Source organism: Argiope bruennichi, chromosome 3 (genome assembly GCF_947563725.1).
Source record: "Argiope bruennichi chromosome 3, qqArgBrue1.1, whole genome shotgun sequence".
In the NCBI taxonomy this organism is placed as follows: Eukaryota; Metazoa; Arthropoda; class Arachnida; order Araneae; family Araneidae; genus Argiope; species Argiope bruennichi.
In genome coordinates, this window is record NC_079153.1 from 69,174,640 (window position 1) to 69,462,997 (window position 288,358).

The 288,358-nt window shown below is 28.9% G+C and overlaps 1 protein-coding gene across 2 annotated transcripts; it reads left to right on the top strand.

Moving 5' to 3' along the window:
• Positions 1-45,847: 45,847 nt before the first annotated feature.
• Positions 45,848-237,957, top strand: LOC129963829 (uncharacterized). 2 transcript variants are annotated; one of them, XM_056078400.1, is made up of 3 exons: positions 45,848-45,989; positions 226,320-226,458; positions 237,496-237,957. In XM_056078400.1, exons 1-3 carry the CDS (start codon positions 45,934-45,936, stop codon positions 237,706-237,708), a joined length of 408 nt encoding a protein of 135 aa, XP_055934375.1. In that variant the 5' UTR covers positions 45,848-45,933; the 3' UTR covers positions 237,709-237,957. The 2 variants fall into 2 exon arrangements, with proteins under 2 accessions (XP_055934375.1, XP_055934377.1); XM_056078402.1 differs by lacking the exon at positions 45,848-45,989 and adding an exon at positions 96,915-97,040.
• Positions 237,958-288,358: the final 50,401 nt, after the last annotated feature.

Below are 288,358 nucleotides of genomic sequence, written 5' to 3' on the forward strand. Positions count from 1 at the left end.
ACGAAAAGTCTCTCTGATATAGAATATATATATCGAAATTCAGCAACCATCATGCTCCTTTAAATTCTCATTTTCATAAAAAAGTAATGATGGATACAAAAAAAATACTTTATAGTTTTCAAGAATATTCCTTATAATATTTCCTCTGCCATAGTTACAAATGGTTTTCTTTGCCATTCACCTGTTTGATGGATGGAGTTATTCCTTTTCGTTGAAGGATTTGATTTATGGCAGGATAAAGATGACTGTTGTGCATTTAATGACTCAGAGATAGAGGAAAAATTCTGCGATGGAAAACTTCTGAATGCGCTACCGAAATCAGAAAATGATTTTTTTTCATTAACAGAACTTATTTTCACAAATATTAAATAGCACTAAGAATTACGCACTCTTCAGTTTTTAAATCTAAGGTGGTATTTGAAAAGTTCTTACGTAAAATTTGTGATGGGATAGAATGGTACTTGAACTGCATGTCGTACTCAAATGGAAGTGGGACTGCAGTTCTAGCAATATTGTTCCATATTGCTAGAACAATATAGAACAATTCCTGGCAATATTGTTTCATAAGGTGGATCTAGGAGATTTCTTTGTTGGTAGTTGTGTTTGCCATGCCTCCCATCCGATTCCTTTCTTGGACTGAATGTCGATTTCACCAACAGCTTCAGGGTCGTGGTGCCCTGATGGTAAGGTCCGTCCTCGGGAGCAGCAGGGTTCCATGTTCAAACTTCGATTCACCGCCAAACTGTTGCGTAAGACGAGTTGGAGTATGTTAAACCTGTAGGATCTTAATGTCCTCCCAAGTTTGGAGAAGGCAATGCCAACTCAGATATAGTTTTCGTTGTCTGACTGGAGTTCGAAATAATCCTAGTGTTACATTTAAAAACAACACGATAATGTAACTAAACGGAACTCATTCTGATAAAACGTTGCATGCGATAGTTGCTGCAATAACTCGATCATACTCTCTTTTCGTTTCTTTTTTCAGATGAAGACATTAACAGTTTTATACTAAATTTCCCATAACAAACATAGATATTAAAAAGAGAAGTGCTACCAAACGGAAAAATTTCGCTAGAACGACAGATTCATATTCATTTGTATCCCTTTTATTATCTTCTTTTTTATTTCTTTGAATACGAAGAGGAAATATTATAATCACTAAAATACTAATCCAGAGATTTTAACATTACAGATAACCCCAAGTTTGAAGAAGAACCAAAAAACATCTTTTTGGAATATGTATGTCTGTCTCTAATCACTATAACACAAAAATGCTTTGAGATAGAGAGATGAAATTTTATATATAATCTTAATATCAAATCTTTAAATTGCTATTAAAATTTAGATGTTCCTCCTTAAAAAAAATTCTCTTAAAGCTCTTCAAGAGAAGTCTATTAGTTAAGTATTTATAGACGATAATTCAAAAATGCAAAGAGCCATATGAATGAAATTTGATATGCACATTTATCATCAAAATTGCAGATGTTTATTGAATTTTGTATCAAATATGTCTGTGGGGGTTAGACTAGGCAACTACCTAGGGCTTTTAGGCTGAGATGGAGCCATAATCGCATCGAATTAAAAGAAATTATTTTCCTTGAAGTCATATAAATAAATTTGCAAAAAATAAAAAATTTATAAATGATAAAATATTAGGATCAAATATAAGTAAGTGATCAGTTTCTAATATGTTTTCTTGTGCTTACTTAATTATTAGAATACTTATGCCAGGCAGTGTGGAATCTTAAGAGATAAGATAATCTTAATATGATAATAAGATATAATGTTATTACAATGTTTCATAATGTTAATAAAATAGAAATTTTTAAACCTAAAATGAATAATTAACATGTTTAAAATATGCTGAAATATGAAACTGGATTGACAATCTTATTAAAAGAGGCCCAATATAGTGCAGCGACTTTTCTCATAACATTCACTGCCTAAAGCCACAAAATATTTAAATCTACCATTGAGTAGAGAGGGCAAATCAAAAACGCAATGATTTTAATAAATATAATTTGATGCGTTGTCTTTTGGTTAGAATTCTAGATCTATGCAAAATTTTGATCTAGTCGGTCCAAAGAAAAGCGCACTAAATGCAAGCCACTTTCCTTTTTTATATCACGAAGAACGAAATATATATTACGCTTGCGGAATGCGCGACTTGAAAGGATTTGCTGCTTTTTTTGTTATACCACTCTATCTCAGGTATATGTTTAGAGGATATTGAAAATGATTCTCTAGAATCTCAAAGTATACTGTAAAGTAGAGGAAAGAATGTTCCATGTTTCTTGATAGGAAATTATCCTTCATAATAACCGCATAAATTATGGAAAAAAATTAAAATAAAATAAAATTGTCGCGAAAATAATTTCAATATCAAAAATTCAAAATTGTGTTATAAGTAAAATCGTCATCTCATCCCAAAAAACAATAAATATGACAAATTCTATATAATGCTTTAATAAAAGGCTTTTTCCGACTTCTTGGAATATAATCAATGTCCACCATTCTAACTAATTAAGAAATGGATCCGTTTACATGAAAATATATGCCTCCATTATATAAAATTGCAATGTCCAAGTTTTATGAAAAATAATATAAAAATGATTTTTATTTTTCTGAAATAGCCCAGAAATTATTTCGCCGGCAATAGTTACAAAAGGTTTTTTATGATTCACTTATTCGATGGGAGAATATTATTTTTCAGAAATATAAGATTTATGGCCTATGAAATCGACGAACAGTTATGTAAGGATTGAAAAACCAAGAAGAGGAGTTTTGGAAGAAGTATGCAGAAGAGGAAGATGTAAGCAGAATAGAAAAGTTATTTAATAATTCAAAGGGTTCTTTTTTTTAAAAAAATTGAGATTTATATAAAATGATTTTTTTTGTTTTTGAAAGGAAACGCAGAATTTGAGATTTCATAAAATTATACTTAGAAGAATTCATTTTTATTCCTGATTTCATGGGGATCTATACTTTCATTTATTGAATTTCGTTGTTTGCGCGATTAAAATTTATTTACAAATTCTCTAAAATTTCAAAGACAAAGTCGTATTTATTTTGAAAATCACGTAAAATGTTATACATATATAAAAAGTAGAAAAGAAATCTCCAGGCCACCAGTTCCGATCACTATACCTATTTCGCCAATTATTATTTCAATTATCAATTTATATTCGCCAATTATTATTAAAACGCGATTATAAGTATATTAATTTTATGATAATATTATGATAACGTCTATATGCAAATGAAAAAGGCTAGTCAAGTTAATTCATTCGTAAATTAAAAAAAAAAAATTAATGAATTACTGGGAAATTTTACAAATTTCGTAAATAACTCTTTGAGTATGTCTCAAAGTTTATAATTTTATTTGAAATCATTGTCTATACACGATGAAAAAAAAAAAATTACGATTCTCAAAATTCATTTGTTCGAAATGTTTTTTTGTTGTTTTCGTCTAATAATTATGTGTATAAAATGCATTTATACAGGGTGTTTATAAAGTCCCGGACCCATTTTGATGTTTAATAGCTCATAAAATAATGAAGATATAAACAAACTTATGACATTTATTGATGGAATAACTCATATATTTTCCTTTTCAGGTTTGAATATTTTTACTTTTGTAAATATCGTCTGCGCGTGTGGTTAATTTCAGATAATTTCATTTTCCAGTCTAAATATCTGTACTTTTCTAAATATCGTCTGCTTATTAATTGCATTTTTCTCTCTTTTGTTTTTGGCAACTATTGCAATGTTATGTTTACTGTTGATGTGTTTGTCCTATGTAGTACTTTTGTATGTGATGTTTTATTCGAGCGGATATTAAGGAGAATGCATACACCACAAGAGAAAGCACAGATTTTATGGTGGTTCATAGAAACGAAATCGATAGTGCAAGCACAGAGAAATTTCAAAAGAATTTACCAAAAAGATCCTCCATCCAAAAACAGCATCTTGCGGTGGAAAAATAATTTTCTAGGAATTAGAAGTATCCCAGATAAGAAACGTTCCGGATGTCCTTGCACAAGTGATTTTGATGTTGAGCGTGTCAGAGAGACATTTTTACAGAATCCTAGAATATCTGTGAGATAAGCGGCAACAGAATTGGATATGCCAATTTCGACGGTGTACAAGGTTATTAAGAAAAAATTAAGACTGCATGCATACAAAGTTCAAATTGTTCAAGTTTTGGAACCGAACGATAGGCCTAGGAGGATTTCCTTTGCAACAGATATGCTAAGGATGATAAAAGAGGCTGCTGATTTTCTGAAGCGCATAATGTTCTCCGATGAAGCATCCTTTCATGTTTCTGGCATTGTTAATCGCCATGATGTGCGCATATGGGGATCTGGAAACCCCCATGAATACCGTAAGGCACAAAGGGATTCCCCAAAGGTTAATGTGTGGTGCGGACTAATGCACGACCGAGTCATCGGGCCTTTCTTTTTTACAGAAAAGACGGTCTCGTCAGTCGTATACTTAGACATGTTGGAAAACTTCGTATTTCCACAACTAGAACAGCTTCAGCCACATGTCTTTTTCCAACAAGATGGTGCGCCACCTCATTGGAGTACCATCGTTCGTACTTCTTTGAATGACCATTTTCCAGGAAGATGGATTGGGCGAGGAGGTCCAATTCCTTGGCCACCCAGATCACCTGACATAATGCCACTGGACTTTTTCCTTTGGGGGTTTGTAAAAGACAACGTTTTCAGGAGGAGAGTGTCGAACATTGATGACCTAAAAGCCAGAATTACAATCGCAATAAGCTCTGTGGATGCCGACATGCTTGCCGCTACCTGGCGTGAAATTGCTATCGACTTGATATTCTCCGTGCGACGAAGGGGGCACACGTGGAAGTTCATTGACAAGGGGCATGAAACTTTTTGAGTCTATTTAACCATTTATGTTATTAATTTTATCTATCTTTATTATTTTATGAGTTATTAAACATCAAAATGGGTCCGGGACTAAATAAACACCCTGTATTATGAATTACAACTCATTTTGAATCGTCAATTTAAGGAAGAATATTTAGAATTTTTAGTTTCTTGTATATGAAATAACGAAAGAAAAAATATTGCAATTGTCAATAAATTCGAACTCGAGATTTTGTTGATTCTGCCTGTTTCAAACATCTCTGAATCCGAAAAATACATTTTTGAAATCGCGTCTGCCCATCTTTTGCTCTACTTGTCTGGGAAATTTTGTCTGTGACAAAAACTTTTAAACTAGACAGATGAAATCTGGTCTATGGCCTTAACATCAGATTTGTAAATTTCTATCAAATTTTGCAAGAAATCTGTTATGGGAAAATTTGTCCGACTGTCCGTGTACAAGTAAATATAATAACTTTAAAGCGGAAAGAGCTAGATATAAAATTGGTAGGTAGGTCAGACATCAAAAATATATATATGTACCATAATTCTAATCAAAAGTTGTTGTCTGTCTACACTTTTGCATGAATATAAATAGGACAACTTAAAAATGCAACAGTATAAATAACTATACATTGACTTTTCCGACTCGCTATAAAAGTACACGGACAAATTCAAGTGATCGAATCGGCGGCATTGGCGGGAACAAAGGTTGAGTCCTAGGGATCATCACCAATCACACAAGAACCCCTACCCTGGGAAGTACGTCCTGTCATCGATAGGGGGTAGCCGACCCCCTATCGATGTACCTACCTGGGTATCGAGAACTAACCACCATATCGGAAGTTTCTCGTTCTCTTCCACCAAGTGAGACTAACAACTTAGATAAGTCATATCACTGACTCTCCGACCCACCCGAAGGCACACGGATACTGAATGTCCGGATCGCCGCATAAGCAATACTGGCGGGAACTGTGGTTGAGTCCTAAGGGCCATCACCGGCCAACCCTTCCTACAACCCTTCCCGAAGGAAATACGTCCCGTCATCGATGGGAGGAGCGAGATCCCCCATCTTTTTGTGTATCTTCCAGGGTGGTGAGATCCAACCTTCATACCGGAAGCATCTCATCCTCATTTCGAGGTGCCCCCCGGGGGTTTAACAACTTAGATAAAAGGAATTTGTATATTTCTATCAGATTATAAGCGAAATCCATTCTGATTGTTCTTTTGTACACGTGAACTCAATAACTTCAAAAAAGTAAAGACCCATAGAAATAAAATTTGGTTCACAGATTATTTAGCATATAACGTACAGATTCATATCAAATTTTGAACCAAATATGTAAAAGGATTGGCCATTTATCGGTCTGTGGTTTCTCATGAAGTAAACGCCATAACTCTAAACGTAATTGGTTTAAATAAATGAAATTTAGTATGTGATCTTGTGTTACGATTATAATTCTATGTTAAATTTTGGTTTTGATTGCCCGGAAGAAAGGTAAAATCAAAATTGCATTAATTGATTTTTTAGTATTTGTGTATTAACCACATTACATGGATTAATCATCGAAAAAATTGTCGTTTAAGATTATTGGCTAGATTCCGTTAAAACCTAGACTCACACTGAAGATCAATCTTTCATAACCATCGTTTGCCAAGCCGAAATCGGTTTTCTTTACTTAATTATAAAGCCTGCAATTTCTTCGTGTGGGACTTTGAAAATAAAAATCTGAGTACTAAGGCTTTGCCAAGGTCCACAGTTATATGTGGAAGAAGAGGGATAACACTTTTATAAGATATCACGCGAGGAAGTTTGGGGTGATCATTCCAGATGATTTTCGATCGAATGAAACGTAAATTTGACACATATCTAAAACAGGACATATAGATATGTGCATATTGCACATTTTAAAAACAATCATATGGTAAATTTCAGATTTATTTGTTAAACTTACAAAAAATAACAATTGTACTTTTCTGATGCAAAAACATTTGGAAACAGTTATATGTATAAAATTTCCAAAACAATCAATTTAAACAGATATTTCATGAAAACATATCAAGGAGAAGTTCAAATTCTGCATTGGTCCAAAATTAATTGTCCAATAATTTGTTGGTTACACAATTCATTATATATTGTTAAACTTTACATTGAAAATTACATTCATTAAAACTCTTTTGAATAATGTACTTGAAATAAATAAAATATGGCCTCATAACCGCATTAATTAATATGTTGTCTGCTATGCTTCGACAGAATCACATCATTTCAATTCACAATAAACTTTTCTGAAATGACATTAACAGAGAAAGAACATTCTAAAGTCCATTGATAAATTTCGAGAATTCATAGTAGATGAAATCATTTATCAGAAGAGTAAATAGTACATAATTTTGAAATAACTCATTTGTGGAATGAAGGACAATATCATTAGAACGCACAAATTTTCTAATAATGACTCGAAGTTTCCTTTAACACTATCTGAACATAATTTTAATTAAATGACATTAAAAGTGAACATTCTAGAGCTTGTTTTTAAATATCCAATATATATAACAATAGAAATCATTTTTTTGAAGAAAAAATGTGATCTTTAATTTGGAAAAATCCCATTAGTACAAATTAAAAAATAATATAATTAGAATGCACAGAGCTGCTAATAATATATGGAAATTTCCTTTCATACCCCGTAATGGTAGATTTTCAACTAAGCTGACGCCTAGAACCGCTAGGCTGGCAAGGATTGCAAGCATGTAGATTCAAAACATTTTTATTTCCAAGATGGCAAATAAATGTTTTTAAAAAATACGAATTCTATGAATTATAAAATATTAGGGTAATATTTACACTGTATTAAGTATAATTGATCAGGTTTTTATAAGACGGATTACATTCGCTTCCAAATAAGAATAACTGTAAAAGCGAACATCTTCAATATTATTGTTTTCAAATATAGATGGCAGGCAGATCAGAATCATAATGAATAAATAAAGAAAAATGCATATTCATTATAAAATAAAACATATTAACCTAAAATAAATCATAAATATGTTAAAAATGTTCTGAAATATGAAATTAAATTGACCACCTTAATTTAAGTGTTGTCCTATAACATTTAATGTTTAGAACCACAAAGTATCTAAGTCCTCAACTAATACTATTTGACACTTATTATAATTCAGATGATATAAATGGCGAAAGAATATTATTAAATCCTTCAACAAATGTCGAACATTTTCAGTAATTGAAACAATTTATCAGGGACATAAATGTGCTTAATTTGGAAACAACCCATTAGCACAGCGAAAGACAATACCATTAGAATTCACAATTTTTTTAATAATATCTCGAAGCACCCTTTCATACCACCTTAATATAACCTTCACCATCAACCAAGGTTGCGAAGAGCATTTCTCCTGCCTTTTATTTCGGCCCTTCAAAATTCTCTTTGTGATTTCAGGAAATTAAAGGTCTGGTCTAGGGTGAAAAATTTCTCACAATAAGTCTCCCAGAAGCTGATCATCATACATATTAATCGTCTTCCCCCTTGTTCCGAGATAATCCCATTCTTCAGAGTGAAGCGGTGGTTGAGGAATGCTGCGCATCTCATTAAGAATAAGGAAGGATGGGAGACCCTAAATATGACCCCTTCCCCCTACCCTATTCTAGGCGGATAAAGGGGGTTTGTACTTACTAACGCTTCAGACTGAGGCATGCTTTAAATATCAGCGCTATAAAAGGCGGAGGCCGTGATTATGGAGATTGCGCGAAGATAATGCTGGGTGAGGAGTTTCGAATAAATTTTCATCTTGGGTGAAATCAAGAAATTGATAGATGGACTGATGCAGCTTATATTAGATAGGGTAGATTTCTTCAGATTGTATTTGAAATTAAGATATTTTAAGTTCTGAAACTTCTTTTTGTACTTGATCGAACTCAAAAAATTGGAAGTTTTATGGCAAGGGACTATTTTTACAAAAATAAGATGACAAGATAATATTTACTTTAAATATAATAATATTCTTAAATTGGCACTATCCTGTAAATTACATGATGCGTTTCGTACAAACGCGTCATGGTTTAAGTACAGATCCTCTGGTTAGAACATTCTACCATTATGTACTCTCTGTCCGTTAAATCTAGAGCTACCATATTTGACTTATAGGCACTACTTGGGAATGAGGTTCCTACTAATAAAATAGTTCTTAACATTTTATTTGATTTTTTTTAAAAATTTAGATTTACTGATTTAATTCTTTCTAGGGCCATGGAAAATATGTCCACCATCAAATTCATCAATCTTTGTATGAAGTTTTGTAGGTTGGCATATGTTCTAACAAATTTTTCAATAAGACAGAAACCTAATTCTTTAGTTCCTTCTCTTATACAAAATGGCGTTATTTGTTACTGAATTATTAATTAACCAAATTAACTAATTCATCGAACTAAATTTATTTAATAACCTAGATCAATGACTTTTCTTAAACCAATCTCAATCCTAAAAATATTTTAATGTACCAAGATTAGAAAGAAAAGGTTTTTTTTTAAAGGGTTAAAAAAATAGATTGAAATTTTGGTATTTTTTTTCTTGATAATTCTGTAGGATATTTTTTGTACAAAATCCATCTTTACACTATTTTATTATAGTGTAAATCGGATTGTAAGTTAAACAAAGATTTTAAATTAAACGAATTTTATTTCAGTATAATTTTCTTCTTGAACCTTTATTATTATTTTTTTTAATTACTATGCAAGGGTTTATATAATAGATTTTATCATCCTTTCGTTGTTGAAGCTTTCAGTAGTTAGTTTAATTATGGAGCTGATTTCCACTTAATTACTTTTAATTAAAAAAAACAAACTTGATTAATATTTCACAATTTTTTTCTTTTCAAGGCTTGCTTCCACACTTTTGTATCATATTTAATGAATGTATCTCGGAATTTGCATTATTTTAATTTTTGATTTTGAGAATTATTTGATTTAATTTAGAAACGACAAACTCAGATAATAAAATAACTAATTTTTAATGAGGCAATTTAGTATAATTTTATAAATTCATTAATTTGATTTAAAAATAATGGAGAAATAGTTTTTTAAGTGAAAAAAAATTAAGAATGCTTTTACGAAGTTGTGTTTATAGACCTTTATTATTTTAGCAAATGTGAAGTTTTTTTTGATGTGAAGTTTTAAAAATTATCTCTTGCTATAATATTTTTGACGAATTTCTTTTTCATTTATCATAAACAAAATATAAAGAAAGAAAGTATCGTTATTGCCAAAAATTTTGATCTTGAGATTTTAACGAATTTGCACTTTCAGATTTCCTTGAAATAAAAAAAAAAATAATAATACTAATAAAAAAACCCAACATTTTTGAATTACGTAATCAACATGATAATTCAAAATCATTTTGGAATAACACAAAATCACTTTGATCCATTTTTTGTGGCGACTGAAATTTTATCTTCCAATCGAATTTATAAATTTCTATCGAATTTTGTACGAAATCTATTTAAAGGAAGTATGTCTAGCTGTTCGAGTACAATTAAGATAAGTACAAAACATTAAAATGGAGATAAATAAAATCTACAGATTTATATCTTAAATGCATATTACTTATCAAATTTTGAATCAATTCGTACAAAGGGTTCATTGTTTGTTAGTCTGTACTTTCGCATGTATGTAAGCTCAATAATACACAAATTCAACTGTTTAAATAAATGAAATTTGGTTAGTGATCTTGTCACTGAGATTGTAATCCCTTGTTGAATTCTGATTTCAATCTGTCGATAAAAGGGCCTCCAAAATGCATTTGGTACTTTTTTTTTTTTACAAAATGCATTTTTGTCTACTACGAAACACAAAAAAAGTCATATGGGATTTTGGAAATAAAAATCGTGGCCTTATGGTGTTCGTGCCCTGCCCAAGGTCCATAATATTAAGCAGGTGGCGGAGGATAACACATTTATTAGAGAATATGCGAGAATTTTTCGAAAAAGCTATTCAGGTTTGTTTTTTCCAACTTTTCTTAACTTTAAACGCTTTTTTTTGTTCGAACTCCACAAGAAATACTTAATTTTTGCTTAGCAAAAAATACATTAGGCCCCAATTTCAAAGGGTGATCATATTTTTTCCTATACTTATAACAAATTTTCTATAATGCCATTGCAGAATCTAAATTTGAAATATTTACTTCTCATATTATACTATGAAGAGAACTTAAACACCGGTGTCATGGCTAAGGGGTAGCGCGTATTCTCCGTGATCTAGGTATCATGGGTTCAACTCCCTGGGCATGGCTGTTGCTCGCCCTGTGTTCTATCTGTAAGTTGTGTGAATGACCCCCCCCCCACGTGAAAAGGGGTTGTGTAAGCGAATGTGTGTTTCATCTTCATATGAGCTAGATGTCAGACTTCTGCTCTCAGGTGCTCAGGGTTCTTTACCTTCAGACGCTACTGCTCACCTCTTCCGCTGTAAACTGGACAAGCCATCATCAATATATCGTATTCTATTTGAATGCAATATTATTATTCGGCATTCTTTTAACACTAATAAAACTAATAAATAAATAAAAACTCTATATGTCGTACAGAAAATAGGACGTTCAATAATACGCGCAATAAACACTCCATAAATAAAGAGCACCCGCAATTTCAAAGACATAAACACCATAGAGTGCCACCACTCCTTTTAATTGAAGGTTTCTTTGACTCGAGGTTATGGATGAGAATTCAATAATTCATCCTACTACCATTTCGACTCTTATTTCCTTGAAAAAGGCACAGTGGAACTGAAAAATGCTTTATGCTTTTCCGCAATACTCCCGATAATATTTCATTTGCAACAGTTTTCTTTACTATTCACTTATTTGATGGACGATCGTTTTTTTTCTCGGTATGGTTATTTGATTTATGACAGCACAAAGTAGAGGTATATGTGACATCTTAGAGATTGGAAAGAAGAATTTCCGAGGAAAGTCTGTGTTCCGTGAACGTAATGAAATATGAATTACAATCTTGAAAGTCCTTTTACATACAATAAGTCATTCTATTAAGGAATGGCCCTTAATTTGTTTTCGAATTGCAGTGTTTAAATTAGAATTTTACACTCGCAGAATTCATGATTAAAGAGAATTGTGCTCGGATTATATTTTGATGATCCGAGTTTTCATGGTAAAAAATTATTTCGCCTTTTTGAATTTGATTACTTTTATAAATAAAGTGAATTTCGGGTTGGTTGGTTGTGAGCTTTAGTGGCGCAAGAGCCAACCTTGGCTAAACTGCGCCAGTCGTATGGTTAGATTATTGATGATCGTGGAATAAAAACAACGTTAAAATAATTGTATCAAAAGATTTGTAAAAGAATTACTTTAAAAGATTGAATTCCACACTGTAAAAAGTTAAAAAGTGTTATTAGATGAAATAGTAAAACCTAGATATATTCGCAAAAGCCAATGGCCTTTAAAAACTGAAAAAGATTATCACGGGGATTTACTCCCACTATGTCTGACATTGTTAGTGATGAAGTTTTGAAAAAATGAATACGCTGAGTATTAAATTTTGGGCACTCAATCAACATATGACTAACACTGAAAATAATGTTGCAAGTAGGACACCAGTGAATTTCGGGAGAAAAGATTTAATAAAACGGAGTTATTTTCAAGTCTTTATATTATCATGTTAATAAAGCGTGTGAGAGCAATTGTAGCTCATCAAAATAAAACGAAATGCTCTCAATTACAAAAGCTCAAACAGATAAAAAATTAAAGGGTGTCCTAAAATTAGTGCAAGATTTGAATTTGCCTCCATTCGTGCAGTAAAGTGTTGGCAACCATATTAAAGAAAATCATTTGACAACTCATAGTTTAAACTTAGTAAAAATTGAACGTTACACGATAAAACAACGTGCTAATGCAAGATTTGAATTAAATAAAAAAACACAGTTTTTTCCCCCTTTAAACTGCTATGTTTTTATTGAGTCGTAAAGTACACAGGACAGGGTCCACGACTTTGCTGGTGCATACGCGCCCTTTTGTCGAAATTTTCCACGACCATTTTGCCTAAATATGGCTGAATTTCCTCCTTCAATGCGCACATAATTTTGGGCTTGTTGGCATAGATCTTTGACTTCAAATAACCCTATAAAAAGAAATCTAATGGTGTTAAATCACACGATCAAGGAGGGGGCAAATTCTCAAATTTTCGATCTGTGGCTGCCACACTTTTATTATTTTTGAAATATTGTTCAATAATGAAAACACGTTATTCTATCGTGTAATGCTTCATTTTTACTAACTTTAAACTATCAGCTGTCAGATGGTTTTTTTAATAGAGTTTTTAATACTTTACTGCAAGAATGGGGGCAAACTCAAATCTTGCATTAATTTTGGGACACTCTTTATAAGAAAAATATTTAGAATTAAAAATATTTTAAAAAAAGTGTGAATGAATTGATGAAAGATAAAACAAGTATGGAAAATAAAGGTCCCTATTAAATAATAATGTTTTAAATTTTTTACCGAACCATCAAGAATATTGTCTGGATCTTTGAAGAGTTTCTATTGATGAATAATATACTAGGAGGCCCAAAAGACAGTGAAAGCTAATTTCTTAATGACTCTTTATGAAAGACCCATTTTCTGTCTTGAAATATTTCTTCGCTAATTCAGATATTTTATTAATAAGCTTACAAGTTTCAAGAAATTGTGCACCATTTTCGAATTAAACTAATTTTATTTAGTGATGATGTTCAAATTTTTGATTAATAAAATTGATTATTCACAAGATTGCTGCTTCCTCCAAGTTCGGAACAAACTGCCTGGCACATCGTCAATTCCTTTATATTTTGAAATATTTATTACTTGCCAAATTTAAATTTGTGATTGATTTTTAAAGGAAGAATAAATTCTAACAGCAAATTTCTCGCCTAATATATTCAATTATACTAAAAATTTACAAAAAATTATATAAAATGATTATTAATAGAACCTAAACAGCCAAAAATAGCTTTCCTTAAATCATTTAAGATCATACAAAGAGAAATCTCCGCATCTTTCAGTATTCTTCTTTTCCCAACTTTCTGCCATCTACCAGGTCATCGAGGTCAATCACTCCCTTCAATTTCGGTTTCACAGCCGTTCGTCTTTTATTTTGATTGATTTTTAAGATCTGTATTGGATCATTAGAATCTCTCTAATATCCATGAGGTTCTTTACAAAACGATACAAGATTTTTTTTTCTTTGCAAAACAATTGCATACTGTTTGAACGAAACGGTGTCCCCATCTGTCTGGATTCAGAGCCAACGATGTGCTTCGTGCACGGTGTTGGGATGGAGTGCCGTAATGAATGTCTGGATTCAGAGAAATGGGAGCAGAGCCTCTTTAGGAAAATGAAAAGAAGTTTGAATGGCTCCGATACTTATTAAAGTTTTAATAAGTAATACATATTGAATAATCATAAATTGACTACTCTGATCCGCTCTGAGGTGCACGGAAAAATATGAAAGGGCGGACAGCAACACGGGCGAGAACTAAGGGCCACCGCCGGCCACGGTATGACCCGTCCCTTGGGAAGTACACACCTCATCGATGGGAGGTAGTCAACCCCTACCATTTTTGTACCCATCAGAGTGGCGAGAATTAACCCCTGTACTGGAATCTTCTCATCTTAATTTCCGAGGTGCCTCGGTGGGCGATACATAATGAATAAATAAACAGTGCAATTTTAATAATTAAACTTTGCACAATAATTTAAAAATACCTTTTTAACGCATAAAGTTCGAATTAAGAAAATTTAAAAAGGGATATGTTCAGCATATTTTTGATTGAAAACAATGTTCAACTATTAAGTTTCTAGTAAATTAAGGGGCTTAAAATTTTTTTAAATTCTTAATAATAGAGGGCATAAAGTACGGGCATATTTAAAGAACGCAATTAAGAATAAAATGAAAATAAATCTACCTTTAATCGTGATTTCGAATTACATATGGTAAATTCGAATGAAAGACTAAATTTTAATGTTATGTAAAGAGGAATATACAAGGACAACAGGAAAAAATTTGAAACACTTACGTTTGAATTAGACAACTACACTTTACCAATAACAATTTAAATAACAGATTTCTCTGGAAAATGGTTTAAGAGTTATTAAGCAAATAGTAATATTATTTCAGCTTAATGTTTCTTTCTGGATTGAACAAAAGTAATGTAGATTTTTTTGCAGTTCCAAATTATTTGTCCAGCCGGACTTTTGAGGCATCTGTGTTGTAAAAATAAGTACTTTCACCAGCCATAAATCTGTTATAGTGTCAGCATAATTCCAACTTTTTTTCAATAATGTTGCTATTCTAAGACATTTATCAAAACACTGCTAACTGCTGAGGGATTTAATGGTAAAGAACAAGTAGTTTTAGGCAGCTATTTCAATAGCTAAATTGCAATGTTTCTGACATACTTAAGATTTGTAAGAAGAATGCTAACATTTTATAGAAGAAAAAAAAAATCCCCTTCCCCCCAAATCGGTGCTACATATATTTTTTATATATTAAACACATACACACTCAAACTAATAATAAGGCTATAGATGGATTAAATAGCACAGATCTTTCTTCAAAAATATTAAATTTTCTTCTTAACAAATACTTCTTTTTAACAAACATCTTTTGGAACCATTCAATGTTTGGAATGCGTATTTTTAACCCTTTTTACTGAAATTAACTTCGGAATCTCATAAATGATAGTGCTTCAATATTAAAATGTAATTTATTGAATTCTAATTTTGAATAAACTTAATCGATCGATTAACAAATTAATTCCGTACAATATTAATCAATTTACAAAATTAAAAAGGAGAAAGGCTTTTAATTAGAGTTAGAGAGGTAAGAAACAACTCACTCAAAAAAGTAGAATAGGCAAAAAATTAAAATAATAAACTTTTAAATTTTATTCATTCGACTATATAAGTATTAGCAACCTCATAGTTAAAATATATGTATATTCCTAATAAAGAAATTCTGACACACTGACTAAATATTTGTTTCAGTATTGTATAATGAATAGCATCATCATTGTTTTTACACAGAATTAATAAGAATTTTACTAAAGAACAAATTATTTTCGAAATATTTATCCTCATGAAAATTAATAAATGAAATGACTTTTATTAAAACAATTTTTCATATATCCGAGATTTTTTTTATAAACATATATTGATAAATTTTGTTCTTGGAGAACTTAAACAATTTTGTATTCATTTTTTGTTAAAGGAGGCAATTTTAAAAGAAATTGCAAAAGTTTTATTATATTTAAAAATATGAAGAGAATTTGCAAAATTAAAACCTGTACTTTTATTTTTTTATATTACTGTTTAATTTATCCCTTAAATTGTTGCAATTTTTTAATTCTTTATAAAGAATACATAGTTACACACACACACACACACACACACACACACACACACACACACACACACACACACACACACACACACACACACACACACACACACACACACACACACACACACACACACACACACACACACACACCTTGATTATTAATAGATATGAAAAGGAAATCTACAATATTTTGGGAACATTACTTTAGTATTCTTTTACAAAGTAATATCATTTTAATGTATAAATTTTCCAAATACAATTCAAATATCCTCTCACTTTTGCAATGAAACTATGCTACATTATAACCTCTACTTGTCACTATATTTCTTTTAAGTTTGGAAGATAAAATATCCAGACTCGCTAAAACTTTCCCAAAATAAATCTTCATGGAAAACGGTCATTATATATATTAATAGCCTTCTCTTTGTGCTATAAATTCATTCTTTCGAGCATGACGCTAGTTGAGGAATGCTAGAGATCTCATTTAGAAACGGAATGAGGATGAGGTTTGGCAGACCTCGTAATTGCTTTCCCCGCTTTTCGAGGTGGGTAAAAGGACTTATGCTGACTAATACGTATATCTCACACTTTAAATACCAGCGCGATAAACTTAGAAAGCAAGATTTGTGGGTTGCAGGCAGTTTCAGATGATGCTGAAAGTTTCGCAAAAATTTATTTCTGTGGTGTGATCAAAATGAACGGTGGTGAGGACGGACTGGACTTCTGGAGATTATTTGATAGTTCATTGATTTGGATTATAATTTTGAAAGCTCATTTTCTACCTTATTTTTCACAGGAACTCGAGATTTTGGAAGAAGCGCCATCCTTAACCTGATTAGTATCTGAAACTTATTGCTCATCAGATCCAAAACTAAAATCTTTTCGGCTAAGCTAGTGAGATACCAGACGACTAAATGTTTAGTAAACATTTCATGATTTATGGTTGAATTATTATGGCCTAGTGATGCATGTTTACGTCCTGCAATTATTGAATGATTTTTAAAACTGATTGATAAAATTCTCTTAAAATTAAAATGGAATATTATATTAAATTTTGCTTCCACAAAACGTTTTAAAATTTGCTTTGATGTCTTGTATTCTGATGAGTTTACAGAAATTTTCATTCATCTCCATTTTAGAATAAATTTTTTTATATTATTATTTTGCTAATTATTAAGGCTAATAGAACTTTATTGACATGAGCTAATTAATAAAAACGTTCGATTAGTTACCAATAATTATTCAGGGTTAGAAATTTAATAGAGGTAATCGGATAACTAAAGGTAATGCAATTTTGATACCATTTTTAACTTTTTAATTCCTTATATGTAATCATCAGCTCTGTGTACTACATGTTTCCAGCTATATAGAATTTGCAGGATATTTGATATAGTATTTGTGCTGCTGATAGTTTGAATCGAATGATCCATCAACATATGAACCACCTGTTCCTAGGCTTGTAAAATTTTTAGAATACGTGAAGCAATAATATTGTTGATGATTTAGAATGAACGATCCACGAACGTGTGACCAAAGTGCTTCCAGAGATATGGCATTTATAGAATATCTGAAGCATACTATATCAAATATCCTGCAATTATTGCGAATCAACATGAAGTCCTGTTGATGGTTCAGAATGAATGATTCATTAACCTGCGTACTGTTGTTTTCAGAGCTATGGTAATCGTAGAATACCTGAAATATATTAGTGTTGTTGCAGGCTCAGATCGAAATTCACTGTTTTGTGGAAAAGCTATTTACAGCGACGGGGAAATTGCAGAATTCATGACATTATAAAGTGTTGCTGATGCTTCAAATTAAAAGATTCATCTACATGTATCCATGAAGTACCTGAAGCATGTTAGTCTTTTTGATGGTTTCAGAACAAATAATCAATTAACATGTGTCTTACTATTTCCAGAATATGAAAATTCGTAGAATACCTAGAATATGCTAGCGCTGCTATTAGATCAGATCGAATGGTTCATTACCTGATGTACAAAATATTTCCAGAGATGGAGAGTTAGTAGACTATTCGAAACTGCATTAGTGCTGTTAATGGCTGAGATCGAAAAATTCATAGAGTTTAGAATTTCTGTCTCTGTTCTATAGCAAACCATGACTATATTTTATTTTTTATATTTTGTTCACGGACTATAATATACATGACTATAATATATTTTTGACACATATGACTATAGTATATTTTTTGGTTATTTTGTTCACAGAAGGTAATTGCTCTACCCACATTCAAACCTCAATTATTTGTTTTGTTTTGTTATCTGAACTGTTCCAGATATTCTACGAGTGAAAGATCACTAGTTTTTCGTATAAATCAGAACCATAAATAAAACTAATACTGGTACATGTTTTTTACGACTTTTCCATCTTTATAAACAAACTATGTATGATGCTGGTGACTGCATCGAAGGTTTATAAATGTTTTAATTTAATATCAATTCGTGATGTTTATTATTGTATTATTAACTCTATTAAATTTCTATCTGTTTATATTTTTTGGTATTTCTTCTATATTATTTTCCGAATTATTAATTAAAATTCAGTGCAAATAGTATAGAATCTAAGATGTATTTCTTTATTATTTTTATATTAATGGCACATTTTCCTCAATTGATTCTGAATGATAATTATATAGGACAGACAGATAGGATGTTATTTGATTAGTTGCCAAAACTCTGATGATTTACCACTAAGAAAACAAAAGGAATTTCCGCAAACTGAGGCAAGGAAAGTAGAAATCTTGAAGACAAATAGTGCCGCTCTAATGTGCTCTCTCGATAGGTATTCTGAGAGCAAACAGCCTATTAGTAACTGATAAATGAACCTAGACCCAATATTCTTCATCTTTCTGTTTCATGATCAGGATGCAGTTTCTTTTAAATAAACACAAAAGACTCTTTTTTTAATAATAGAATTTTTAGAATCATCCCATCATTACTCTCCACAGTTTCCCAAATATTTGTAAAGTAATTATTTTTCTTAAAATTCAGTAAAATCAAATCTCCCGTTATGTAAGCATTCTAATTTGGGTTAGTAATTTAAATCCCTTCGGTTTTGTAAACTATTAACAGTAATTAAATAAAAGTAAAAATGAGGGATATTATTTATTTATTTTTTATTTTGATATTTTTGCAAAATAAATGAATATGAGAAAAATTTATATTTTATTTTTGTTTCCGAATGATGCATGCGTTCATATAACAACTTTGATTTTATGTAGGTAATACTTAATGATAAAACCTTTTAAACTAATTAAAGTAAGGCTATTAATTCAGTAACTTATAATTTAGCTATTATTTAATATATTAAACTATGTTTCCAGTATTTCTAATTCCCTTTTTCATATTTTTATAGGAATTTAGACCAAAAATGCACCTTTCCCCTAAAAAATATAGAGTGCAGGGTATATAGAGTTAAATTGCATAAAAAATATAGAGTTAAATTGCATAAAAAATATAGAGTTAAATTGCAATTAAAGGTAATTATTAATCGATTTATATTAAATCAAATAAGCATTTTGCAGATTTTAAAACTTTCTTTATCTTCTTTAATTTTTTTTTTTGTTATCTGGCCATGGGCATTTCAACTTTTTTTCAAAACTTATAGAGATGAAAGAAAAAAAAAGTCTTCTGGTTTCTGGCTTTATAAAAAGGAGAGTAAAATTTCTATAATATATTGGTAGAATTAGAGATAATGTATTTCAGATCTTGGTTCAGTAGACGCATAGTAATTAAACCAACTTTTGATAGCGAATTTGTTCCTTAGTTTCTTTCTCTTTTTAAGTCGAGATATTAATTTATATTTATAGTATTATAATAAAGAATCATAAATATTATTAGATGGAAAAATTGTTGTGAAAAGCTCACTGTTAATGTACCATAAAATTAAAATATGTTTTTATCTAAAATATATATAATATATTTATATTACTGTGAAAGGAAATGATTTCATAAGGCTTTAAAAAAGGATTTATTTGAAATGATGCAAAAGAAAGCTAAAAAGGTTTATAGACAATTTATAAATAAAAGCATATTGTTCATTTTTTGAAATTTTTATCACCATGATAATTTTTTAGAAATTTTGTAAATAGAATATGGCAGAACCTACTGTCAGAACCTAAAAATATAAACATATTTTTTTTATTCGAAATTTTGAGAATCATTTGTGTAAACACACAATATTATTATTTTATCTCAGCTTTCAAAATAAAAACACAAGCAACCCTAAAGAAATAAATTAAAATCAAATTTGAAAACATGAAGCCTTTTTATAAATGCTTTAAGAATAGATTTTCATCAAATTATTTTAGTCTGTCTGGAATAAGAAGAAATTAATTGATCACCACTTTTAATTCAGTGCCTCAAATAAGTAATTAAAAAAGAAAATACAATTCGATGATTTATTAATTAAAAATTGAATGGATTGAAATAGTTCATTAATCAAGTCGCAATGAATGCAAAGCTAAAACAATAAGAACACTGTTTAATAAATTTAATTCTTATGTTGAATAATGCACAAATTTAATGCATTAAAGAATAAGTTTCAGAATATAAAATTATTCAAATAAATTAAGAAACATTGCTTTGAAATCATGATAAGTCGATATACGAATCGTTCACATTATACAAAAGAACTATGAGTACAATGCCAATTTGCAATATGTGAATGTATCTCAAATTTTTATGAAATTTATATGATCCGAGTTCAATAAGTTATACAATTGTAAGAAAGATGTTTAATGAAATGCTTACAAACTATAATACAACAATAAAATTATATGTTAAATAAAATTGGACCTATAGATTACATAACGTTTTTAGATGGTACTTTTTCGTTGGACAGTTCTATATCGAATTCCCACGTCAGAAAATTTTATTTTTGAACATTTATGATAAGAATGGCTAATTTTAAAAATGTCTAGTTAAAAATCTATCTTTCCTATAAACTTTTTATAGTTAAAAAATCTACCATGACGTATTTCTTTGCTGTGCTACGATATTAATTTCACTAACGCAGTTTTTCAAATATGATTATAATTTGAGCTAACAGGGCAGTTTCACATGTTAACACTGTCCACAAGCTGTAGAATATATCTTCCTTTAACAAGATCTGTCTTTTGAGGAATATATTGGATGCCAGATTATGAAAAGAAATAGCAGAGAACACTGTACAGAATATTATTAAATGATATGGAAAATATTTCCAACAACATTAAAAAAGAGATGAGAGACAACAGCTTATTTTTCTTTTCCGACATAATGGTTATACGAAAAAGCTGACTTGTTTGAAATTAGTCTTATCAGTTGAATTTATCTATTAATAAGAATTATAAAGTTTAACTATTTTTTAAAAAACTTCTAATTTGTTCTTTAGAGTTTAAATATTTTAACAATAACAGTAACAACTTCAGAAGAAAATGTTTTCCATATGAATTAGACTTTTACATCTGGTGAATCGGGTAAGAATTTGGAAGTTTTTAAGAAAAATTTAATCTAACAATGTTTATATAATGCGTTTTCATTCAGGGGCCTCCTTCAAATTTGTGGTTATGGGCGTGCATCTGATATATCTACTCTCGTCCCTGTATGCTCTACCTATTTTTAGATCCATGATTGTATTCATTATTCATCTTAAAGCTATATTTGCATAATGTAAGGAAAAGAATTGGGGGTTAATAATTTTAATTACGCGTTTTTAAAAATAACATGTTAAAAAAGATTCAACAAATTAAAAGTACATTGAAAATGTAATGCAATAAAAAAAAGCATTTAGAAAACAACATTTGCTCACTTTATTTTCCAATTCTTGTCATTTACAAATAAAATTATTTTAAAATTTTACTCTTATTAGATTTTTAAATTAAAAAATAAGAATGAATATAAGGTTAATGAAACAATATAAAAATTGATAAAGCGTACATTGATTTATCGCAATCATTTCAAATCTTATATCCAAATCTATGTTTGGAGAGTAATTTGAGTACAATTTTTTGAAAGTTCAATAAACGGATAAGACTTTCCACATGGAACCGTAAAAAAAGTGATCCAACTGCCTTTTAATTATCCATCTTTTAATGCAAGTCGAGCAGATTTTAATAACATAGAGATATTATCTCTTTGAGGAGTAATTAAACACTAAATTGAAATCAGATTTAACAAACAGTCAATGCAGCTCTCCAATTCACATTGCAAAGCATCTGAACTCCATAATTATCGTTTAAAGCTTTTGCAATTCAAATAAGTCGACTGAATTTAAAATTAAACTAATTCCCACGAAAGTCACTGTTCAAATATCTCTCCTCATATAAAAGGCATTTTCAAATGACTGAATAGAATGCATATGTGAATTATTTATTAAGAAAGAGTCAAATAGGTGTACTACGTTGTTCGAGAAATCAATTTAAGTATCTTCCCTTTTGTGTAAATTTCGCTCAAATAAATACTTCGTTTATTGCCGTAAAAGAATTAAATGGAAGGCATGGAATTCATATTCATTTAATTTAACCTACGTCATTGCTAGACATTTTCCCCAAAGATATTGCCGAATAAATAAATATTATATTTAAAGAAATTTGTTTGAAGTTCTGTTGATTATTCTGAATTCATTTAGATGCTCCAAGCTTATAGTTTTATTTGCAATTTTAATATTTGCCTGCATTTCCTGAATATATTTTGAATCAAATCTTACGAATGAAATGGAATAATAATGATTTATTCTTGGTTATAAATGTTCCTCTGAGATTCATATGCTTGGAAAATTCTAACTTCTGACAATTTTGTGCAGATAAATTCTTTTGCTGAGATTGACGTCACAATTAATTGACTTTAATTGCAGTTAAAGCTTTCATAAATTGAAGAGGTCAAGTCTGTAATTATGTAGATAGAATATATTTATTTGTTTAATATTTTAATTGTTAATATTTACTTATTTAATGAAATGAACCTTTTCATGAATTTTCTATCAACATTCTCATGAGTATTCATTTTTCTGTTCTTCACATGTTGCAGCAAATTTTGTCTTGATTTAGACTTTTCTATTCTTACCCTAAAAACAATTGTATTTAATTGCGATCTTCTTCATAATGGTCTCTTTGTGTTTGTTTTCGGTCTTAACCATTGCTGTCAAGGCCGGCCTTTAGTTTTGGAACTTGATTAAAAGGGCGTCGTATCAAAATGCAATCAATTTGGGTTCAGCATTATTAAGTTGGGACAGTCAGGGTAAATGTGTGGTCTCATTAACAGAGAATGCTAAATTGAATTGTTGAATTTTGAAAGATCTTAATTTTTAAAAGCTTTATAGTAAATAGAGCATACAAAGGCAAAGTATTACAACCATCAAAAATTGACATCTTAGTTTTGATGATTCTTCACGTTTCAGATCTCCTTGTACCCGGAAAAAATATTTCGGGAATTATGTCTGTGTGGTAATAAAAAAAGAGATTAGATGTGTCAGGTGGTTGAATGTAACTCTATCTATAGTTAATAGTCTTTAATAATAATTAAAAAATAATTTTGAAAACCAGGAATTTCTTTGAAGAATTAGATAGGCTTAGTGCAGATATCAGGTATTTGATGATATGCAATCTAGAACTCCAACGATAATCAAATTTAATCTCGCTTTATTGCAGTCACTAAAATGATGATCTTAATGTCTACTGTGAGAAAAAAGTTCTATGAAAGATTATATCTATATCTATATATCTGTATCTATATGTATAGAAAATACAGGGTGAGTACAAATGATGGATCCGATTTTGAAAATAATAAGTGATATATGAATTGAAAGAAAAATATACCAAGTTTTTTTCAGTTACAAATGTTAGATGTATAAACCTCTTTTTACACAGCATACGTCGAATCTGTATTCCAATTCAAAATGTTCCAAATATTTTGTTTTGTCTATTATCTTTGACATGACCCTGCAGAAAGAAATCATTGTGACAAGACATTTTTTATGTACCACCAATGTTGAAAACATTGCCAGAACTTAAAGACCGCATTTGTGCAGCTTTCAGAACTATTGACAGAGTGATATTGCAAAATGTTGGAACGAATTGGATTACAGATTGGATGCATGCCGTGAAACAGAAGGGTCACACATCAAGCATTTGTAATTTAAAAAAACTTCGTATATTTCTCTTTAAATTCATGTATCCCTTATTGCAATACGTACAGTTGTTGTTGTGTTGTGACTTATGGCACTTTACAAGCCCGCTGATAGTTATCTGTGAGCGATTTAAGCCGAGTGAGCGTCTCTTGTTTTTTCAGTAACGCCAACTAGGGCCAAGAGAACGACTTAGCTTCTTCATGCCTCACATTCGCTTGCATAACCAATTTTTACAGGGGTTGGGGGGGGGCACATTCACACACCTCACAGATAGAAAAACAATCATGCGCGAATCAAGACTCGAACCCGGGACATCCCCTGTACCAGGACGCCAGCAATACGTGCAGTAGTTTCGAAAATATGATTTTTTAAATATAGGGTCCATCATTTGTACTCACCCTATAAAAAGTAACCTATAGATAACCAGAGATTAGTGGGTTGCTATCTATTGGGACAAGAGAAGATGGCTAATTGGAACAAGTAGATATGGTTACTAAACTATAAAAGACGTATGCGCTGCCTATTGATGAATCGGGTTTAGCTCGGAAAAAAAATTTCAAGCTTTTCTCGATTTAGGAAGAGACAGAAACTCCTCTATCGTTTACTAATAGTTAATGTTTATAGTTTATAAACATTAACAGGGTATAGCGCCGTTTTCTCTGGTAAGTACAAAGATAAGGTCTTTCCATGCTGAACCGGACGTCTCAATTTATATCATCTTTATCAGTAATAATATGCACATATTTATGACAGTTATATCTGAGAAACTTATATTACAAGATAACAACACTTGACTGTTAGAAACGAAGTAGATTTTGAGCAGTGAATGTTGTAGTCAATTTATGTTCCTGTAATAACATGGGAATTCACTGCCCATATTTAATTTTAAAAACACATTGATTGATTGCCTCCGATTAGTCCTTTTGATTACTTCTAGGGTACTGCTATGCTTCGGGTAGGAAAAAATATTTATTGCGTATCTATTCGTGAATTCTATTTTTTGATAGTAGCATTACTATATGGCAAGAAGTAAAAAAAAAAAAAAAAAATACAATTAGATGTTACACGAGGTATTCATTTCTGACTGCATTTAGAGCATTTCGGTCTCTTGACTTGAATCTGCTCGAGCACGTATAGGATTTTTTAAGGAGTCATATTGCTATTCTAAAGTTAAAGTATAGTAATTTTATAAGAATATGAGTTCTAAATTTTTACTGATTTCATAGTAGCTTGTGGCAGTACACTATTTTATAGAAAATTCCAACAATCCTTTTGATTGGGGAACGGTGAAAAAGTCCATCAGTGACTCTCTCACGAAAACACGAATACTGTGCCAAAGCACAACCGAAGTGCACATAAGAACAACACTTGCAGAAAACTGCAGCACAATAGAAGTAGATCTTTATTATATAATTGTAAGAGAATGAATTCCAAAGACTTTGTTCAACTACTCTTTCTCCTGAATCGTATACGATTTGATTACTTTTGGCAGTCTGCTTGTGTGCCTCCTCTTTTTATAGGTTTTGTGACAAATCATCGAATGTTCTAGAACAAACGTTAAATCCTAACAGGGCTTTCATCAAGATTCTTGAATATTTAGGATCCTTCATTTTCATTGTAGCAAAACGGTCGTCATTTCAGGAATTATTGCCTGGGCATCTTTTTGCAGCTATTAATATATCTGTAAAGTTATTTCACTTACCAGCAGACTTAATGAGCAGAATTACAGATTCGTAATATTATGTATGCACTGTACTTGCTTCTTAATGTGATAATACTTTGTACTGGAGAAATAATTTCAGCACATTAATGAACTGTATAATTTTTAAATTTCTTGACATATACGTATATTTAAAATAGCATATAATTTAGAATTACGTGCGTGATGCTTTAACGCTTAGATTATATTTATAGAATAGTTACATAGCGTCTCTATGATTAATTCAAACAAATTTCCAAAAGTGCTATATATTTTATCTGACCATGTGCCATGGATGTATATTTTATCCATATATTTATTCCATGTGTTAAATATTTTATCTGAATTTTGATAAAATCAGAAAAAACATTTGTCTTTTGATTTAAAGACATTTATACAATTCTCTTTAATTAAAAAAAACCCGATATGTTTGGAAAAAACATTTTTTTTTTCAAAAAACATAAAATATTCAATTCTTTACTCAGGAATTTATTTTTACAATATAACTTGTTTAATTCAAACAGAATTCGCTTTAGAAATTCACCGACGACATCTTAAACAATCAAAAAGTGTACTATCCAGAAAGAAAAAAAATATAAATGTACGCTAAGAAAATCTCTAGTGGACGCCAAAGAAAGATCTTTTTTAGAAAACCAAATATTTACTAAAGCTTGTATTTTTTTTGAAAGAAATGGCTATTTTACCTTTTCGCGACAGGGTCTGAAAAGAAAAGTATGCATTATCAGATTTCCATCAGAAAGTTCTTTCAGAGATTTGCTTTATGGGTTCTAAAGCCATCAAAAATATAACTTTTCTTTTTGAAAGATCAGCTTTCGAAACTATTGGATTTAGTTTCATTCAATTTTCAAAACTATTAGATTTTTGTAAATGCAAATAGATATTGAAGATGTTTTCCTTAAAAAAAAAAATCAAAACTATTTGGCCAGACGTCTCTTAAGAATAGCACAATTGATTTGCATTTCTAATATTTCTTCAAACTCAATGGGATTTTTAGCAAATATGAAAGAAAGTCTTTGAGTGTAGTTTGTATGTTATATGATGGCTCCTCTCAGAATGATAGTATTAAAATATTTCTTTTATTGATTTTGCTATTAAGAATAAAGATAACATAAAAAAGACGTTTTTACTTTGTAAGGTTAATTTGGAAATTGATATTGAAGAAATCTCTACTCTAAATAAAATATAATATAATATATATGAGTGCGTTGATATTCTTGAAGGCAGATCGTTTGACTTAGATTTTTAAAAATTTTTTCTAAGGTGTATGTTGGAAGATGGGGATATAAATTTTGGAGCACTACTTTGAATATGTAATTAGAACTTTAATGAATTAAAAACTAAAATATTTAAATTGGTCTTTTGCCGTCATAAGTTCAAAAATATTATAGTATAAAAAGTGTCTTTACATCTTTTTTAAAATTAAAAAAAAATTATCTTTTCATTGTTATCAATAAAGTTGTCAAATAATTTTTTTGTGTAATTTTAATTATTTTTAAAAACATTAAAAAATAATTTAGAAATATATTTTATTTTTAAAAGGAAATTCAAATAATTTTTATAAAGATACACCCGGCATCTCACTTCAATTCGCAATGAGTTAAGTATGAAAATACATTTATTTTTCTGTTAGGTCTCTATTTAAAGCGTACTGTTAATAAAATGTTTTGAGATTATTTTGCGGGCTTACGATTAATATGTGACTTCAATATAAAGCGATGATGTAATTTTTTAAAAGTTCTGTTTATTCATTCATTTTAAAAAGCAGTTGAGCTTTCTTATAATGCAATTGGATATTTAGAAATATATCTTTTTTTTATTTTGAAAATTGATTTCTTATTGTTGCAAAAGAAAGGTGTTACTATAGCAAAACAAATATTATAAAGATAAAAGAAATGTTTTTTCTTTTTAGATTTGCATACAAAAAGATAAAAATCAAATAAAATTTATATTTTGAATAATACAAATTTAAAATAAAACGATATATGATTTCAAAACAGAAATTAAAAAAACTAGCTGCATTAACTTGTTCATTTATTAACAAATATGTATTTATTATATATAGCGTCGTTGATTCAAAATAATTAATATAATAAAGTAATAACCATTTGTCATTTTGCATCACTTTCTACAAAACTGACACCCCTATATTTAGGGCCAGCACTTTTCTCCAGTTCATCTGCTCATAAATGTATTCCCAAAACATTCCCCATTTATCAGGTTAAAAATTTTGCTTAGCTACTATCCATAAACTCAGTTCAAAAGAAAATTCAGCTGAAAAAATGTTTGCTTTAATTATTATGAATCACTTATTTTTTACATTCATTACATTACATTATTTTTTATATTATTAAATTACATTCTTACAGACCACCTAATTGCATACTCTTAAGAAATATTAGCTGTCAGTATTTCTTTCCTTTATTTTAAACTCAATATTAATGGATAAAAGAAAAAAACGAGAATTGATGTTAAAAAAAGCATATCATGTTCCAATTCGTTTTTAAGAAGAATGTATTTTTTTAAATTTTGTTTTCTTATAAAAAATAAAAAAAATTCAGTTTTACAAGATTACGTTTAAATAAATCACGTTAAGTTTTTTTAAATTTAGCATTCATCGAAAAAAAAGTGTATGAATAATTCATCAAATGAATATAAAAATAATTTACGAAAATTAAAAATTAATAGAAAACGAATATAAAAAATGTTTTTTTTTTCATAATTTAATCTTTTGAAGAATGTCATAAATCATAGTGTATTAAAATTATACAAGCTTGAAGATTAAATCCAGTTATAGCTGAATGAAATTAGTGAATTATTACCGCAAAATTATTTTATTTTGTGCTGGCGAAAAATTTAATTTGTAATTCTGACGGTATTTTAAAAGTCATGTTTTTTTTTCTTTTTCTTTTGAGTAATGTATGACAGAAACAGTTATCTGAAAAATTGATTGTTTTGATCTCCTGCTTTGGAAATAGCATGAAGGCTGTTTTTTTATATATTTCTTAAAAAGAATGGCACGTAAAACGGTACTTTTTTTAAGCGTTCGAATTAGATGAATTACTTTCGGTTTGCGTCAAATTTTTGGTGTACAAGGTTTATATAAACAACAGATCTTTCAATCGGGGGTTGAACTTAAGACCCTCCGGTCCTGAAGCCGAGGTTGTGAGCGGCTTTCTCGGTCTTCCTTGCATGAGAAAAAAAAAGATAATGGAAGTTTTTTATGTATTGAAATCAAATTCCTAAATTATAATATTTATGATTAAATTAAATAGTAATAAGATTTAATGAAATAAAATTTTAATAAGATTTCATATCTTGAAATCAATGAATGGTATGCAATGTATTATTATGTAATATATATTTTCTGAGTTCCGTAACGATAAAGCATTTCAGAAATGAAATTTTAATTCAATTGCTGTGACACTTTATCTTGGAAACAAAATCTCAACAAACAAGCCCACCGATTTTAAAATTCAGTGATTTTTAAGCCAAGGGTGCGTTGCTTGTTTTACAGTAGCATCCTCTAGGGCCGAGAGTAAAACTTAGTTACATAAAGGCCACAACCCTTTTTACGGTCGAATTCATTCACTCCTCCACAGATCGTAATCAGAGAATGATCGCATCGCCCCTGATCAAGTACCCCCAGTGGTATTACTCTCAACATGGAGGACTTCGTGACCATGACAGATTTATAAGTGCACTAGCCACTACACACACGAAGAGTCTTCGGCAGGCGGGGTTCGAACTCGTAAGCCAACGGAAGCGAATCCAACGCCCTACCAACCAGGCTATCTCGAACTCTTTCAATATCATACTTCATGTAATACGGCTTATTCGATATCAAAGAATGAAGAATAAGGATTAGAACACATTCATGTCTTGTCTGAAATCATTTGGACACTTTCTATCATAAGTATTTGAAAATCACTTTCAAACTTCTTCGAAAATAAGTATAAATCAAACAAGCCAGAAGAATAAGATGAATGCTTATTGTCTAGAATTTCTATAAATTACCATATGTTCAAAAGCATTTTTAGAAAGCTGGAATTGTTATATACAAGCAAAGATATCTGCTATCATTCGAGACTACAATAAAGGCCCTCTAAGTGAATTTGGGATATTTGACTATATTGGGTTTTTAATCGAAAAGGGTCAAAATTAGGGCAAAGTAACTCTTGGTATTTGCATTACGATATTACATCTTCTGCCCGTGTCATTGTTCTAGAATTTTTTCGTCAAAATAATTCCACAAACAAGGCTCAACAAATTCCAAATTCATCTGATTTGGGACATGTGACTTGCTTATTTCCTCAGTTGAAGTTGAAATAAGTAAGTCACACAACACAAATCAATTAAGTTTTTTTTCTGTATTCTCCATTTGAGTCTATTGATGCATCATAAAAAAGTTTATTACGAATTTCGATAAAATTCATGCAAACAACTTTCTTCAGGTTTTGAAAATTGAGAAATATGACTGCAAAAATATATTACGGTTGGAAATGACTGATTTGATGGAAGCGCAATAAAATTATCACTAAATTGATACCTTTATTCACAACAAAATTTTCAAGACCTTTTGATCCCAATTTAAATAGCTTACATTTGATTCCTTCCAGTGAACAGTCTTATTTCATATGTTGTTTCTTATGGCACTTGCCATGGACAAGCCCGCTGTTACGAAGACAGCGATTTTAAGTCGGTGGGGGAGCGTCTCTTGTTTTTATAGTAACGCCATCTAGGGCCAAGAGAACGACTTAGCTACACACACGTCACAACCTTTTTACAAGGCGGACTTCATTCACTCCTCCACAGATTGTAATTTCGACCTGAATCAGAGAACGATCACCCTTGATCCAGTATCCCCAGTGGTATTACTCTCGACATGGAGGACTTTGTGACCACGACAGATTTATACGCACGTCAGCCACCACACATGCGGGGAATCTTCGGCCGGCGGGGTTGGAACTCACAACCAAGGGACGCGAATCCAACACTCTACCAACCAGGCTATCCCAGGCTCTTATTTCATCTTCCTGTTCTTGAAGAAGGAGGGTTTCATTAAGCATAATAGTATTGATGGATAATTTAATTAAGTTTAGTTTAAATTATAATAAGTTAAAACCATTTTATATAACATTAGTAACCTTCCAACAATCTGATATAAAAAATAATTATTGCAACTAAAACGTCGCTTTTTTTAATGCTGTATTGAAAAAAACAATATATCATATAAGATATATCAAAATAGGACTTGCCTCATGAGTACTAGATTATTAAAAATATTATGAAATAGTTAAATTAGTTGCACAATTAATAGAAGGTAAATATAAACAATACTTTTTTAATAGGAGGTAAATATAAACAATACTCTCTTAATAGGAGGTAAATATAAACAATACTAACTTTATAGAAGGAATTTGTCTCTTGTTTAGTAGAGGAGAATATGTCATGTGGTTCAACGATCGCGGTGGACTGGTGAGAAGCGGAAGGTTACACGTTCGAAACCCTATTCTAGCGAATTTCTGTCATGTAAGCGGGTCTGGTGCACGTTAAATCCATTGACGCCAAACTTCCTGTCACTACTGGATTGTAAAAGTTTGGAGAAGGGGTACCAGCTCAAGTGTCATTCTCGTCGTCTGATCACTTTTCAAAATTATGAGGTCCGTCCCAAAAAAGCCCACTTGCTTTAAAACGGGTCTTTCGTATAACTAAATCGATTCTTGGTTAAATCATATGAAACTGTAATCTGAACAGATGGATGTTTCAATGTTTGGTAGTGGCTAGAAGGGCAATAAAAAAGAGAACCATTTAGGGTAGGGTTTTTTTAGAAAGAAATACATTCAATTATCTGTCTGAAGAAAACGATTAATTCAATCTTCTGTCACTGAAAAAAAATCAGATACTTCCTTTGGCGTGGACTATTAGTTACCGATGACTAATGGCTCATATCAAAGAGAAGTTTAATTTCGGCTATAGTCCAAAAGCTATTCAACTGGAATTTGTGACAGAGTGCTTTAAAGGCAGCAAAAATGTCGTTGATTAAAAAAAAAAAAGCAAAACTGAGAACTTTACGGAGCAAAGCTTCATTAAACATATTTGTGAAGGATTGAAGGTAAGAAAATGGATTATTTTGGATCGACTTCTAATTTTTAAACAATGGGTTGAAAAGTTTTTAGCTTCGATTTTATTTATATCATTCCGTGTTTAAAAAACTTAATCTTATGTTTAGTTATTTTAGGAGAGATTTCTTTAAATTTAATTTTTGAAACATGATAAATGTTTTCAATTAATGATTCTTGTTAATATAAAACACAATGGTTTAAAATTGGCATTTTAATGTAGAGAAAAAGTTATAATAAACTTAAGACTGGTTAAAATTTCGTTTCTCTTTCTATGATTAAGTCTCTTACAAAATATTTTGTATAGCTACCACTCATATTTAAAAAAGTTTTGTTGGATATTTAAATATTTATTTTCCATAATTAAAGGATTGCATGCATTTTACCGATTTTAGCAAAAAAAAAAAAAAAAAAAAAAAATCTATCATCGCCTCCTGGCTTACCAAAAGGAATTAATTTATATTTTGTTGGAAATTTCTTTTTGACGAATGTGTAAGGAATATTAGAAAAAGGTATGCCGGCGTCCTGGCATAGGGGTAGCGCGTCTTCCCCGTGATCTGGGCGTCCCGGGTTCGAGTCCCGGTTTGGGCATGGTTGTTCTTCCGTTGTTCTATCTGTGAGATGTGTGAATGTGCCCTCCTGTAAAAAGGGGTTGTGCAAGCAAACGAATGATGCGTGAGTGGCAAAGTCGTACTCTTGACCATAGTTGGCGCTGCTATAAAAAATAAGAGACGTCCCCCTCAGGCTTAAATCGCTGTCTTCGTAACAGCGGGCTTGTCAGTGGCAAGTGCCATAAGAAACAAACAAACAAACAACAGAAAAAAGTATAAAACTGTTCATAGATGAGAATATTGTTGGATATACGATTCAAAAAATCATCGTATTCTCGGTAACGGATTACGATGGTTTATTTCATTAAAAAAAAAAAAAACGAAACACGAATAGAAACACACAATTGAAGCGAACATGAAGTATAACATTTGAGGACACTAAAAACAAAAATAGATTGAAAATGGCTAAACAGAATCACTGAATTAGAACAAATGCAATTAATTCCACTTAACTTACTTGTTCTAAGCACTTCCTCTCACTCGTGCTGTTGCATAATTTAAAATTAAAGTTTTAGAAAGAAATGAAAATCACCGAACTATGTAAAATCAGTTGAAAATGTTGTTACAGATCAAATTTTAATTAACAAAACTTAATTTTCCCTAATAATTTATTTGCATTTTAATTACTAAACCTTGCTGAGATAAGAGTAAGTTATTGCCGAGATATTAAATCTTTAATGGATCTCCTACAACCAGAACGATTAGAATTTACATACTTTAAGCTTAAATTTTAAGAATACGGTTGCATCTCCCCGGAAAAACATCGAAAAGCAATAAATCAAACAAAAATGTTCACCTACGTATTCAATGATTCAATTTGTCTCGCAAGAGCAATATCATTATTTTAATAATTATTACAATGCCACAGAGCTTTCCTGTTAGAATACAATGGATAGAAAAAGGAAATAGTTCTTGAAGTGGAGCATTTATATTTCTCGGTTATATATCAGAAGATCTGTGGGACCAAAAAGAATCTTTTATGAGTCCCGAATCTTTTACTGTAGCAAATGATATGGGGCATCGTAAAAAGAATATTTCTGGAAGATTCATAAAGTTCTTATGGCATTTATGTTTTTGCTAGTTGTAGCAAAACTAACATAAAAATAATGTTAATTTTAAGGAAACTTTACTTTTTCGTTTAAGAAATAAGCAAGCAGATAAAACTGTATCATAGAAATATTCGATTTTGATCTTTTGATGATTCTGAAAATTTTAAACTTTTCTTAGCCTAAAAAATATTGAGGGAATTTCATTCCTTCTGTTAATACAATATTTAAAGCTTGCAACATTTCAGACGGGTGAAATTTTGTGAGTAATTCTTATATCAAGATTTAGTTTTCTCTCAAATTTTTAATGAAATTCATGAAGGGTAAATCAGTTTATCCATTAGTGTGCACGTTAACATGAGAATTTGAATACACATCGACTTTCATAAAGTATACCCTGTAATGATGTCGTATCCGCGTTACCACGGAAAGCGGATGCAGTAGCTTCTGAGGGTAAAGACCCCTGAGCACCGAGGTCAGAAATCTGACTTCTAGCTCATATGAAGATGAAACTCACACATTCGCTTGCATAACCCCTTCTTACAGGGGGGCACATTCACACACCTTACAGATAGATGATTCGAACCCGGGACGCCCAGATCACAGGGAAAATGCTCTACTCTTATGGAAGGACGCCGGGAAGTATACCCTGTAAATAGTTTTGTTATTTGAACTCTAGAGAAATTTCGCAATATTTGTAAAATTCTAAAGTATTCATACTGTTGATAAAATCTAAAAGATGAAATGCGTGTTTTAAACAAAGTTAATTGCATCACTTTTGCTACTAAAAGATTGTTGATATATAGGACGCTTCAAAGGAACTGGAACTTCTTTATCTATTTTTTTTAATATAAAGAAGTTAAGATCGGTATGAAAGAAAAATAGAATAATAGCAACAATTAACACTTATAACATTTTCTGAAGCAATTGTGGAAAACCAACAATCATCTTATCTTTAATCAAATCATCTTATGCTTTCTATATATTCTTACAAAACAATTTGTTTCCATCGCCAAATGTTACTGAACAAAATATATCTTGAAAATCAAATAGTAAAAACAATACAAAATAATGAAATTTATCATAATATTCGAATTTGTCCCCAAACCTTTTTACTACTTTTAAATTTCAACCTCATATAAAGGTATGATTGAGCCCTCTAAACTGCTTATTCAGTTTCCCTTCCAATTTTGAATCTCTTTTCATTATTAAGGAAATTCGATTTTCCTCATGTTCCAGCGATCTTAACTGACACTAAGTCTCCCACAATCTTTATGCAATCGAGAAATAAACCAATTCTCAATTACAAGTGCTTTTGTCCCCTGAGCATAAATAGTAGAATAATCACAACGCATTTATTCTCTGGTGAGTCTTAATTGGTCGAGCGCAGGATTAAACTATTTAAGAGTTAAGTGGGAAAGCACCATTAATTTCGTATGTGCTTTTATCTTCTAAGGCGATTGGTAAATCAGTGGCGCATGGTAGATTAAACAATGACGTAATCTAGTTGCTGAATTCTCATTTGTAAAGTATATTAATTCACTGATGCAATCTGGTCATTGGATATTCATTTATAATATTGATTAATTCATTGATGTAATCTTGTGATTCTCGTTTGTAATGAAGATTAATTCATTGATGCAATCTTGCGATTCTTATATGTAATGATGATTAATTCATCGGTGTAATCGGCAGTTGGATTCCTATTTTTAAAGTAAATTAATTCATTGATGTAATCTAATTGTTGGAGTCGGATTTGAAAAACTTGGCAGCTTGTTTGTCCTTATATATTGATATGAATAAAAAGATTATTATTATTATTATTATTTATGATGAATTATTTGATGATATATGATGTCATTTGTTAACCAAAATTTGTCCAAATTTAATTTAAAAAATTATGTATTATTCTATTTTTTATTCTAAATCTGTTTAGAATTAGTTATGTTTGCAGTAGAAGGAAGAGAAATAGATAGATGAGTTGGATTATTTATGACTTGATGAAACGATTAATATTACTACAATCAATATTTTTCAGAATTACATGAAGTATCGATCTAGAAATGATACAAAATTTGATTTCTACGAGGGAATTATGGATGAACTTCTACGACTCACAAACTTAACTATTTAAAGCATTTGTAATTGGATTGCATATTAGCGTCATGTATTTGGCTGCATAATGAAATGCTAATCATTGATGTAAAGTAGGCTAATTTAATCATGTAACCTAGTTGTTAGTTAGTCGTTCTACTGTTTGATTGTGGAAATGCTCTTCTTGGCATTTGGGAATAAATAGCGTTTTGTGAAGTGTTACAAAAAAGTTGGTCAACATTATATGATTGTTGATTGAATGTTGGCTATTTTAATAATGTTGTTCACACTAGTTATGAATTTGTAATATTGCTTCCTTACTCATATAGTTCCTCAGAAATAAAGGGTGTTTCATTTTTAGCTCTGATATGGGTGCTGAATGAATGCCAGGTCAACGACGTTCGGTTTTGGCCACAAATTCAGTGACCGTTTAGTGATAAACTTGGTGACAATTTAGCGATAAAAATGGTGGTTCCTTAATATTCTTAATATTCTGGAATTTAGGAAATATCTCTATGAGAACTCCAAAGTAGTAATTTCATCTCGAAAATCTGATAAGTTGTCGAGGGAGCTATAAAAGAGGAGACATGCTCACGCACACGAGAAACAGTAGTTGACCGCATTCTCTTTTTTAGAGCTTTGATCTCCAGCAAATTTTCTCTGCGTGATATGTGTTGTTGCGGTAATTCAATTAACGATGTGTTGTTTCTCCACTTGTAGATTTTTGCAAATGTTATTTTTGGGTACGTTTTTGTTGTATTTTATTTCCTGTGTTTTGTATTTGCCTGTAGAACCATGAATAGCAATCCATTATCAAAATTGTTTCAATTTTCTCCATATAACCACTGATAGATTTTTTTTCAGTAACAATTTTAAATTTTGAGCAATAAAATAAGTGCGAATGCAATGCTTAATTTTTTTAATAAAATATATTAAAAATAAAAACATAGTTTTCTTTCACACGCTTGATTTCATTTGAATGGAATGCTTTAATAATCAAGTTTATCATCTTATATCCTGTAATTTAGTCATTACTTTTTTCTTCTTTAATCTAATCAAAAGATATAAACCGTAATCTTCCTATTTCTATTCCAATTTCTACCCATTGCTGTTTACATACTATTAAGAACAAGCTTTCATTAACCAACAATAACAACAACACTTCCGCTCCAAGAATTCTACTTATCATCAAGTTACGGGTTCCCTCATGTAATATAGAAGTAAACCTATCTCGCGGATCTGCAAACATTTCTGTCCCATCGGAATAGATAGGTCTAATAATCGAAGTACATGCTTCCTCGTGAATCACAGTAGCCCATTACATATCCGGAAATCAGGGTTCTAAATGACATCTTCTAATACCACAACTACTGAACCATATTACGTGATAGAGCTGGTATCTTCAGTTATTGGGAACACTTTGTTTAGTTTGTACCATGAGAGATGTAAATTATTAATAGAGTGTGGTAAATGTGGTTATTAGACATTCGTTTGCAATGCTTGATTTCGGGATTATTTATGTTTTATTGGAAGGAGAATCGTTTAATTAAATGCTACGTTAAATGAAATTAGAACAATGTTTGGATGATAATACATTGAAATAATGTTGCCTCAATGGTTTTATTAGTTGTTTAAAATGAATTGCATTATCTGTTTTGAAGTTTAAATGGAATATAACATCGTAATTGAGACAGAATAATTTCATTTTGAACGTTGTTTGACAATTATCATGAATAATTATTACATTTATTTACAAAGATTTCATTAATGAATAATAAAATAAAAATGAAATACTCTGACTTGTTGCTTAATACTTATAGTTTCGAAAACGTAATCTTTTTAATGGAATACTTAATTTTTAACTGGAGTAATTAAATGATGCTTTAAAAAGAAATAATCATAAAATGATATGTATTTTCAAATGCGCTATCGAACAATGGGGTCAATTCACGGTCACGTGTTAGGTACTAAACAAACCGCTTCTGCTCAATTTTCAACCGTTCTGCGCATATCGTGATGTCTCCCGATAACGTTGATGAAACCATTGTTTAGTAAATATTTACGCTAGCCGATCAATTAGGAAAAACTTCTGATTTTTTTAAAGATATTATTTTGAATTATTTTTTCCAAATTTTCTTAGTTATATAATTTTATTTCTTATATTAAAATTTTAATTAGTATTTTCAATGGAATTATTGTTTTTGCATAATAAATTAACTTTGCTTTTTAATTCGTTTGGTGCCGCTTTATTCTTTCCTCCCCCCTTTTTTTATCCTTTTTGGATACATTTTGACAAATGACTATGGCAGTGTTTTTGAAAAATTACATATGTTCCTTTTTACATATTATTGAATCTTATGAATATAGTTCCTCCAGTTACTTCTTTCTAAAAATAATTATTACTCTTAGATAAGTTAATATTTTAAAGCTTTCTAATAAAATTATTACATTTTTTTTCTTATGTAATTACTTTTATAAATATTGAGACTTTGATGTTTTCAGTTTGCTCAGAGGAAAGAACATGAAACTAAAATTAGTATATATTGAATAAATTATGTTTACAATTTCAAATTATGAAATATAAAAGGTATATATACCTTTTTTTAAATCTATGCAACGTACGAATCAATAATTTCATTTTAATTTGTAGAAATCATTAAAGGAAAACAAACAAAATCACGCTTTCATAATTTTTATTTACATATTACAAAAATATATAGAGATATAAATAAAATATATGTGATAATTATTTGAAAAAATGTGATCAAATGGGTGTTTTAATGTACTCACTAATTCAAAAATACAAAAAACCCATTTACTATTTACCAACATTTATTTTTCTTAACATAGCTACTATTTTCGTGGTTCAAACTTTCCAGTGGATTTTAGTTAACCAAATGTTCGGAGATAATTAAATGCATTGTATAATGACTCCTCTCTATATTCGAAAATAATAACCATAATATAATTTTCTTTGTCTGAAAATATTTGCAACACATTGACAAAAACATGCACACATGGAAAGTTTACCAGCACCTTCAAAAACTTAATTCTGTGTAATTGTTTCCAATATTCATGTTTCATAATTTAAATGCAGATGTTTATGATGATCTTCATTAATTTATCAAAAGAAGAAATAAATTTTTTTACTATTTGTGTGATGAATTATTCATATATTTTCGGCAATGAAATGTTGCTTAAAAAATAATTTTCTTTTATTTAAAAGAAAGAAAAAAAAAGCAATTAAAAATAAGTAAAAAATTCTTTTGAACTAAAACAAATTATCGCTTGAACTTCACAATTATTTTTTTAACACCAAAACACGCTATTTGGTTATCTTGAAATATTGAATTTAAAAGGAAGGAAGGAAATGCTGACAGTTAATATTTCTTAAAACTTTGCAATTAAGTGGTCTGTAAGAATGTAATTTCGTTTTTTTAAAACGAAAACATCATTTGCAAAGAAAAAAAAAGGAATGATGAATAACTGAAAAGCGAGCATTTTTCGGCCGAGTTCTCTTCTGAACTAAGTTTTTGAATAGTTTGCTGACGTTTTTGCCGTGATAAATGCGAAATGCTTCGGGAATACATATATTAGTAATTGAGCTCGTAAAGTTGCTAACTTGTAAATACAAGTTTCTCGGTTTTTTTCGGATAGTATGTCAAAGTGACAAATTGTTATTACTTTATTATGTCAATTATTTTGAAAGTCTATCGTATAAAAGACTATACTTAAGAGATAAATATTCCTAAACGGAGAAAAATATTTTGCTTATTATACTTATTTATAAATATGCAAGTTAATTTAGCTAGTTTTCTGAATTTTTTAAGTGTCGGGATTTTAATCGTAAGTCATCTTATTTCAAATTTGTATTCATAAAATGTTAATTTTTGTTTGTTTCGCTACTTAGTAAAGCGATAAATTGCAGTATTATTTATTTTTTTAATTATATCATATTTTTTAGATGGTTACTTTATATTTCTTTGGTTTTAATTAGAATTTTCTTTTAAGTTGCTTTTATAAATACATTTCGAAATCTTACAAATGAATAGAGCTTATTAAATAATTATAAAAATTTTGTAAACGAATTATTACAGAAATCATACGGTGTATATATAGCGCATGAAATCCCAGTAACAGATATTGATGTTTTATTCTTCGAAAAACAGTAAGCATATATCGCTAAGTTGAAAACAGCTTAGTGCTGCAAATTAGAGCGTTCATTGTGCGATCAATATTCCAAAGAGAGACTTTGATCGAATGACTTGCTTTCATTTCTCTTTTCCACTTTCCAATAGAGATACAATAAAAATTCTTGTATTTTTCAGAATCTTTGGTTTTGTCGCCAATATCACTAAATTCGCCGCCAAGATTGAGGATCATTGACCTGGCATTCAATATGGATTAAACCATCCATCCATTAAAATATCTTCTAATATTTCTTTCTATTAGACTAACTGCAGTGAAAAATATCAATACAGATTCATAACATTACGATATAGGTCAGGGATGGCGAACCAATGGCACGCGACACAATATTTTGGGCACGCCATCGATCAAAACGGTTTGCATTTTATGGTTTGCAAAACGGCTTGCATGTGACTTTATTTGATAAATAGAATTTGCCCCAATTCGATTGGTTGGCAATCGAAGAATTTGAAATGCAACTTATTGATTTCCAGTCTAGTTCAATGTGGATTCAAAAATTTATTGAAACCAGAAAAAAGTTGGAATTTATTGAAACAGAAAGGTTAACAAACAACATAAGTAAAAAGGCCAGTAACGAAATTTTGGAAACGTGGAATTCGATTCAAGCATTTAACTGTTTGAAGAATCTGGCTCATTCTATTTGAAGCATATTTTCATCTACGCCTGCGAACCATTTCCAGAGAGAAATAACATTAAAGACTCGCTTAGAAACCTGTAGAGATTATTATGAGCGAGGATAGAACCTGGGACCTGTGGTTCGCAGCCGAGTAACAAGACTACAAGATAAAAGCAATTGCCCATGTTTCGTACCTGTTAACTGGTTTATAAGCTTTTCACTACAAACCGTTTGACAGATGACTCCAATTCAGCGAACATTCTGAACATCGTATAATCCTAACATAAGTTATTTGTTTTCTAATCTGCAACAACAGAAGTCACATTAATGTTACTTTAATTTGAATTACACTTATAACTAAAATATTTACTACTATACAGTGCAACACGTGTTTTTTCGCAGTAAATTAAGAGTTGTTAGTATTTAGTTTTGTTATCTTCCCAATAATCACAGGCCAAAATTATTTGATGGCACGTCTATACCTCATTAGACATTTCTTTAGAAAAAATGGCATGTTGATCCATAAAGGTTTGTCATCCCTGGTATAGGTTAATTCTATCTCGCGAGAAGACAAAGGCAGGTAGAAGCAGATTTTGAAATTGACTTATTTTTGGAAACAGCACTTTGAGGTGATAGTAAAGTATTATTCAAATGATTTAATAACAAGAATCATAATAAGTAAATGACTTTCGCTCTTTCCATGCTGCTGTATTTGTTCAAGAGAGCGACGTACAAATTAATGATGAATTACATTTGGTGTTTAAATTATTTTTTTCTTAAATAATTTTGAATAAATTATAAACAATCATAGAGAAATCAGATTCTTTATTTCTAAGAAGATAAGATTCATTGCCTTGTTCACTCAATTGCAGTTTTAAGCAAAATACATTGTAAATTCAAAATTTCACATTTTGTAAAAAAAAAAAAAAAAAAAAAAAAGAATACCATGAAGTTGATAAATTTAAGAAAAAAAAAATCAGCTATCAATTAATTCGATCCTTCAAATTAATTGATTTTCATTGCAAAATAAAATTCTACTATCGGAAATTCTGCCGTTGCAAATTTAAAACAAGCTGTCGCCTTAAAGTATCTGTCGTAATTCCTTGTGAGAAAAATATAGGTATTTCGAGTGTTTCATCAATTCCATAGATTTGAAATATATGGGTGAACTTATTTGAAAATTTTCAGAAATAAAGTTATCGTAATGCACTAGCTGTGGTAATATGTTACTTACGGATCATCTTTCTTTTAATGGGAAAGATACACGCAATATGAGGATTTATTTTATGTTGCGACGGCTGATTTAATTTGAATGCCGGAATTAAAAGATGTAATGAAAGTAAATATTGTAAGAAAGAAATCGAATTCATTTGTATATAAAGTGGATTTATTTAACTCATAAGATAAAAATAAGACAAATTATCTTTTTTCTTTGAAATAATTGAAGATTCAATCAAAAATTGCAATTAATATTAAGAACTACAATTATTCAAAAAAAGTTTAATTTTCTATGGAACTTCTTACAGTCGAATTAATGTTACTAAAAAAAGTAATTAGATTGAAAACCAATTGAAAAAGTATTGTAATTTCAAATATTATTTTTATTTGAACTGCACACTTATTTTTCTTCCACATAAGTTGTGTAAGTCTTTCTATTAAAGTCTGTAAGTAATAAAACGCTTACAAAAAATGTTAAATAATAAATTTTTAAAACATAAAAAAAACATTAATAAATTTTTTTTCTTAATAAATTTATATTTAACATTTTCCGACGCAGTTTATTATTTTGTTGTGAAAATTAATCGAAATTACAGAAAACACTCACTTAGAAATTCTTTATTACATTTTGATATATAAATCTTCTTGCTTAATTAAAATCCCTGATTTGTACCCAAATCCACAAAATGCATTGTTAGCTACATTTAGCAGTTTTTACATTTTATGTTACTAGCTTTATTTCTTTAGCCCATTTATTTATATTACTTTCAATTTTCCATAATCTTTGTTGCATGCACAAAATTTTGTTTTAGGAATTGAATTATTTCTTATGCTGTCTGTTGATAATTTAATTATCACCATTATGTATATATGGAGGTAGACGAGGATAACCAAATGGGGATTTCTCATGATCCAATTTACCGATTTGAAGGGAGTGTCACGGAGTATTTGAACTCACGGTTCTTAACCTCCGAGCATAACAGATGAATAGAGTGATTGCATGGAATGAGATTCCTTAGTAAGTAGTTGTTCTAAAAAAAAAAATGAAGATTTACTTAAAATACTCATGATCCGGAAGTACAGAAATGGAAACGAAATTCATATGTTTTTCTGGCAATCAGTGAACATGTAAAAAGAAAGAAGTATGCTTCACAAGCCTTTGCATTCTTTAAAAAGCGATGCAAAGGATTATAACTGAAATTATACTTCTAATGCTTTCAGTAAATCGTTATGTATTGAAAGTACATTATTCGAAAGTTACTGCTTTATTGCATATTCCCGATAATATTGTATTTACAAATATTCTCAAGAGACAGCTTTCCTATTTAAATTCAACTCTTTTCGCATTTAAATTCATCACACATATTAAAGTAATATTTATTTAATATTTTATGTTATGTAAATGCAAGCATATGTTTTCTTCTAAGCTTATAAGTAAACTTCTTTCTTAAATTTCTACTAAATGTAATAATTTTAGTTTGTTTTCATTCACTTTGGAATAAACTCTTCTTCAACTAAAAGATGGAACTAAAATTTTCTTGAGAGAGAAAAGTACCCTTATTCATCAAAAGTGGCTTAGCATATTTTGTAAGGAATACCCCCTCCCAGCATTTTAGAAAATTGAAATTACTACTGAAAGCGGAATGCACACTCGTTTTTCTCCGAAACAAACAAAAAAAAAAAATGTTCTTGCTTGCTTTGCTAGGGATCTGAAATGAAATAAAATAGTTTGATTTAATGTAAAAATTCTGCAACTTGGTATTTCTTAAAATTTTGTTCATATTCAACTTCATTTTAACTTCTCCATTCAAATGAGTTCAATTTGTCATCTTTATATATATTAAGAAAAATCAAGACAAAAATTAGGGAAACGAGATTTAGATAGTTGATTATGCATTCTTTTAAGATGGGGTAAGATGTATCATTACGTAAATTGTATCATTGTCAATTTTTAAATAAACGCCAACAAACAACACCTGTGACGTCAATGTGATGTGCTATTGAATAACTTATTTCGTTTTCAACTAATCATCATCATTAAAAAAAAACGTTCAAACAAATAAGTTTTTGCTTCTTTCTCCATAATTTTTTACGTGTGTTTTTAACTTCTTTTACAAGAAAAAGATGTTTTGTTAATGCATTTTTTTTGGATATTCATTCTGTAGTAATTAACCCTTAACTGGGGAGGGTGAAATTTTAGGACTTAACTGGGGAGGCGCGGTCTACGAGACAGCATTTCATTTAGACTCTAATTAAATTTTTTAATGAATATATTAGTATGAAAAACTGCCTATATATTTTGCAGATATTTTTCTTGATATATAGATATATTTTAGAATTTTTTCAAAATATATTGCCATTGAACAAAGTAAATGCGTTGGAAATGCATTTTCTTCTCAAATTACATGTTACAATAAATAATATTCTTGAAAAAGCACATTACTTTTTAAATCGTATTTATTTTTACAGTATATGAATGTATATAGAAGATAATATAATGCAAAACTCAACAATTATACGAAAAATAAAAAAAGTGACAGTGGGTAAAATTGGCCCTTTTTTTATCGGCTTGTGTGACTTTCATAGCACGGTTTTCTAAGGCATTTTAAACATACAGGTTAAGAAATAGTATAAACATCAATCTATAAATTATGTATATATATATCTTGGTATATTAATATATTTTCACAAATAAATTATCACTAGAAAAATTGATTATGTTTGAACATACATATCAAAATCAGTTCAATGCGAACTTTCATCGAAAAACTCTTCTGTACAATTATCCTTAACACTAAAATCACTTTCTGTTTCATTTAAAAGTATCTGGAGCACTGCTTCATAATAGGATGAGTAAACTGGGTGATATTTCGGGCCCCAAGTTTTAGCGCCATCTGCTAAGCCTTGTTTATCATTGGGACACTAACAGGGAGATGCGGTCTTAGAGACCGCGCTCGAAGAAATAATTGAATTATTTTAAAAAGCATCTGCTGAAATCGATTGAAAAAGTGCGCGTGTATTGAAGGTCACAAAACAGGAAACTACAGGGTCAATCCATTCAATTGAGCTAAAAATAGAATAGGGGTGATAGAAAATCCATCGCTAGCGGTCTCACAGTCCACACGTCCCCAGTTAAGGGTTAAAAACCTATTTGATTAAAAAGCCCCTTGATGCGCTATATCTAGATTGCTTATATTCTTTTGAAATACACTTCCTGTATCATCTTAAGTCATAACAGCATCAGATTCCAATTGGTACGAATAAGGAATATTTCTCATACAACTCGCATCTTCCAAGCTTTGGAATTTTTTTTATCTCTTAAAACGTGCTATCAAAAAGCGCCATCTGTTGGGTTAAAAACAACTCCTGGCAGTGTGATTAAACAAACCGCCATTTCGGACTACTGAATGTTATATACCCCAAAGCTGGCAGTAAGGATATAGCTTTCAGCAGTTTCAGGTCTGCATCTTTATAGCTCCGATATTTATTTTAGGTGTTATCCATCTGCTTCCATGCTAATTGATGAAAACACATTTTTGAAGTGAATTAGTCCCAATTGTATTTTTTATTAACAATTGAAACCCTCCAATCGACACCATTCTTCCAGAGCCTGTCGTTGCTGAGGTACCAGCGACTACTGATAGATGTATCTAACGGTACTTTTCTTATCGAGACAGGAAAATGCTTTCTAACTCATTTCACGTTTGATAGACGTAGGTGCAAGTTCCAGCAGATAAAGCTCAGACATAGTGATAATCTTTTCCTCAAATAAAATTAAGCTCGAAAGTATCTAAAAGTGAAAGGACAGTTAGAAGGAAACCAGGGACCAGGTTTTTTTGGTGTTTTTTTTACGGCGAAGACTGAAAAGAAAGTATTATTGAATGTCTCAAATGAGAGATACGGATTACAAACTGCATGTTGGCATGGATACAAAGTCGTAAGTATTTATATATTATGTCTGCACTTAAATAACTGAAAAACTTGATTTTTGAAGATTTCTGATTAATTCCTGATCTTTTCTTAGGAGTCAAAGCATGAGCAACTTTCCTCTTTGTATCTTCAATTACATATTTCCAAATTGAAAATGGCAAATTAGAAGCCCCTATTTATTTTGTGTCATCATTTTCTGGAACAAGTTTATTTACAAATTTTAAAGTTTTGGTAGCATTAGTTTATTTTCTTGCACCATCAATGTATGATACAAAATCAAAATTGAGAGAAAGAAGCGAAATATATTTTCCTTTTGCTTTATATAATAAAAAATAGTTTAGAAAGAAGCAATCAGTTCTTTTTAACAATGTTTGTGATTTGTATTTAATATCGAAAACAGTATGAAACTGGTATACTTAATTGTTATGCTCAATATATGTATAAAATCAATGAAGTCGAAACCTTTGAAAAGTAAAAAATAAATTTCCTGAATAGTTTTTAATAACCGAACTTTAAATTTGGACTAGAAAGTTAACAAATTTGACAATTTAAATTTGAATGAGAGATAGATTTATAATTTTATAGAATATTCTAGCTTCATCAGTTTCATTTTATAGTACCAAATCGAAAATTGCTTATTTCTTTTCAGAGTTTAATCAATATTCATTCTCACTTCTTTTCAGTTACTTTGTAAATATCTTATAGTAAAAAAGTTTCCCAAATAACTGCAATCTTAATCAATAATCCGCAATAAACGCGAAAAAAAAGGGAGAGAAAATCTATTAAAATTATAATATCAACAATAGCTGATGAAGGGATAGCTTTGGCCAGTTGGAGAAGACACTATTTTGCTACGGTATTGGGAAAAAAAAGAACATAAAAGATAGAGAATAGTTTTGTTTAAAAAATCATTTCTCCAATTATTTTGATAAAGAAGACGATTAATTTAATTTTCAGCCACAACCTAAAAAAGAAAGGTTTTCTTATTTGACGTGAGCTATTAGTTATCGATGATTAATGACTCATATCGGCGATGGCTGACTTTCAGCTAAGCTTCAAAATCTATTCAACTAGATTTTTTGAAAGAGCTATGAAAAATGAGGAAAAAAAGTAACATTGGCTGCTTAAACGATGCATAGCTCTAAGTAAATGTACATTCTAAGTATTTTTAAATCTTGTTTGAGTATTTAATTATTAACAAAGAAAAAATTAAATAAATTCTTCGAATATATATATATATATATATATATATATATATATATATATATATATAATATTGAGAGTACATTGTTAGAATTAAAATTTCAAAATTTGATAAATTATTATGAATAAAAAATATAACTGGTGATATAAATTAAATAAATCTGAAAAATCAATGTTAACTTAATAAATATACAGGGTAGCTATAATTAAAGTTCCACTTTGAAATGGTCATAAAAGAAAAAATATTGGACCAAATGTTATCAAACTTGGTATTAGTTTAAAGAAAGTCATGAGAATTTCTTTTCCACCAAAATCAGAAAAAGTTCAATAACTCACCACCAGGGGAGAAATGGCGCTCTATGCCATATTGTTAAACAAAATTAGACATGAAAACATCAGTTTAAAATGTGTTTAATAGTTTTTGAAACGAAACTGTTTATGGGTTTATGCAAAACAACAATTGCTTGCTTAGACAGGAAGAAGCAAATGATTTATGCAGATGCCTTTTATACGTTTTAGAGGTGAGGGACGCTTTAGGATAGAACCTGGGACCTTTTGGGTAGCAGTCCAGTAACGATCCGATTTTGCCAAAACAGCTGTTCGGGTAGAAGCGCTGTTACTGGCTTATATGCAATTCACCACAACGTCATTTAATTTTCTATATAAAAGTGAGCCTGTTTGTCAGATTACTCATTGTTGTGAATCGACAATATCTCTAACCATACAGGACCATGCTTTTCTCATTAAACGTTATTATAAATGGAATAGCAGTGAATGGGGTACTTTGCAAAGGTATCGTTCAGTAAGAGGAACACACTTAGGACCAATAACGCCGTAAGATTTGACAAAAGTGATGGCAAAGTTTAAAGCCAGGGTTTGTTATCTGTTGGTCCTGGGAAGGGAAGGAAACCTGGTTCTGTGGAAACCAAGGACACTGTTGCATTAACAGTGGAAGAAGCAACAATGGAAAATATACACGGTACATGTAGAGTCGCACGTTGAATGGATGTACCATGGAGTACGAAATTGGACATGTACATGTGTACAAAATTGTCCGTTAAGGGCTTCAATTCTACCCATACAACTCTATCGTGGTATATTTTATGCACAGATAAGGCCTATTTTTTTTTTACCTAAATGGCGATATCGACACCCATAATTGTTGAATCAGCCCCAAACAAATCTCTCATGTTATCTACCCAGTTTCATTGCATTCTCTAAAAGTCGCCGTTTGGTGTGGTGGTATGACAGCTAGTTTCATAAGTGGACCATTTTTCTTTGAATAGCTGACAACAGCTGGTTCTTTGAAGAGCAGTCTACTGGACATTAAATTATATAATTTTGTTTTATTGATTTAATGTAATTATAAAAGCTTCAAAAATTGATAATTTTTCATTGATAATTTTATTTAATTTATATATGAAATCATCAATAAAAATTATAATTTAATTGAAATTATAATTTATGTAATTGATAATTTCGTTCAATTTAATTCATTGATAATTTTTGTGGGGAAGGTGATTGAATAATAAAGGATATAAAATTGCGAAATCGCTTTATTTTTCACATATATTGATTTGACGAAAGTATAAGTATACAGAAATTCTTATTGATTACTATTTTGCTTTCACATGAATGCCCGGAAATTGAATAACAGAAATTTTTTTCATTCAATTATAATGAATAGTAATCAGTTTCACTATTAGAAATTAAATAATTTTTACATCTTCGAACTCTGAATTTTACTCACATTGTAATCTGATTAGTTTTTCATTTTATTTGATACTAGCCGCCTTTGGCGACCAGCTGGTTCGTCAATCTTAATGTTAGTTAAAATTTTAATAATTAAATATTTTATGCAATTCCTACTTTAATAGCTTCTTCATTAAAATATTTTAAAACTTCAAATTTTGATAATCATATAATTAATTCACTCATAATATTATAAAGGCCTTCAGTCATAACGTAATATATATCTCTCTAATTTTCTGTTTGCTCCCGTAGAATTTATACTTTAAATTAAAGTGGAAAGGATTAATCTGCAATTAATATAATAATATTTTTTACTGAAACAAAGCATTTTTTATAATCTGATTACTGAAAATAAAGTCACTGAGCGTTTAAACTTTATGGGCACTAAAGAATATATTTTTTAATTTATGTAATATCTCAAGAATTTGTGAACAAAATTTTCTCAGACTCATCATGAACAGATTGATAAATTAACAATGTTTAATTTTAAATGCATCAAACACTGAGAAAATAAAACGAATCGTTTAAAATAATCGGTTGAAAACAGGTTAAAAAAAACTAATTAAAATACGATGTACTTAAAACTATAAGCATATACAAAAAATAGATAACTAACATAAACTAACATAAATGCTATTTAATTACAAAAGCATGCAACTAACCTAAAAATAATTTAAATCCAGTCCGCATCCGTTGTCAATAATCAGAACACAATGCGCATGTATGAATTTTCAACGCCAGTTACAGTAACGCAAATGTGTGAATTTTTCTACGTCAGTTGGGGTAACGCTATGCAGATTAGTAATTTTTAATTTCCTTTATTCTGTTTTATTTTAATTCAAAAGTACTTCAGAATGAATCTGAAAGATCGATTAATTAACAATGTTTAATTTTAAATGTATCAAACATTAAGAAAATAAACAGAATTGTTTGAAATAATCGACCGAAAAATCTTAAGCCTAGCCTCATTAGAGTGGGAAAAAAAACCCAACAACAACTGAAGCCTTACTAATTTGGAAAATTAAAGGAATTTGGGGAAATTAAAGGATTTTTTGGCGGGAAATTTAGTTTTTAATTAATAATTAAAATTCTAATTAAAAATTCAAAAAAAGGGACCCCAGGTGCACATTCCCGACCTCCAAGGTATACATGTACCAAATTTGGTAGCTGTAGGTCAAGTGGTCTGGTCTGTTGAGCGCCAACACACCTACACACACACACACACACACACACATTGAGCTTTATATAAGTATAGATATTTCATTTTAGTGAGAAAGCAATTGAAAAATGAATGAAAGAAATAAGCGAAATCTTTGATATAAGTTGAAATCTTTTCTATCGATGAAATTTTAACTAACGAAATCCGTTTCCCCTAATTATTTATAGAAAATTCTATTGCATGGTCATATATATACAAGAGCAAATCGTAGCTGACTAGCATAAACTCTGACATGGATCTCCTACAATCTGATCGATTAGATTTGCATACGATGCACTTGAATTTCAAGTATCTAGTTCTGCATCGCCCAGCAGAGTATCAATAGCCAATAATTCAACCGTAAATATCTATCTTATATATTTATTTCTCTGGTTACAACTCATGGGTAGTACAGTACCATTATTTCGAGAAACTATTATTCCAATATAGCAGAGTCTTTATCGATATGTTATAGGATTTATTTATGAAAAGGATTTTGAATTGGAACACCAATATTTATCTGCGAGAACAAAAGTTGCTGACATCTAGATGCTCTTTTCTATGAATGTCGATGTAAAAATTATCTGAGACATGGAAACGAATGATTGTAAAGCTGTTTAAGAGCAAGCAATTTATGCATATTAACGCTTTTAAATAGTAATTTGCAACCCGACATATATTCGATAAAATTAATTTTAAAAGCGGAAGACAATCATGATTATGAGACGACAGATGTGATGAGACAATCACATCTGTTGGCAGATTTTCTATTTTGAAACTTGAGAATCTGACATTCCAGTTTTATTGAAATTCCTTTTTGTAAGTGCTTCTGGTGCATTTTAGGGGGCCTTCGCCAATATTCAAATCCAAATTACATTATCTTATCCAACTGTATTATGCAGTTTAAATATTTAACGAAAGAGTGCTAGAATGAAAAGCCAAACGGGTTATAGTTAATAAATTCTTTTTAAAAAGTAGGAAATTCTACATATATTTCGATAAATAGATATATATTTTCCGATATGCATTGCTTTAATTTTATTGAAAGTGAATAACAACGATTTAATAGATTTATTTGAGGGTTTCAAAATTTTGTTGAAGCTTAACATAAGCTACATATACAGTATTTCAAGTTATCTGTTATTTTCTCAACCATGCAAACGACACGCAACAAAAGTAATTTCAAGCCTTTTGATTTTTCCATCCATATGGGAGTCTTTCATCCTTTTATATTCGTAACTTTCGAAAGCTTCTAAATTTAACTTAGAGAAGATAAGATAGGTTTAGAGATAAGATTTCTTTAGAGAAGATAAGATAGATAGAAATATCATCCACAGTGATGAAGCGCGGTTGTTAGATTTTATGACTAACCTTGATTAGTTGGTTTCTCTGGATTAATAATTTCTAAATTTTAAATTAAATATTTTAAATAATTGATCTAAAAGTTTTTCTAAATAAAATATTTTTGAGCTTCAAATTTTGATAGTCATATAATTCATACTATTTGAGAAGTATTAACCTTTCTGTTCGTTGTATTATGCATTTCCCTAATTTTCTACCATCTCTCTTATTGCTTAATCTTAAATTTGAAACGGAAGTGATTAAAATAATTTGTTTAGCTAAATTCAATCACCGAAGACTTATGTGCAGTACAAAATATATTTTTTATAATTTATACAACATCTCGTAGAATTATTCAACAAAAATTTTTTTGATTCAATATAAATTACAGTTTGCTACAATAAGAAAAAAAAACTATCAAATATAACATATAGAATAATTTTTTCTATTAAATGTATACGTTAAACTGCCGGCTTGGAAATTAATTGTTCGGCCCGATTAGAGTGAATATCCTGTATATATAACCTTACCTTGAATAAAGTATTTTTATTGCCTTATATTGCGTGCATTACCTTAAATTAAACAAAATTATGTTAACCAATTAATAATATTGATATTTTAAGAAGCTGCCGAGAGAAAGATTTCTTGCTTTTATTTTTCTAAGAAATGTCATGCTTCATATTTATTTTAATTCCTAAAAACACGTGCTGAGAATTATAACATTCTAGATTTAGTTTATAGAGAGAATTAAATTAATTTCTCAATTTTAACCTGTTGATGTGATGCCATGACATTGATAAAGCTAATTCTTTTTCAGGACCGCGTAACGTGCTCGAGCAGATAAAATTTTAATTTTATTTTATATGAAATACATTGTTAATAAATGAGTTTAAATTATTTATTAAAATTTGATTAAGAGTAGAAAAAAAATTATTGGTATCATTGGAAAGTTAATTGTTTGAATCGTAAAATAAAAAAATCCCGTTCCGGGGTGCATAATTCCACCCTCCAAAGTATGCATGTGCCAAGTTCAGAAGTTCTTTAGTACGGTATAACACACACACACACACACACACACACACACACACACACACACACACACACACACACACACACACACACACACACACACACACACACACACACACACACACACACACACACACACACACACACACACACACACACACACACACACACACACACACACACACAGAGCGCGGGGGCAAATTTAACTTTATGAAATTAAATTCGTTTACACTTGATATTTAATAACTTTAAATTTAATTTCTTAAAATCTTTACTAAGAATTAAAAAGTAATATTAATACGTGTTAACAAAATAGCATTATGGAATTTACTTTTTTTTTATCACTCTTTTGCCTAAAAAATTTAATAATTTTTTTCGTTTCTTTGATGTTTATTATGATTTCTCATCACGGAATTCAAATTAATACTGTTCCATAAAATAGACATAGAATCATTTTATTATTTACTAGCCGCCTTTGACGACCAGCCGGTTCGCCAATCTTAATGTTCGTTTAAATTTTAATAATTAAATAGGTTGAACCGGAGTTTAACCCCCTTCTTCGCCAAGTTGCGATAACGCTCCAAAGCTGGCAATCTTTATTATGCACTATAATTGAACATCTGCTCCTTTGCTTTTGAACATTTCGCAAGGTCGTTGTTGGCGATTTTTAAAAATTGCTCCAAGCAGGAGGTTAAACTCCAGTCGTACCATTAAATATTTTACGCAATTCCAACTTTAATAGATTCTTCCGCAAAATATTTTAAAACTTCAAATTTTGATAGTCATATAATTCACTCATAATATTATAAGGGCCTTCAGTCATAGCCTGATATGTATCTCTCTAATTTTCTGTTACCCCTCGTAGAAATTATGCTTTAAATTAAAGTGTAAATGATTAATCTGCAATTAATATAATAATATTTTTTACTGAAACAAAGCATTTTTTTAATACTATGATTACTGATAATAGAGTCACTGAGCGTTTAGACTTTATGGGCACTAAAGAATATCTTTCTTAATTTATGTAATATCTCAAGAATTTGTCAACAAAAATTTCTCAGATTCATCATGAACAGATCGATTCATTAACAATGTTTAATTTTAAATGCATCAAACACTAAAAAAATAAAATGAATCGTTTAAAATAATCGGTCGAAAACAGGTTTAAAAAATACTTAAAAAACGATGTACTTAAAACTATAAGCATATACAAAAAAGTATATAACTAACATAAATAGAATTTAATTACAAAAGCATCCAATTAACCTAAAAATAATTTAAATCATTGAAAATAGGTTAAAAAAAACTACTTAAAAAACGATGTACTTAAAACTATAAGCATATACAAAAAATATATAACTAACATAAATACAATTTATTTAAAAAAGCATGCAACTAACCTAAAAATAATTTAAATCATCCGTTGGTTGCCATGTCAACAGTCAGAAAACAATGCGCATGCGTGAATTTTCTTCGCCAGTTACGTTAACGCAAGTGCGTGAATTTTTCTACGCCAGTTGGGGTAACGCTATGCAGATTATACATTTTTAATTTCCTTTATTCTGTGTTATTTTAATTCAAAAGTACTTCAGAATGAATGTGAAACATGAATTAATTAACAATGTTTAATTTTAAATGCATAAAACATTAAGAAAATAAACAGAATCGTTTGAAATAATCCGCCGAAAAATGTTAACCCTAGCCTCAATTCTGTTGGGAGAAAAAAATAACTGAAAGTTGGCGGTGGGGAAAATGGAAGATTTTTTTGGCGGGAAAGTTAGTTTTCAACTAATAATTAAAATTCTAATTAAAATTTCAAAAAAAGGACCCCAGGTGCACATTCCCGACCTCTAAGGTATACATGTACCAAATTTGATAGCTGTATGTCAAATGACCTGACATGTAGAGCGCCAACACACACACACACACACACACACACACACACACACACACACACACACACACACACACACACACACACACATTGAGCTTTATTATAAGTATAGATGATTCTTTGTGTGAAATCTAGAATTCTAAACACTTATATCAATTTAAAACAAATTTATTCTGGCATACTTTCTTGTTGTAAATGAATCAAAACTTTTCAACACCTTATAGTCTGTTCCCATGGTAGATCATTTATCATTTTACTTGAACCCATTTTTATACTGATGTCATTTTCAAATAACTTCAAATATATATTTTTGTCTTCTATTGTAGACAAGATTAATTTTTCCACTTGGGGAATTTGTAGAAATGTAAGACTAGACTTACTATTGCCCCAGAAAAGTGGTTGCACTGAATCACCAAATGCCTTCACAGTAAACATTAGGAACTCACGATCGAATCTATAAATGTTCGATTTATACAATAAATACGTGACTGCTACTTGAAAGTACTCGCATCGTGCTTAGGCAATAAAGCACGATGGTTGAGAGAATGTCAGCGTTTAGACAACGCAAAGAGAAGCAGAATGAAAAAAAAAACAACAAACTATTATAACAAAAGAGGCTAAGGAGGACAAGCTGAAGAAACCTTTCTTTTTTCAAATTTCTGCAAAGAAAAAAAAGTCATATAAACAAATAAAATTTCTGCACTATTACTATCTCGATAGGGCATTTTCCATGGCGTGACATAAATTTCAATGATGGCTTCTAAAATGTTCTTGTTTCTTCACCAACGATTTATCTTATTTAACGCCAAAAACAGATGTGTTTTGTGTGAATACAGATAATGCTATTTGAAACCTCCTATGTTTATTCGTTGTGGAAAAGAATACTTTTTTTAAACAAAGAAGAAAAGTTGAATAATGGACGACAACTCGAACAATAGAGGTTAAAAGAATGCTCGGATTTTACATAGAAACACTATACTAATAGTGAAAAATAGCGCATTTTTTTGGTGATGTAATGATCCACATTCATATTTCGATAGATAATACAGAAAAATTTCTATCTCTATAGGTTTAAAAATTACAAAGCATTTCACCTTTCTTCATTTCTGTAAACTGATTATTACTAAATTTTTTATAGCTTTTAACTTTCTCGTATAGAGAAAGTATTGTAAACATCGGAAAATTCGAACTGGGAATGTCTGCCTCTCTGTGAATATGAAAACTGAAAAAACATTTTGATCTAGTTCAATGAAATTTGGTACATGGAATTAAAATCAGTTTTGTAAATTTTAATCAAATTTTGAACAAAATAAATCCAGAGAAAGTCTGGCTATATGAATATTTAAATATAAGTGAACTAGGACAGTTCAAAACGTAAAGAGCTGGATAAATGAAATTTGGTATACAGATTTATAATCCTAAACTTAAACTTTTATTAAATTTTGATGAAATCTGTCGAAGAGCTGACAGTCTGTCTGTGTACTCTTTCGTATGCATATAAACGCGATAACTTATAAACATAATGATTTAAATAATTGAAATTTGGTATGTGATCTTGTGACAAATTTTGGTTTCAAATCGGTTGGAAGGAAGGTCTAAAAATACATATACGAATGATAAAAATGCTAGATGCACACCAAATATCTATATCTCGCAATTATAGTTTGCCCATGCCATTCAAGGCATATGTCCCCTTATCCAAAGTTTACATTTTTATGCTGGGGAAGGGAGGTAAGGCCTTTATTGGAGAATGTGCGAGAAAGTTCAGGCAGGCCACTCTCGTTGGTTTTGAAAACTATTTCTCATTTTTATATTCTCCGATTTTGGCATAGTTTTTGTATTTTCAGTTTCGGACCGTATCTTTAAAGAACAAGAAAATATCGCCTACAGCAATTAACTAATTTTCAATGTCAAATCACGCAATTATAAAAATTCAAATTAAAAACCTGATTATGAGAACATGCAAATTTCTTGGGGGCGACTGGGAACAAATGTAAAATAAAGTTTTTACATTTTTTTTCCGCTGCCTCTTTTTACTTGCTTCCCTTTAAAGGGCCATTTTTTTCTATTCATATTATGTTAAAATATTTTTAGGCTTGAAATTAGAATAAGAAAAGGGATTCGTTTAGCTTATTAGATAAGTTTAATTTTATTAATTAATTAATTAGGTCAATTAATAATTAAGTAACAAATCAAGGCACATCATTTTGTCTGATATAAAGAACTGTAGCATCTAAGTTTCTGACTTACTAAAAAAATTTGTCAGAACTTATGCCAACCTACTTAATTTCATACAAAGATTGATAAATTTGGTGGGAAGCATACTTCCCACGGCCCTAGAAAGGGTTAATACTTTAAACGGCTGGAATGACAAAATGCATTTAAAAAAAGCTTAGTTATTAAAATATAATTGACTTTTTCTGAAAGCAATGATAATCTTGAGAAAAAGTGAAATTAGGGGGTTCTTGAGCTCCAAACTCTTTTTTTATCCTGAGAGACAGTTACATGGAAACTGAGGAGAAATAATTTGGTATATAGCAAAAAGAAATAGAAATATGAAAAAAAAAAATATTATTCCAGAAAAGTTTTCTTTTTCAGTATGTCACTATTTGACAAACTGAATATATTGAAAACATACTCTTCATATGTATTAAGATGTTTGCTTTCGAACAGTAGGAAGAAATATTTCATTCATTATCTAGATAACATTCTTTGCAGAGGCGGATGTAGACATTTTGAGGCCTTTAACAATATACATCACGAGGACCTTCTTTAAATAATGGGTCAATTTCATTTCAAATTTCAACGCATGTTTAACTTTATCAATGTTATTTATTTTAGCTAATCTTTTTATTTCACTAATTTTGTGAAAATATATACGCCTTTATTTATTTATTTTTTAAATTAATAATAATTTCTAATTAACAATTAATAATAATTAGATTAATTTTTAAATTATTAATAATAGTTAATAGTAATTCAAATAATAAAATTCTTGAGAATTTAACTATAATGATTAGTTACTGATATTCTTACTTTCAAATCTAAGCATTTAATTATTCTGTCAAGATTATAAAGAAATAATAAATTTGGAACAGAGAAAAACAATTAAAATTTATTTTTTTGCATGGCTTATTAAGTGGAATATAACATAATCAGTTTATAAACGATTAAAATTCCATTATAAATAATAATTACTTATACTTTAATTAATGATTTTAATAATTCACTAATATTCACACTGCAACATTAATAGTTTATTAATATGAAAGAAATCTATATTTAATTTTTTTATTGCTCAGCTAGGTTAGTGGTTAGTTATTTTTTTAAAGTTTACCTGTAGCCATTGGTAGCTGCCATGTCTGCGTAATTGGAAATCTGCTACTGATATTTTTAATACAGTGTTTACTTTAGAGATACTGAATATCATGTCTCATTAATAATCAGTATATTATGAATTCCCTTCATGCATAGTTATATATAAAGCCTAAAACAAAAATTTGTAGCATTATTCTTATTTATTAAAAATTAATTCAAAACATTTCCTTTTTCTTCATCTGCAAAACGAAGACTAACCTAAGATTAACAACCTGCTAGTGTTTAGAATGGTTAAAGCATTAAGCATTTTTAATCTAATTTTATGTTTTACGGTTCTATTATGATCTTTTATTATACTAATGATAAAATGTGGATCATTTAAATGTTTTTTACAGAATTATTAACACAGATGTTTTTTTGAAAAAATTAAAGTTGCTCTTACTTTTGAATGAATGGAAATTGTTTTTTTTTCTGCAAAAACCCATTTGATATAACATAAAATAGCTAAGAATGAAAATGATAATTAAACTTAAAACCAAAGGACAAAATATTAAATTTATTAGAGTTATTGGATATTAATTTATCAAAATAAAGGTTGAGAAATTAATGCGAGAAGTATTCTAAAATCAATCAATATTTCTATATAATCCGAAGAAATCTGAAGCAATTATTTAACCAAGCACGCAATCGAATCCATTATATTAAAAAAATAACATCATTTGCATTTCCGTCATGGAATATGCCTGGAAAGAATAATTCGATGAAATCAAAGCATCAAAGGAAGCGATCTAATCAAATTCATCATCATCTGCCATCAATAAATTAATTAAATCTTCCTTTCTCTTTTAACCAAATCAAAAAGGAAATAACCAGAATCTTCTAAACCCATATTTTCGTTTTCCTTCCGTTCGTTTTCATTAGCGAACGAATGCAACATTACTTACGCTCTGGTGATTCTACTTGCTGCCAAGTCTCCCGCTTTTCCACATGCAACCGAGAAATAAACCAATCTGAAATATCTGAAAGCACCTAGAGAATAGATACTTGGAATAATTGAGGCGCATAACTTCCTGTAAGTATTAATGGACCAACTACGTCTCCAGAAATTATGCTAGAACCTGAATTCAGTACTAGAACTATTGGAATACGTTTCGTGCCAAAGAATGCTTCATTCTCTGAAGCAATGTATAGGCTACATAATGAGGTACTAAATCATTAATGTAAAAAGATTAAATCGTTATTACAACTCCTTTGTGTTAGACGCTCGTTTCTGATGTTTGATTGTGGAATTAATCAAACATGTTGAATTTGATTAATTCCGATTGACGGAGAAATGTTTAATGAAGTATTTGGGTATTCGGTTAATTTATCGAAATATTGCTCTCAGTTCACTGATGATGTTTTGTTATTTAGAATGTATTGCATCCATAGGTCTAAAAAGAAATATGAATACAAAATTATATTAAAAGAGATTTAATTTAATTTTATAAGCATTAGAATTAATCATAAAAGAACGTTAAAATCGTATGAAATATATGTATCCTAAAATGAAGTTTAAATTCAGAGCTTCCAATCTTCAAACGGAAGGCTAATAAAGATTTAAAGCTATTACTGTTTTAAAGTTACTTAATTTTAAATTTAAAAAAGTTGCTAACATTTGGGTTAGTTTTGTCAGAAATAATAATAATGCATATACTCTGGCACTTTTTCTTCTATTTTTTAATTTTTATCAAATTATTACCAACTATGGCAATTACAATGTATCTGCGTTTGCATATTACAAAATTCATTGATATCTTTAAATTAAGGGAAAAAAAAGCAAAATGCTAATTTTCGTTCTGTGAGCGACTGAGAGAAATTAATGCAGTTGTCTTATATAGTGAAAATATGTTACTGAAGGGTTAATGGATATGCAAATATTTCGAATAAAATGTAAGCGTCAAGCAAGAGAATGAAAGGTGAAGCAGACGATCTGAAGAAAACTGATACGGCGCATGCGTTATTTGCACGATTAATGTTTTACTTCTTGGTATTGGAAGTGACTCCATGCAGACGATTGGGAGATGGAGCTGAACAAACTGTGTAAATTAGAAAAGGGAGTTCAATCTTAGACTAATTAATGGTTTCAGCTACCTGATGGTTTGCCGGTAATATTGAGCATATTTGATTTCGGATACATCTTTTAGATATAACTTCATGCATATGATTCCACAAAATTGTCTGAGATTTTAACTGTCTTAATTGAATATGTACATTTAATTAATATTATGTACATGTTATTCAAAGGTATTATGCAAAGTGCATTATGGCGAAGGCATTATTTGGCCTTTTGTTAAACGAAGACAGTCCAATAATATCACAGCTATCTTTTATATTTTGCGATATATTTAGATTCGAACTATAGGTTTAAGTTTTAAAGCCATAATGGAAAAAAAAATTAAAAATTCTTATTGCTATTAAATTAGCATAATTAAAAAAACAAGCAGAAAAATGCGAAAATGTCACTTATTTTTGAATTCATTAAAATTGTAATTAAAATAAAAAAATCAATCCGTAGTGCCTTTATATATATATATATATATATATATATATATATATATATATATATATATATATATATATATATATATATATATATATATATATATATATATATGTGCCAAGTTTGATAGTTCTAATGCCTGGACAGTAAATCGACAATACACACACACGCGCACACACACGCACACACACACACGCGCACACACACACACACACACACACGCGCACACACACGCACACACACACACACACGCGCACACACACACACACACACACACACACACCCACACACACACACACAAATTGGAGCATGATTTAAATAATAATTTTAGAATAAAATATAAATGGGTTATATAATTGTTTTTAGTTAATTTTTTCAAAATTTAAGTCTCTTACAATGACACGAAATAATAAAGCAGATTAAGGAATTTGCTATAAGTTGTTATTGCAAATACACATTTAATATCTATTAATAGTAAATTTTATGACTAATTCCAATTTATTTTCAGTATTTAAAATACATATTGATAATTTAATAATTCATTTTTAATTATAATATTAATAAGTAAATTAGTTTTTTTGATAATTAGTAAATGAAAGCTGAGGGTTTTTTGATTCATCATTGCATGGATTTCATATAAATTAATTAATAGAATGGCATTATAACACTTAATGTTCTATAAAGTATTTAAAACAACAGTTTTACTGACAGTACAAACAAACGCAATTTTTGTTATTAATAATGTACAACTTTTCTTTATTGCACAGAAGAAAATAATCTTTTTCACAGAATGAGCTACATTTTAAGCTTGACAGGTTTTTTTATACCAAGGAGATCGTTTGATTATGTATAAGCATTAATTTTAGTTTTAAATAAATAAGAGCGTGCTGATAGTTAACATATCTTAACAGCATGCAATTAGGTGGACTGTAAGATTGTAATTTATCTCTTTCAAGAGAAAATATTTGTGAAGGAATGAAGTAATTTGGGTGATAAATCGTTCGAAAGCGCAAATTTTGTTGGCTTAATTCTCTTCTGATGTGAATTTTCGAATGGTTTGGTGAAATATTTTCCAAGATAAATGGGAAGTGTTATGCCTATATATTTTGTTAGCGGAGAAATAACTCGATAGTACATTCAGGGCTCTAGTTTTGTATGGCAAAAACCGTAGTGAAATGTCAAATTATAGCTTTTTTATAGCAGCAATTATTTCGTAAAGTTAATTTTCTTAAAATTTAGGTAAAGATTTTCATTTATTTAGGAAAAATAGATATTTGTAATTCAAAATTTTCAAATGAGCTAACAATTCACTTTTAGTTTCTTTTGTTACACAAAAATGCTAGTTGTATTAATATTGTTAAACTTCTTTTTTATATTCGATACATTTACATGAAGACAAAATGTTACGAGACAGAAAAATATTCTTATTGTTAGTTAGAGGGATTTTATTTTAGAAGGTATTCTAATCGGTTTGATGATTATCGAAATGGACTTGAATTTTTTTTTTTGTTAAGGAAAGAAAAGGAAAATAATAACAACAAAATTTTAAAAGAATGCTTTTATTAGCTCTCTAAAATGTAGAAAAATATTTTTCTATCGTAAATTTCGAGGTCAAAATAAAAATACCAAAAGCTTTAGAAGTTGAGATGAAAACCCTAATTTATTAAATTTTACCCATTTTAAATATATATTTTAATTTAATAGAATAATTGAAAATTTTCTTTATTGTGATATTTACTGTAGCTTAATTTTATCACCTTACAGATTTTATATTAATTTTATCATTATGTTGCTGTCTTGCCCATGATTTTAGGATTTCGACTAGCAGAATATCCTTCTGGGAAGGGGACACAAGTATGTGGATGAGAAGTCGCGGATAATCATAGGGCATAATAATATTGTGATGGCGTTGGTGGTACGTACTTATCATAAAAAGAATTTGTGGGTGGGTTGGTAATGGCTATTTCATATTTCATGTTATGTTTGATTTATTATTTGAGGATGCAGTTTGGATTCGCCAGAAAGCTTTGTGGTAATAGGAAAGGATTTCTCATGAATTGACCTTCAAATTTTTGATATTTTTTCTCGATTTTAATAAAATGATAAACATGTATTTTAAACTGTTTTTATTTTCAGTATTGCTAAATTTTCGACTTTTATTTTAATACATTTTTTAATTATAAAAGAATGGGAGAGCGAGAGACAGTAGAAGAAGTTATAACCACACTGGCTAATCCACCCCACCTAATTAAGGCATTGGGATTAAATCTGATTGACCGGACCGCCGTGACAGCAACTCTGAAAGGAACTGTGATTGAGTCCTAAGGGCCATCACTGGCCACGGTACAACCCTTTCCGTGGGAAGCATTTACTGTAATCGACAGGAATAGCCCATCTTCCCTATTTCTGCATTCACTAGGGTGACGAAAACCAATCAACATACTGGAAGCTTTTCATCCGCATTTCTAAAGTGTTCCCCGGTAGGAAATAAGGCGTTAAAAGAAGAACAACATAGAAATGTGATCTGAAGCTTAAAACGGTTCTCTACTAGAGACATTAAATTTCTTTTCTGTTTTCACAACAACAATGAAACTTTTCGATAGTAAATACATTTAAGAATAGCTTATCCAGAAAATTCGACCACAAGAAGAAAATACCTAACTAATATATCATCATATATTCGTGTTATTCATTTTCTTTATATTCTTAGTTCTATTCAAATGTATAACTGAATTTTCTAAAATTTCACTTCCGTTTTCTATTGAAACCGGAAAGCTCACTTCATCAACGTGCAAGATATTCTCGTTTCAACTTATCTATGAGCCACAGGTCTCTCACATCCCTCAGGTAATCGTAAACTAATCTAGAATATCTGCACACGCCTCTGTCCCCTGAGAGCAAATAGGTTGAATAATCGGGGAGCGTACATCCCTGCAGCTGATAATGGACTAGCTGGATTTCAGAAACTATGCCGAAGCTGAATTCAGTCCAAGAACTATTGGACGGAATGACGTAGTAGGACATCTATTAACCGTGGGCCTGTATAATGGGAGATGTGAATCATTAACTTGTAGCAGATTAATCCATTGGCGTAATCCGGTTCTTAGACATTCGTTTACACTTGTATAATAGTGTAATTACTCATATGTTGCGTAATTGCACAGAAGTGTTAAATAAAGGGTTTCGCATAATAATGTGGATGAATATTTGGATATAGTTCATTTAAATAATGATCACAAACACTGTGTGATTATTTAGAGTATTCTTGCGTCCAAACGTTGAGAGAAATTAGTGTAAATATCACCCGAAATGAGAATGGATTTTATACCAAATGTTATATAAATGCTTGAAACAATTATTTGAATCATTAATTATGATATATTCTATGAAAAAAATGAAACATAACATAAATTAATTATATACATAATATATTTTAGTTTTAATCATTTTCACAATATATTTTATGAAAAAAAAATCATTTATTTATTTTTCCGTAAACGAAATATAACAAAAGAAAAGTAGTGTAAATCGTAAAAAAAAAAAAAAAAAAAAAAAAAAAAAAAATCAAATTTGAGATTTTAATGAAACACCAAGTTTTAAATCTCCTCAATTTCATAACCCCCTTTTTGGTATTAAATATATCATATATATTCTAATATTTTTACTGGCTAAATCATTAAGATGAATTTAGATATATAAGATGTATAAAAAACGAACGTTATCATAATTGATTTCAAAAGATTTGTAATGTGAGCATTACATCGTATTTCTATTTGAACCCTAGAAATATTTATAATAACTCTTATTTAAGAAACAGAAAGACTTGATTTTAGATTAATTTTATTATTGAGGAGGACAGCTATTTTCTTCGAAATGTGAATAATCAGAACACACACACACACACACACACACACACACACACACACACACACACACACACACACACACACACACACACACACACACACACATTTTCTTTACAGATTTCGATTGTATTTTTAGACGCTGTTCACGCAAAAGCCTATTCAATTCGAAGATAAAGATCTAACGAATATTTTAAAGGTTCACAAAGGTCCCCTTCACAGCTGTCCGACAGACCATGACCTACTGTCATGCAGACTGTAAGGCCCCTCTTTCTACGAACAACACAACTTATGAATATGTTACAAACGAGTGTCTAGAAATCGGATTGCAGAAATGGATTCATTTACTATTGTCTAATAATTTATTTCCTTCATTGTACAGATTGAGTAACGCTTCGAGTAAGAGATGGTCTCCTGCCACTCCTTCCAATAGTATATGGTCTGAATTCAGTTTCAGTAAAATTACCGAGATTCGGTTCATTAATTATTAAATGGAGGAAACTAATAATAGCGGTTATTTGAAACTGCCTAACCGCTCGCAGACACGTTAGTAGCAGGTTTACACCTCCATTACGTAAGGGCTATGGGAAACCTGGCAAGAACAGATTGGCTGAAACGAGTAATGTCGGCTTAGGTTATAGATGAAGCATGGTTTTCCGATATCAACAAGGGTGGATTTAGATATTGTGTGTCCCTAGGTAATAGACATTATACGGTCCCTCTTTTAATAAACTGGTTCATTTAATTTAACATTTCATCAAATTTTTAATTTAATCAACATGTTAAAATTTGTTTTATTTATTAAAAAAATAATGCTGTGAAAATAGTCATGTTATAATTATTTTATCTTTATCCAAGAAAAAATAACCTAATAGAAATTCTAGAAGTATTAACCATTATTAATAATTAATGTTTTCTCTACTTACATATAAAGTGTCTAGTTACTATGACAGATTAATTACGACGATTATTCAAGTTTTATTAAGGAAATGATAAACTTCTATCCAATATAACATAAAAAACGAGATCCAGCAATTTATATAGATAACTTATATATATATAAACAGTTAAGTGAATAATTAATATCTCGATATGTTATAAACAAATAATTAATTGCATTGTAATTCATTAACTAACAATTTTAATATTCCAATAAACATTGTAGCCCTAATATTTTACAATTTATAGAAATTGTATTCTTTAGAGACATTTAGTTGGTTAATAATATTTTTTTTAATTAATCTATCTGTGGGCTTCCTTATTCCAGCAATATTATGCAGTTAACTATGCCAGTCGGTAATCCGCCACTGGATAAAGATGAAGATGAAAAGCATGATTTTGGAAGATTCATTTATACATTTTAATACGTTTATAAAAAGTCACTTATAAAAACATATTTTTATTAAGGTATTAAAAAAACTGAATTTCTTTATTTTAATTTTTTAGTCTTAAATTTATTATTCTTTACTATAAATATAAAGGCAACTTAAATCATATTTTTTAAAAAAATGTATTTGAATTTTTTTGAAGGTTGCTAAATTTGTTACAAATATTTATTATTATTAAATAATCCTTATTATTATTTCTTAACATGAAAAATTATTCTTCTAAAACAATAGATATTTACTGAATCAATAGAATACCTATTGGTGCAGTAATTTTCAATAAAATTTATAGTATACTGGCTGTCTTTTCAATATGGAAACTGTCTAGACGAAAGTAATGTTTTCCTGTGCACCATTTATGATTCTGTAATGTAGATAAATATTCTTGAATATTTTATAAATTTGTTTCGGCATTTTAAAGTTCCTGTTGACATATCTCCAAAAGATGCCATTATATTGCATAATATTTTTATGGCATTACATATTTTTTTATAAATATTTTATTATTCATCTAAAAGGTGCAAATTAAATTGAGAATGCTTTGAAAATATGGCATTTATAAAATGAATACATTTTGCTTGTAAGTATTTAGCACGATTCGGCAAGAGAAAAGAAACAACTCATTTTTTTGAAGTGGGCTTGAACATTTTTTTTGGAGATATAACAATTTATTGTAAAATCTAACCAGTTGGATTGGTCTCTTCAAAACTTTTCTTCATACACTGCAAAAAACGCCCTATTTTCTACATTCCTGCATTAAACTGTAAACTTTGGGTAATGCTACGAATGGTGGGTTAACTGTAGTCAGTCACAAAGTATAAATCTTAGAGGTGAATCCGATATTTTTTCTGAATCTAATGTGCGAAGATTCAGAAGAAAACTTTTGAATCTTATCTGAGAGCATCTGAAATTAACGAGAGTCCTTTTTATGTTTAACAGCTCCACATTTTCACATTAGCTTGACAGAATAACACATGCTAATCTTTTTGCTTTTTTGAAATCAGTAGGTTTTTACCCCCATATTTAAATAATCTTCATCTTTTTCATATTTTTTACATTGTTTTTTAAAGCTGAAATTATATTTTTAATCCTAAAATCAATACAGTTTGGCGCAGCTTAGTCAATAACATGGCTCTTGTGCCAATAAAATCCAAAAATCCAAAAATCCAATCCAATCCAATCCTTTTTTTTTATGACCGCTTGGGACCAAAATTTTACACGGTATGGCAGCTGTAAGTACAAGATTGCATTCTGAATTTCATTGATTCAAACCATTGTATTTATGACTTAAATGCGCTTGCATGCATGCGAAAGTATAAACCGACAGATGGCAAACCATTTGATTGATTTGTTCAAAATTTGATAAAACTCAACATTTTAGATACTAGATTTATGGACTAATTTTTTCCCATTCATCTTTTTATGTTGAATAGTTATTGAATTCATTTACATTCGAACAGCTGCAGACTTTTTATGAAAGGATTTCGGTCAAAATTGAATAGAAATCTACAAATTTGGTCTCAAGAACATATGCCAAATTTTATTTGTCTAATTAGAAGCCTTTTTAAGTTATAGTACTCAAAGACTGCAGGTAAATACTTAGGACTCAGAGGCACCTGGAATGTGAAGATGCGTCAAAATCTTGAGTTCGAATTTTTTGGCGATTATAATGCTTTCTTTAGACTTTTATATTACAAGGATTAAAAAGTATTACATACAGAATTCTTTAATACTAATGTGATGAATATAGTTATGACAATCATTATAAATATTTTTTTTTTGGCTATAAATACACATTTCTAGTAGCTGAATAATTTTTATACCATTATTTAAAAAATCTGTGGCTGAGGTAATAGAATAAAATGTATTTTGCACATTAAAACATTTCAAATGAGGAAAAGAAATTTCTCATGTCTCGTAGCTGTTATCTGGCTTACAAAGCGCCACCACAGGTATAAAGATGTATAACGTAATATCTTTATTGGTTCCGTTGATATGTTTGCGTAATGATGCAGATATATTGCAGATATTTACGTAATGATGCAGATATAACAGCATAAATCAGTGGGAGAGTTCTCCCCACAACTTTCTAACATACTCTCTAATAAAGATGTCATCCATGTGAACGCCTTACTTGGCATTGGCACAATAATTACAAATAACCTTTGACGTAAATTTAGTATTCTTACTGAATCTGTCGAGTGATCCTTGGCGACTATTTTGGCGATTAATTCCTGGCATGCAGTCAAAAATATCCGAAAATCGAAGTTTTCGAAAATCGAAGTTTTAGACTCATTTTCCTCAACAGATTAAAACAAAAATATGTCTAAAAAACTACTCATGCCGTCATAAAAATACACAGCAAATTTGGTATATTTAAGTCTCTTTAACATGTTTCTGAAAGTACAGACCGTCACCCCCTTGTTCGATTTAATTCAAAATTTGATAGGTGTCTATTGTATAAATGTTAAATTTATCAATCTACCTCTTTTCGTTTTGTAGTTATAGTGATAACTTATATTCGAACAGCCAAATAGACAGACTTACTCTGAACAAATTTTGATCAAAATTTGATAATCTATACATTTGGCATAAAAACCGTATACCAAATTTCCTCCTTTCTAACTCAAATTGTTTTTGAGTTATTATTTGTTACATACGTATAAATGGGCATTTTTCAAAAATGTGTTTTCGAACTCATAAAGCTCTAAAACGTGGAATTCGTCAAAATCTTTAGTTCCAGTTTTTTGATGATTACTATACTTTCTCTATATTCCGTATGTTAGGTTATATTAACGTCCCGTTTGAAGCAACACTAGGGCTATTTCGGGACGGACCTTGTAATTTTGAACCGCGGTCAGATGACGAGGACGACACCTGAGCTGGCACCCCCCTCTCCACATCACACCACACCAGCGGGAACTATATTTCGCATACCAGAAAGTAAAAAAACAAAAGACGAGGAACACATTTTTTAACCAAGGAATTAAAAAAAAAATAGAGAACTTATGCCCAGTCTTTTTTTAATTAATGTAAAATCAAAGGATCAGAAAGTACCTGGCAAGAGTTTGAGGTTCACTTCTCTTTTAAGAATTGTTTATTCATTTACACATTTGTTCTCATGTCAGTGTCATGTGGAAATTTTTCATTTGTATCAATGTTTTTTGCTTGGTTATTTCTGAATGATTTATCCTTGAGTGACACTCTTAGAGATATGAATGCACATTTAGACGCTATTCATTAAAATCATCAATTTCACGAAAAAAGTGGGTTGAAAAAATTTCGTTTCATCATGTCAAATATTTCATAACACTAGATCATTCTTTGCTAGCGTCCTTCCGGTGGAAGTAATCATTGAAATAGAAAGTATACTTCTAAAATTTTTTCCCTCAAGAATTTCATTGCTAAAAGAATAGGAAAAAAATTGCTGAAATTGTTATCTGAAAGTACATATATCCAGTAATTCTAATTATATCAATATCCTGCCTCGTGTGGCAGAAAAATAATAACGCCATTTTTAATTGAACACAATATTTTCTCTTCATATGCTCAAATAAAAAAAAGAAAAAGAAAAAGCCGATTAGTGTATTTTGTTGCTATTTCATAAAAAAAATTGTGATATAGTATCGGTTAGATATTCTTTTTTCTAGTAACTAATTACTTCCTGTTGTTATATTATTACAATTTTTTTTACACTCTTATATTATTTTAAAATATTTCCTACTCAAAAACACTCGAGACTCATAAACTTGCTTCCTATCTTCTAGATCTTCGATTTAGAACAACATCGATGTTCCACTTGAAAAATTTCTCTCTTTTTTCCCCTTCCACAACATTTAGATAGGAGGCTCTGCTGCACAGGAAGGAATCGCTTCTCGAAATACGATAATATTCCCTCGAATGAAGTGGTGCAGTAAATACAGAGTGGATGTTTATGGCTGAATTATCGCTTGTTGATGCACCAGTCAAATGGAACAGGATGCACTTGAAACTAAAGTACATCGCTTACGAGTCGAATCGATCTCGTGGTTGGTTAGATATTTGTAGAGGGTTTCGTTGTTTTAGTTTCATTAGGTACTCCTGGATAACTGATTCATTGAGATTTTGATTTGTTAATTAAAAATAATGTAATTTTTAATTTAAATTTTACCAAGCGAATGTTTATTTATTAAAACAATTCTCTAAATTGTATGGTAGAATTTGAATATTTAAAAATTTTTTTATTAATTATTTTCCTTCTCGTTATTTAAAGCAATGTTATAGGTTCGAGTTACCTACATTCTAATGAGGGAATATTTCAGACTGGAGCAATAGTAGGATAACCGGTGATGGCTCTTAGGACGAAATTTTAGTTTCTGTTTTCATATCATGCTGACGGCTGTTATACAACAACTCAGATGTTTTGCCGTGATAAATCCAGTTCATTTGTAAGCTTTTTTATTTACCTGATTTCTAATAAAAGGTGTATGAGTGCTTCTTTGTTTTATGAATGCATACATGTTTAATGATCACTCGTACATTTCTGTTGAGTTTTTGTACAATTTACGGTTTTTGTACAGTTTTATATTATTATTTAGTCTCTGTGCCCAAAGGAATTCAGCTTACCATTATTGATTTCAATAAATAATATTTCTTATGAATCATTAATATCACTTCCATCTTATTGATGTATGACATAATAATAATTAAATACATCAATGTTTTAATATATAATTTCTCTGAAATTTCTAATTAGTTTTATTATATAAATTATGGTATTAAAAGGCTTTTAAATAGTATAACAATTTATACAAGATGGTGGCAAATTAAATTAGCAGGAATATTCTCTCTGCAGCTTTCTCGATATTCTCTAGTAAAAGTGGTGCGGTAATTCGGGAACAATGGCTTCTCAGAAACCTATTGGAATGCGATATTTGGTGAATTTTTTTTTGTTGGTTAGTCTCTGTGATGCTGTTAAAAGACAAGTGCCACAAAATCAGATGTGTATAAATATTTATACTTTTTTGACAGATTGAAACCAAAATTTGACACAAATCTGCAATTGTAGTCACAAAATCGCATACCAGTTTTCATATATTTAAGTCGTTATATGTTTAAATTATCATATTTATATATTTATGGACCTACAGATCGGCAGATGTCAACCTCTTGATAGATTTGATTCTAAATTTCTTATATTTTTTTCATTGTATGCAAAGCATAGAATGAGAAAGTATAGCAATAATCAAAGAATTCGATTTTTATAAAATTTAGAATATTTTCTTTTTATTCTCACTAAAAACGAAAAAAAAAAATCAATTTTCCGAACAATATTTTTCTGTATACATCAAGTTCAAAAGCAACAAGCCAAAAGAATGAAATTCATAAAATTCCATCACAGAAAAGTTTTTTTGTTCTTTTATTAGCCCTTGAGATTTTGAACGTACGCTAAAAAGACAGGAAACGGAACGTATGAAATTTGATATATGATTTATTACCTGAATTATCCGTACGAATCAAATTTTGAACAGATCTATAAATGGGCTGGTTGGTTGTTGATATGTTTATTCTTTTGCATGTGGAAGAAATAGCTCCAAAACGTAAATATTTCGAAATATGAATTTTAGTAAATGCCATTTATTTCGAAGTTAGAGATTTTTATTGTTATAAATTTTTAATTTTGCTTCCTTACGCAGTTTGTTTTCTTCATAAAAGAGTGAGTTTAACAGATTGCTCAAACAGTTGCTGAATAAACGTTGGGTCCATGAACCATCACTAGATAGCCGTCGAATTTGATGACAAAAATTGAGGATCCAAAATATTCGAGAATTTCGCTGATAGCTCGATTATGATTCGAGTTTCGAGCTTGTTTTTGAACACTCAAAACTTCATCATGGGACTTATAAAGAGCAGAGACACTCGGATTAGTCAATCAGTAGCAGTTGTGTTTAGAGGAGTCTCTCTCTTTGGAGCGTTAATCTCCAAAGAGACTTTACAGTAATCTCCAAAGAGACCAAAGAGACAGTACTTTTTCTGTGCTTCATGCTGATAGGTTTACTTAATATTAATTAAGGTTTACTCTGCTGCCTGTGTGCTATTGGTTTCAAGAATAACTTCGTGTATGCTTCATGTGTATCTTATTACCTGTGTTTTGTATTTTCTTGTAGCATAAACTATCGTTATCCTTTATTCTTTTTTTTTTGAACTTTTCATCGTGCCTTCGCAGGATTTATTTGATATATTTAGCAACAATATAGACTTTTGGATGAATTCAATTGATAGAAAATGGAACCGTTCCAAAATATGAATTGGATTTTTTTTGCTATATGTTAAATCCAAATACAAAATGGACTATATTGTGGAAATATACGAGAATATAGAAGTGAAAGATCTCTGTTAATAATACTCCATAACTGACGGTTTCGCCCAATTACGCGAAGAATTATAGACATTTTTACAGTTTTATTATAGAAGTATTTAAACATATTCTTTCTATTGCAAAAAGAAGGTAGATTTCCTCACAACGTCAGACATCATAATAAATTGAGAACAATTAGAATTTTATGATCTTGATTTTCATTTTTTTGTTATTGATGCAGCTGATCAAATTATGCTTTCGACTAGCAGTTTTCGGCTATAATAACTCTTTTTCTCCATACCTGTTGGCTGAATTGCAGCTGCTCGTTAGTAATTGTCAAACATTTTAGAAAAGTATTGATAATCTGAGCAAATACGGTTGTGTTGCAGCTGCAGATTTGTATCTCATTAACCAGAGCCCACCTAAAGTTTTTTCTCCTAATATTGACCTTACTTGAGCGTAATAAGCTCCAATCTAACAAATTAATATCGGCATCGAATATTTTATTGTTGAAGTTGCGTTAAAAAATAGGATATTTCCAATACACAGCAAATGAAGGTAGGATGCCCAAAGGAAGTATTTTTTTTTTCAATCTTCAGAAATTCAATTCCCGTCTTTACGCAAATTCATTAGGATCGCTTTAATTAGAAAATTCAGTATTATTAAAAATTATTCAAATTCTTCGTTTCAGTTTGTCATAGTTAAGAAAGAACACAAATGTTATTTGATAATTAAGGACACAAAATGCATTTATTCTTGCAAAGGTAGCATACATCTAAGGTATCTAATTAATCAGAATACTCTTTTACAATGTCATGTAATGTGCCTTTTGTATCTAAAGACAACCGAATAGAGAATTCATTTACCTTGAATTGCATATTATATGTGACAAAATGTGCATATTGTGTGTGTGTGAAATGGCCAACTTTGAACATATCAAGGACAAACTTAAGCTATTAGAGGGACGAAAAAGAATAATACACCTTAAGTTTGAATGTTTCCTAATCATGTAATTTTATCAATTGAAATAAAAATTTGAATTTTTTTTATTTGCAATTATTTTTTTTCAGTTACACATAACATATATTTAAAATAAAAGTTTACTGTATTTAATAATGAATGTGTATTAGAATACAATTAGTATATCGTTTCAAGAATGAATTTTACGCATTTATTATTTAATTATCAATTAAGCACCCATTCTTTTACTTAAATAACTTTTTCCAACTTCTTTAGACTTCCATACCAGATTATGTAATGGAAGCAATTCCATATTGTTACAATAACGTAAAATGCATAGTTCAAAACATCATGGCTTCACTCACTTTTTTTGAACAAATAAATGTTTTAACATCTTTTTTTCGTGAATAATTTGAATAGATGTTTTTATATAGTCCAGTTCGTCACTAGAACATTTGACTTTCAAAATTAGTTTTATCCTGCTTTACAGATAAAAGGATGTCTCAAATATTTATAGAGATTTCAAATATTTCAGTATATTTTTTAGGATATAACAGCTTGAAAACAACATTTAAACAAATTGTTTCCGCTGAAATGCATGCATTATCAATAGAATCTACATAGAGTATGCATGCATTATTAATAGAGTATCTCCCATAGCTACTAAAACCACTGAACGTCGGTTTACAATTTATAAAGTAGACTAGTAAATTCTGGGGCATTCTTTTTCACTTCTCTATAAAACATTCACAGAGAAGATTCCATGGGATCAGTTTCTTACATGGCGGGTAAACATACCAGTCATTCCTAGGCCTAATATCTTGTTAAAAAAACTGTTCTTCAATAAGACGAAAACAGACATTCAGCATTGTCATCTATCGAAAAGAAAGTATCTACGATAGTTTTAGTAAGATGTAAATAAAAGGCGCAAGCATCTCACCCTTGTTATTTTACCTATCAAACTGGCTTTCAAAATGATATGTAAGTTCTATATGTCCATTTGTATTTATTTTTGTATTATTAAGCAGTTTTGGGACTTTTCGTGTAAAATGTCAATAATATTTGAAGTACGATGTTTTTTCTATATACAGATAAACTCATTTACTTGCTTCAAACAAAATCTTGACCCATCTGATCAAACATCTGAGCTACTCTAATTACGGCGTTCTTCAGCAGTTTCTTGTTTGTGACAGTTTACAGTTAACAGATGATTGTATTCACGAATATTAATTTATTTGCAATAAAAATGCTTAATATTTAATTACAATAAAAATGCTTCTTTCACGAATATTAATTGAAATGATTTCATGCAAATTTTGTCTTGATACAGATTGCCAACTAGTATTTCTGAGCATGTAAGATCGTAACCTGAATTTTTACGAACATTTCGAATTTCGGAATATGTTCCAAATTATATTTCGAGATACATTAAATAAATTCTCCAATTGTTACTCTTTTATGTGAAGAATGCAAAGATGAAATATTGTAATTTGAGAAATTTCCAAGCTTCAGAATAGCTCTCTAAATACGAAAAACTCAACTAGTGGATTATGTCTGTATGTCAACACGGTAGCTCAAAGAGCACGTTAAACTAGATGAATAAAATTTGGTTTTGATTTGAATAAAATTTTGAATGAAACATGGATGCTCCAAATTTGTAGATTGCTATCAAATTTTGAAGGAAATCCATTCAAAGGAAATTTGCTTTGTCTACCTGTCAAAGTGAAAAATACTGTTACAAATAGTAAACAGCTAGATGGATGAAATTTGGTATACGGATTTAACACTTAACCAGGATATTCACATCAAAAATTGAATCATATCTTTAAAAAGGCTGATCGTCGGTGAGCTGCTCTTTCGCATGCATGTAAAACATAACAAATAAAAACACAGCACCCTAGATACATAAAATTTATTATGTTATTTATAAAATTTATCTTTAAATTATATCTTAATACTAAAATTGTAGTTATGTGTCAAATGTTAGTTTCAACCGGTTGAAGAAAAATAATCCGAAATGCTTTTTCTCTACATTGCGAAGCACGAATAACGTACTAAATACGAGAATAAAAATTTCAGTTCATGGTGTTCACAATATTGCTCAAGATCCTTAATTTTTTTGACTTGATATGGGAAATAACACATTAGGAAGTATTTGAGAAATATTGGGAGAGACTGTGCCCGCTGATTTATGCAATGAGATATTTCGTTTCAAGTTGACTTAATGTTTGACAAATTATTGATTTTGATAAATTGGATATTGAGACATTACCCAAAATATATCTGTATAAAGTACTCCAACTAATATAATATTGTACAAAAAAATCGCCCAACCAGGATTATCAGAGGGGACCTTTGGATTTTATATTGTAATTCGATTGTGAATAATATAGCTTAAAGAAAGTATTTCTATAATAAATTTTATCACTGTATACCAGGAGTGGAGTCTTAAGAGGTATTCTGTTAAGAAACAAATCATATACCTAAATGACACTTAAAGCAAATATGATTTATTTTCCGAAATTAAATACAATTATTCTACATTTAATAAAAGAGAAATCACCAGTGAAATTGCGAATTAAGTAAAAAATAGAATTGAGAGAAAAAATTATATTTGCCATATACTTATATAAGAAATTACATGCCATTCGTTTTTGCTCCAGAAAATATTAAGCATATAATTATCAGCCTTCTGAATGAAAGAAGAAATCATTCCAATTTAATCTTTCTCTACTCAAATATATTTTTCATTGATATATTTAATAATTAAATTGTATTAAATGTTGTAAAGAAAGAAATTCATTCTTATTCAACACGATATTTACTCTCATGTCTCCTTTCAATGCCATCGATTCAATACATTTCCGATAACAGAACATCACTTGTTCTGTTATTGAAACTGTTTAATGAATCGATTTTAAATGCATAATTTCAATTAACTATCCTCAAATATTGACTCATTTCATCAAGAACAACGCTTCACCAGACGCATCTATATCCAACATCGCACGAATGAATAATTGACCCAATCAAATACGACAAACGAGTGTCTAACAACCGGATTAACCCGACGGATTGATCTGTTTTGCATTAACGATTTACATTTGGCATTATACTATTCAAACAACACTAGTTCAAGATGGTGACTACCTCATAATTTCTCCCAATAGTTCATGCGTTGAATCTAACTTACTACCGTGATGTCTGGTGATGTAGAAGCCCATTAAGACTTGCAGGAAGTTAGAAGCCTAGAATATTCGAGCTATCTGTACTCTGGGGATAGTTTGCAAATATTTGTGATTGGATTATTTCTCAGTTATATAAGAGGTGCTGGAGATTTGGTGTTAGGAGATTCTCTAGAACGTGAATAATGTTTGTTTAGGTAGCTGATAAATGTAAGTGGATTAGAAATGAAACTGTGATTTTGGAAGATTTAGTTGTACCTCTTAACAAAGACACTTAATAATAATTAATTTGTTTGGTATATGGCGATAATAACAACATTGATTGTTGATTCTAGTTACAACACTGATTATTGTAACTAGAGTGTGGGAATTTCTTTCTGAAATTATATTTCGAAATAAAAATAGTTTGAAATCTTTTAAAGAAGAAACTGAGATTGATATCTCGATTAAATAAAGATTTAGAGGTTCAGCAAGTTCATTAAAATCCCTTCCGGAATATTGTTCTATTCCAGAAGTTACCAAAATTTTTAACGTTGTGATCCATTTTTAGGAAACCGGATCTATAGCGACCAAATTCATTCTCGGTAGAATGTTTGTGTTTGAAAGGAATAGCACACTCTTTTTCCGAAAAGGCGTTTTCTCAAAAACAAACAAACAAACAATATATATATATATATATATATATATATATATATATATATATATATATATATATATATATATATATATATATTATTAAATATAATATCTGTTCAAACAAATGATAACGAATCGCTTCCAAATAATAGATACGCAAACTGAATTTACCGTTTTTACCATGTAAAAGTTCGTGATTAAGTGGGTAGAATTAGAATGAGTCGCTTGTTTATGCATTTTACTTTTTTGTCACTTTGCTGCTATGTGGCCTGATAAGTATTTTAATCACACATTAAATTTTTAAAATTGTGGAAAGAAGCATGTACATATAAAAACTCAATTGTAAAGACAACAAAATTTTAAAAAGATTTTAAAAATTATTCTAAAATTTACTTAATAGTAGAAAAAAACTAAATCTTTGCCTTTTGATCATCAAGATGGAAAAGAGCCAGTATGAAACGCTATTAATAAGAATTAAAACGATTAGCGTTTCATTTCAACAATACCACATATTATTATAAAATATATTACATTTAAAAAATATAATATATTTAAAAAATTAATACATTTAAAATAAAATATATTAAATTAATACATTTAAAAATACATTTAATACATTTAAAAAAATATATTAAAATTACAAAAAGAGAAAAGCAAGGCAAAAAAACTGATATCATTTGTATTGAAAGTAATCACACAATTTATAGTGAACAAGAAATCACACAATAATTAATTTCGATTATTTTTAATTAACTAAAAATTAAAATCAATCGACTTGAGATGCATATTCCCATTCTCCAAACTGATTATGTGCCCAGTTTACTAGCCCTAAGAGTGCCGCCAAAACACACACACACACACACACACACACACACACACACACACACACACACACACACACACACACACACACACACACACACACACACACACACACACAGCTGCTAAATTTGGTACATATATGCATATTTGTGCGATATTTGCACGATAATTTCCAAAATATGCACAATAATTTCCAAAAATGTCATTGTTCAAAATTGAATTTTACACCATTTCAAAATTTAAAAACTAACCTTTTAATGATGCACTTTAATAATAGTGCATATTTTTTTATTTTTTATTTAAAATTTTTTTCTCATTTCAAATAAAAGATTATTTTGTTATCCTGAAATTCAAACTGTTTTCATTTCTTCAAATATTTAAAAATATGATTTATTTTCCATTGTTTAAAGCCTAAAAAAGAATATATCTGTTTTAATCTGTGTAGTTTACGAGGTGAAAAAAAGCAATATTATATTATGTGAAATTTAGAAAATAAAGGATACATATACGGTTTTAATAATTCCGAGATATCACGGGAATGTTCTCCACAAGAAAGATTCATATACAAATTAACAAACCCCCTGAGGGGCACCTTGAAAAGAGGATGAGATGCTTCCGGTATGTGGTTGAATCTCGCTACACTGGAATGTACACGAAAAGGTTAGGGTCTGGCTCCTCCCATCGATGATGGGACGTACTTCCTTCGGGAAGGTTTGGACCGTGGCCGGTGATGGCCTTTAGGACTCAATCACAGTTGCGGTGGTCTGGTCATTCAGTTTTCTTTATTCGTTGTCTTCGGGCGTGTCGGAGAGTCAGTGATATGTCTATACAAATTAAAAGCATAGAAATAAAAAGGTGAGTGTGTTGTGATTTTCTAATGAACTGCCCAGTTTTAAATATAATATTTTTCATCTACACAAATACAGCTACACTAAAAAATTTACAAACACACATAGACAATTAAGTTAAAGTAAACAGTATGGTGGAGGGATTCCACTGTTTCCAACCGAAAGCATTCGGCGTTAGCGCAAGGGTTGAGCATAGGAAAAAGTCGGCCTCAGGATGCAGGTCTCCCGTTCAACTGCTTGTCTGTAAACGCTACAAGGGGCTTCTGTAAAATGCCACAAGCGGACGTTCTCTGCTCAAGGTGAAAAAGAGGTGCTACAGGTTTTAATATTTGACTATTTGACTGAGTCATGGACATGAATGTATATTTAATCATGATTTAAGTGGAAGAACTTGTAACCTATATCTTCGGGGAATCACCTGGGAGGCCAAATGCGGCTAATAGAATAATTCATAAGATTTCTTCTTTTATGCTTGGGACAATATTATAAAAACTCACACATTGAATATTATGGAAATAATCTAGACATTTGAAATTCATAACAAAGCAAGTGTTTGTGTTGGTATGCAACTGCATATAATACTCAAAGATAAATTAAAGCATATGGTATAGATATTTCCATCGGTATTGTACTGTTTTTATAGAGAATGAAGGGCACTTTTCCGTTAGCCGAGCGCAAGCGAAAAATCGTCGAATAATGTAGAATTTCGCCAAATTTCTTACACCAAATTCGCGTTTGGTTCACAATTGGCGGCATTTGTGCCCGGCAAGCGGAAAAGTACCGAATGAAGAAACAAGGATTTATTCTGTCTTGAGATAAAGTATTTATAATACTTTATCTCACGTAAAAGTACCGTATTTTACGTATAAAATGATTATATTTATATCTTGTACAGGCTAAATGCTGAAACATAAGAAAGTTTTCTGGAATATTCAACTTGCATATTTTTCTCAATAAATGCCGTCATAATTTTATAATTTTCGTGTTGAATGTATCATATTTTTATATAATTAGTAGATTTATACACTGCATTTAATCAAATTAACAATTCTGGATTCACAGAATTCCTTTACAGGGAAAGATGAGAGGAAAAAAATATATTGTTGCATATTCATTTTGTTTTTAAAAGTAAATTATAGCATTGCATTGTAGCTTTGGATTGGGCCAAAAAATAATTCTTCGAACAATAAATGTGAGTTAGAATTAATATTATACAGACTTTTATTTGAATATCCTTAATTTTCAGTTTTTATTTTGCTCACGATTTTGAATACCTCATTTTTGAATAGATTCCTGCATAAATTTACAAGATTTACTTCTTGCTTTGTATATACAGAAATGCTTTATTTTTTACTACTTGTTTTTCTTATTGTTTACATATTATATTTACATGTTTTAGACCTAGCTGAGTTCAAAAAACACATTTTTAAATGTCCCTTTGTCTGTCTGTGACAAAGATAGCTGCCTTGATCTAGGCAGATGAAACTTGGCATGTCTTTCAATCTGTGGGGAGAAATGTGTCTAAAACACAAATTCGATTTTCGGGTATTATTAACCGCTTGCCGAGATGAATCCCCAAGTATCTCGCCAAGGATGCCATTATAGATTCAGCAAAAAAATCTATATTCATGCTTTAGGTTGATTATTACAGAGTATGCGAGAAAGTTTTGGGGTGGCCATCCAGCTGGTTAAAATAGATGGTTGCATTTTTTGCATATTTTAATGTTGCTTAATTTTATTATTTATTGTCACAAGCAATTCTGCCTTTTTTGTTGGCCAGATTTATTATGCATGCATATATAGGAGTGCTTTAAGTTTTATATGATGATGCTTGATACATTTCCTAATTTTAAGTTAGAATATCAGGATTTCATCTGTTGTTTTCCTTTATAGTAGGTGAGATAGGAATCAGATGGACATAAAAAAACTCCCTTTTTCCCAAACAAGAAGCATTTATGAAAGGTTTTTAATAAACTTTGTTTAAAATAGTAAGAATAACAAATATTAAATCCAAAATTATTTACAAGAAATGCTACGTGAACTATTTTGTCTTATGCGAAAGAAGATAAAGTGCAACTAAAGTAGTAAATGAAAGAGTCAAGGGAAACAAAGGAAATAGCTGTAAGAAACATTAACTGCTATTTCCTACTTCCTACTATTTCCTACAAACGAAATAATAAGAAGAAACATTAACTGCTATTTTCTACAAAGGAAATAGTAGGATAAAACATTAACTGCTATTTCCTACTATTTCCAAGAAAGGAAATAGTAGGAGGTAACATAAAAACAAACAAGAAAATAGATAGAAGAAATATATATGTATATTGAAGCTACTAGCGCCAATCATTAAAAAGTTTCCACAAATTTGCATTACAAATTTAATATACGTTTAAACGTTAATAAATATCATAATAACTACTAAATATTATTCTAGATAACGTTGGTAATACAGATTTTTGAGCTTCAAGTCAAATGTTTGTTAACAGGATTCATCTCTCTCTTTAGGTCTACGTTTTGAAATAGTGAGAAACTATCCATGAGAAGAAGTCCGATGCATTATCACCCAGGGTTGACTTACTTCATTAAACACAATGCTTCATTAAACATTCCATTATCAAACACAACATATTTGAATAATTCCACAGTCAAACGCTAGAATCAAGAATCTAACTGTTGAACAAAATAAATGGGTTAATCTGTTTTATATTTATAATTTGTAACTTTGTATTATACAGATGATGCAGCTTTTCAGAGAATCAGATTGCTCAGTCACACCTTTTTTTGCCAATATTTCCATCACTAAATTCAGTTTCTGGCATAATTTTGAGATCCAGTTACTCAATTACCACTTGCAGAAATTTATGCATCTCAACTATTTGAATTATCTGATTTCAGGAGACAAACATTTTTGTAGTTGTTCATGATTGGTTTATTTTAAAAATTACATGAAAAATGCAAGTGTCCTGATAGTGCATAGAATCATTGGAGCAAGGATAATGATTCCTTTTGCATGCTAATGACGGTGATTGGAGTGGAAATGAAATTATGGTTTCGGAAGATTCAGTGGTCTTATTTGATTAGAAGAGAGAGAAACTCAAAAATATTTAATTCATTCAACATTATGATGAGTTTGATTAGTATAGTTTGTTTCTTATGATTAGATTTCAAGAATTTATCCTGTTCTCTTATGATCTTCGATGAAAATGTTGCATTTTTTTCAGGGAAAAAAATTAAATTAGAAGCTTCATACATCATCAGAGTATTTTATAACCTTAATTTTGGATGGTATCTAATTTTTTTAAAAGTGTTTCAGATTTTCGCTTATATTTACAATTTAAAAATGTGATAATTTACGTTTATTTTGATTTATAATCTGCTTAGTTTGTTTATTTAGTGTTTAGTTTTAAACTCAAAACTCATTTCCTTCGTCCTTTGATCATGTTTGTATGCAATGAAATAGATATCTTGTTAGTTTTCATAGCAAGTAAAAATAATTTAATTAATTCATAATGATCTAGAACAAAATCGTATACAAAACTATTAAAAAATGTAAAGCGAAAGAATTACATTCAACGAAATCCTTGGTTTTTTAAAAAGTATTTGAAACGTTATTTTTAATTCTGATTATAATAATATCATATTTCATATGATTTCGTATGATTTTCTATATGAATATGAACATAAAGATGCAGGTCATTCAGTGCCAGATTTGAATATTTTTCAATAGTCTTCAAACAGGAAAACCCAATATCAGTGAAAATTTTAGATTTAATTTAAATCTCATCATGGGTGATTATGTGGTAGTAATGTAAAAAATATATTATTTTAGTTCCCATGTTTTAGTGTAGAAATAATGCATGGAATTGTGAAGAGGACTAGGATTTACGTCAAGCATCTGAAAAAATAAATAAACAAAGCCTGACAATTCCAAAAATAATTTAACAAATATAATAATTATAGCGATGTTTGGCAACAACAGTTTGATATCTGGATTTGGAATTTAAAACTTATGCTAAAGATGATTTGCATTTTTTGAAAAAAACTTACAATTCTTTGACAAATATTTTTTACATCATTTCTAATCCCCGAGATGACGAGCCATCCCTACAGTTTCATCTTGTGTTATAAATTGTTCTTTGTTCATGCTTCGCACCTTAGATTTAATTTAAAAATATTTAGGATGCTTACACTCGTCTCAGATTTGTAAATATTTCAATTATGGCCACCTGTTCGAATATACTTTAAACGTATTTTATATTTTAATTGATCCTGGTGATTATTTGCTTTAATTATCACTGATACTGATTCCTCAGTTTTATTTGAATCAGATTTTCTTATTTCATCTGTGAGTACTCATCATTGTAACAACAATAAAGAATATAGTCTATACAAATATCGTGTGCATTGTGTATTGTACTCCTTTGAAGCAATATTCATTTTCCTCTTGCTCAAATAAATTGTTGATACGTTTCTTATGTTTTCTTTTATTGAGAACCAGTATACCAACGAGTTAAAGCAGAGTCTCCATCGTAATTAAGATTGTTGTGTTCTGGATAACCATCTTATTCGCAAAGACATTCAGATTCGTAAATTATCTGTTCGTAAAACTGTATCAACGCTAAAATCTTTTCTCTCCATTTCCCAAATCGTTTTCCATTCTGGAGCATCCCAGACTCATAAAAAGTTGCATAAAGACAACATTAATCCCCCGATCTTCGATTTCTTCGCAAAATATCAATGTTTTTTTCTAGAATTCTTTGAAAATGTCCCTTTTTTTTATTCGCTGCATTTAGATTCAAAAGGTCGGAAGCAACGCAGCAATCGCTTCGGAAGGAAGTGAAGCAGTAAATACATGGGTCGGATATTTATGGTTGAATTATCGCTTATTGATGCCCTACCGGTAAAACGTAACCGAATACTTGAATTTCAAGTGAATCGTGTGCGAGCTGAATCGATTCAATAATAGACGATCCCTGGCAGAGTTTATTCATTTCAACTGGATTTAAAAACAGTTCTTATAAGCACACTTTTATTGATGTACAAAAGGTGCATTTTCTTATTTCATCTTCTTTTTAGTTTTTATAATGTAGCTAGCTGTCTTTGGAGATTAACTATATCACAAAGAGTATTGGTAGTATTTAGTTTCAATAAAATTTCTTCTGCATGGCTTAATGTTCAGGATTTTCTAAACAAAGTATCTTTAAGTACCAAATTTTAACATGTATCTTATCTTATAACATGTCTTCTTATAACATTATCTTCTTTAACATGTACAGACATCTTATTTTATTACTAGTCTTACACTCTGTTTATTGCGTACATGGACTATCTTAATGAGGCTGAATACCATAATATCATAATGCTAATAAAAACTTAAGTGGATGGTGACTAGAATCGTAATCATCTAGGATAATCGGAAACATTTAATAGAAACTAAATTTTAATTTATGACTTCGTTTATTTAGACAAGTTTTTCCAAAATTATTTATTTGAAATTATAAAATTAAGTGCACCACAACATATTAATATTTTAACACAATTATTATCATATATATTCATTTTATAATGCTATTTGCAAATATAAATGGTTTCTCCCTATTTTCATTTCCCTCTATTCAACAATGCAAAACTTTCCCCTTCACATTTATCATGTCATTTTTTTATTGAAAATGCATGATATTTTCTTAAGGCTTTAATGAAATATTATGTAATGAAACTGTATATTTTTTTCTATATAAATCTTAAGTTGTAAATCCTCATCTCCCGATAAAGGCAGTTTACAAATCTTAGATTTGTGGAAATGCTAATGCTCCAGTGCTATCTTTGGCGCAATTATATGTAAAAATTTATTAGAATATGAAAATATTAGTTCAGTTTTTTAATAACGACATGGCTACCAGAGACATCGGATAATAGAAGTTTCTATACGATGAATATTCATTTTGGAATTCCTTACTAAGGGGATCGATTGATATGCCGGCGTCCTGGCCTTGGGGTAGCACGTCTTCCCCGTAATGTAGGCGTTCCGGATTCGAGTCCTGGTTCGGGCATGGTTGTTCTGTCTGCGAGGTGCGTGAATGAGCCCCCTGTAAAAAGGGGTTGTGCAAGTGAGTGTGTGTGTGCTGTCTTCATTTGAGCTAGAAGTCAGACTATGCTCAGACCCTCGGGTACTCAGGGGTCTTTACCCTCAGAAGCTAGTGCGCAAAAATTTGGTTTAAAAATAGCCACATGTCAAAAAAAAAAATTGATATGGAAGTAAAACATGAATGAAATGAATTGACGAGTAAGTGGATAGTTGAGTTCTGTAAAGATTAATGTAATATTTTTGCAAAGAATGTACAAACGAATAAAAGTAAAAAAACTCTATTTAAAAATATTTAATACTTTAATTCTTTAAAAGTGTTTTTATATATAATTTTCTTACTTGCAATACTTTTTATTATTTCAATGAAATTTAAATGTTTTCAAGTAATTGACATGTTGTAATCTTGGAATTTAACAGAGTTACGTACAAAGCTTCTAATAAATATAACTCAGCGTAAAAATCTATCACGATTCAAAATTCAAAAATTCTATATTAACGAAATCCAAATTCTGAAAATTTGCATAACAGATTCAAATTGAAATTAAATCCAAGAAACATTCCGGTGAACAAATTGGACTCAAAATTTTGTTCAATGTTTTAATAAAATCAAATTTTAACAAGCATTTTCATTTGTGTTTTAAAAAGCAGAATTTTTTGTGAAAGTAATTCCCTGTTTTAATTTATAATCCATTATTATAAATACTTTGTAATCTTGATCTCATTTTTTTTTCGCAAAACCCTCTCTAGATGATGCCAATGGTGTTAATCGATTGATAATTTTATATTTATGACTTAAGAAATGAATTTAAATTAATAATTTCTATTGATAATTAAGTCCTGAAAGTAATGAAATAACTTATACTCGTAATAGCATGCAAGAATACAAAATTTTGAGCATCAATTAAAAAAAAAGACAATTACATAATTTTAGTTTTACATACAACTTTAGTTAAAAAAATACTTTATAATACAAGACTAATAACACAAACTGAATGTGCCAGTTGGATATTTATGGCTGGATTATTGGTTGTTAATGCACCGATGGAATGAAACAAAATACAAGTGCATGTAATGAATCTGGAGATAGCAAATATGCAAAGTGTTATTTCATTTCAAGTGCAGTTTGACCGCATGCTTTGCCACGTAATTGAAATACCTGCAGATAATTGGGAAAACTGCACTTTGTTAATTGAAAATGTATCGGTAAAAACAGTTTCAATTAACAAAATCGCGGAAGCCTTGATTGTGCACGAAGCTTTCTAATCTGCAATTAATTATTTTCTCTTTAGAATGATAATTAGGATAATTCATTTATGAGGACAAAAAGTTTTGTGAGATGATAAAAAAAAAGATTAATTGAGTGAAATCAATTCAGATTATAAAAACTCGGTGCATTTACAGTATCTTTAACAACTCTGCTCAAATTTCACACCTTCTTGCTAAATTGAGAGTTAATGAAAAAGAAATCCGTGGATAGTTTTTCATGGTTATTTTTGGCAAATGAATGCTTCTTGAAAATCCAGCATATTGGGATAGAATTGTTTTGGGTGAACAATTAAAAAAAAGTAAATCTATATTTTTTTCAAATTGAAATTGTGCATTGTAAGCAATCCTTGTTGCAATGAAAAGAGTTACTTCAATTATACTTAGCAGATTTTTCGCATTTAGTTGCACTTTGCAATAACTAAATGAAAACCCGTTAGATGATTGTGGATTTCAATAGTCCAAATAGTTCTGGTTCGACGCATCCATTTACTTAAATCGGATATATTTACTCAAATGATATTTTAAAAACATTTCATCTATCGCCGAGGGTCACTTCAGAAATGAGGATGAGAAGCATCCGGTATGGTGTTTGGTTCTCGCCACCCTGGTGGGTATAGAAATGGTTGGTTACATCCTATCGATGACTAGACGCACTTTCCACGGGAAGGGTTGTATCATGGCCAGTGATGACTCGTAAGATTCAAACATAGTTCCCGCCAGTATTGACGGGCAGCTGTCTCGGCTGTCCGGTCATTCAGAATTTTTTTTGGGGAAGGGCGTAGGAGTAGGCGGTTCAAGTTAAAGTTCTTCATGCAGTTTCTTAAACACTTCATGCAGTTTCTCATGGAATGGTTGTTTCTTAGCAATTGCCGAAAGGTGCTCATTGCAAATTGTGTTCAATTACCCAATTCTAAATGCTCAATTTCTTGAATAAGACATGCTGACTCAACCAATGTTCCATAACAATTATAAATTTTTTTCGCAGACATTTTTTTTAGCAAACTGCCGAGCAATGCTCGTAATAAAATTATTTCCATCTTTTTTTTTGTCTTTAGACTTGTAATTGTTGTAACCGGATACACTTACTCAAAACGATATTTTGCAATTACTTCGTGAAATTTCCATAGAACTAAACATTCCTTGAAGATTGCCATTAAGTATTCGTTGCATTGCAAAGTGTGTTAAACTTACCCTGACTGAAGGTTCAGTCCATCCATATGATTAAGCAAGAAAATCAAATGATATTTTCAAACACATAGGGACATTTTTCATGAGCTAGCTTTTTCTTAACTATTGGTGAGCATGGACTGTTCGGATAAATTTATATATACAATCAAGAATAATATCAAATTTAGGTTAATGACTCTTTCTGAAACAATACAAGAAATGATTTTGTACGTAGTTAAAAGATTTCAACCTTGAAAATTTCAGTAAACGAAAATGAGGAACATCACATTCTCTTAAATTCCCTATTACGCCAACAGAAGGACATTTGAAATAGGATGATAAATTTTTAAGTGTTATTCACATATGAAAGGTTTTCATTATCATCTAATTAAAAACCTCTGATTTTACAACCTTGAAAAGTTTCAGTCCGAAATTATCAGGTATCTTCATCTTATAGATGATTTTAGAAACCGATAGGCACATTTTTGGTGTTATTTGTTCGTGAGAAAATTCAAATACATCAAACTAGCTTTTCGATATGTATTTAGGATATGGTATTAGGTAGTATATGTCTTATTATGATCGAAAGTGTAGATCAATCCAATGCTGGACGAAATTCATGTATAGGAAGCCTATCTGCTCATCTGATCATGTGCGAGTGAAAATGATAACTTTAAACAGCAATTAGTTAGAGGAATAAAGTTTTGCATGTGCTTTTCATACCAGAATTAAGGAACAAGTCCATTTTCATATTATTTATATGGCAGTTTGTCCATTCGAGTGCATATAAAAGAAATAATTTCAAAATGCTGTAAGCTAGTTGTATTTTAACATTAAAACACTATATCATAATCAAATTAATGAAAGGAATAATTCCAAAATGCTAATAAGTTAGATGAATGAATTCTTCGAGAGTGATTTCAACATTATTCACTTAGTATATCATTATCAAATCAATGAAAAAATCATTCCAAAATGCCAGTACGCTAGATGCATGAATTTTTGAGTGTTATTTTAACATTAAAACGGTATATCATAATCAAATTAATGAAGGGAATAATTCCAAAATGCAAGTAAGTTAGATGCATGAATTTTTGAGAGTGATTTCAACATTATTCATTTAGTATATCCTTATCAAATCAATGAAAGAAATAATTCCAAAATGCCAGTAAGGTAGATGCATGAATTTTTGAGTGTTATTTCAACATTATTCATTTTGTATAGTGAAAGAAATAATTCCAAAATGCCAGTAAGGTAGATGCATGAATTTTTGAGTGTTATTTCAACATTAGAACGGTATATCCTTATCAAATCAATGAAAGAAATAATTCCAAAATGCCAGTAAGGTAGATGCATGAATTTTTGAGTGTTATTTCAACATTAGAACGGTATATCCTTATCAAATCAATGAAAGAAATAATTCCAAAATGCCAGTAAGGTAGATGCATGAATTTTTGAGTGTTATTTCAACATTATTCATTTTGTATAGTGAAAGAAATAATTCCAAAATGCCAGTAAGGTAGGTGCATGAATTTTTGAGTGTTATTTCTACATTATTCAGCTAGTATATCATTATCAAATCAAGGGAAAAAATAATTTCAATATACCAGTAAGGTAGATGCATGAATTTTTGAGTGTTATTTCAACATTAAAATGGTATATCATTATCAAATTCAAGAAAGAAATAATTTCAAAATGCCAGTAAGTTAGATGTATGATTTTTTTTGTATTGTGTGAACATTAAAATAGTATATCATAATCAAATTAATGAAAGAAATAATTCCAAAATGCCAATAAGCTAGATGCATGAACTTTTGAGAGTTATTCAGCTAGTATATCATTATCAAATCAACGAAAGAAATAATTTCAAAATGCCAGTAAGTTAGATGCATGACTTCTTTAGTGTTTTGTGAACATTAAAACGGTATATTATAATCAAATTAATGAAAGAAATAACTTTAAAATGCCAATAAGCCAGATGCATTAATTTTTGAGTGTGATTTCAGCATTAAAATGGTATATTATTATCAAATTAAAAAATGAAATAATTCCAAAATGTCAGTAAGCTTGATGTATGAACTTCTGAATGTTCTTTCAACATTAAAATGGCATATTATTAACAAATTAATGAAAGAAAGAACTTTAAAATGCCAATACGCTAGATGAATTTTTGAGATTGATTTCAACATTAAAATGGTAAATCATTGTCAAATTTTGAACCCAGTTAGTGAACGCAAAATAGAAAAATCCCAATTACTATATTTTCTTCATTCTACGGCGAAATTAAACACAAAATTCATCATATTAAGTAGGTGTATGAAAAATCGATGAGAGATAATTTTTTTTGACTTTTTTATGCAATAAAATCAATATTCCCATGAACATATTTTTAAAAGGAAACACAGTTTTTGAATCGCATGGTGTAATATTCCTAACAAGATACAAAGTAATTTTCTAGAAATTTATAGTTATATTGCACAAATTGCAAGCTATAAGTTTAAAGATATCCGCTGTTCTTTCCATCTAAAGTTATTCAGCAATATTTTTCTAGAAGAACAAAACTTCTACGCGCTAATAAATCATAAATACACTTAGTTCTAAAGTTCCACTAGCAACCACACACGCGATGCAGAAAAGAATAATCGACGTTGTTAAATAACCATATATTAGACGATACTCATCGCCGGAGTCTTTTCTCTAATTTTCACGAAATATAAATTCCAATGGATGGAGTTTCTTTGGCAGATGCAATTAACCTAAATCAACAAAAATTACTCGAAATGGTTTCGTTCTTTTTTTGTTAATGGATTAATTCAAAGTTTTGTTTTGTACTTTTTGTTAGGTTCTTTCCAAAATTATCGCAAATGCGAACACCGTTTATAAAACATGTTTTTTCTTTTCCGAATATCATGGCGGTAAATTACTGTAAGAGCAGTATAAAAGTTAAATGGATTTTTTTTGTTAGGCCTAAATAAAATGGTTGTTTATATTTCTTAGTTATAATAACTTTTCTACAAAATAAAAATTACTTCAAAACTGATAATTTATAAGCGAACTATTTTTTTCATAATAAGGAAATATCAGATAAGAGAAATATTGTTCAATAAGTTGATTAGTAATAAGTTTACTATAAAGTTAGTATAAAAGTTAAATGGACATAATTTATTAATTAAAATGTGTATTCGTATCACTTTATCTGCATTTTTTTATGAAACAAAATAAAATGAAATTTTCGTATAGCTGACGATCTATCTAGAAATGTCATTCCTTCTGAATAATATTAACATTCGGAATTTAATAATTTAATTATTAAAATTCTAATCTAAGCATAAAAACTAGAAAGAAAATGAGATTTTCTAACTTTTCCAGGCATTCTGATACCATTTATCATTACCAGAATAATTTATCTTTACATGCATTTATATTTTTCATGCAGGCCATGAAAGTTTATACAAATGCAGACGACAACGTGGTTTTGAAATAAATGAATGATGTATTAATGTTCTTAATTAATTTAACTGAGTACATACATTTAATTAAATTATTTATATAGATAAAATGAAAAAAATCTGAAGTATTTACAAGCTGTTTTCTTAAAATATTTTTTTTTTATTTTCTTGTATACGAAGTGTACAAAGAAAGTACAAAAAATGACCTTGAAATTTCTTTCAATTTTCATGTTTCAGATTTCCTGGAGTCTCTCCTTTCACACCCACCCCAATTTTCATAACTGCGCTAAACTGTGAATAAAATAACTGAAAAATGAATGCTTTGAGCTAGATTGATGAAATTTGATATGCGGTCTCCACACCAAATTTATAAATTTTTATCAAATTTTGAACGAAATTCATTCAAATGCTGTCTGTCTGAGTATAAGTGAATGTAATAACTTTAAAGGAAGACAAACTATTGAATAAAATTTAGTCTGCAGATTCAGCATCAAAATATATATACGTGTACCGAATTTAAAATAAATTCAACAAGAGGTTTAACGTCTGTCGGTTTGTTCTTTCAAGTGCATATAAACTCTTTAACTTAAGGATGTAAAGACTAAAATAATTGAAATTTAATTTGTATTTTTAGAATTTAAAGTTCTATCAAATTTTGAACTGAATATATCAAAGGGTTTCTATGGGTATGTGCTTTTTTACGCATTTGAACGTGATGACTCATAAACACAGTTATCAAAATAAATGAAGTATTAAAATATTTGCATGATGTCTGAATTTTTAACTGTGTTATAGTTTGATTTCAATCAGTCGAAAAAAATCATGTCAAATTTATATTCAATATTTGTTTTGAATGATTTTTATGATGAATATGAAATTAAGTGTAACAGTTTTTACCCAATTTTCTACCCTATTTTTCATTTCTCAAATGTAGCTATATTTAAATGTAGTTTAAATCATTATGGTTTTTTTAGGATTAGATATGCTTTGTTTACAATACAGTTAATGAAATAATATCACATGGAAGAAAACGATTAACTTATTATGTTTTTCCCCTTTGAGCATTACGCGATAATGTTTTTTTTATTATTGTTAAACTTACCATTTTTACAGCTAAGATGTGGCAACACTAACTACTGGACTACTTAGAGATAAAACGGCGTTTGAAAATGATGCGATTATTTGTTTTCCTCACGGTGTAATAAATATATTTTATCTCAAAAGTCGGAGTAATTTATGAGCCTCTTATTAAATTTTGCTCATTCAGAGAGAAAAATATTTAACAATGGTGCTACTTTCGAGAGATATTCGCAAGGGTTTATTTTTTTGAATGTAAAATTTTTAAACAAAAAGATAATTGTGAAACAATTATTTATTTCCACAGTTTATCTAAGTTTTTACAAACGCATCTTAATTTATGTAAGAAACGAATATTTGTTATGTTTATAGAACAGTATCTATGGAAATTGATACGAATTTTTTTATCATGAAAAGATTTGTACGATAAATTATTCGCGATATTTTGCCAAACAATGTTTATTTTTTTAAATTTCAGTTTATCGTCTGCATAAAATTGAAGTAATGGCATTTTCTAAGTAGTTTTAAGGATTAGATAATTAGATATTTATGTCCGTGGCAAATAATATTTTATTGTTTTCTTAACTATGAAATTATTTAAAAAAGAATGAATTTTAAGAAGTTTTTTTTAAAAAAAGTCAGTTTAAAAAATTCTTGATTACAGTCTTATTTTCTTTTTATAAAATATTGATGATATGCCACATTCATATTTGAAATTTTAAAAACTAATTCATTGCACCTAGATATTTAGACTTTTTATAAAAGAAAAAAAAAACCATGCACGAACATTTATTGTTGAAGAAAAGAATATTAATAAAAAGATAAATCACGAATAGAAAGAAGAGATGTATATGTTAAAGATGTTAAGTTAGATTAGTAAAGATGTATATGTTAAGAAAAATATACAAAAATAATAAATCTCAAATAATTTTTATATCTGTATCTATTCATATTCATATCTGCATTCAATAATTCAAATGAAAATTCAGAAATGACTTATATTGCAAAGACATCCAAACTACAGGAGAAATCTTCTTCAAATTTTGCTCAAAATGACAGTGAGTATAATGAATTATTTAATAAAGGTTGTCTGACAATTTTTTAAATTGCTCATTTTTTATTAATTGCAAATTATGATTAAAAATTATTTTGTATCTAATATTAATATTTCTATGGAATCAAAATATAGATACAATCAAACCTACCTCTGTGCAATGAATAGAAACAAATAAAAAAATTCCATTAAAAAATCCCGAAATTTTGCAATTATGAAAACCCTTTTTCAAACACCAAAATATGAAAAAAACGACATTAAAGTAAGTTGACAATAGATTTTAAATCTTTTTGGTTACTAATATCTGATAGTTAACCTGATTTGCTAATAACAATGTTTAATTAAATTATTCTCTTTGGAAATTTATTATTTGTTATGGGAAAATTTTGCTTTCAGCGATTTTATTATTTATAAAAAAAATTTGGAACAGTCTGTCAATCGTCGAAAAAAAGTGCGATTTAAAAAAAAAATGGTAAAACACACATTTTCTTACTATGATATAATTGATGTTCTCATTTTTATTAAAACAACACAAAAAAAAAACATCTTTTGCTTTAGAATATTTATAAATGAGCCTTTCAATATCAAAAACGTAATGTAAATGTTTGAAAATTGCATTTTCTTAAAGTGCTGATTGACAGCCTATGAATACTAATCTTTATTTGTAATGAAGATGAATGTGTGTTTGCATGTACGAATGTATTGGCGCATGACAGGCTAAACCGTTTGAGTTAGAGCTACCAAAGTTGGCACAGATCTACTTTGCAGGATGGGAATATGCACATCGAAAATGATTGAATTAATAATTTTAATTGAATTAATAATTACTTTAACTAACCCCTCTTTTGATATTTTAATTAATTAAAATTTAATTGAAATCTTGGCGTCTTTCAGCGATGACTTCCGAAAGTAATACAGACTGAAAATGAATTTTATATCATCTTAAACTTAAATAAAAGTATCTTTTTATGTATACCGATTTTAATACATAAATTAAATTGCAATTTTTTAAATCAACGTTTAAAATATTTAAAGTATATTTTCCAGCACTTTATTTTAAACAAAATAAAAATAAAAATTGGATGATCACTTTATGCCTGCATGAGAACTTTTTATCAATGTGTTGCTATCGTGAAACAAAATCTCAAATTAAAAGATTAAGTTAATCCTTCCTGCAAGTTAAACCTATAAAAATGTAATTTTTTGCACGCATAAGTAAGAAATGAATTAAACATGAAACATGATATTTTCCAAAATGATAAATTCAAGAGAAAAGTGTCTGAGAACTTCAAAAATATCGACATTATTGAATATAAATATATATATTTTTAAATTTAAAAATTGGAGTGTCAAGAGTATTTCACTGAATATGATTCCTTAGGACCAATGGATTGTATAAAATTTAAACTTCACATTTTTTTCGAAACTACATCTATTTTCTGAAACAAAATAAAATATTGTTATTTAAGTCATTTAAGTTCTTTTGAAAGTAAAATTAAAAACTGAAATTTATAATGAATCAGAAATTTTTTATTGAATACTTCATTGAGATATCACATAAATTATAAAAAAATATATTCTCTAATGCAAATAAGATTTCAATTCAGAATTCTGTTTTCTTTGTACTCATATTTTTAAATACGTTCCAAGTTCAAATTTTGATGAACATTTGACTACAAATCAAATGTTAATCAAATTTTATTAACATTTTTGACTACAAGGAAGCTTATTAAATTTGTATAAGTGATGCGTTTTGAATTAGCACAATAACTTACACGCGAATATACAAACCCATCCTTTTTACGGATTTGATACAAATTTTGCTAATTATCAGCATTGTAAAATTATATACTGTTATTTATTTGTTTGATTATTGATTTATAATGTTGACATATACACCGCTGGATTAATAAAAATCATTTTCACTGTAGAACATTGTCTAATTTTGACAGAAATCGACAATTCTGCTATAAAGACCACATGCTGAATTTCTTAAATGTATTTTGGATTCTGCTGTAAAGACCGCATACTAAATTTTACAATTGTATTTTGAATTGTCATGTTTATTTTTATTTTCATGTTCCAAGTATAATCTTTCCGGATTCAGAGAGACTTAAAACGTAGAGATACATCAAAATCTCTGGATTGAAATTTTCAACAGATAAAAAACATTTTCTTTTTTCATTACACATAAACAAGTAAAAAGAACTGAACTATTGACATAATGATACCACTCTATACTTCTGTACTCTATCTCTTCGAATCTTATGAAATATTATTTTGAATTTACGATCTAGAGATTTACTATTAATAATTTCATAAATATGATGCAGTACGCCCTGATATAATTCCCTTCTTCACATTTTTTCCCCAAGCAATTTAAAAAAATGAATTTTCACGAAATCAAGATCTTTCAAACAAGACGAAAACTGAATTTCAATACAATTGGATTTGAAATTGAAACTGGTTTGGATTATGAAGAGGATTTGAATATTAGTTGAAATAAAAAATATTAAGAATTTTTTTTTTCATTTTATACATTGTAATGAAAATTTCACAAAAATGTCTAATTTTTCTCCCGAAGAATTATGTATTTTGGACATATTGTGTCAGCTGATTGACACTTAAATTTGGTTCAAAACTATTGTTACCGTTAAAGATAACATGCTGAATTTCATTGGATTTATGATTTATTGCCTTTACCTGCATACGAAAGTATAAACCAATAGACGGTCAACTGTTCGAAAGATTTAGTGCAAAATTTAATATTTATCTGCATTTTATATGGTAAATGTGTATACTGATTTTTTACACCAATGTTTGAGTTCACTTGAACAAAAAGTCAGAAAAACTTCTTGTAAATTGATTTCGTTCTAAATTTGATATAAATCTAAAAGTCATAAGTCCATGTTCCAAATGTCAGCTATTGAGTTCAAAGCATTTTTGAATTATTGTTTCTATAGATATATAGACTGATAAATGGACAGACAGACATAGTGCAAAAAATGCGTCTTTTGGTCTCTGAAGGTTTGAAATGTGGATATATAATTTTTGGATGATCATCAGACTTATATATCCAAGAAAGAAAAAAAAATAATATATAAATTAAGGCGACACGGTAGTCGAAAAATCATCAAAAACTCGAATTTTTTTTACTGGCTCATATGATAAATTGAGTCTTTCTAAATGTGCCTGCAAAATTTTAGAGCTGTAGTTTTATTTTTTATTAAATTATTGAAGAATTATGGATTCATGACAGGAGAGTAAACTATGCTGCCACGCCCATTTTTCAGATTCAAACACCTGCAAAAGAAGCTCATTTGGCAAAGATATTGTTAATTTACCAAAGGCATGCATCAAATGAGCTATTAGAGTGACGTATTCGGTTCAGGACTCAAAACTCCAATGAGATTCTCCGCAGTGCCATTTGGAGTAAATGCTCAAAATCAATTTTGATAAGAGTATTAATTTTTTAAAAGAATTATGATAAAGATTTTTAAATTTTTGATTTTTCATTAATTTTTTTATATCTTCAATATACAAATATAATATTTTGTTTCAAACAATTCTTGCATTTTTTAGCTTTAAACAATTTAGAATAACTTGAATCACATTTTGTAAAAGTTATAGGCAAATTGAATAGATTTTATATTATGATTTAGATGAATCAAAACTTTAATTAATTTTTCTCCATGTTGTGTTTTTGCTTATATGCTACATTTCGAAAGCCTAAGTTTTCTTAAAAAGGGAGGTAGAGATGTCAATTTTTTTTAATGTTCAGAAATATATGTTTTATAAAACTTAATATGGAATTCGTTTTAAAGTGTGTAGTAAATTTTTTAAAAAGATCCAAAATCAAAATTTTTGCATTTTTCGGATTTTTTTATGTTTTCTACAATAAAAAAATTATAAAAAATTAAATACTGTTGACATGAGGAAATCCATACTAAGTTTTATGTAGTATATTAATAGCTACCTGGAAAAAAAATTCGGAGAAAAATCTTCATATTTAAAAAAGCTCAAAATTAAAAAAAAACAACAACTTTAAATTTAAAAAAAAGTTTTAACTTATTTCAAAAAACTTTTTGAGGGAGAGTTATTGAGTACTATTTTACATAAAATAAAAATAATTTTAAGCCTTAAAATTTAAAAGAAATTTTTAAAATTTTTTCGCCTTTAGAGATGTAATTTGCAATTTTTGTATTAATTATGTGTCCATAAAACTATCAAGACGTAAAAAAAATAATTTTTTTTTACGTGCTAAACGAAATTTAGATTTGCACCAGAAGTAAGAATCGTCACATCTTCTTTTAAACTGAAGGTATTCAGATTATTCAGATGGACAGTTTAGGATGGAGCCAGAACCGGGAATAGCAGGATTATAAGCAGCAAATTCTTTATTTCTGCAGCACTATTGCTCTAGAATTATATCATTCCTGCGCTTTCCGTGAGGTGTCGCTATCTTCGTTTTCGCCCCGTCCCCTACTAAAAGGAGTGGAGGGAGTTACGTTTTCACTCGGATGCGGGAAATGTACAGGAAGATCTTCTTTCCCTCCTACTCTTAAGGAACGCAAGAGCTCCGACACGTGATTGTCTCACTAAAATGCTCTATCCACATAATCACAGGCGAAGAATTTGCACCGAAAGGTGAGTAGGTTTTTTTGAATTTTGCGACGCTAATTTTCCTTTGACTGGTGCAGTAATTTGCTAAGCGTTTGGAAGATATTTTATCCGGGGTAGAAAGATTAGATTTATATTTTAAATAAACAATGCAAAAATCAATTAGATAAACAAATAAATTTGAAACACATCAATCCTGTCATAAATATTTAAATTGTGTTGCATTTTATAAATTTAAAAAATAAAAATCGTCCTATTATACTTTATTAAGGATTTTTAACAGAAAAAGATATCAGATTTTTAAAAAGTTTACCTTTTTTAACGATTAAATCAAAACGTTGCAAAAATTAATTAGATAAACAAATAGGTTTTGAACAATCAAGCTTATTATAGATATTTTCATATTGTTGCGTTTGCAAATTTTGGAAATATTGTAATATTTTTCTATTCTTGGAAAGAAAATGAAAAATTTGTCATAATTATAAAAAAAATCAAGCTATATTAATTCATAAATGATTTTTAACATAGAAAAAAAAATATAACATTTTTAAAAAGTTTATTTTTTTTTAGCAATTAAGTCAAAACATGAAATACCAGGACAATTTATAGGACGAAATGATTTTTGAGTTTTGAATTGTAAAACTTTTATTCTATTGTTAATTAATTTGGTAATTGGTTGAAATATGTTTTATACAAGGTCGAAAAATTAGTTTTATTTGTTATCTAGTCACTGCATTAGTGAGTTTCATTAAAAATGCGCTTGTAGTATGTTATGCTATATTTTCTGCAGAGTTTGCAATGTTTCAAAATTCTTGGAGTGAAATGAAAAAATAGCGAGTATTATGGAAAATAAAAATAAATATAGATTGTTATTACTCGAGAGTTTTTATGTATGTAAAAATATTTGCTGGTTTATTAAAAATTCTTTCCAGTTATTGATAAAGAATATTCAATTATGAGATACTATCGCAATTATTGTAGAAATTAAACTTTTCATATTAACTAGGAATGAATAAATTTAGGAAGAATCATTTGTACCAAAATATAAAGAAGTATATAAAATGCTAAATATAAATAAAACTCTAATTGATATAATTTTTAATAAAATAGTAAGTAAGCACTACTAAATAAAAGGAATTTCAAATCCTTTCTAAAGTGTAAAATGCTTTAAATAAAATGTATGCTGAAATGCAATGTATCCAAAATAAAATTAATTTGTCCAAATAAAATAAAATAGATAAATAACTAACATGACGAAATAAATAAAGCTGCTTAATATAAATTGTTTTTACCGAGAAAAAAATATAAATAAAAAAATGTGTTCAGAAAATAATAACAAATTAGCTAACTTTTATTTTTTTCTTCCCGTCTGTTAACTGCTAATTATTATTAAACTCTTTACTAGTATTAAATCTAAAATTTCTGAAGAATTAAATCGCTTGCTGTTAATTACAATTAGTTAAGAGATAATTATTACTGATTAGATAAAAATTATTTACATTTTGTAAGTATGGGAAAGATAATTTTGAGTATTATTAGAAATTTTAAGCTATCAACGGAGTTGTTTTGTGACTTTTTTAAAAAAAATCATTTGATTGACAAGTATTATCTTTAAAGTATATAAATAATTTTAAAAGCTATATAAAAACAAACAATGCTTTAGAAATTTTTTTGCAATTAAAAATATTTGCATGCAAAAGACTAAATAATTAAATTCTATTATGAAATTATCAATATAAATTAGTGTTTTGAAAATTGAGCATTCTTGGGTTTTTCAAAATCAGTGAAGAAATAAAACTACCATGAATAGTCTGCCGACAAGCGAGAAATATCTTTGAACTCAGAAAAACAATAAATAAAAAAAATCAATGAATAAAATTATTTTGTCGTTAGTGCTTTAAATTAGATAGAAATATTTGAATAATCATCTCAAAAAATTTGAAAAAGATGACAGAATAAGAATATGTTTTAGTTCCAATCCTTAAAATTTTTCTGGAAAAGTGGCTAATATTTAAAAAATTCTCAAAACTCAGTAAATTACATCAGGTACGCAGAGTAAATTTTTATGAACATCCAATGGTCGATTTAGGTGTTTTGCAGCCCTAGGTAGTGCACATTATGAGGCCCCTCTTTTAACAAGATGATTTAGTTTCACATTTCTGCACATTATATAAGACCAGGTGTTGGTGCTATCCTAGTATTTTATTATTCTCTGAATTCTTGTATTTTTTACCATATTATTTATTTTACAACTAGGAAAATAAAGTCTTTTAATCGACTTGCTTGTGACCGCGTCTCAGCTGTCTCAGACATCTCTCTAATCTACCTAGTGGGATAATCGGCACTGAAAATGACATTACTTTGCTCTCTTTGATGACCCATAAATTTTTTCCTATAATTATTAGAATCGATACTATAAGCAAACATACGCGTCTCTTATTCTAATTTCTAGCTTCGAAGTATTTGCTAATATTTTAACAGCAATATTTAATTAGAATATTCTGTTAAATCATACTAGCGTTAAACTGTTTTCATCGAACATCTTCCCTTTTTATTTCATAAATAATTATATTTAATACAATATATTTAGGTAAATATTTATTTTTATTATTATATATAAAATAAATAATATATTTTAATGATAAATTTGCATTTAAAAAAAGCAGCAATTTCTGTTACTTTTAGATTTAATTTGCCCATATTTTAACAACTGCAAACTTATAATGCGCTCGTTTGACACATGATGCCTTTTTAATAATTATCTTTTAGATTGCTATTTTAGTGACATGCGTAATGTTTTGTCTACTGTTAATAGCATGTCGTGTTTTTTAAATATATTACTTATCTATTATTTAATTTTGTTGGTAGCATTTTCGTAAAAAATGTTGTGCTTGGAGTTAAAATTGGAGGCATGTTGTGGTTGGAGATGAAAAAAAGCCAAGCTATTTTGAAGCCAAGCATATAAAGTTTCCAAAAAAATATTTGAGAAAATTTTAATAAAAAAATAATAAAATTGAATATAATCGAAAGCGTATTATTAAATATTTGATATATAGCTCTTATTATCCTAAGTTTAACCCAAGCCCCTTATATAATATTGATAAGCAAAACTAGTATTTTAGAATTTGCATTTTTTTTTCTAAAAGGACTTCCACCTTTTTACTGATCTTCGAAGAATAGGAAAATAAAAGGCAGATTACTGCTTTAATAATAAATTTAAACGGAGATAATGACATCCTTAATTTGGAGAAATTCCTAAGAATAATTATAATTTAATTGCATTTCTCAGAATTCCAGAGTCTTTGCTTGAAACTGTCTACTACAAGAAAAGAAAGTAATTATTTCAAGCGGTTAATTAGTTCAATGAAAAGGTTTTTTGTCTGAAATAATTAGCTTTTGAAGCTTTCTTTTCTCTGAAATGAATCTCAAGAATATTTCAAGGTTTTTTTTTGCGATGGTCTGTCTGTTTGAAGCAGCGTTTAATGGAAAAAAGATTTTAACAATGTTTTGAAATTAAATAATTGTAAAGCTATAGTAATAAATTATCTCTAATTATTAAATTCTAATAATAATTAAAAGGAATCATTAAGGATATAAGAAAAATTAACACCTTATTTAGTCATAAACCATTAAAAATGATTAATTTATGATTTTGCAAATACATTCTCTAGATATCTTTTGGCAAATGATTAAGAGTGATTCGAAAATATATTAAGTAAAAACAATTATAATGAATATAAATGTTTTTTCATTAATTTTTCATTTTTTTTTGTTTAAGAAAAAAAAATTGCAAAAATGTTTGTATGTATTATTAATTTCATGAAAACAATAAAAATTAGTATTTTGGCTGCAATTATTTACTTTCAGACTTTATACATTTGTTCTAAAATGTGAATTAAAAAATCCCCTGAAATCGCAAGCATCAGCAAGTCTGGATTATTTTGAAAGAAATTACCAAAATAATCAGAAGTTATATTATCTCTTCACTAACAGCTTTCAAAATATGCAAAAAATAAATATGAAATGAAGGAGAAGTATTACTTTTCTCCAATTTTAGTCAATAAACTAAAAGCAATTAGTATTGCAAGCAATTATTAGAGGCGGGAAATTTTTTTTAAAGAGGAATGATTTTGAATAACTTCAACTGTTTAAACTTTTTGTACTACAAAATTATCGTTACATTTCAGAGAAAGTTCGAGATAAAATTTTCAGTAAGATAAGGTGAAGCCATTTGAAATTAATCTGAGAAATATTTTAAAACTAATTAATAGAAACAATATTCTGACATAAATTAAAATTAAGGTAAAATTCATTTATATATGAAGATTATGATTGGGGAACAAACAAAAGGAGAATAGTATAATGTTTGATTCTAATTGTGTTGAGTAGGAACAAAATTAAAATGTTCCAGTTTGCAAGTTTTTACTTTCTCGTACACGTAGTATAGAGAAGTATAGTAATCGTAAAAATATTCGAACTCGGTATTTTGACGAATTTCTACGTTTTACTACGTTTCTACGTTTACGAATTCAACATCACTGAATTCGTAAAACAGATCATTCGAAAATATCCATCTGTTTGTCTGTGACAAAGATAACTCAGAAACGATTTGAGCTAGACGGCTGAAATTTGGTATACAGTTTTTGCACCAAATTTGCAGATTTCTATGAACTTTTGAATAAAATCTATTCAGAGGAAGTCTGCCTGTCCGGTTATCTGAGTGTAAGTTAACACGATAAATACAAAACTAAGAGAGTTAGTCAAGATTCGGTACACAAATTTAACACCTAGAATGTAGACGCCGATCAAATGTTGAACCACATCCAACAACGGTTGATTGTCTGTCGGTCTGTATTTTTAGAAACATATGGATATGATAATTCAAAAACGTAATGACTTAAATATATCAAACTTTGTATGGGAATTTGTGGCTACAAGTGCATTTTGTGGCAAATGTTTGTTTAAATTTGTCTAGAAAAGTGATCTAAAACACAAATTCGATTTTTGGATATTATTAACGCGTATTAAGGATTAATCGATAGATCTAATCAAGGATTAATCGATACCAAGAATAACACAATAGATTCAGTAAAAATGCTAAATTCAAGCCAAAAGTTAATATTCCTTAACTACTGTACGCCAATGCCCTGCAAGGCGTTCTCTGTCATGCCAAATTTCTTAGAGAGTATGTGAAAAAGTTTTGAGGGGGGGGGGAACTCCTCCTCCTGATTAAGAACAAGAAATTTAAAATTTCTAGGTGTTACTTTCGAGCCAATAATTAGGTATTTGATTGACGGAAAGTAAATAATCTATGCAATAAAATGTTAATTGAAAAATGTCTATCCGGTGAACTAATATTAGATAAACGAATATTGGACACAAAAGAAAACCGATATCAAATCGCATGTTTTGAAATGTGGTTGGTTTTGAGAAACTTATCTGAATAAAATTCTGATCCCTTCTTTCTCCAAAATAATCATTACATTTCATACAATCTGTCTTGAAACGGATCGAACTCGTTCAGTTTTGCGCATAAAACTATATACTTATTAGCATGGCATTCATCAGTGAACCAGAAATGCATTAAATGATAATTAGATCCAATTTGAATACTTTGGTTTTAAATCTTGATTCGTCTAAAATGGTAATTAATATAATCTTTAAAATTTAAATTTAGAATATTTTGATTTTTTTGAAAATATTTCCAAAAAAATCAAAATATTCTAAATTTCTAAATAAACAAAACATTCCATTGTCTGAGAATACATTTGGAGTTCCATAAGCAGAGAATTAAATTAATCTTTATTTATTTTCTGAGAAACTTCCAAACGATATTCGATATAAAGTATGTTCATAGGAATAGCATTTAATTTATTTTTAATGGAATCGCAGGCAAAAGCAAATAATTTAAAAGATTTGTATCATAGAAACAAATAACTAAAAATTAGAATATTTCAGTATGGTAAACAAATATTAAGATACTTCTGATAAAAGTTATTATAATATGTGATAAAGAAGAAAGAACCATTCATAAAAAAACTTAAGAATGAAAAAAAAATCCAATAAGCGCTTAAACTGATAACCACATAGTTTGCAGCTAACATATACTTGATTATATTATATAATTTCATGTTGATGTGATCTCCTTTTGAAATTATTCCAGTTCTATTTTAGAATTAGTATCGAATTTCCGAAGCATTTTCTACAGACATGGTGCAATCGTGTTTCAAATCGGAGACTCGGAGTTGGAAATCAATGCTCTGCCACTATGCCGATGTCTTAATGTAAATTTCTAAATTGAAAATATTCGCAATTACAAATTCTGAATTAAATTTGCAAATATAAGTGCTAAATTATTCATTAGAAATTTAAAGTTATGGCGGACTAAATCCGGTATTGAACTAATATGCAGACGAAATTGCTGTAAGGATTGATATCACCTTCTGATATACGCAGTAATTTTATTTACATCAATAATCACGAGTTCCGCCATCACGAGTAATGATTCCGATAAGTTGCGGCTTACAAAACATACCTTCTCACTGGGAGCGAGTCACCATTCCGGTCCATTCTGACTATTCAACGAGTCCTGATAAACACTCATGATGGTCATCAGACTTACCCATGTATGGTGGTAAGACTACAATGAGTTAGATCTGTCAGATAAAAAAGGTTCCCACTATATCTAAGGATATGTGATAATATTTACACTGCATAATTGATATAAACAGAAATAATTTAACATCATTCATTCATTCTCTAAAAACATTCATTCATTTTCATTATTTTCTTCGAAACATTTAACATTCTCGAAAAATGTAGTAGATACATATTTCCTTTGCAAATCATTTTTTTTATTCTCTCTAAAACTTTTATTCTGCAAAAAGAATTGAGCTTCTCCATTTTAGAATGCTTTAAACAACATTTTTAGAACATTTTTTTCATGAGAAATTTAATTAAATTTATTCTTATTGGAATACATAAACAGTAAGTAAGTTTCGAAAATTTATAACTGTAAGATACATTTGATTTAAAGAATGGAAAATATGTATCCGAGCTATTTGCTTATAAAGAAATTCAAGTGAGTTCATCTACATAGAAACATCTTTACAGACAACCACAGCTTTAAGAAAATTCTGTAGTGATATAGAAAAACAATTTACACTTTAATTTAATTAAAGTAAAAAAACAAATTCTTAAATATAAAATAAACTGAATAAATAGCTATGTCTAACAAAGAAGACTGTAAAAATATTTCTCGTAACACTTTACTCCAATTTTAAATATTTTAATACATTTTTTGATTTAATATTCCTTATATGGATTTACAAAAAATTCAGGATGAGGCTACACTGTTGCAAAATATTTTAAAACATTTCCTGTCGGATTCCATTTAACTATTTTTCATACACACACACAACATATATGTCATAATAAAATAATTATGTCGAACAACATGCTTTTATCTCCAGAATAATAAAATTACAGAAACCTTTGCTTCATAGTAAATTCTTGCAGAACAATGTTAAAGAAACTTGGAAAAGCGAGGGAGCGGCTTTTAATATCGAACAGCAGCTGATTCAGAATCAAATTAAGAACGCTTTTACGATGTTTAGTGTCGTCCGCTCTTTTCCGTGGAATGAAATAAATGCATTCCCGCAGTGTCTGGGGATAGAAGCGAACAAAAGAAGTATTCATTCGTCACGCACATAATGCAACTTGATTACTGTCGGTTACAGTCTTTCTTAACTTCCGGTCATAATAAAGGCATCTACGCCCAGCAAAAGTGCAAATAGTTACTATGTTTATTTCTCAGAAACTATTTGTTAAGGATGACATTGGTCCAAATAATTCTTAAATAATATAAAAATAAAAGCGTTTGTTACTATTATTTTCTTAAAATTCTATTTTTTTACACTTGTTTACACTAGTTATTTCAAAATATGAAGCTAATACACATATAGTTGTAGAAAAAATAACGTATGCTTTGTTTATTTCCTAGAACCTATTCCGATAAGAAAAGAATTCTTTCAACTTATAAAGAAAAATCAGCCACAGTTTTCTTATGGCCTTGCATGGGGGCCGCGGTGGCTTGGTGGTAAGGTCTCGGCTTCGGAACCGGAGGGTTTCAGGTTCTTGACCCGATTCCACCGAAGAACCGTCGTGTAAGGGGGTCATTTGCACGTTAAATCCGCCATGACCAAACGTCCTCCCGCTGGTGTGGTGTGGAGAGGGGAGTTCCAGCGCAGGTGTCGTCCTCGTCATCCGACCACGGTTTAAAATTACGAGGTCCATCCCAAAAAGCCCTAGTGTTGCTTCTAGTTAACCAAACCAACCAACTAACCTCTTGCATTTTTATTGCTTCCCTTTTAATATAAGTGACCATTTCGGTTTCATATGGACTTAAGGCTCGCCACAATTCTTGTGTTATTGTCGCTATTTTGTTAAAAATTAAAACCTTTTTGGTATTCTTTTATGTTTATAAACTAATTGTGATATTTTTTAAACGATAAAATGATTCAATTTTTTAATTTAAAACTTTTTATAATATTTTAGTCAATGGTTATTTGTTGATTAATTTTATAATCAAGAAAAGTCTTTCTGCTCACCCTGTGCACTTATTTAAAAACGTTTGGAAGTAATTCTTTTTAAATTCAAATGAATTTGATACCTTTTTCTTGCTATATTGTATATTAAAATGATAGAATTTATTTCATTGATGTGATAATTGGATTCATATTACATGTCTATTTCTATTATGTAGTGATAATATAAAATTTATGCCTATCTCAGTTTGTTAAAATAACGAAATTCCTGTAAAGGAACAGACAGAAAAAAACAAAAACAAAAAAAGGTTCCTTTGTTTGATACTAGGACCCCTCTTCTGTCGAAGTTCCTTTTTTTACTTATAAAAGTTGGAATTAAAAGGAAGAAAGAATAATAAGAGATAATGTAATTGATGAGAGTTTCCCAACGATATATCAGAAACATAGATAAAAAAGCAGTTGGAAAAAAGGATGATAGTCATTTTTCAACAATTTCATTCTAATATAATTTAATTGATGAAAATCTTTTAGTACAAAAAGTTATTCGTTATGACGATTACTTCATTTGAATGATAATTTAATCTTTAATCGTTAGAGAGTCATGGTAACATAAAAATTCCAGTCCTTCAACCCTTTCAAATCCATTGAGATGGATGACTCATCGACAAATTAAACAGTGATTTTTAACCTCAAAGAAGATATTCATCACGTATTCAAATCTGTTGCAAACGTCTCTTATTGTCTTTCAGAAGTTTTTTCAGGAGAGTTGTAACAAAAGGCCCAATATTTAAATAAAGATTCCCACTACAGCATAATTAATATATTATTTTATGAAGTTATGCAATTAAAGATCCACCATCAATTTATAAATTATAGATTTATTATCGAGCGCGATTGTCTGTTTTTAAAACTCCAACCAACTGCAATTTGTTGCGAACGGATTATTTCAATGGAATAATGAATCTACGAAATCTCAAATCTATAATTTTTTCATCAACAATCTACGAAAAAAAGCTGTATTTCAGTTCTGTTTCGGAGTTGGTTCCTTATTACATAACTGTATCTATTTGTTAGTTTGGATAGTTTATAAGAGAAAAACACTTTATCTAAAAGCTCTGAAACTTTTATCTCTTGCTCTGATAACCGTAAGTGAAAATAAATTATACCAACCTTACTTTTTCCCTTACTTTAGCAATATAATATCAGAAGATTTTTGTTCCTTTCTTTTGACAAACATGGTATGGGATTTGTATTTTAATCTTTTTTCCTCTTTAGATGTAAACGTGTGTGTGTAGCTCTTCAAAAATTTCCTTTTTTATTGCTTTTTTGCATTATATGTATGAAAAGGGAAAATATTGCAAGCATCAAAAATTTTTAAAACAGCTTGTGGAATTCCTGAGTTTAAGATTTTGAAAGATTGTTTTGTATCCACAAAAATATTATTGGAAATTGTACTTATTTGCTCATTTGACTCTCCATTAAAATGTTAACGTAAAAACATAATCAAAAACACTTAAGAGAAAAACTAAAAACATTACGAATTAAAATAATCTGCCTTTTCAACAAAATCGTATATTTTCATTACATTTTTTTACAAAATACTTCTTTAGAAAATGTCTGTATCTGCATAAAGAAAAAGGATACCTCAAGGAAGCAACCAGCAAGATAGACAGAATTTGGCGCATATTTTTTTCGCAGTAATCGAAGTGTGTGGTGACGCTTTATAAGCCAGATAACAGGTACGAGACATGAGAAATTACTTTTGTCTTGTGGTCATGTTACTCGGCTATGAACCGTAAGGTTGCGAGTTCGATCCTCGCCTATCGCTAATAGCAACATTGGTGACCCGGACGTGATGTACGCAAACCTTCATACAACTGTTGTGGTGCCCTCTACCAGAAATAAATAAATAAAAAGCTGATAAATAGTCAGCCAATAAAAAAAAAATGAAGCTGATAAATAATCAGCCAATAAATAAAAAATGAAGCTGATAAATAATCAGCCAAAAAAAATGAAGCTGATAAATAATCAGCCAATAAATAAATGAAGCTGATAAATAATCAGCCAATAAAAAAAGATGGATGAGGCGCAACAGCCAATATCACCACTAATAACAACAAAAACAGGACAAAATATCGTTCGTCTCACCTCCGACGCACTAGAGGGGGAGTAATGTGGTGACGCTTTATAAGCCAGATAACAGGCACGAGACATGAGAAATTTCTTTTGTCTTGTGGTCATGTTACTCGCCTATGAACCATAAGGTTGCGAGTTCGATCCTCGCCTATCGCTAATAGCAACAAGTGTATCAATATTTCAATCAAATCGGTCATCGAACTTAACATCTGTTAAGTTTACGTTCCAGTTTGAAACAGCTGGAGAACTAATCTGAATCGGAAGTCTTAATTATCACACGTGGTTAAAAGATGACATTTGAGTCATGTTTGTGGACATTTCGACGAATTTAGCAGACACAGACCTTCTTGCATGCTGGTTCTTTGGTGGAAACGACTCTTGCACTTGAGTTGCTTCTTCGAAGAAATGGGAAATGTTTCTTGCAGTCATTATGGTTGCATGATTCTGTCAACTAATATAGAAATTATATTTTGGAAGCTATAAGAATGTGTGGTGAATAGCATATAATCCAGTTAACAACTACGCTACACGTGCGTACGCTTTTGTATCATGGTTTAGTTACTGGACTGTAAACCACAAGGTCCCAGGTTCTATCCTAGCTCATCACGTTCCCTAAATTGGTGACCTCGGACGCTGAACCTTCAACCTTCTTATAGCTGTTGTGACGCCATCTAACCGGAACCAGACTCACTTGACGCATCAATCAAAGTCTTCAGACTCACTTGGCACAGCAGCATCGGCAACCACTCACCCACACTCGCTACTCAACTGGGTACAGGCCTATTTAGACAACAGCCATATCGTTCGTCTCACTGGAGGGAGAATCTGTGGTGAACAGCATATAATCCTGTTACACGAGCGTACGCTTTTGTATCATGGTTTAGTTACTGGACTGCAAACCACAAGGTTCCAGGTTCTATCCTAGCTCATCACGTTCCCTAAAAATGTTTGTGAATAAAAACTGGAAGTGTCCCAATGACAACAAGCTGTTACATTTTGCACTTCTATTCACATCATGTGAGAGACTTTAGATATTTATTGTACAATGGAAAGGTTTTCGATATGGTTTCTCCGCCCGCCCCCCGTTTATCAAGATTTTAATTCTTGACCAATCATTCAAAGAGAATACATTTATCTTAAAGATTACCAGTTGAGATTAGTTTCAATGTCTTGGTTTGACATAAACTTCTGCAAAAAGCAGAACTTTTTATACAGAATATTACAGGTATTAGTGTGTACGTCATTTGAAATAAAGAATTTAAAGACATTGTTGAAGTGATTCATTTACTAATATCTATTAAACGATTATGAAACAAATATGAATATTTTCATAAAAAATGTGACGAAATCTTACTATAAATGTCTGTGCTTTCCCTTATATATGCATGTTATATCAGATCCTTGATTTGATTTTACAAGAACATTATTTACGAATATTGGCTATGTATAATCAGAAATTTGAATATATCTGAAGTTACAAAAAATACTTTCCTATGAACATTAGTCAGTTTCGAGAAGCTAAGACTAAAGTAAGGATAAAACTAAAATCAAACTAAGGTAGGAATAAACAGTCAGAGTTATGGTTAGGAGGCATTCTCTTTGCTTTCCTCTGTATTTCATCAACAACTTCCTGTGAATTGACAGCCAGATTCTGTTTGTATATCCGGTGCGCACACAAAAAACATGTGGAGAAAGCCATTAGTACTTCTTTCCTATCAATCAGTATTCTGAAAGATTAGTTTCCTACAGTATACACTTATATATTTAAATTTTTTAATCTGTTTATACTCCTTCGAATATTATGCACAGTTTTCTTAAATTATTATAATTTTCGTTTATTTTTAAAGTAAGAAAAAATGGGATCTTTAGACATTTATAAAGAAGGTTAAGAATTTCAAACATATTCATTATAACATGAATAAATTTTAAAATAACAAAGAAATTTGAACTTTAAATTTAAGCAATATTTCACTTTTACAAAAAGCTTTCATAATCACCATTATTCCATATGATTAGTTATGTGCTTACTTCAGTAATAACTTTTTTCTTTTTGATAACATATTGTTCGGAAATAGTGATGTAAATACATTGGTAAAAATAAAGCATGATTTGAAGATCTCTATCTTTGAATGGATATAGTAATGCGTCGCTATAAATATAGGTGGTATAAGCCTTATTACCTACAAAAGCATACTACGCATGAGCAAAATCTGTCTTGGTGCTGGTTTTTTTTTACAATGAGATACACTGTTAGTTGAAGGAAATAACTTATTTCTTTCAAATGAAATACACTTTTTCTTAGTATTACTTTCATTTTACTAGAAATCCAAGAAAATTTCTTTTAGTTATCATTGTCAACTTTTGAGCAATAGAAATAGAACAAAAAAAAAACACTTCATTATAAAAACTTAGTGAAAGAATACGAGCAAAAATAACTCTATATTTAAAATTTATTGAATTCATTTCTTTTTTCTTGTGTTCGAATATATTTCAAATAAAAGAGTTGTTCCCTTAAAAACAGAAATTTAAACTCCTACGTATCTGTCTTGAATTTAAACTTTAATTGCAGAACGTGTCTAGACTTGTCAAGCATTTTTAAAAAATCATCGCTAACATGGGATTTCGAAATTAAACTCGTTTTTACGCTTTTCTCAGAAAAAAAAGAGCTTGAAAAACTGAAAGGAATTTAAATTGCTTTTACTATGTTTTTCTAAACGCGTATTCCCTTTTGAAATGCAGAAGAAAGAATGCATGCCAAAAAAAAAAAGATTAAAAATATGATAAAACTTGAAATCAATGCTCTTTAAATCTGTGGACGTGCGATTGCAATTTTTGTTTTATCCATTTTTCATTTTGGAGTTTTGTTAAAGTTAGCAAAAGTGATGTTGCAAATGAAAATAATGGAATGTTTTCCATTTAAAAAATAAAATTTTTTTTTAAAAGGCAGTTTCTTAACATGTAAAACATTGAAATTAAGAAAGCTATCTTCTTTTAACAGCTAGACATTAAATTTTGATACCTTTTCTTGAATTATAATAAAAAAAAAAGAAGATTTAAAAAGAGAGATTTGTGTTTCTTAGAAATATATCAGGATAAGTTTCAATTTCTTTTCTGCTCCTGAATATAGAATTAAAATATTCTTAGATAAACTATTGTAGAGAAAACATACAGAGATTATTTGAACATCAGATGTCTGCGATATAATTTCAAAACATAGAGAAATTAGTGGCATATAATAAGCTTCAAAAATAAAGGATTTTAGGAGCTTTTTTATATACCATTCATGAGGGATTGATCTTCTTTTTTAAAAATAGAAAATTAGTCCCTCATTTAAGCACGATTAATCATTCTCATATCATAATTAAATTATTGGGAACTGTAAATTGCATAGGAATGAAAATATTAAAATTAATTATCATACACAGGAGCGATTCAAAATTCAAGACACACTATGAGGTCAGATGAAAAACATGAAAACAAGCCAAAATGATATACAAAAGCTTATGCATGTGGAAATGACACCAGGATGAGTTGGAAGATGCAAAAGGCTGTTGAAAGTTGGAGATGATGAAGTTCTTTTAATTGATGAAACTTTACACTTGGGCAATACCAATTCATACCAACTGTTCAAATTTCTTATGACACATAGCTACATTCGTACCAAACAAGTAGAGGATGTAGTGGTGAGCTTTTTCGAAAATGCGTGATATTTAACGAAAGTGATAAAGAATTTTGAGGCGTGATGGGCATGCCCCTTATCTCATCATTTCTAAACTTTTATATATTTTCCGTATTCAATCAGAACTTGAGAGAATATTTGTGTAAGTACAGCCCAGATCAATGGTGCCTTGTAATTCATCCGATTGGCTTTTCATTCCAGTTCTCCTAAATCAATTTTTTTTTATTTTAGAGTTGTTGTTAATTATAGCACTTTACTGTCAGCGATTTAAGCAGAACGTGCAGTAGCGCCTGAGAATAAAAACCCCTGAGCAACCGAAGGCAGAAGTCTAACTTCTAGCTCCTATGAAGATGACATACACATTCGCTTGCACAACTCCTTTTTACAGGGGGGCTCTTTCACACACCTCACAGATAGAACACAGGGTGAAGAACAACCATGCCCGAATCAGGACTCGAAACTCGGAACATCCAGATCACGGGGAAGAAGCACTACCTCTAGGCCATGTCGCCGGCTTTTCGCGATTATGATATGGTTTAAAACTTTCTAGGGCCGTGGGAAGTATGCTTCCCACCAAATTTATCAATCTTTGTATGAAATTATGTAGGTTGGCATAAGTTCTGACAAATTTTTTTAGTAAGTCAGAAACTTAGATGCTTCAGTTCTTTATCTCAGACAAAATGACGTGTCTTGATTTGTCACTTAATTATTAATTAACCAAATTAATTAATTAATCAAATTAAATTTATCTAATAAGCTAAATGAATCCCTTTTCTTATTCTAATTTCAAGCCTAAAAATATTTTAACATAATATGACTAGAAAAAAATGGCCCTTTAAAGAATTAAAAGATGACAAGGCATGTTATTATTATTATTATTAACTAAATTCCCTTTTCCTCTTTCTTTTTTATGTGTTGTTCGTCCCTTCATGATCTGAAATACATTATACTATAGTATTATCATGAAAGCTGGATTTACCTTATAATGGAATGATCGTAATTAATTCTAATTAGCCAGTGCAACAGAATGTTTATCAAATTCTCTATTAGGATGTGGTGTAATTCTTATTAAGATAGAATTTTTTTTTATAATTACTGTAATGCTTTTTACACAGCAATTTACGTTTATGAACAACTGCTAAGGCAATAATATGTGAAATATTAAAATGAAATGTGTTCATGAGCAAGAAAAAATCTCTCATCATTCCCAATATTCCATAATATGCTGAAATGAATAAAATGGAGAAATGAAATGATAATTAAATAATTTCTTAGTCAACGAAAAATTTCTTACATTTCATGGCTCTGCTGATATTGAAAAGTAAAAAGAGACACATAAAATGAATATAATCTTTTTAATGAATGCATCAGGATGGAAAATGATAAAAGAATAATAATATTGCGAAACAAATACAAAAAGGAATATTAATGAATGATGAAAAAATTAGAGCTAAGATATTAAATAATAAATGATTTCCAGTTTTGGAAGAAATAATAATTTATTTAGGTGGAAGAACTGGAAGAAAAATCTTGATCTAATAATGAATAAGTACTCGGGTGTTTGATTACAAAATCGAACAAAATGCATAACGAAGTTGAAGATTAAGAAAGCTTAAATGAAAGATTTCTAGCGTATTAAAAAAATTTCAACTAAGAAATTCCGTCCACCATCTAATATTTCTTTAATAATATAAATTTTATATTCTTACATAAAGAATTATTTTTATTTTGGCGTTTGTCTTATAACACAAGAGTAAAATATTTTTAAGAATAGAGCTTCACAATTTTATATATCTAACTGAAAATATATTAGTTAGTTAAAATATGGTGAATAAGTTCTAAATGTTAATGATCAGAAGACATACTTTATTATAGAAGTATTATGCATCTTTTTAATGCGAGAAATATCTTAGAATTTTGTGCATTTTGTCTACTTTTGAAATTATACAACTTATTTGATAAATATGGTTTGTTTGGCTTTATTATTTCAGTTTTTTTATTGTAACATTTTTTTCTTCCCACGTTGAGGCTTATTTTCTTAAACTTTTATCCAGTCCAAGTATTAATTATATTCTTAAAATTATAATTTCAATCTTCCTTTAGATATTAATCTGGCCTTCCATATCTTCTATTTCACACAGCACATTTGGCGGAGAAAAGGATAAAGTAATGTTACTTTCTAGCTGTCACATATTTCCGATTAATTAAGCAGAATATATTACACATATTTTTGATTTTTTATATCCTTTCCAATATCAAAAGCAAATCTCTCTGTTTTAGATGTCTGGTCGCAATCAACGTGAAATAAGATGAAACAATTTTCTAGAGAAGTCGATGAGAATGGTCACTTTATCACTTTGTGTCATGAGGACTACGATATAAAGATAATCCTTTAAGGTATCCGTATTTAGAGCACAGCTGTATCCGTTTTTACTTTCCTTGTAAAAAAATTTCGAATGACAAATCTACCAATTTAAGACCTTCCTTAAGTGCATTTTTAATATTATGTCGGAGTGTCTATCTTGAATACAATAACTCAAAAAATACATTAAGAAAGATGGTTGAAATTTGATATATGGTCTTTATACCAAATTTTTAGATTTTTATCAAATTGTTATAGATATCTATTCAAAACCTGTCCGTCTGCCTGTCTTCTCACCGGTGAACTTGATACTGCAAAAAATTAAATGGATAAAATTTGGTACACAGATTTAGCATATCAAATTTAGATCTAAACCACATTTAAACCAAATATGACAAACGGTTGATTGGCTGCCATTTTGTATTTTCACATGTATGCAAACACGGTAACTCAAAAACGCAGTGACTTAAGTACATGAAATTTGACGTGTGATCTTGTGACTACAATTTCAATTCTATATGAAATTGCGGCGCGAATCAGCGCCCGGAATGCAGGTTAGATTGCCTGGTACTTGTGTATTAACCACAATCTTAAGATTAATCGCCAAAGATTATACGATACATTCAGTAAAAATGCTAGATTCACATTAAGGATTTAAATTTGGTAATTATTATTTGCCGTAGACTACAAGGCATTCGTCGCATTACCCGGGAGCCACAATTTCAATTTATAGGAAGGAACAAAACATCACTATCAAAAAGTATACGAGGAGTTTGTAGCGGATTGTTATGAGCGAAGATAGAACCTGCGACCATGTGGTTTGCAGCCCAGTAACATGACCACGATACAAAAGCAATTGCCCGTGCAGCGTAGCTTTTAAGTGGCTTATAAACTTTCATCACAGACTCTCCCTCCAGTGAGTTGGAGGTGAGACGAACGATATGACTGTTGAGTGGTGATGCATTATTGATGTTGATTCTAATGCGCCTGTACCCATTTGAGTAGCGCCAAGCGTTATGGCGAGCGTGTGTGGGAGAGTGGTTGCTGTTGCGTCAAGTGAGTCTGACGACTTTGGGTTGCTGTGGGTAGATGGCGCCTCAACAGCTGTACGAAGTTTGAAGGTTCATCGTCCGAGGTCACCAATGTGGCGATTTGTAATGAGGGAGGATAGAATCTGGGACCTTGTGGTTCGCAGCCCTGTAACATTACCACGATAAAAAAGCAATTGCCCATGTAGCGTCGCTGTTAACTGGCTTATAAGCTTTCACCACAAGTGTTTTGGGGAGACCATTCCCATTGACTTATTGATGCAGAAGAATTAAATTAATTTTAAATTGAGACAATGTAAAAATAAGAAAATTAACAATTAAAGAATATAATATAAAATAGTTGCACCACCTTGCCGTACCACGCAGATTCAATCACTTACATTCATATGCATAGCAGGCCCATAAAAAATGTGATGAATATAAAAAAGAATTATTCAAAGGAAATTTTTAATCGTATTTTCTTTTTATAGATCTATTTTTTAAAAAAATAACGTCCTAGCTATATCATAAAATGTAAAGTTCGAATGGAATTTAATTCTTTTCATCGAAAAATTGTGATTGTACAAACACCTATAAGCTATTTAATCCTCAGAAAATAGATTAATATTTTATAAGAAAAGCAAGATAATATATATTATAAATACTAAAATTAATAAATACAAAACAAAATATTTGTGCAACATCAGGAATAAAAAGAATTTTACTTTAAAAATATGTAGATATAAGTTTGAATTCAGCAAATAGTGAAAAATATTTAATAGTAAACAAAGTAATGTAAATATAAAAACTAGTAGCTTTCTAAAAATGACAAGTATTTGTAGAAAATTTTTGAATATTAAAATAGTTATTAAAAGACTGGTTAGTTTTCTAAGAAATACCAAAGTGGTACGTTTAAAATTTCGCAAAATGTGTTAAAAATAAATATATGAGATTTAAATTTGAAAAACTGTTTTCAGTGTTATTTTGTTTTTAAAAGTGAAATTTCGATAAATATTTGACCGGACAGCATTTTAACAATTTCAGAAACTCAAGCTACTCATTTTTCCCTAGTAAAAAAGTATTTTAAAATACTCCCGGGAGATGGAAGTCGGAAGCTTCATTTATTCGTTTCTGTTATCATTTATTTGTAGTTTTCTTTTGTTCCGAGATGCGTTATTTTCAATTTTCAAAATTTAATGTTCTTCCATAAACATCTTTTTATTATATTGACTTATGCTTGTAAATATTAGATGAAAGTAAGCTAAAACCATACTTTTCGAGGAAATGAAACTTTTTAGAAATGCTGTTGGGAATCTAACAGCAGTAGGAAAGAATAATATATTTTCATGGATTATTTGAAATGATAAAATTTTCAAAAAAAAGGTAAAAGCCATATTTAAAAAAAAAATTAAGACAGACTTGAATTTATGGGTATTTTTCATGTCTGCTAAGAATTAAAGAAAATGCTTTCATTCTGAAATGTTTTTAAATGTATCTAGGCGCATTTTCTAAGATATATCTGAAAGATATTGGGAAGATCATTTTTTTGTTGTATGGAGATTTATGGCATCATTCATTTTCTGCATTAAAATAAATTGAAAATATTAAATTTTCTCTTTGAGGAAAATTCATACATGTAAATCACTATCCTCTCCCCACCTCTTAAAAAACTCCGTTTCATTAATGGAATATTTTGCTATTAAAATTATTCTTTGAAAAGCATTTGTTTCTTTAAAAATATTTTACAGTTCTAATTATTTTTAATTGTATGCTATGAAAATATTTCGCTTTATTGTATATTAACATATTTTAATTAAGGCTGTTAAACAGTTAATTATTATTTATTTTAAATTTTTGATTTATGTTATTTTGAAACCATACAGAGTTAGGACCCTTAGCCACTATTAGAATTCCGATTTCATGATCTGAAGGTCTCAGTTTTCATATATATTATAAGCTTTTCATTTATAATATTGAAAATGACGTATCAGGTAATGAACGAAAACATTGTTTAGGCTTAATACGTTTACTCATTGATAAAATACAATTTTATAATAATTTATTTTTATTGAGATGTTTATTGCCAAGTTTAGGGGACAAATTCGACATTTTTGTGTACCTTAGGGCCCTTTTAAAGTATATAACAAGATATTAGATACTACTAGCAAGAAATACTATATATATATGTTTTCTATGATCTTAATTCTTACTATGCAAAATACATTTATTTGTATATCATTAATGAAATATAATTAATTAAATATAATTATAATATTTTTCTTTATAAATTTATGTTCCACCTGAAACTATCCTAAATCTACCAGATACTTGCCTCATAAGACACACCTCTAAAAACAGGTTATATTACCATAGACAGTTTGTCAGATTTTTTTGCTAATTCAGATGACGATATAGATGTCTGAACTCCAATTCAATATATGCTCTCTGCTATGGATGTCGATGTAGACCACAATTTGCCATTCGGTCGTAACCAACACTTGAAGAAGCCAGATAGATTGTAGGGAACAATTCTTCTTTATACCACACATCGCTGTATATCTTTTTGAATACAGCTGGTGAGGAACATAGTTACATATGGAAACCATACCTTTTCTTCTACTCATATTTCTCAACCATGTCATGATTTAATTCATAAAAATGCTAGTGGATCATTTTTGTTAGGTAAAGAAATAGGAAAGATTTGTATAAAACGCAGAAGAACATAAACATCTACATATAAAGCCATATATTAGTCGGACTATCAACGGAATGAATAAATGTGTTAGATATTATCATATAATGACATGAATTATGCCTCTGTTATTCATATTTCTTTTATATATCTGCATATTGTTAGTACACGTCTTTGTTTTTAATTTATTTTATGTTTGTAAAGAAGGAATTTCTAAAACGATTTTTCATTTCTCGTTATGCTTGTACTCCATACTATATTATCCGAAATTTTAACTGCTTTTGTAAATGACTGTGCATTATTTTTATACAATCGGAATTTAATACAAGTAATTAATCAAAATTTAATTACATTCGATAGAGCCATATGATTGTCAATTTGTGAAAAAATGATACAAATAATATTTAATTTTAATAATAATCTTAATATATATAAATTACGTGTCACGTTGTTTGTCCGCGATGGACTCCTAAACTACTAAACCAATTTTAATCAAATTTGCACACCGTGTGCAGTTTGATCTAACTTAAAAGATAGGATAGCCCTTTTTTTGAATTTTTAATTAGAATTTTAATTATTAATTAAAAACTAACTTTCCCGCCAAAAAAATATTTTCTTTTTCCCCACCGCCAACTTTCCCGCCAAAAAAATCTTCCATTTTCGCCACCGCCAAATGAGTACGGTTTCATTTTTCCCCCCCAACAGTCATGAGGCTAGGCTTAAGATTTTTCGGCTGATTATTTGAAACGATTCTATTTATTTTCTTAATGTTAGATGCATTTAAAATTAAACATTGTTAATTAATCAATCTTTCAGATTCATTCTTAAGTACTTTTGAATTAAAATAATTCAGAATAAAGGAAATTAAAAATTTCTAATCTGCATAGCGGTACCCCAACTGGCGTAGAAAAATTCACACATTTGCGTTACCGTAACTGACGCTGAAAATTCATGTATGCGCATTGTGTTCTGATAGTTGACAACGGATTCAACGAATTTTCAATGGATTCGGACTTGATTTAAATTATTTTTAGGTTAGTTGTGTGCTTTTGTAATTAAATTGTATTCATGTTGGTTATATATTTTTTGTATATGCTTATAGTTTTAAGTACATCGTTTTTTAAGTAGTTTTTTTTAACCTGTTTTCAACCGATTATTGTAACGATTCGTTTTATTTCCTTAGTGTTTGGTGCATTTAAAATTAAACATTGTTAATTTATCGATCTGTTCATGATGAGTCTGAGAAAATTTTGTTCACAAATTCTTGAGATATTACATAAATTAAAAAATATATTCTTTAGTGCCCATAAAGTTTAAACGCCCAGTGACTGTTTTCAGTAATCATATTACAAAAAAATACTTTGTTTCAGTAAAAAATATTATTATATTAATTGCAGATTAATCCTTTCCACTTTAATTTATAGTATAAATTCTACGGGAACTAACAGAAAATTAGAGAGATACATATTACGTTATGACTGAAGGCGTTTATAATATTATGAGTGAATTATAAGACTATCAAAATTTGAAGTTTTAAAATATTGTGATGAAGAAGCTATTAAAGTAGGAATTGCATAAAATATTTAATTATTAAAATTTTAACGAACATTAAGATTGGCGAACTGGCTGGTCGCCAAAGGCGGCTTGTTGCTTATAAATGAAAGACTGAGCAGTGAATAATATTAAAAAAAATTCGACTTTTCAGTAAAACAATGAAAGTATCTTTTTTAAACTAATTTTATGAACCAATTTAGTGTTTGCCGTGTATATTTTTATGTAAGGGTTTAAGAGAAGATGCATGAAAATGTTTAGAATCCTGCTGTCTTTGGAAATGTTTACTTTGCATATAAATTTCGATACAGATTCTTTTATTGTTTTTATCGATTATAAAACCGAAGTTTTACAATGCATGCTGATGAATAAAGATTTTATATAATGTTTGAACTTTTGGCGTAAAAATACTATCATTTGATAGCAAATATAATTCATCATTAGTCTATCCTATATGCAATAGAGATAACTGACACACATTTGCTATTATGTATATGGCAAAATTGTGTATGCGAGAAGGATTTGGTTTATTTTTTTGTTCATAAGAAAAAAAAATATGGGAGTGGTTACCTTAAAACTTTTTCGCACACTCTATACTAAACTAGTCATGCCAGAAAACGCCTTACATAGCATTGGAGTACAATAGTTGCGGAAATATTAACTTTTGGCATGAATTGAGCATCTATTGTGCAATCCTTGCGAGTTATTTAATCTCTGCCATGCAAAAATCGAATTTCTATTTTAGAAGCTTTTTTCTTAATCTTTTAAAAAAGAAATTTGCCAGAAAATTGCACTTGTCAAAAATTTTCATACTATATTTGATACATTGATGTCATTGCGTTTTTACACTATCGCGTTTATTTATCTCGGTTTGGTTTGGTTGAGTTATATTAACGTCTCGTTTAAAGAAACACTAGGGCTATTTTGGGACGGACCTCGTAATTTTGAACCGCTGTCAGATGACGAGGACGACACCTGAGCTAGCACTCCCCTCTCCACACCACACCAGCGGGAGGATGTTTGGTCATGACGGATTTAACGTGCAACAGACCCCCTTACACGACGGTTCTTCGGTGGAATCGGGTCACGAATCTGAAACCCTCCGGTTCCGAAGCCGAGACTTTACCACCAGGCCACTGCGGCCCGGTTTTATTTATTTCGGAAAGTACAGACCAACATGCATTCATCCCATAATTGGCTTTGGTTAAAAATTTGACAGATGTCTGAACTATAGCAATAGCGCACCGAATTTGTGTACCGAATTTTATCTATCTATCGAATTTCGTTTTATCATTCTACCCTCGTTATCTATATAGCTCTCTTCGTTAATTATCATGTTAACTTATATTCGAACAGCCGGACAGATGGACTTCCTCTAAACAGATTATAAAAAATGATATAAATCTGCAAATTTGATTTAAAGACCTAATGCTAAATTTTAACCGTCTTGCTTAAATCGTTTCTGAATCACCTTTGCCACAGACAGACAGACATTTTCCAAAAATGTGTTTTTCGAACTATGGGAGGTTTAAAATCAGGAGATTCATCAAATTCTTGAGTTCGGATGTTTTGACGTTGTTTTTTCTGTACTACTTATACGAGAGAGTAAGAAGGCGAAATATTGCTAAATATTTTTAAATTTATTATTATAAATACTGGAAAATTAAAATTAACTGAATATTAGTTATATTTCAAAATATGGTTAAAGCCGGGCTTAAACTATTTTTCTAAATCTAAAAAAATGCCTGAACCATTATTATTTGTAGAAATAATAGAAGTTTGAATAATTTAAAAGAATTTGATCACATTTCAATTTTAAGAAACTGCTGTTTAAAACTGCTTTTTTTTTCTTGGGGAAACGATTTTATTATTTGAAATTGTATACAATAATATTAAAATTTTCTTTATGATAATGTTTATAAAAAAACTTTAAAATGTTAAAAATATATCTTTAACATTTTTATTTTTTAAACATTTATTCAGTGTTTCAATGCTCCTATCTTTAAAAATGTTCATTCATCTTAAAATGCTAATTGCACACTAATTGCACTTGCTAATTGCTTTCTCAAGTTATGAAAGGCTTATTCATTTAAGATACAAATATTCTTCATTTCGGCGAAGAAGGAGTATTTAAGTACTTGAAGTGTAATCACGTTTTCCAAAAGTTACTAAGAATCACATCTCTTACTCCATAGTTTGTGAAATACTCGGATTTTTTAAAAATATATTCATTAAAGTGTTCTTTAATTTAATATAGTAAAGAACTTGAGATCTCTAGATATTTTGGGAATCAAAATGAATATTCCTTTATCTCGAATTAATTTGAAGACAAGATTTCAAGTATTTTGGTATATTTATCAATAAAAAATGTTAAGTGAAGAGGATGATTTTGCAGATTTATATTTTTAAATTACAACAATATATAGCTTAATTTTTTTGGGAAATGAATAATTGTGTTATAATTTATGTGATTTTTTTAATAGGTGAATGAAATTCTAGGCATAAGTCATTTAATTAAAACTGGAAGAATAAACCTCTGGAATCATTCAGCGACAAAATTGCCCTGCATTATATTATAAAATCAATAATATCTCAAAATATATATTTTAGAATTAACAATTTATAATACAACTTTGAATAACTAAGCACTAATATACTGTAATTAAAGGAATTTAAAAATGTAAAATTTTTTCTCTTCCTTCCTTTCTTATACTTTTAAGTGCATTTGTGCAATAATATAATTTAACACTATTTGAACCATAATTGCTATCTGGTAATAGAATAGCAACTAACGAAAATAGTCTCCCAGAAACTTTCTTGCATGTTTTACAATAAAAGTGTTTCCCCGCATAAAATTTCTGTTGTTGTTGTTTCTTATGGCACTTGCCATAGGCAATTCCGCTGTTCGAAGCGAATTTAGGCCTGGGGGGGAGCCTCTTATATCTATAGTAGCACAATCTAGGGCCAAGAGAACGGCTTAGCTACACACACGTCACAACCCTTTTTACGGGCGGACTTCATTCACTCAAACACAGATCGTAATTTAGACCTGAATCAGATAACGATCACCCCTGATCCAGTACCCCCAGTGGTATTACTCTCGACATGGAGGACTTTGTGACCACGACAGATTTAACGCGCGTCAGCCATTGTCGGCGCTGCCGAGCTTTTTTAATTCTTATTTCTCATCAGAAAAATTAATAAGGCAAAGACTGCCCTTTAGTAAATAAATGTAAACGAAAATAATTGGCATGACACCATATTTAAATTTTTTGACAACATTTAATTGACGTAGGACGAAACATAACATATATGAACACTATTACAAAATTCAGCATGAGAACATCATAGAACTCCGAACATCCATCTCTCTCATCTCTCGGCACCGTCTCTCCCACCGTCCTCCTTCTCCACCCTCTTCCCTTCAGTTCGTTTTCTGGTTCTATTCATCCGCAGCGCCCTCACAGCCATCAAGCACGCGGGGAATCTTCGGCCGACGGGGTTCGAACTCGCAACCTAAGGGACGCGAATCCGATGCTCTACCAACCAGGTTATCCCGGCCTACATAAAATTTCTAATTTTGGGCAAGACTGTGAGCATCAGGAATGCTCAGATTTTTATTTTCAGGGCTCTACACATAACAGCCATCTGCTTAGTTGCAATAATAAAGAAAGTCGATATTAATTCGTGAACAATAATTACGAAATAACAATCTTTGGTGCGAATCTAGTGTTTTTACTGAATATAGAGCTCAGTGATTAATCGCTAGTATGTGGTTAATGTACAGTAACAGAAAATTGAACATGTATTTTGGACGTCTCTTTGCAGATCAAAATTAAAATTTGGCACCAAATTGTAGTTACGAAATGATATATCAAATTTTAATCTTTTAAATTATTGCCTTTTTGAATTATTGAGTTTACAGGACTTTGAAAGCACAGAACGACAGATGGTGGGACCGTAGATAGATTTAATTCCTAATATAATATATAGGTATAGTTTAGATTCGAAATATATGTAACAAATTTTATCCATCTAGCTCTCTTCATTTTGTAACAATGACTGTGGTTTATGTTCGGACATCCGGTCAGGCAGACTACCTTGGAAATGGAATGCATTAAAAATCTGATAGAAGTCTCAAAATTGATCTCATTATATATTAATTTTCAGCCGTCTAGTTGAAAGTGTTTTTGAGTCCCATTGTTTCCCCTTCCCCCCCAAAATAGACATAATTCCGAAAATGCGTTTGTCGCGCTCAGGGAGATCACAAACGTGGAAATATCGAGTTAGAATGTTTTGGCGATAATAAAACTCTTTCTTTTTATATGAGAAAATAAAAAGCATTACATGCATGATTTTTGAAAATAATTTAACACTTTCATCTTATTTTATTACTCTGTAAAGTAGTTTTTATATTATCAGCATTTTATATTATATTATCAAATTATGCTAATCATGGTCAATAGATAATCACAAATAATTTCGCTTCTCCCTGAGGAACATTGTAAAATCTGAATGACCGGAACACACAATTGCATAGGCGAGAACAACAGTTGAGTCTTGAAGTTACCATCACTGGCTGCGGTACAACCTTTACCTTAGAAGGCATGTTTCATCTCTGGTAGGGAGTAGCCGATCTCATGTTATTTCTATAACCACCAATCACAGAGAACCAGTCACCATACCGGAAGTTTTTCATCCCCATATCTGAAGTACCTTTCCTGGGGGATTGGTTCGGCAGTTAATTCTAAACGGTTAGAAATAGGTATAAACTTACATAAGATAAATGCTCTAAATAACGCAAAGAAAATATATTAATGCTGGTTGATTCAGTAAATGTACTGCCTGAAAAAATACGTCCAAATTTTTCTACAATCATCTGAGTTTTGATCGTATTTTGTAAAATATACTAGACGCTCAAATATTTAAAGACAAAATATGTTTTGCTACACTAACTTCTATATGGACCAGGCTATGAGGTGTTTAATTTAATTATTTAAAGCAACCAACCAATGAGAACGCTCTGCTCATTGATTGGTAGAATTAACTTAAGTCGGATATTCAAAAAGTCAAAAATCATGTATACTAATTAAATCTTTGCAATTTGGTCAGTTTCAGTAGCAGAAGAATGAAACATTTTTGTTGCTTAATATGTTGGCGCATCAAAAATATTATACTAAATATGATTGATAGGGGAAATATAAATGGGAGAACTTCACAAAATTTAGCTTTTTTCAGTAGAATATTTATTAACTCAAACTACATAAACATTTATAACTCTTTATGTCGTTTCGTTTGAGAACCTTGCTTTGGGTAAAGTTTAGAGAGGAAGTTCTATCTATTCCGCACTGCTTTTTATAAACGGATATGATTTGGAAGATGAATATAATTATCAACAATTTAAATATGAACAAAATTTGTATCTAGAATTTAAAGGATATTCCACTTTGATATTCCACTGACTGAATGATAAAAGTGCTAATGCGTGAATGTAGAAACCCAACATTGGCATCCGATAAATTAAAATAACCTAGGATATTTTATTTTCGTAGTTATATGATTAATAGAATTATTTGCTTCTCATTTTTCATGAATTAAAACGCATTAATTCGTATAATTCTTGTGCTAAAGCTTTAAATTGTTAATTCTTACATCCTTTTGCTTAAAAGAGAACTTCCATTTTCTTTTTTGTAAAATATTTCTTAGAAAAGAAAAATTACCATATCCATGTTAAAAAAATAATGCTTTGAATATCGCAAAATGAAAAACAGAATAATACAAATATTTGCATAAAGAAACAAATAAGCAAAATTGTAGAATATGTATTTTTGTCAAATCATATGAAAGCTATCAAAATATCACAATGATAATTCAAATTTTTGTTATTTTCTTGAAATATGAAGATATTGGTTGTATAAATATTAGAGTAGGAAATGAAAATAATATTACAATGCTCAAGTCAAATTATTTTCATTAGAGTCTCCATTATATGCAATAGATGGTTATTGAAAGTCAGAAATTAAGTTTGGAATATTACTGTGATTTTACTTAGAATGGAGACATAAAACAAAGATATTAATATATTGGTCACATTTTTTACAAAATAATCCCTTTTCTCTGCAATGCACTTCTGCTAATATTTTTCCCAATCTCAAAACATGCCTTAAAGTCTTTTTTCGCGAAACTGCTTCAGACTTCGAAGCGAGTTTTCTTTTACCGAATTAAGGGACTCAAAACAATAATCACTAAAATGCAATTTAGACAATGGAAATCAGGAAAATACATGCTATGCAATATCTGATGAACACGGAACTTGTAGTGCTATATTTGTTAAATGGTTGGTTAAAAATAGAGGTATAATAATTGAACTATGAGAGGTATTTTCATTCTACAAAACTCATAAAATGAAATTCATTTCTCGACACATTTCGAGTCGTTTTGATGAATTGCTTCGTTTCAACTAGATAATAATCTTTATTGACTTTTTATAATGGTTTGACCAGTTGTTAAGAATTCATAATACACAACACTTTAATATTAACAGAAAAAAAAATAAACATTTTTATTTTTGAATGATTTTGATGTGATCTTTTTGGTTTGATCAATCTTTCAAGCTCCATTCACTTGATCGTTGAGCTGTTTTTATATAAGTATATACCCAAGTTTCATTACTAGTAATAACGAGTTTCAGAAACGAATGGCCTTGAGCAACCATCTCTTGGATTGCTTGAACCAAATGCTGTTGTTGAAAATTGAAAATTCTTAATCCAAATTTTTTGGAGCAAATTCAAAATTCGGAATGAAAATTATTTTCTTATTGAAAAAAATTATTGTTCAGACGATAAAAAGAAATACATTCCTGGCTGTTTTCAGATATTCATATAAACCTCAAAAATATTTGATAAAAGTTTGCAGACGATATCTATAATAGATGCATTTTAAATAAAATATTCCGGATTCTGCTTAAATAAAGTAGATTTACACAAGATATAAATTATTTGTGATTGTTTGGAGACAAGCTTCATGAAGTTTCACGAATTTCTGTTAGTATCCTGAGTATAATTTTGAAAGAAAGTAAATCAGTATTTACCCATAAAAATTATTGTGAATATCGTTAATATTTGGATTGGCTTCTTTCCAAATAACTATTCGGCATTACATACACTCTATCTTGGTAAATCATGAATCCAGTATTTAAACATAAAGAATAAATATCGTCTATGTTTCTATTCCTTTAGGGATTCAGGCTATTTTCTTCTCTAAAATGTTTAAATTCATATAAAATGGCTCCAAAATTTTAAAAATTTAAATCTGAATTGTAAAATTTTCATGTAAAGTAGAAGGAAAGAATTTTACCCATTATCGTTTATTTTAAAATTCGTAGCTCTTGCATATTTGACAAATGTATATTTCTTCGGACTCAAAGGAATACCTTTGGAATTCATATCAAAATCAAACAAGTATGTAATAAACATATCTGAAATCTCAGGTATGGGAATAAGAATTACATTTTGCTGACAGAAAATTAAGTGAACTTTTCATCAAACAAAAGATTAAAGAGAATACAGCGAATAGATATAGATTTTACCTTGAAACTGGGAATTCAAACGAAACTTCCAGAATCCGCGATTAATAACGGAATAAATAAATGTGCAAATAAAGGGAACCCTCCCACAAGCTTTCAGAAACATCTGGTTCTCTCTACCACTTAGGAATTCTTTATCGAACAGAACAAGTGATGCTGGCATAGCCAATTTGTTCTTGAAAATTGCGTGTCTTGGATATAATGCTTCTTTTTAAAATATAAATTGAGAGTTGCTTGGGGGAACAAATAACGAAATTAGATTTTCTTTTGATATTTGTTATCCAATTAAGTTATATATTCATTTTGAGGAAATTAAATGTGTTAGTACATTGGAAAGATTTATTTTATTGGTTGTGGGTAGTTAAATTGTTATTAATAATATTGTTACAGATTCTACTTAGTCCGTAAATTCACCGGGTTCGATCGCAGAAAACAATCAGCAGACCTCAATAACGAATGACGACTTTTATTAAACACAAAACCACGAGTATGCAGACAATAAATTCACAGCTGAGGCAATACACAGTAGCACTTCTTGTAAACAACAGTAAACACAGCAGCACTTCTTGTAAAAACAGCACAACACAAATCAGCAAGGATAAGCTGCTCGAAGTGCTCAGGGAGAGAGAGCTCGTTCAACTCGCTACAGGGCTCCAAATGCCTCCTGTTATTTCTTGATCACCCTGTATTTTAAATCAATACGTCTTTCTTTTAAACTAATGATAATTTGCTGTTACTGAATTTCGTTGAAACCATATTTTTACTGAAATCATCCGTGGATGTATGGCGGAAGAAACCCAACGTTCGGTAATGGATAAAGATATTTTATTCCATAAAAATACTAAGCACTGATACCAGAAATCCGGCCGAGGCGTATACAAAAACAACAATTACAACTAACAACGACAGCATAAAAATAAATCGTTAGAAATAGAAATAAACTAAGAAGAACCAATTTGAGAGCTCGCTCAACGAACAGCAATTTAAAGAATTGTCACTTGTATGGGCGTCTCCACTTATATAGTGTCAGCAATAGGCTATAGAATTTTGAAGAAGCATCTACGGATCAATCCTCCAATTTGGCACCAAATTGTCAAATGATCGCCAAGTTTCTCGCAAATGGAGATTAATGATTCTTCTACTCAGTAAATCTGACATTCGTTAAGTTTTCATTAAAGTATCTGTAAATATCTATTCTATATTCTATATAACTGATATCTATATAACTGTGCAGAGAAACAATGTTACAGATTAATAATAATAATTACCCTATATACTATGTTAAATATCGTCATCTGTCTATGAAAGTAAAGTATGCCTTCTCGACTTCTACATTTCGATCCTTTGAACACAAAATACTGATCTGCAAATTTAGGCTAAAGATTGTATGGAATTTCATTTCTTTGGATAGTTGAATATTTTTGCTCATATTGAATAAACAAACCAGCAAACCGAAAAAAAAAGAAGAAGAAGATCGACAGTCAGTTTCATGACAGTCTTTGAGCAGAAATTCTGATGACAATTTTAGTAAGCAATATTTACTTTTCCACGAATCTACTAAAAAAAATGCTTTGAATATTTAAAAAAAATTTAGAATAGAATAATTAAAATTTAGAATATTAATCATAAATTATTAGAATTTAGAATATTAATCATAAATTATTAGAATTTCAAATATTAACTAAGAATATGAAGTTCGAATATTAATCATAGCTGAAATGTTTTTCTTCAATAATTCTCAAACTTATCTTTGCGCAAAAAACAATTTCAGGTCACATTAAATTAAAAATTAGCTTTTCAACATTATATGTATCAACATACATATTGCTAATTATGTATAAATATATATAAAATTTTGCATTACTGGTATTTTTTATAAAAAAATCTGAAATAGCTAAATTATACATTTGAATTAGAATGGTAAGAAAGTACTGAAACGCTTGAATTTTCTGAAATTAATCCCTGTTAGCACAAATTTTAGGCATTTCATGCTAAAGAACTAATAAATTTCTAAAAGAGACCCTAAAAAAGTGTGTATTTGTGTAAATCTGAAAAAAATTTCTCACTCACTATCGCTTATGATATGAATTATGCATTTATAACATCAAGCGTATTATATTACATATATAATTATCTGAGGCAAATGCAAATACCTTTAAGAAATTAAAGAATAAATAAAATCTAGACATCTAAAAATCTAGACATGATAATGTATTAAAGCTTAACACATTTAAAAATGAATATAAAAAGAACTTTATGAGAAAGTTATATTTCAAAGGGATTATTAATGGTGTTCAAAATTTTGATAAAAAAAGCTGTTATCTGCATATAAAAAATTCAAAACTTTGAGAAAATTTTTAGATTATTTTTCTTTCTCGAATCTCGATTTTTTATTTCGCTTATCGCTTATTCAAAAGTGAGTAGATCCTGTCCTTCGATGTAGGGAAAAAAAATACACACATGACAAGCCTAGTTAACGAGTTTCGAACTTTTTAAATGAAGAACTTTTTCCGATTTAACATTAACATTTTTTTTTACTAAAAAAACTCTTTGAATACTTCAAAAATACTCAAATACTGTCACTTTTGGGACAAATTATGCAAATTCTTTATTCGAGCAGAATATTTTAAGTGATGCACTAGTAAGTGCATTCCTGCTCGATTTCTAGGAAGATGGCGGACACGTAAGGAATGCAAAATGTTTTGGTGTCCCGGTATAATAGGAATTTAAAATTCATGAAGGAATTCACGTGCAATTTTGTTGAAACCGCATGGCATTAAACGCACGCATTCTTACCTTAATGAAGCGAAAATAACGATAAAGACTGTTGAAATGTTTGGGCTCAATTAGGACTTTTCTCAGTGAAGCTGGGTAATTTCAGAATTTTAGCATTTTGATACGATGTGTTTGAAAGAAGAGGAAATGTCTAGATTGGGAGCAAACTAATTGATCTCACATTAAAAAGGGTTGTGAATGAAATAGAGATGTAATAATTTCAATGCACCCTTGGTGGCTTTAAAATGAAGAAATACTTTATTTTAACTATTTTCAGATTTTTAGCGCTAGTTTTTACATAATTAAATTATTTTTTGGAATTATCACCAGATGGCGCCACTGATATGGAATCAAATGGCATTTATCTCTCTCTGATATAATCCTCTTTTTAAAGCTACCTTCCCTTTTTTTTAAAGCAACACGAATTCGGATCTGACTATCTGATAATTAGACTCCTAAATTAAAGTAAAATGGAATATACAGGTACAGTGGAATGAAAACGAACGAATGCATAAAATTTGGGATGTATAATCCATTAAATGAAAGATAGATGTAAAAATCTCATCTTTACAGTTTTGGAACATATGAAATTAAGTCAAAACAAATAAATAAAAAAACTGTTTTTAATATACGTTTTAATGCTATAATACAAAACAATATTAAAAACAGATGTATTTAGAAACAGCACTAAAACATGTATTATAAATAGTATTCACTTTGGTTTCAACAATTTAGGTTTTAATTTGCCGGCCTCCTGGCATAGGGGTAGCGCGTCTTCCCCCGGGATCTGAGGGTCCTGGGTTCAAGTCCCGGTTTGGGCATGGTTGTTCTTCCGTTGTTCTATCTGTGAGATGTGTGAATGTACCTCCTGTAAAAAGGCGTTGTGCAAGCGTGGGAGTGATACGTGAGTAGCTAAGTCGTACTCTTGGCCCTAACTGGCGCTACGAAAAAAACAAGAGACGTTCCCCCACCGGCTTAAAATCGCTATCTTCGTAACAGCGGGCTTGTCCATGGCAAGTGCCATAAGAAACAACAACAACAAGTTTTTATTTAAAATTTATTATTTTAAAGATAATGAAATTTGAAACAATTATCTTGAATTTACAACTAAATATCTATATTCGCATATAAATAAAACTTAAATTAATGGATTATTTGATTATTTTATTTTAAAAATATTATAAAACTCAATTGTCGTTGTGAACAAACAACAATACAAGTTTTAAAACTTTACTGGAAGACAATTGAAAAATAGATATAAGTAAACCTGTCTTTGAAAAAACGATATAAGTCAAATGAAATGAAAATGTATATAATAGAAACACTGATTAAAGCAGCAATTGGGAAAACTGAATTCCGTCCAGGGAATGTACGGCTAACATAATTAACTCAATAACTGATTATGATTTTCATTCGTCAAGAAATCCCGAAACACAAGTAAGAAAATACAGCCGAAGTATACACAAAACTTACATCAAACAGCTGCACAGAAACTATTATTAACTCTCTAAAAAGAGACTTCGCTGACCTACTCGCTTGCTCTAAACTCCATTTTTGTGTCGATGCTTTTTATAATTCCATTTTCCATTTTCAGAGCTTCGAATCTTCTGATATAAAACTTGAAATTTTCTAATGGGTCTACCACAAAATTCTAGAAGGCTCGAGAGGCTTTATATTTGTCTTTAAAGTCATCAAATTTGATGCCAAGGCACCAAATTCTCTGTTAATTCGCCAAATGGCCGTTAAAGTGGCCCATCTTATAGAGCAGTTCCATATAGTAGACCATTTACGTCATGTGGAATGGTTCCATCTCCACATAAAGCAAGTCAAGCTCTTGAAGAATTGTATAATTTAATGCAAAAAGAGTTAAATAATTTAAATACAGATAATGACTTAAAAAGCATTACAAATTTAAAAGTATCATTTCAGAGCAAATATATGTTAGAATTGTTTGTGTAAAATGGTGTATCCGTATACATACTATCCTAAAGAGAAACAAAGCGGTTTCGTACACATAAAACACAGGATAACCTTATTTCGAAGATTATTCGCCGTATGAAGCACAGTGGTGCTAAAGAATTCTCAACAGATTTCTAGATAATGGTGAGCTCGGCAATTAACTGTACACTGTTTCAAATTGCGAAATAATTAATTAATCTTGAAGGCAGCATTATATTACATATTAAAGAGTTAGAATCAATGCATGTGGAATAAGTGAAAAGGAATTCCAAACACTAGAGTGGCATTAATCTGTTTCTGTGGTCATAAAATGAATTAAGTTCTGTGTGATAAATATTTAATAAATTATATTTATTTATTTATCACCTAAACGAACCCAGACGAATAAAAGGTCTAAATAAGTCGAATGAAACAATAAGAATTTGGATTATATGCAGAAACTATTATATAAGGATATATAATAAAGATTGCAAGACAATTAAAAAAAAGTAATCGCAAAATATTACGAAATGAACTTAATAATTCATAGTAAGAATTATAACTAGATCCATGATGATTCTTAGAAAACTTCTAGAATTATTTAAATCTCTGGTCCATCGATGGAATCTAGTCGATTGTTTTATGTTGATTTCGCTTATCTGTATATTATTTTTAAAAATGTGAAGTATAGAAACAACAACGAGTACATGAAAAATGTATTTAACCTTTTCACTAATAATTCGGCCCAACGCGGTTGTAATGCTCGGTCTTGATTACCTTCAGAAGTCAGTGTTAACTTCGAATCAATACGTATAAAAATTACAACTATTTGTGATTATACGTTTCTACGCATCTTGCATGTATCGAGATAACGGAAAATAGAGTTAAAAAAATTGCCTAAAAATGTTTTGGAAAGTGTTTTAGAATTGATAGCAAAATTGAAAGGGGATAAAATTGATAATATTAAAACACTTTTTTTTTGTTTTTAAAGTGAGTAAAAATTACTATTGTGTTCTTAAATTAGGAAAAACAGTAAAATGTTGATTAATTTTTAATTAAAAATCTAAATAAAATTTTGAGATACCCTTTTTTAGTGAGCATTTGCTACTGAATAAGTAAGACAGTAAGTTTGTCTTTCCTAAAGAGATTTTAGAACAAGCATATCGTAATTTATAAATAGTGTCCAGCATCATAATGTGAAAAAAGGAATTCTTCTGTACATTTTATTTTAAAAGTTAGATCAAGATTTCGAATTTTAATAATAACCTGCGAAAAGAAAAATTCGATACTTAAAATTAAATGATGACAAACATCGAAAAATTCGAATTAAGACAAGTAAACTGATTGACTGGAATCTGGATTAACACCAAGCCTAATCTTTATCTATAACATAAACTAAAGTAACCTAAACACAACAAATGGACCAATGGCAGTGGTTTACCTAAGACATTCTCGCCAATAAAGGTGTTATCCTCTTTCTTCCGCCTAAAATTTTGGATCATGCATAAAATCCGCATAATGACAAAGTCATGTAGGTGACGAAAGTTTAGGTTTTTATTTTCATGCATGAAAATATGTGCTTCTTAATATATTACAGAAAACTAGTACTTGTGCATTAACTACACAATATTTGTGAATGCTATTAACTGCATACCATTTGAATTATCGCATTTACAAGCATGCGAAAGTACAGAACAATAAATGGTCAGACATTTGTCAGATTTAATTCAAAATTTGGTAAGAATGTAAATTTTAGATTCTAAAATTGTGTTCAAAACTTTGTCCATCTAGTTCTTCACCTTTTGCAACAATAGTATTCACTTATAAACGATTAACTGGATTTCCTTTGAATGGATTTTGTTCAAAATTTGAAAGAAATGTTCAAATTTACTGCAAAAATCCTACACAAAATTTCATCCGTGTAATTCAAAGAATTTTTGAGCTTTCGTGTTTACAGACATAATTCCAAAAAAGTGACTTTCGGATTCAGGGTGGCCTAATAAGTAGAGATACTTATTAATCTCGAGTTCGAATTTTTCGGCAATTATAATGCTTTATCTTTCGAAAGTTATCAAGAAAGCAAATATAGCAAAGACAACATCTGAAATTGTGGTACATTATGATAAAATGAATGTAAAGATACGTATTTTAACTGAAAGCAATCTAATTATTAATAAAAGGGAATGATGGCAGAAAAAATAATAGCAAAATCAGCCATATAGAAAAACAAATTTTCAAATAAGTAATTTTCACTTTTTTGGAACAATATTTTTTTTTTATAAAACTGCATACATACCATTCTAATGTGTTAAGAGACAGTAACTCTATGAATAATAGTTTTATTTCGGAAATAAAGAATCAAATGAAACATTGAAATGCCAAAGAATGCATTGGATTTAGAATTGAATTGAGATTTATCTAATTTGTTGAACATAGTTTCAATTAGACAAATAAGTAAATCTCTGGAGTTAATTTGTAATATATATTAGAGCCGAGATCAATATGCGTGGAATTATAGGGATAGAATTCTAACAATTGCAGAGCCTTTAATTTGTTTTGAAGGGTTAGATTATATTGCAGATTTTACAGAATCTGTAAAAATCAAGCAAGATTTAGGAATTATAATTGATAACTTATAAAATATAATTGATAAAAATGATTTCTACATCGATTTAAAATTCAGATGCTTATTTTTCCAAAGATTTTCAATGTTTTACCGTATAATTTTCATTAAATTTTTAAATTAATGTATAAATAATTCTAAGCATATTTTATTGAAATATATTCTATCCTCGAAGTGAAACTGAAATTATTTTCATTGTTGCAACTAATATTTCACACTAATTTTTTCAGTTGTTGTTGATCAAGATATGAAGTTTCGGTTCAATTTTCCGCGTTGAGCAAGTTTCAGAATAAGACATACTTAATTTTTGTAAAAAATTTGTTTTATAGATATTAACTTCAAAACTATGCAATAGGGAAAGATTTTAATAATTTATTCCCTTTTAAATATTGCTACTATTTCTGATGATGCAATTGAGCGTATTGGATGTTTATTAAGGAAATGAACAGCACAATGAATAGAATGGGGTAATAATTGTGTTATATCTATCAAAATTATCACATGTCTATCCAAATATCAATGTTATAAGCCTATCAAAATTTGAAGTTTAAATATATTTTGGCGAAGAAGCCGTTGTGACCAAATTATCAATTATATATATTATAAAAAATGGAAGCATAATGGAAATTGAGTAAATAATTACTATTTTTTCATCTCATGTTGGAGAAAGATAATTTGTAATTAATTATTTATACTGTTCATCAATATTTTATGATTTCAACTATTTTAAGACATACCATTCTTCTCTATATTTAATCATCAGACTTTATATATATGACAAGTGGATTCAGACTTACATAAATATCTCATCCTACTCTGGTTAATTCTTTGTAGAAACTGGAATGGCGGCGATTGAATATATAGAAAGTAGACTCATAGAAAAGATTAAGAGCTGGAATTGTTGTTTCTAATGGCACTTGTCCTAGACAAGCCCACTGACTTGAATAAGTCATTTGTGGTTTTAAGCCAAGAGTACGTCTCTTGTTTTTTCAGTAGCGCCATCTAGGGCCAAGAGAACGACTTAGCTACACACACTTCACAGCCATTTTTACATGGCGGACTTCATTCATGCATTTCATTTACTCATCCACAGATCGAAATTTAGGCCTGAATCAGAGAACGATCACTCCTGATCCAGTACCCCCAGTGGTATTACACTAGACATGGAGGAATTTGTGACCACGACAAATTTATCGCGGAGACAGACCACGACATACGCACGCGGGGAGTCTTTAGGCTGGCGGGGATTGAACTCACAACCCAAGGGAAGTGAATCCAACGCCCTACGAACCAGGCTATCCCGGCCTACCTCTGGACTTCTTGAAAAGTTGGTTGAAATTTGCTTTAATGAGCCATTGAATTTATTACCAATATGACAATCCAAAAAAGCAAGTGGAACAATTTTTTTAGCAACCCTATGCACAGCATTTTTTTACTTTTTCAGTCATATTGAATTTTGACTCGGGCATTTTGGCATAGTTGGTATCCTTGAAGATGTGAAAGGATACATTAAAGTAAATTAAACATTATTTTGGCTGTTTAGTTATTAAGAAAAAAAGGAATTATAAAAATACGGCCAAGTTTTTATAAATCATACAATCAAGAAATATACTTCTTATTCAGGAACATTCAAGGAAAACGGTGGGAACTTTTCCTATATCTAAATAATATTGTACACTATAAATTTTTTTTATCTTACATGGCAGAGTGGGGAAAGACTCAGGTTTATTTTCTAATCAAAATATTCTTTCTTAAAATTCTTTAAAAATACAAATTAAAAACATTTATCTGCCATTAAAAATATTCTTAATGAACAATAATTAGCAGCATATATTAAAATTTTTTAAGCTTAATTGCTTCTTTTGTCAAGTCTACGCATCAGGAATCCTGTCTTATATAAATCTTTTTTTTTCTAAAAGAAAAAAAATTGGAAATTTATAGGGTTTTGCCATGAAATATATTTTGCATATATTAAAAATACCCTAACAGCAATTTGCTCAAGAATGTGAACATTTTAATGAAGTAACTCTGTATTCCAAACGAAACAGTTTTATCAGGAGGAAAGTAAACCAAAAATATAAAAGTAACCACAACCTTTCTAGGAAAAGTTGCAACCTGACTTCAGAACAAACATTATTCTTCCGCATCTAGTAAAAATATCGAATAAAAGTTCTGTCTTGAAGGTATTCACAAGTTTGTAAGCAAAAAAGAAAAAAAAATTATGTTAGACTGATTTGAGTTTGTTATTTCGGCTTTTCTGGAGGAAAATATTGGAGGAAGATGGGGAAAAGGGATAAAAAAATAATCAAACTACGAAAGCAGAAAGGAATTTCTTCCCAGAAAGAAAATTGAGCGGATCTCTTCAAGATCCAAATATTGCAATTGGTTATGAATTCAATTGGCAAAGGAGAAAAAGGGAAGACTTTCATTTGATAACTACAACAATAGTTTTGAGATCACTAGAATTGAAGCAGACTTCTGCAATAATTAGGAGTTTTGTGAAAAAGTTGTTGTATTATATATATATATATATATATATATATATATATATATATATATATATATATATATATATATATATATATATATATATATATATATATATATATATATATATTCTTGTTGTGTTGTAACATTGATTTTATAGTTTTTATGCTGAGAAAATGAATGTGATAGAAATAAATGTAGTTGATTTCTTTTATGCTCCATTTTTATGCCATTCCATTAATATAACAATTACAAACTTCCAGTTAATTTATTTTCATGATATTTTTTTAGCAAATTTTAAATTATGAACTATAATTATTAAATCTTAAATTCTTATATTTCAAACGGTATTGGTTTTCATTTTCATGTTATGTGAAAAGTTTTAAAATATATATTTGATAATAATTCAAAATTAGGATTAATAAAGATTATTAGATGAACTTTGAAGAAATCTTCGTTCATCTAACATTTATTATTTGTATTTATTTATTTTGATTCTTATTTTCAAAAAAAAAGTGAATGAGTTTTATTAAATGTGAATATAACAGCAATGCAAAACTGAACTAATTTTTCTGTTGTAGTAATACTCTAAATGCTCGATATAGACCATTTTCATTTTAAAATTTCAAAGATAAAATTTTAATTTTTTCTCTAAAAATGTCAATTTTCAAATATTGATTATTTTATTTCTGAAATTATAAGTTTTCGTAATCTATATAAAATATTATCTACATTATGACTTTATTAAGAATTCTTTAATAAATTATAAAAAAATTATATTAAATTATATATGAAAATTCTTTATAAATTAATCATAACATAAATTAAACGTAGAGATTTGAATAAAATATTCTCAAATAAATTTAAGGGCTTTCTAAACTTTTAAATGGTTGCTACTAAACATTTATACCCCATTCTGGTACGAACTAATGCAAAAATAATAAAGTATAATTCGATTATAAAAGGTGTAAAATCTGCATGGGAGGAAAGTCATACACAGTTGAAATGTTGATTCCCTAAAAAAAGGAGTAATCTGTTGAGCGATGCAATTCAAAATGGATGCTCAAATTAGATAAATTTAGAAAAGGATTTAATCATTTAAATTGTAATTTGTTGGTGTTTCATCAGTAAATAAAGCAAAGACGCTTGCTACAAAAGAAACAACATTTAAGTTGGACCTGAAATGTTACTGCATCATAATTAAATTTAATTATTAATTTGCAGGTACAAAAAACTTATTCTTTAGAATACAGAGAAAATGTTTATTTTTAAGAACAAAAACCATGACATCATAAATATTTAAGAATTATTGTATTTTGTAAGAGAATGTTGACATTTCTTCAGGAATTACATTCATTAAAAGAGTTTTAATAAAATATAAATCGAAAAGAAGTTTATAAAGGTTTTGTACTACAAAAACAAATGAAACAACATTATTAATAAAACAACCAAGATTTGTATAAATGTTTTATTAAATTATACTAAAAGAGCACTTAGAGATTTTAAAGCACTTGGAAGCGAACAATGTTGATGTGCTATGTTTTTATGATGTAGAAGGTTTTATGATGTCCATTAGTAATGACATCAATACAATTTTAAAGTTCAACAAAGAGTTCAATTTTTTTAATATTTCATTTTCTGAGTGAGATAGTCCTGGAATACCAAGGTAAAAGAGCTCTCTTAATTAAAAAAAATATAATAAAAAAATGTACCTGCTCGATGAACTAATTTGTGTCAGAATTTGCTTAAAATAAGTCTTCTGTAAAATGAGGTGATTTAGAAATTTATCTTTGTGGTTTCAAAGGTTTGCATCTTTCATTCCTTATTCTCTTATAGCTTTTAAATCGAATTTCCTACAAATAAATTTCAGGGTTATTAAAATTTTTAAATTTTATATTTTGTTAAGTTTTTTTTTAGTTTAGTTTAGTTATATTAACGTTCCGTTGTAAAATAACACTAGGGGTATTTTGGCACGGACCTCGTAGTTTTGAACTGTGGTCAGATCACGAGGATGACACTTGAGCTGGCACCCCTCTCTCCACACCTCACCACACCAGCGGGAGGATGTTTGGCATGACGGATTTAACGTGCAACAGACCCCCTTACACGACGTCTTTTCTGTGGAATCGAGTCTTGAACTTGAAACCCTGCGGCTCTCGAGCCGAGACCTTACCACCAGGCGACCACGGTCCTTTTACTGCTTTCTTAAAAAACAGTGGATAATTCGATATTTTATTGTCGAACGAAGTGTCTCATTGGTTAGCTGATATTCGATCATTATGCAGACGTAATCAGAGTTTTATATAGAATGCGGAGAATGGTATAAAAAGTAATGAGCCAATCTTTCGAAGTACAGGGTGAATCGAAAATATTTGAAAAGCAGAGGAAATGTCTCCTTGAAACTTTCTTACATACTCTCTAATAAAACTGTTGCTCCTCTCCTTCCGAATGAAATTGTGAATTTTAGTCAAGACAGTGAGGTACACGAGCATTCAAAATTTTATTTTTGAAGTCCCACACATCAGAGTTTAGTACTTCGTAGTATAGTAAAGGAAACTGCATCTGAGAGTGAAATTTTATTTATATATCTATTTAAGCTTGTTCACTTGCATTCAGACTGCCAGGCAAATTTATTTTCTGTAAATGGAATTTGCTCGAAATTCGATAGATTTCTATAAAATTTAGTGTAAATAACTTTATACAAAATCCCAATTTTTTTCATAAAACATTATTAAGCTCTCTGTTCATGGACATACCGACAGATTAAAAGGCGTTATGTTTTATGTAAATTTTATTTATATATCTATTTAAGCTTCGTCTTGTTCACTTGTATTCAGACTGCCAGACAAATTTATTTTCTGTAAATGGAATTTGCTCGAAATTCGATAGATTTCTATAAAATTTAGTGTAAATAACTTTATACAAAATCCCAATTTTTTTCATAAAACATTATTAAGCTCTCTGTTCATGGACATACCGACAGATTAAAAGGCGTTATGTTTTATGTAAATTTTATTTATATATCTATTTAAGCTTCGTTTTGTTCACTTGTATTCAGACTGCCAGACAAATTTATTTTCTGTAAATGGAATTTGCTCGAAATTCGATAGATATCTATAAAATTTAGTGTAAATAACTTTATACAAAATCCCAATTTTTTTTCTTAAAACATTATTAAGCTCTCTGTTCATAGACAGATCGACAGATAAAAAGGAATAATGTGTTCTTTTGTTTCAAACTTAAAACATGGAGAATTTTCAAAATTTTGATTATGAATTGTTTTGAAAAAGATTATCATAATTTCTTCTTCTATATATATGAGAAATTAAAAGTGTAAGGCTTGATTAATAAAATAAGTGAATAAAGTAAATTTAACATAATGGCTGTACGGAACATGCAGTAAGGTCAGCATTTCAATTGCTGAAATCATTTTAACTCATGGGAAATCCTTTGGTTACCCAATAACAAGATTTGAGATGCACAAATTTCTACTTTCGGGCCACATAAAGATAATAATTTATGAGTCTTTTGTTATATCAGATGAAATTCTATTCGCCACATTGTCAATCTTCCTATAAATAAAATATCTCGTACATTTTCAGGTGTCAACAATTCATGCACTATAGTACATTTTTTATTACTGATGGCTGCTGCAGTTTCGTGCAACTGCTGCAAAATTTTGAATCATTAAAATGCTCGTTTCCTTCATTTTAACCAAATTTTTAATTGTTATTCATAACTTTCTTATATGACAGCATTTACTGTATAGCCTTTACAAAACCTGCTTAATTTGGTTCTCTTCATCTGCATTTAAATTTTCGCCAGATGATTTAAAGTATGTATTTTTGCCACAAAAAAGACCTAGATATTTCAAAATAATTACAAACTACCACTTTGCATAACTATCTGTGTCAATTCTAATATGTTTTCTTTAATAATATTACCCTTTTCAATAACTGAAATGAATATAGAAGGATTTTTGTTAGCATTGAAGCCTAAAAGAAACACAATTTAGTATTCATCTTGTATTATTTTAAATCTCTTTTCATACTTCAGATTCCTCCTTATTATGTTGGTTTTTATTTAAATATATGGAATTTTAATTGAAATTTTATCAGCAACCTTTTTACTTTAAAGATACAAGGGCGATTTTTAAGAGAGCTTTAACGTGATAAACTCAGAGAATAAACTTAAGAATTATTTTTAAGTAGAACATATTTTATCTGAGAAAGATTTATAGTAACCTGAAATGTTGTGTTGGAAGCGAAAAGATGTAAATCTTCCTGAATAGTTTGCTTCAGAAGAATAAATCTTTTTGAAAGTTTTTGAAAAGTTTTACATTAAAAAGAAGTACCGAAAGTATAATAAAATTATGTTACAATAAAACTTTATGCAATGACTATGTTACTAGTTATGTAAAACTTTTATTGCTTGCTGTTATCTATATATGTAAAAGGATTTACTAAATTTAAATAAAAATAGTTTATATAATGTGCGCTTTTCATTCAGAAAAAATAGCGTCTGGAAGTTATGACATACGAATTTCTATAAAACAGATTACACAAACTTTCTATCCAAATTTGAAATTTTGTGGCTTCAGACTATTACTTAAAAATCGGGTGCTATTATTCAATGATATATTGCAAGTCACTGCAAAATTTACAGTGAAACAATTTTAAAATGACAAAATCACAAAATTATTAGAAAAAAAAAGTAAAAAAAAAAACCAGGCTGATCACATTTTTCTCAAAAAAATTAATACACAGTAAAGAAATACGTTTAAGAAAAAAAAATATGATCTTAATTTCAAAAATAAAGCTAATTTACATTTAGAACATGCATTCAAAATCGTACATGTTGAATTATCACTGGACCAAGGGTTTGCGCCAGTAGTTTTTTTTTTCTTTCTTATGGCACTTATCATAGACAAGCCCGCTGACGAAGCGATTTTAAGCCTAGAGAGCGTCTCTTGTTTCTTTAGTGCCATCTAGGCCAAGAGTACGACTTAGCTACTCATGCGTCACAACTTTTTCTATGGGGCGGATTTCATTCATGCATTTCATTCACTCATCCACAGATTGTAATTTAAACCTGAATCAGAGAATGATCATCTCTGAACCAGTACCCACCAGTGGTATTGTCTTGACATGGAGGACTTTATGGTCACGACAGATTTATACGTGCACCGGCTACCACATACACGGGAGTCATCGGCTCCCAACGGATGCGAATCCAACGCCCTACCAACAATTTGGGTATCTGATAGATGACCATTCTAAATGTTGTTGAAACCCAAAAAGCCCTCACTTTTTTCAAAAAATAATTTTTAAATAATTTCTAAAACTTTATTTCTCTTCAATCTAAGAAAATTTCGCAGAGTTTACCAAGACATGATTCAGACTAATTTCTTCACTTTAATTCAGTTTTCAAAACAGTACATTTACTGTAATAATGATTTTATTAAATGCGAATATTTTTTCGCTGTTAAAATTCTGGGATAAAGTATATATGAGAGATCATTAATAAAGAAAATATTGCTCAAAATGTGAAATATAATCAGATTTAATATCTAGCTTACTCAAGATAGCGATCAACTGATCGGAATATTTTAGGAAAATGATTTACATCAAAATATTCAACCTAATCAATGTCATTCTTAGTCTCATTTTTCATCTTGAATCAAAAATAAATCGAAATATGCAATGGCGATTTGATTTGAATTCAGAATTCATGAGATAGGCCGGGAAAAATATTGAATTCTTAAATAAATAAAAGTAACGAAATTGAAGGCTATCTTGAATGAAGTAATTTTCTAATGTTAGATTCAAGGCATGTATTAAAGATTTGAGTTTGCTTTATTAATCAATTCCATTGTTCTAGCATTTAATAGCTTCAATGTTTTAATATTTAATCTAAATGAATTTATCACTTTATGTTGAAATCAGTTTCGTACAAGGAGTCTTGAATATGCACACTGTTGCTATCATTTGCCAAGATGAATTCCCAGAATATTGAAGAGCGCGCCATTTTCACAATTATTAAATTATTTGTTAATATGAGTGCATAAATTGATATGAAGATTATGCAATATCTAGAAAAACTTTCCTCTATATTTTTTTAAAATAATTTTTCAATTGTCTTTAGCTTTTTGTTAGAATATCATAATTTTTATTATGTTTATCTAATATTTTTATAATATTTATTGCATGAATTATTAGTTTCTGAAAATTGAAAGGTTTTGGCTAATTACACAAACGAAATTTGCTATCCCAAAATAATGTATAATTTTTTTTTTGACAAATCTCATTCTGATATTTTTTTTGGCAAATGACTTGAAGAATCAAATCCAAACAAATACGAAAAGTTTCTTTAATTTCTTCATTCTGAAATTAAACCAATGAATAAATTATAGCGACATACATGTTTTTTGTTAACTGTTATGATTTAGCATGACATGTTCACGGGATAGCCGACAAATGGATGTCTCCATTGTCGATGTTAGATTTTGGTGTCAATTATACATTTGATAGAGTAAAAAGAAAGTAGTATCACATTGTAGAATAAAGAAACTCATAGTTATTCAGCATGGAAAATCGACTTGTGACATTTATTCAAAGACGATTAACCTGTACAAATTTAAACAGCTGAACTTTTGCACATTTTTAAATGAAACCCTTTACAAGCTATTTATTTAGACTTTTGGAAAGCACATTATCATAGATTAACTTTCAATACAAAAGCTTTTAGAAACGAAGCGAAATGGGAAAAAACTGTCATATTAAACAAACAATATTCTAAGTAAATAAGAAAGAGAAAAATATTTTTTAAAACCCATTTGCGAATCATTTTAATTTCTAACAGAAAAAAAAATAAAAAGCTTATTTTCTATAGTTGTGTTTTTTTAAATATGTCAAATAATCATACGCTTTCGAATGTGTTTGATTTCTTCAACAGTTTTCTTAATATATTGAAACTTTTTTTGATATTAGTATGAAAATAGGGGGAAAACAATACAATCGTTATATGAGGCTATATGTAACTATTTTATTCAAACTTTTAGATTAGAAAATAATTAATTCTTTTAACAGGAACAATATTTTTTTCAATACAAAACGCAAGTTTATCGCATGATTGCATTATTAATTTCTTTTATTAATTCCATTACAAACGGAATTGCTGAAAAAAATTGTCACAGCAAAACTAGATGAAATTATTTCGGAAATAAATGTTTTTCTCAGATTTATGATGTGCATGCGATCCTGAAAATTGCAGTTAGCAGAAGGAAGAACAGAGATGAACAGATAAAATAATCGAAAATATTTCCAGACTCCTTTCTTAAGGGTATATATTACACCGACTATATATAGCTTGGAGGTGTTCAAAAGCGGGAATCACAATAGATAGCTTAAAATTTCTATGCCTGCTGCTTGTATTTCTTTCCTTTTCGTTTCATTACTGGTTTGAGTCTTATTATATGGTATTTTTGTTATTATTGTTATTTCTGTTATTGTATTTTTGCTTATTATTGAATGTATTCTTCTAATTTATTGTTTTGTATTTTTCTTTCTGTTGAAATGGTATATCTCTTGGACCTAACTTCAGGGGATTTTCGGGTCACGAGGAATCATTATTAGATTGTCTCGTCTGCATTCCTTCACAGAAAAAAAATTTCTTTTTTTTGAATCACCCTTGAAAAAGTCTTCAGGCCGGATTCTTTTCTTATTTGGTTTAATTTTAATTTTTTTCCTATTAACTTGGTTTTTATTACTTTTGTCTCAATTCATCTGTGTTTTAGAAGTAGCTGCATTTGCGCTCTCTAAATACTATGATGCTTTTCCTGTTCCTTTTTTGGTTTTAGTTTGAATAAGAAATAATTTTTAGTTGCGATTCCGAAACTATTTCGTTTCGTTTTCAAAATATTTCTTTCTTTAGATTGGTTACACACACACACACACACACACACACACACACACACACACACACACACACACACACACACACACACACACACACACACACACACACACACACACACACACACGCACACACACACATATATATAAAGTGAAAAAAAAAGTAAAAATAAAGAATAAAACACGTACTTGAATAAGTTTCTATCTGTTGAAGAAGTCAATTCGTACCGATCTGATGATGACAAAATAATCGTTCTTTTCATTTTCATTGACAAAAAAAAAAAAAAAAAAAAAGTGATAACCAATACTTTTCAGACTTGCAGCAGACTGGAATCCCCTGACTAACTTCTTCTGATGTTGAAAGGCATGATGAATTATAATCCAAGGAAATATTTCTTCCCTGATCGAAGATCACAGAATGCTTTCTACATTGAGAACAAGAAGATAACCAGAGATTTTGGAATGTTGGACTGCTCTTGTCATATGTTTGGCATTATTCTTTATTGTTTCATCATATTGTCATTGCGTTGAAGAAGGAAGAATATCAATCACTTTCCAAAGCTTAACTGATTTCTTACAGTATTTAATATTCAATTTTGTTACGAATATGTAAAGCAGCTTTCTTGCTACGTAAGCATCATAGTTGGAAAGAGAGATTTATAGAAATTCTTAGTGTATGCCAAGTAGAAGACGATCGAACAGGATAGTTGCATTATAGATTTGTAAGAAAAATGACAATTGCATATATAAAAAGTGTTTTGAAGTTCCGTATAAAACTTTGAGGGAATATAAAGTATATATGAACCTTGTTCCCAAATATTTGATCACAAACGCCCTCTACAGAGATAAGAAGAAGGAAGACGAAGAAAGAACACAAAACAAACAGCAATGTAAAGTGCTATGTGAATTTTAACAATATTCAAATTGGCAGACGGAAGGTCATAAAGATACTCAGAATTTCAAGTGTTAACAGTAATGAATATTTGACACCGACACCTCATTGATTGCTGAATATTTAAAAAAAATTTTGAAATTTTTCCAAGTTGTATTAATAGTGGTCATGATGATTATTATTACTAATTTTGAATCACTCTCAGAAACTCTTTTCTGTATCTGTTTATTAAGGTGTTTGCATTTTTGATGGCTTAACAGTGATGATAATGATCTTTATTATAAATTTTAAACACTTCTAGTTTTTCTGAAATCGTTTTTCATTGTGGCTGCTTATTGTACTGTTTCCAAATAGATTTACACAGTATTGTGTTCTTGTTCTATCTTTGAGGTTCTTGTACTTTCTGTAAAAAAATTAATTCGAACATATTCCTTGTGTAAATCAGTTTCATGTGGGTGCTCTCAAAATTACTGTGTACAGTTTTAAGTCACTTCTGCTTTTAATTATAAAATATTCTTGGTAACAAACATTTTATTTTCATGCAAATATATATTTCTACATATATATTTTTGCTACAGGGATAAAAGAACAATTTCGACTAGTGACAATAATGACAATAAACAATGTAATGATTGTTCAAAATTTTAAATTTTTTTTTAAAAAATAGATAGTTTATTTACGATGGTATTCTATTCTGCTACAATATTATTGTAAAAGAAAAGAATATTTATTTTGAATTTACAAATAATATTTATATTAAACGTTTTTTTGTTCGAGAATTTCTAACGATACGTTAAGAAAGAAAAGAAACTGCAGAAGATATGAGTGAACAAATTATAATTGTAGTAAATGAACTATGACATTTTGTTCAGTTTTATTCACTTGAAATATAATTTTGTAAAACTTTTTCACATGAGTGAACTGTTGATAAAAGTAAAGAAAGTAAATTGTTAACAAAACATCAAGTCAAAAGGCAAACAAATCAAAATAATTTAGAAAAACAATAAAATTAAAAACAACTTATAACAATTTAGTTATTCTGCCCTAGTTTTTAAGAAATACTAGGGTTCTTTCGGGATGGACTTCGTTATTTTGAACCAAGGTCAGATGACGAGGATGGCTCCTGAGCTGGCATTCCTCTCTCCAAACTTCCGTACCATACCAAGTGGACGGCGATTGATCCCGACGGATTTAACGTGCATTAGGCCTTCTTACATAACTATTCTCTATGGGAAAAGGTCTCGAACCTGAAACTCTCTTGTTTGAAGTCGGACCTTACCACCAGGCAACCGCGAATTTTTGCGAATCCAAATGAATTTTTGAGTTTGATATCCAAGTACTTGTCAAATTTCTTTCCTTTTAAAGATCCTTTGATAGAAACTATAAACTATTACACGTTCACAGATTTGATTTCACCAATCAATATTTTAAAATAAAAAGAAATTTTCAATAAAAAAAACCATACTATTATCTTCGAAAACAAGTGTTTTCTGTACTTGCAACTCCCATTCGATCCACAAAGATTTCTTCAAAAAGCAGATGAAATAAATCCAGAAAGATAAACTTAGAAAAAAGTCTTCCTGATTTCATACTTAAGGTTACAAATCACACCTTATCCCATCGAAAACCGAGCCTCTATAACAAAAAAAAAAAAAAAAAAAAAAAAAAAAAATGAAGCAAAGGGAAAAAGAAATACTTCTAAAAAGAAAAAACTTTTGGGAGATTTCGAAGTCGATTCAAATCGATCAGGCGATGACAAAATGATCGTGCCTTTCATTTTCATCGGAAAAAAAGTTGCTGATGACCAATACTTTCCAGACTCGTACAGAACAAGAAAAATTTACTTCAGGCTATTTTTTTCTCTGAAACCCATAATCATTTATAAAAGAAATATATGTTTGTTCGGTGATCGAGGGCCTGAGAATACTTTCAAGCAAAAATAACTGAAGCCGAAAGGAGTTTGAAAAATCGTATTGGAATGTACGAATGTTGTTTTCGTGTCCTTTTAATTTGCCATAAGCATTCACCTCCTTGCCATTACTCGGGAAAAGAATATATATTATTAATCAATGTTATTTCGATTTGTTGTGTTAAGAGATCAAAAAGATTTGTATATATGTAAAATATTTTTAATTGGAGGTAAGATAACATTTAAAGGAGTTGCAGTCGTTTAAATTCAAGAAGCCTTTTACTATTATTTCTATTATCATTAAACGATCATTTTAAAAATCTGAAAGTATTTTAAGTGAATTTTTATTTTAGAGATTTTTGACATTTTGAGCAAAAAGCGATATAGAGCTTCAGGAAGTATTAGAAAAACTGTTTAGACAACAAACCAAATAAGATTTAAAATGTTGACTTTCATCTTAATTAAAGGCACGAACTATTTACAAATTACTGCGGTTTTATTTTTAAAAAATTGATTGGTGGTGGAGTTAAAAAAATTATTTTAAAGGTTACTTAATTTATTACAAATTACTGCGGTTTTACTTTTAAAAATTGAATGGTGGTGAAGTTAAAAAAATTTATTTTAAAGGTTATTTAATTTATTAGAAATTACTGCGGTTTTATTTTTAAAAAATTGAGTGGTGGCGGAGTTAAAAAATTTATTTTAAAGATTACTTAATTTATTACAAATTACTGCGGTTTTACTTTTTAAAAAATGAGTGGCGGTGGAGTTAAAAAATTTATTTTAAAGATTACTTAATTTATTACAAATTACTGCGGTTTTACTTTTTAAAAAATGAGTGGCGGTGGAGTTAAAAAATTTATTTTAAAGATTACTTAATTTATTACAAATTACTGCGGTTTTACTTTTTAAAAAATGAGTGGCGGTGGAGTTAAAAAATTTATTTTAAAGATTACTTAATTTATTACAAATTACTGCGGTTTTACTTTTTAAAAAATGAGTGGCGGTGGAGTTAAAAAATTTATTTTAAAGATTACTTAATTTATTACAAATTACTGCGGTTTTACTTTTTAAAAAATGAGTGGCGGTGGAGTTAAAAAATTTATTTTAAAGATTACTTAATTTATTACAAATTACTGCGGTTTTACTTTTTAAAAAATGAGTGGCGGTGGAGTTAAAAAAATTATTTTAAAAGTAGATATGAATTTTTCTTTCTTTTGCTCACATGTTTTCAATTCTGTAAATCTGCACATTTTTTCATACACAATTTTTTCTCTACACATATTTTTAATTTTACAAATTGCATGTAAATAAAAAATACGTTACTGCACTGCGACATACACGCACATTGATACACATTGATATTGGGAGATAACGAATTGAAAACATCATTAAACAAGAAGTTGAATTTATGTATCTATCTTGCTCGTCCTGAACTGTAACTGTTTCATCAACTTCCCATGTTTCGAGTCAATTTTGGTGCGACCTGAATGTAAAGAGAATGATCAATACAGAAACAACGTTTTCTTGAAACTTATAAGAGCAGCTCCAAGAGGAGAATCACGTAGAAACAGCAAGCAACAAACAACAAAAAAAAATGCCCTATTAGTGTGAGATCAAAGGATGGAGCTGACCAGTTTATTCTTTCTAGCAATTATTATTTTGGGTATTCTATGACAAGGATAGAATAATTAATACGAAGTTTTTCCATCCATTAGCTTAAATTGTAATACCAATAACCAGTTTAAAGTTTTTACATACGGGTCAAGAACCTCATGTTAATTTCTTCGCCTACAGAAGAGTCGGCGAGGTCATCCAAACAGCTAATGGTCAAATATAACGATTCCCTCTCCATTTCAAAATCTGCTTCTTCTATTTTATCGTATGAATTACCATATGGCGATGCCAAGAATGTATTAATTAGACATCTTTTTTCTACTTGGCAGGGGAATTGGGATCTGCAGATACATAATAAATTATATTCAATCAAACCTTCCATTGGATTGTGGCCTGCCTTTTCTATATGAGAGATCGATGTCAAATTGACACGCCTCCGTATAGGACATACACGTTTCACTCATAAGCACCTAATGTTTGGAGAAAGATCACTCGTATGTCCTACTTGTCGTACAAATTTCACTGTTAACCAAATTATTATCGAATGTACTTCTTTTAATTCCCATTGTCAGAACTTATTTAACTGCTCATCTGTAACCTTGCATGATCTGATAAATGAAATACACCATCCAAATCTTTTTAATTTCATGAAAGCTATTAGTTTTTTTTCCCATATATTTGATAACTCTTTTTTTGCTTGCGTTGCAACTTGCTTTATTTTCTTAATAATTTTGCCAAGTTTACGAAGTTTTATCACACATTTAGAAACTACTGTTGACCATTCAGCTTTTGATGTAACTATTTTTAATTTTTAACCATATGCATGGCGCAGTTTAGCCAAATATGGCTATTTCGCCAAATAAATCCCTCCAACCTCCCCCCCCCAAAAAAAACCCCCCAAACTCTCTCCATCTCAATTATCTTTTTCTCTAATATCTGATTTGTTGTATCTGCAGTTATCTTTAGGCCAAAGTATGACAGAAATAAATTCCAAAATATGTACGGAATCATTTGTGAAGACTGTTGAAGAACATCTCTGCCATCGTATGGGAGGAAAGCTTACAAATGACCCTTAAATCTATTATGTAGACATCTTCATTCGACAATGACAGATGCCCATGAAGCTGAAAAATGATCAAAAGCCAGGAAACTCACAGTAGTGTCCCTGCTTTTTCAATGAAATCGGGTAATGATATTCCGATAAAGAACATTTTTGCCTTTGTGTAAGAGTCTTTGGTCATTAACTGGACAAATGGTCTTTAATTGTTTATACATTCATTTTGAAGACTTTTTCATTCTACAAACAAATATTTTTGCTCATGTTGCTGAAAAATGATCAAAAATGAGACGAACCACAGTATCATCCCTAATTCTTGAATGAAATCAGAAGATAAATGTTTTTGCTACAGTATGGGAGGAAAACTTACAAACTGTCTTAAAGGTTCATATATTTATTATGAAGGCATCTTCGCTATACAGTGACAGGAGTTTTTGCCCATAGTGATAAAAATGATGATAAGTGAGACAAAGCACAGTAGGGTCCTTTAATTTTGGAGAAAATTGGACAAGTTAATCTAAAATGCTTGAGATTATCAAAAATGAAATGCATGAGTCAATCACAAAAAAATCACTGCTCATTATTGAGAATAAGGAAAGCCTTTAAACATCAAAGACAACAAAAAATAACAATAACAGATATTTTGATTCTGTGTGAAGATCTGGACAAATGAGAAACTGTTATTAAATTTGTTCCACACAATTTCAGTAGTGAATAAAATCTATGAAAAATGTAGATTGCATAGATATCATTTTAGTCACTGAAAATGCTTCCAAAGTCTTAAAATAAATGTTACAGTCGATAAAATGTATTATATTCAATATGATACCACTACATAATGCAAAATGGAAGAAGAAAAATAAGTAAAAAATTTTATATATCAAAAAGACTAGAAAAGTTATATCCAAAATCAAAAGAATTCTCATTACATATAAACCAATTGAGCAACACCGCTTTTTTCGTATTTAAATATTAATCATATATTAATAACGAGTAATTGACCATAATAAATTTTTGAATTATGAAAGAAGCTCATTAGCTTGTTATCTTAGGCGAACTTAAAGATAGAGCCTTATTCATAAGTATCTTTAGCTTTAAGTTTTGGGCAAAGGAAAAGAAAAATGCATAATGGGTTTCGAATTCTTCCAGGACAATCGTATTTCTATCATATGAACGTGAATTGATCCAATTATCCATTCTGTAAGGGAATCAGGTAATACTGGATTATCCTTTTGTATTTTAATTTAATTCCTTATCATGCATGCAATAATAAAGGACATAGGGATGCTCAACGCTGTTTCGATGAAATAACAAAATCCAGAATTAGATCGATTCGTAAGAGGAAGAATAAGTGAAGTGTTGATATCCGATTTACTTAATGAGCGAAAACTACTTAGACTTTGTAATTTATTTCCTCTTATTCATTTTGCAGTAAAAATCGACACCCGGGAGAAAAACAAAACATGCTGCAAAACCTACAGAGATTTTCAATTAACAAAGTTTATTTTGATAATGTTTTGAAAACACGCCTTCCGTAAAAAGAAAAATAGGTGCGAACAATTATCTGGTGCCATAAAGTGCCTCTTTAAATTCAGTGCTCTTAATTGCCAAGATTTCTCTTTAATATTTGGAACTTTCTACCATTAAGAGTAAATGGATCATTAAAAGAAATTTTGAATTATATTGATAAGAAGCGAAGAGCAATTTAGTTAATGGCTTTATTTTAAATGAATTACTATTATCTTCAAAACTTTTCCTTCACACTGAATAATTAACTATAACAATTTTCTTATATTTTTCAGCAAACAAGATAATTCTGACGTGGCAATTTCGTTTCTCGTTCTATATTAGTCTAATATTATGAGGAATTGTTTTAGGACTGCAAGTCCACACAGAGCTGGACATATAACATAGATAGATAGCATTTAATGGAATTTTTTTAGATAAATAACATGTATTAGAATCAAAGAGTGTATGTAAAATGTTTTTTTTAGAAAATATTAAATTGGTTTATATTATTAAGGAAAACGTAAATTTGAGAAGTTGTTTTTGAAAAAAAGAAAGCAATAGCAACAACATCTATTTATTTACATATTGGAATTTTTAGACTCTTGTGTTTGAATGAATGAAATATATTGGAAATTATTGATCAATAAAAATAAGTAAACAAATTTGTTTTTCATTCATGTTAATAGCATTTAATAAAGAAAGGGGATTTAATTTTCTGGTTCAGACACTTTTTGCAAAATAATATTTTAAGATTAACTTGTCTGTTTCGCCAGTCATTTTCTACCACATAATTCCAGGAAAGCAATTCAGTTTTAAATCATGACAATGTTAATTAAAGCAACAGCGGATATGTAATTTGAAGTTAATACTCAAAGAATGAAATTATTTAAAACATAACGCAAAAATTGGGAAAAAAAACGAGCAAATGAAGGATTTAACAAAGGGATAAATTGCTTCAAATTTCATTACAACAATAAAAGGTATATTTATTATCTCTATTCATAATTGATTTTCAAAAGTCATTAAAATTTAAAAAAATTGCGCGAAAATTAAAAATTTTTTAATCTAAAAAAGAGTAAAAATTGTTTTTTTTTTAACAATAGTATATTCTAAAGTTGTTGAAGAAAAGCATTAAAATATAGATTACTTTTTAATTAATTAAAAAAATTGAAGACTTCTTTCTTTATTATCTTTTTATAATCTTCTTTCTTTATAAGTATGTTTTTCGACAAGCATTTTTTAATGCAAAAAATAATAGACAAAATATCAATATGAAAATAAATAAAAGATAACCAAGGAAATATTTTTAGTATAGATGAAAAACATAGATAATTGAAAAAATAAATAACAACAAATTCAAAGCCGGGTAAAAGAAAAATCGTAACAACTTTAATTAACACTGTAAAAGTTGTTTTTGTTACAAATAGGTTTATTTCACCACATTTTTAATCATTTTTTTTATTTATTCAAGAGACTGTTATGGAACATTGATTTTGTTGAAATATGTATTTATTATAAATAAGAGAAGGTTATCATTTAAAGACAGAAAATAATCTTAAATGTCATAATTTTTTTCAAAAATTTCTTCTCATCTATTGGTTTATACTTTTGAGAAAAAAAAGCGTGCATATACATCAAATTATATGAGCATTGTATTTAAAAGAAGTTAGAATAAATCTAATAAATTATTCGCATGAAATGGTTATGAATTAAGCAGTTTAATTTCTTGTTTACAGCAAAATTTATCTATGATACAGTAACAGTTAACTCTAACGGTTAAACAGGAAACTCTGAGTAAAGTAAAGCCAATGAGAATTTGAGACATAATAGTAATTTAAGTATTTAGGTTGAAACAGATATTTAATAATTTTAATTTTGAAAAGTTTTTAAATTAAATTTTGTTAATCATAAATTAGATTTCTTGTGGAAAGCCTGTCAAATCATACTTATTAAATAAGAAAAAGTAATTACCAAGATTTTAAATAATAAGAAATATCCTTGGTTTATGGTATTGAAATCGAAAGGGAATAATTATTCAAACGATAAAAAATTACATTGGATGGACATGAAAAGAACTATGATAAAATAATAACTGAATTAATTTCTTAGCATATCCGAAAGACAATTTTTTTAGTGTTTAATTTTTTATTAATTAATTTTATTAATTATTATCATATCAGCTATCAAATATGTTAAAATAATGTGTTAATACAAATAATAAAATTTATATTTTCATTTCTTAAATACAGACTTTTGCCTTTAACTTCGTAACACCTGGAATTCAGGCATATTTTCCTCCTTTTGAACAATACTGTCATACAGAAGGCCCAAAATTTAAGTATTGGCTTTTGAAACTTTGAGTACACATTACCGAAAATTTGAATAACAAAGCTCCTGAAAGAGAATGGGTATGAATATGGATCATAAAGTCTACACCAAATCAAAAATAATTGCACAAAAAATGAACATAATCAAAAATATTTTCTAAATATATGTTTATTGATATACGCGGTAGCACTCTTCAATATTTATATAGCATTTTTTTTAAAAAAATATTTGCTCATTGTATGAATTCCTAATTTCTAGAATTCTCTTTCTAGTAGCAGTTTATATTAAAATATCTACATGTGATAAGGGGATTTTAGAGTTCCTTTTTTGGCATTTTTTATCGCTTGAAATAAATACAATCTTATAAAAATCTAGTATGATCCTAGAAATTATGTTTATCCAATGGCCGTTTTTTATATTATTATCTCCAGCAATTTTTATACATATAGGTTATATTTGAAGTTAAAATCTAACTAATTTGTTATCTGAAATTGGAAAAGTAATTAATTAATATTTTGTAATGTTTTAAAATTTTTTAAGATATATATTACATAAGAATATAAAAATTGTACGATGTAAAAGTATTTGTGTTAGGTTTTTTCATACCCTTTACGTGAAACAGAAAAACGCAGGAGAAGCCACAGATAACACGACTTGAATAAAATATGCTGAAAATAAAAGAAAAATAATAATTCAATAGTAATTAATTCATGGATTAAATATAGTATATATATATATATATATATATATATATATATATATATATATATATATATATATATATATATATATATATATATATATATATATATATATATATATATATATATATATATATATATATATATATATATATATATATATATATATATATATATATATATATATATATATATATATATATATATACGTGAATTATTAACATAAAATTATATTTAAAAATGAGCTTGGCATACTGAATAATTGAAAATGACATATTTACAAAAATATTATTATTACAAAAAAAAAAACATTATTCGATGAAAATGAATGTTTTGTGTTCTGCAGTATTTAACATCAGTTGAAATTATAAGTTTTATCATCTCTTCTGAAATGCAAAATTGCCCAGAGGGATAAAAGTTTTCTCTTTATAAAAATTGTTTAAATTGTCTATAGTACAAATAATCCTCCTGATATTAAATATTTGATTGCTTTCTATTTTTAAGAAGTTTCAAATCGAAGCATTTGTTTTACAAAGAGCTTAGGTTTACTTTATTCTTTTTAAGCCTTATATAGCCATATTAATTCTTGCTAATACTTAAAAATGAAAAAGAGTTTTGACCAGTAGTTTGAGATGAAAACTAAGTAATAGAGGAGAAATTAAAACGTGAAAAGTTTTGGCATTAAAAATCTCTCTAAACAGTGTCATGGATTATTTGGAATTCAAACTTAACAGTATATTAGGAAAAGTTTTCATCTATAAGATTTCAAAAATATTATGCGATCTGTACGAACGAATAAAACTCCCTTATTTAAATTAACTTGCTAGCTTCTAAAATGTAGAAGGAATTTGAAATTTCCCATAAAAGATATCAGATATAAAAAAAGTGATAATTTATTAGAAGAAAACATATCATCATTATTTTTTCCTTGGAAATTCATTAAAGCTGTTTACAAAAAGAAGAGTTTCATTTTAACTTCACAAAGAGTTCTCTTATCTAGAAATTTCGAATTAAAAGAGAACAGATTATTTAATGTAAAATTTAGTTGTATGATTCTAATTTAACATTTTGAACGAAATTTCATTGACACTTTTATGCAATAGGATAAAATTTTTGTTCCTTGGCAGAAGATATTTAATAACTATATAAGAAAATATTTGTAACATAATTCCGATTAATTCAGATAATTGCACTAAATGAAAGTTTCTTAAAATAATATGACCAAAATTAAAGATAAAAATAATATATAATAAAAACTGGAGAAATATTAAAATGAAATATACGATCTCAAACTTCAAATTATCATGTGAGAGCATTATTATTTTTTAAGTCATTATTTGTCATAATTTAAGACATTAACCAGTTTAAACCGGCTTGAAACAATCACGAGACTTATCTATCGGTCTCTCTCTCTCTCTCTCTCTCTCTCTCTCTCTCTCTATATATATATATATATATATATATATATATATACATATATATAATTTTTTAAACTTTCATTTTCAATTTTTCTAATTGACATACAAAGTTTTGGAGCTTTGGATTTGGAGATGAAATAACAGCTATGATGTCATAGTTCTACTTCAACCTTTTAAAAACGCGTCTGCTTTCAAAGAAGCATACATAATAATAATGCAATACTACTAAAAGCAGGTAAAAAAATCTATGCTATTGAAAGATGATGATGAAAATTGCTATTTATGCTTTATTCATTACTTACGCAATTTCGGGCTTGAAAACCTCCTAATCAAAACAACATCATGTTCTCGAATGATAACAACTGTTGAATAAAATATAAATCTATGTCCGGTTTATTTATTAACATATTTTTATTATTTATAATTGAGAATTAGTTTCTCTCAAAGGTAAAAAGAAATGTTAAAACAAAATGTAGGATGTTTTAATAGCTGGAAACATACACTTTTATTTCAAATTTTTCTCCTTACACTCTGACATCTTTCTCTAACAGCACAACTCTTCCCAACGACTGTGAAGAATTTCATTTGCAAGCGAAAGCAATGCATGGAAATGTGTTCAGTCCACATCTTTACTTTCTCATCCTAAGACATCAACAAAACAGATTTCTGTTGACAAACATCTTTTCACAAACTGTTGACTGTCACGGATTTGCGAAAGGGCGCTCAAAATAACACACACAAAAAAGAAAAAAAAAGTGAAATAACTCGAATGATGCGCAACGGATTTTACCTTTAAGACCTCGAAACTTTTCACGAAGGTCATAAAAAACTTCTTATTTCTTGGCGAGAAGAATGATCTAACTTTTTTCTGAGGAATTTCCCTGCCCGTTGTACGAATCTGATGATGAATTCGAAAAGAGCTGCGAAGGAGAATTTCCCACTCAATCGAATTTTTCATTCTTTCCTGCGACGAATTTTCTGAGTGACAAGATAGCAGAGAAAAATAAATTCCATTCCAATTTAAGGAAGAGTTCTATACCGTGTGCGGAGAGTTTTCATTGCATTGGATTTTCTTTTTTTCCCCCTCAGTAAATGAATGAGTACTGGTCTGTTGCTCAAGTAGTTTTTTATTATTTTTTTATCTATACAAACTTTTATGAATATAAATGAAATTTTATTACCACAGCTGAATTAATGCGACTTCGAATGTTTAAATTATTTGAACGAATAGCAATGATAAATTTTTGAATTAATTCCATATAATTAACTCATACCCATAGAATTTTGCTCTTCATCTGAATTCTCAACATGGTAGTATAAATGTTTTATATTTGGAATCTTTATTATGTCCGAGGTTGTATAAAATAAAATCAAAAATTTTCAAAGGCAAAGCTTTGCCAAACGATTTTCTCCTTATAAAAATTCAGAGAATTATCTGAACGTATGACAATGATAATTTTTAAAATTAAGTTCACATAATTTAAGCATACCCATGGAATTTTTCCTCTTTATTTGAATTCTAAACATGGTGGTATATATTTTTTTATATCAGGAATCTTGATTCCAGAGACTGTATAGCATAAAATCGAAAATTTTCAAATGTAAAACGTTGCTAAACGATTTTCTTCGAAAATATCTGAGTTTCATAAAAGTTCCGAGAATTATCTGAACATATAACAGTGATAATTTTTTGAATTAAATCCACATGATTTACGCTTATCAGTGAAATTTTATTTTCTATTTTAATTCTCTAAGATGGATAGAAATTTTTTTTTTATATCAGAAATCTTCATTATGTCAGAGGCAATAAAAAATTAAAACCGAAATTTTGTAAATGTAAAGCTTTGCCAAACGACTTTCTTGTTCAGAAATATCTGAATTCCATAAAAGTTCTGACAATTATCTGAAATTATAACAATAATAAATTCTTTTGAATTAAAACCACATGATTTATGTATATCCTTGGAATTTTCTTTTTTGTTTGAACTCTCAATCTCGGGATAGTTTTTTTTTTATATCAGAAATATTTATTATGTCAGAGACAATATAATACAAAATCGAAAATTTCAAATGTAAAGATTTACCAAACGATTTTCCTCTTCTAAAATATCTGAATTTCGTAAAAATTCAGACAATTATCTGAACGTATAACATTGATAATCTTTTGAATTAAATCCACATAATTTACACATGCTCATAGAATTTTTCTCTTCATTTGGATTATCAACATGGTGGTATAATTTTTTTTTTATTTCAGGAATCTTCATTATGTCAAAGGCAGTAAAGCATTAAAACCGAAATTTTTTAAATGTAAAGCTTTGACAAACGATTTTCTTCTTCATAAATATCTGAATTTCATAAAAATCCAGAAATGAAAAGAAGAAATCTGTTAAGAGGCGTTAGAAATATTTTATGTTTTTAGTTATTTTATAAAAATTTATGTTATAAGCAAAAGAGTTCATGGAAGTATCAAGTTAAGGTTTCCAGAATATAGTCAACATCAAAAATATGATAAAATAAAAATTAGAAGGCATCAAAATGATACTGAAATAAAGAATGGAAGCCATCTGTTGTTTAGAGATGCTAAAAGAATACTTTTTTATTTATGCTAAAGAATATTGTTTAAAGAATATATCTTCTGTATAATACCACGAGCAAAAATGTATTCTCTATGATTTCCCTGCTTTTTTTTAATGATCAAAGAAGAAAGTTTTAGGGAAACACTACTTATAATTCTTTCAAAACAATTTTAAAGTTTATGCGCATATTTCACTTTATAAAATATTTTCGGGAGAAGGTTTAGAATGCAATTAGTTATTCTCTAAATTTAAATTTTTTAAAAGGGAGGACATCAAAGTGGATTTACTTGTATCTTTTTTTCTTTACTTTTGGTTTCTTAAGCACAATTCTTCGTGTTTGATTTTCCTAGTAGAAAAAGAATCTCATTGTGTTCAACTTTATGGGAAATAAGTTTTTCTATAACATCTGTTATTTCATGAATGTATGAGAAATTAATATTTGATTTCTTTCATTGTACTAACAAAGAATACTGGAGAAAGAGCTTTACTTTCTTTCTCATTCAGATAGAGTATAAAAATCATCCAATTTCTAACATTTATTTTGAGTCTCCAAAATACTCCTACTTACGTTCTTTCAGTTAGCAATTAATTTTGTTATTTTTCTTAGATTTGTATGTTGAAGAATAAGCAAAAAATTATTTTGGAAACCGCAAGAATTCTGAAGTTTAATTGTCTGTTTCATGTTTTCTTGAATCTAAATTTTAAATAAAATAACCCTGTTTTGTGACATATGGTCATTACAATCTGATATGATTCTGTAAGTATTTTAAGAGATATGAATATTTCATACTTTAAATATTTATGATTATATGTATTTGACTTTAAGTTTTTAAGTCCAAAATATTAAACGAATCTTTTTCTTCGCATTATATATTGTAAGAATTTAGCTAATTGCAGTTTTTAAAACTTGTCTGAAAGAATTTAAAAGCCTTACAATATCATGCTAATGATGTAAATAGAATTCTTAACAGTAATTTGCAATGCTGATTACAAAATTCGTAATGATGTAAACAGAATTCGTTTTGATGATTACAGAATTCGTAATAATGATTACAGTATTCTTAATGATGTAAACCGAATGTTATGCTTTAGTTAAATATGCATGCAATTATGTCTTATTTTTCATAAATATGTAATTTGTTTTCAAAAATTCACCAAAGTATTGAGATGCTTTGATTTTGAACATCAGAACATATTCGTCAGGAAAGATACTTTTAAAATTCATAAATGATCATTTGCTGACTTTTATTCCAGCTTAAGTATTGCACTATTTTAATAAGCAAGTAATAAATTTTTCAGTTGTCTTAAAAGGTTTAAATTTATGTTTTTGCGCATTGATTCTAATTTATAATCGATTATTCATAAAATGTTTTTGTAATTTTTTTTGAATTTTATAATATTTCACAGAGTATAAAATAATCAGAAAATTGGTTCATTGGAAAATAACAAAAAATAAATAGATAAAGGTAATTTCTGGCGATTAAAAGAATCAATTACGAATTAATTGAAACAACAGCGCTAAATCAAATTTGTTTGACAATAAAAATTCTGGGAGGATCTTACCATACTTTCAAGAAAAAAAAAGCTGTGAACATTGTGAAACTGAAGATATTTTTAGAAATATCTTGCGCGTAAAGGTAATTCAAAACTTGCTATACTTAAAATGAACTTTTTATTAAAGTAACTTTCAAGTAAAATAAGCTAGTTAGCTATCTAAGGGAAAAATATTTATAATTTATATATTAGAAATCGGACTATTATGATCAACTGTAGTCTTATTACAAACTGTATCGGTAAATGCAAGTATCTAAATAATGGCATATTTAAGTCTATTGTTCCATGAAAAGAAATTTCAACTGAAAAGAATAATCTGAAGACTTAAAATTTCGAAGCTATTTGACTTATTACAAAGTTTAACTTAAAATATTGTTGCAGATTTAAAGCTTAGCTTATTTTGATCGATCAATAATATTTCTTTATGAAAGGAAAATGTAAAATTTATTGCCGATGTCTAATTTAAACCTGGCAAATATTTCCCAAACTTTCGTTTTGGCAAGAATATAGGCACTGAAATTTCTTTATTGTTTATAAATGTTTGAAATGAATCTTAGATGAAAACGTAATCCAAACATTTCAACATTCCAAATATTTAAAAGAAGCGTGTTGAAACAACAAATACAACTCTCGTTTTAAACATGTTGTTTTGAACTAAAATTTAAATATTGACATTTAGACTGGCGGATTAAATGATTTTGCTCTATAAAATAAAATATAAATATACTACAGCTTTTCGAGTGAATGAATATAAATAAAGATATAAACAATGAATATGTAATTTGCAAACGAAATTAAAATGCATGCGTTCTTAAAAACACTGTTTAATAATATTTTCATATTCTTTTAAATCTAGATTATCTGAGAAAATAACTCAAAGTTACTCTATAAATTAAAATTTTTTTTAAAAAATATTTTATTTTGCAACTTAAGGCTAGAATAGATTCAAAGATGTTCAGGCGAAATTTATTTTTGTCAAAACATTCATTCCAAATAACAGCTTTTGATGTTTCACGTTATTTATAAACTACATTCGTTTTGATGGTTAATTTAACATCAGATAATTAAACATTTGTCAAGTGGATTACCAAGATCTGCCAGTTTTGAGAATTATGGACGTTCCTGTTGCTCTTACACTTGATCACTCAAAATATCTTCATTATTAACAAAATGAATTATCCGAAGGTATAATCACTGCTGCATTTTTGTTAATTTTTGAGACACGCTATTATTGTTATCTAATAGTCAAATTTCTAATGATAAAGTGCTAAAGTTTATGTCAATATTATAATCTATCATTTTGAGTGTCTTTACCTGATAAATACCTGAAAAGGTCTGATTTTCGTAATTGCGTTTGCCGTTGTGGAGACGACGAATTTGATATTCAGCATTATGCACTCAAATGGCCTCTTACCAATAATCTAAAGAGCAGAATATTTGGTCAAAGTAACTTTCTTTCAATCCTCTCTAATAATTATCCAATATCTGGAGCTAAAAAAAAAATTAGGACTTTATCTTTCACCACGATCTTACAAGTTCATTGAATGTATTGGTGCTATTCAATTTATAGCAAGCGAAATCTGCATCTTATTGAGTTGCTCAAAGATTTGTCCATTGTTTTGCAAACTCTACTGATGTCTAAGCCACTTTCAGATCTGAGCCGCTTAAATTTTTAAAAATAGTGAATTCTCTTTCTCTTCTTTTTTTTTCTTCTTTTTCATTTTTTCTATTCATCTTATAATTTTATTTCTTTTCTTCTTTTAAAACTTCTACCTTCTTTTCTCCCTTTTCTACCATTTTTCCTTCAATTTTATTATTTCTTTATTATTCTTTTCTTTTTCTGTACCTTTGTCGTATCCTATATACATTGTCTTTGATTTCTTTGTTGCAATGCTTATTTTTTACCAGATAAATTATAATTTTTATTTAAAGTAAATATTAATGAAATCTACCGATGTATCACCGTTGTGTAATTCATCAGTCTTATCAACCGTACGTTTCTCCACCTATTCCTTATTGAAGATATTTGAATATTGAAAATAACCGAAGAGACTCGACTACACGTACAGCATTCCTATACTGCAGTATTAACAATTTCTGACAATTTGTGTCATGCGGAATAGTATATAAATATTTTCCAAGAAAGTAAACACTAATTTTTATCTCTTTTTTATTATTTTCTATTAAATATTTTATTATTTTTCTTAAACTGCAATAATTTTTTTTAAATAAATAAAACAAATATAAAAATATGCTTTTGATTCGTAGTCTGTAAGTCAAATGATTAGTTACAGAATAGCACTGATTTAAATTTAATTACTTATGGTTAAAAAATTACAGATTAAAAAAAATTCCTTTGATAATGGTTTGCTTCGTTTCGAGTTCATCTGATTCGAGTAATAGAAAATTGAGTGTCATACATACACCTAGAAAATTTTTATTTTGAACAAAATCTTTTGTCACTTGACAGAAATAGTTCGTGAAAATACATAACGGTTTATTTTTACGTTCAGAAACAAAGCTCTCTTAAGCTATATTCTTAGATAGTTAAGAAACACTTATGCAATTCTTTCAAGCCTTCCAAGCCTCAAGGGAAAATTCGAGACTTATTTTTAACAATGAACAAAAATATTTCACGAAAATATAAAATTATTACAACAAAAAAAAAATCCTCAAAGAACTGGAAAACTTTTTATCACAAATTAGCCAAGCATAAAACTTAACTATGAATTCCTTTAGAGAAAAACAAAAGCGCTCTATATTTGAAGATAAGTCTCTTACGCGCGCGATTGTATCATAATCGCGTGATTATACTTAATATAAATAAAGAACTTGTTAAATTAAATTGTTAAAAAGGTAAAGCATTTGCACACGATTGAAATGGTCATTGCTCACACAATATGTAATTTTCTTTCAACAACAAATTATGGAAGAAACAATGAGTAATCGAAATCTATAATTTTAAGTAAGATATAAAAAAAAAGATGGACTGTTTAATGGTTACCCTTGTTTAAATCCATAAAAATGACAAAAGCTTTACATTTTTTAAATTCGTGTTATTTTTTTTTGAGTTACTTTTGCAACAGAAATAAATATATAAGTTATACAAATTATGGTACGTATACTACATTTAAAATGCCATGTAAAAAGTAACTCCCATTTATTACTCCATTTATGTCGCTCCATTCCCATTTATATTCCATTTAAGTAACTCCCATTTATATCAGCAGAAATTTTTATTACTTTGGAAACTGCTTATTAGGAATGATGAATATTTTAAAAAAAATGCTATAACATAATTTTCTAATTTTAAAATAACCATACGACAAAGTAAATTCCATTTATGACATATGAGGTGAGAAATTTACGACAATGTTTCCACTCAGAACATGCAAAAATGCATTAAAATTCCAGCCACGATTTATTATGTATACTTATTACAAAACTCATTACAATTCTTAATTTATTTTCTTCTTAACAACACAAATGATATAATCATCATCATCAATCTAGCAATCCTTTGAGTTTAAGTTATGTAATTTAAAAATAGGAGGTAATTTTACAAATGTAAAATGCGTATTAAGAGTTTATGGGTTCTTAATAATCAAGAATGTTTTTGAAATGAGAAAAAAAAAATCATATTAGCAGTTACAGTTTCTTGAAAATAAATATACAGAGTATGCGTCATGGTATTGTTAAATTAATTCTAATTAAGTTTTATTTATTAAGTATAATTACCATGAACGAATTTCTTTTCATTAAAAAGCAGAAATGATTTATTTAAAAATGAATTTTTATTTCATTTTTCTGCTTCCTTCTGCTATATGTGAAAGCAAAATTTTACTTGGTGTAATTTCCTTTAAATAAAGCTTTATAAAATTTTCTATGAACCCTGGAAGAAGTTAATCTTTCTTATATAATTTTATATTTGAACAAAGATTAGAAATCATGAGATCGATATAAATCAAATTAAACAGATGTTATATGTCAAACGACAATTTTTGACATACAGAAATAAATTATTATCTATATATTTTTAAAGATTTTTTTCACCTACTGGAGGTTAATGGTTTTGATTAAAATCGCCCTACATAATAAATTTGCAAAATAAAATTTAAAAAAGTTGCAAAAATTATTGATTTCAGTACAAAAACTCAGTTCTGTTTCAAATCCAGAAAGCTCTATGTTAGAAGATATCAGCAGTAATATATTTACATTTAGCATTGATTCTGTTATTTGCCAAACGTTTTTTAAAAATTGCTTTGGATATTTATTATTTTGAATGTATTTTCCCACTTATTTTACAAATTTGACCCACAATATGTTGTCAATTAATTAATTTTTTTATTGTTTTTTTATAATTTAAAAATTGCTTTTTAGAAAATAGAAATAACAATTTTTTTTGTTAAGTAATATCTTTGAAAAAAAGGTTATATATAATTTTAGGTAAATGGTTTTTGTACTGTAGAATCATGAAAAAATTTGTAGTCGTTTAAAAATAGCCGCAATATCATTTATTGATAACTTAATTGATTACGTGGAAATTTGAATTTGGGTTTTGATCCTATTTCAATGTGTCCGAGTCGTGACAAAAGTAAAGAACTGCTAGGACAGCATCTTAAGCCAATTAAAGTTACCGTTATTACATCCCGATAGGCATTGGAACCAGCGCAATTGATAAGTGAAAGTGTTTTTAAATTTGAATGGATTATGGAGAGTTATTCCAATTAGACTAACCCTATTAATTTTTCCATGCAATGTTTTAATACCTCACCCTCCGCATTTTAATCATATTATATCTTTAATCCTCTTCTAGTACTTCATTTTTTTTAATAATTGTTTATTCTTTCACTTTTGTTGTCATCTGCATGCTTTTTTGCAACTGATTGCAACAATTTTTTTTAATAATGTTCATCTACATCTATAACAATCGGAAAGCGGCCGCATGAACTCTAGAATCGGAGATGTGGTGTAGTGCTAAGTGCATGTATGCATACGTTTTGTTGTTGTTTCTTACGGCACTTGCCACGGACAAGCCCGCTGTTACGAAGACAGCGGTTTAAGTCGGCGGGGGAGCTTCTCTTGTTTTTATAGTAGCCCCAACTAGGGCTAAGAGTACGACTTTGCTACTCACGTATCCCTCATTCGCTTGCACAACCCCTTTTTAAAGGAGGGCACATTCAGACATCTCACAAATAGAACAATGAAAGAGCAACCATGCCCAAACCTGGACTCGAACCCAGATCACGGGGAAGACGCGCTACCCCTATGCCAGGAAGCCGGCATATGTATACGTATGTATGATGATCACCCAAAAATTAGAAGACATTTCAGATATACATTTGATATTAAAAGCATGTTCACATAAAGAAATTTTGAATAGTTTAACAAGGTATTTATTTTTAACTGAACCTACAAATTAGAATATCATTCATTCCATGTCTTAAAATAAATTTCATTCATCCCTTTTTTTCCCTACAAAATTCAAGATTCTATAAAAATATTTATAAATATTATGTCCACTGGTGATGTATATATAACACGCTCATCGCGAAAGGGTTAACGATTTTGTTTAAGCAAGATCCTATTTCTTTAAGTTTTCAAATTACCTTTTGGAATATCCTGTATAAAAGTATTGAGGATATTTATCAATCTTATCTATTTCTTTTAATCCTCGAGTAAAATTTATAAAAAATATATTTAATTTGTTAAAATATTGAGCTCAATATATTAAATATAAAATATAAAAATTATTATAATTTTTCATAAATAATAATTACAAAAAGTCTTTTTATTCATCTTTCACTAAGCCTGTATTCTTTTTTATCCCACCTGAATATAAATAGTTTCCAAAATAAAATTTTGCTGCTGACATCTTGTGAGAGTTCTTGACTTTTTTCATATTTTCAATCACCTGCTGTTCTTCATTCATGTTTACATAGCTTAAGATCTTGTACCAATAGGATTTAATTAACGTAATTAATTACATTTTTTTTTTGTTATCGTAAATTAGAAGAAAATAAAGAGTTGAAATAGCTGCCGAAGAGTATTTTTTTTTCAAGGAAAAAAAAACCCTTATGTACTTTATTAAAAATATATATATATATGTGTGTTAGAAACTGAGCAACACTTATTAAATGTGGAAAAAAACTTCACTATTTTTTTTCAAGGGTTATTAATTAATCATAATTATTTTTCGTAAAATTAAAAAGAAATATGTAAGCTGTGATGCTAAAGATACAGAAAATAATTATTAACTTATCCCTGATATGCCGGTATACGTCAACTGATGATCCATTATTTTGATGCCGTTTCTTAATACATGAAATTAATTTACATTTCCCGGAGGACATAATTTGCATTTCCTTTTAATGACTGGAGATATTTTTATTCTATTACGTATTTTTCCGTTGTCACTTTATAATAAGAATTCTCCATCTTTTCAAATTTTTTTACTACATAAATGAAAAAAAAAAAATGTATAATTACACATTAAATATTTAAAAATTCATTCAAATTAAAATCTTTATAATCAAACAATACTTTTTTTTTAAAATTTGCATCATTTAATTATATAAGTTGTTGTTTCTAATAGCTCTTGTCTATATAAGCCCATTGACTTTAAAAAGGCCTTTGTGGTTTAAGCACAGGGTACGTCTCTTCATTTTTCAGTAGCGCCATCTAGGGCTTAGAGAACGATTTAGCTACAGACACGTCACAACCCCTTTTACGGGGTGGACTTCATTCATGCATTTCATTCACTCATCCACCGATCGTAATTTAGACCTGAATCAGAAAACGATCACCCCTGATCCAGTACCCCCAGTGGTGCTCTAGAAATGGAGGATTTTGTGACCACGACAGATTTGTACGCTAATCAGCCACCACACACTCGGGGAGTCTTTTTCCGGCGGAGTTCGTACTCACAACTCAAAGGGCGTGAATCCAACGCCCTACCAGCCAGGCTATCCCGGCTCACTTACATAATTAAATAATATAATTTCAATTATATAAGTTTAAATAATAATATTTAAATATATAACTATTATAATAAATACTTTGAAATAATTTATAATCGCTACTGTTAATATTTATTATAGATGAGTATAAAGGTGGCGAATAAATTTAATTATTAGATATTCGGGTTTTATCTATAATTAGTTTTAATCTAAATCAGGTTCAGATTGCAAACTAATCCTATACTTATTGTTAATCGATACTATAGCTGAAAATATAGTTAGCATTACGATGTGTTGAAAGGTATCTAAATGTTTATGATGTTTAAAATGTTAAAAGTGAGATTATTTTACATTCATTCTTTTGTGTAACAAATTATAGCACCCAAGAATGTACCATAGCTCGAAAACCCTTCACCGATATAAAGGAAATGATATTGGGTTGAGTTGTTAGAAGTTTCGGTTGCGGTATCATAAGACGTTGATTGCGAAGAAGATTTAACCGAAATTCGCCATTTGGAGCTGATGCTTCTTAAGTCCTTCGATGTCAAAAGTGATCCCTAAGATATGGTGTGAAAAATTGGGAAGGATAGCTTAAACATAATATACACTAATTTACAGCTGAAAAATTGATATGTTTAAATGCTATAATCTACGAGAAATGGCATCAAATATATATTTAATAGGGCTATTATTTATTATTTGGTTCCGTTCAAATACGCTTGGAAATAGCCTGGAGAAAAGAAAATTTTGTATTACAAATGGTGCAATGTAAAAATTAAAATTAATGCACACACAGAAGGCAATAGGGAATTATTCTCATTTTCAGTATAAAGTAGCATTTTGATGCATTATTATTATCATAAAAAACGCAAAGGAAACGTCCTTTTGCGTTGTAGAATTTAAGATGTGCATTTATACACTGGTGTGCAAAACTTAAGCAACAATGTAAATTTTTTGCAGATAGCCATGAAATTGCAGAAAAGGGGATATTGCGATCAGTAGACTGAACACGCAATTCAGTAGAAAGGTGATATGTAGGCAAATATCAGGAACAAAACATCATAGGCGACGTGAGTGTACGCAAAACGCGCTTAGTCAGCGCGTGCAGCTCAAGACTACAAGGAAAGGAAGAACGCAGGTGCAATTAAAGACATTCGCTGCAAGTGCAAGTGAGTTGTTTTGTGAAATATGGCTAAAAGAAATCACCTGGATGACTTCATACGTGGAAAAATGATCGGAAAGCTGGAGCAGGGCGCAGTTTGACCAGTTTAGCTGAAGAGTTCGGAATCAACAAAAGTGACCTTTCGCGCGCTTGGAAAGCCTTCGAAACCATAAGTACAGTGATTAGAAAGGTTGGTGGTGGCCGCCCTAGGAAAACAACTGCAGTGGATGACCGATATATCGTCCTGCAGACGAAAAGAGCCCTATTGCAATCAGTAAGCACCACTGCTCAACAGCTGTTTACAGCAACAGGCGATGAATGTCGTGGTTTACTGTGGTTAGACGGCGTAAAAAAAGGAGCATATTCGCTCACCATTCTGAACGCTGCATCTCTTTGAAAGTTAGCCATCGGTGACACCGTTTAAAGTGGTGTAAGGAGCACAAAAACTGAACATCTCATCAATGGAGTCTTGTCGCCTTTACAGATGAAAGTCGTTTCAGTGCCACAATTGATTCTCAACGCCAGTTGATTTAGAGAGAAATCGAGGCATGATTTCAGCCCAGTAGCACCAGGGAAAGAGACCGCTGCTGTGGTCCTGGAGTTGTCGTCGGGATGGCATTATGCTGAACAGGCGGACTAAGCTCCATGTTTTCGATAGAGGTTCTGTAACCGGAGATCGCTATTGTAAGTAGGTGATCCTTATTCATGTTCGTCTGTTCCGAGGTGCTATTGGGTTGTTCTTCCTCTTGGACATACAATGTGTCCAATAAAGCCTTTTTTTGTTTGATTCCATACTATATGCATTGTATTCATTTTTGCGCAAGTATGCTTTCGTCATCGTTTAACTACAAAATGATGTCTCTCATTTCTGAATTTCATGCCTCTCAGATGATTTCTAGTGGAGTTATGGCAAAAAAGCATATGTTGCTTAGGTTTTGCACACCAGTGTATTTAATGCATAGAAACTTAAATATTATCATAATAAAAATATATTGTTTTTTAAAACTAAAATGTACCTGAGTGCTTTATTTCCAGATTCTAGGGTTTTATTTGAGCATATTGCTTATTTCAATTGTTTAATCAATAGAAAATATAATGTAAGACACTGAAACCTAAATCGGGTTTACATGAAGCCAGATTTTATTATTTTATTTTATATTGGCAATACCCACACATCGTTTCCCGTGGCATAACATCCAAGAGGAAAAATTTGCTTTAAACTTAAGTCTGATTCATTCTTTCTCTGTAATTCAACTGCAGGGTTATTTACCGAGAGACGGTTACTTCGCTCGTTAGAAGACCCTCTTGCCTTAAGTGTGGGTGGGCATTCTTTTTCTAATATTCGCTAACCGAACGTTTCTTTTCTCTATGTTTTCATGATCGTACAACAAACGAAGCGTTTCGGCATTTAATGTACTCTGGCTGAGGTTGGATTTCCTTTTTTGGGAGGGCATAATGAGTTTTTAACCACTGTTTAAAAGCAGACGTAAACAAAGAAATATATCACATATGTATACCACAGCTCTTGCTATTTGCGCATGCGGAGTTTAAGGTTTTCGCACATGCGAGGATAAGTGCAAAGCATAGATACTGCTATTTAACGCATGCCTGAATCGTAGCAGGAAAATAATTAAAAATAATTTTAAAACTCCTTTTTTTTATTGTGATATGACTTCAAATACTAAAATCGTCCCCAATAAATACCCTATAAAATGGTACAAAAATCTCCAATACCACTTAATTATTTCTAGAATTTTTTTCTTTCAAACATACAGACGCTTTCAGGAGACTTCATTTTGTATTATGTATAGACCAAGGAAACTGATTGTTTGAGGAAATACTAAAATCCTAAAAAATGCTTTAAAAGTAATCAAAATCAGATTTTCATTATAATTATTGTTTTTTTAGGTTACCATTTGGTAAGAGAAGATAGAGGTATATCTAATTTAGAGTACATTTCAATTTAAAATGGACTTTGTGTAGGGAAGTCTGAACATTCTCAAGTTATTTAATTTATTACTTCTCATAACGTATTCAAACACGCACACAAGAAAGAGAGATTTATAGAAATTCTTAGTGTATGCCAAGTAGAAGACGATCGAACAGGATAGTTGCATTATAGATTTGTAAGAAAAATGACAATTGCATATATAAAAAGTGTTTTGAAGTTCCGTATAAAACTTTGAGGGAATATAAAGTATATATGAACCTTGTTCACAAATATTTGATCACAAACGCCTTCTACAGAGATAAGAAGAAGGAAGACGAAGAAAGAACACAAAACAAACAGCAATGTAAAGTGCTATGTGAATTTTAACAATATTCAAATTGGCAGACGGAAGGTCATAAAGATACTCAGAATTTCAAGTGTTAACAGTAATGAAATTTTGACACCGACACCTTTTTGATTGCTGAATATTTAAAAAAATTTTTGAAATTTTTTCAAGTTGTATTAATAGTGGTCATGATGATTATTATTACTAATTTTGAATCACTCTCAGAAACTCTTTTCTGTATCTGTTTATTAAGGTGTTTGCATTTTTGATGGCTTAACAGTGATGATAATGATCTTTATTATAAATTTTAAACACTTCTAGTTTTTCTGAAATCGTTTTTCATTGTGGCTGCTTATTGTACTGTTTCCAAATAGATTTACACAGTGTTGTGTTCTTGTTCTATCTTTGAGGTTCTTGTACTTTCTGTAAAAAAATTAATTCGAACATATTCCTTGTGTAAATCAGATTCATGTGGGTGCTCTCAAAATTTCTGTGTGCAGTTTTAAGTCACTTCTGCTTTTAATTATAAAATATTCTTGGTAACAAAAATTTTATTTTCATGCAAATATATATTTCTACATAGATATTTTTGCTACAGGGATAAAAGAACAATTTCGACTAGTGACAATAATGACAATAAACAATGCAATGATTGTTCAAAATTTTAAATTTTTTTTTAAAAAAATAGATAGTTTATTTACGATGGTATTCTATTCTGCTACAATATTATTGTAAAAGAAAAGAATATTTATTTTGAATTTACAAATAATATTTATATTAAACGTTTTTTTGTTCGAGAATTTCTAACGATACGTTTAGAAAGAAAAGAAACTGCAGAAGATATGAGTGAACAAATTATAATTGTAGTAAATGAGCTATGACATTTTGTTCAGTTTTATTCACTTGAAATATAATTTTGTAAAACTTTTTCACATGAGTGAACTGTTGATAAAAGTAAAGAAAGTAAATTGTTAACAAAACATCAAGTCAAAATGCAAACAAATCAAAATAATTTAGAAAAACAATAAAATTAAAAACAACTTATAACAATTTAGTTATTCTGCCCTAGTTTTTAAGAAATACTAGGATTCTTTCGGGATGGACTTCGTTATTTTGAACCAAGGTCAGATGACGAGGATGGCTCCTGAGCTGGCATTCCTCTCTCCAAACTTACGCACCATACCAAGTGGACGGCGATTGATCCCGACGGATTTAACGTGCATTAGGCCTTCTTACATAACTATTCTCTATGGGAAAAGGTCTCGAATCTGAAACTCTCTTGTTTGAAGCCGGACCTTACCACCAGGCAACCGCGAATTTTTGCGAATCCAAATGAATTTTTGAGTTGGATATCCAAATACTTGTCAAATTTCTTTCCTTTTAAAGATCCTTTGATAGAAACTATAAACTATTACACGTTCACAGATTTGATTTCACCAATCAATATTTTAAAATAAAAAGAAATTTTCAATCAAAAAACCATACTATTATCTTCGAAAACAAGTGTTTTCTGTACTTGCAACTCCCATTCGATCCACAAAGATTTCTTCAAAAAGCAGATGAAATAAATCCAAAAAGATAAACTTAGAAAAAAGTCTTCCTGATTTCATACTTAAGGTTACAAATCACACCTTATCCCATCGAAAACCGAGCATCTATAACAAAAAAAAAAAAAAAAAAAAAAAAAAATGAAGCGAAGGGAAAAAGAAATACTTCAAAAAAGAAAAAACTTCTGGGAGATTTCGAAGTCGATTCAAATCGATCAGGCGATGACAAAATGATCGTGCCTTTCATTTTCATCGGAAAAAAAGTTGCTGATGACCAATACTTTCCAGACTCGTACAGAAGAAGAAAAATTTACTTCAGGCTATTTTTTTCTCTGAAACCCATAATCATTTATAAAAGAAATATATGTTTGTTCGGTGATCGAGGGTCTGAGAATACTTTCAAGCAAAAATAACTGAAGCCGAAAGGAGTTTGAAAAATCGTATTGGAATGTACGAATGTTCTTTTCGTATCCTTTTAATTTGCCGTAAGTATTCACCTCCTTGCCATTACACGGGAAAAGAATATATATTATTAATCAATGTTATTTCGATTTGTTTTGTTAAGAGATCAAAAAGATTTGTATATATGTAAAATATTTTTAATTGGAGGTAAGATAACATTTAAAGGAGTTGCAGTCGTTTAAATTCAAGAAGCCTTTTACTATTATTTCTATTATCATTAAACGATCATTTTAAAAATCTGAAAGTATTTTAAGTGAATTTTTATTTTAGAGATTTTTGACATTTTGAGCAAAAAGCGATATAGAGCTTCAGGAAGTATTAGAAAAACTGTTTAGACAACAAACCAAATAAGATTTAAAATGTTGACTTTCATCTTAATTAAAGGCACGAACTATTTACAAATTACTGCGGTTTTATTTTTAAAAAATTGATTGGTGGTGGAGTTAAAAAAATTATTTTAAAGGTTACTTAATTTATTACAAATTACTGCGGTTTTACTTTTAAAAATTGAATGGTGGTGAAGTTAAAAAAATTTATTTTAAAGGTTATTTAATTTATTAGAAATTACTGCGGTTTTATTTTTAAAAAATTGAGTGGCGGCGGAGTTAAAAAAATTATTTTAAAAGTAGATATGAATCTTTCTTTCTTTTGCTCACATGTTTTCAATTCTGTAAATCTGCACATTTTTTCATACACAATTTTTTCTCTACACATATTTTTAATTTTACAAATTGCATGTAAATAAAAAATACGTTACTGCACTGCGACATACACGCACATTGATACACATTGATATTGGGAGATAACGAATTGAAAACATCATTAAACAAGAAGTTGAATTTATGTATCTATCTTGCTCGTCCTGAACTGTAACTGTTTCATCAACTTCCCATGTTTCGAGTCAATTTTGGTGCGACCTGAATGTAAAGAGAATGATCAATACAGAAACAACGTTTTCTTGAAACTTATAAGAGCAGCTCCAAGAGGAGAATCACGTAGAAACAGCAAGCAACAAACAACAAAAAAAATGCCCTATTAGTGTGAGATCAAAGGATGGAGCTGACCAGTTTATTCTTTCTAGCAATTATTATTTTGGGTATTCTATGACAAGGATAGAATAATTAATACGAAGTTTTTCCATCCATTAGCTTAAATTGTAATACCAATAACCAGTTTAAAGTTTTTACATACGGGTCAAGAACCTCATGTTAATTTCTTCGCCTACAGAAGAGTCGGCGAGGTCATCCAAACAGCTAATGGTCAAATATAACGATTCCCTCTCCATTTCAAAATCTGCTTCTTCTATTTTATCGTATGAATTACCATATGGCGATGCCAAGAATGTATTAATTAGACATCTTTTTTCTACTTGGCAGGGGAATTGGGATCTGCAGATACATAATAAATTATATTCAATCAAACCTTCCATTGGATTGTGGCCTGCCTTTTCTATATGAGAGATCGATGTCAAATTGACACGCCTCCGTATAGGACATACACGTTTCACTCATAAGCACCTAATGTTTGGAGAAAGATCACTCGTATGTCCTACTTGTCGTACAAATTTCACTGTTAACCAAATTATTATCGAATGTACTTCTTTTAATTCCCATTGTCAGAACTTATTTAACTGCTCATCTGTAACCTTGCATGATCTGATAAATGAAATACACCATCCAAATCTTTTTAATTTCATGAAAGCTATTAGTTTTTTTCCCCATATATTTGATAACTCTTTTTTTGCTTGCGTTGCAACTTGCTTTATTTTTTTAATAATTTTGCCAAGTTTACGAAGTTTTATCACACATTTAGAAACTACTGTTGACCATTCAGCTTTTGATGTAACTATTTTTAATTTTTAACCATATGCATGGCGCAGTTTAGCCAAATATGGCTTTTTCGCCAAATAAATCCCTCCAACCTCCCCCCCTCCAAAAAAAAAACCCAAACTCTCTCCATCTCAATTATCTTTTTCTCTAATATCTGATTTGTTGTATCTGCAGTTATCTTTAGGCCAAAGTATGACAGAAATAAATTCCAAAATATGTACGGAATCATTTGTGAAGACTGTTGAAGAACATCTCTGCCATCGTATGGGAGGAAAGCTTACAAATGACCCTTAAATCTATTATGTAGACATCTTCATTCGACAATGACAGATGCCCATGAAGCTGAAAAATGATCAAAAGCCAGGAAACTCACAGTAGTGTCCCTGCTTTTTCAATGAAATCGGGTAATGATATTCCGATAAAGAACATTTTTGCCTTTGTGTAAGAGTCTTTGGTCATTAACTGGACAAATGGTCTTTAATTGTTTATACATTCATTTTGAAGACTTTTTCATTCTACAAACAAATATTTTTGCTCATGTTGCTGAAAAATGATCAAAAATGAGACGAAGCACAGTATCATCCCTAATTCTTGAATGAAATCAGAAGATAAATGTTTTTGCTACAGTATGGGAGGAAAACTTACAAACTGTCTTAAAGGTTCATATATTTATTATGAAGGCATCTTCGCTATACAGTGACAGGAGTTTTTGCCCATAGTGATAAAAATGATGATAAGTGAGACAAAGCACAGTAGGGTCCTTTAATTTTGGAGAAAATTGGACAAGTTAATCTAAAATGCTTGAGATTATCAAAAATGAAATGCATGAGTCAGTCACAAAAAAATCACTGCTCATTATTGAGAATAAGGAAAGCCTTTAAACATCAAAGACAACAAAAAATAACAATAACAGATATTTTGATTCTGTGTGAAGATCTGGACAAATGAGAAACTGTTATTAAATTTGTTCCACACAATTTCAGTAGTGAATAAAATCTATGAAAAATGTAGATTGCATAGATATCATTTTAGTCACTGAAAATGCTTCCAAAGTCTTAAAATAAATGTTACAGTCGATAAAATGTATTATATTCAATATGATACCACTACATAATGCAAAATGGAAGAAGAAAAATAAGTAAAAAATTTTATATATCAAAAAGACTAGAAAAGTTATATCCAAAATCAAAAGAATTCTCATTACATATAAACCAATTGAGCAACACCGCTTTTTTCGTATTTAAATATTAATCATATATTAATAACGAGTAATTGACCATAATAAATTTTTGAATTATGAAAGAAGCTCATTAGCTTGTTATCTTAGGCGAACTTAAAGATAGAGCCTTATTCATAAGTATCTTTAGCTTTAAGTTTTGGGCAAAGGAAAAGAAAAATGCATAATGGGTTTCGAATTCATCCAGGACAATCGTATTTCTATCATATGAACGTGAATTGATCCAATTATCCATTCTGTAAGGGAATCAGGTAATACTGGATTATCCTTTTGTATTTTAATTTAATTCCTTATCATGCATGCAATAATAAAGGACATAGGGATGCTCAACGCTGTTTCGATGAAATAACAAAATCCAGAATTAGATCGATTCGTAAGAGGAAGAATAAGTGAAGTGTTGATATCCGATTTACTTAATGAGCGAAAACTACTTAGACTTTGTAATTTATTTCCTCTTATTCATTTTGCAGTAAAAATCGACACCCGGGAGAAAAACAAAACATGCTGCAAAACCTACAGAGATTTTCAATTAACAAAGTTTATTTTGATAATGTTTTGAAAACACGCATTCCGTAAAAAGAAAAATAGGTGCGAACAATTATCTGGTGCCATAAAGTGCCTCTTTAAATTCAGTACTCTTAATTGCCAAGATTTCTCTTTAATATTTGGAACTTTCTACCATTAAGAGTAAATGGATCATTAAAAGAAATTTTGAATTATATTGATAAGAAGCGAAGAGCAATTTAGTTAATGGCTTTATTTTAAATGAATTACTATTATCTTCAAAACTTTTCCTTCACACTGAATAATTAACTATAACAATTTTCTTATATTTTTCAGCAAACAAGATAATTCTGACGTGGCAATTTCGTTTCTCGTTCTATATTAGTCTAATATTATGAGGAATTGTTTTAGGACTGCAAGTCCACACAGAGCTGGACATATAACATAGATAGATAGCATTTAATGGAATTTTTTTAGATAAATAACATGTATTAGAATCAAAGAGTGTATGTAAAATGTTTTTTTTAGAAAATATTAAATTGGTTTATATTATTAAGGAAAACGTAAATTTGAGAAGTTGTTTTTGAAAAAAAGAAAGCAATAGCAACAACATCTATTTATTTACATATTGGAATTTTTAGACTCTTGTGTTTGAATGAATGAAATATATTGGAAATTATTGATCAATAAAAATAAGTAAACAAATTTGTTTTTCATTCATGTTAATAGCATTTAATAAAGAAAGGGGATTTAATTTTCTGGTTCAGACACTTTTTGCAAAATAATATTTTAAGATTAACTTGTCTGTTTCGCCAGTCATTTTCTACCACATAATTCCAGGAAAGCAATTCAGTTTTAAATCATGACAATGTTAATTAAAGCAACAGCGGATATGTAATTTGAAGTTAATACTCAAAGAATGAAATTATTTAAAACATAACGCAAAAATTGGGAAAAAAAACGAGCAAATGAAGGATTTAACAAAGGGATAAATTGCTTCAAATTTCATTACAACAATAAAAGGTATATTTATTATCTCTATTCATAATTGATTTTCAAAAGTCATTAAAATTTAAAAAAATTGCGCGAAAATTAAAAATTTTTTAATCTAAAAAAGAGTAAAAATTGTTTTTTTTTAACAATAGTATATTCTAAAGTTGTTGAAGAAAAGCATTAAAATATAGATTACTTTTTAATTAATTAAAAAAATTGAAGACTTCTTTCTTTATTATCTTTTTATAATCTTCTTTCTTTATAAGTATGTTTTTCGACAAGCATTTTTTAATGCAAAAAATAATAGACAAAATATCAATATGAAAATAAATAAAAGATAACCAAGGAAATATTTTTAGTATAGATGAAAAACATAGATAATTGAAAAAATAAATAACAACAAATTCAAAGCCGGGTAAAAGAAAAATCGTAACAACTTTAATTAACACTGTAAAAGTTGTTTTTGTTACAAATAGGTTTATTTCACCACATTTTTAATCATTTTTTTTATTTATTCAAGAGACTGTTATGGAACATTGATTTTGTTGAAATATGTATTTATTATAAATAAGAGAAGGTTATCATTTAAAGACAGAAAATAATCTTAAATGTCATAATTTTTTTCAAAAATTTCTTCTCATCTATTGGTTTATACTTTTGAGAAAAAAAAGCGTGCATATACATCAAATTATATGAGCATTGTATTTAAAAGAAGTTAGAATAAATCTAATAAATTATTCGCATGAAATGGTTATGAATTAAGCAGTTTAATTTCTTGTTTACAGCAAAATTTATCTATGATACAGTAACAGTTAACTCTAACGGTTAAACAGGAAACTCTGAGTAAAGTAAAGCCAATGAGAATTTGAGACATAATAGTAATTTAAGTATTTAGGTTGAAACAGATATTTAATAATTTTAATTTTGAAAAGTTTTTAAATTAAATTTTGTTAATCATAAATTAGATTTCTTGTGGAAAGCCTGTCAAATCATACTTATTAAATAAGAAAAAGTAATTACCAAGATTTTAAATAATAAGAAATATCCTTGGTTTATGGTATTGAAATCGAAAGGGAATAATTATTCAAACGATAAAAAATTACATTGGATGGACATGAAAAGAATTATGATAAAATAATAACTGAATTAATTTCTTAGCATATCCGAAAGACAATTTTTTTAGTGTTTAATTTTTTATTAATTAATTTTATTAATTATTATCATATCAGCTATCAAATATGTTAAAATAATGTGTTAATACAAATAATAAAATTTATATTTTCATTTCTTAAATACAGACTTTTGCCTTTAACTTCGTAACACCTGGAATTCAGGCATATTTTCCTCCTTTTGAACAATACTGTCATACAGAAGGCCCAAAATTTAAGTATTGGCTTTTGAAACTTTGAGTACACATTACCGAAAATTTGAATAACAAAGCTCCTGAAAGAGAATGGGTATGAATATGGATCATAAAGTCTACACCAAATCAAAAATAATTGCACAAAAAATGAACATAATCAAAAATATTTTCTAAATATATGTTTATTGATATACGCGGTAGCACTCTTCAATATTTATATAGCATTTTTTTTAAAAAAATATTTGCTCATTGTATGAATTCCTAATTTCTAGAATTCTCTTTCTAGTAGCAGTTTATATTAAAATATCTACATGTGATAAGGGGATTTTAGAGTTCCTTTTTTGGCATTTTTTATCGCTTGAAATAAATACAATCTTATAAAAATCTAGTATGATCCTAGAAATTATGTTTATCCAATGGCCGTTTTTTATATTATTATCTCCAGCAATTTTTATACATATAGGTTATATTTGAAGTTAAAATCTAACTAATTTGTTATCTGAAATTGGAAAAGTAATTAATTAATATTTTGTAATGTTTTAAAATTTTTTAAGATATATATTACATAAGAATATAAAAATTGTACGATGTAAAAGTATTTGTGTTAGGTTTTTTCATACCCTTTACGTGAAACAGAAAAACGCAGGAGAAGCCACAGATAACACGACTTGAATAAAATATGCTGAAAATAAAAGAAAAATAATAATTCAATAGTAATTAATTCATGGATTAAATATAGTATATATATATATATATATATATATATATATATATATATATATATATATATATATATATATATATATATATATATATATATATATATATATATATATATATATATATATATATATATATACGTGAATTATTAACATAAAATTATATTTAAAAATGAGCTTGGCATACTGAATAATTGAAAATGACATATTTACAAAAATATTATTATTACAAAAAAAAAAACATTATTCGATGAAAATGAATGTTTTGTGTTCTGCAGTATTTAACATCAGTTGAAATTATAAGTTTTATCATCTCTTCTGAAATGCAAAATTGCCCAGAGGGATAAAAGTTTTCTCTTTATAAAAATTGTTTAAATTGTCTATAGTACAAATAATCCTCCTGATATTAAATATTTGATTGCTTTCTATTTTTAAGAAGTTTCAAATCGAAGCATTTGTTTTACAAAGAGCTTAGGTTTACTTTATTCTTTTTAAGCCTTATATAGCCATATTAATTCTTGCTAATACTTAAAAATGAAAAAGAGTTTTGACCAGTAGTTTGAGATGAAAACTAAGTAATAGAGGAGAAATTAAAACGTGAAAAGTTTTGGCATTAAAAATCTCTCTAAACAGTGTCATGGATTATTTGGAATTCAAACTTAACAGTATATTAGGAAAAGTTTTCATCTATAAGATTTCAAAAATATTATGCGATCTGTACGAACGAATAAAACTCCCTTATTTAAATTAACTTGCTAGCTTCTAAAATGTAGAAGGAATTTGAAATTTCCCATAAAAGATATCAGATATAAAAAAAGTGATAATTTATTAGAAGAAAACATATCATCATTATTTTTTCCTTGGAAATTCATTAAAGCTGTTTACAAAAAGAAGAGTTTCATTTTAACTTCACAAAGAGTTCTCTTATCTAGAAATTTCGAATTAAAAGAGAACAGATTATTTAATGTAAAATTTAGTTGTATGATTCTAATTTAACATTTTGAACGAAATTTCATTGACACTTTTATGCAATAGGATAAAATTTTTGTTCCTTGGCAGAAGATATTTAATAACTATATAAGAAAATATTTGTAACATAATTCCGATTAATTCAGATAATTGCACTAAATGAAAGTTTCTTAAAATAATATGACCAAAATTAAAGATAAAAATAATATATAATAAAAACTGGAGAAATATTAAAATGAAATATACGATCTCAAACTTCAAATTATCATGTGAGAGCATTATTATTTTTTAAGTCATTATTTGTCATAATTTAAGACATTAACCAGTTTAAACCGGCTTGAAACAATCACGAGACTTATCTATCGGTCTCTCTCTCTCTCTCTCTCTCTCTCTATATATATATATATATATATATATATATATATATATATATATATACATATATATAATTTTTTAAACTTTCATTTTCAATTTTTCTAATTGACATACAAAGTTTTGGAGCTTTGGATTTGGAGATGAAATAACAGCTATGATGTCATAGTTCTACTTCAACCTTTTAAAAACGCGTCTGCTTTCAAAGAAGCATACATAATAATAATGCAATACTACTAAAAGCAGGTAAAAAAATCTATGCTATTGAAAGATGATGATGAAAATTGCTATTTATGCTTTATTCATTACTTACGCAATTTCGGGCTTGAAAACCTCCTAATCAAAACAACATCATGTTCTCGAATGATAACAACTGTTGAATAAAATATAAATCTATGTCCGGTTTATTTATTAACATATTTTTATTATTTACAATTGAGAATTAGTTTCTCTCAAAGGTAAAAAGAAATGTTAAAACAAAATGTAGGATGTTTTAATAGCTGGAAACATACACTTTTATTTCAAATTTTTCTCCTTACACTCTGACATCTTTCTCTAACAGCACAACTCTTCCCAACGACTGTGAAGAATTTCATTTGCAAGCGAAAGCAATGCATGGAAATGTGTTCAGTCCACATCTTTACTTTCTCATCCTAAGACATCAACAAAACAGATTTCTGTTGACAAACATCTTTTCACAAACTGTTGACTGTCACGGATTTGCGAAAGGGCGCTCAAAATAACACACACAAAAAAGAAAAAAAAAGTGAAATAACTCGAATGATGCGCAACGGATTTTACCTTTAAGACCTCGAAACTTTTCACGAAGGTCATAAAAAACTTCTTATTTCTTGGCGAGAAGAATGATCTAACTTTTTTCTGAGGAATTTCCCTGCCCGTTGTACGAATCTGATGATGAATTCGAAAAGAGCTGCGAAGGAGAATTTCCCACTCAATCGAATTTTTCATTCTTTCCTGCGACGAATTTTCTGAGTGACAAGATAGCAGAGAAAAATAAATTCCATTCCAATTTAAGGAAGAGTTCTATACCGTGTGCGGAGAGTTTTCATTGCATTGGATTTTCTTTTTTTCCCCCTCAGTAAATGAATGAGTACTGGTCTGTTGCTCAAGTAGTTTTTTATTATTTTTTTATCTATACAAACTTTTATGAATATAAATGAAATTTTATTACCACAGCTGAATTAATGCGACTTCGAATGTTTAAATTATTTGAACGAATAGCAATGATAAATTTTTGAATTAATTCCATATAATTAACTCATACCCATAGAATTTTGCTCTTCATCTGAATTCTCAACATGGTAGTATAAATGTTTTATATTTGGAATCTTTATTATGTCCGAGGTTGTATAAAATAAAATCAAAAATTTTCAAAGGCAAAGCTTTGCCAAACGATTTTCTCCTTATAAAAATTCAGAGAATTATCTGAACGTATGACAATGATAATTTTTAAAATTAAGTTCACATAATTTAAGCATACCCATGGAATTTTTCCTCTTTATTTGAATTCTAAACATGGTGGTATATATTTTTTTATATCAGGAATCTTGATTCCAGAGACTGTATAGCATAAAATCGAAAATTTTCAAATGTAAAACGTTGCTAAACGATTTTCTTCGAAAATATCTGAGTTTCATAAAAGTTCCGAGAATTATCTGAACATATAACAGTGATAATTTTTTGAATTAAATCCACATGATTTACGCTTATCAGTGAAATTTTATTTTCTATTTTAATTCTCTAAGATGGATAGAAATTTTTTTTTTATATCAGAAATCTTCATTATGTCAGAGGCAATAAAAAATTAAAACCGAAATTTTGTAAATGTAAAGCTTTGCCAAACGACTTTCTTGTTCAGAAATATCTGAATTCCATAAAAGTTCTGACAATTATCTGAAATTATAACAATAATAAATGCTTTTGAATTAAAACCACATGATTTATGTATATCCTTGGAATTTTCTTTTTTGTTTGAACTCTCAATCTCGGGATAGTTTTTTTTTTATATCAGAAATATTTATTATGTCAGAGACAATATAATACAAAATCGAAAATTTCAAATGTAAAGATTTACCAAACGATTTTCCTCTTCTAAAATATCTGAATTTCGTAAAAATTCAGACAATTATCTGAACGTATAACATTGATAATCTTTTGAATTAAATCCACATAATTTACACATGCTCATAGAATTTTTCTCTTCATTTGGATTATCAACATGGTGGTATAATTTTTTTTTTATTTCAGGAATCTTCATTATGTCAAAGGCAGTAAAGCATTAAAACCGAAATTTTTTAAATGTAAAGCTTTGACAAACGATTTTCTTCTTCATAAATATCTGAATTTCATAAAAATCCAGAAATGAAAAGAAGAAATCTGTTAAGAGGCGTTAGAAATATTTTATGTTTTTAGTTATTTTATAAAAATTTATGTTATAAGCAAAAGAGTTCATGGAAGTATCAAGTTAAGGTTTCCAGAATATAGTCAACATCAAAAATATGATAAAATAAAAATTAGAAGGCATCAAAATGATACTGAAATAAAGAATGGAAGCCATCTGTTGTTTAGAGATACTAAAAGAATACTTTTTTATTTATGCTAAAGAATATTGTTTAAAGAATATATCTTCTGTATAATACCACGAGCAAAAATGTATTCTCTATGATTTCCCTGCTTTTTTTTAATGATCAAAGAAGAAAGTTTTAGGGAAACACTACTTATAATTCTTTCAAAACAATTTTAAAGTTTATGCGCATATTTCACTTTATAAAATATTTTCGGGAGAAGGTTTAGAATGCAATTAGTTATTCTCTAAATTTAAATTTTTTAAAAGGGAGGACATCAAAGTGGATTTACTTGTATCTTTTTTTCTTTACTTTTGGTTTCTTAAGCACAATTCTTCGTGTTTGATTTTCCTAGTAGAAAAAGAATCTCATTGTGTTCAACTTTATGGGAAATAAGTTTTTCTATAACATCTGTTATTTCATGAATGTATGAGAAATTAATATTTGATTTCTTTCATTGTACTAACAAAGAATACTGGAGAAAGAGCTTTACTTTCTTTCTCATTCAGATAGAGTATAAAAATCATCCAATTTCTAACATTTATTTTGAGTCTCCAAAATACTCCTACTTACGTTCTTTCAGTTAGCAATTAATTTTGTTATTTTTCTTAGATTTGTATGTTGAAGAATAAGCAAAAAATTATTTTGGAAACCGCAAGAATTCTGAAGTTTAATTGTCTGTTTCATGTTTTCTTGAATCTAAATTTTAAATAAAATAACCCTGTTTTGTGACATATGGTCATTACAATCTGATATGATTCTGTAAGTATTTTAAGAGATATGAATATTTCATACTTTAAATATTTATGATTATATGTATTTGACTTTAAGTTTTTAAGTCCAAAATATTAAACGAATCTTTTTCTTCGCATTATATATTGTAAGAATTTAGCTAATTGCAGTTTTTAAAACTTGTCTGAAAGAATTTAAAAGCCTTACAATATCATGCTAATGATGTAAATAGAATTCTTAACAGTAATTTGCAATGCTGATTACAAAATTCGTAATGATGTAAACAGAATTCGTTTTGATGATTACAGAATTCGTAATAATGATTACAGTATTCTTAATGATGTAAACCGAATGTTATGCTTTAGTTAAATATGCATGCAATTATGTCTTATTTTTCATAAATATGTAATTTGTTTTCAAAAATTCACCAAAGTATTGAGATGCTTTGATTTTGAACATCAGAACATATTCGTCAGGAAAGATACTTTTAAAATTCATAAATGATCATTTGCTGACTTTTATTCCAGCTTAAGTATTGCACTATTTTAATAAGCAAGTAATAAATTTTTCAGTTGTCTTAAAAGGTTTAAATTTATGTTTTTGCGCATTGATTCTAATTTATAATCGATTATTCATAAAATGTTTTTGTAATTTTTTTTGAATTTTATAATATTTCACAGAGTATAAAATAATCAGAAAATTGGTTCATTGGAAAATAACAAAAAATAAATAGATAAAGGTAATTTCTGGCGATTAAAAGAATCAATTACGAATTAATTGAAACAACAGCGCTAAATCAAATTTGTTTGACAATAAAAATTCTGGGAGGATCTTACCATACTTTCAAGAAAAAAAAAGCTGTGAACATTGTGAAACTGAAGATATTTTTAGAAATATCTTGCGCGTAAAGGTAATTCAAAACTTGCTATACTTAAAATGAACTTTTTATTAAAGTAACTTTCAAGTAAAATAAGCTAGTTAGCTATCTAAGGGAAAAATATTTATAATTTATATATTAGAAATCGGACTATTATGATCAACTGTAGTCTTATTACAAACTGTATCGGTAAATGCAAGTATCTAAATAATGGCATATTTAAGTCTATTGTTCCATGAAAAGAAATTTCAACTGAAAAGAATAATCTGAAGACTTAAAATTTCGAAGCTATTTGACTTATTACAAAGTTTAACTTAAAATATTGTTGCAGATTTAAAGCTTAGCTTATTTTGATCGATCAATAATATTTCTTTATGAAAGGAAAATGTAAAATTTATTGCCGATGTCTAATTTAAACCTGGCAAATATTTCCCAAACTTTCGTTTTGGCAAGAATATAGGCACTGAAATTTCTTTATTGTTTATAAATGTTTGAAATGAATCTTAGATGAAAACGTAATCCAAACATTTCAACATTCCAAATATTTAAAAGAAGCGTGTTGAAACAACAAATACAACTCTCGTTTTAAACATGTTGTTTTGAACTAAAATTTAAATATTGACATTTAGACTGGCGGATTAAATGATTTTGCTCTATAAAATAAAATATAAATATACTACAGCTTTTCGAGTGAATGAATATAAATAAAGATATAAACAATGAATATGTAATTTGCAAACGAAATTAAAATGCATGCGTTCTTAAAAACACTGTTTAATAATATTTTCATATTCTTTTAAATCTAGATTATCTGAGAAAATAACTCAAAGTTACTCTATAAATTAAAATTTTTTTTAAAAAATATTTTATTTTGCAACTTAAGGCTAGAATAGATTCAAAGATGTTCAGGCGAAATTTATTTTTGTCAAAACATTCATTCCAAATAACAGCTTTTGATGTTTCACGTTATTTATAAACTACATTCGTTTTGATGGTTAATTTAACATCAGATAATTAAACATTTGTCAAGTGGATTACCAAGATCTGCCAGTTTTGAGAATTATGGACGTTCCTGTTGCTCTTACACTTGATCACTCAAAATATCTTCATTATTAACAAAATGAATTATCCGAAGGTATAATCACTGCTGCATTTTTGTTAATTTTTGAGACACGCTATTATTGTTATCTAATAGTCAAATTTCTAATGATAAAGTGCTAAAGTTTATGTCAATATTATAATCTATCATTTTGAGTGTCTTTACATGATAAATACCTGAAAAGGTCTGATTTTCGTAATTGCGTTTGCCGTTGTGGAGACGACGAATTTGATATTCAGCATTATGCACTCAAATGGCCTCTTACCAATAATCTAAAGAGCAGAATATTTGGTCAAAGTAACTTTCTTTCAATCCTCTCTAATAATTATCCAATATCTGGAGCTAAAAAAAAATTAGGACTTTATCTTTCACCACGATCTTACAAGTTCATTGAATGTATTGGTGCTATTCAATTTATAGCAAGCGAAATCTGCATCTTATTGAGTTGCTCAAAGATTTGTCCATTGTTTTGCAAACTCTACTGATGTCTAAGCCACTTTCAGATCTGAGCCGCTTAAATTTTTAAAAATAGTGAATTCTCTTTCTCTTCTTTTTTTTTCTTCTTTTTCATTTTTTCTATTCATCTTATAATTTTATTTCTTTTCTTCTTTTAAAACTTCTACCTTCTTTTCTCCCTTTTCTACCATTTTTCCTTCAATTTTATTATTTCTTTATTATTCTTTTCTTTTTCTGTACCTTTGTCGTATCCTATATACATTGTCTTTGATTTCTTTGTTGCAATGCTTATTTTTTACCAGATAAATTATAATTTTTATTTAAAGTAAATATTAATGAAATCTACCGATGTATCACCGTTGTGTAATTCATCAGTCTTATCAACCGTACGTTTCTCCACCTATTCCTTATTGAAGATATTTGAATATTGAAAATAACCGAAGAGACTCGACTACACGTACAGCATTCCTATACTGCAGTATTAACAATTTCTGACAATTTGTGTCATGCGGAATAGTATATAAATATTTTCCAAGAAAGTAAACACTAATTTTTATCTCTTTTTTATTATTTTCTATTAAATATTTTATTATTTTTCTTAAACTGCAATAATTTTTTTTAAATAAATAAAACAAATATAAAAATATGCTTTTGATTCGTAGTCTGTAAGTCAAATGATTAGTTACAGAATAGCACTGATTTAAATTTAATTACTTATGGTTAAAAAATTACAGATTAAAAAAAATTCCTTTGATAATGGTTTGCTTCGTTTCGAGTTCATCTGATTCGAGTAATAGAAAATTGAGTGTCATACATACACCTAGAAAATTTTTATTTTGAACAAAATCTTTTGTCACTTGACAGAAATAGTTCGTGAAAATACATAACGGTTTATTTTTACGTTCAGAAACAAAGCTCTCTTAAGCTATATTCTTAGATAGTTAAGAAACACTTATGCAATTCTTTCAAGCCTTCCAAGCCTCAAGGGAAAATTCGAGACTTATTTTTAACAATGAACAAAAATATTTCACGAAAATATAAAATTATTACAAAAAAAAAAAAATCCTCAAAGAACTGGAAAACTTTTTATCACAAATTAGCCAAGCATAAAACTTAACTATGAATTCCTTCAGAGAAAAACAAAAGCGCTCTATATTTGAAGATAAGTCTCTTACGCGCGCGATTGTATCATAATCGCGTGATTATACTTAATATAAATAAAGAACTTGTTAAATTAAATTGTTAAAAAGGTAAAGCATTTGCACACGATTGAAATGGTCATTGCTCACACAATATGTAATTTTCTTTCAACAACAAATTATGGAAGAAACAATGAGTAATCGAAATCTATAATTTTAAGTAAGATATAAAAAAAAAGATGGACTGTTTAATGGTTACCCTTGTTTAAATCCATAAAAATGACAAAAGCTTTACATTTTTTAAATTCGTGTTATTTTTTTTTGAGTTACTTTTGCAACAGAAATAAATATATAAGTTATACAAATTATGGTACGTATACTACATTTAAAATGCCATGTAAAAAGTAACTCCCATTTATTACTCCATTTATGTCGCTCCATTCCCATTTATATTCCATTTAAGTAACTCCCATTTATATCAGCAGAAATTTTTATTACTTTGGAAACTGCTTATTAGGAATGATGAATATTTTAAAAAAAATGCTATAACATAATTTTCTAATTTTAAAATAACCATACGACAAAGTAAATTCCATTTATGACATATGAGGTGAGAAATTTACGACAATGTTTCCACTCAGAACATGCAAAAATGCATTAAAATTCCAGCCACGATTTATTATGTATACTTATTACAAAACTCATTACAATTCTTAATTTATTTTCTTCTTAACAACACAAATGATATAATCATCATCATCAATCTAGCAATCCTTTGAGTTTAAGTTATGTAATTTAAAAATAGGAGGTAATTTTACAAATGTAAAATGCGTATTAAGAGTTTATGGGTTCTTAATAATCAAGAATGTTTTTGAAATGAGAAAAAAAAAATCATATTAGCAGTTACAGTTTCTTGAAAATAAATATACAGAGTATGCGTCATGGTATTGTTAAATTAATTCTAATTAAGTTTTATTTATTAAGTATAATTACCATGAACGAATTTCTTTTCATTAAAAAGCAGAAATGATTTATTTAAAAATGGATTTTTATTTCATTTTTCTGCTTCCTTCTGCTATATGTGAAAGCAAAATTTTACTTGGTGTAATTTCCTTTAAATAAAGCTTTATAAAATTTTCTATGAACCCTGGAAGAAGTTAATCTTTCTTATATAATTTTATATTTGAACAAAGATTAGAAATCATGAGATCGATATAAATCAAATTAAACAGATGTTATATGTCAAACGACAATTTTTGACATACAGAAATAAATTATTATCTATATATTTTTAAAGATTTTTTTCACCTACTGGAGGTTAATGGTTTTGATTAAAATCGCCCTACATAATAAATTTGCAAAATAAAATTTAAAAAAGTTGCAAAAATTATTGATTTCAGTACAAAAACTCAGTTCTGTTTCAAATCCAGAAAGCTCTATGTTAGAAGATATCAGCAGTAATATATTTACATTTAGCATTGATTCTGTTATTTGCCAAACGTTTTTTAAAAATTGCTTTGGATATTTATTATTTTGAATGTATTTTCCCACTTATTTTACAAATTTGACCCACAATATGTTGTCAATTAATTAATTTTTTTATTGTTTTTTTATAATTTAAAAATTGCTTTTTAGAAAATAGAAATAACAATTTTTTTTGTTAAGTAATATCTTTGAAAAAAAGGTTATATATAATTTTAGGTAAATGGTTTTTGTACTGTAGAATCATGAAAAAATTTGTAGTCGTTTAAAAATAGCCGCAATATCATTTATTGATAACTTAATTGATTACGTGGAAATTTGAATTTGGGTTTTGATCCTATTTCAATGTGTCCGAGTCGTGACAAAAGTAAAGAACTGCTAGGACAGCATCTTAAGCCAATTAAAGTTACCGTTATTACATCCCGATAGGCATTGGAACCAGCGCAATTGATAAGTGAAAGTGTTTTTAAATTTGAATGGATTATGGAGAGTTATTCCAATTAGACTAACCCTATTAATTTTTCCATGCAATGTTTTAATACCTCACCCTCCGCATTTTAATCATATTATATCTTTAATCCTCTTCTAGTACTTCATTTTTTTTAATAATTGTTTATTCTTTCACTTTTGGTGTCATCTGCATGCTTTTTTGCAACTGATTGCAACAATTTTTTTTAATAATGTTCATCTACATCTATAACAATCGGAAAGCGGCCGCATGGACTCTAGAATCGGAGATGTGGTGTAGTGCTAAGTGCATGTATGCATACGTTTTGTTGTTGTTTCTTACGGCACTTGCCACGGACAAGCCCGCTGTTACGAAGACAGCGGTTTAAGTCGGCGGGGGAGCTTCTCTTGTTTTTATAGTAGCCCCAACTAGGGCTAAGAGTACGACTTTGCTACTCACGTATCCCTCATTCGCTTGCACAACCCCTTTTTAAAGGAGGGCACATTCAGACATCTCACAAATAGAACAATGAAAGAGCAACCATGCCCAAACCTGGACTCGAACCCAGATCACGGGGAAGACGCGCTACCCCTATGCCAGGAAGCCGGCATATGTATACGTATGTATGATGATCACCCAAAAATTAGAAGACATTTCAGATATACATTTGATATTAAAAGCATGTTCACATAAAGAAATTTTGAATAGTTTAACAAGGTATTTATTTTTAACTGAACCTACAAATTAGAATATCATTCATTCCATGTCTTAAAATAAATTTCATTCATCCCTTTTTTTCCCTACAAAATTCAAGATTCTATAAAAATATTTATAAATATTATGTCCACTGGTGATGTATATATAACACGCTCATCGCGAAAGGGTTAACGATTTTGTTTAAGCAAGATCCTATTTCTTTAAGTTTTCAAATTACCTTTTGGAATATCCTGTATAAAAGTATTGAGGATATTTATCAATCTTATTTATTTCTTTTAATCCTCGAGTAAAATTTATAAAAAATATATTTAATTTGTTAAAATATTGAGCTCAATATATTAAATATAAAATATAAAAATTATTATAATTTTTCATAAATAATAATTACAAAAAGTCTTTTTATTCATCTTTCACTAAGCCTGTATTCTTTTTTATCCCACCTGAATATAAATAGTTTCCAAAATAAAATTTTGCTGCTGACATCTTGTGAGAGTTCTTGACTTTTTTCATATTTTCAATCACCTGCTGTTCTTCATTCATGTTTACATAGCTTAAGATCTTGTACCAATAGGATTTAATTAACGTAATTAATTACAATTTTTTTTGTTATCGTAAATTAGAAGAAAATAAAGAGTTGAAATAGCTGCCGAAGAGTATTTTTTTTCAAGGAAAAAAAAAACCCTTATGTACTTTATTAAAAAAATATATATATATGTGTGTTAGAAACTGAGCAACACTTATTAAATGTGGAAAAAAACTTCACTATTTTTTTTCAAGGGTTATTAATTAATCATAATTATTTTTCGTAAAATTAAAAAGAAATATGTAAGCTGTGATGCTAAAGATACAGAAAATAATTATTAACTTATCCCTGATATGCCGGTATACGTCAACTGATGATCCATTATTTTGATGCCGTTTCTTAATACATGAAATTAATTTACATTTCCCGGAGGACATAATTTGCATTTCCTTTTAATGACTGGAGATATTTTTATTCTATTACGTATTTTTCCGTTGTCACTTTATAATAAGAATTCTCCATCTTTTCAAATTTTTTTACTACATAAATGAAAAAAAAATGTATAATTACACATTAAATATTTAAAAATTCATTCAAATTAAAATCTTTATAATCAAACAATACTTTTTTTTTAAAATTTGCATCATTTAATTATATAAGTTGTTGTTTCTAATAGCTCTTGTCTATATAAGCCCATTGACTTTAAAAAGGCCTTTGTGGTTTAAGCACAGGGTACGTCTCTTCATTTTTCAGTAGCGCCATCTAGGGCTTAGAGAACGATTTAGCTACAGACACGTCACAACCCCTTTTACGGGGTGGACTTCATTCATGCATTTCATTCACTCATCCACCGATCGTAATTTAGACCTGAATCAGAAAACGATCACCCCTGATCCAGTACCCCCAGTGGTGCTCTAGAAATGGAGGATTTTGTGACCACGACAGATTTGTACGCTAATCAGCCACCACACACTCGGGGAGTCTTTTTCCGGCGGAGTTCGTACTCACAACTCAAAGGGCGTGAATCCAACGCCCTACCAGCCAGGCTATCCCGGCTCACTTACATAATTAAATAATATAATTTCAATTATATAAGTTTAAATAATAATATTTAAATATATAACTATTATAATAAATACTTTGAAATAATTTATAATCGCTACTGTTAATATTTATTATAGATGAGTATAAAGGTGGCGAATAAATTTAATTATTAGATATTCGGGTTTTATCTATAATTAGTTTTAATCTAAATCAGGTTCAGATTGCAAACTAATCCTATACTTATTGTTAATCGATACTATAGCTGAAAATATAGTTAGCATTACGATGTGTTGAAAGGTATCGAAATGTTTATGATGTTTAAAATGTTAAAAGTGAGGTTATTTTACATTCATTCTTTTGTGTAACAAATTATAGCACCCAAGAATGTACCATAGCTCGAAAACCCTTCACCGATATAAAGGAAATGATATTGGGTTGAGTTGTTAGAAGTTTCGGTTGCGGTATCATAAGACGTTGATTGCGAAGAAGATTTAACCGAAATTCGCCATTTGGAGCTGATGCTTCTTAAGTCCTTCGATGTCAAAAGTGATCCCTAAGATATGGTGTGAAAAATTGGGAAGGTTAGCTTAAACATAATATACACTAATTTACAGCTGAAAAATTGATATGTTTAAATGCTATAATCTACGAGAAATGGCATCAAATATATATTTAATAGGGCTATTATTTATTATTTGGTTTCGTTCAAATACGCTTGGAAATAGCCTGGAGAAAAGAAAATTTTGTATTACAAATGGTGCAATGTAAAAATTAAAATTAATGCACACACAGAAGGCAATAGGGAATTATTCTCATTTTCAGTATAAAGTAGCATTTTGATGCATTATTATTATCATAAAAAACGCAAAGGAAACGTCCTTTTGCGTTGTAGAATTTAAGATGTGCATTTATACACTGGTGTGCAAAACTTAAGCAACAATGTAAATTTTTTGCAGATAGCCATGAAATTGCAGAAAAGGGGATATTGCGATCAGTAGACTGAACACGCAATTCAGTAGAAAGGTGATATGTAGGCAAATATCAGGAACAAAACATCATAGGCGACGTGAGTGTACGCAAAACGCGCTTAGTCAGCGCGTGCAGCTCAAGACTACAAGGAAAGGAAGAACGCAGGTGCAATTAAAGACATTCGCTGCAAGTGCAAGTGAGTTGTTTTGTGAAATATGGCTAAAAGAAATCACCTGGATGACTTCATACGTGGAAAAATGATCGGAAAGCTGGAGCAGGGCGCAGTTTGACCAGTTTAGCTGAAGAGTTCGGAATCAACAAAAGTGACCTTTCGCGCGCTTGGAAAGCCTTCGAAACCATAAGTACAGTGATTAGAAAGGTTGGTGGTGGCCGCCCTAGGAAAACAACTGCAGTGGATGACCGATATATCGTCCTGCAGACGAAAAGAGCCCTATTGCAATCAGTAAGCACCACTGCTCAACAGCTGTTTACAGCAACAGGCGATGAATGTCGTGGTTTACTGTGGTTAGACGGCGTAAAAAAAGGAGCATATTCGCTCACCATTCTGAACGCTGCATCTCTTTGAAAGTTAGCCATCGGTGACACCGTTTAAAGTGGTGTAAGGAGCACAAAAACTGAACATCTCATCAATGGAGTCTTGTCGCCTTTACAGATGAAAGTCGTTTCAGTGCCACAATTGATTCTCAACGCCAGTTGATTTAGAGAGAAATCGAGGCATGATTTCAGCCCAGTAGCACCAGGGAAAGAGACCGCTGCTGTGGTCCTGGAGTTGTCGTCGGGATGGCATTATGCTGAACAGGCGGACTAAGCTCCATGTTTTCGATAGAGGTTCTGTAACCGGAGATCGCTATTGTAAGTAGGTGATCCTTATTCATGTTCGTCTGTTCCGAGGTGCTATTGGGTTGTTCTTCCTCTTGGACATACAATGTGTCCAATAAAGCCTTTTTTTGTTTGATTCCATACTATATGCATTGTATTCATTTTTGCGCAAGTATGCTTTCGTCATCGTTTAACTACAAAATGATGTCTCTCATTTCTGAATTTCATGCCTCTCAGATGATTTCTAGTGGAGTTATGGCAAAAAAGCATATGTTGCTTAGGTTTTGCACACCAGTGTATTTAATGCATAGAAACTTAAATATTATCATAATAAAAATATATTGTTTTTTAAAACTAAAATGTACCTGAGTGCTTTATTTCCAGATTCTAGGGTTTTATTTGAGCATATTGCTTATTTCAATTGTTTAATCAATAGAAAATATAATGTAAGACACTGAAACCTAAATCGGGTTTACATGAAGCCAGATTTTATTATTTTATTTTATATTGGCAATACCCACACATCGTTTCCCGTGGCATAACATCCAAGAGGAAAAATTTGCTTTAAACTTAAGTCTGATTCATTCTTTCTCTGTAATTCAACTGCAGGGTTATTTACCGAGAGACGGTTACTTCGCTCGTTAGAAGACCCTCTTGCCTTAAGTGTGGGTGGGCATTCTTTTTCTAATATTCGCTAACCGAACGTTTCTTTTCTCTATGTTTTCATGATCGTACAACAAACGAAGCGTTTCGGCATTTAATGTACTCTGGCTGAGGTTGGATTTCCTTTTTTGGGAGGGCATAATGAGTTTTTAACCACTGTTTAAAAGCAGACGTAAACAAAGAAATATATCACATATGTATACCACAGCTCTTGCTATTTGCGCATGCGGAGTTTAAGGTTTTCGCACATGCGAGGATAAGTGCAAAGCATAGATACTGCTATTTAACGCATGCCTGAATCGTAGCAGGAAAATAATTAAAAATAATTTTAAAACTCCTTTTTTTTATTGTGATATGACTTCAAATACTAAAATCGTCCCCAATAAATACCCTATAAAATGGTACAAAAATCTCCAATACCACTTAATTATTTCTAGAATTTTTTTCTTTCAAACATACAGACGCTTTCAGGAGACTTCATTTTGTATTATGTATAGACCAAGGAAACTGATTGTTTGAGGAAATACTAAAATCCTAAAAAATGCTTTAAAAATAATCAAAATCAGATTTTCATTATAATTATTGTTTTTTTAGGTTACCATTTGGTAAGAGAAGATAGAGGTATATCTAATTTAGAGTACATTTCAATTTAAAATGGACTTTGTGTAGGGAAGTCTGAACATTCTCAAGTTATTTAATTTATTACTTCTCATAACGTATTCAAACACGCACACAACTCTTGTGCCTCGAGTTTAAATTCCAAACAATTTCATCATCACGTCATTCTATCCCAGGAGCAGCTATTCATTCCTGCTCTGGTATCGTTGTCCTGAACGCTCCATTATGACGTATTTAACATTTCGTGATACGAAAGAGTTAATGGTGTTACTGCATTCGCGAAATTGCATTTATTTATGGCTTCGCGTAGCTGGAATATCAATCGTTATGTTAAAAATTTGTTGAAGCATCATTTTACGTTTGAATGCTTTAACATGATTCCAGAAACCTGTAGTTATATAACATAAAATAAATATTCGCTCGATGGTAATTTGGAAGTTTTGATGCCTTTAAAAATTATATTATGCATAGTAGTCCATAAATTAAAGACTATTATAGTTTGTGTGAATTAAGTCAAAAAATCAGGAAAACATTGCTATAACCCTTTCGGGACGGGAGGCCTCTATGCTAGACGCAAGCATGGGACGAAGCTTACGCGACAGGAATCATCCCACAGGACGGGAGTTTTGCGTTGCTAAGTCTAACTTTGAAAAAAAAAATAAAGTTTAAGTTGTTAACGTTGTCATTTTTGCTACTTTCTAAAATTATCAGTTAATTCATAATATGAGAACATTCTTCCTCTGACAAATAGCGTTTTCTTGCCATCATAAACCGAAACCAAAGCTTTCCATTATAAAAAGAGAAGTTCATGAAATGTGTCCAAAAGCTACGCAAAATACCACAGAACTGACGATAAAACCCAAAAAGACTAGTTACAGTTATACAGTGATAACAAAAAAGAAAAAAAGAATACAGAGGTGAGACCAGAAACGTGAATGATTCTATCAGGTGGAATGTTACACAACCCAGCTTTGTTTATTTACATTACTCATATCCCTTTCCCCCGCAACAGCCGAAGAGTAAAATACCAAAGTCAGGCTGAATATGAGAAAATTGAAGGCCAGAAAACTAACACTATATTTCAAAAGTAATGGAAACAGAGTGTCATTTGGTGGCATTTAAAAATTGTTCCTGTTTAGAATGCACATATGAATCACCGTCCCATAAATTCGATTTCCAGAAATGCATGGGTGGTGCCCCTGCTGGGGAAGGCGTTCGTAGGTGATGCACATATGACATGCCCGTCACGAAATAGATCAATCTGAAACCTGTTTAATACAATAAAATACAGACCAAAAAAAGACCTCACATTTGTCAGAATATTTTTTAAAAAGGAAGGAATTATTTCATAGAGCAAAGAAATATTACATGCCTCTTCAAGTCAAACTAACACAGGGAACAAACTGGATTTTATAAAATTAATTAGGTTTTATGATTGTTGTGTGTTGCAAAATATTTATTACAATATCCTGGCATGCTGACTATTTAATCAACCAGCCATTTTTGCAGTGAATACGTGCTTAATCAGGTGCAAATCGTAGAAGAAAACTAGCCACTTAAAACTGACCAATCTTTTTCATTAAAGTATTCATCAATCATGGTTCTTCGTCAAGGACTGAGGTTATTATTCATAAAATTAAGTTTGCCCTCATTGCATTTATGAAGAGACGAATTTGTGTTTACAAAATAATATTCCGAAATGTGGATTTCATAATTTGATGTTAGATATTCATATGAATTTATAAAATGAGTGATATTTTAGGGAAATCCTGATTTTGCCAGAAAACAATAAACCAGATCCAGATGCTCTCATAAACAACTATCAATTACTCTGAATGCCGGTTAAAATTTTGGGGACGAATTTTTGATGTTTCTGAAAAATGCAAGAATATTGGCTTTATCTCTGTTAAAAACTGAAATCTGGGGATAATTAAAAAAAATTCATACTTTGTTGGGATATATAAAAAGATTTCCCACACGAATAATGTTTTCTCAAGACGTGTTCGCGAAGCGAGCTCTAGCTGTGCAATGTGAGCGCTATAAATATTTTCGAATTAACGATTTGTTGTGTGCTTATATTATAAATTTTCATCAGTGCATATGTTTCAAATGTATTTTTCTGCCTGTGTTTCATGTTTTCTTGGAGAACTAAGCATTGTTTACTATTATATAATATTTCACATTCTTTTCTTGTATACATAATGGATGATGTCTGTAACAATATAAGAATTTTCGTTAATGAACGTTTCATCAGATCTTTCTATAAGATCCTTATACTTCCTTATAACGTGAGAATTTTTTAAATACTAATGCTGTTAGAAAATAGATAATTCTCATTATTATTTCAAATTGTAGTACTTCTAGCGATTTTAATGCTTTTTGAGATAATGAAATAAAGATGAATTTTGCTTAATAATAAACTAGGCATTGAATACCGAATAACATCATTTCTTTAGGCATTCTTTTACTATCTAGAGAAAAGGAGTGAATGAGGGCAGAATGGTATAGACAGATAGATTTTTAAAAGTGGATCTGCTAGCTTTTATTACCTTTATCAAACTTTAATGATAATGCGGCTTGTCGTATTACTATACTGCAACTATTACCATAAAATTTTTACAGTTTTTGCAAAAATGGTTTTTTCGCCAAATTCTCGTCTAAGTTAGAACTCCTATGTTAGAAAGTTAAACGGTTACTTTACTTTCCAAGTATATTTCTCATTTAATTTAAAAGCATATATTAGCCTTTGAAACCCCAAGTTCCAGTAAGTTAATATAGCACAACTTTCTGGTGAGACGCAGCTACTAACGAACAGTCCTAAGCCTTTGAAGAGGAAATGCTATTTGCATATTCTGAGTTGAAAGCTATAATTTGAATAAATAACGCATTTAATGTAGCTGAGAATGGCGACCATGTTCTATTCCAATAACGTAACTCCTTCTTGAAGTCAGGATTTGAATTTCTACTAATCTTGTACATAAACTTAATGGGACTAAGGGGATTTCCTTTCCCATAACGAGTAAGTACTACATTCGCTTGAACGAATAAAGTGGAATTTACCAAGTGATTTTACTCTATAATTGGTGGTCAAGTAGATCTTTTGAAAATGCTAATGTTTTGAGAGGAAAAAGTGGCGTGAGTGTTGCTTGTATCGAAAGCAAAGCTATTGACAAATCGCGAGACTTTTCAGCATAATCGAATGTCAGTTCAAACTCAAAATGTTAAGAAATCTGAAGGACAAAAGTGGTAAAAGTTATAAATTGATGGGAAACAAAATTGATGGGAAATTGCAGAAGACTTTTCATAATAGCTATATAAATATCCCTATTTCGTGACTTCTTTCCACGCTGTTTTTAATTACTTTTAAGATATTAGGCACTTTTCATGCTTACCACATTATAAAGTATCCCCATTTCACAATTTAGCATGGAAAACAAGGTTTAAATTTTAGTTAAACAGAAATTATTTATCATACTTAATCTTCATTCATTTTCTTTTATTTTCTGACATTTTACAATGGTCAGAATACTTGAGCCCTCAATTCTACTACAAAAATGAGAGGAACTATAAAAAAATCTTGTTTTAGAATCAAGGAAAAACTAATAAAAATTGTCATTAATGAATGTAATGATGTTTCTATTAATGTTCCAAAGACGTTCTTTAAAGTTATGACGTTATAAGTAATAAGTTAAAGTTATAAAGATTTCTAAACTAATGAGAATGATCTCTCTAGATTCTCCAATAAATGCCTTTCTTTCTTATAAATGGACAATAGATAAGGCCGTAAATTCATTGCACTGGTGAACATATAACAAATAATAGCTCAAACTATAATATATAGAGAAGAACATATAATAGCTCAAACAAATATGAATCCATGGAATGAGTATAGCTTTTTAATGAGTTGAATGAACTATTTGACGATTTTTTTAACGATTAATTGCTAACATGCAATTAATACACAAGCATTTGAAAATCGAATGTATAATTCGTACCCCTTTTTTCAATGATAGATTAAAACCGCAATAATTCGACATGTAACTACAATTTAATTCTAAAGATAACATACTACATTTCATTTATATCAAAACATTTTTTGCGTTTACATGTATGCGAAAACACAGACTGATAGACGATCAACCCTTTGGGAGATTGGTTAAAAATCTGATACTGATCACATTTTAAGTGCTATATCTATGTACCAAAATTTATTTATCTAGCTGTGTTTGTTGAATAGTTATCATGTTTTGTTGTACACTGGAGACTTGACAGGCAGACTTCCTCTGAGTGGATTTTGTTCAAAATTCGATAGATTTAAAAATATCGGTTCAAAATCTGATACTGATCACATTTTAAGTGCTATATCTATGTACCAAAATTTATTTATCTAGCTGTGTTTGTTGAATAGTTATCATGTTTTGTTGTACACTGGAGACCTGACAGGCAGACTTCCTCTGAGTGGATTTCGTTCAAAATTCGATAGATTTAAAAATTTAGTATGAAGTCTTTATATTAAATTGGGCGAATTGATATATATCAATTGGCGAAAGCGAATTTGAGTTATAGGGTTCAAGAATAGACATAATTTCAAAAATGTGTTGTTGGGACTAAATTATATCTGAAACAAAATTCGCCAAAATCTGGATTTCGAATTTTTAACAATTAAAATTTCTATTGATATACTTATACAAAAAAGTAAAAGTAACTGAAAATATATTGAAACACATAAAAATAATTTACAGGAATTTAAATTTCGAAAATAGACATGAATAGTTGTTACATTTTTACTCAGATATAGACATTATTACTTATGAAATTATTTAGCACCGAACACCGTGAGATTTGTAAGAATATCAGTATGTTGAACTGCATCCAAATGCTTTAAGCCCTTATGTTAACAAGACCTTAGTTATAAAAACAGTCAACTAGATTTTATTAGCCTCATTACTTTCAAAAAAGTGAATTAATAAAAAGTATTGGTAGTAACAATAAAATTTTTGAGAATACCACATTAAATTTTCGTCTTCTAGAATTCCCACTTTAGGGGCTTTAAAAATTCTATAACTGCTGCTTTTATGTTCTCGCCCAACATATTCACATATAAAAAGAAATTTATAAAAGTGTTTATAATATTTCAAACATGAAATCGCGCATTTATCTAAATCACACAGAAACCTCTAAAACATTTTGCAGTATTCATAAATTTTATGCAATATGTTACCATTCACGCTTTTGTCTTTTATAGATTCCTTTCTACACTGCACAATATTGTAATTTATTAGCTTTGAAACATATTAAAAGGTTGTTACATACATGAAATACCAGCTCTTTTGTAATATGCCATTAAAACTGTTGTAAGGTCCCTCATTAAAGTTAGAGTACCTGCTGAGATGTTTATATCACACACAAAAAAAGCCGAGAGTCGAAATGCAGTTTCCGAAGGTGAAATTAAATAAAGCTCATAAAGCTCGGATAAGAAAATCCTCTCGTCCTCTCGCTGGTCGCAAAAGAAGTCGTAATTTTTTTTCTTCTGCGTTATGCTTTCTTTGGGAAGGAATCTTGGATCTGCTTTATGGGTACCTTTAACCTTTTATTCAGGTGGCTTTTAAGGTAATATTTTAAAATTCACCGAATGTGCGTATTACGAGGTGCCCCAAAAAGAGATATTTTTTCCAAGCTTCGTGCGAATTGGGGCATTATTTGTTGCTACCATCTGGTTCATATCTATCGATTGACTACTATGTTAATTTTTTAAAAATGCATTTTATTAAATTTTTCTTCTTTCATAATAATGTTAGTGAACTTTGCATAACAAAATATGTGTAATTCATGCATTCTAACAAATGATTCTAAAACAATTATGAATGCTGTTTATGGAGAGTGTGAAGTAAAAAATAATATTCTTTTAGACGACATTTTCTTACATTTCAGAACAATAAAAAGTACCATGAGAAATCAGTGATTATATATTCTCAATAAATTATTAAAAGTTGTTTGCAGTTATGCTTGAAAACTTTTTTATTTAATGCTCTATTTCCAATATTCAGTTTTCGATTAGTTTTTTTAATGTAAAATACTTCGTATACGATTAAGTGTACGAAGTATAGAGGAATTATTGTAATCGTCAAAAATTCGAACTAGAGATTTTGATAAATCTCCATCTTTCAGATCTTTAGTTGGAAAATGCATTTTTATAATTATGTCTGTCTGTAAGTGAACAAGGTAACTCAAAAAACACTTTGAAATAGAGAGATGAAAATTAATTTATGAACTTATGATCAAATTTGTAGATTTTTATCGATTTTTTAATGAAATCCATTCACAGGAAATCTGCCTATTTGTCTAGCTGTTCGATTGCAAGAGAACTTGATAAATTCAAGCCAATAAGAGATAAAATTTGATACATAGGCGTAGAATATAAAATGTAGATTCTTTAAAAATTTTGAACGAAATCTGACAGAGCGTTGACCATGGCTTGTATTCTCGCATACATGTAAACGTAATGACTCTTAGACGGAATGACTTAAATCTGTAGTGAAAGCTTATAAACCAGTTAATAGCTACGCTTCACGAGCAATTGCTTTTGTATTGTGGTCATGTTACTCGGCAGCGAATCACAAGGTCCCGGGTTCTATCCTTGCTTATAACAATCCGCCACATATCTCTGAAATGCGAGTGTTTTCTTATGTTTGCTAAAGGTTTCTATCAATTTTAGCGTCAATAGGTTAACAAAAAAGCATTCAAAAATATATTCTTAAGATAGATTCAGTAAAGATGTAAGATTCATGTGGAAGGCCGATATTTCAAAACTGTTTTTCGCTAATGTTATGCAAGGCATTTGAGGCTTTACCCAAGATCCATAATTTTATAAGTAGACAGTGGAGGGAGCGGAGAAGTAAGACGTTAAGTGGAGAGTATGCGTGAAAGATAAGGGAAGACTACTCTTGCTGCTTGAAAAATGGATTAAGCAATTGCTAAAAATATCATTCAAACAGAAATAAAGTTCAAAAAAGAAATAACTCTTCTTTTTGAAACTTTTCTTTCTAATGCGTATTTTTTGAGAACTACAGTAGCAGAAAATGTAAGTAATTCTACCAGAAGAAAAAAAAAATGCCAGATAAGAAACTTAAGTAAAAAGTAAAAACATAACATATATATTTTCCTAGATCGATTTAAGGATTTCGAAAGTGATAAATGCTTTTTAGAATTATGATCAGCCATATTAACGGGGAAGCAAAATGAAAACGTAATTTGCCTTATATTTTGCTTACAAAATTTCTGAGCATATTTTTTTCTCTTTTTTTAAAAAAAATATTCCTTGTTAACATAAATTGTTGTTTGTTCCTAAAACATTAACATTTTTATGGCTCTTAAAAGTAAATAAAATCAAAGTTAATTAAACCGAATAATCCAGCAATATTTCAGTAGGATAGTTTTCGGAATGGAAGTAATTTGTATAGATTTTACGACTTCAAACTTTAAATATTAACAATATTATAACGCTGAAAAAAGCTTTTAGGTATGTTATAATTTTTTAAATATTTTTGTGTGAGCATTTCTTGAAGCGTTTGAAAAAAAAAAAAAAAAAACTAGTTATTTTTATCTTCATAAAAATCATAATTTGTGAAATATATGTTTACAGCCCTTATTTATTCATTTAAAACAATTATATTATTCATTATAAATGTCTATGTATACTTTGATAATACAAGATAATATCTGCATGAGTATAAATTTTGATTAATCTGTAAATCACACATTTTTTTTCCATTGAACTTGTATGTAAGCGATGTAATGGCGGAATTTCTGGATCAAATGTTCCAAATTAGCTTATGAAAATGCAAAACTGAAAGTCATGCATGTGCATAAGCGTATTACGGGATAAATCGTATCTGAGCATGAAAAATTCATTCCTTGCATTAGAAAAGAAGCTTGAAAACTAAATAATCATTTCCTTCATTATTTATGCCATTTGTATTTCAAAAATATTCTTTCCTTATTGAAAAGCCGGAGCCTAATTTTACTGTGCTTATTTTAACTATTGTGTGGAAGCATTTCTGAAAAATACTGCATAAAATGTTCTGAATCTTACATCCATCATCTAAAATATTATATCTATTACATTCTTGTCATTTATAAGGGTAGCAACTATCGTTTCCATCAAAAGGTACTTCTTATTTTGATTTAAACAAATGTTTATCAGCATTTTTATCTTTTGTGTTCCACATCGTTTGTTCACAGTTTAGAAATCTCCAAAATAATTCTAAAATATTGATCAATTTTATTCTTTCCATTTTGTATTGGAACTCGACTCTTTTAAGATTTAGTATCTCAATAAAATATTGAATCAAAAAAATGTTTATATATAACTGTAACTACATCATCATTTCATATCTTTCAGGATATTTTCAGGTAGTTGATTTGCTGAAATCTGAAAGATATTCATCAACTTATCTAGTTTCCTCCAGAATGTGTGATGCTCTAAGCATAAAAAGTTTTTGCCCCGCAGTTAAAGAAGGAAATAAGTAATACCTGGACATCCGGGAGCTCCAAAATCACATTTCCTTCGGCAAATTGAGTTTATGGAGGAGAATTGTAATTTTTGTCACGTTTTGGTGGCACGTCGAGGAAGGGTTCTGATATTTGCCAGATGCACTTTAAATATGCATTACCTTTTGGTAAGGTTCCATGACATATTCTATGTCGGTGAACATCACCCCCCCCCCTTAAAAATATTTTTCTCTATCAAGAAAAAGTGTAATTATGAAAGCGAATACAAACTATTATTCTTAATGTACAATTTTTGCTATTTTTGTACATTTTTTGTTATATTTTTAATTCAATAAAAATATTATATTTCACTTGTATTCTAAATTTAATCGAGGACTAAGTAATTTATATCAATTTGCAAAGCTTTTTTTATCATTCAAATTTAAAATGGTTAGCTGTTATATATTAGGAATTAAGATATAAAAGAAGTAATGCTAGATTTTTTGAAATATACCTTTCGTTATGAATTACATTTATAGCATGTTGTGGTGAAATTTATGAAAATGAATATACATTAAACATTTTGACGTTGTAGGTGCGGCAATAATTTATGAATTGTTGCAATTAAATATATGTGTACGATGAGGAAATTTTTCCTCAATTCAGTTATATTAACTTCCTATATTTAAAGCAACATTAGGGCTATTTGGGGACGGACCTCATCATCCTGAACAGTGAGCAGATGACTAGGACGGTACCTGAGCTTGGACTTACTCTATAGATTTCCGCACTACTTCAGCGGGAGAACGTTTAACTTTGACGCACTTAACGTGCACCAGACCCGATTGCAAGACTTGCTTTCTTCGGTAGAATCGGGTCACGAACCTGAAACCTTGCGATTGCGTAGCCGAAACATTACCATCTGGTCACCGCGATCCGGGAAGAAATTCCTCAAAGTGATTCAAAGAAAATTTAAGACTTTTATACAATTTTAAGGAGTTTGTATTGCTTTTAAGATTTAATAATACGTGCATAAAAGAGAAAAATAATTAAATTCTTACGTCAACATAGAAAAAAAATGAAATTGGATTTACGATAAATATGTCTGGAATAACAACAATGGCGATTTCCTATTTTAGCTTTCAGTGTAAGTGCTTGATAAAGAAAATTATTATTTCAATGACTATAATGATCTATTGACTACTTAAATTTGTTTTAAAAATATGAGATAATCCTGTCAGAAGATATTCTTACAAAAAAAAATGAGTATCGTATCTTATCTTCGATACATCTCAAGATTTCTACCTATGTCTGGGTATAAAAATTATTCTAAAGCCGTTACAAGTAATATAGGAATAAAAGAATTCATAACATTCGTGATTGTGTTCTTATATTTGATGTAAGTATCCTCATAGAAACATTTGTTTAAAATTGTAAAGCATATATAAAATATGTTTAAAATCAGGATATTATGCATAATTTCTATTTCTAGCAAAGTCGTACTCTTGGCGCTTCTACAAAAACAAACGACGCTCCCCCTCCGGTTTAAAATCGCTGTTTTCGTAGCAGCAGTCTTGTCCGTGGAAAGTGCCATAAGAAACAACAACAACATCTTTAAGATAATAACATTTCAAGACAATCCAGGAAAAATTCTAAGAGTCACTTAATTTAGAATGAAATTCTGTGCCCCATAGAGATATGTTTGGAAAAAAAAGGCAACAACACAATACCATATTAACATAAAGAAAGCCCATTCCCGTCTCCTTCGGCTTAAAGAAAATACAAATGCCCATAATGATTCCTTGTCAATCAAGAGAAGTTTTTGCAGAAGGTATCTTTTAAATCAAAAGCATTCAGCCATTTCTTCCATGCCCTAAAGAAGATCAGAAAACGTATGAGAAGAAATCGAAAGCAAGCAAGAAATCGAATTGGGTATTCTGATACCCAATCAACATAACTATCTTTCGCCTACGCTTAGCTAAAATGGCTGAATCGTCCTTTTCTTAATTTCGGTAAGGGCGCAAGAACCCTTATCTATATAAGCCTATTTGATCGAGGGTCCTTGTTTGTGCTGGAAGCGAGAATGTTATTGCTGAGATAAGGTGGACGAATCAGGGGCGGCGGGAGAGCTGAAACGGCACATTAAAAGCACCTTCAGGCTCCAATCATTTGTTCTTTCATAAGAGTTCGCCTCTGGGCAGCTTTTGAACTTCCAGTGAAAAAGAAATTAATAAATCATTTCTGACATTAGTTAGGTTTTGGATAACTTTAACTTAGACTTTTTTTTTCCTGAAAAAAGATTTGTGATTATGGTAATTTCTTTTCCCTGCAGAGTATTTTCTAGAGATCATTTTTTTTCGTCCTTTGCAATTAGTGAAACTGGGTTCAGCAAAAAAAATTCAAATTATGAAATATCTATAAAATAAATAAGTGCTGTGGTTTAAGAAGATTTCTAATGTGTCAGCATAATTTGGACATGAAGAGATCACTTAGTAGGATAAAAATTAACAAAACGGTTGCTTGCAATGCAGTTAGAATTATTTCAACAATTTCTTATCAATTTATAGATTTTAAGTGTGTATGTGTCATAAAAAAATTATCATTAATCTTCTGAATATTTTAAGTATTAATATGTATAACTCAACATGAATGCTTTTAGGTTAGTTATTAGCTTTATACAAATTTTAGTTTTTGTTAATAAATAATTACTCATGTGTTATTTTGAAAGCAGTATACTACAAAGAACTGGAATTGCTTTTTGGAATATAATTTAAATTTGAGGGGAAATTGTAAATATTCGATTTTGTCCTTCCTTGTGAAAATTTCTCATTTTTTGAGAATGAAATGAGAAACGAAATAACTTATTTTTTGCAAAGAAGTCAAAATAACATTAATCTTTAAACATTAAGTTGTCCTTAAGTTTTCATGTTAAGGACTTTATCAAAATTTGTGAATGAAAATAGTACATTTTAAAAAGTTTAAAAATACCATATAAAATTTGGAAAAAAATTGTTTTGAAATTTCGTTTTATGTTCCAATTATAATAATTTTTCTTATAATTAACTATCATTTCGATTACGGTTGATTGAATTATCAATATAAGATACGTGATTTAAAAATGAAGATTATTCAATTTCATTTTTCTTAGAAGATATCAACTAATCGTTTTTATTTCAAAATTCATGAGACAAATTTCAGTAACTAGAAACATGAAATTACTTTTCAAGGGAATAGTATTTTGTAATAAACAAATAGTAGAGGAAACTGGGTTATTTTTTTCAATTACTTGACTAAAAATAATGGTTTATATTTTGTTTCAGTTGCAGGTATCCTATTTCATGGAACATCTATTCAACTTAAGCTTTTAGTATCTATAATCAATGAGATGGGGAAGGTTATTTAAAAATACAAGAAAAATTATAATTTCATTGTAAGTGGAATACAGAGGAAATCTTCAAAAGATTTTGAAATTTGTAAATAAAATTATATAATTTTTTTTTACATAAAAGAACAATTTTAAAGGCAATTTCAAAAACATGGTCTGAATGATAAACAACACCAGGTTTCTATTAAGTTATAGTCTGCTCGGAAAAGTTCATCTGTGTGCTACAAGATGGCAGCTTATACCGATGTAAGGTTTAATGTTTTAAATCTCTGTAAACTGACTTGATCCTCTGTAAAGTATCCCCTACTGTTTTAGTAAATTCTTCTTTAAAGCCTCGTTAGTTAATAAAAGTTATTATTCATATGGTCTTAATACATAGGAAATATCAAAAGACAACTGAATTGAAAATAAATTAAAATGACTTCATTATACACGGTAAAAAAGATAGTAGAGACAGTAAAATCCATAGAAAGCAATAAGAGTTGTAGAGGGGACGACTAAGAATTATATTATGATGAAGGTATTTAAACCGAGAACATTTTAAGGAATAACGAATTGCTTCATTTTAAAGTAACTAAAAATGATTTTCAAAGCATGATAAATTATTATTTTAAAACTATAATTATAATCCCATTATTTTACAAGACATAAAGAATCATTCGCTTTTCTCATTTTTTTTGTTATATCTGACTGTTGAACCGTAAACATTCATCACTAATTATATAGGCAACCTACTTGAAAGAATCCACAACTACTGCTAATTTTTTTGAATATTTTTTTCACAGTTTGGAAATTCTCCAAGCAGGCTTAAATCTCGCCATTAATTTATAATGAAACACATGGACAGAATAAACGACAGCAAACGACTCATCCTTTGATTACGATCTTTTGTAATTAATATGTTTCTCTAAAACCCATTAACCTCTTTAAGAGAGTGTGTCGGATAAACAGTGTTTAGTTTAGAAAATCCCAATTCATTCTCCGCTAATGGCTTCGAAATCCTGATTTAATTTACTACTTTGTTTAGGATTATTTATTATTTGTCTCCAACGTAAGTAAATGATGCTAAAAGTTGCAATTGGAACGAACGTTCAAGCGAAGCGAAAGCACCTGCTTTTCTGAACAAAAGTGAGAAAGTTTCTCTACCTCTCCACCCCTTTTATCGACCCGAGTCGAGAAACTCGACTTCTTAATTAGAGACAACCTGTCTGGAACAGAGTTCCGAGATAATTTGTTTGCGTTAGTAGCTGTTATGATTATGCGATTTCCTCTCCAAATGTCTCCGGAAAGTTCCGACTTAGGTTAACGCCCAGCGCCTCATGTCACTGCCATGTGTTCTATAGATTATAATTCGGAAAGTAAACTTCATAACTAAGAAAGGCTATTTAGACTTAGAGCCGTGAAATGGGAGGTGCTTCAGATATTTCAAATTAGCGATTTAGATATTCAATATAGATTTTTTTATTTAATAATACGAAGTCCCCATATGACGATAAAAGCAAGACGTAGACTTAATCTACATTTGGGAATTTCAAATCTGTTTTAATTTCTTTAGGCCAAATGAAAAATAGATTATTGATTAAATATAGATTATTGCTTGAATAAATTATGTTAATAATATTTTAAGTGAATAAATAAAGTGTTAGGTTAAGTTACTTAAGTTAATGAGCATGATGGGGGAAAGTTGCCTGAATGCCTTGATTTTTGTTTCGCTGACCAATTGAGCAACATCATTGTGGATCAGTTACTTTCAAAAATTTAATTAGATTGCTCGACGTTTTAACTATCATTTTCTTTATTAAAACAACGAAACTGGACCATGGATCTGCGACTGAAAAATTTATTTTAACCAACAAATCCTAAATTGTCTTCAAATGAAACAAATGAAAACAGTCATTTGATAATAAACGCTTTCATCTACTGTTGATTGCAGTTAATATTTACGCATAACTAAAGTCATATACTAATACAGAAAAACGAAGAAAAATTTTATAGCATAATTAATAAGCAGTAAAATATATCGTGATGGGTCTTTTGGATTCCATTCACTTTGATTGCAAACTTAAAAATATATTTCTTCAGTATTTTTATGGTGATTCAAAGAAAAAAAAAAGTTCGAATTACTTTTTTTGCAAATTGAATCATAATAAAACATCAATCACAACAAAAAATAACAGATTTTTGATTACTACTTCTTCGTAGAAAAACGAATCAGGTGAGAGGTAATTGGTGGTTATAAAGTTTCCACCATTTTTATGATAGTTTGTATTTATCATTATATTAACGACGCGGAACTGTAGTATTAGTTCTTGGAATTATTCACTATCTGAAAGGTGATACTTTCTCTAATATTTTCTCTAATTTACTATTTACTCTTGGATTTAATTCTATTTATTTTCTGTCAGTGTAAATGAGATGCATTTTTAGTATTTTAATCTTTTTATCCAAATAAAGGGTAGAGAGACTTTTCAAATCGCTTAAATATAAGTACTGAATACGGAGACAGTTTTGCAAGTCAACGAATTGTCCAAAATTACTATTTGAAATTGAAATAAGGATTTGTTTTACGAAAGTTTAACGGCGTTGAGGATGGTATCACACTGGTAGACCATCTACAGTTAACAGTGAAGAAATTAAACTGCTGACCACAAGTTAGCAAAGAGTTATCACTTGAGAAATAGGAAACTCAAAATGTCCAATTTGAGGCATTTTGTTTCAATTTACGGTCATTTCTTGCGAATTGGCCCCATTTGTGGCATTTATAGTTGCGCTGATGCGTAAATACCCAACAAATTAAGAGAAAATTTAAAATGGACTGTATTTCCGTATGATATTTAGTATTTCAATAATCAAAATTTGGTCTGTAAACTCCAAAAAACATCAAGTAAAAACTTAAAACGAATTGTATTTTCATATGAGATTCACTATTTAAACAATGAAAATAATTCATTTTTAGACGAAATTTCATGAAATATTAATCATTCATAACAATGTCCTGCAAAATCGGTCTTGGAATTATTCGAGTATACCGCCATAAATCATTGGAAAGACGAATATTAATTTCTAGAAAGCTAAGTTTTGCTACAAATTAAATTGGAAGGGTATTATTAGTAGCCATTTGGGCAATTCAAAACGAACCATTGACCTGAAACGCATAAAACTGGCTAGTTGTAAAAATATAGACGTTTACTTGAAGAAGGCTAGACCACACGTGTCTTTCGCCATCCAGTGGAAATAGCAGAAGCTTGACTGATTTATCTTACTCCACCATCCATTAAGTCTTGATTTGACCAATGATATAGTTTTAACAGCAATAGTCGGCCACAACAAAATTTGTCGGAACTGCCTCGTGCAGTGGTGGCGTTGTAGTTGGCTGTTCACAAGAAGAAGAAGATGTAGTTTTAACTTCCATTTATTCCACTCTTTGCAAAAATCCCAAAGATGTCACAAACTGAATTGAAAGAATGGAAAACTGCGAAAATCGCACTCAGGTTTCAGCATGAAGCTTGAACCACAATGTATTATAATAATTATAAAAAAGATTTGACTAAAGATTTCCTTAGAGGTCAAGCAAGAAATCTTGCACATTCAACCCACCTTCTTGAGTATGTAACATTGAGGTTATTGGGTACCTCTAACTAATATTGTGTAAAGGCACTGTCATGTATTAATTCTGATTTGATGTACTGCGGCCATCATACTTTACAACAATTCCGTGAGGATGTGTTGCAAGAAAAAAGTATTCAGGTGTTCAGGCAGCAAGTACGTTCTCAAAAGATAGACATACGTTGACCTAAAGCCTCTGTTGAGATTTCCACAGCATACTGGTATGCAGATTATTCACATGTGTGCATTACATTATGTATTGCGTATATTGACAATGACATACGGACTGAATTGCATGCAGTCCATTCATGCCAAAAATGCAGGCAGCCTTTAGCCTGCTTGCATTTTTTCACTATTTTCACCCTCTCACCATGATGTGCCATATTGTGTCCCATTGAAATCTTTGTTCCCCTTCAATCCTACTAGCACTCTGTGTGAGTGGGTACATTAACAGAACACCTTGCATACAGTAGACTCCCGATAATCCCCGGGTGGGTTTTTTTTGACTGATTTTTTTAAAAAGGTGCAGCTTTACAGTTATGCTTTTGTAATTACATAATACATTACAGTATTAAAACAGTACATATGTATTAATTTTTCTGTGCATCCTTGACGCCTCTCGTAAGTACAAAGCACTTTTCTGTTTTCATTAACAAAATGCATTTTAGGTTAGTTTTGAGTGATATACTAAAATATTAAGCGTTAGTTAAACATTTCCTGCTGTTTATTTTACGTTTTATTGTACATAAAACGATTTTTCAAAGTTGGAATGACTGTTTTCTCTTTTGCTATACCCGTTTTTAACTTTTTTCGGATTATCCGCGATTTTAGTTATCCGCGGCGGCCGCGCCACCCAATTCCGCGGATAATCGGGAGTGTACTGTACTTATAAACGAACACCATCTTTTGTCCTTAGAACGAAATAAGTTTTTGCATATATCTGTTCCTGCATAATTATGAAAGGAAAATCTCTCTATGTGTGTGTGTGTGTGTGTGTGTGTATACGATGTTCAGACAAAGTTATTGCATTTACAACCATGTAGTTTAGCACACAGTTGGTCGTAATAATGATTCAATACACCTCGAGAGCCAAATATATTAAAATTTAATCTAGAATATTTTTATTTAATATTTTGTGTTGCTTTATATGATTTACTTATTATATTTTCCCATAGTGTCGTCAGCATCGTAGTAAAGAATACGTGCACCATCAAGGAGAACAACAACGATATAATTGTTGTTATAAAGAAATTTGTTTGGCATCTCTGACATAACTAACTGAATTTTGAGGAATACTGGAAAATGAGTAATTTATTTCTCGAAAAATTTTACGAACCGAAGTAAAATCCCTGCATCCAACATTGTGATTTTGTTATCCTTCTCATATTTTTTTAAAGTGATTATTTGAATATTTTTTTCAAATTCAGAATAAGAATAATCAAAACTCAATTGTTCGTTGATTTTTAATTAATTGTTTTTCTGAAGAGTTGGTTTGATGACATCATACTTCTTCACTGATTTGGCAAGGAGCCAAATTAGCAAATTGGGAATAGTGGAAATAGTTTTTTTTTTATATATAATTTAAATTCTAATAGGATTATTTACAATGGAATTTCTAATCTCATTGCCTTTCTGTCTTTTCATTTAGATCATCTTCAGTTTTTTAGTTTAATTTTTCGATTTTTATAACCTTTAATTCATTAAGTGATGTCATTAGTGAGGAAAAATTAACTAATAAAATCATTAGATTTTTTTCACTTCATTTCAATGGATTTAATTTATGGTGTTGTGGTTTAGATTTAGCTGTTATTCATCATCTCACAAACATTTTCGTGTTGATAGGAATTTATCTTAGTATATTTATAATAAAAATTAAAATAACATTTTAATATTGCTTAATTGTTTTATAAATTTAATTGTTTATGTAATGAAATTTTTGTGTTGTTTAAAAACAATGAAAGATAACAGATGAGCATTTCAGTATTAAAAAGTATTTTTTTAAACACTGAAGCATCGAATTTATCTTTAAATTTATGCAATTAAGAACAACTCTAAGGAAATAAGAATTTCCGACATGCAGACGCGTGAGGAAGTAATTTCCTTCAGAGTAATTTTAATTAAATGAACAAGATTTAGAAATAACTACCTATTTAAGTTATTCATTCGGAAAATATAACCAGCAAACTTATGTATGATAATAATTATGAAACTACTTATATTCAAAATAATTTAAGAACGCTGCAGACATCTGTCAAAATCTTATTAATTATTATTTCGAACCAGCAATTAAAATTCAATTTTCTTGTTAGACATAAAGAATTACCCCTCAGTTTTCGAGGGAGAAACTTTCAGTGCTAATTACTTAACCGAATTAATCAGGTGATTACACAGTTTATGCACATACTTTTACTATTATTAACATAGTCAGCGTTTCCCTAATAACTTAATATCTTGAAATCCAGCTTTAATAAAATGAGACGAAAGGAAAACGGGGAAAGAAAATTTATATTAGATTACGAGTTGTCATAATTAATAGTTTTCCCTGAATTTATCAACCTCTTATATTGTGAAAATAATGTTGAATTTCTTGTAATGAGCGAAATACTTCTTTAATGAATCATTTTACAAAAATGGCAATTTATTTGAATATCAATAAAGGATGTTGTAAGGTACGAGAGGAATAAAATCAGTTTCTTTTAGCAAAAAAGCATGTTCTCATCAAAGAATAAACACACACACACACACACACACACACACACACACACACACACACACACACACACACACACACACACACACACACACACACACACACACACACACACACACACACACACACACACACACACACGCGCGCGCGCGCTCGCGCGCGCGAACGATAAAGTCTTCTCTTTAACAAACATTTTCCAGAAAATGACTTTTCGCTCAGAGGCAAGCTGTCTGGAGCAGAGATTACAGATAATTTATCTTTGTCAGTGGTGGCTATGATGATGTGATTTCTTCTTAAAATGTTCGCGAATATTTTTGGTTCGGTTGGCTTCTCTGTATATTTGCTATTTCCATTCGTTGCTGTAATAGCTTAAAATTCGAAAAATAGTCCTTATTCTGAAATGGCCGAATGTATAGAAAAATTTGAACTAGGTTGGGTATCCATTATAAAAAAAAAAAGAAGTCGACCAATTAATAGTATATATGCGGGTAAAGTATACATTTAGATAGTTTTTTTTAGAGTTTTTTTTCCTGCATTATTTCAACTAGTTAGTTACAAAATTAATTGAATGAAAGTGCCATGTTCTTTTACAATGGGTTTATCACACTTTCATCTAATCTGAGTTATGTCATTTTTATAAAGATTAGATTTTGTTACTCACTTTTTACTCATATCTCCACATGCAGGAGTTTTCAATTTTTTTATCTTTATATATTATTGATAACAGTACAGTATTTTAATATTCGATGGTTTGATTACGATTTTATTGGCGATTTATTTATTACGGTTATTGATTTTTTTATTACGATTTATTGATTACGATTTTTCCGTTTGGCACTTGGGAGCAATTTCGAATAAAAAACTATAAACTGAAGAAAACGAAGTATAAATCAATAAAAAATTATCCCACTTTTTAATGCACATTTACGAAATATGTTTTGAAAAGTTAACATATGTTTTACAAAAGAATGTTTTTAAAATTTGCTTTTAAAGTGAGTTTAATTTATTTTGGTCTGTATGGAACAGTATATTACATGTGGTGACAGCAGGGATTTAACTAGATTGATTTATTATAGAGTCATAAATGAATAGTTTTTTTTCTTCTATATCCTAAAGTCATTTATGAAATGAAAAGTGAGCTCTGATTATGAATTAAGTGAGAGTTATTTTATTCGAAAAAAAAAAAAAGAAGCAAACAAAAACAGCAACAAATCCTGTTTTATTCTCAGTTGTTATAGGAACATTAAAAAGGTCATGAAAAACGCATTAAGTCTTGGTATTATTCTTAGCAAATTTTCTAGACATCAAAATGTAATTCATTGATTTTTTTTAAATAAATTATCTGACATATCTGTGAAAAATTACCCGTTATGTAATTTATGAACATGACTTCATGGGGAAATAAATGATGCAAGTGTTATACATTAGTGACAATGTTACGATTGGCCGCTAAAATAAATTCGGTCTAGAGAAAAATCTTGCAGTTTGTTTGAGAAATGTCCAAAATCTCCAACATGAAATTGACAATTAACAATTAATAACAGTTAAATAGATTAATTATCATCTTTATATACTTTATATCTTTTTCACAGATTATTTTTAAATTAAACAAAATGGTAAGACATTGGCAAAAGCACGAGATTGAATATTTTAATGGATGAGGTTAAATTTCATTATATATAATTACAATACATTATTACAGATATTGTTTTCTCTCTTTCTCTTACATTATATTTCTTTTATATCTTCTTTTCTCTGACTGATTGGAATTTTTGGTGACACGGCGAATCCTCTCCCGAGTATTTCTAATAATATTTTGCAGCTCCGTTAATTAGTATAGCTTTTTGCGCGTTGCAATTGTAAAACGTTTAATGAAACAGCCTGTAGGTTTGGTATAGCGATTTGTTTATATCTGAAAATTGCCATTCGACAGTAGTAAGAATGATTTTTATGTCACGCTGAAATGTCACAAATGATGACATTGCAGAAATGAAGCATGAAATTATATTTTTTGATTTATTTTTCTCTCTAATGATGATTAAAATTTGTAACAGAAGTTGTTTAAGTATTGATTGGCGACATCTGTTTTAGTAAATTAATTGGTTACAGAAGAGCAAAATGAATAAATAAAAGGTTTTATGTTGAAAATTTCATACTTTAGCGTAAAAACATTTCTGAGATATTAGATGAATTTAAAAATATTCCATGTTTTATTTAACAGAAAAAAGGATTTAAGTAACTAAAAAATTAGTGTGTTAAATAATAAGTGACCAAATTCAGCAATAAATCCCTTTTAAATACGATAACGAAAGAAAACTCCCCTAATTATGTTTCTATTTAATGTATTTATATAAATATGCATATAAATGCTAGATAAAAATTTTTAAGCAGGAGTTATTAAAAAACATTGCTTATCGTAACAAATTAAAAATAATACTTCTTATTGAACTAGATGTAATATATATTTGTGATTTTGTTTGTTACTAAAAATATTATAAATTTTGCTGTAGGAACGTTTAATTTTTATTCTTAATTTAACGTGGATTGTTATTCAAAAGGAAAAAATAAAAGCCTAATAATAATTCTCTTTCTTTTTAAAAATTCAGGAGTAATCAGGGAATTAGAAGATAATGGAAATGTTTTTTTTTTCATTGAATTGTGCCAAAGTTTTCAATTTTAACGGAACTGCAGAAAGAAAAAAAAAATAGAAAGCAAATGAGCCTAGAACGTTCTTTTTTTTAATCTGAATGTAGAGGATGAAAATGCAGAAAAATGTTTGTGATATAACATTGATGAAAGAGAAGACAATTAAAAAGCAGAAAAAAGGTTTGAAACGTAAGCAAAAGATTATATAATATTGTGACGTTATTAAAACTTCCGAGGTAAAAAAAAAATTCTTATTCTTTCGTCAAGTTAAAAAAATTGTTAAATCGGCAGGTTGCAAAATAAGGATTCATAAACGAAAAACTTTTAATTAATGGAAACGGCTTTTTAATTTGGATCAAGTATTATTTCTTTCCAGCTTCTAAACTTCAGGTTTATTGATAGAATCTGCTGTTAAATGACGTGCTTGTGTGCCTGAATTAAGAATATTATTGAACTAGTTCAGAACATTTTAGTAAATTCAGCTCATGAATCAAAAACTGAATTTTTGTCATTTTAAAATCTAAAAAATTGGATTAATACTTAATTCTTAGGTTGTTAGAGGTATAAATATTCTTATTATATAAATTTCTGTACACATTAAACTTCTAAACTGCAATTTCTTTTTGGATTAATAGTTACATTTGTTAAAAGATTTTTTTAGAATCATAAAACAGGCGGAGACTTCTTTTTTACTTTTTTCTAATTAAATGAAAGGTTAGAGATCATTTAGAAAAATATGAAAACGTATGAAAATGTTTTGAAAACTAAATTTAACGGAATTTTTTATTCATTCTCCTTACAAAAATGAGTGTAAAAGTTGTTTACAGATTTTTTCGATAAGAACTAATTTTAAATAAATATATTTAAAATTCTGAGAAGATAAGGATTTTTCAAATGTGAATAGATAATGTTGCACAGACTTGTGGAATTCATTTAAAGGGTCGGTAAAGAGAAAAGGAAATAAAAAATAAATAGATGGAAAATAAATAATAATCAAACCAGCGAGGATTTAAATATCTAATTTCTTCTATATTTCAAGTTTACTTTATTTCAAATTCTTGTTTTAATATATATTTAATTCTATTTACTACAACTTTTGAAATATTAATATTTTAATGAAATATGACTCCAGCTTCTATAACCAGTTTAATGTAATAAAATTACCTGCTGACAGTATCTTAAAATACTTTTTTCTGGCTTTTAAGCAAAATTCATACCAAAACGCGAAATATTTTAAAACTCAATTTCTGCCAGAGTGGCTTGTGGAATCAGAAAGTTTGTGACGTTCTGACGTTTCTTTAATTAATTCGGTACACAAAAAGTAACTTGGTATTTCTGGATTTTGTCTTCGAAATGCTTTTCAAAAATAAATAAAATGAAGGCATAGATTTAAAACTTAAAAACAATCTTTTAGGGAATGATGGACGCGATTGTGAATCGAAAATTAGGCATTTAATTAAAAATTCGATTCTTGAAAAAGTTTAAATAAAAGAAAATATTTTTTTTTACTGATGAAGATGATAGCTTAGAAGATTATTAGATTTAGTGTTAAGAAACACTAAAATTCTAAACTCTCAGTTATATTATTCTCTATCACAATTATTTAAATCTTTAAATCGTAGAAAATAAGTTTTCAAGAAAAAATCAAATCTTTTTAATGAAATAAATGTTAAACTTTTATCAGTCAGCAATAAAAAAATACACTTAAAAACACACATTTTCTAAATTTGAACTGAATGCGGGAAATGGAAAAAGCCGGTACAGTCGCTGAAAGAATTAAATAAATATAAAAAAAACTTAATTAAAAAATAAACTTAAATTAACGTCCGTTTCAAAGGAAAACGATAGATATTTTGGAACAAATGTCTTAATTTTGAACCATATTTAGGTCATGACTGAATAGCCCCCCCCCCATATGAAATCATCTGCGCCATATCTATCACATGATGTTTGACCACATCTCGACTCTTGATTTAACCCGGATATATAAAGCGGATCTTTTGTAGAATCTGGTTTCAAACTTAGAAATCTGTGATTACGTACTCTCTCAACCAGGTCACCATATATTACAATTGAGAAATATCCCCAAATTTAACATGAAGCCATCGATTTCCTCTAAATACAAAACAAAAAGCAAAAATGATGCTTGATTTACTTCATTTTAAACATTCCAAAGGCAATAACTGAAAAACCATAAAAACTCTTCAGATTTATTTACAAACGTTTGCCCATTTAAGTAGAGTGCCACGGAATGCTTGAAATTAAGGTTCTTAACCACCTTTCACAAACATATTCTACTAAGACAAACATACATACTTCTTTTTCATAATTAATGGAAATTCCATATATCTTTCAATTTTATCTTTGAAATCTAATTTTCCATGAATACCACTCAAGATGAAGAATTCCAAGTCTTCACAAGAATAATAGAAATATGAAAACTCCCACTCTTGCGCGTCGCCTTCCGCTTCCCCCCCCCCCCCGAAAAAAAAAGACTACTACTTTATATCGTCATCATCAAAAAGCACCATCTTCCTCGATGATAAAGGGAGATAGAATAAATTTATTGTTATGGCTCTTCTCACCAATGAAAAGCGCCTTCCAAGGTCACGCTTTTTGCCAGGATAGGAGATGAGATAAATGATTATCTGGCGCTGGAGATTGTTACTTCAGTATATGATAAAATGTTCTGTAAGTTTTCGTGATGAAATTGGATGAAAAAATTCCAAATGAGGATATATCCAATCTCGCTGCAGATTACATTTTATGATTAATTCTTGGATTAGACTGCAAGATATTTGAAAAGTCTGATATGAAACGGCTATGACTTATTAGAGTTTGAATATTAGATTTGAATAATTGCGTTAGAAATATTATCCGCAGTCTTTTTCTTTGACAGACTCATTGTTATTTAAAGATCACAGATTTATTATTATAATATTCTGATTATTATCGAAAATAGAAGGGCAGAGAATGTTTTAACATGTCTTTATTACAGAATAAAATGCTCATAATAGGTATAAAAGGCATTTCAAGGACATTAAAACAAACGAATCGAGATGGGTCTGGAAATTTGATAATTATTAATATATTCTAAAAATACCCCTCATACCTGAATAAATAAATACTAAGTGAAGGTTCTTGGAATAAGTAATTAGAGTTGGTTGTTCGCACTGGCAATTTTAATTACATTATTTTTCTAATTGTTTTTTTATTGGTTGGATTATTCATAAATGAAAAAAGAACTTAGATTGGTTATCATTAAATATTGAAATAGAAATAACGAATATTAAACACGTGTTGAGTTATTAAAAGAAACAAAATAACTAAATATGAAATTTTTTTTGGTATAATGCAGAAATATTTTCCACATATTAAAGTAAATACATATAAAGCAGACATATAACATTTAATTAAATTTTACTCCTTTTCCCTTATTATTTAGAATTCTAATATATTAAAAAATGGAAATACTTAATATTGTATAACAAACAACACAAGGAAAAAAACGCAGGAATTCTGCGTTTTTCATTTGAAATTTCATTATTTACGATTTTTCAAAATAACCATCACGCAACTTAGGTTGGGACTTAATTGTTTTATGACAGCTTTCATTTAACAATGATCAGTAAAATGATTTCAATCTAAAACTAATGTAAAACATATTTTTATATAAACGAAAATATTGACTAGTCAAATGGTTTTATGCTTTTAAATGATAGGAATTAAAATATGTCAAAGAATATCTCATGTTATCAAAGAAGTGTAGAAATAATTTGAAAACAAATATATTTTTATTGCTTGTATAACGAAGGCTGTTACCGGCACTGTAGAAAAATAAGATCTCCTTATCAATGCAAGCTATGAAACAGGATAAGGATGTGGAATATTTTTATTTATCCCATTAAGTTAAGGTGTGTATTTGTGCACTTTCAAGGTTTTAGCTCCTTAAAACATATTCTTTTGTTATACATTTATCTCAGGTTGCATAGCTTATTTCAGAATGCTGTATAATAGTGTGCGATACTGCATTATATAATTCATCATTTGATATCATACAATATAAATGTGCTAATAGGGATGTAAAATATTAATTTTTACTTATAGGAATCACGTGATTCACAAAATTTTTAAGTTCTTGTTAAAGTTCTAATTTTACTATTTTGTTAAAGGGATAGTATGTTACGAATTGGGATCTACGTTATAATATAAACGTTCCTTTTTTCAGAAATAATTTAACAATAATTTTTGGAAATCATTAAATAATTATTGTAATTTTCGAACATTCACAAGTATATCAGTATAGATTTTATGGAAAAAATAACATTTCTATTTTAATGCCTTCTTTTAATATTTAGATTTTAATGACTTCTTTTAATATTTATATCTTAATGTCATCTGTTTTTCACATAATGCAATATTGTTCTCTTTAGTAGTTTCGCAGAATTATCTTCATTTTTATTTAATTTTTCGAGATAACATAACTTGTTGGCACTTCTATACAATTTAATTTTCATTAAAATCACAATATATTTTAATTAATGCTTGAGAAACAATCAATATATATAACTCTTCAAAGGCTTGCACATATGAGTAGTAGCCTCGAAATGATTCCCTCTGGTCCTTTCATACCGGTTAGCTGCTATATCACTGAATTCTCCGCTAAACAAACTACCTCAAAATCACATGCGTTAAATATCCGTGGAATGTAATGACTCATTACAGAACAAAGGTATTTCGCAAGGGTGGAGAATATGCCAATTTCATCAACTCATCCTCTACAAGATGTTCTGTTCCAGAGAATTTTACAGGAGCTTTGATAATTTCGAACAGTTGGGGAATTTCAAAAGGAACCAGGTAAAAGGTGCTGGAGGATTCGATAATTCGGAAGGGATTTTTAGTTCCTTGTCTAGTTGTTTCTTTTGTATCGTGAATGATTCTTCGCTGTGATGTGATAAGCATTTAATTTTCATTGTGATATAAAATTTGTATTCATGGGAAGGTCTTTTTTCCTTTATAATGTTCAAATGCTAATAAGATAGTCATCATTTTATTATACACTGGATCTATATGTGGGATGGTCATAGTTAAAATATAAATGTTTAGAATTTAGTTATTAATTTAATATTGAATCAAACGTAATGGCATTTTATGAATGTGCTTAGTTAATGTGATTAATCGGTTATTATTAAAAACATTATTTGGTAAAAGTAATTTATACTATTTGACGTTATATAGGTTGTCATTAATAATAACCTTATAATCGTATTGATAATTATGTATGTATACTATTTAAATTTATTTATAAAAAGTTCAAAAATTAGCCACTAGGTGGCGACACGGTACTGAATATTAAAAATTGGCAGTAGAATAGACATAAAAACTAATAAAGAAACATTTTGTGCAAGTGATTAAAATTTAATAAACATGTCAGTTCAAGAATGTTTTAAATTGCTATATTTCTTTATAATATATAACTGATATATTTTGACTCATTTTCAATTTCCCTGTTAATTTTATAGCTATAAATTTAATTTCTTACAGAATTTTTTTCATTACCCAGTTTTTGAAATATATTCAATATGTTTTCTTTGAATTTATTTTACCATGCTCATTTTGTAAATAATACTGTGAACTATAGAATGCTGCTATCTTTTATTAATCTTTATGATGTATAAATGTAATACGGTGTCTTTAACTCGGCTAACTTATGACACATTTTCGATGATAAATAACCCCACAGTCGAATACACATGGATTAAAATCAACCTAATATAATTTAGCATAATTCATATTCTTACAACTCGGGTGTGAAAGACAAATAGTAAAGGGAAAATAAGGCAATCATGAAACATATTTCTATCATAAAATGTCCATTAAATGTTAGTCATTCAGAAAAATCGTTTTTCCTTTCTCATATACGAAATTATAAAGAAAGTACTGTAATCTTTAAAAAAACAAAAATCGGACTGCAAATTTTGAAAACTTTGCGATTGAGTTCCAAAAAGACATTTTTTGGAATTATGTATGTCTTCCGTATGTCTCTGAATACGGTAACTTAAACAAGTTTTGAGCTAGACAAATGAAATTTGGTAAGGTGACAACTACAACAACTACAAAAACTCAACAACTTCAAAACGTGAAGAGCCAAGTATTAAAAATTTGGTAAAGTTTAGCATCTTAAGTGTATTATTAAATTTTGAACAAAATCTGTCAAAGGATTAATTTTCATTGTATCTGTTCTTTCATATTCAAATAAATTCAATGAAATGATGAATGAATGAAATCAATGAAGTTTGGAGTGCGATTTTGTGACTACAACTGCTGCCTTACTTCAAATTTAATTTCCACCAGCGTCCAAACTGCACATTCGCGCAACTGATTCAGTTGAAATGTTGGATTCACGTCAAAGATCGATATTTTGTTTCCGTTATTCGTCAATGCCATCGAAACATTCGTGATTTTACCCAAGATACACAGTTTCGTGACAGTTTTTTCTTTATCCACAAATTAAGGATAAGACTTTAATTTGAAAGGAAGAGAGGAATCATTTAAATATATTGATAAAAAATGGACCAATTCATGTTTTTTTCATAGAATTATAATATGATGGTTTAACCAATTATTTAAACAATTAACCAAATATGATTACCTCAAACCCGCAACCATTTGTATTTGCTGGAAGGAGTCGTTAATATACAAGTAACAAATTGATATTTTAAACTCGAAATTTGTCTTGCATATTTCAAGTTATCAAGCTGAAATATGATCCCATCTTGGGAAAGAATACTTAAAAAATATCTTTAGTGATTTTAGGAACGTTTGATCAAATCAACTTGAGTAATTTTTGATAAAATATAGCAAGCATATTTTTCATCGCTCAATTACGATTATTGTGCTGATAAAAGAGCCTTCTATTTATGAGCTAAAATTAAAATAGCAGTTTTTATAAATTAGCTTTATTTCAGCAAATAAAAAAATCCCAAATGTTTTTGAGATAATTTAAAAAAAAAAAAACAGTGAATTCCTTGTTTTAGTTTGTAGCTGTTTTGAACAGGAGAATTCAAAATTATTCCGATAAACATTAAGAGTATATCAAGCATACTAAAGCATACTTTTGTAGATAAATATAAAAATGGGATTTCCTATGTAGTCCATTTGAAATCATCAGTCCGGTCAGAATTATTTCTGTTTATAAATGTAGTAAAAATAGATAGAGTTGTATCCCGAGTTGGTATATTTTTAGGAAAATAAATACTTATAAAACGTTTTACAAATGTATTAAGTAAACCTTTTAGCTTGTATAAACACAAACCATGACAAAGTATGAATGATTTCTTTATTAATTAAAAATAAAATCTTACTTGAAAATTTTTATTAAAACATATCATAACCTGTATGCAGAAATCTGTGCTTTTCTCATTATAAATCATAAAAAAAAGGAACATAGAAAAACTTAAATACAAAAATAGAAGGTTGTAAAATTCCAAAATTGTGCCTAATACTGCTTTAAAAATACAGCAGATATGCAGCAGAATAATTTTCAGAGTATGCCATAAAGTCTGCTTTTAAATTATACATGATAGTAGTTACGTAATAAAATATATACCATTTTATGAAGACAATCTATGATGATAAAGTCTGCATCATAAACTGTTTTCATAAAATGGTATATATTTTATTACGTAACTACTCCATTAGAGATTTACTACTAGCCAAAAAACGAGACATTTAAGAAAATAAGAAAAATTTTTTAGAGTAAATGGAGCGTTTTTGATCAGATCTTTTAAGTTCCCATAAATTCTTAAAACTGATCAAATTTTAATAATAAACTGGTTAAACTATAACTGATTAATCAGTCATAAAATTTATAGACAGTGTTTATCCTGTGGAATATCCTTACAAAAATAATACGATATTAACAAATACTATTCAGTAATTACTAAATTGTTATGCACATTTAATCAACTCATTAAAAAGATATTTATTATTATGTTACTACAAGCTTAGAAAGACATCGCTAAAAATATACTAGGAAAAATTTATTAGTTCTATATCTGAATGTTTTCACTCCGGGCGATTTAATTTTTTAATATTTTTGTCCTCATTTTGTCATAAGCGATTACCTAACCTTTGTAAACCTCTTCACTATTATTTTTAAATAATGATAAAACTAATGTACTTCAGCGTGGAACGTGTAGAGCGTTATGAGTTTAAAAATGCATCGTCAAACTCTCGAGTGTTCTCATACCACTCACATTTTGAATGCCTTTAATATAATACAAAACTTGGTTTTTACTTGTCTGCAAAATGGAAAAAAATTCTCCAGGGACTTTCCCACACTTATGCTGTGCTGTCTTGAGTCCTAATTATAGAAGTTTCTGAAAGTCTTTTACAAATCGTGTTTTTATCAAAGAAGTCGAGACATACCTATAGAGACATTCTTTGGAAATTCTTGCATTGTTAAATAACCATTTTGGCAGTAGATATAATATAAGAGTTTTTCGTTTTTTACTTAAACCCTGGAAATTCCTTATTAAGATCCTTAAATGCTAAATGCTGTCTTATTCTTACTTGGGTGAAAGTTTAAATGCTTTTCTGCCATTCTGACATTTTTAATGCTTATTCCAGTTAAGGAATACATTTTAGCAAAATAAGTGTTTTCTTCAACAGAGTAAACTTTTCCTTTTATTTGCATTTTATTCAATGATGTATTAGGCTGAATATAATAAAAATTTTATTTTGTTTTGAATAGAATATTTTAAAAAGACTAATTTATTAGAAATCGCAAAGGAAAGGAATTTTTTAACATAATAATATATGAAGTTGGCATGATATCTGTAACTTACGTCAAGCTAATTGAATAATAAGAAAATTATGATACTGTATTGTAACTTGCGAGATACAAATTCAAAACGGTCTATAGAACAAGCTATATTGGATCTAAGGCAAATATGGCAATATTTTTTTGGATAGTGGGCACTAGCAGAGAAATACGTCGCTTATCTAAATACATATATTACTTTATTTATTGGCATTTATTCCTAAATAAAAATTAATGAAAATGCTAATGTTTTTCTTCAATATCTTGGAAACATATTATTGTGCAAAAAGCACTTATATAGCATTGACATATTTTCTGCAAATTATGAGATCTGAAAGTCTTTATTCACTGAATTTTAAGGCTGACGCAATTCAGTCAGATGGAATGAAGGAATTTAAATCAAATTTGAAACATTTTAATTTTGAGATGTATAGGATATAATGCTCGAATTTTGTACTAACAATGCACTTTTAAATTTATTATAAAAAATCTCTCGTATTCTTAATATTTCTTAAGTAATATCTTCACTAAGATCGAATAGCAATTGCATCATTACATTTTGCCAAAATCTTTCGTTAAATACAATTAATTAATTATTTACAATTAATAATCTATCAAACTGAATGCCCATTTTCAATAATAACGCTTACAAATATTTAGGAACTAGAAATTGAAACTTTCAGAAACTTTTTTCTGCCAAAAATAAAGTAAATAAATAATGAACATTTCCAATCTGATATTTAATTTATTAAAACAGTAACTGCAAACCCTGTGTTATTCGTACCTTTACTGTAGCTTCCTAAAGACGTTCTTATAATAAATCAAAAAGTAATATAATAAACGCATCCGATTCAGGAGGTTTTTCCAACATAGGAAATCCATTTGTTGGATGGTGTTTCAAAGCCATGTGTTAGTTGTTCTGCCAATGTCAAACTGGAAAAATAAATAAATATATTGATTTTAGCTTTTATAACTTTGTTTCTAATTTCATGGCATGGAGGAGATAACTGATAAATAAATAGTTTCCCTTAGAACTAAAAACAAAACTGAGTGCATTAATCACCGAGAAAATTGTTTTCTTAAAAGTAGTCTATGGATTTACAGTCATTTGTCGTACCGATATTAATTGATGGGGATTTCATAGCACTATAAAAGAAAGGGAGAATATTAAATCAAAATTTTGTTAAAATCTCTAAATGTTTCTTCCGTAAATAAAATGAAAGAAATTATTTCAAAAATAATGTTTTTATTTTGATATTATTTTATTAAGATCATTATTAGATTAATATTAATTCCTTGATGAACTGAAATATTTTCCCCTTTAAATAATGCCTTATATATATATATATATATATATATATATATATATATATATATATATATATATATATATATATATATATATATATATATATATATATATATATATATATATATATATATATATATATTAAAAGAGAATGTATAGGGAATAAGAAATTTATAATTGTACTCCTTTCATGGATTGACCCAAACGATGTTTAACAATATCTATATTCTGTATCATCTAATTTTATTTTCATTTATTATCATTGGTATTCTATACTTTCATCCAGCCGTGCATGCTGCAATTTTCTTAATATATGATTTCATAGATTCTATGAAAAATAATAAGCAAACTATATAGGACGTCATAGATTCTATGAAAAATAATATGCTAACTATATAGGATGTCATAGGTTCTATGAAAAATAATAGGCTAACTAATATATGATGTCATATATTCTATGAAAAATAATAGGCTAACTAATATATGATGTCATAGATTCTATGAAAAATAATAGGCTAACTAATATATGATGTCATAGATTCTATCAAAAATAAGCTAACTATATAGGATATCATAGATTCTATGACATGTATAAAATGACATCAAAATAAAGAAAAAATAAGAAAGTTGCAGCTGCGTATTTCCTTTTTTATATTTTACTTGAAACGTTTTATTATTCTGATATTAATAATCATGATAAACTTTTAGTATATATCGGAAACTACTCTTACTTAAGAACAAATATTTAACCAATTTTTACCCATTCATTCCATTCCTGAAAAATAAAACTTTATATTAATTTTCTTTTAATTTTCATAATAACAATTTATTCTGATCATACTTTTTTTTACATGAAATTTCTTTTCATTGTAGGCAGTTTCAGCGTGGTCTTTGCAACATCACTTCACACCATCCTAACCAGCTTAACCCATTTCTGAACAGCAACTCATCTACTCGGCAGTCTCAAGTATTATATCCTCGTCAAGCATCAGATGCTATTTTATATGCATCGGTAAGTTTCATACACCATTCTTAATTTTCTGCAATGAATATTATTGAATAAATTGTAGATACCAGTGTTTGTCACTATTCTGAAACAAATATTATTGAATTAATAGTAGATACTAAAGTTTGTCATAAAAATATAATAGATTTTTATATCGTAAATCTTTGTACCCTATCATCACAAAATGCTCAATAACATTATTTCGATATTTTCTGATATTGGCCAGCATTCGGAATATCTAGTAACATTGGATTTATAGTACAATATCTTGTGCTAATAGAGTAGTGAACTAATGAATAGGTTGTTGATTATTTAATTAACATTCTTCAATTCTGATTAGGCGGATGACATAAAAATCATACGAATCATGAAATAAATTTCGGAAAAAAACAAAAAAACAGTAAGGTGAAAAATCTTTTTTTTTGTTTCAAATTCATAAAGTTATTTTTATTTTAATCTTTTATTAAAAATAGATTACTGGTATTCCTCTGAGATATAATTTTTAAGATACCTTTATAAGTTTACTCAATAAAAGTACTTGTTTTTTAACATTGTGTTATTATTTGAATATATTTTGATTATTTATCAACATAAATTTATGATTAGCCTATTAACATTTCAAAATTCTCCATACACATCATATATTTTGCTAAATATCTGAGAATTTTCGCTTTTAATATGTAAGCGTAGATCGATAATCCATTTACGAACATCCTTTTTTATATTTAAGATGTCCTGCAGTTTGTCGTGACGAAATTTTGCAATTTTTTAAAATATACCATTGAAAATTAATGTAGAATTTTAATTGTAATGATGTTAAGCACACGAAACATTTTGTAGAGCTAAAATATCCTTTTTAAGCAGTTTAAAATTATTTTTTTTTTTCAAATACATATGTAGCAGTTTTCTTTTTTAATACTAAAATATCAACAATGAATTTAACTAAAACATTTTTTCATAGTTTCCTAAAAATATTTAATACAAAAAGAGAAAAACCACCATGAGAATTTCAGAACAAATCTCAGAGTTTAAAGAACATTGTTCCGAATGCAATACTGTCAATAGATCATACAAAATTATCAATAGTTCTAGAAGAAGATTCCGTACCGTTGCCAACTCTGTGCAGGCAGACTTTACTGAGAAACTGTTGTTTTGCGGCAATTAAACTTGAAAACTTCAGCATCTCGTCAACCACATGTTTTTTTCTATAAGGATTGAAAATAAAAGACAGATTTTATTAGACTGCCATTTATGAGTAAAAAACGGAGCTATTTGGCTAATTAATAAATTTTAGTTTCTAACATTAAAACATGATAAAATTTGGATGTACTGAGATCATCCCATTAATATTGTTACGAACCTGTGATGCGGCTTCCCAGCATAGCTGGTTCCATAGGAGGTCCCAGAGCTTGGCGACTATTTGGCGACTTGGCGACGAATTTGGCGACTTTGGTGCCAAAATAGATTATACCCGAAACATCGAGAATTTTCCCGAACCGTCCAGTAGGAACGGAGTTACGCCTCGAACGTTCCTGATTGGCTGAGAGGCTTCTAACCCCGCCTCTTGAGACCTATAAAAGGAAGCACCCGCAGCTGCCGAGCGAGCGGTGAATTGAAGAGAAGTCGGAAGCGACAGAGCAGAGTAGAGTGAACCGAGTAGTGGTGAGTCGAGTGGTGAAGCAGTGGTGAATTGAGTAGTCGGAGCGACAGAGAAGAGTGGTCGTGGACCAGTGGAGTCGTCGTAGTCCTGAACCGGCGGTGAATTGAGTCGTGGACCAGTGGAGTCGAAGAGTAGTCGGAATCGACGGTAAAAAACTGGCCTTCCAGAGATAAGCGGAGCAGCGACGGAGTGAAGCTAGTGCTGAACTAAGCTGTGCGCTACTGTCTGTCTGTCTTGTTATATGCTGCTGTGTATGCTGTTGTTGCTGCACGTCTCGGCTGAAGATAATCGTCTTCTGTGCTGTATATAGTTGTCGTCTTTGTGCTGTCCTGTGTGTCTTCGTGTAAATAAACGTCGTCGTTTTATTTTCTACTGCCGCCTGGTGATTGAGCGTTCTTCACACCATATAACTCCCACTATCCAAACGAACCGGGAAAATTTCGTAACAATATCTATAATATTCTGAAAGGAATGATACACAAAATATGTGAGTAAATATTAAAATAGCCTGTTGTGTTGTGTTTCATGAGAATGTAATGTAATTTTGACTTCATTTTTAAAGGGTTATTATAAATGATGAAGCAGGCTTAAAATATTTATTCTAAAGAATAGCAATAAACAGAGACGCATATTATGTTTCCTTGGATAGAAGAAATTTTGTTTCGAATGTTTTCTTTTTCGAAGTTTTAATTTAAGCGTTTAACATGAGCTTCATACTATGCAACTAAGATGAAATAGAGAGTCATGTCCTTGCTATATTTGAAGCAATTGTTTCTTGGTTATTAAACTCACTTCTATCATAATTCGATTTTGCAAACATTGAAGAGTAGTATGAGGTATGTTTTAAGAACATATCATGCAGTTGATTGCAAAATTCCAAGTTCTAATCTTCATCTGTTTGTTGAGGCAAAGTGGTATGGTCCCGTCTTCAGAACCCGAAAGTTCCAGTTTCGAAACCCGATTCCATCGATGAATTGTCGTTATTGGGTGTGGCGAACGTTAAAAACGTTGGGGCCAAATGTCCTCCTGTTGGTGTGATGTAGAAGTTTAAAGAGGGGGTTCCCAGTTCAGATGTAGTTCTTGTCATCTAACCGAGGTTCAAAATTGCGATGTCCGTCTCAAAGTGTTGCTTTGAAAAAACATGACGTTAATATAACTGAACTAAACTACTTTATTTGTGGATTTTCTATAGTTTTTTTATCCAATGTACGAGATTGATTAGAGTTTTTCATTCTGCATTTGCAACCCTCTCCGACTCGTTTCTATCACCGTATATAAATCTGTTCATGAAGTGGCTTTTTTTGTTGAACTTATAATGAAATGCACGCTTCAATGCTACAATGGATTTACTCTTCCCATTCTAAATCACATAAAACTACTAGACCTAAAGCTTCGCAATTTTCTATTAAAGAAATAAAAACACTGCTTTTCTCGAAATTTCCAACAATTAATTTATTATTAAAATACAAATTTGAACTTTACTATACCCAACAATATATTATTTATTTCTTTATCTTTTGTTATTCATTAGAAATTAATATTTTAAATTTGCTTCCTTATTTTGGAATAACTCTTCATATAGAAAGACTATAGATCTGTAAGCACGTTACGTTAATTTCTGTTTTATTCGAGAACTATTGATTTTATTCGATAAATATTGATTTTATGTTTTATTAAAATTTGAAGATTGAATTATTTTCTCATTTTTTTTGTATCAAACTGTTTAGAATAATCTCTCATATCTTTGAATAGTTCTCTTGCAGAATGACTATTTTATAACTTGCTTGCGATAGCACTTCTTTATTGTTACTCATGGTATTACCAATCCATATTTAATGAGTCGAAAATAATTTAGTACGAATAAAATTGTAGCAAATTCCGGACGAAAGTAGAATAAATTTTTGGCCATTCTTAATTGTGTCCCTGGAGCATTAGACTGTGAAAATAGATTACGTGAAAAGAATATTTCGAAAATCACCTGAAAGTACTTTGGGAAATTACTTTTATTCCAGAATTTTGTATTAATGTGGTAAATGAAAATAGAGGATACAAATCATTTGGAAAGCCAGTGAATTGCCCTTGGGGATGAGTGAAAGCATTTTTCTGTCCTATGGCAGGACATTAATAATCTTTTACTAAGAATTTGATGAGAGCAATTCCAGTGAAGCGACTTTTGACTCAGCACTATTAGAAATGAATGAAACCTTGCACAGATAGGTCTTTTTTTTACAAAAAATGATGAGTTAAAGTAAGATAATACGTGCTACTAATTGCATGACATTCTCATTTAGAATGTGTTCCCGGATTTGAATGAAAGCTTTTTTTATTCCTTATGTTTTGTGGAAGATAGTAAGAAGCTATATGAAAAGTCACCAGAAAGTCTATATGCATTTGTATAAGAAAAGAAAATCTTTATAAGAAGCGATATGAAAAGTCATCAGAAAGTCTATATGCATTTATACAAGAAAAAAATCTTTATAAGAAGCTATATGAAAAGTCACCAGAAAGTCTATAATCATTTATATAAGAAAAGAAAATCTTTATAAGAAGCTATACGAAAAAATCACCATAAAGTCTACATGCATTTATATAAGAAAAGAAAATCTTTATAAGAAGCTATATGAAAAGTCATCAGAAAGTCTATATGCATTTATATAAGAAAAGAAAATCTTTATTGTGCCTAAATATTGAATTTAATTATTCAGAGTATTCCAGATAAAGAAATAAAAAATATCATAATGAATATGCATAAATTTATTTTCTTCTTACATTAAAAATTTATACAAGGTATCCCAAAATGATCTTTACAAACTTTGCAGATAGATAATTCATACAGAAACAAATAATTTTTGCAATAGAATATCAGAAAAAAACTCAAAATCGGGGCGGGGGGCATTATTGAGAGCACTCTATGGTTGAGTTCAGTATAAAAAAATTGAAAAAATTAAGGTTTAATGGATTACAAATTTTTATAGTACAAGAAACATGCTATTGAAATAATAATAGTACAAGTAGTAGGCATTATGATAGGTGCTGTAATCACTAGTAGAATATCACGCCAATAATAAACTTTTGGCATAATGTTCAGAAGACTTGACGTTAGACATAATTGTGCTTAATATGATGCTATTCGTGATATTGAGTGATTGCTCTCTCAATTAGTATTACATTAAAGATGTATATACTCTATTTGGTATATTCTTTTCCTTTGTTTAATTCATTTTCAATGTCCGAAGCAAAGGTCATCCTATGCGTTTGCTATACGATGTTTTATTATCGAAATTATTTACTTCCTTTAAAATTAAACATATAAATGATGGTTCTGAACATGGAAGACTTTTATGATCCTAATTCGGTACCCAATCGCAAAAATGGGTACAGGCTGTAGGAATCATAATAGGTACAATAATGACTAGCAGAATAATAAATATAATAACAATAACAAACATTTGGCGTAGTGTTCGAAAGAAATATAGTTCGACACAGTATGCTTAACATACTGTTATTAGTGATATTGAGTTCTTTTGTTCCCAACAAGTATTCAATTAAACATGTATATATTTTATTCAATGTATTCCTTTCTTTTAGTTAATTCATTTTCAATATCCCAAGTAAAAGCCATCCTTTGTGTTTGCAATACCTTGTTTTATTATGGAGCGATTTGCTTCCATATGATTACTATGCCTTTACAGTTAAATATGTAAAAAATGTCTTTGGACATGGTAGACTTTTATGATCGTAATTCTGTAACTATCTGCAAAAATGCGTTTGGTGATCCGGATAGTCCTTACTTAATGAATGCAATAATCTCTTTTTTTACACTGGACGTTAGATTAAACGGTTTTCAGAATATATAGCACAATCACACCGCTGTTCCCTGCCTCACTGATTTCTGAAGCTATGTTACAAACTTTTTTATAATCAATGCTGCAAAAACAAATCTTGTAACTGGACTGGATATAGCTTTGTGCCCTTGTATCATTGTAATACATTGAAGGCGACGGGAGAATTAGAGTGATACCTGTATTAGTAATCAAGATCCAAGATTCTTTTAGAATTCTACACCTCCTCACAGAGATTATATAAAAGAAGTACGAACACGACTGTCAATTATTCTCGCATTTTTTCATTGTATAATGAACAATGAAAAGATATTCATAATTACGAGAATTTTAGTTCACTCTCAGTAATATTGTTGTGTTCTGTCTGCTTGAGTTGTGTGTTCTCTACAAATGATTTTTTTTGAGTACTTCCCGCCCTTCCCCTTTTCGGGTTTTTTGGAGGGGAGTAATTCTTTATCGAGAATGTAGGATTACTTAAAAAAAAGTTGACCGATTTTCCGTTAAAATAAGTTTATGTATCTATTTTATTCTTTATGTATCTATTTGTGTGAGTGAGAAATGAAATCTCCCCTTAGAAATGCTTACTAAAAATTCAAAAGTAGAAAGTTTTATAATGTTAATTTATTTTAGAAGCACTTCAATGACTAAACTAATGAGAAAAGAAAAAAAATGCTGAAATAACTTATTACGTAGTTTTAGAAACTGTTACTCACTAGGTTAATTAAGCATGATTCAATTAATAAGGAAACCTTAGTAGGAGAGTTGTTTTGACTTAGTCATTTATTAGTCAAATTACGAATCATTTTCCAAGGGAAGAATCTATGCAATGTAATAGAACTTAACGTTATACATTTTTATTTTTGACTTCACAGTATTTAATTTAATAAAATTCTTAATTTGTTATTCTTTTATCGCTTCCCGGGAGTTTGTCTTATTAAAATGTTATACATATGTTTGGGAACTCATTCTTTCATTTGTATAAAATACATTCAATGCATTTCAATATCGTTTGTGATTGTCTTTTAGAATGAAATAAATTCAATAAATCTAATCAAAGGATAATTACAATTTTCAAAATTACCTTTATTTTTATAGCTTTCAAAAGTAAGAATTATGTTACCCAGCAAACATTGATTTTGGATTCTAATACGAAATATCACGAGGAATTGTTTAGGAAATAATGTAAGGATTCATGCATTTGGGAAATAAGAAGTAAATTAAAAGCAACGGAAAGAATAAAAATATTAATAATATTTCAAATAAATCTCTTAATTTTAATCTGCATTTATATACTATGTTAAATTCAAAGCGAAAAATAATCTTAGTCTTTGCCCACCATATTTAAAGTGAGATGGAGCAGGTATTTGATCTAACTATTACAAAGCGCATTTGAAGATATTTTTTCTTTATAATGTCGTGTTTACACTCGGTCAATTATAAAACGGCCCTTAGGCAGCGCATGCGCAGAAAGTCTGACAAATGTTGTTCGGTCGACGGCAAGTAATTGTTCTGACGGGACAACAACATGCCGCTGTATTGTATTTTTGTTTTTACTGTGCATGCGTTTATAGGATTTCGCGTTTTATTTGGCGTGAAAAAAATTTGATTGTGTCCTTTTTTTTTCATTTTGTTTGTCATTTCTTTTCCGAAATTTTCCAAATTTAGGTACGTTGACCTTTTTTTTTTTAAATTTAACCATGTTTCTTTTGTGTAAATATCCATCATTTTAATACGATACGCAGTGAAAGAAAAAATATCAGGGGCGCCAAAAAGGCAATTTATAGCCAAGTATGGAATGCTGGAAACTATCTTATGAAATTATGGTAAACATAAATCAGTTCCTTTCTACGCATGCGCTGCCTGCTAGTCGTCTTGTAACTGGCCGAATGTAAACTCAGCGTAACTGTGTTGTGAAATCGATTTCTTAATGCGCATGCGTATCTTTCAGCATGTTCCGGTGATTCAATCGCGTTGTATAAAATCTGAATGAATCCTTTTATTTTCAAATCTGAATTTGAATGTTTTATAGCTATTCAAATGACAGTACAATAATCTTCAGACAACCACTATTATTTCTTCATAATTTGATTATTTACTTATACATTAAGTCTTTTTACAAGTAATATGCAAATAATTCGTTAAATATACTTATTTCAAAATACAGACATGCATTCTTTTCATAACTGAACCTTCTATTTATTATTCTCTTTTTAATATTTTTTTATCTCGATTTCTTCTTGGAACGTGCTGTTGACATGCTGTATGCGTACATGCATAAAAATGTACGCATACAACATATGCGTACATGCATAAAAATGCTGTACGCAACATTTTATGTATTTATTTTTAAACTTCTAACAGCTTTTATTTTAAGTATTGGATCTTACCTTAAGGTAGATGACTACGATAAAAGTTGATGTTCGGAAAAAATAACGAATATTACTTTATTTAATATCCTTAATTTCTAAAACATTTTCTTTATAAAAATTTTCGAATTTTGTTTTACGACTTCATTTTTTGAAAAGTTGATTCATTTTTATTTTTGTAAAATACACGTTTTAATGTTGTTTTACATCTTTAAATGGTATTTTCCCACATTCTGAATTTGGGTTAAAATTTCTAACAAAAAATGTCCTAAATTAAAATCTATTGGATGATTTTTGCTCAACTTCAATATACTAATTTCTTAATATGTTTTACATTTTTTCTGCTTCATAATAAGCAATTAAAAATATTCTAGTTATTTAAATTCTCCAAGAAAATGCTAAAAGATGATAAAAAAAATTAACAACATCATTTTATTTATCAATCAAACCTTAGTATATTTAAATAATGAATAGAACTAAAGTTTGTTTCATAAGTTAGGTAACTTATTGTAATAGATTTCTTATCTGCAAAATTTCGAAGAATCTATTCGTTAAACTTCTGACATAGAAAATGTTTGCTTTTTACCCCTTTTTTTAACACCCAAACAATGCTTCCTTGAATTTTCAAAACACTTTTAGAGTTTAACTGTTATGCTTTAGTTTCTAAGTGGTTTTATTAAATAATTTCAATTAAAAATTCAAAAAAATATAAGTAATTTTTTAGATTTTAGAAAAAAAATTCATCATACTATTATAATTACATATTTTAACCTTTGTCTGTCCTTGAACTTGATATTTTAAGAAAAAAAAGGCAGTACAATCAGCCCATATGTTTCAGACATATTTCTATAAAATAATCTATTGCTCTACCCTCAATGCCATTATAAAAATTCAGTGTATATTCACTCCATATTGGAGTCTGACATATTTAATCAATTTAATATCGAGTAAAGAATCATCAATCATAACTCTCTTATCAGGACTTTTCACTAGTTTTGGCCTTATCAGACTGAAAGTATTATCTTGTTCTCAACAATGATGAACGTTAAACTCATTTCTTCATCAATAACGCCTGTTATGTTAATAAATGTTCTTAAGAAGAAAATTTCATAATTAACTTATGAGTTGTTAATTTGTAATTAAGGTCATTTACTTTAAGCGCATTATTTTTTTTTTGTTTGAAGACTTTCACGCTTTTAATTTTCTTCTACAAAAATATTGTAATTGCCAATACTTAAAGTTTGAGATTTTGATGAATTCTGTGATTTAAATCCCTGTAAATCCCACCTAAACGTTTTTGATATTAAATATGTTTTTTTTTGGTCATGCTTTGAAGATGAAATATCTACAGTATGTAAGAGAGGTTTTATGACTGGAAATGAAAAAACAACAACAAGACATTATTATTTATTTTGAATTTGTTTAAATCAAACTAAGCCCATTTCATTTCAATGAATTTTTAAGCGATCGAAGAATTATGAATGTCCATTCTCTTTCACTTTTTGGAATGATATAAGCACTCGTGGGAGGAGTTTCTTTTTGAGAATGAAATCGCCAAAATAACACCTTTTAAGTTTCCGTAATAAATATGAATTGCTGAGAACAAATTAAGGCGAATACTACGGATAATTTAACACAGAAACATTATTTTTCCAAGTGTCTATAAAAATAATTGACTGATTGATCGTCATGCAATAAACGTAAAGTGCTCTCATCTAGGTATTTTGAATGAATGAAAAAAATTTTGGTGATATTCTGGCTTAAAAAAATTTAAATAATGTTCAGGTATATCTATACAGATAGAACAAATTTTTTTAAAAAATATTCTAACTGACAAAGAATATAATGGGCATTGTCTTGATTTTGGATGGAACTATTATATTTTCTAGTACATGAAATCGACAAAAAGATAAAATTATAATTGTCGAAGAATTCGAACTCGGGACTTTGTCGAATCTTCTCCTTTCAGATGTCGTTTAATCTGAAAAAGTTAGGGAAATTTGGAATTATGCTTTTCTGGTTGTGAACCAACACTTTGAGTTAGATGAATGAAATTTAATAAATGGTCTTGAAACCAAATTTTCAAATTGCGATCAAATTTGGACTGAACCTGTTTATAGGAAATCTACCTGATAATAAGATAACTAGAATTCTACAAAACGTAATGAACTAGATAAATAAAATTTGGTTCACACTTTTAGCCTCTAAATGACTGTTTTTAGATGCTAAAATTGGCAGATTTATCACACTTTGAGCCACATCTGCTAAAGCGTTTTCCTTCTGTCAGGCTGTGCTTTCACAAGCATGTTATCCCGACAACTGAAAAATAAAATAACTTAAATAAATTAATTTTGGTACGTAATTCTGTGACTGCAATTGTAACTCTGAGTTAAATTTTGGTTTCAAGGGGTTGGGAAAAAGTTTTCAATGTACACATTCAATTTTTTGGTACTTGCGTTTTAACTGCAGCCTACTCACAAATAAAACTCTTATCCCTCTCCTTCCAGCATAAAATTGTGAACCTTTGGTAAAATCGGAAGTGCCATTGGCGAATATTAATTGCAAAATACGCATCTCTGGCATGAATCTGATATTTTTACTGAATCTCTTGTGATTGATTGTTTTTTCTGATTGTTTCTTCAATTGATTATAGTCAAAATTAGACGTGGAGCTATAACTGTTGTCGTAAGATCAGATACCGAATTTCCTTGATTTAGGTCATTGCATTTATGAGTTATTGGTTTCACATGTATGTGAGAGTAAAGACCAACAGATGATCAAACCTTTCTCAGATTTCATTATAATAAGGAAAGAATTTATGTTTGAGATGCTTAACCAACTTATCAAATTTTATTGATCCTGATTTTTAAGTTTAGAAGTTATCGAGTTCCAAAGTAATTGAGAGAAAACATAAAATATTTTATAAAGGTTTCTAAATTAAAATCTTAAGAAATTCTTATTTAGTTTAAGAGAAAATGCAAGTTAAATCTTCAAAAAGTAATTCTGTGCAAAATTTGGCAGCTTTATGTTCAATGATATGCTCCGTGGAATAGTTGCAATGATTTTTCATTATTATATTACAATTTACAAATGGTATCTCCATTTATAAATGCTATTACGTTAAATTATTTTAAAACTTTTTTCAGTGGTGTATATGACTTATCTTTTCTTGCAGTTGGTAGCTCTCTTCTACGCTGCCATAATCCTCATCGTGGTGGGCAGCAACTGCCACAGATTTCGGAAGCAGCATTCTTCCTCAGAACGTGGAGCCAGACGGACAGCGAAACATCTACTCACTATGACCGATACAAAACTGAACATTTTCCATATCGTCTTGAAAAGGCACAGGTCACCAACCAGCTCAGATCCCCAAATAGCAATCGTCTGACGAAAGAATAGAATGCTGTCGCATTTTAGTCATCATGTTCAGAGTTTCACCTGTAGGTTTCATGCGAAACTTGTCATCGTAATTCATGGAATGATATTATATTCATGCATTGATTGTATGTAATCGGATTCAATCATATCATACGGAAACCATGAATCGTTTTTCAGTATCATGTGATGTACATGATTTCTTGATATCCAATACTAAAAAGATATGAATAAAATATTTACTTTTTGGATTTGCCCTTAACCGTGTGCCAGTGTATTTAATCGGCAAGTGTATCATGAAGCACCTTGTTTCAAAAACACATATAAATTGTTTTGAGTTTATGCAAAATATCTAGATATACCATATTTTATTGTTTATCAGTCACTTTTTGCAACGAGCTGTTAGGTCAGCAACATAGGTTACATTTACTTCCAGATAAATTGATTATATATAATTTTATGTCCATGATTGCGCCAAGTTGTCAGACACAGAAGTTATATTCTTTTAAACATACTATCTAGTTCTGCTAATAATGGAAATGCAGCCTTCTACAGGAGACCAGTCTTATATCATAACTCTGTTTAGAATGTAAATGTGCTATATTCTATTTATATATCTTTTAAATTTTGAGATGCTTTGATTAATTTTTTACTCGTGTTCTAAATTACGCAGTCAACAAAGAAGAAATTCACAGTATTGAATATTTAATGAACCAATAGAAATGATTTAAATTTCAATGCATTAGTGCCATCTATTGTTGGAAATTAAGCAAAAAATATTTTTAAAAAGTTACCAAAATTTAGGAAAACATTTCATGAGTATTAAATTAATACTAATAAAAAGGCAATTTTTTTTTAAAATTTTGAAACAGTATAGAATCTATTTTTGTATAATAATATTTTTATATATAGTTATTGGAAGAAAGCAGAAAATTTCGGTTTAATTTTTAATTAACTAAAATTCTGATTAATTTTTTTTTAAATTGCTCCTAGAACGAAACTTTACTTTCCAAGATATATATATATGCAAAAGTTGGTAATTGTTGATAAAATGGTTCAATCTGCAGAATGGCAACACATACACACACATTCATCTTTATTATCAGTATGGATTAATGGATAGAGCTTATTTAAGTTGGAACAAATAAACCCATACTTAAACTCAAAACACTTTACATCATTGAATGCAAGACATTCAAATTCTTTTCTTTCCATTTATAAGTCAAAATCTTAGTTCAAATATTCATATATCTTTTGAGCACAAGTTTAAGCTTTTCCTTACTGAAATTTTGAACTTTGATAGCAATTAATGCTTCAACTCTTTAGCTGATGAAAATAAAAGTTGACATAAATAATGTCAAAGACGGCTATAATAAACAAATTAGCATTAAAATGAGTTCATAAAAAATGAAATTTTTACGTTCTAAGATTCACGATTTTCTATAATTTTGACAACAAAAAAGTATGTAAAAACATAATACAGTATATTAGAAATATACAAAAAAAGCAATTTTTAGTAAATAGTGAAATTCTTAAAATACTGTTTTATTTGCTTCATTCTAAAATCTTTTTTCATTATTTTAAATTTCTAAGCATACTAAATTCTTTTTCATGAAAGAAGTATTACAAGAATAGGGTCTTAACGAGCTTCGAACATTATAAATGAAGAATTTTCCCCTCGTTTTAACGCAAACTTTTTTAAAACTGCGATAAAAAAGTGGATACCACAAAATCACTCAACAGTTGAAAATTTGGTGACAAATTATGCAAATTTTTCATTCCAGTAGAATATTTTAGCGATGTAAGAGCATTGTACCTCGATTACCGACGAAAATGTTAGACGTGGAAAGAATGTAAAATGTACCTGGGTGTCTGACAAAATGGGAATTTAAAATTCATGAAGGAATTCCCGTATAATTTTCTTCACACTCTGCGACATTAAACGCATTTTTGCTTTAATAAAACCACAGTAAATCCCGAGATGTTTGGTCAAAATGTTTGGTCTGCATTGTGACTTTCTTGTATGATGCTAGGTGATTTCAGAATTTTAGCATTTTGATATCTCTGAAACTGCTTGAGAAGTTAGGTTGAAAAAAAAAACTATATTTTAAAACATGCTATTCTTTATGGAATAGATAAAAAATTGAAAATTAGATAGAAAAGAAGGCCGCATAAATTGGTAACTAATATCCTCATAATGTTGATGCGACAATATATTATTTATTTAATAAAGTGAGTTTTTCAAAACACACACACACACACACACACACACACACACACACACACACACACACACACACACACACACACACACACACCACATTTTACTCAAGTACTAAAAAAGAAAGAATTTTTATTTCTTATTACATCCATGCTCATTATTTTAATTATAATATGTATTTCAATCCAAAAATTGTCATGAAATATCATGAAAATGAACGTGAAACAATATGAGTACATAGAAGCGGTATTAATTTTCCCCTTTGACTTAGCGGTTTAATATATATTCAGTATCATTTGTTGCATATCACTCATCAAAAACAAAAGAGGCTTCTTCAGTTTTCTTATACATAATAACTATGCTATAATCACAGTAAAAATATTTTAGTTATTAAAAGGCAAAGCAAGTTTTTAAAATTTTCATTTTATTTACATTGACTGGAGAAATACAATTGACAGTGCCGTTTTGTTCTGCTTAAAGATTGGCCTGTTGTGTTGTGTAAGTGGTGAAGGTACACATTCTAAACAAGTTTTGTAAATACTTCAATTAATAAATTTAGTCATGTATTTAGCCTTTTTTAATTAGAGATAATTTGAAGACTACAATTCAAATATCTGACAATTCTGCTGCAATTATTTCTTTATCTATTCTCTGCATTTTGGTTTCTAAGTTTTAATAGAAAAGAAGAAAGCACCATCAAACCTACATAGTACCAGAGGGAGTGTTCGCCCTCTAGGTTTCCTCGTTGCTAGCGGGAGTGTTATCTTCTCGGTTTTCTCTTCTCAAATGGGAATATTCCCTCCTCGACACTTCTTCTCCGGCGAGACAGTAGTCATCTTGACTTTCTCTTTATCTGAAAAAACATTCTTTTTTCGACTCTCTTTTCTACGGTGAGCAAGATATCCCTTCGACTTTCTCTTAGCTTGCGGGGACATTCTCTTTTCGACTTTTTTTTCTCCAGCGAGAAAATACCTCCTGGACTTTCTGTTTGTCTGCGGGAACGTTCTCTTTTCGACTTTCTTTTCTCCGGCGGGAAAGTTATCTGCTTGATTTTCTCTTTGTCTACATGAACATAGTCTTTTCGACTTTCTTTTCATCAGCAAGAAAGTTATCTCCTCGACTTTCGTTTCTTCAGCAGGACTGTTCTCAGCTCGCCTTTCTCTATGCCAACGGGAGTGTTCTCTCCTCGCCTTTCTCAATGCTCTTGCACGATGAGACAAAATTCAATATGTTGAAATTTTGTAAGATTATAATATTTTCCTTTGCATTTTTTTCTTATTATGTTCAAGAAAAGGAAAATGTATATATTTTGAAAATTAACTATCTACTATATTAATATAATTTAAAGTATTGAAAATCGTTAAAGATGAAGAATAACTCTGTTATTAGAGAATCTGTCTGAGGTGAGACTTAATGTTATAAAATACTTATGCATCCCTTTTCTTTTTTTCATTTTTGAAAGTATTTTAAGAACCTTTATGCCTAATTGTTTATAAAACTTACATTTTTTCTTTACTTTACATTAACTTTTTGTTGTATAATTTAAGTGTATATAATAAAATAAACTAATGTGCTAAAAATTGTTAATGGGGGTTTCTTTCAATAAATTATTTGGATATTTCTGCATTTTATCAATTAAAAATTGTCAGCAGGAGCAAAAGAAAAAAATTATTCTGAAATGCTTGTAAAACTTCTAAGTCAATGTTTCGGTATGACTTTCAAGGAAAATATTATCCTACCAGAACTTAAAAAGAACAAATAAAAGTTTTAATTTAAGAGAATTCACTTCTAGAAGCTACAAAAAGAATTTTGTCAGACTTGGGTTTATTATTTGATCCTTTCAAAGAAAAGATCGTAGAAAGGTGGAAAGAAAGACTGAAAAAATAATCAATCTATAAAGGCAAAAGAGAAGTTTCTCCTGAAAGAAAATTGAGTGAATCTTCCTCAAGTCCCAAACATTGCAAATGGTCACGAATTCAATTGACAGCGGGAATAGAAAGGATGACTTTCATTAGAAAACACAACAATAGTTTCGAGATAAATAGAAATACAGCAGACTTCTTCCCTGATTAGGAATTTTCCGACAAGCTTGTTGAAGAACATTCTACCATTCTTTTAATGTTCATTATGTGTTAAGTCAAATTATCATGATGATTACTATCTTAAATATAACAATATGGCAGTTATAAACAATGCAGACGATTTCTGTCTTCGAATTTTAATTTTGTATGTTCGATTTATTTTTATAACAAATTTATAGTTGTCGATTCTTTTGCAAAAATGTTATGACACTTTTTAAATATAAATGTTTAATAATTTCTGTTTAATGTCTTAATTATAAATTAAAGTTTTACTGTTTTAAAAATGTTACATTTATTTCAAACTTACAGTTTTAAAAATGTATTATTTTATCTGTAGTATTTGAAATATTATGAATATTTAGGTTAGTTTTAAAAGAAGTTACTTATTTTAAATAATAATAACAAAAATAATATCGATATATCAATAATAAATATATATCAATATAAAAGAAATATAAATAACATATCATTAATAAGAAATATAAATAAACAACCATGATTTCAATTTCATTCACCGCATTCGGCGATCTCTTATTTGTCCACTATATTAATAGTATTAATTATTATTTATTATTAAGTTAATCATGTAGAAAAACTTTGAAATAAATGAAAGCAACATATTGTTGCACTACACAAATAGTTACAACAAATGAAAGTTTCAGTTTAATTTATTCTTGCCCAAACAACATAAACAATTCTTATTAGATATTTACATTTGCAATGAGAACGAAACCGCTCTAATTGTTGAAGATAAGAGTCCTGACTATTATTTTGAGATAATTCTTAAAACTAAAAGGAGGGGTGGTTAGAAAACCATTATGGTATATCTAGTGGTCATATGCTTGCATATGAAGTAAAAGTTTGTTAAATAATTAAAGGATGAGATTTGTTTAGGATGAGGTTTTTGTGTTAGTTAAACTTCTATAGAAACTGTGCAATGAAGAAATGTTTTAAAACCTGACAGAAGTCGAAGATTTAAGTGGTTAAAACAGGAAACAATGATTATATATCTTGTTGTAATAAGCTTTCATGTGAAATAAAAATTAGAAAAATCAGTGCAGTAGTTGGAGTTGCAAAACCATGCATTTCTCTCATCGAGAATTCACAGTGAAGTCGCGTTTCGGAAATTTCTGCCAAAAATGGTGATTGATTACAAGCGACTATTCATGACTGAGACAAGTGCTTCCATATCAAACAGAAATTGATGAAATTAGTACTGAGATTGCTGGAGGGGGGATAGTTCCTTGGGTTTTTCAAATTATTTCAAATATATAGCTTACTAAAATAGGACTGATGTAATATTTTGTATATCAATAAATTAAATCGTATTCACAAAGACAGAAAGTTGCATCATATATCATTTAGTGAGAAAAATTATTAGGTAATTTCAAATCGGTTGCAATATCGTATGTGTCTACATTAAACATACTAGCATTTGCATCATTTGTTACCCAGATAATTTTGTAAAATATGCTAATTTCATTTCATTTTGTAATACGATCATCAGTTTTTAATATAAGAGAGAGTGTGATTTCACGGCATCGTAGAAAAATTATAATCATGTAAGAGTTTAACTTTTTTTTAATCCAAAATATTGAGGGCACCAGGATTACATAACTGAAAATGATTATTAAGCCCAGAAACTATAAGATAATATAAACATCGGAATTTCTCAGCTATATATTAATTGGCTTAAAAGGAATAAAAATATAACATTTTTCTTCTTGTAAAATATTTTTTCATTTGGAAGTACATACCTATGCTAACATATATGCTTTAGATTAAATATAAATTATTTGGAACACGATTAGAGTTGATACTCTGTATAGTACAAGCTATTAAGAAAACAGAAAGTTAAACTTAACAGAACTAAATGAATGAATTAACAGAAATTAAATCAATGAATGAATATGCTCTGTATAGTACAATCTATTAATAAAAAAAGAAAGTTAAACTTAACAGAACTAAATGAATGAATTAACAGAAATTAAATCAATGAATGAATTAACAGAATGTATGCTTTAGATTAAATATAAATTATTTGGAAAACGATTAGAGTTGATACTCTGTATAGTACAAGCTATTAAGAAAACAGAAAGTTAAACTTAACAGAACTAAATGAATGAATTAACAGAAATTAAATCAATGAATGAATATGCTCTGTATAGTACAATCTATTAATAAAAAAAGAAAGTTAAACTTAACAGAACTAAATGAATGAATTAACAGAAATTAAATCAATGAATGAATTAACAGAATGTATGCTTTAGATTAAATATAAATTATTTGGAACACGATTAGAGTTGATACTCTGTATAGTACAAGCTATTAAGAAAACAGAAAGTTAAACTTAACAGAACTAAATGAATGAATTAACAGAAATTAAATCAATGAATGAATATGCTCTGTATAGTACAATCTATTAATAAAAAAAGAAAGTTAAACTTAACAGAACTAAATGAATGAATTAACAGAAATTAAATCAATGAATGAATTAACAGAATGTATGCTTTAGATTAAATATAAATTATTTGGAACACGATTAGAATTGATACTCTGTATAGTACAAGCTATTAAGAAAACAGAAAGTTAAACTTAACAGAACTAAATGAATGAATTAACAGAAATTAAATCAATGAATGAATATACTCTGTATAGTACAATCTATTAATAAAAAAGAAAGTTAAACTTAACAGAACTAAATGAATGAATTAATAGAATGTATGCTTTAGATTAAATATAAATTATTTGTAACACGATTAGAGTTGATACTCTGTATAGTACAAGTTATTAATAAAACAGAAAGTTAAACTTAACTAAACAGAAATAAGTTTTTCTTTCGATCTTCATATTTAATTCCACAATATATGATTGGATTCTTAATGAACAGACGGAATATGAATATACATTCTCTCATCTGACCAATTGGATCTCAATTCTACAGATTTGTAACTTTACAGAGCAAATATCATTCAATAAAGTTCACTTGTCTGTCTTGCTTTCTGAATTATAGCGCTCACATACACACAATAAGAATGGTAACTGTAAAAGCAACCTGTTGATGGATTTGGTATGAAGTATTTCAAGTGGTTAAAATTTAGTAAATAATCCATAGGTTTGGATTTGTGGGGAACTCAGGCACAACTCGGTATCTTTTCAAACATCTACTCCTTCACCATGAATTATTAAGTAAAGATGTATAACAAATAATTCCTTTAATAAAAACATCAAAAGTTAGAAGTAAGTCAATAATATAAAAGAATAAAATAACTGTAAATTGGAGAATGCATTCTGAAATCAGTTTACGGATCATGATCATCTAAGCTTGTCTTCATTAGATAAATATAAGTATCTTTCTAAAAGCTTGGAATCTTAATTGGGAACTATGTCGGATCTAGGCATAGCGGCGATGGAATGAAAACTTTATTTCAACCAACCAACCAAAAAAAAACCCCAAACTTTATTTTCACTTGGACAGGCTGGTATCTGCGAAGTGTTGAGAAACTTTTGGACGGCTTTGCTTAATAGAAACTCTCAGAAGAGAGAAACTGAAGATTGGTGAAATTCGCAATGTTTACATATCGAATTTAAGATTTTCTTCTGTTTGTCTACTATAGGACAACACGTCCTTTCACGTTCGTAATAAATTAAGATCTACATCAAATTTAATTTAACTATTTTGGTTTTTTCAAGTTAGCAAAGAGACAATTTTGGGGGAGGGGAACTGTTCAAAGAGATTTAAAAAAAAGAATGAGAAATATTTTTCATAAAAATGAGTTTGAAAGCTCTGATGCTCCTTTTTTTAATATTCAAAAACTTTTGAAGGAGAAAAAAATTTAACATTCCTTGAAAAACGCAAGAAATCTGGTATGGAAAATTAGGTGTCAAACATCGAACATTTTTAACTAAACAATTTATGAATAAATAAATTATATAACATATAAAAAAGAATGGGAAATATCTTTCATGAAAATGTGTTTAAAAATTCTTATGCTTTTTTTTTAATGTTCGAAAATTTTTGAAGGAGGAAAAATATTTAACATTCTTTAAAAGAACACAAAAAATCTGGTATGGAAAGTTAGGTATCAAATATCGAACGTTTTTAACTTCTATAAACAATTTATGAATACATAAATTAAATAACAAATAAAAAAGAATAAGAAATATCATTCATAAAAATGTGTTTAAAAACTCTCATGCTCTTTTTCTAATGTTCAAAAATGTTTGAAGGAGGAAAAAAAGATTAACAACCTTTAAAAGAAGGCAAGAAATCTGGTATGGAAAGTTAGGTGTATAACCTGTTATTAAATAACATATTTCTACAGTATATTTGTTAAAAGATTAAGAAAAAAGTTTTTATAATTGCTATGATATTGCAATTGATACTATTTACGGAAAACTTAGATATCTTAAAAAGATTTTTCTAAATTTCCTTTAGAAGGCACTTTTCTTAAAATAAGATGCAGCCCAACAAATAGTTATCGGGGTATTGATCTTTATTCCAGAATTAATCACCACACATTGAAACTGTTAACTGTCGCTGTAGAAATATATTCTTTATAAATGAAATATTTCTTTGCGTAAAAAGTCCTATCTATCTTTAGATTTACTCAAACTCTCATTTCCTTTAAACAGTAACACCCATTTTCAAATATATATCTGAATTTTCCAAACTAAAATAGCTTAAATACATTTAGCATTATGTGATTTTGAGTAAACGGTTGTTAAGTTATAAGCAATTGAAAATTTAAGTTCCTAACATAAAATGAGATTTCCCTTTTTTCCCAATGTATTTCATGATATAAAATTCTTAGAATAAAAATTTCTTCTTAATTTGTATTAAAATACACAATGAGAAAAACTTAGGTTAAGCATTTTTAAAAATATGAAAATATATTTTATAATTTTAATTAGTTTTTACATTCGCAAGTTAAATATTTTTGAAGAGGAACTCATAGGAGGTTTGAATTCAATAGGAAAAGCACGACCTAAAACAACATTATTCCAAATTTTATTAATTTCTGTCAAAATTTTGAATATATGTGGTAATAATCAAAAGCTTTCAGAACAGTGTGATTTTTTAATGTTTTAGGAGGTCATCTTAACTTCGCAAAAGTATTGCAGGAAAGTATTCACTGGAATAAAATTTTTTTCCCCAACGAAACGAAAAATGAAACATGTCTGCTGCAAATTAATATAAAAAAATAACGGATGAGGGGAAAGAAAAAAAATTAACATATGCAACAGATTCTACTTCTATTACATTTTAAGAGAAATTTCATTTGGAACAAATAGAAGCCGATTACTGAAATTGAAGAAATGATTGGCGAGATCTTTAAATAATAATTTTAAAAAAACACAGAAGTAAAATTTTGTAAATGTACAAATTTATATAGCATGAAAAATATGAACAAACAAAACTTTATTGAACAAAATATAAAAAAAAAAAATCTTTCTGCGAGAATAATGCATCCACATTAGACTCTCACAAAATATTGTTTTTTTTAATGAAAAAAAAGCCCATAAACATTTCGGTAATTACTTTTATTTATTTAATATTCTTTCTGGCTAAAATACATTTAGAATAAAAAAAAATCTTAAAAATGATTTTACGTACATTTTGTTGGAAGCCCGAGCAAGCAAATCAGTAATATTTTCTAATCACGTTTCAGATTTTACTTCAGAAAATAAAAATCTGAATTTTAATTTCCAATTGTTTCAAAAAAACTTTTTATTTAAGCTTGAGTTATTAATATTAATTGCTAAATTTATAAACTTTTTGATCATTTTAAACAATACTCTTTGTAAATACTATTTATCTATTATTTATTTGCAACTGAATAAACAAATAAAAACATGAATTGCAAATTCTTAGTTAGTTATGTCTCATTAATATAATGGTATTAGTAAAATGGTATACAATATTAAAAAAAGCATTAATTATTCTTGGAACAAAGTTACTATATTAACTACTGAAATGAAAAATTTAATAAGGAAAAGAATAATTGGACTTGTTTGTTAGATTTGCATGTATTGAAGAGGCCTAAGCTTTTTTCTTTGTATCTGATTACTTTGGGCTGATTATCTAAAACTTTATATCTTATTATTTTGAATCAGATAAAAGATGGAGAGATTAAGGTTTGTTATCGGAAAATTTGAAGATTATGCAAATATGAATATGCAGATGGTTCTTTATGTAAATGTAATTTACATATTTTTGAAGAGGACATTCATCCAAATTAATTGGCATTTTTATCTTGAATTAAAATTTTTACGAGCAATAGTAAGAGCAGAATATTTTTCGAAGGACTGTAGAAAAGTTTAGTTCTCAAAATGATTTTTAAATTCATTTGTAGAAGAAATTTATTATTTTAAGTTGTTTTACGATTAAAATAATAGTAGAAAATAGTAGAAGGTACAAAAATTTCATATTATGTATGTATAGTCAAATGGAAAGTAAAATTTAAAAATTGTTTATAATGAGTCATAGAAGAGTGCTAGATATATGATACAGCAAACTACCATTAGCAAGAGATTTCCTAAAAAATCATCACAAGTTATAAATTTCATAGTCAAACCTTTTCTCCAAAGAATAATTTCAGTAAAGTAATGCTTTTAACAAAAGAAATTTGAAGATACCAGACAATAATTTTACATTAAAGGAAAAGAATGGGGTAAGGGGATGAGACAACACACTTTCATAACTTTTGATTGTTAATTTCATATAATACATCAATTGGAGATAGTTTCTACACTTAAGTACTAAATAATTTTTTTCAGTTTTATTTGTGATTCTGTTTTAGGTGCTTAGATATTTGTTTTAGAATATGAACATATAAATGTTTGCGATTTCTGAATTATGATTCCTTCTATAATGCAATGCCATAAAAAAGACATATTCCAAAAATTATGTGTAGTTTGGGTTTATATGAATTATTATTGGTTTATATTAATTCGGTCTTAATATATCTGGCCATTATTTTTAGATCAAGGAAGTCAAATATGAATTTTGATTCCACCTAAGATCTGTCATTTATATTCACTGCTTAATCTTGGCCAATCATCTAGATTTGGACACATTCTTGTCTAACTTGTGCAGACATAGTTGGACAAGAATAATTGAAGGCACAGGTTTAATTATTAGTTACCCTTCATTACAGAGAACGTCATGCGTGAATCTTGATGTCATTAATAATGTGCTATGTTTGTTGATTTCTGCGTATATATGAGATATATTGTCTTTAACATATTTATTTTAATACAATTTTAGCAATGCATTTATGCAAGAAAATATGTGGATAGATTTTGTAATCGAGATTGCCAAGATCTTATCTTGATCCCATTAAACATTAAAAACATGTTAGTTTTAAGTAGCACATGTTAAAACGACCCCGAAACAAGCACATTTTTCTTTTCCCTCTCTGAAATTATGAGTTTCAATTCGTATGCACCTTTTTCTAAATTTAATAAGTTAGCTTTTCGTTTTTGAGAATTTGGGATCGTGCACAAAATTTTTCTTTTCAAAAACTTCTGTGACATGATGGAAACATATTTGGAAAGTAAAGGGAACGCTATATAAACTCTTTAATTTATTTATCAGTATGATATTCCATTTTCAATGCATTATCATTTTTTTGTTTCTATATCTCTCTATATGCAATTTTCACTATTCGAAACAATACTTGAGACCCTTTTCTGAAAGCGTTCTTGTCTTTTACTTCCATTGTGTCTGTATTCTGAAATCTAGTTACTTTTAGTCTGATGGGAATAAAAAGAAAGCCATGTTGGGCGAGATCAGGTGCACAGGATTGATGTTCTGCTTTGCAAACCTCGTTGCTGATCAAATGCTTCCCTATAGACGCTGAATTATTGTCTGAAACATTTTCTTGTTGAAGATACCACAGTTTATTTTTATCCAAGTCCTTGGATAAAATGCCCTTGAATGAAAGGATTGTATTCTGTAAATAAATAAATGAAAATAATGAATGAAAAGAATAAAAGAATGAATGAAAGGATTGTATTCTGTAAATAAATGAATGACAAGAATGAATGAAAGGATTGTATTCTATAAATAAATGAATGAAAAGAATGAATGAAAGGATTGTATTCTGTAAATAAATAAAGGAAAAGAATGAATAAAAGAATAAAAGAATGAATGAAAGGATTGTATTCTGTAAATAAATAAATGAAAAGAATGAATGAAAGGATTGTATTCTGTAAATAAATAAATGAAAAGAATGAATGAAAGGATTGTATTCTGTAAATAAATAAATGAAAAGAATGAATAAAAGAATGAATGAAAGGATTGTATTATGTAAATAAATAAAGGAAAAGAATGAATGAAAAGAATAAAAGAATGAATGAAAAGAATAAAAGAATGAATGAAAAGAATAAAAGAATGAATGAAAAGAATAAAAGAATGAATGAAAAGAATAAAAGAATGAATGAAAAGAATAAAAGAATGAATGAAAGAATTATATTCTGTAAATAAATAAATGAAAAGAATGAATGAAAGGATTGTATTCTGTAAATAAATGAATGAAAAGAATGAATGAAAAGAATAAAAGAATAAATGAAAGAATTATATTCTGTAAATAAATAAGTGAAAAGAATGAATGAAAGGATTGTATTCTGTAAATAAATGAATGAAAAGAATAAAAGAATAAATGAAAGAATTATATTCTGTAAATAAATAAGTGAAAAGAATGAATAAAAGAATGAATGAAAAGATTGTATTCTGTAAATAAATGAATGAAAAGAATGAATAAAAGAATGAATGAAAGAATTGTATTCTGTAAATAAACCTGTTTCATTAAGTGACAATACGATGTTAAATTTATTTATCTACTTATCATCATTTTTGCCTTCATTAGTTACTTTTTTATTTTATGTAAAAATGCCCAAATTATTATAAAAATTTCGGCACATTTCAGTGATTTTAATAATGGATTTCTATCAGTTATAAAGAGATTGCATTAATAAGGCTTCATTAAACAAAAAAATCTTTCAATTTAAAACAATGGCTTTAAAAAGTCAAGTTATTTTAAAATCATTTTACAAAAACATATATTTAAATAAAAAGCGTTAAGTAAGTTTACATAATTTAAGGCAATATTTTTTAACATCCAACTAACAAAACAATAGAAGTTATGAAAAAAAGGAAAGGATTGTTCGCGATTTAAATTTCCCAAGCAAGTATTATCATAATTATCCTTTGTTTCAATTTGTTATGAAAGGCATGGGATGAATAAAACCTGAATATCTCTTTCAAATAAAAGGTGCCTACTTGTGATTTTTTATCTTAAAACAAGTCATTTCACACTCTGTTTGCTTCAAATATTTGGAGAGTTAATCATCCTGCGTTTATTCAAAAGCGAAGTTTGAGTGAAGTTAAGTGTCGAATAAATTTTGCATGAGAAACTGCAATTTAGATAATAACCAACGAGGAAATGAATGGCCTCTTCATTATTTTTATTTTTCATGCTACTTTTATGAATTCCGAATACAATGACGTTACACAATGTAATAAGTATATACGAAATGCAAATTTTTAAATAATTCAATGCTTTTGAAAAATTATTTAAGCGTAAACATTAGGTGCAGTTAGCTTTATACAAACTTAAACGTAGTGAAGACATTTAAAAAAACCACACACACACGCACACACACACACACACACACACACACGCACGCACGCACGCACGCACACACACACACACGCGCGCACGCGCACGCACACACACACACACACACACACACACACACACACACACAAACTGGAGAATCATTTTTATGTCATTTTGATGCCCAGAAAATCTTTCTGAAAGTGAAATTGCTGTGAAATTATCTGGACTTTTAGCTGATTTTTATTTTCACCAAAGCACATTACTTCCATAAATATCCAAGGCAATGTTCTCATCGTGCTGCTCAATTATGCAGTATGAGACAAAATTTTTTTTTTATATTGATTATTGTTCTAATTGAAGCTATATTTACTGCTTTATTTTTTATCATTCTATTCGTATTAAGGATTTTATGTTTTTAATCAAATAAAAAAAATAGATGTTCATTTTGTTAGTAATCTTCTATCATGTCTCAATATGCCTCCATTGGTAAGTAAAATGAAATTTTATATCATACAACTAAAAAAGTGTCATTTCTTTTCTTAACCTTCTCCTTTGAAAAGAATTCAAACAAATAAAAACCACATACATGCATAAATAGAACTGAAGATTAACAGAAATTATCCAAAAGAAACAAGTCAGGTTACAAGCATAGATAAAGTTTAGTTTATAGATTAACAGTCTAAAACATGAATTCTCATCAAAGTTTGAAACAAATCTCATGAAGGGTTGGCTATCTATCAATCTCTACTTTCCCACGCTTGCAAACGCAGTAATTTAAATACGTAATAACTTAAATAAATGAAGTTTATATTGTTGTTGTTTTCTTTAGTATATAGCGACGAATTTTCATGTGTGGAACTTTGAACATAAAAATCTGAGCTCCTATAACAATCACGACCTAGCGCAAGGTTTATATGAGGTTAGGGGGATAATATTTTTATTTGAGAGTGTGCGTGAAAGATTTGGAAAGGCCACTCTCGATGGTTTAAATTCATTTCAAGCTCTTCTATATTAAAAGTGAATGGGAAAAGAAAATAATATTTTTTTATAAAGAAGGCAATTTAATGACAATATTCATACAATACCCATTATTAGTTGGCTAATCTGTCTTTTCTTTTTAAAATATTATGTATTTCAAATAAAATCATGAGTCTATGTCAGACGTGTCCGATATCACTCATGGATTTTCTTAAACAAGCAGATAACTTTCAAGGGACTTCAAAACAATTCCTCCTGAAAACAAATGTTTTCTTTATACTTCCATGTCCCATTGGATTTTCAAAAACTTTTTCAAAAGTAAAAAATAAGTTTAAAAAAACCTCAAAACAAATAGTCTAAGAAAATTCTTCAGATTTCGTTCTTAAAGTTACAAATCACACGCACTTCTATCGATACAGAACATCGATATCAAAAGAAAGAAAAAACTAGCTTCAAGAAACCTCTGGGTGGCCTGGGATTCGAATCAAATCGATTCTGGCGATGACAAAATGATCGTGGCTTTCATTTTCTTCGGGAAAATAATCGATGATGAACAATTCTTTTCAGACGTAGATGCGGTTTTATAAACTCGTAGCTTTAATCACCCTTTTCTTGAACTATATAACCATTTATAAGACTAAAAATAATTCTTTTTATTAATGGGGACTGCTAAAATGCTTTTAGAAAAAAACAATTCTACTCATAAACAGATAAAACACTTCATTAAAAAAAATTCCGTGTTCTTAATTTTTTAAAATCTTATTTATCTTACCAACCGATATTTTTTTTCTAATTCGTTGATCAAGGCGCATATTGTTCTCTCAAATCTTATCTGATTTATATGAAATGCTTATTATATCATTACAGATTTATCCTGAAAGTAAATTAGAAACAACAAAATTCCAAAATAAATCAAGAGACATGGTCTACGAAATAGGTTTATTAAAGGGCATTGACAGAGACTGTCTTTCATCTTTATATGCCGTAAATAACATCGATTTCTTAAACTGAATAACTGTTAAAATACAATCCAATCTGAGATTTTTCGAAGCAGAGGTGTGCAAGCTTTTATTTCTTTTGTTAGAGGTCATAGGGGAATCCATGGCAATGAGCATGCCGATTGGCTTGCCAAAGAAGGAAACAAAATTAGTCAGTTTAATTTCTATGAGTATTCCGAAATCATATTTAAAGAATGTCTTTAAAATAAGGTTATATTTAAATGGAATACCTTATATAAAACATCAAGTAATGCGTAGTTCACCAAGGAATTTATTACTTCCATACAGAGACGCTTAAAAGCTAAATACTTTGAGTCTAATCTTAAACTTATCCATACTTTGACCGGACATGGAAACTTTAAAGCGTATTTAAAACGCTTCAATTTGTCGCCGACTGGCAGGTGTTAGTGCTGCAGTGGTAAAGTTCAGGATGAAAAGCATTTGATATTTGAATGCACCAATTTTATTTCCGAAAAACGTAAACTCAGGAACTGTCTTCTAAAGAACAATATAGATTAACCTCCTCATTTATCTGCCTTTATACAGAAGAAAATCATCTTTCATTTCCTTTTGAACATATATTAATAATATTTCTTTTCGTATTATTTAGATTTTATTCCTGTGTGTTTGCCTACATATATTTACATATACATGATGTTGCCGAATTCGACCGACAAATTCAAAGTGATGATTGTAGGCATCAAGAAGATAAAGAATCACCATACAACATGAGGTTCAAACGATGTCTGTCATCCCATTGACAAGATAACGTGATGTATTGGTGAAAACTAACTATAAAAGTAGTATGCACAAAAAAGTATTTTAATAAATATCATCATTCCACGTTTCTTATTTGATTGGCTTCGTAACAGAATAAGTTTCATTATGGTTACAACCTGAATTTTACCTGAAAAATGAAAAATCTTTAGAAAAAAAATATAAAAATAAAACGAGAGGAGGATAAAACTCCATATATTCATTCAAATTTTTTGTACATGGATAATACAAAGAATTTATAATAATGCTTACCATCATACTTTTTTTTTTCATAACTTTTGTTGCTAAACATTTTCCCCCCAAAAGTAAAATATTTTTATTAGATCTATATATTACTGAATTCTCCTGCATTAAAGTGCCAATCAGCATGATCAAGCATAGAATTATTTACTCGGTATATTTTACCAATATATATATATATATATATATATATATATATATATATATATATATATATATATATATATATATATATATATATATATATATATATATATATATATATATATATATATATATATACATATATATATACATATATATATATATATATATATATATATATATATATATATATATATATATATATATATATATATATATATATATATATATATATATATATATATATAATCGCTGTCTTCGTAACAGTGGGCTTACCCATGGCAAGTGCCATAAGAAACAACAACAACAACATATATACAGCAGTTGCACAACTGTAATATCACCCAGGTTTCATTCTTAATGCTACAAATCACAAGAGATCCCATAGAGATAGAACATCAATATCAAAAGAAAGGGAAGAAGGAAAAAGAGAAAAAAAGAAAAGAAAATGAAAGAAAGGGAAGTTATGAAAAAAGTCTCGAATAGGCTTAAGAGTCGATTCAAAGCGATCTGGTGATGGTGAAATGATCGTGCCTTTCATTTTCACCCGGAAAACTTACGGTGATAACCAATACTTTCAAAACTCACAACGGGCAGCTGTCTCCCGTTTTTATTTTACTTTCACCGTGAAAGTTATAATGATTTATAATCTAAAGAAATACTCGCTCTCCGATTATGGTTTCTAGAATGCTCCTAAACAGGAGCATTTGAGAGAGCACGAGTTCCTAAAATCGTTAGAGATCTTTCCGGGTTTCCATCAATTCGTTTTTACTTTTGCATCTTCCCTCACGGCCATAAAGAAGGGGGAGATGATTAGTTTCCAAAGTTTATATGATTTCTTCCTTGTTTTAAACTTTATACATATAGAAGGTTATCACACCGAAAATTTGAATAGAGGAAGAAGATCAATGTTAATGTGAAACGTATTCATTGGTGAATTTCTTATAGGCAGTTGTCTAAGGCCGCTGATTGAAGTGTCATGCAGGGAAGTTGTTTAAAAAATTTTATTAGATTAGTTAACAAATCAAATTTATAAAAATACAAATCTTATGGGTTGCAAATTATTGAGATTAATATTAACACCTTGTTAAACAACATAACTAATTGACATGATTTATATTTGTTTTATAAGGTTCTGAATTTATAAATGTTTGATATAGAGGTGAGAAAATGGTGATCATTCGCATAATATAATAACTTAGTTACAATAGCATTTATAAACACTAAGTTTTCCCTTAAATATAATTATTTGCAAACATGGATGTTGTGCAGTCGTGAACAACAAAATAATTAATAAAAAAACATAAAATTACTAAAATGAAAAAGATATTCTTCAATAAATCATTAACATGCTGATTAAGCTTACAATGTGTTTACATTTGGAACTAAATTAATTATTTTATTAAAGGAGGGACTTCTTATTGTTCACTGCTTAAAAGCACTAAATACTTGAATTCGTCACAAACTCTATTCATAAAAGATTAATGACTGAAATAGGATAACAGACATAAAAACTCAGCAAAAGCAACAGAGATAAAGTCAGTAATAGAATGATCTGATTTTTTATTTCCATTGGAGTTCATCCATGAAAATTCGGGAAAAATTATCAATTTCAAGGCAAATATCTAGCAAAAAAATATCTGCCAACTTTTTTCTACTTTTAACAAATAACACGATTTAAATAAATAAAAAATCTGTCCTCATATCACTCGGAGAATGCTTCCATAGAGAATTAATTAAAGTCGAGAAGAGTTTAAAGCTTTGTTTTAGAATATACTTGTTATGTTACTGAAACGAAGGAGTGAAAACAGTGGTTGTTCACATATCTTTAATGGATTTGTTGTAACCATTTAATGTTTCACCTCGATTAACAAGTATATAAGCTTGAAAAACAGTTGCAACGGACAATATAAATTTGCAATTAATAATAAAATAGACATATATCCAAAATTTGGGAATGCTCTAATACAATACGGGCATATTAGTTGTCATGTGTCATTATTTGGATATATTTCTAATTGAATGTATCATATCAAGAATGGATAAAAGATCATGTTTTATTTCAGTTTTCATGCTTGTAGAAATAAATATGAGATATCCATAAGTTCCAAATGATGAAAAGTACAACAATTAATATGATAATTAAAATTATGAGAAATCTCGAAAAATTGCTCGAAATATGTTATTTGTTCCTTGTTCCTTTTGACTTGCGTTTTGTTTCTTATTTTATTGGGAATAAACCATTTTTTGTTTCTGTCATTGCATAGAAATTGAATGCAGAGTAGACAACTTTTAATTTCTAAAACATAAATTAGCTATTTAAAAATAAAACCAATGAATTATCAAAAAATGCAGGAGATTCAAAAATTTATATATGCAAGAATTTTTAATTCATATAGAATTTTGTCCAATTTGATAAAATCCATTTGCTTTAAAAGAATTTTATATTTTAAATATATCAACGAGTGATAATGATTGCAGTTTAAAATAAATAACTAGCTCAAAACTGAGAGTAACCATATATAAAATGAATTCCTTTTTTCTATTGTGTTTCATAATTCATTTACCCTTTTTGATGACCCGTTGGTTTACTTGGAATATTGACTATGTTTAGCTTTAAATATATTTCTCATGCATAGATTAACCTTCTGATGCTCGCAACAAAGTATTTTTAAAAATGAAATTGTGATAAACATTAAAGTGTCGTTATTTTATTAACTTTAATCCTGTTCCGTTTATTGCGCCCATGAAAGTTCCTGATAGCGATAAGAATTTTAATTAATTTTAAAATTTAATTTAATTAATTTAATTTTATCAAGTGTTATTAAAGTAGTTTATTAAGTCCGGTTGTCCATGTAGACTATTTTCAAATTTTACATTATCTTTTTCGTTAAGGCAATTTCACTTTCTTAATTCTTAAGCAAACTGAGCTAATAATAAACAGAAACTTAGTTCTTTGTCTTTCAAAAATTATATGCATATGATTTTTTCATTAAATATTAATAAAGTGTACATAATTAAAATATCTTGGAAATTTTAAATCGAGCTTTTAAACTAATAATTTTAATTATGATATGTAGAGGAAGGCCAACATTTCACGAGAAATAAATAAATAAATTAGATATAATCATGCGAAGTCAAAAAACTTTATTTTAGCCATTAGCATAGTAATTATGACATCGTTTCTTTTTTAATATTCAAAATTTTAATTAGTAAGGGAAAATTGATAATTAAATGAAAATTACTAAAGTATTGATAAAATATGAAAAAACGGCAAATTCCTTCATTTTAAATGTCAGTACTTTGCTGAAAATTTTTCTTTCCTAAAATGCAATTAAATATTGAGTTTTCATAAATTACTAAAAAATGTCTTTTTCTAAATGCTATTATTATTTTAAAAATGCTACCTTATACTTCATAACTAGGTAAATCTAAATTATTATTATTGAATTATTAAAAAAGATTATTTTGCAAAATCTATAAAAACGCATTAAGTATTATACATAATAGGCGCTTTTATGAGGACGATGAGCACTGGTATTCAAGACATTACAAATCAAAATAATTCATTCCCTAATATTAATTTTGCTACTTTAAAGGTATTAAAATAAGTTTTTAAGGATGTGAATAGGAATTAAAAGAAACAATTACGAACCTATATAAAACTGATTTTCTTTAAAAATTTTTCTTTTCATTTAAAGTTTTTAAATTATTTTTCAACGAATTTATATAAAGATAACATTTAAGCAAGAAGCATTGCGTAGAAAAAAATAATTCATAACACTTGCATTCATAATAATAACTAAAATCAACTTGAATAATATACTTTAAGGTAATTTAACGGTTGTCGAAAAAGTTTTTTCCTTTTTTATCGTTTATAACTTAGTTTCCTTTAAAAAATATTGAATATAATAGAAAATTTTATTTTGACTGCGATATTTGAAAAAGAAATGTTTAAATAATTTTAGATAAAATTTTTAGATGTTTTGAATAATTTTATATTAAATCTCATTCATAAAAACTCACTTCCATAAACATACAAATATTAATATACAAAATTACTCAAACTAAATCCATAGAATAAAGATGTTATACGTAATATTTGAATAAAACAAGATACTATGTGAAGAGTTATGAATTAATTTTTACATAATATTAGATTTTTAATATGTATACAATTTCAAGTATTTTATTCTTTCTCGACAGGGATTTTATACATTTTATTCTTGATTGCAAAGGAAATAAATCGAATAGTATGCTTTTCTGATGATAGTATACACGCATTTTTGCTACTTAGCTTATTTCTTAAAATATTTATTCAGATTCTTTATTTTGTAGGGAATAATGAAATAGTTCCCATTGGAAAGCTGTATTTGATACGAAGTATGTCTTTCACTCTTTTTTACAAACATTAGATTTCAACATAAAAATGAATTTTAAAAAATTTGAAAATGCTTCCTTAGTAAACACCATTTTTGTTTCGTATGGATCAATATCTTGTGTATAAACTGCAGAATGAACCAGAGTTAAATTTTTTCCTTGCATAAATAATATTTTTGGAAAATAGTGTTAGAATATAGTTACATAAAAAAATTCTTTCATCTGAGCTATGTTAAAGATTATAATTTAGGTTTTCATTTCCTTTTCAGAGCTCTGTAAAGAAATACTCAACAAAAGCGAATCAAGTATTGTAGATTTGTCTTTATAAAGGTGGGAAAAATAAAAAAAAAATGCATGCAAAAATTAAGAATTAAAGAGAAAGAAATAACTGCCACAGAGGCAATTTTAGTAAAGTAAAGTTATTTATTCATGGGTTTGTTCGCTCTCTTCTTTTACCTATTGTTTATCAGATTTGCTTTCAAATGTTTCATTAGATTTTTAAATAGGAGAATATCGGCAAACTTGGGCCACCTATGCATTTTTTACTACACAATTATAGAGAAGCAATTTCAGTAAAAAAAGCAAGATAAAACTGTTTTCGTTCTTGTTTGTTTATCCTGAAAACAATACAACATACTTTTATAAATACATACTTTAAAGTAAGGTAAAAAAAAGGACAGCGAAAAATGTCCAATTAAAAAAAAATATTGCTTTCATATTGGGCAAGCAATATTTTTAACAATTATTTTCTTCAAATTATTTTTTTCACAATTATTTTCTTCAAAGAACAATTAAAATAAAAAGAAAATTAATACATCAAATTAATACTTCATTATCTCATCATGCCAATCGGATATTTTATGAATTGTCTCTCCACTCTTTGTTTCTTAATACATAATACAAAATTACACAGCCTCATTTTTTGTTTATTTTAAATCAATTTTTGATGTCTTTAATGTTCTTTTATTATATTTTTTTACTTTTTTTATTTGGCTTATTCCATACTTAATTTGTGAAGATTGCTAGCGATGTCTAACTGCTTTCTTGACCATTATTCTGGATCAATCTATTAATCTGAATCTAAGCAATTTTAGTGAGAAAAATAGTTCAATTTAAGCAGTTTTAGGAAACAAATAGTTTAATTTAAGCAGTTTTAGGGAACAAGCAGTTCAATTTAAGTAATTTTAAGGAATAAATAGTTCAATTCTAGCAATTTTGGTGGAGAAAATCTCCCCACAATTATTTTCAAATTACTTTATTTAGTTGTTGCCAAACACGTTTCTTATCTGTTATTGTAATATTATATTTTGCTGTTTATTTTATAGCGATTTAAGGTACATTAATCTTACTATTAAATATTTATCGGCGATATTTAATTCTATATATTTATGTTCTAATTTCAGCCATTTAATGATTTTTGTAACAAATAATTTCACTTTGTGACACAATAAATGACCAATTTGAAACCATAATAGTTAATGAAAATTGTTTTGATATTGGTTCAAGTTAAGATTTTACTATAATTTCGGAAATTTTCCCTAATTCCTATCGAGATTTAATCTTTCCTTAGTTACTATACTTTGAGTAAAGATTTTTATTCTAAAAACCCATCATTTTAAGATATTAGGTTCTTCTGCAAATTAGATTTATCTTGGAAACAAATATTTTGCATGAAAGAACACGAAATTGGGATTCTTTAGAATTATCTTTGTTTCTGGAATCATTTGGGCAGGAAGTTCCCTAATTCCTATAATTCTTAATAATACATGGCAATATAATTAAAAAGTAAGTTTTATTAAACATCCAATTTGTTTAAAATGCATATACAGAGTTCACAAATTTTGAAATGCTTCCAAATGATAAAAAATGAACCTATTCATTTTCATTTTCCAAACATTTCACATAAATTTTATGAGGTTGGTTGACTTCTTATTACGTGTATAACGTACAGCAGGACTATATATATATATATATATTACTAATTTTCGTTTCGTGTTTTGTTGGAAAATTTGAAATTACATTTAAAAAAGGGGGAAATCTTAGACTATTTTTTCTTCTTGTTATTCAACATTATTCTAAATATAGTAAGTGATTTCCTTTTTTCTCATATAATTGGCATGGCGTCTGTAAATTAGAATAAAAGAAGATTAAATAATTCGTTTAAAGGTTTAATTGAATGATTCAGGTGAAATGTAAAGAAATTCAAAACTTAAAATATGCATTAAAATGTCTTGATTAAAAATCGGTTTTTCATTTGGAAAGAATATTGAACTATAAATTAATTAAATTTTGCAGAATACAATATACTATAATGATGAAAAGATAAATATGATACTTGATACTAAATTACATATTTAATTATATCATTTGGAAAGAATATTGAACTATAAATGAATTAAATTTTGCAGAATACAATATACTGTAATGATGAAAAGATAAATATGATACTTGATACTAAATTACATATTTAATTATATCATTTGGAAAGAATATTGAACTATAAATGAATTAAATTTTGCAGAATACAATATACTGTAATGATGAAAAGATAAATATGATACTTGATACTAAATTACATATTTAATTATATCATTTGGGAAGAATATTGAACTATAAATTAATTAAATTTTGCAAAATACAATATACTATAATGATAAAAAGATAAATATGATACTTGATACTAAATTACATATTTAATTATATCATTTGGGAAGAATATTGAACTATAAATTAATTAAATTTTGCAGAATACAATATACTATAATGATAAAAATATAAATATGATTCTTTATACAAAATGACTTATTTAATTACAACAAGTAATAAAAATCAGTATGAGCGACATATTAATAAGAAATTGTAGTTTTCTATTTTTGTTATTTATTTATTTCATGCTATTTTTTTTATCACTTTTGCGAAATATAGGTAGAAATCTCACGCCAGTCTAGATCATTGCATCAATGCCAAAACATATTCCACAATTTTTAAAAATATTTCTTCACCAAATCTCTTTTTTGGAATAATTTGAAAGAATTCTGTTTTCAAGGAAAAGTATTTGTAAAAAGTTCGCTTAATCTAGTGTTAACGTACCCACTTTTCAAATATCCCTTCAGAAACAAGTGTAGCTTACAAATTCACGAAACTTCATGCAAAATCAAAGGGCAAAAATTCTTCTGAACATATTTTCGAGCTAGCGTTATTCCATGGATTCTACCATTTAAGAACTAAGCAATTTTTCACCAAGGTCATATGAAACTTTTCTTTTCCTTGACTGAGGAAAACTACATTTTTCTGGGAAATAATCGTGCTTGCCAGACTTATTTGAAGAAGAATTGAAAAAGAGCTGCGAAGGAGAATTTTCCCTCCAATCGAATTTTTCATTCTTTGCCATGACATGCATTATGAGTGACAAGAAGACTAGAAAAATAATTTTCCTTCCAATGCAGAGATAAAATCTGAAGGGTGAACAGGGTATTCGAGAATGTATTGTGATCTTTATTCTAAGTTCTTAAAACGAAAAAAAAAGGAGTTTAACGCTGTCAGAGAAACGTTTGTTCATTATGAAATCCTTTATCCATATGAAGAATTTGGAAATGAATTCATTATCCATATGAAGAATTTGGAAACGCCATTTCCGTCGAATTTTGAACCGTTGCTATTCTGTATAGCATAAATTATGATGAATAATTGCTGCGATGATTTGTTTTTGGAAATGTTTAAATAGTTCTCGATGTTTAAGAAAAAATTAATTTTAGAATATTTTTCTAAATTTTTAATCTTCTGAGAAAGAATATAATGTTAAATTAAAATTCAAAGCATTTATAATTCGGTCAAGCTATTAGTTTCTTTCAAGCTTCCAGAATTTTGAAGAAATATGGAAAATAAGAGACAATAAAGTACAAAAGAAAAATTGAAACTAATCTGCTCTCTGAAATCTAAACATCTAAAGTAATCTGAAACACGCTTTATATCATTCTCTATATTCTTTCAATTAAAATGTGTGATTTAAACATGTCTTTCACACATGGAAATATCATTAAATATGTTTAACAACATATTTCACCATTAAATGGAAGATAGTGTAAAAAATTTGTACTAAAATGTATATAGAGGTTAAATTAAAAAAACAACATTAATATTTTATATAATTGGATGAGGTTATTAAAAAGTTCGTAAATTGGATGCTTTTTATTATTGTTATTTATTAAATATGTAACATGTTTTATTTTTCTAAAATTTTATAATTGTAAAAAACGATTTGATTAATAAATTTCTGCAGTTCTGTTTGAAATCAACACTAAAGACAAAATTAATCCGAATGCAAGTTAGAAAAGAAATATATTATTTTTTAAATTTAAAAATCTGTTTTAGAATAAAAGTCACAGCAGTGAATTCAACCATTCCTATTTGCTTTACTTGGTATCTGTCATGAGATGTTGATCAGTTATATCAAAAATTCAAAAAGTTTTGGAAACATTCTTTTTAAAACTTTAATCATGGATTAGAGGAAAGAGTTCCTTATTTCCGACTTTGAACCATTATTTTTAATTTTACGATATTTTATGAATACAGAAAAATGAACATTTACTTAATTTAATGCACAGATATGGCTTGTAGATAAAAATTGTTTTGTTCGATAGAGTAGGAAAATATACTAATTTCTCGTGTTTATCCCTAAAATTATGGTATTAGCCGGAAATCAAGCTTTTATTTGTCTTAGAATTAGACATTTTGCGCAATCCATAAAATACATAACAAGTAATTTCAGTATTTCATTATTTCTATATATCTGTATATAAATATCTCGCCTGGATATTTCTATTGGGCATATTTTCTTTTCTAATGTAGAACGATATTGAATTATTTGTTATGTCATACGTACTTCGATCGCATTAAATCTTTTTTAATCATAATGAAAGATTAAAATGAAAGTATTCATTTATATTAAAGACTTATAAAATATTTTTAAATATGGATTAAAATCCTAATATTTTGAGTTTTTCCGTAATAAGATAAAATGGCCGAAAACTAAATACCCCCTAACAAAATGTCAATTCCAAATGACAACTTCAAATTCCGAAGAATAATATTATGAAGCATTTTAGCATGATTTTCTCTGGAAGATTTTATAGCACTATGCACCACAAAGATTCACTTAAACCGTATCTTTTCTGACTTGACGATAGAGCTAAGCACACTTCAGCAACAGATCTTTTCCCCTTTTGCTACGCCATTTTATTCATCTTACGTTTGCATCCCTATTCGGAATAATTTTAGACAAGGCTTTACTTGCTATACGTATTCCCCCAAAGATGATTATATGAATAATTTTATAATACCTAATTGAATCTCTGACTAATTACCGGTAACAAAATTATAGTTCTATAATTCCTGACAGAATAATATTGGTATGTAAAAGATGTAAATACTGCCATGCATTACAAAATGATGCCTTTTGCTCTTGAATTTTTACTGGTTAAGGTTAGTTATTACTAAGTTATTTTGGAATTTTCTCCGGAAGGTAACCTCAGAATGGAGATATGAAACTTTCAGTATAGTGATTGGTTCCCGTCTTCGTGGTGAAAACAGAAATGATATAGTGTCAGCTACCCTCTACCGATGATGGAATGTGCCTACTACTGATAGGATTATTCCGTGTCTGGTAATAATTCTTAGATTGGTCTGAATAATTCATGGTCTGGTGTCACGATATTGTGATTATTTAGAGGTTTCTGTGGGCCTTAGAATGTCTTGGAGTAATCATTTACGATTTGTTCTTAGGCTATTTTGGTGGGGGTCTCTGTCCTTCTATCAATGTAACGATCATTATCTAATAGCACAAGATATGTTAATAATTAGCGTAATCTATCTTTCTTCAGATATACGAAATCAGAGGATGAACAAAAAGATCCAAACAAAACTAAATATATCGGCGTCTGGAATTATTAGCAAACATGGGTAACAAAATGAGAAGAACTCATGCACAAAATTTCATCTGCCTACCTCAAAACGTTCTTGTGTTCACAAACAGACTTACATAATTCTGAAAATGTATTTATTGGATTCAGGAAGGCCTAAACGAGGAAGTTCGTCAAAAATCTAGGGTTAGAATTTTTTGGCGATTGCAATTGCATACGAGAAAGTAAAAGTTTGAACTTTCCTGTATTCATATAGTAGACACCACTATTTACTGTCGTTTATTAGAAATGAAGATTATAATCTGTTCTTTTCCTTTTTGACAAACCCTACTTCTTCTTGTCAATAAAATGGAGTTTTTTTGGGGGGGAGAATGGGGGAAAGCGGCATACTGAAAAAAAAAATGCTTTCATGATTGAAATGGAAATATCAGAATCATCCTAAGTGGTCTATAATGATATTTCTATTTAAAACATAACTATTTGAGAATAAGTTGAACATCTGTGTAAAATAAAAAAAAAAGAAGCAATTGTATTTCTTTTTGTCTTCATTCCATTTCGTTCTTAATTTCTCTCTTAAATGTCCGGAAGATTTCATGAGGCAGTGCAAGAGCATTAGAAATCTCAGAAGAAAAAAACTTAAAAACTTTATAAATGAAAAGGGAGAAAAAAAAATCTTTTTTTTATATCCCCCCATTCATTGCCATTAAAGAACATTTAAATGAATTTTATAACAATAAATTGAGCACTTAAAATATTCCTTCTTACAATTCATGTCTTATTTTTTCGAATCCAAGGTATTTGTTATTCATTTGTTTCTTATTTCATTTTTTTCATTAAATTGCACAATTTTCCCTTTTTTATGATAGATGGTTTAATTCAAAAAGAAAAAAAAACCCTTTTACTTATAAGAAAATCATTAAAAAACTTTTGAACGTGAACAAAGGCATTAAAGTATAATTTTCTCTTTTTCATTCTGAGTTCTTGTAATTTTTTTTCTATTGATACATTTGATGAGAAATTTCTGATTGATTTGAAAGAAAGGAGTTTTTTTCAAAGGATAAAATGCTTCATCAAATTATAGAATTTTTTTTTTCATTTTCAGCTCTAATAAACGAAATGGTAAGAAAAAAATGACGAATTTCTCTTTCATATTTTGAATTAATACAAATAAAAGCAAATTCTAAAAACATAGTAGAAAAAGTAGTCAATGAAAAGAATATAACATTTTTTTTTTTATTTAACATAATAACTATCATTTAAAGTTGCCAATTTGAATATTGTAAAGCACATAAATTATTATTAAATAATACATAAAGGCCGTTTTTTAAAAAAATATTTGAGTACTAAAAAGATTTTTTTGATTTTAATCATTTTATATCTTATAGTCATCAGCTTTATTTATAAATCTCTAATAGTTAAAAAAAATTCTTTTTTCATTTTCAACTTAACAGAACAAATCAGAATCAAAATTTTTTTATTTTAATGGATTAACCGACTTTGTTTTGAAAATATTAAAATAGCAAATACTACGAAGAACACAAAAGATTTTAACATTACAAAAATCTATCACAAAAGGAAGTGAATAAAAAATCATTTTCAATTATTTCAATCATTTCAAGATTTTAACATTACAAAAATCTATCACAAAAGAAAGTGAATAAAAAATCATTTTCAAATTTTAAAAATGAATAAATTATTTGGCAATTGAGTTTTGAAAATATTAAAACAGCACGGATATTTCCATCACGAAAAAAATTCACCAAAATTTTAAAAATTGATAGTAAAATGCCATTTTTACAAATTGAAAGCAAGTGAAATTAAACTATTAAAAATTATTACGTAGGAAAATTCACTTATTGTTGTTGTACCTAAATTGTAAAAAGTAAACTCAAATATTAGCCTCCTTTGATGAGCAACTGGTTCACCGAGATTATTATTTCTGATTAACTTTAGTTATCTCAATAATATATATCTTGGTGATTATAATTTTCCCAACACAAAATAAGTATAAGCATCAAATTGTGAAAGATATTAAAATAATGTCTTTTAAAGAATAATTTTACATCTATTTTGTTTATTTTAAATGGAATCAACTCGAATGATTCGCAAAACAAATAAAAGCCTAAGTAAAATGCCTTTAAATTTTAATTATTTAAAATTTTAAATACCATTTCCAAGGGTATATTTCCACCCTCGAAAGTATATTTGTGCCATTTGTGGTACTTCAATGTAAAAGGTCTATTCTATAGACAAATATTATGCTTTATTAGTGACAGACATAGAGATATAATAGCCCTAACTTAATGTCGGATAATATGATTATTTTAAATAATAAATAAAATAAAAACTATTACCTCATTTCGTTCCTTCGCAATAATTAAAAATTATCTGTGAAACTAAAGAAAATTATAAATGTATATTAACATAATAAAGCAAAATTAAAATGAATAAAATTGATTATTTATAAAATTGAACTAGTAAAACATAGTAAATTTTAATTGTTTGATGAAACTTCAAAAAATACTGCCACTAAAGAATAAATATTTTAAGTTATTAAATAGTATTCTTTTCTTTTAGAAACGTAAATATATGTGTAGAAAACGGTTTTCCATTAAAAAAGTGCATATAAAATTAAAAAAAAACATTGTTAGCATTCAACAGATAAATTTGTGGTGATCCTGCTTTCATCAAGATGACGTCGCAGTTTAAGTTGCGTGCCCGTGAAAGGCAAGAGATTTCGAAATATAATATTGATATTATAATATTTTTTTTTATTTATTCCAATTTATATCTTCTTTAACAAAACGTTGAAGATTTTTTATGAAGCTTTTCCATTTCAAATATTGTTCCATATTATAGTTCTTTAGGTTTTACATTGTATATTAAATGTTGACCTAAATGTAATTCATAAAAATTTGATTGTATTTTGCTCCTTTGAAAAATTTTAGTATTCATCAGATTTTTTTGCTGCACATAATTCGTCAAAAAAAGAAGATAAAAACATCAGAAAGCACATTCCATCTAATAAATTATTACTTGACAGGCGTTTTACGAAGTAAGAGTTTTCATGCTGCAGAAACTGATAAAAAATGCTGATCTTGATTTTTTTTTTTTGTAGAAAGTTGCAAATTGTTTTAAGAACTGTCGTAGCAAAACGTGTTCTGACGATGTGAATACATTCTTGGTTAGTCAGTAACTTACTTCCATTCACAGGTCACGTGCTGTAATTCCAAAGATTTTCGATTGGTTTGCATTTAGATTCTGGTGCTTCCGATTCCAAAAACATGCCGAATCTTCCTTGGAAAAACTGCAGTCTTTGCATTATCTTAATTTGTAAGCACATTGTATCAAATATCGATAAAAATGCGAAAAATAATTTTTAATGTGAAATATTTTCTAGGTAGACATAATTTCTATTTTATTTTAAAGTGGAAACATTAAAAAGAAACATTTAAAATTATTTATATTCTAGAAATGAATGAATTTTAAGTATGTAAAATTTACCAATTACATACTAACTTGAACAAAGTTAAAAATGTCAGATGCAAGCAAAACAGACATAAATCAACTGAAAATACTGTGATCCTAAAAAGAATAATTACGTTAAAAATTATGAAAAAGCAAGTAATCACGTTAAATGACTTTGTAATTAAATATACATTCAGTCTTTCGCTTAAAAATTTTAGTATTTGAACAAAGGTGTTTCTTATCATTGGAAGACAATTTGCATCTGTCTTAATCTTCCCTCTTTATTTTCATTTATGTTTAGAAGTTTAATAGCTTTAACCATATTGAATTTAATTGATAAACTCCGAATTTCGTCTTTGTCAAAATATTTGAAGAATACAAAAACATGACGGCACATTAATAAATTTTTCTTGGAGATCTTAAGAAAAAAGAAATTTTGTAAACACATCTTAAAGCTTCTAGAAAAGACTGAGCTAATAACTAGAAAAAGTCGTAATCATTTTTAAAAAAATGTTTCACTGTATATAATTATTATCCTATCAGCTACGTGAAATAAAAAGAATCTCAGGTATAAAGATGCAAAAATAAGAATTTAACCGTTTAAGTGCGCAGGAGATAGAAAAAAATGTTGATGTAAATTCAACGATAATATTTATAATCATTCTTTTTGTTACAAAAGAAAAAATGAGATTTTAAGGACACGAAATTAATTATGTGGATATATTAGAACGCAACTGTAAAGAAATAAAGTGTTTTTCTGGCATTTCTTGATACACAAACTTAATTTGTATTTTATTGATATAAAGCATACTCTTACATATTAATATTAATTTTCCAGCGAGATATTTTCTAGACCCATTAATTAATCTTTAATTATTTAATTTTTTTCTGTTATTTGTTATTAAATATATACATCAAAATTAAAAAGTCCTAGATTGATGTGATGTGTGCCATGTGATCTATCATATCTAAAAATCCTTATAGCATTGACTTGATTCACTATAATGACCTTCCGTTATAAAAATAAAGGCTAAAAAATTCCGAACTTCTTCACTTCTTGAGTTTTACGTTAGAAAAACAATTTCGTTGGTAATGAATTTATCTAAGAAATCTTATTAAAAAAATATCTTCATAACAATAAAAGGATCTACTTTCATGTACATTCATTAAAGATATTGACTGCGCGCATGAAGCGAAAAAAGTTATGAACATAAAAACTGTTTAATACAAAGAAGATAATGAGCAAAAATACTGTAACCATAAAAGACCCAATAACGTAAGGAAAAGGGGAGTACCCAATAAAAAAGAAAAATGGTTCTTAGAAGAAAATAATTTCTCATCTAAAAAAACTAATATCATACGGTGTTTATGAAAGCTAATACTACAAATGTTTGTCCTCTGCAGTTGGACAACTTATACAAAACCTGAACATGCTAAACACTAAATTATCAAGGTGATATTGTGACAGGTGGTCCTCTATCTAACTATTGTTATCTGAACTATTAGTGATAATTAAATAGGTGTTAGTTTAATTAGTTTTATTTGAAGTTCTGAAATAGACGTATGGTTAGGTGGCTTGCTGGAATTCTCAATCCAAGTATTTTCTGCAAGTATTAATCTTGATTCACATCTTGAAATAAAGCTGATCGCTCAGAAAAGAGGGATAGGCTTGTTTTCTATCTCATACGATAATTTCAAATTTATGAAAATGGCAAAGTTTGCAAAATTCCTTTCCAGATATTATAAGTGATCCTATAAGATTTGATAGCTCTATACTGTTTTGGGAATCTACATCATTAGGAACATTCAAGTGCGAAATAAACAATATAAGTGTAAAGCTATTAAAATAAAGTAACTTTAACATATGTCGCAATTTAGAACTAAAAAATGCTTTGTCGAGAGACTGAACATAAGTTATGTATAAGATATTTAATGGAAACTAAATAAAACTAATATTTTCTGCTAACCAACAGATATTATTATTCTTTTAAATAGAAAATATATTGATATCTTTTAAATCAAGTTGGTAATGTATTGTTCGTGCATTATTTAGAAATAATCAAATAACGATTAATGTTTGATTATTTAATAAAGCCATTCAGTTTTAAATGGCAATTACACAATTTTTCGTGAAACCTATTTCAATGCCTTCTATTATATAATTTAATTTATGGCATTCAAAATAATAATGGCATTCACAAGAATAATTTTGATAAATATACTCTAAAACTATGAGGTTTACGAAAATCTAACAAAAGCTACATTAAGGTAAATATTTGTAGAAAAGTACTCAAAAGCATTTTATTATCTTTGAAATATTAAAAGTATGACTGTATAAATCTACTTCCCTCGTCCAGAAAAGAACCTCCTGGAATTTTTGTTCCTGTTCCTAAATTTTACGCAATTCGCCTTTCCCACAAACTGGATTCTTGCTTTTTTAAAATTCAATTACAATTTATTAGCTTTAGAATATTTTGTAGGGTTATTACATGCTTCAAACATCAGCCTTTTTCTATTATCCATTTAAAAAATATAAGACAATCGTTAAATCCAGAAGATATGTATGCCATAAAAAGTATTAACTTCAACTTGAAATTCACATTTCTAAGGTGAAATTAAATGATACTCGTAATGTTCAAGCGGAAAAAAAATGTAATGTTGTTATATGGCGTATTCTTTCTTTGAGAAAGAATTTTGAAGCTTACTTATAATCTTCTTTAATCTTTCATTAAGGCTACTTTCACGAAAACCTAAAAATTTCAGAAACTGCATAAACGTGTGGCCGCCAAAATAAGATTAAAACTGTATTTTCAAATCCACAAATCAACTAATTAAAAATTAAGAAAAATTTGAACTTTTTACCAAAATAATTTCCGAAAATAACGCAATGCAAAAATAATATCGTCTTCTAAAAAATTTTTACATCCAAATTAAAAAAAAATATCGTATTAATAATATAAATTTTTTTTTTGCTCTATAAGCTTTTATATTTTCAAACAATTTCTAAAAAAAAAGTCTTAAGCATATTTTAGAACAATATGTTTTTTTTGACTGAAGTGAAACTCAACATTAACATACTATAATTCTTATCTATAATTAATGTATTGAGAATTAAATTTACTTTAAAGAACATTATTGCTCTGTTCGATTTGTGCTTTCTTCTATTGGAGAAATTGAATGGTCCTTGTGAAATTTAATATTTAATCAACTTCCTTTATATAATTTAACAGTTTATACTTTTCAATTTAGAAAACTTTTAATTATGAAACGAAGGGAACTAAAATAGGAGTTAGATTTTAATTGTTTGGTAGTAAAAAATTTGGGGGAAAAAAGATTAATCATGTTAAATAGTGAATTTCACAGGATTAACTGCTAGATAGGCATATCTGAAATTCTTATCCGCTGATATTCATGCTGCAGCAAGGAGGAAACACGACTGCATGATATGACAAGATTTGAACAAGTCATTTGCTAGAAATTTAACAAGCACTATAACGTTAAAGGTACTTTAAAATGTAAAAACTTTTTTATTTTGAATATTTTCTGATTTTTAACACTTAATTTATAATTCATTATCTCTATTACTAATAAAGATGAATGTGCGTGTCTGTCTGATTGTCTACTGGCGCTCTACAAGGCAGACGATTTGATCTAGAATTGACACATGTTTAGATTTAGAAGATGACAATGTACATTTCAGAGAACCTGTTTGAAGTGTTAGTAAATTATAAGCGAAACGAAATTTTGATGTTCTTTTAGCTATAATTTTAGAAAATATAACAGAAAAAATGATATTTATAGAAGAAATTGAAAATGTATTGATATTCAGTAATCTTAATAATAAGCAATCTTGTATATGGTTGAAATAAAATAATGAATTTTCATTTTTTTAAAAAATCTTATCATATACAAAACATAATAACAGAGATTGTTGCGATAGTTCAAAAATTTTGATAGTGAGATTTATCTGGATAGCGTGTTCAAGATATGAAGATTTGGCTTTTTGTTTCTTCTCATTTTGAACAAATTTCAATCTAAAGCACGCTTTTAATAAAATTTCTGAAAATTTCTTGCATTTCAGAATTAAGATTTAAATTTAGAAAACGTAATGATGGATAAAATAGTGTAAGAATTCTAAGTTAGCAAGATTTATACAATTATCAGATTTGAAATTTGGGAATATTTTGCCGATAAAAAAAGATCAAATTACTTAAAATATTTTATTTAAATATTTAGCAATCCATAATTCTGAATGTACCTACTACTTGTCAAATTCAGCTAATTATAAATATTATGGAATCTTGAAACCGAATTTGTTTTCAAATAAGTGAAGTTATGCGTTTGGAATGAAAATTTAGTGAATCAATCGATGAACATGTAAACTATTGTTTATAATGTTAAAATAGTATATTTTGGTCTAGAACACACAAGTGCACAAAATTTCAAAACTAATGAAAAACCCAGAAATAAGAGAAAATTTGATTATAAAATTGAACATGAAACACGGTCAAGTTGAACAACTCTAGCAAAAAATATTATATCAATCTATATGTTCATATTTCTTATTTCTGAGATCATTTATTGAATAAGGGCTTCAAACTAAAGTTAAATTATTGTTTTCAGTGCTTTCTGACTAAGTTATTTTACTCGGTACCGTTTCTCGGAACATTTTTTTTCTCCCTTTCTTGGCATCAGAACAAAATGAAAATACTATTTCGTCATCTGTTTCGTTCAGAAATTTTGCATCAGATTTCTCCGTTATATATTTTCATATTCTTTACCAGCATAAACTCTGGGGTTGACGCTATAAACTGTGAAGTTTTTATGCATTTTGCAAGTTTTATAAGCAAGAAACACAGAAGTATGTGAATGAGTTCTGAATTTTTCTGGTAGTATTTTTATGGAACGTTTTTTAGAATGGGCGCTATTTGTATGCGTGAGCCTTGCTCAAAATTTGAATATAAACTACAAAGCAACTTCCAAAGGAATTCTCTGAAATATTTTATTCTTTTTACACGTCTGAATTTTTTTTTTTTTTTTTTTTTTTTTTTTGATGTTTTGAAAAATAAACAGAGGTTTGTTATGCCATCAGTAAATATCTCGATTTGTGAAATAAGTATTTTACAAAATCCTTTAATTTTCTTATATTTTTGCCAAAAATATTTTCACGGTGAGAATTCTTTCTTTATATAAAAAATAACATTCTTTTATAATGTAAGAGTATTTTGAATAAATAGTAATCACTAAATTATTAATTTCATTATATTTAAGAGATATTTAATGTTACAATTGAAATGATGTTTGTGACAGGATTTTAAGTAAGAGTTTATGTTCTATATGTTTGGTTTACAGTCTAAATCCAGCATTAATGTTAACTTACTGATCATTTTTTCGTTGAGTAGTGTAAAAAGAATACATTTCCTAAAGTAGGAAACTGAAGAGTTATGTTTTGAGTTTCATTTTCATAAGTTAATATTTTCAAAAATAATTGTTACAATTTGTGAGAAAACGGGATGTTAAGTTTACTGAATGAAAGCATCAAATGGCGATGTTCTTAAATTCGCCTATTTTGTTTCATTTTGTAAAATGAATGACATTCTAGAAAGAAAAATGAATGAAAATGCACCAAGATTTTATTAATTAAAGTAACAACAAAAATATTACAATTATTTAACATTAGTTTGCTTTCAAAACACTATACTTTATATTACTAATATTTTAATTCGGTTCAATATTTATCTACTTATTTATTTAAAAAAAATGTATGCCTTTTTAGGCTGTTCAAAAGAAAATTTGCAGATAAACCACTTGTACACATTTTATTTTGACGAGTATATATTATGAAAATAAGCTTCAGAAAAATCCTTATTGATTTAAAACGCTTGAATAGAAATCATTGTTTTTTTTTCTTATATTATTATTTACATAAACTACGAATTTAATTTATATTAAGTGCTTAAATAAAAATTTTGCAAAAATTTATTCTTTTATTTAATATTTACGTATTAGTACGCAACAGTTCTTCTTTTAGAAATAATAAATAAGAAAGTTAAAAAAAGAACAATTTTAATTCACAGAAATATTTGAAATACATTTAGCAGATTAGAATGACGTTCGTAAAAATGGCATTATTTTGAAATAATGATTGTCATTTTTGATGTCAAAAAAAAAAAAAAAAAAAAAACTAGAAAAAAATGAAATTATTTAAATAAAGGATCAGTTTAAAGTAGGTTGTTTATTTCAACAAATCAACTGCTCTGAATTCCCTTTTGTCCTTTCTTAAATTATAAAAAAGTAAAATTTTTTGATGCTGCGAATATAAAGATAATATAAATTAAAGTGTACAAAACTCTTTAAATCACTAAATTTTTCTAAATTAATCTATTATATTTTTAACTGAATAATTTTGGAAAAAAATAAATGATTCTTTAATAATTCAGCAAAATTCTGTTCGTTTAGGAATGAAAGTAAGAAATAGTATCTTTGTACATTAATTGTCTGGTAAAAAAGATATTAATGTTGAAAATTGAAAAATGGTATTTCAAGCTTCACCTATATTCATAACGTTTATATATCCGAAGTAATTTGTATTAATATATTTCAAGATACTCAACTTCTTCTATTTTTTTCTCTCTTTCATAAAATAGGAAAATCAGACAACAGGAAATGTGAAAAGTCATTACAAAATTTTACTTAATTTGCAATCCATTCAGATGTATAACGATACATTTCTTTCACATTTCTAAGTGATTTATGTTATAAGTCGAATATATTTTCTAGGGAAATCGTTCTAAAATGCATCAACTTCAACCCTTCTGATTACTTATAATTATTATTCTTCGTATACATTTAATTAAAGAGCAAAGCTCAGTTTACCTTGGTTTGTAAGGAAAATAAAGGATTCTAGAGATTTTTCTGTTTTGTACTTTGTTGTCTCATACTAAACAATGATATATTGAAAATTTCAATAATTATAATGCAACTTTTTTTGTGTATTTAATTACATTATACTTCTTTTTAATCCAGTGTTCCGCAGAGACCTAAATACACACACAAACCAGACCTATTAATGTGACCGCCGCCTACTTTTGACATCAACGTTAAATAACCAATCGCAGAAGGCACGTATTTTCAGCAAATTTGGTGGATATATAAAGTGTGTTGTAGGCATTCGGAAAAAATTTCAGTTCTTGCAGTCATACAGAAACGGAGCGATTTATTCGACGTCCAAAAGGTCATGATCATTGGCTTTTGGGCCAATGGTGGAAGCATTTCCGAAACGGCTAATTTTGTAAACTGTTCAGGGGCCACCATGGTAAAAGTATACCGTGCATGACAAAATGGTACTATTTAAAATCAGCGACGTGGCAAATGTGGTGCACCATGGGCCATAGATGGCAGAGGTGAACGACGGCTGCGGAGATCGTTGAGAAACTAGCCGCCCAATGAACCAAGAGGCTATCAACAGTTTCTACACAATGACGGTTCAACGAATGTTGCTACGTATGTACCCCCGCAATAGAAGCCTAGTTAATGCACTTATGCTGACTGCTGTTCATCTGCGACGAAGGCTGAAATTTGCACACCAGTACCGCAACTGGATTTCTACTGAGTGGAGACAGTGGCTTTTTCCGATGAATCACGTTTTAGGCTCCATCGGATCGATGGACGTAGGAGTATACGGTGAGAAACCTCTGAAATCAAATACCTTCAGCAATTTGCTGGAAGGGTCCAAGCTGGTGAAGGGAACATTATGGTCGGGGAATGTTTTCGTGGTATTCACTGGGTGCACTCATCATTGTGGAAAGCACAACGGTTCAACACAAGTATGCATCTATCCTTGGGGACCATGTTCACCCCTATAGGAGAATTGATTTTCCTCACGATGATGGCATCTACCAGCAGGACAGTGCGACGAGTCATAAAGCTTGCCAGCAAATTCCCCGGACTTGAATCCAATCGAAAATCTGTGGGACCACCTCGATCGTGTTGTTCGCACTATGGATCCTCACCCACGGCACTGGAGTTGACATGGCTCAATATCCCTTTGCACACCCTTCAGGAAGATAAATGACTCTCTTCCTGCACGTCTCGCAGCTGTCCGCTCTGCGAAAGATGGTTATTCTGGATTTTGACTGGTAGTCACATTAATGTGACTGGACCATGTAGATAGATATAAATACATTCTTAGAAAGTCCCTTCTAAATTTTCGTCTAATTCTTGGGGACTAATCAACTTAAAACTTTTTTCTACAATAATAATTGTTTCTTGAGGATATTATACCAATTTGTTATGAAAATGTTATTTTCGTTTGTACAGTTGGAAAAAGTTACAGCTAGGTAGTATTTTATTTTCATTTACTTTCGATTGCAATTAGTAAATATATTGAAAATGCAGTTTTTTCTTTTGTTTATGTATTTTTACAACTGGTGTGATCTAGTAAAATGTCTTTAATTCATTATTTTTTGCTGAAAAAAGTAAACATCAGGACGGACTTTTTTTATCCACATCAATCATTATTCTTAATAGCAGACACTCCTAAGCGGAATTTCTGTTATTTCCGAGCTTTATTCTTTCATGGTTTATAAAAATTTATTTCAATACTAATGTATGTCGATTTTTCTTGCTGAAACTGTTACAAGATTCTACTAATAATATCACTTCTTAACTTCAATGCATCGATTCTCAGTAGCATGCGATAAACAATAATAATTTAACTAGAAATAATATAAAGGGTGTTCAAATGAAAAGGTACGAAGCGTTGTAACAACATAACCCTTAACATATTTGCTTATGCCGCTATAGAAGAACATAGCGAGACATCTAGCGATGCGATTGGAGTCTCCGGCGTAGATCGGAGCATGCTCGGGCGCCCGCATGCTCAGGAGAGAGCAGAAGCTCTTATAAAGAGCGCCGTTCGATTGACATGGCAGTGCGTGTTGAAGACAGGATGGCGTTTACCATTAACTCCGATGTGTACTGTGAGACACTCCGAAAACCACGCAGGTCCATCAGGAACAAAAGACCGGGGCTACTCACGGAGGGTGGGATTCTGCTCCATGATAACGCACGTCCACACGTCTCCAGGGTCACACACACGGAGCTGGCCAAGTTCAAGTGGGAGCAGCTTGACTATCGGCCTTACAGCCCGGACATTTCGCCTTGCGATTTTCATGTGTTTGGTACCCTGAAAAAGCACCTGAAAGGGAAGTGCTTCAACTCGGACGGCGAACTCAAAGATGGCGTGAAGGACTGGGTCTCGTCACGGCCACAGGAATTCTGAGAACAAGAAATCCTTCGGCTCGTTAATTAATGCGATCGTTTTCTTCAATCCTATCGTGTATACTTTGAATAAAGTCTTCATTTATACCCACAGTGACGTTTCGTACTTTTTCATTTGAACACCCCCTTTATAAGTTTAACTTAATTTTTATAACTGAATTGAGTGGAATAAAAATTGTGGTTTATTGACCCCCGTTTGATAGAGAATCCTACATCAGAAAGAATGCTACTGTTCAAATAAGGTGTTAACCTTTGAAATGGAGTGTATTGTCACGGATTGAGGATAAAATATCACGTAAAAAATTCCTTAGTGGATTTCTTTTAGGAGGATTTATCTTGTAGCGCTAGTTGAACTTTCTATGAAAAAAGTAAGTGATATATCCTTCCTTATATTTCTTTTATTTTCTACTTCTTTATTTCATTAGAAGAAAAGTGGCAGAGTGATTTTATAGTAAGGTGCTGTTGTTTCAGGAAAAGATTATCCTTATTTGCAGGACGTTCTGTATTTTTATTTTTGCCTTTAGTAAAATAAAGAAATGAAAAGAATATTTTATAACAAATAATTCGTAGTATTTAAGAAGAAATTTAAAAAAGCAGTAATTTATCCTTAGAACATATTATTTCATTCTGGACGATTGGTTTGAAAATATGTTGTCCATGAATAAAAATGAAAACGACACACTTTATCATTTAGTAGACCGAATACAATCCAAATGTTTCAATTTTCAAGATTTGTAATATAATAATGAGTTGAAATAAAGAAATATTTCTTCTTGTGGAATACCCAAGAATAGAAAAAATTACCAAATGGTTATACCAAATCATTTCGCAGATTTTCACTACGTATTAATGTACAGAGAAAATTTTTGACAAGTCATTAAATCTTACATTCACTGTTTTGATAACAAAAAGGTTAATAAGAAGTGTTTAAGATTATCTTAATTTTTATGAAAATTCATTTGTAATATTTCAATTAAATTGTAATACGTATAATTTCTTTAGAAGAACTTAATAAAATTATAATGATATAATTCTAAGAGTAAGGCTTAATTTTATTTCCTTTTCAGCTAAGGCATTAATAAAGAGATAAAAGTTTTACTACACAATATTTTGAAAATTGTTAGTTTGTTTGTATTATTTGTATTACCTATAATATACTTTTTTAAAACAAATACTAATCGAAATGAATTTTTGATAAAATTTAATTAATGCTCTTCCTTTATTTTAAATTTCATGGAATTATTAAACTATACTCTAAAACAATTTGAAGGGGAGGACAGTGGACTTTGAAATAAGAAAAAAATGTACGAAAACTTTTATTTTCATCGTTTCATCACTCAATATATATTAATATTTGACCAAAATAATGTTATAAAATGTATTTTTTGCAATAAAATAATTATTTGAAGGGGCTAGAGGAAAAAAAAATACATCTTAATGTCTTTTCTCAAAATATACAGGGTGTTCATTAATTATTGTCGGGGTTTCCGTACCTCATAACTTTCGAATAAAAAATATTACGTAAAAACCGATTACGTATTCGTAAATTACAACTCAAAGAATTTTATTAATGATATGAAAGTGAAAAGCTTGCACAATTTGCACTTTGTAGGCATTCAGCTGAAGGCGGTTATGGAGAACGTTCCATATAGTCGTATGCGGCATATGTAACTGCACAGCTTCTTGTCTCGTTGATTTTCGTGGACTGCGAGTAAACGTTTCTTGGATGCGATCAACATTTTCCAGCGAAGTGCTCGGTCTTCCCGCTCCCTTTCGGTGTAGAACGCTACCAGCTTCCTGAAATTGTGTTAACCAGCGTCTGATAGAATTATCCAAAGGAGGATCTTTCTTGTATGTGGTTCTGAAGCGACGTTGAGTAGTTATGACTGATTTAGTTTCGAAAAACTACAATATACACATTGCTTTTTCTTGCACGGTGGCCATGTAAAATTCTTTGAGTTGTAATTTACGAATACGTAATCGCCTTCAGCTGAATGCCTACAAAGTGCAAATTGTGCAAGCTTTACACTTTCATATCATTAATAAAATTCTTTGAGTTGTAATTTACGAATATGTAATCGGTTTTGCGTAATAATTTTTATTCGAAAGTTATGAGGTACGGAAACTCCGACAATAATTAATGAACACCCTGTATTATAATTAGATTTAAATATCTTTGAAATGTTCCAAGTATTTTAATTTTTTGAAACTATTAAAAAGCATTGGTAATAAAGATTTCGGTTAAATATAAAAAAAAGAGGTATTCATTTTATATTTCGAGTTTTTTTAGATAGTTAAAAGTGAATTTTATTTCGGAAAAAAATAAAATACCTATGAAAATTCAATTAGAGTGCATAAAAATATTTCTAAAAGATCAGCATTTATTTGGAATTACAAACTCATACACAGTTTTATTCCAAATAAATTTATATTGGGTGATAGGGGAAAAAATAATAGTAACATTAAAAGTCAAATCACCTGTAATATTTTGATATTTTTTAAAAAATGTTTTAGTTTTAAAAAATAATATATTTTGTTTAAAAACGTTTTAAAGATATTTGACGTATTTATATTTTAATACATATACATAAAAATTTCATGCCTTAAGTGAATAATTTGCAAAAGTGCCTAATTGAGTTCACCGCCCCCTTAATATACATTTTACTTCGGCGGCATTTCGAAACGAAAATAATCCGATTTCGATTTTCAGCGAAAACAGCATAAATATGGTAATGATTAAAATGCTTTAGTGTGTTCAGTTTCAATACTTAGTTGCTAATTCGGTCTCTGTCTGTATTAATTTGGTTTTTCTATTATAACTTAATGTCAAATGACGGTCCTTTAAGTATGGAATAAATATGATTTTTATGAATATGGAAATAAAAAAATATCTCTGTTTGAAATTTATTAAATTTATTTAACGAAATTCAACACTAAAAATAAAGTTCGGCTTCCGAAATGTAAAGTTTTTAAAAAGCAATTTTATTGAAAGCCGGCGTCTTTGGATAGGGGTAGTGCATCTTCCCCATGATCTGGGCGTCCTTGGTTCGAATCGCGGTTCGGGCATGGTTGTTCTTCGTCTGTGTTCTGTCTGTGAGGTGTGTGAAAGTGCCCCCCAGTAAAAAGGGGTTGTTCAAGCGAATGTGTGAGTTTCATCTTCCTATGAGCTAGAAGTCAGACTTCTGCCCTCGGATGCTCAGGGATCTTTACCCTCAGAAGTTACTGCACCCCCTTTCCGTGGTAACGCGGACACGACATCATCATCATCATCATTGAAAGTAATTTTGATTAAATAAAAAAGACTAAGCATTGACTAAATAAATATGTTCCAATATATCCTAAATACGTAATATTTAAAATATGGTGGAATATATTTCAAGAAAATCTACATATATTAATGAACATATCATTACATACATTTGAAGTAATTAAAGAGCATCACCAATAACTGCTAAAATATGATTAATCATAATTTTAAAAACATAATTAATATACAATTTTCTCATTAGATATTAAGAATAACTTCAATATTAGTGGACAGTTTTCCTTTCCGTTTTTGATTCTAAAGGCAAAACGATGTTAATTATCCAAAAGACTCACTTAAATAATTGTTCGTATTTTTTTGGCACTTAATGACTTGTCACTATCAATAACTCAAGTATGGGTTTCCAAATAAATTAATATTATGTCACTCATATTTGTTAAAGCACGACCAAAGAATGCAGAGCATAAATAACCCATTTCCTATCAACAGTTACATTAATTAATATGCTTTCATTAACCCATTGACTTCTTAAAGACTGATCCACGTAAATAGTGTTTAATTACGAAAACTTCCAATTCCTCTCAAGTAATGAACATGGCATGATGAATTAATGTACCACTCCAGGCAGATTTATCTGTTATTTGTCTTAAACATTAATAACAGATACTGACTGCGGCATCAAGAACATACCTGCGTAACATAAACAATTGCGCTCTCTAAAAAGAGCGCAAAAGTTTTACTACCGTCTCTTAAAGTCTCCAGAAAATCGACTTCTTAATTAGTGACAACCTGTCTGGTACAGAACTTCGAGGTAATTTGTCTTTGTCACTGATGCTTATGATGAGGCAATTCTTTCACGGAATATGCACGAAAAGTTCAGATTCTTGTGTTAGTCCACCGCCTTTTGCCATTTATCATTGACAAAACTTGGAAACCGATCTCCAAATGATTCATTAAGTTTCTCCAAACTAATTGTTACGATCAAATATAATGCAACAGATTTTTAAATAAATTAATTAAGTAGAAGGTTTAAATGATATTAAAAGTTTTTATACTTTTGTGCTAAATTCAAAATAATTAAGGAATTAAAATCTTGATAATGGAAATCTTTCTGTAATAGATAATTTAGAATGATAGATATTGATGTGAATATTTAACAGTCAATTTACGATCTGGACATTCAATAAGAATTTTATTTTACGAATATATGATACGCTCTAAGGAGCAATGACGAGCAAATTCTTCTGGTAGAAGATGGGTATAGGCATAACATTTGTAATCCACGTGTAAAAGTTAACAGTTATTATTGGGAAATAAAATAATAAATTCAGACTTAAAAACTGGAATAAAATTTTAATGTAAAATTTAATCTTTTCTTCCGAAAATCGACCATCATGATATCATTTGAAATCGAAGAATTACAATTTTATAGGAATTTTGAAGAATTTTATTTTAGTTTGTGAATTCTGATTGAAAGAAAAGTATTTATAAGTATTTTTTACGATTCTGCTTTCTCCGTTCTTTTTCCATTTCTCAAAAGATATGTCGAAATCAATATGGAATTTTTTTCAATCATTTTTTTTATATAACACATATTTAAATTGAAAAAAAATGAAAAACATGTTTCAATAATTATTTACATTTTTAAAAAATTTTCTTCTCAACTTATTAAGCTATCACAGCTTTTAAAAACTCATTTTGTATTGTTTTTTTATACTTGAAATTTATTAACTTTAACCTCGTTATTTCAACACGAAAAATCAATAAAAATATTTATAAAATATTGAATAATTATTATTTACTCAGGAAGCAAATTCTCAAGTAATTTTAAACTATGTCATTGTTTTTTAATCAAATACAGTAAGAGAATAGGTGAGCATATGGCATACATCTTATTTTTTGAGTGAGAATAATAAATAAAAATGAGCAAAGATTTATCCAAATTTGACAAATAATATATTGTTAAATTTTATTTAAATGTATTTAGACGATTAATGGCCAGAATTCTTACTTTTTTTAAAAAAATATTGCAATAAAAATAATTCGCTTGTTGCATATTAATAGGCTTACTTATACACAATAAACTGATTTTTCCTTCATAGAATTTTTAGGAAACAAAAACATCTCCATGTTAAAGTATCAATCGTATTCGTTTGATTTAACGCCTTGTGAATACTTCTTAGTTAGAAAATTTAGAATGAAATTTAAAGGATGATGATATTATGATCATAAAAACAGTTATTAAATCGCTTTATCGCAATTATTATTGATAAATAGCAGTTATTAAAACAATTATTTAACCGCTATAACGAGTATTTAAAAGTCGGAGAGTGGGGGCTTATTTATAAAGAAATGCCAATTTCTTGTTTCTGATTCATTTTACAGACTCCATTAAAAATAATTCTTTTACATATTATAATTAGGCTTTTGAAGCATAGCTTCTAGAGTAAAATGTTTGGTTGCAAAGTCCCAATTCACCAATCAATATCGAACTGGAAATCCTGGATAAAATATCCACTCCAAGATGAATCCTTATTTGTTATTATTATTTGAATCCTTATTGTTAATCCTATTATTTGTTAAAAATAATAATAAGATTCTAAAATCTTTCAACAAGAGGGATCCTGCATAGAAAAATTATACCTTCTTAAACAAAAATGGAGCAACGGCACGACTTGAGAAAACCGATTTCTTAATTAAAGACAACCTGTCTGGAACATATCATTTGTCTATGTCAGCTGCAGTTATGATGATGCGATTTTCTCGCCAAATGTCGTTGAAAATTTCTGACTCAGTGAACGCCCAGCGTCATTTGTCACTGCCATTGGTCATTTGTCATCGATTTATTATTCGTAAAGTGATCTTTGCGCCGAAGACAGCTGTGCGGGCAATCAGCCATGTAATAATATTAACTTGGCACAACTTGAAAAATGTTTTTTTTTTTTTTTTTTTTTTTTTTTTTTTTTTTTTTTTTACATCGGGAGCATTTAATGTTTTGGTGAATCTTTAAAATGATATTTTAAAGAAATACATTTAACAAAACAATTTTTAGGGACGAAATTTATTAATTTCTAAGAAGCATTTTTTAATACCATATATAGAAATATACGAAGAGAAAGTATTATAATGACGAAAAATTCGAAGTCTAGATTTTGATAAATCTGCTCGTTTCAAATCTTCCTGAATCCGAACACATTTTCGGAATTCATGATTTTCGTGCTACATAAATTGTTTGAACTCTCTTTATTGTTTTTTGTCATGGAGAATGAATTCTAATAAAAAGAAGTTGGAGTTGCCATTTTGTCTCTGTAAAATTAACTGATATGGTTTTAATTTTCATTTTTCATATGATTTTTGAGTGCATATCCCAAAATACATTGAATCAAAATTTTTTTCCTATGAACAGTATGATAGTTCCGGTCTCATATATATATATATATATATATATATATATATATATATATATATATATATATATATATATATATATAGTAACAAATGCTATTTTCAAATTCATATATCATATAAACCAAATACACTCATTTAAACTTTATTTCACATCATTTTAAACATTTCTCCCATTTTTTACTCTTAAATATTTTAAAGCATAACTAATTCAGATTTTTTTACTACACACATCCCTCCAAACTAATCATTAGTGCCTTATACTTTAGGAACGTAAGTGTAACGTAGAGAATTAATAGTAGTTTTAGTAATTTTTCATTCGAAAATCATTAAATAAAACGCCTTGCTATGTATATTCATTCAAAATTTCCTATCGCTTTCAATACAAAGTAAATACATCCATTTCATACAAGTAAATAGAACTATTCACAAGGCAGTTTCCTAACAACTGTTTTCTTTCAACGTCATTTCGAAGTTTTTAGTCCTTTAGAAACGGACCAGTAAACATCAGAGGAAAATGAAAAGTAATAACATATTCCGACAACCAAGTGTGATAAACAGTTTTCGTCTGTACTATACTAAAGCAGCCAAATAATTTTTTCTTCATCTATGGTATAGCGCAAGATCCCTGATTTATATAAGCCCATTCGATCGAAAGCAATTGTTCGAGGTGGAAGTGCGAATGTTATTGCTGAGGTGGATGGAATGGTTCAAGAGAAAGGAAGGAGGGGGGAGGGGGGCGGTGCAGAAACGGTTAGGTAAAAGTAAGTCTGAGGCATTCTTATTTGATCAGTTACATTTTGTATTATCAGAGGCAAAGTACTTTTATAAGAATTTAGAAGAAAAATATTTTGCAATATCTTTTTATTTTGTATTTTATTGAATTATTTATTGAACAACAAAAGCATTAATAGTTTTTCTTTCAAATTTCTTGTTTATTTATTTCGTTAGAGCTTCTTTTTATACCATTTGAGGAAGAGATGTTTTCCTACCGTTATCAATCCTTTTTTATGGTGCATTCAATGAAGGGTTTATTCATTTATTCATTTATTATTATTATTTTGCTTTCAGAATTCATAAAATTGCGGCAATGTAACAAAAATAGTAAAACACAAACCATGTGTAATGTTTAAGATGGCAAATAAAAAATAAATGAAGTTTTTGGGAATGGAGTTTATCAGGTAATTTTGGAAGTTCGCAGAATAATTCAATCTCATTTCAGATATTAAACAATTTTTCAAAATAAGATTTTGTATTTTTCATACTGGATTTTTTATGTGACAGTATTTATCTTGAAATCCAAAAAAATCAGTTTCAATAAACTCAGATGCTTCCGTAAAAAACTTTTTAGATATTAATAATTTATTTATTTCTAGCCGCTATCGGATACTTTGTTGACACTGGAAATACTGGCTATGTTTGATTTAAATTTAATCTATTGTTCATGATTTCATTAACAATGTATTATTGAACATCAAATTTTGATATATATTTCAGATTTGCTATTTTTATATCCTTACATCAGCTCATCTTATTGCTTATTGAAACTTACCTCTGAAGTCAAGTTCCACAGCATCATAGTGAAATTATAAATGTAGGATCTATTTGATGAATGATGCAGGATCTATGGATCCAGATGATCTATTTTCCTATAGAAGAGACTCATCTTTTTTTCCACTTTTAGTCCCTTTTATTTGTACCAAGTAAAAATCTGCTTTCTAAATGAAACTTACTGTCTTAATTTTTAACATTGGAAAAATTATGCTATTAAATAATTCATGAAGAATGAAAATAATTTAAATTTACTGTAAAAATTATGGAAAAAAATATTTTCTTATTGAATCAAAATTGCCAACATTCTGGAAAAATTGTAAATATAATATTAAATATAATATTAAAAATGCATCCTCTTTCTGTTTTAAAATGGTTTAAAATCATTTTTATAATGCATATAAACTATTTTCAGGAGTTAATACTTGAATTTTAATTGATTAAAATTTAAAAATGATTTTAAGTGGGCACTCCCAGTATACCAGTAACATATTTTTTTAAAATTTGAAACTGAAAGTTCAATCAGTTTGCCCTAAAGGCTCAAAATGCGCACACATTTTTTTTTAATTATTAATAGAAATTTTGTCTCCATTTTAATACAATGAAAGGAAGATTGGAATTAGTGTAAATACATGCCGATATAGTAAGACAATAGCTTCAGACATCTACTATTGCATGTTCCAACTTTTTAGAATGTGTGTAAGAGGAAAATGACACTGTATCTAGCGTTGAAAATCTTTGTATTTACTAAGTTTTAAAGCATATGAAAGAAAATGCTGAAAAGTAACGAATTTCTTATTTTCAATCACTAATTATTTTTAATTCTTTCAAAAAATTAAGCGAAAATGAAACTACGCAATTGAATCTGTTATATAAATACACTCGACTGGCGATCAAATGGTTCTCCAGCTTTATTGGTTAGATAAAATTTTAATTTAAATCTTTTATAACTAACTTAGTTTTAATGAATGTCTTTACAAGGCAATTTTAGAAATTTTGACAGTAATGTGATTCTTATTCCATGTTTAAATGTTTATTCCATGCTTCCATATTCCATGATTAAATCCTTATATTTATTGTGCTACATGTCTTTCTAATTTTCTATTCTTCTCACACAAAATTAATAGTTTAATTTTGAAAGAGACGATTTTGAACTTCAATTAAACCCTTAGCATGCTTTCTGGATCGAAGAACGTTCGTAAAAAATAAGCACAGAAAGAAAAATTTCACTAATTTGAAGGTACGGATGAATTAATGAGTATATTTCAGGATTTAACTAATATAGCAGGAAATTATTTTATAAAATCTTTTCTGATTTTATAAAAAAAATCTGCTTACTTCATTAAGAAAACTGAAAACCAATCTATATAAAAAATAACAACAACAATATAAAAGTGTTGAAAAATGTAAAAATAAAGAAAACATCTTTAATTACTTACGTTAAACTTAGAATGAAATTAGCATAGTATACAGAAATTTTATTAAAAGCATACTTCATATTATACATGGAAAAATAAATCTATGCAAGTTAATCTTTACGAATGAAAGGAAGAATAGGATTCAATATTAGTAACAACGATCATAACTTTTAAATTTAGATTCATAGGCAGCAGTAAAAAAAAAAACAGTATTTTTTACTTGATAGAATTTTTAATATGATGTTTATAAAGCTTTAATTATTCATATAAATTATTATACATCGAAAATTAAATTATTTAAAATTATTACTCATTTTTATTTCCGATGGTTTAATAGTAAGAACCTGGTTTCTGAAACAGAAAATTTCATATTCGTTAGACGATTTTCATTAAATATCCGCCGTTCTTTCTGCAATCGAAATCCAATCTCATGGGCGAAATACCTTTACCTGCTATTGTCTGGAATATGGAAAAGGATGTATATAAACTCCGCCATAAAATCAATTTCAAAATTACGAAGTGTATCCCAAAATAGCTCTTCTGTTCCCTCAAAACGGGGCATTAATATAACTAAACAATTTCAGAATTATTCAATGATTAAAAATTATTGATAAAAAAGTGTAAGTGTATAATGAATTTATTATGAATTATTTTAGTTCACAAAATTATATTCTTTATGAAGCGTATAACAAAACTGAATATAATTTCAATTCGTTCAAAAAGTGTTTTTTTTTTCTGCAAAGTATTTGATGAAAAAGATTTTTTTATTATTGATATTTCGAATTTTAGAAAAAATTTAAAGTCTCTTCAAAAGTAAGAAGAAAAATTTAGCATTCCTTACCAATACGAAATTTCTTAGGCCAGAATGCATAAAAGAAATCTAATAAGGTTAATTAGTTATAAAAGAAATC

Bases quoted from the DNA above. Each gene is read 5' to 3' on its own strand.
- LOC129963829 (XM_056078400.1), top strand. From the start codon at position 45,934: ATGTCTCAAATGAGAGATACGGATTACAAACTGCATGTTGGCATGGAT. The intron at 45,990-226,319 runs GTAAGTATTTAT...TTTTCATTGTAG, and splicing joins GTTGGCATGGATACAAAGTC to GCAGTTTCAGCGTGGTCTTT. The intron at 226,459-237,495 runs GTAAGTTTCATA...CTTTTCTTGCAG, and splicing joins ATGCTATTTTATATGCATCG to TTGGTAGCTCTCTTCTACGC.